The following is a 281,885-nucleotide window of genomic DNA, read 5'->3' as shown; positions in this document are numbered from 1 at the left end:
GGGCTAAAGAATAGAGACTTTGGCTGCATCCCGGTGTGGAGGCAGTCCCTGCAGGTGACCTCCTGCAGAGCTGGTGTAAGCTCACCAAGCTCTGTACTCAGATGCTGCACATGGTTTTGTCACACAGACCTGTGCATGCCTGCCCTGTGCAGCCCTTTCCGGATGGACAAGCAGGTCTGAACTTCTGAGTGACCCAATGGTCACATTAGGAGGTGCGTTGTGCCTTTGCTCACGTACCATTGACCAAGTCACTCTAACACCACATGAAGGAGGGAGAACAAACAACCTCATAGTTTCCAGGTTTGCTTGGGAGTGATACATACCTGGAAAACTGACTCGACAACTACAGCAGTCTGAACAAAATACAAGGCCCCAGAACCTGAAGTAGATGTAACATACTGAACCACACTCCTTAGTCCTCCACAGCAGGGGATGGCCTCTTGTTGCTGGTTACAAGCACCATTCTCCACTGCGCAAGGGTCTGTTGCTTCTGTGTGTAGTTGCCTGTCACTGCTGAGCTCACTGTGGGAGTGTGGCTGTAAACGTGCTGAAAAGCCAGCTTGTACTCAGGAAGCACAGGAATGCCTGCAGAATAAATAACAATGTAAATTAGACAGGAGTGGAGCTCACCAGCCCCAGCAGGAATTATCCCCTTGTCCAAACACTGAGCCAGCAGCTGATGAGCTTCCTTGTGTGCTCAGCAGGGCTCCTGCCAAGCTGAAAAGATTAAGAAAGAAAACTTGCCCCAGCTGAACAAATAGCCCAAAGGTCTGCCTGAGGCTCAACAGATGATTGGGGTGGCATGGTTAGGCATTAGTTTCTGTAGCCTGAGAGACAGATGCAAGGAGCACCCCATCCAGCAGCAGCTGCCACACTAGCCTGCAGGACCTGTAACAAGCCTGAAATTCTGCCCTCTGGAAAAGATCGTCACTCAACTGGTGAGAGCAAGGTTCAATTCCAATCATACAAATTCAAATACCATCCACTCTTAGTCATGCTCTTCTCTTAACCACAAGAAAAAATACCTGGGAAATCAAATGCCTCCTACTTTCTTTGTCCCAGCCCTAGCACAGGAAAACAACTAGTCTGTAAGAAAGACATCGTGTCTTCCAGAAATGTTGACAGTCCTCTGTGTTTCACCACTGCTTCTGAGCCCAAGAGTCAAGTTCCTCTTGGCTTATCTCCCCTAGGGTGGTTGATGGCTCAGCAGGGACTGCAAATCTATGTCTTACAGCTAGTGAAGCACAGCTCAAAAACATGTTCTAATTTACAGCCAAGCATTTATGCAAACATAAATCCAGTGTTGATCCATAGGGACCAGCATAATCATACATTAAGAAAAACAGAGCATTTTGAAACTCTAGTGACAGGTTCGACCCCACCTTCTTTAAATCACCTTCAGTGATCTTGGCCGCATCTCAGTTCCCAGCTGAAATTAAACCTGCTCTCACACTAATTTTCCTGAGTTTCTGCTGCACCTGAACTCATCACCAGAGACTGACAGCAGGGAGGAGAGGGGGCTGGAGAACCCAGTGAATATTATCATCATGGGGGAAATTTTTAATATGTTTTCCATCATAGCCATAAACGGGACTTTTATGATGCTCTCTGTATGGCATCCCAAAGGATGGAAAATAAAACATATTTTTATTAAGCCTCTTGAAAGATATAACCATTCATTTCTATCTGTTGGAACCCTACGGAAGGGAGACTCAACAACTACTTTGCTTTCTGAATGCAAGAAAGTTTTTCGGGTGGTCAAACTGAATGTTACTCTGATAGCTTAACACCAGGACACCCCAAAACAATGTAGACAGGGTTTGGCATCTCTAGACACTCAAAGGTCCGTTTTGGCATATCCTGGAGTTAAGCTATGACTTTAAGAAAAATTTGAGTGGTGATTCTCATTTTCTCTGGTAAAGGAACAAAGAATGTGAAGGTCTTTGCTTGATGACATTTGATATAAGCAGATGTGACTTTGCTCTGCTTTCCTCTGCAACTCTTCTTTCACCAGAAATTGCTCAACACTGCTTGCGTTGCTCTCTGCCTGCATTCATTCACTAAAGACTAAAATTAGACCTAGCAATGATTCTTCTGAAATCACAGACTCTGGAGGGACAGGTAGGTTTTCCACCGAACACATAGAAACCACAGAGTTTTGTTCATGGCAGTGTATGGGACAGGAACCCAGGGGCAAATACTGTTGGGTCTCTGGGAAGTCATTTTGTACAGTCCTCAAAGGAGCCAGAGAAACTCTAAAGGGAAAGATCTTCACATGAGAAAAAGTACTGACACAGCTGATCTTCCCAGGTGATGTTATGGGAACAAGAAACAAACAGAAGTCTAACTTCCATATAGCATTTCATGAACCTGGATTCAGAATGTCATCTCTAAGATGTTCAAAACAGAGGTAGCCATGTCACGAATGTTATCCAGTGGGGACCCCTACCTGGATCCCTACCTTTTAACATTTAAAATTCGGTCTTAGATCTGTCTTCCTTAGGAAACACCCCTCTTTTGCTCTTAAATATATGCACAGAATGTCTACAGCGATTCTGATCCTAATATAAGCACCCAGAGTTAGAGAAGGACACTCAGATGTGTTTTCATTTCCCCAGTCTTGAGGAGTTTCCATCAGAGCATCTACAACCCATATTAGCAGTCTTGTTGATAACACTGTCCTTGTGTAAGAAACAGTAAAAAACATGATCCATGGACACCAAGAGATTTACAGATGCAGAATGCAGAAAGCAGGACAGTGGTTATGGAGCTGAATACATAGCACCCGAGGGTAGGAGGTGATTTAAAGGGACCTATAAATATCCAGGCACTTTTCACTGGGTATGGTTTGGTATATCACCTCTGAAGCCTTCAACAAATCACATAAATAAAGAAGTCACAGAAACAAAAGTAAATCAAAAAGTGTTTTATTAATCAGATACTCTGTAAAGGTCTCTGATGTGGCAGAAAGTTGATTACAAAGTTAAAAAATGTTAATTTGGCAAAAAGAAAAAAAATTGCACTTTTCTCCCGCTGTGCAGTTCTTTTTCTTTGTCCTGACATCAGACCAAAAGCTGCATAAATCTTTGGAGGCATCTCACAGTACTTGCATGGTTTCTGGACTAGAAATTGAGTAAGTGCATCTTAGACTGCAGAAGTGCCCATTGCTCTGCTACAAAGGGTACTATAGAAAAGTGTCCACGACAAGGAAGGCCTTTGGGAAGGAAGGTCACTGTGGGCAGCTCCCCATGTGAAGGTTGTTGAAGTGCTCATGCCTTGCCTGTATCTGTGTTCTGCCTGTATCACTGTTCACTGATGTCTAATTCATCATTTTAAGCCCTCAGCTGTGGAGATACTCCAAATTACCAGGCAGGCAATTCAGAGCTTCACTCCCCTTGCTATTTTACCAGTGCAAAACTGACATTTCCCATGCCTCTTCAAGCCTGCAGTCTCTCTTCTTGTGTACCACAGAACTCAAGAGCTCTTCAGCATCTTCCTCTATATCCATTCCTCTTTAAAACATGAAGGTAGAGAATGTGTTGGACACTAAAGTTTTCAGTCTTTCCTTTAGGGTTTTCTAGATACTTGGTCAGCCTCTTATTTTTCCTCTGGATCTCACCAGTTGCTTTGTCCCTTTTATGAAGTGTGAGGGCCCTGTACTTCTGCTAAGACTTTGCTGATGCTGAATTGGAGATTATTGTTTTGGACACTTTGTAAGGAAATGTCATCCTTTACACACCCATTTTTCAGTGCAACCTGAAACCCCGTCTTCCATCTTGTCTGGTCCATTTTCCACCCCCTCAAACTCATATTGGACAATGCAGAACTGCTGCTTTGCCATTTATTCCCCCATCTTGAGTACTATCCATTTGATCCATTGAATATCCCTTCATAAGCAGAAAATTTTATTCCTGTCTTTGTGGAAGAAAATCAAATGTATTTCAGTCTGCTCCTGCAACTGGGAAAGACCTCTGCAAATTGCCAAGTCTCCATCTCATCATAGACAGTTGAGACAGAGTTTTAAAGTCTTCAAGGTTCAAGCTAAACTCACTTTTAAGCTTTTGACCATTGTAAAAGATGCTTGAATGCCATTCTCTGTTCTCCAGCTGTCTCCCCATACACTTAAAAAAACATGGCACATTCCCATAACTCAATATGTCCTTGACTTCCATGGGCTCCAAATCAGTTCCTTCTCTTTAAGAAAATAGTAATTTAAAGGATTCTCTATGTCTGTTACTGAACCACACTGGACAACTTCTCTTCCTTTTCTGAATAGTAAATGAATATATAATAAGTGTCCTGCTACTTCTAGTATCTTCCGTGCAGTCGTTATGGTCTATAGATCAAACCTAATGATTCCTGATAAATGTCTTAAGTTCCCCTGGTTGCTTATACGGCTGTAATAAAATCACCAGGCAGAGGTATCTGGCAAGAATTGCCTCAGCTCCCGACCTCATTCTTCATGAATCTGCATACAGCTGCCTCTTACCCCCATCAAATCCACACCCTAGAGGCCTGAAAGATTATTTTACACACTTGAACATGCCAAATTCCCAGTAGATTAACCCCCCTCCATGCACCACATCAGAATGCTTTACCCTTGCTTTGAAGAAATCACTTCCTTAAAATGCCTCTGGTTTAAAGCAACAGATGAGTTCACCCCTGTGGCCCAGTCTTGACCCTTGTTCTCTGCTGAAGTTGATATTTTATGCACAAGCTGATGTCTTCCAAAAGCTTTAAGGGTTGCAAGAGTTTCTCCATTCATCCTTCATGATATACCCACTCTTCACATGCACTGTCCCCCCATCAATGGGTATGTGTGCTCACTTGTCCATGGATCCAGGTTCTGTCTGACTCCTTCAGGTACTTCAAGACCAAAAAATTTGTGGCTCACTAACCTCCTGAGCCAAAATGTTATATTTTTTTTGTTAAACCCTTTCATGTATTTTACTCTTGTGAATTTGTTTAAATATTTTTGAACCCAAATAAACTTTCCCCAACCACAGAAAACTGCAGCATGAAGTTCCACAGCATCCTCTCTTCCTTTTTTTGTCCTGCCACTTAGCTTGTTTTGATATACCCCAGTTCTTGAATGGGAAGAGACAGTGGGAAATCATTCCTTATTCATCCTTTCAAAGATACTCATACAGATTTCTACCACACCTTTCCCTGATTGTCTTTTTTTTTCCTGGGTATCTCATTAGCTTCATACAGATGGACAGATTGCTCCTTTTCACTTTTCCAAAGATCTACTTTTCACATGAACAATTTCTATGATGGACACACATTCTCCAGAAATGGGCTGAGAATTATCACCCTTATTGCATGTCATCAAATGGCCATTTCAGTCACTACTGAATGTGCTGCATTTGGACTCCCTCCCTAGACCAGTAAGTGTTTAAACACCTGTAGAAGAATGTGGCAGAACTGCTAGGTACCAGTTGTTTTCCATTCCCATCAGTGTGAAAATGCCTGCACTTCTCAAGTGGCCAGAGTTGTGAGTTACCATGCCTCTCCTCAGCTGGGGCAACTCCCTACATCCCTTCTCATCCTGTGGCAAACACACACTGATTCATTTCATCTTAGTCTGAAGTGTTAAATTTCATCTTAGTCTGAAGTGTTAAATTACATTATTCTTCATTTGCCCAGGGATAAATTGACTCAGCATTTAGGCTAAGCATTTAGTATAAGGTTTGCATCCAGACAATTACCTCAGCTTAGCTGATGCTTGGTAACTTGTTAAGCCACAGTATCTTAATTACAAGACCTAAGGCTCTCATAAAACAGATTGGGATTTTGAGATAACTTCTGCTTCTATTTTGGAAAGTTGGAATAAATTCCAGGGCAAAACTTTCTAAAAAAAAGCTTTGCATTACAATCTCCCCTCATGTAGTCAGAATAATTTTGTATATAAAACAGGAGTTGCAGCCATTTCTTTTCTAATCCAAACTGTCCACCACATACAGAAATAAGATGAAAAACTACCCTTCGCATAGCTAATTGCAATTAGAGACTTTTGAAAATTCAAGCTCTTGTTCCCCACTTCAAACACAATTCAGCAAAGTGTTTAAGCTCTGACTTGAATGGATGACTTAAGCGATTAGAATTAACCACGTGCTGAAGCACTTTGCTGAACCAGGAGCCTAAGGAGGAGAATAATGCCTTAAAACTATAGCAATTCTTCAGCTGAAAGAACACAGAAGACCCTCATTCTGGGTACCAAAATTATATTTCTTACACATTTTTTTGTCTAAAAAAAAAGACTCTTTTAACATGGTTTGTGCTGCAGCCTTTGGATAGGGATGAGTCTGGTCTTTTGCAAGCTGCAAAATAACTTCTCAAGGAAAATGTCTTCTCTTAGCAGTGAAGAGATAGTGCATGAGTCTGCAACATTGACAGCAACCCTTTATCCCAGATATATTCCAGCTTGGTTTAATGTGTATTCAAAGGTGTGTGCCCAGCAAGGAATGTTAATTTTTGTACTTTGCTTATTAGGACCAATTTTGACAACAGCATAATCTGAGTAACTTCATCACTTGCTCAAGACCAACACAGTATAATTTAGAGTCGTTTTTGGCACAGTATAGCTCTTAATACACACTCTGTACCAAGACGCATTCCCATATGTTGCCACTGAATTTGTTAATATTCTGTACTTAATGTACAGATATGTTGAATAGGCCTTTAATTAGTTTGAATCAGTCCTTGAAACTGGGACGTGATGTTTTGGTGGGGTAACATCAGAGAATGTACTTGCTCCTCCCCAGCCATTCACCATGCATAACATGTACATCCATGATTTTTATGACCTTACAAATTCTTCTCTCACTCATTTGCCACGGTAAATGCCAGTCATTTGCCATGGTAAATGCGACTGCAAATACCAAGGAAAGAAACTGTGAAGGCTGCAGCACAATTTCAGTTCTTGTAAATATTCCAGGCATTCATGTTAGGCATCAGCTGTGGTTGAAATACGGGGACTTGGGGGTTTTTCATTTTGCTAAATGATTGTTTTGTTTGGGATGATCACTGAAGCATGGCCCTGCAAGAAATTACTTTACTCTGGTTCTGAGAGAGCAATTTTGCTAGTTAAGGTCCACAGGTTTAAGGGTGACATGTATAGTCCTGCTTTTGAGAGAAGTGGTAACAGGAGCATTTTCTTCTCAGCCCACTTTCCTGTGCTTAGTGCGCTCTGCAATAGAGGTAAATTGGCTTCCACAGTCCATCTATTCTAGTATCTCACTGCTACTATCTCTTTTTTGTCCCACTGTCAGCAATGAATTAATTTAGGCCAATAATCCACTCAAAAATCAAAAATAAACTCCAACAGCATATTAGAGGAGCAGACCTCATGTATCCTGTGTCAAGCTCATAACTGTGTTGAGGGCCACATAATTTTCAGCATGTTATCCTGACTTTTGCATCAGGCTACTGAGGACCAAGGCCATTCCTAGGTAAACTGTTCTGTTCTTTTAAAAATGTGCAATTTATACTTTTCTTCAATTTGTTGTTCATTTTACAGCTGATCATGTAAGGTCTTCGTTCAGTAGGTCAAAGTCCTGTATCAATAAAGCACTTTAGGCTAATAGAGTTGGAAGAAACTCCTAGCTCATCTCCCTAACATAAAGTAAGACTCACTCTACCTGTGCCCTTTCTAAGACCTCCTGCAGTCTCCCAAGGCCTTATAAGCTAGAAATCTCATTATCCTTCAGAGAGTTTTATGTATTTCAACTACTTTGATGGTGCGGTGACTCTTCATGGAAGAAGCCCTACCTCAGTACAGTTGGGCTTCTGTCATGGGTGTCTAAAGATTCCTGCTTGTCAGTCTTTGGGGCTTGCTTGTCTACCATCTCACAGAGACACATCCTCCAGAGCCATTCTCCTAGGTGGCACTGACAGACACCTATATACAAAATGCTCAAAAACCTTCAACTCATAACCCCCTCTGGTAGCAGGTGGGCTCCTGGTTCCTGTGGGGAGTCCAGCAGTTTTGTCCTGGATGTTGCACTCTTTATCCAAACTCCTTCGTTTCTAGAGGAGCTAAAAATGCCTGGCTCATGCAGCCTTTGCACACGATGCCTGGCAAATGCTGCAGATGAGGTTTCTCAGTCTAAGGAAAATGCTGCAATTAACATTACATTAATTAAGAGAAGAAAAAGCAAGCTATTTTTGGAAGTAGGGCCTGCCTGCTCAAAAGCATTCAGAAGACCCATTGTACCCTTCTGCTAACAAAGCCTCATTAGCCCCCCAGAACAACCAGTCCAGAGATGGGGAAAGATGATTTAAACTGGGGCTGCACACTGTGCAGATCCAGATTTTGAGAATCCATTTTCTGGCCTATGTCCCAAAATTCTGCTGGATTGGAAAAGGAAACCCTGGGATGCCAGTAGAAGCAGAAGCTAAAAAGTAGCAGGGACTGCCCTGCTTTTTATAATTCTGCTGTCATGGGATAGAAGAACCAGAGCTCCAGTATGTGCTTGGCTGAGAGATCTAAGTCTGTTTTTGGAAATCCATACTCGGCTCTTTTTGGACAGATAGTGTCTCTTTGAAGCGTTAAAAAAAAGTGCTTACAGAACCTGGCTTGTCCAATTTACCAGTAAGAAGAGGCAGGGCTCTGCCTGATGTCATTTTTCACATCCAGATAAGAGAACCATACCAGGGCAGCTTTTTAGCTGTCTGTGGTCAGTGGCATGGTGGCCTCATAAGGAAGCGTCCTTGAGAAAACAGATAAATAAAGATAAACCACAGGAAAACCAATAAACAGAGGGAGAATGAAACTACATGCAAAAAAGTATCCCCAGAAATCCTAGCTCCTTCAGTTTGGTCAGACCTGCTTATGGAGCTGATTCAGGTGGTGTTTGAATGATTTAAAGACCTCCATGCAGGTTCAGCAGAGGTGCAAATCAGGAGACCCAGCAGTGTTATGCTCATGTACCAGTAACACAAAGCCAGATTGCTGCCATGTACCAGTCCCAGTGTGGCTGCCCTCTTCCTGGCCACAGTCTGGGTATTGCTGACTCTGGGAGCAGCTCTGGGGACTCGGAGAAGGAATAAATTAGTGCTCATCATTGAGAACTGGGGAGGAATTTTCCGATGGAAGTGTTTGTTGTCGGAAAATGTGGGTTCATTGACAGCTGCACACATGGCAAGGGTGGACTGACTTCAGTGACACTTTTTTTTTTTTTTTGGACAAGAACAGTTTTCATGTCCAAGCATGGAATTTTTATTCAAAAACAGAGCCGAAAACAGCAGTTCCAGAGTGCCCATTAATCCGGTGATTGCCATGTAAATTCAGAGATGGAAAGCATGGGTTTAGGTACCTGTTGCATAGGATTTGATTTTTGTGTCCTTGCATTTCTAGCAGGTCCCCTCCCTCTGGAGGTAGTTATCTGAGGAGAAGAACATGATCCCTCTTTCTGGGGAGGGCTGTTTCTGTCTTTGTTTTGCTTTGTTTGTTTGTTAAGAATACAGCATTATTTCATGCAGTAAGAGAAAAAGAAAAACAAAGTTCTTGAAATCTTAAGTGATGCCAGAACATATTTTCTACCCAGCTACTTGCCATAAATAAAACTGACATTTTATATCTTGGCCATTACAGCTAAATGACTGCCATGATTATTTTTTTCTTCTTAATAAAATAGAAGTCATGTTAACACACACTCGCTACCAGAAAATTTGGTCTCGTTTCAGTTGGTGCAAAATGCAAATAGCAAAAATATCAGTTTAGAAAGACACATGAGAGGCGCTTTCTTTCCTAGCAAGCTTAATTTTCATTTGGGTGACTCGTCTGCAATCCAGATGGTATCTATGAGGGGGGAATGAAGACAGGCACCATTACTTTTTCTCTTTTTCTTCCAAGAACCACATTGCAAATAAATTTGGAAAGGGGACCACTTAGAGAAGACCTGTTCCAAGAGATCCCAATTTTAATTCTGCCAAGGTGATTAGCACAATTCTATTTTCATACAGTTCTTTAAATTTTTCTAAGTCCTCAACTGGACATTAAGTGACTCACCAGGTCTTAGAAATTATTTTTCAGCTGAAACATTTCACTGTGCCCTTTGGCAATGGATTTTTATGCTGCAATTTTATTAAAAAGTTTGCATAAGGAACTTCAAGATTAAGAAAAAAAAGGTTAAAAGGTTTATGTGTCAATCTATAACTGTCTAGTTCTGCACATCTGGAGAGTACCTGGGGATGGGATCTTTTCCTTTCCTGGCACAGATCTGAGTTTGATCCAAAGCTTCCATTGCATTACACATTTTAATGCATTTCTCTGCATTCTCAGACAGTGATTTTTATGAGTAAATAGCATCAACAATGAATAGCTCAGAATGTTAAGCTCTTGAACTCAGAATTGGGTTGCACAGTGAAGAGTGGAGCTCACTGTCTCAGGATGAAAATAACAGGCTTGTATCTGACAGAACCAAGTTAAATTCCTGCCATGGACTTTTTCAGTCTTTGTGATGGCTCTGGAGCTAAGACTGGGCTTTGCACATATATACAAACACACTCAATGGTATGCTGCTTTTAGTAAGACCCTTTTATTTCCTCTGAGTCCTGGACTCTGTTCATGCAATGACTCATGAGCAAACAGCTTTGCAGAACTTATCCTTTGATTTGTAATGCTCCCTGCTGTGCCTCTGCAAAGTCTTTTATTTCTTTGCAAAATTTGCACAGAACACTTTCATAACTATAATCTCCCAGAAGCTGAAATCAGTGAGGACTGTATCCAAATGCAAAACCAAATGCCTTGAGATGGTGACACTTGCACTTAAGGTGGGACCCCAAGTCCCATCCAGCTTTACCACCTCAGAAATTCATTTACCTGAAAATTCTGAATTCAGCTGAGAAGCCAGGCCTGGCTTGGCTTTTAGCTCATGCTTCTGACAAGCAAGGGAGGTTAACAAGACCCATTTTGGCCTCTGCAGACACAGGGAGGGTGAAGGGGTATGTCTTAGCTAACATCAGGTAAGAGCACTAGAAGAAGCTGCCCAGAGACATTGTGGAGTCTCCTCTGGAAATATTCAAAACCCACCTGGATACGATCCTTTGCAACCCAGTGTAGGTGAACCTGCTTTAGCAAGGGGATTGGAGAAGATGATCTCCAGAGGGTCCCTTCCAACCCCACCCATCCTGTGATTCTGCTTGATTATGTGAAGAGGTAGACTTAGGTGCATAATGTTCACCCACCTTTTCTCCCCAGCTCTCATTTCAGTGGCATTTTCATATCTAACTCCCCCAGTTGCCCAAGACAAACCTGGTAACTACGAACAGCACTGGCAGCAAAATATTTTCTCCCATTCTCCCCAACAATGTCTGAACAGTTCACAAATGCTGAGAGATGCAGGCTTTGCCATACCTCTGTGGAGAGCAGGCTTGTTCTACCTGCTTTTATTGACTGTTGGAGAGATGAATGATGTGACTATTTTGCAGAGGTTGTCACAAAAATTTCCAGCTAAGTGACGATGAACATAAATTGTTTTATATTTCCTTGGAAGCCTCCTTCTCCTTCTTGCCCAGAGTTGAAGGACTAAAATATTAACTGGACAGCGAGAGCTGAGATGGGAAATTTTGTCCCATTCATCTTTCATTCTCTCTTATGGGACCCTTTATTGTGTTGGGGACTTCAAAGAACTGCACCAGATAAGCAGAGGAGAAACACAGATTAGCTGAGACATCAACAAGCATTGGATGAGGTCAATTAAAAGCCAAATTAAACAAATGGAGCTTTCAAATTCAATCCAGACAGGAAGAAGCAGTCTAGTTGCAAGGGTTGGAGATGAAAAGAATTCCAAAGGGCTGATGCAGAACAGGAGCATGGGGGTGGGAAGTCTAGGAGTAGCCAGGGGCGACATGGCAGTGTGGGGCAGAAGTACCTTCCATCTATTGTCTTCAGACAGGACCAAAACCCAAACTTATCTGGATCAATGAAACTTGGAGGACCTGAAAGGGAAAAGCCCTGGCCAAGTTAAGAACTGTCTTGGTGGCTACAGAAAGGAAGATGAAGCAGAGTCCCAGAGTAAGGGTCGGGGTGAGCGAGGGCGAGGACAAGCTGTGCTGCAGCAGGCAGAGCAGTGGACCAGCAGTGAGAAGAAGCAGATTTTGTGCCAAGTGGATTCTGGGTCACGTAACTGGAGCCAAGCTGCTGAGTCACTCTGCAGAGCCTTCCAAAAGTCACTTTGCCCACCTCCTGCTGCCTCAGTCAAACCCGTCAGAAAACAGGGGTCAGGGCAGTCAGGAGCTGTGCTGTGAAAACAAGGTGCTGGCTGGATATGCCAGAGGTGACCATGAAAAGGTCCAAGCCCACAGCAAGACCCTCTGAGACAACAGCAGAGGACCCCTGAAATGATGGGATAAAAAGATTGGCTTTGTCTCATGCAGGAGTTTTTTCAATTCTTTGCATTATTCTTTGCCCAACCAATCCACTAACTTGGAATGCTTTCTGTTTCTCAAGGGTCTTTTTGAAGCCTGGACAACTAAAGCAAAAGCCATACTTGTAGCAGTGGTAGATTAGAGTTTAAGCAGTCTATACCCTTCCCCTAGGCTGCCTCAATGATATTTTTTTCCTAACATCTCCTGGGTTTACTCCCCTGCCCATTAAAAAACTGGTACCTTTATTCAAATAACTGTTCCAAACCACTTTCCAGAGTCATTGTTTTCCCTGTTTTAGTCTTCCATTTCCCACGTTTGCCTAATACTTGTATCCTTGCTTTCTAAAAGGAAATCATCTTAATGATCTCAAAATTATTGTCTTTTGGCTTACGCTTCTATGCAGGTAATCTGATTCCATCAAGAATCTTCAACCAGTGCAGAATAATCTCAAAGACATTATGTTCCCCAATTAACAATGGCAGATTATAGAAGCTAGGGGCCAACTAATGCACTCTTGACAAGTGCAAAGCTACAGTGTGATCCCAGCAATCATCTATTGTGCTTGGCCAGAAGGTCCCGAGTTTGAAAATAGACATGTGATCACTTACTAAGATCTAGCAAGAAGAGAGGAGTTGATGAAGGGGCTACAGGACAAACAAACATGGCAAACAGTCATACAGCAGAGATAGGGCTGTTGCATGGTAAGGAATGGCAAGGGAAATACTGGGTACAAGTCCACAGGGAAAGTTTTCATGACTTTTTGTGTCCAGAGGCATTACCCTGGCCTGGATCAGAACATGGTTTACATGAACAACCTTTTCCTTGCAAAGCAATCTAGTTCCAGTAAGACACGCAGCATTCCCTTTTCTCTCAATTTACTGGCATTGCAAAGACAAGATCTCAGAGGCCCCTCCAACAATTTCCCTTCAGTATCTCAGTTTATCTTCCTTTTCTTCGCAAGAATCCCAGGACAAGCCTGATGTCAAACTCTTCCCTTGAGGCTGATTTCCATCAGTCCCAGAGTTATGTTCAAACACACATATAGCCTAGTAATTAATACAAACTATCATGAGCTGACATGTACCTCTGTCTGTGTATCAGTATCCTCCATGCCTGCAGAAGATGGATGGATTTAAATAGCATCTTTGAAGACAGCTGAAGCAAGTTAACTAGGGATTGACTAACACAGTAAAGCTATTTTTAGCTGTCAATTTATATCTGGTTACCTTGTTACGGGAAGCTTATGCAATGCTAGTAAATTCTTAACTAAGGAGATAGATTGGACACCAAAATTATTTCACTCTGAGAATGCCTATAGGACTTCAAAAAGAAATTCATTTGACAGAAAGAGATTTACTTGCCTTCTGTTGTTGCAAGGGGTTTATTTTTTTCCTTCAAGGTTTCCTCTGAAGCTATGCGGGCTACCAATAAAAAAATGGAAATTCATGATGAAATACCTGCCTCCAGGAGCAACTTATTGAAATTAACTTTCAAATCTCACCATCTTCACCAGTATTTCATATGACCTAGTAGCACCAGCATTTTGAGGCATGCATTTTAAAAAGACTGGTATTTTAGCATACGCATGCAAAATAAACTTTTCTGCACAGCCGGGAAGCATCAGCACGGCCACAATGATCTGACCAGTCCTGGGCTGACCGTCCCAGAAAGTGAGTAGCTTTGCACAGATGGAAAACACCGGGCAAAGCAAGCTGCCATTAATCTTCTGCCTCTCCTCCCTGGAGAAGGAGGATGGAAGAGGAGGCACAATTCTAATTTTGTTTTTACCTTTGCAACTCCACTAAGATCGTCCCTGGATCCAAGTAAGGACAGAGTTTGGCTTGTTGACTACTGAGCAGGAGTAGAGGCTGATGCAACTGGACCCATGTGCAGAGGCAGCTGGCCAGTAACACAAACTGTCTTGGGAGCCAGGGCACGATGCTGTGAAATGCTTGATCCAGCACAGCAAGATGTTTTCCTTATTTGCAAGACCTAATATGAGAAAAAGGCACACCAAGTATATATAGCTCTGGGGTTCTGGATGGAGAGTTTCTGTGTCCTCAAAAAAATTGTAAATAAATAATTTGCTGGACAAAGGGGGACAGCACTGCCCAGCTTGGAAGGAATCAGTTTTTTTGGAAGGATCATGGGAGGGCAAATGGCACCAAGCCACTTCTAAAAATTGATTAGGAGGGCAAAGCATGTACAGGTTTCCAAGCAATGAGTAAGCACCATGACATCAAGGAAAGGTTTTGTCAGTGGGATGAAGAATTCCCACCAGTGATGTGTTCAGGGGATGCAGAGCCAGGCAAATGGAAGCTCCCTGGGGAGGGAGTATTGAAACATATCACATACCCTAGAAGATGCAGTTCAGACTTCTCTAGAGAGATAGGGCAGATTATTTCACAGGATCACAGATAATGGCAGAAGTAAGGTCTATCTATTGCCATGTCCTGGTTCAAACAGTCAGCAGCACCAGGAGAGCAGCAGAAAGGAGTAAAATGTTAGAATTTACCCTCACGGGATGAAATAAACCCAGATCCTAAGTTAGGTCTTTGTCTGCTCTCTAATAATCAATATTGGCCTGCACTAGGTATCAGTGAGTGTAACATCCCTTTCAAAATCATGATAATTCATTCCAGTTACTGTGATAAAAACTTGTATTCAACAGAAAATCCAGAGTTTTTCAGTTTTCAGAGAATTTCTGTTTTCCCTTTAACCTGGCTAAGTGTTCTTGTAGTTACATCCCATGGCAAAGTTCTTGAGTTTGCCTATATGCAATGTTAAATACACACAGCCACGTATTTACTCTGTCCCAGGTCTGAGTTCATGCTACTACTTAATGTCACTGAAAAGAGTCTGTTCCCAGACTCTTACGCCCTTTGATCTGTGCAGGCGTGGAGGCAAGATCAGTCCCATACCCTTCCATGGCAGCAACTTCCCTGCTGGAATAGACTCACCTCCCAGTTTCTGGCCTCCAGCTGCAGGGATCAGTTCTGTTTTCCAAGGAAAGCAGCCCTGCCTGCAGCACCTAGCTAATTGTGCTCCCGTGTGGGTGTGTGGACGTAACTTGACTCACGCTGCCAGTCAGCGCCACCAGGCAGGAGGCACAGGGCTCTTGTAGCGATTATCTTATCGGCTGGAGCTGATGGGTGCTGTTCTTACAAGTGAAGTACCTAATCCTCTTTTTTCTCTCCTAAACACTGGGCCTCCAGGTAGCCTCAGGCAAGCCCAATCCCTGTATTAATTACTGGTTGCATTTTCTTAAAGCTGCTCTTCTTTTCTTTTCTTTTTTTTTTTTTTTTTACAGATTCAGTCACTCCTAAGCGAAATTCCATCCGTCACCCTTCCCTCATAACGGGTTCACATCTGTTTCTGTAGTCTTTCAGTATCACAACAAGCTCTGATTTTGCAACAGTAGGCAGATTTGGGGGTCTGAGGGCATTTTTGGGAGGGGGGTTTGGCAGATTAAACTGAACAAACTGAATAAACCTTCATGATGACATCAGGCTGAAAGTCAAACTCACAGGGAACAAAGCTCAGCTCCTCACCTCCAATCTTGCTTCTCACCTGCCTTTACAAGTGCATGCTGGGGCTTTAAATAGCCAAATGAACAAGAAAGAAATATCAGGTGTGCATCTGGCCCAGAAAACACTTCCCCAATTCCTGTTTGCTGTCCTACTTCCAGCAGCTTCAAAAATGAGAGGTGGTAAGTGCTGGGGGAAGGTTCACAAGCCTGTTAAAGGAGTACCATACTGCTTTCCTTGGTAGCACAGCACAGGTGCAAGTGAGAAAGCCACAGGCACATGCATTCCTTATTTTCCAAATGTAAATCATATCTTTGCAATAATCCCAAGCCCAAACCTATAGCAGCTCTGCCAAATGAATGTCTTTTGCTGTGCTTGCCTCTCTGCCTGCACCGTCAGCATACAGGAATCCTCAGCTTTACACCTTTTCCTGTGTGCTTTTTATCACTTCCCAACCAACCTCAGAGAGGACACATCACTGTGCTCACTATGGTAGGGCTATTTTTCCACATTTGGAATGGATCTTTGCCCAGTTCTCCCTCAACCGCAGATCAGGCAACCAGGGCCACCTTGGTTGTTGCCAGCTGGAGGTGGATTTCCAAGGGTAACCTTCACCTGAAGACTTTGATCAAATCACCTCCTTTCCCCTGCTTCCAAGGTGAAGAACTTGGAAACCTCTGAGGCTCTTGAAAATGCCTTCGATTTGGAGAGGCAACCTCACCTCTTCTCATCTACCTCGTGCCTGACATTGTCCAGAGCAGAGGAAGTCCTGCTGAGCAGAGGCAGGCCTTATTCCCTCCTATAATTTACCCCTGAAAAAAGACTTCACTGAATTTGTACTGCCTGCTGCTTCTACTGCTGAAACAGCCTCAACTTTATCTCCCTCCACTGGCTACTCTCACACTGAGCCATGGCTCTGCACATCCTGGCCCCTCAAACATCTGCAGGGAGGCAAAGGTTCCATATGACAGGAATCTCTCTATCCTCCATCTCTAGACAACTTCTTAGTGCTATAGTGGAGAGGGACAAGGAGTGGAAATGTCCAAATGTTTACAACTTTTTACAGCACAACACCCAGAATATGTTCATATTCATCCCCCAAGACAGGCTGTTAGGGAGCACAGCCATGACTGATGTCAGAAAATCTACTTGAGACAGGACTTCAAGAAAGTCCCAAACACAGATAAGAGCAACACAGGTGTGCGCTTCCTTAAACAAAACAGAACTTAAGTAATCTCCCTTACCAGATCTTCATGTCCTTCAGTCTGCCAATTCCATGGCTCAAAACCTCTTCTGTTCTAGTTTACACTTCTCCATTCCACTAGGATTGTGCTGGTTCTTGAGATGTCAGACCTCAGTATGGGCCCATGTGTGCGTGTGCTTCAGGTTTTAGAGAGCAGTGCTGACACATCTTGTCAGAATATCCTGGCATTGTGCTGAAGAAATGCTAAAGGAAAAAATCCTCCTCCTCCTCATTTTTGCAGCAGAGATGTTGGGTCCCATGCTGTCTATTCTTAATCTGTAGCACCATCTTTTGAGGGCATGCTGTACTCCCAAGCAAATACACTGAGCTCTCCCCAGAGGATCCCCCTGGGCCCTTGCTGGCCGCAGTCAAAGCTGGCTGAAAAAAAATTGTGACAGAAGCTGTTTTCCATTGGAAAGGGACGTTTCAAGGCAAAATGTTTCTTGGGAACATGTGACGCTGAGTAAATTTGTGACTGAAAAATGTCAAGCTGCTACAGCAGCAAGAAAAACTTACTTTGTTCCAAGTTTTTCAATTTGTTCACTCCCAGCTTGTTTTTGTCCAGCTTATATTTTCATTTGGGCAGAGGGTACCATGTGCATTGGTACTTTCTATTTCATATTTACATTGTTACATTTAATATTTTAGAATAATGTTTTGGCATTGATAAAATGTGTCATTTCTGGTGTTTTCAAATGGAACTTTTAATTGAGGGGGAATAGAGAAATGTTGTCCTTCCTTATCCATTCCCCCTCCCTGTTGTTAATGGCATCATCATCCATACAAAAACAGCTTCACTGTCCTGGACCTGTTATAGTTAATAGCAAAGAGTTGCTTTCTGTCACACTTGAGGTTTGAGGGACTTTGCAAGGAAGGGAGTGAATGTCTGTGTGCAGTGTGTGCTTCGTTTCACTTCATCCTGGATTTCAATCAAGGCTGAGGGAAGACACAGCAATGTGTGCAATGATGTGTTAGTAACCTGTGGTGATGACAGGGCTGTGCACTTAGTCACTGTTCTATCCATACCATGCTCTGGGGCGAAATATTCACACCCGACACATAATGGGGAAACCAAAGCACAGGCAGGGGACGTGATCTTTCTATAGCTACTCTTCAATATCTTAACTTCTTCCTTTCAGAACTTTATGAAGGGCCATAGAACAAAAGAGGCCTTTTCAGGTGAGTAATTTCTCATTCCCATTTAGGTAGGCACTGGGTATTGGCTCAGCAATGCTGTTCTGAGCCACCTGCAAATCACTACTCAGGCATGTGGAAGGGGTGGTCACCTGCTGAGCTGCAGGAGATGGGCAAAGCCACTGAAGCCAGAGCCTGGCATGTTGAAAGCTCATGGATGCCATGGTGCAGATAATAAAGGCAGCATCTTCAAAAGGCTAGCTGTGTCTAGGGAGAAATATAAGCAAGGAAAAAAGTTTCCACTTTCCCTTTATTTTTATTTCAACCCCTTTTATCTGTCTTGTTTTATAGCTTTACATTGGAAGACAGCCCATTTCCTGGTACGTACAGCAGCTTGACTGAGCATAGCTTGGCAACAGTGCCTGTTGCTTTAGGGAAGAACAGAGCATATTCTCATTGTGCATGTTTTCCCTTGGAAACATTTCATCCTGTCTATATAATTCTATATATGGCTTCCAGCCATGCCACTACAAGCTGCAAAAACACCAGCTCTTATACACTAACAGTGTCAGGCCTATTTAATGGCTGGATCCAGGGCCATCAAGAAATTACCTGATATTCTATAGATTGTCTTCCTTGGGCAGATTTGAGAGTTTTTTGACCAACATAGAGAAGGGACCTATTTGGAGGAAATCCTCAAAATCCTCATTTCTCCCATGCTCATTGCATGCCCTCTTTGCTGCTTTTCACAATGGTAAGAAAATTAATTTTGGTGTCTCAACTAAATTTCAGTATCGGTAGTTTTTGTGGCTCTCCCTGTTCTATAGAGTTTCTTTCATCCATCTCAAACAGATCACGTGGAATGCCTGGGTCCCACTCCCACAATGGAAGCTACCTACTTCTCGGGTTGAACAGGGTATGCCTGCTCTGAAGGACTAAATTCAGTCCCATTCTTCTGCTAACAAGCTAAATAGAAGTGAAAGGGAAGGAATATCCCTCAGGAAGAGGGATGAAATTCTTGGGAGTCCTATCTCAGTAAAATGAAAAAAAATGTTCAGTTCAGGCCTTGTTTCATGTAAATTTGTGTCTGTTTTGCTGTTAATAACCATGTCAATGTCAAAACAGGAAATAGAAAGTTTGCAAACTTTCTTTGTGTTGAAGTCATAGCAGCTCTCTCATGCATGTAAGCATTGTTCAGAACAGCTGCACTATTCTAAGAAGTGCTATTTCTCTGAATACTTTTCGGCCCACACCATCTGAAGTCACTTACAGAGCTGAGACCTTTTATTTTTGTTCTTTACTGCATCACACTGAGAGCCCTACGCTCCCAGCAGGAGCAATGGGAACTCCACACTGCTCCAGAGGTGATCTCTGTAGGAGCTGTTGGCATAGGGAACAATGACCTAGAGTGTTAGGAGGATGTTTGCACCCAAAATGGGCAGGTTCAGCTCCACATCTGCCCTTCACATTGCAATCCTTGCTTGACTTATGCCATCCTCAGTCATAACCTCAAGTGTCTGAGACCTCCTCCCTCTGGCCTCTTCTCTGCTGAGTGGAAGAGCGCTTCAGTTCTGAGGTTAATCTAATTTTTGGATGTTTTTCAGTTCCTTGACTGATCTGTCTCCTCAAACAGCTTGTGCAGCAAAAGCAAGAGGAAGGGACCCCTCAAACATTTCCTTGATGGGCTCACTGCTGTCTCTCTGGCAGCTCTGTGGATGCCATGCTGTCCTTTAGGATGTGTTGTTTGGCTGGAGAGCACCCTGGCAAGAAGGGACAATGGAAAATGGCAATAGCAGCAATGGTAGCAATAGATGGGGCTAGCAACCTTTCTCTGGGTGAATATGACATCTGCTGCTCTTCTCAGCTGTTTGGGTGGTCATTACTCAGTTACGAATCCGGTGATGTTTGCACTGTGCTCCGGGCCAACATCGTACGTGCCAGATTCCTCTGGTTCTCCTCGTGGTTTTGCTTTAGAGTGACAGCAGTGTGCTCAAATGCTCACCAGAGGTTCTGCAGACTCTAAGTTGGAGCAGCCAAAAAATGTAAGGTCCTAAATTTTGAACCTTGTTCATTTCATGGAGCTGTATGCATCTATACTGCATGACTGCTTGTCATTCATCTTTGGCTCCTGCTGTCTACAGCCACCAGGAGTCTCTGCTTGAAATCCTGTTTACTCCTGGGCATCACTGGTTGTTATCTCAGGGGTGACTCATTATCTGCCTGGATTGGTTACCAGAGGGTGTGAAATCTTTCTGTAGAGGAGTCATGGACAACAAAGCCAAGGAGGACCATTTCGCTGCACCTCAAATAACCTCTGAGCTGTTCATATATTGAGCTGCAAGTGTTGGCTGGTGAATGTAAGGGTTTTGCATACAGAAATGGATACTTGCATTTTCAGTGCAAGTTTGCACTTGTCTGCCTTCCCTCACTAACACTTCCCATGTTTTCATAATAAGATGGATTCTAACCATCCTTCTGTGGCACAACAATTATGGAGTAGAAATCCTTTTCCCAAATGGCCCTCAAAGAGGGTGGACAATGAACATTAAAAGTGTCATGTACTTTGAATGGCTCTGATTCTCAAGAGGGACAGGTTAAGGTGGTGTCTGCATGGTACAAACAAGTGAAGGACAAGGGTACTTTTCCCAGGGCCCAAGATGTGACATCCACATGCCATCAGGCACCACAGGAAAGTTGCCTTTTCATAAACTGCCTTGCTAGCACAAAGTCAATTCCAAAATTGTAAGTCCAGATTTCCAGTAAAGAAGACACATCTGAATTCATCCAGGGACATCTGAGACAGGAAATCATGTTGCCACTCTTGCAGTCCTTAGTGTGAGTCCAGCCTCAAGGGCAAGGTATCCTCTGTCCAACATGGGCTACCTGAACACCTGAGGTCACCACATCAAGCCAGCTTCCCTGAATAGCACAGTCTCTCCGTGGCTAGCTGCTTCCTGTCAAACCCAGCCCTTTGAGAGAATAAATGCGTGTTAGAAGACTTGACTGTGCCCTGAACTAAAAGTGTAGTCAATTCCCACACATCTGGATGCCATACTGCATGGCTGAAAATGTTTCTTTTTACCATGATTCATCCCTCTTCATTTTTTCACTCTATAAGCTTCTGTGAATGACTCAAATCCGACACCCATGAAAAGCCTTTATTTCTTTATAATTCTGGTCAGACCACTAATTAATTGCTGTGTTTGTTCTTTAATACCTGACCAATTAGCATAAGTAAATAACATGGGTAGAACAAGATGGCATGCAGGGCTAATTAAACTGCTGCAGTGGTTTTGATTGCCAGCTTAAAACCCTGTGAAGTCTTCAGTGCAAAAGGAGAAGAAGAAGGAAATAGGCTGAGTGGCTGAATTATAAACTACCTCCATGGGCTACACTTCCAACTTGTGGACTACTTGTGAAAGGTCTACAAATAATAATATATTTTTAAAAAGCTAAAATATTTTCAGCCAACATGAAATCAGGAGGGCTGATGAGTCAACAAAAGTTGAAGACCAGCCTCTAAGCAAGACCTATAGCTGGATCCAGATCCTCAGTACTGGGATAAATGTACTTCCAGGCAGATTCCTATGTCTGCTGTTCATTTATTTTACTGGTTCACTATATAAAATTACAGGTTGGAAAGAGCAGGAATGTCTAGGGAAACCTTAGATGTCACTGTAACAGCCCTGCTACATTTCTGAAGCTGTGTATATGCATTAACACAGTATTGCTTTCAAACTAAACCATATCCTGCCTCTCAGCTTGGCTTCTTACCCCAAACTCTGGTTCAGCAAGGCAGGTACATGGTTTCTGAAATAGAATCACGTATGCCCAAACTGCTTGGCCAAACAGCCAGGGCTGTTCAGAGGTCTCTGTATAGAAGTGCCCTCAGTGAAGGGAAAAGGTAGCAAAAGCCCAGAAGCTACCTGGAGACATTAGAAAAGAGGGTGGGGATTTTGATGTGTTTCTTGAGAGACGGGAAAATGGAGGGGTACAGGTTTGGTTAAACAAAAGCCTGGCCAAACATGAGGATGATGTTTCTCACAGCAAGAGCTAGGAAGCCACATAGCTCTCTTGAGGAAGCACCATCACTGACTCATTTCAAACTAGTCCGAACAAATTAAGAGAGGAAAGAGAAGCAGGCAAGCCTGGCAACAAGATTTGAGCTACAACATTGCTTGATCCAAAAAACTGTTGGCCTTTCTCATCATGAGCTTTCTTTGATTCTGCAGAAGCTTTTAATAATTTTATGGATTTTTGCATAAAACAGCTACAGTGTCACATAAGGTCTCTATTAGCAGCTCCCCCTCTGAAGACGTGTCAGCAGTTCTGGTAGGACTGCACTCGAAGGGGTTGGGGCTGCAAGCATTGCACACACCACGGATATCCTCCATCAACACTCTTTATGGAAGATGGGTTCAAAAATAAGATTTCTGGGTTTGCTCTTCTTTTAATGTGAGTTGCCTTCCTCTACTGAAAAGCAGGCGTGGGTGTTACGGACTGATTCTTCCACAGTTCTCTTCAACTCAGGCTCTGCAGCTGCTACAATGCCCAGTTCAGGTGTTGAGATACAATTCTCTTGGCCACAATTTTAAAGGCCTCAAGAGTCTCAAAGCCTTTAATGGCTCTGCAGCTTACTCTGTGAGCTAAACCCACCGTTTAGCATGGAAATTCCCAGGTGTGAATCTGTGGTACTTTCCCTAAGCTGGGGATTTCTAGAATTTGCAGGATGCCTTGGGGATGGTCTTGTGCTCTTCCCTCAGCATGTTCTAGTTAGTTAGTTACCTGCCTACACAGATACTTGCCTGAAAATGCATGGAGACCTGGCAGCTACAGGAGCTGGCTACCAAAGCCACGCACAGCAGGCTTTAGATGTTTGCAAGGGAACATCTTACAGGCACATGGTCTCCACGCCTATGTGTATGGATCTCATGTGAAGGTTTAACACCAGGTTTGACCCCACAGTTATAGCACACAAGAAAGGCTGTTGGAAGCAGCGGGGCAGTTACAAGGAACATTTGGTATGAATTTTCCCTTGTTTTGCAGTTAATGAATCATTCCCGAGCCTGCCCTTCCACTATTCTCATTATTTCAGTTTAGACTGTTGGGAAAAAAAGCTCTTTAGGAGACAGAACAGTCTCTTTTTATGTATTTAATTTGGTTGGACAGAGGCAGAGGGAAGATGGACTGTGTATTAACTGACTACATTCTTATCCAGTACAAATTTAAGCTTGCTCTCCAGGCAGTCCACAGTTTATCTCTAAATTCATAGGCTACTGTGAAGCTGTAATGTTGCAGGTGTCCCAGAAGGTTTTTTCCTTTGCTGTGACTCAAGCATGCCACCTTTGATTGCACCCTGCAAGGAGTTGCAAGTATGGCTCTTCCAACAGGGTACAGTGAACAAGGGCCTTCTGTTTGCTCTTTCTTGGAAATTGTTTTCTTCAGCTCTGACCCTCAAGTGCAATGAACCTGATTTAAATAAACCCTCATGGTAAAATTTCTATCTTCTTACTGTCCGTTAAAAAAAAAAATAAAAAAACAAACCCAAAAACATACACACAAAAAAACAACCCTAACACAAAACCCACCAAAATTACAAGCTAAGGCATCTGAAAAATAAATTAGGCACTTTAATGAGGTATGGTACCTGGGTTTTTCCTAGGTCTCTGCTGCTGTCTCCCCCTTGGGCTGTTGTGATGGGGATCCAGAAAAGGAAGAGAACTCTGTGGTAATTCTAGTAACTTTTGTGTTCTGTAGGGTTAACGCCTCTTGGATTTAAATATCCCGGGTGCAGAACATCACAGGACAGGTAAAAGTGCCTTTCTGTTAATCGCATTTTTTTCTAAAGGAAAAATAGATTCACTGGTTTTTTTGTCCAAAAACATCAGCAGAACTTAGCTGATGCATATAACTATGTTTGAAAGCCACTTGAGGGCACAATCCCACAGACCAGGAATGGGTTAACTTTAGAGGACTATTGAGCTAGGCATGACCATTTATGCTGGCCTTCTTCTAGGAAATTCCCTGCAAGAGAAAATTAGAGGCAGAGGACAGCGCGTAGCCATAATCAAACCTTATTTAGTTTGGCACCTTCTCTATCTATCCCATCTCTACCAATCTGAATTGCTCTGCTGTTTTCCTTGGCTGGACCACTATAGTAGTTATTCCTTAGATATATGTAATATTTCAACATATATAGCTAGTGCATTTGCTGCTTTGTCCATCCTTTGTGTATCAAACTTCAAGGAGCAATTTTGAATGTGATGAATTTCCAGGTTTGGCTGGAAATCTGCTCCAGGGCTGGGTGGATACCCAGAGAAGTCGTTCTTCTAGATTTTGCATGAGAGAAGATGACAGAGCCTTTTCCTTCACGTCCTAGGCATTATCAATGCACACATCATCATCCCAGTAAGACTGAATTGTACCCAGCTGAGGTAGCAAAGAACCTCTTCAACGTGTGAAAAAACGACCCTTAGGCAGAAATCTCACCAAACCAGCTGAGAATAGAATCCAGGGCATGACGGTGTTTTTCTCCCTTTGATGAACACACTTTATATTTTAATGTCTTTATTTTTTTTACATCATTGATTGCCAAACCCCATGAATAAATAGCATTCTGCACACTAAGGAACTGGATTGACGTTCAGTAATATTTCATACCATGTACGCTTTAATTAAGACATGATGACCTGGATTCAGTGGGTTGACACAAGGGAGAATTAACTCTCCATTTTAACAGTTCTGCTGCCAAGGACAAATTCTCTGTTACATCGGTGTGACTCAGTTCAAACAACAAACAGTCTTGCAATTTAAAATCCCTGCAGGCTCTGGTCAAGTTTCCCCAGTTCTTGGATAACTTCCTTTTTTCTCCTTGATGTTTTTCCTTAAAGTGAGATATTCTGTTGCTTTGTCCTGATTTTCCAAGTAACGGGCGGGTCCTTATACTCCTGACAATAAAGTTGTCTTCCAAATATTTATCACATCAAATAATGTACTTTTCCATGTTATTAATCCTGGAGAATTTCCATTTTTCCATTTGGTGAATTATGTTGTCTAATATGGACAGACATTTCAAGATTTAATGTCAGATTTAATCTCAGATATCTGAGATTTCACTTTTGTAATATGTATTGAAAAGTGTGTAAGGAAAAGAAATAGGGTTAAATTCTGCTTTGTTCACTTTTTGTTGTTAACATTCATGTGGTTCTGCTCAAGTCAGTGGGTGTAACTCAGAGCAGAACTGGACACACTTGTATGACACTTAGTGGTTTAAACTGGAGGTGGATGAACCTTCACAGAAGTCGAATTTCCTGAGAGACAGAAATGAAGTTCTTTTGGATTCTGTCTTGGTCAATGGACTATCCATTGAGCTCCATCATACAAGCTCACTTATGTTCATATTGTCATTGTGCTTCAGATGTCTTCAGCCCACTATGGCATTTACTGAGTTAAACTAAAAATAAACTTACTCAGAGCTGATCAGTTTTCTCTACTGCAACTCCAAGCTACAGAGGCCTGAGTTTGCCTCCACAAATCTCCCAGTTTATCCTGAAATTTGTCCTTGCCTTCCACTGAGGGAACCAGTAAAGGACTCTGCAGTCCTCTACTGAAAGTAACATGAAGTAGGGTGAAGTTCAGTGATGGACTTTGAAAGCAGTGATGGACTTTTGCAGTTGTCCCAGGTCCTGATGCTGCAATAATCCAGGAAACCAGAATCTTTTCCCCAGACCTTCAGGCTTTATCATATAAGTCTTTCTTTGGTTTAAAAATCATAAACTCATGGAGAGAAGATGAAAACTGAATCAGAAGGACAAAAGAGTCCTTGCAATGTGTCCTGTTCCCAGCAGTAGGCAGAAAATCCCAAGGAAACGTGAGCCTTTTGGTGACTTGGCTTGCAACATATCTGCTTACTTTGGTGAGACCAAACATTACACGAGCTGGTTTGCTGCAGAAGTTACTGGGGACAATCTGCTGCCTGTAATGGGAGCATGGCTTCACTGACCTGGAGAGTTTAAAGGTTTTAACGCTCTTCTGGAAGGCTTTGAATTCACCACTTATAGTATAAGGGTGGCATCCATACTTTGCAGCTGGCTCCATGTTTCCTAAGCACTGTTAGTAGATTGGATAATTTTATGTGCAAAGGACTTTGAAACCAGGCCTGTTCATAACCTCTGGAGTGGGCTAAGAGGTGGGGCTGCCCTTGCTGCTGGGATGTGTAAGGGAAGAACTCCTCCCCAGCATTACAACAGGTGAATTCCTTGCTCTCAGCCTCTCCTCATCTGTACAGATCAGAAGCTTTGAAGACACTTTTTTTTGTTCTTGTGTTTTAAAGTTGTAAACTTTGCAGGACCCTTTTTTTTCTCGGCACGTTCCTTAAAAAAGGCATATTCCTGAAGCTCCTGTAATCCTTACCTTATCTCTCCAGGCACAGAGAGCTCATGTACACATGCAGCTTAACCTCTGCCAGAGATTTTTTTTCTATGGTTCTGAATACTACAGGAGCTGGCTGCTTCTGAAGGCAAAGGCTGGCTTGAAGTCCTTCCCAAAGGATAATGATTGTGCACAACATGATGGCTCCTGCAAGGAGCACCAGTAGCCCTGCACAGGCAGCCATCTGTTATCCTGCTTCACCCAGGTCTGAGGGGGTCATGACAGCTGATACCATGGAGTCTGCAGAGCTCCGGAAGATGTGGAGGGAATAAATTCTGTGGAATGCACTTGTCTCCCTTCTCCATCGATAGCTGCAGACCACACACCGGTCTTCCATGCAGGACAGCTGTAAACACTGCCTACGATAGAGCTCTGGCAAAGGCCAGTTGTCCTCCAGTGAATCCAGATGGGTCTCAGAGGAGAACAGCTGTGTGTGAACAGGAAGGGAGAGCTTCCTCCTGCCTCTTCCAAAACCTACCACTCAACCGCTAAATAAATCAACATCAGCAGTGACTCTTCACAAGGCAGAGTGAGCCAAGCCCAGGCTGGGAGTTTACCTCAGTGCAGAGCAAAGGGAGAGGAGCTGTCTGCAGCAAACCAAGGCTTCCCCAGTGCAAATCTTTCGGTCATCACCAACCCATTTCTGCTGTGTTTTCATAAAGCTTCTTTCCTAGTGCTGTTTGTGCCACCTGAAGTTACAGCAAAGACGTGGCCCATAACACCATATGGAGACAAGGCACTCAGAGTATAGAACAGGTGAAACAAAAATTACTTTCAGCTATACAACAGTAAAAATATCAAGCAGAGGCTTAGAAAGTTTTGGTTTGGGAAACACAGGAGATCTGACCTCTCCTGTCACTGTCAAGAGCAGTAGAAGAAAAATCTCTCCTGCCTTTGCACAGAACATGAGGCATGTGTATAGGTTGCAAACAGTTTTTTGGGTGGTTTTCGTTTTTTGTTTTTTGTTTTTTTTTGTTTTTTTTTGTTTTTTTTTGTTTGTTTGTTTGTTTGTTTGTTTTTTTTTGCAGGACATGTTCTAAAAAAAAAAACAAAAAACAAAAAACAAAAACAAAAACCAAAAAAAAAAAAACCAAAAAAAAAGCAAGAAGCTATACTGTTTGGATCTACTATTCCCCAAACAGAAATGTACAGTTTGTCATAGACAACATCTGAAGCGACAAAAAAAACTGGTTTCTCTGGTATCTTCATAGAGCACTGTATTAATCTTTCATCATTTTAAAACAGAACTTGAGGTTCTTTCAACATGAATGTCCTGTAGTCAGGCCCTCAAGCCTCATATCTGACAATCTCAACTCCCTTTTTCGTGTGTATAATTACAGGTGCTTAGTTCTCATCATCATCATCATGAATATAGTTAAATTACATTAGGTTAAAGGGAATTTGATGGGTTTACTTTGTGTTGTGTATGGCATGACATGGCTAGAATGGCAGAGTCATTTGGGTTGGAAGGGACCTGACACAGCTTCTGGTCAGCTCCTATAGCTTGGGGCACTCATACAATATACCAAGGCAGAACTGTGCAGCACACAGAGCAAGGATTAAATTAAATCAAAGAATAAATCATATTCACTAAGCTGCCTGGAGGCATCCACAGGAAAGGCTGGGTGAGACAGCCTAGCCTTCCTAATGCTGTAGGAAATGGTCACTCTTTTTTGACTGAAAAAGAAATCAGAACACATTTTTTCCAATAAGATATTTTCCTGCTGAAAAGCTTCATTTAAAAGAAATGCATTTTCCTAGAAATATGTTGGTTTGGACAGATGCTTGTTTAGAAAGAGGAACGTGAAACGTGAAACTTTAAAGCCAAGTATTCTCAAAATAAGTCATTTCAGCGTATTTGGGTTGAGGGAGCATTACATCTTGAAACAACATTTTACCCCTCTCTGTCTAGGCTGATTAATAGACATGACCAAGAGCTGGAAATAAAACAAATAAAAATAACCCAAAGAAATTTTTTACTTCCTGAAAGGGAACTAGTTTGTTTTGTCCAGAAGAAAGAATTTGTATAGAAGCTTTGAAATATGTTGTTGTTTGTCCCACACTCAGAATGCATCTTGGTGTGGATTCACAAGGTTTCATCCTTGTTTGGAGCTTGAGATGCAGGAGCTCAAGAGCCAAGGTTCCCTAGCCTGTGTACCTCTCAGTCTTCATTCAAGTAGTGAGATTGCAGTTTCTAGACAGGAGAGGGGTTATGATGATGCTTTTTAATCCTGCCTAAATTCTATCACGAGCCAAGGTGGTCCACTGGAAAATGCTCCAGCTGGTATCACCCCTGGTTTTGGTTTTCCAGTCAGAAAGTCAGGTTGTCTCTCATAGCTGGGTGAACTTGGACAAGATTAAAATATAGCTGGAGCACAGGCCTCTGGCTTCTAAAGAGTACAAGTCATACAGCTCTCTGGTGCCCTTCGTCTAGCAGCTGAATTTCACCCCTACAGAACACACTCAGGATTTCAGCAACCTACAAACTTAAAATATTTATAGGATCTTTTTGATTTTGAAACTTCACCAAATTTCACCATCTCAGTCTCCCTGTAGGACAACTCAGCAAGGAATATTTTAGTCTTTTCTCATTTGTCTAGAGAAAGGGGCAAGAAATAGGGAAGAACTTTTTGAACTTTTTTTGGTTACAGGAAAGCATATTTTTCCAGTCAGTCTGAAGCTGTTCTTCTTCATGCATCCAAATAAAACTCACATTCAGGCATGGATTATGTTTGGAAAACTTCAACCGACTATGCAAAAGCTCTGAAACAAAAAAAAAAAATTATGAGAATTAATAAAAGAGAGGTTTAAAGTGAAAACTCCTCTGCAGCCTTCATTATAAAGCACTGCCAGATGCCTCCTCCAAAAGAATTCATACAAGGTATTGCTCATTGGCCCCTTTGAGTCTATGAACGTAAATTAGGGTTACTCACGAGTAAAGCTTTGTAGGATCAGACTCTGCTTTTGCCCAAGTGTGAGCATCTGTAAAAAAAACTTTTGGGATAAAAGACACAGAAGAACTATAAGACCCTTATGGTTGTCAAATACAATTTCCTTTACTTGCATTTTTCTCTTACATTTGGGCTCCGACCTCCATCTGTTTATGGAAATATTTAGATCCCTGTGGTGTATTTTTAGCAGATCATTTTGCTTTTGCTGCTGCAATATCATTGCATCATCATTCTTGGGTTGCTCCGCTCTAATTCCTTTGCATTTTTTTTCTTTTTTTTCCTTAATCTTAAGCTTCAATCATTCCAGCAGACACATGCACACAAAGTAAATGCTATGCTGTGTTTACACTCACACAAACACGCTGGCAAGTTGCACACAGAGACACACACAGACAGCATGGCTTGTTGTGAGTGTTAGTGCTGGGGCTTTTTCAACGCTATTTCCATTTGTGAATCATCCTAATAGAGACATTACAGAATGGTTGCCCTGGGAGCTGAGATCTCAGGCCCTTAGACATACCTCCCATAAACAGCTGAAGTCTGAAGGTACACAAGACTGTCACTGTCCTGTGAAATTTTTGCTGTCACATTGTTCCATCAGCCCTAAATACATGTGGTCCTGACACGTTCCTTTATCAGTGTTCAGCCCTGCATGCACATGTGCATAAGAATCACCTTCTCCCTTGACTGAATGCTCTCCTTCACATGGATATGGACCTTCCTTTGTCCAGGAGTTCACAGTATTCCTTCCCCACCATCCCTGTTATTCTGCCTGCAAACATGTCACAGCTTCAAGTCCTTCCAAACTCAGGGGTCATTTGGGCCTAGTTGCTTACAAAGGCAGGAGAGCACCAGCCTGATGGCAGACATTAAGGAGAACACCTGCAGTCTGGAAACTCACCTGAGACCCAACAACTCATTAAATAATCCTCTTTGTCCCTCTCCATCAGATAACACTCACTGGGTTTTACAACGTCATTACCTCCAGTCTGAGATGACCAGGCACAACCCAAACCCTGGAAGAAGTTTTTAGGTGGACCCTGATGAAAATCTAGGTGAGACCCATAGAGATACAATTAGAGCTGATTTCCACATGGATGTTTGAGGCACACCAAGAATTACGTCTTCTGGGTGAAAGGCTACCCTTTTTTTGTGATAACCTTAGGGAAGTAAATATATGACTTGTCCCTTGGATTCAATTTCATAACCCTGTTTTAGGTAACAAGGTGGAAAATAGAATATTACATCATTGGGAGGCTATGTCATTCTTTGGCCTAGCTGTGTTAGTTTTAGGAGAGACAGTGATTTGTGACTCATACATAAATAGACCTGCACTCAGGAGAGGTCAGGCTCCTTTTGCACACCTGAAGAGCCTCTGACTAGGCACTAATGAGCAAACCCATGAAAAGTCAAGCTATGTTCAGCATCTTCTCTTCCTAAATTCCTCAAAATTGTGTTGCCATTTGCAAAATTACGAACCACAGCAGTCTATTTATCCTTCTTAGCCTGGACAGAGAGTGTGTGATGCTTGCTCTGGACAAATCAAACAGTTGTGCCTCTCCAAATGCTTTCATCATCATCATTATTTATTATTATTTATCACTCCTGCCATGTGTTATGTTTTTTCCATGCACAAAGAACAGGCAGATGTTTTCCATCTGTGTGAATCCTTAATTTTAGATCTCAGAAAAAATAAAGAAAAAATAAAGAAAAAAGAAACCATCAAGAATGAAGAAATGCACAGTGTGTCTGGGAGTGGCATTGACCCTTATGTAGAAGTATGTGTAGGCATGAGGTCTCTGCAATCAGAGCCAATGGATTTGCCTTTCCTCAGGCTCTTGGCTGACTTGAAGGAAACGCTCCTGGGACTGCAATGAGTGTCTCCACCAGAGCACAGGTCCTAGGGCAAGCTTTACATCATGGGAACAAAAGACCTTTTTAGGAGGTTACTCTGACCCAAAATGTTGGGCTTGTGCAGAGCCAGAGCAGGTTCAGGTCTGCCTCCCTCCACATAAACCCTTTTTCATCCCTTTGGCCTCTTGCCATCCCTTCAATTTCTTCTCTGCCATAATCTTTTGAGTCTCCATTTCTTCCTCAGCTTCTCTCTGTACCAAGGCTCTGCTCTTTCTTACTACCTGATGGCTCAGATGAGCAAAGCTTTTGACTTTCTTCTCTCCACCATGTGAGATCCTTCTATTAAGCTCAGTGGCCCAGGAAAACCCCAAGGCAGGAGGAAGTGGAGTTGCCCAACAGTCTCACTCAGCTTTGGCACAGCTGTAGTCAACACTGGCTTTACTGGGAAACTGAAGCTTTCAAGCTTTGATTAAATGTACATTTTCTTGAAGAGTGTCTTCTTTTCACAGGAATTTTGACTTTTTGATGAAGACAAAGAAAGTTTTGGCCTAAACATTTAGGGGGTTTGAGTCTTTTTTTGGACTATATGGAAGACAAGACATTTAAAATTTGCCACAACCAGATTCCAGAGGGAATGGGTTTATTCTGGTGTGCTTCACAGTTTTCCCAGAATCTCTCTCTTCCCAGAATCTTTCTTCTTTAGAAACTTCAGTGTTGATGTGAACACATAGCTATGCCATACCACCTACCAGCAAGGGAGCAGGCAGGATACCAAACTGGACTGATAGAAAGGTGAAAGGAATTGTACAATACTTCAGTTTCCAGAGCAATCTAGTTGCCCTAGAATGAAATAATGCAAAAATAATAAAACAATGATGGGAACGGGAGCTATATTAATAATAATGCTTCATAAATACACATGGCCTTTTACAACCATATTACTAACAGACCATATCAAAGACCTTGCAAGAACAGCTCAGTGCCTCTAGGGCATTTGGAACACAGACCAAGATTTTGCCAATAGAAACTGATGTGATTCGTGAGGTGACACTTTAAATTCAGACATCTGGTGGGTTGTGGGGAATGGGGTACTGTGACTCTGGTATTAATAGCATGTTCCCTCCATTTACTAGTTCAAACAAGTTGCTGTGTTGTTGTTAACTTCAGAAAGCAACCAGGCTTGTGAAAAATTGAGCTGTTTTCTTTCTGCTTGACATATTGTCGAAGAACTGAACAGACGCAGTAACAAGTTCAGGCACTCTGAAGTGTTTTGGTTAGTGATTACTGCTATAAAGTCCCTGTTTCTTCACCCCCACCACTCTTCTTGCCAAAATGAGAATTTGATGACAAGGTAACTTGACTCTGCCTCGCCCTTAGAAAGATAGAAAGATTCAAAAATAGATGTAGGCTTCAGGCTACACAGAAAGCTTGCAAAGAAAATTTACTTGAATGAGTAAAATAAAAATTTGTTGCATGGAGGCTCTCAAATACATGGTTGACCTGAAAATTATGAGAAAAATTTGTCTGGGGGGTAGGTGCAGTGGGATGTCAGTGAGAGTTGGATGCTTCCTGCTCTTGGTGTCTTTTTGGGGGGATTAGAATTCTACCACACTGGGGTGGAATCTCTTTATAATTTTTCTCTCCAGTAAGAATTTAATGAGTATATTTCCAGCCTCAAGAAGTGAGAAGAAAAAGAAAAACAGATGAAACAATTTTATAAAAGCATAGAAAAAAAGGGGTAGGGGGATCATCTCAGTCAAGGTGCAAGTGACAGCAGGACAAGCTAAAAAAGATGAGGGGGAAAAAAAAGCAAAAGTTTCTCTCAAGAACAATTTCTTTAATGGAAATAGAAATCTATTCCGTTGATTTACAGATCTTTCGATTAATTTTCTCCCAAGAAAATTCTGGAGGGAGAGACTGCTCTCAGGTGCTAACAAGCCAAGAAGAGATTTCCCTGACTTTAGGTCTGTTTTGCCAGGTTTCTGGGAAAGATGAGCCCACAGTCTTCTCTTGGAATGCTTGCCTCATCTCTTACCCTGCCTTCCAGCCAGGAAGTACCAAGGTTCCAAGTCCAATGCACCAGGGATAGCACCAGGCACTCTGGTAATGTTGCCTCCACGCAGAGTCCACGTACAACTGAATCACTGCATCTCATCCCTAGCTCACTGCATCTCATCCCTAGCTCCTTTTCACTGAACTGAGTTTGGTCTCAATTCTGTTTCCTCTCTGTCTCACCTTTCCCAAAGAGTAGTGAGACATCTGCCAGGTTGATCTGATGGAGGAAACCTGTTTGTCACCTGTTGCACCATAGCAACAGGTAAAGAGCCTCTGATGGACACCCTGAAGACCTTGGTCTCTGAGTGTTTCCATTCTGTTGTCCAGGTGCCAGAAGGTAAGGGTGTTAGAAAAATAAAAGGAGAAGGGTTTGTACACTGAACTTGATTTGGATACTTGAGTTTGATTTCTTTGCTTTGAGATGCAGCGAGACCATCATTTTACAACAGAAGACAATGGAAATAAAAACAGAATTTGGAAATAAATACACAAATTCCCAGTGTCTACCACTTTGGTCATCTGTGGGAAATAGCCTCCCCACTCATCCATTTCATTATCCTCCCATGCAGCTTGCTTTTAAGATTCCTCCTGCACAGCACCAAGCTGGACTTTCTTGATAAGATGAGGCAGCTGGTGAGCTGTGACCTTTGCGGATCCAGCAGGTTTGAAACCTTTCAAAACCAAATTCATCTGCCCTACCATGCTGCAAACCTTCAAGCCTGCCCTGGCAGATGCCTCAGCCCAAGAGCCAGAGCTTTCTAAAGGTCCCAGGTAAGGTTAGGAATGGGTCAGGGGGAGGCCAATAGCAGAGGAAGAGAGCAAAACCCTGGTCATCAGTTGAGCATGTTGAAGGCCAGATCTCCACCTTGTAGCATTGGCCTTGGCAGATGCATGGGATCAACTGGCACAGCAATTCTGGGATAAGCAGGGAGCTGATCCTGGAAAGTGGAAAGTTAATATTTCAACAGGTGAGAGACCCTGTCCCACTAAGAAAGAAATTATTTGCATTCATTATCTGTGACGCTCTATTCAGAAGAGGATGATAAATATAATCTGTCTGCGCTCATTTCTCTGATTATCTCAACCAATTTAGAGATCTTTTCTTCTCTTTCCCCCCCATTCTTTATACAACCCTGTCCCTTTCTTGATTTTTACTTCTTTTGGGGCTGCTGCTTCTCATTCCTTGCAAATGGGCTGTGTGGAGAGGGTCAAGGGAACTTCTTCACAGCCACAGAAGAGGAAAAGAATCACCTTGTTTGATATTTTTCTTTTTTCCCTTCAGATTGGGAGTATCAGTCCCTACTCCCAGCCTTTTGAAATGATGGCTTAACAGTGCCCATGAGGGAGAAATTTGTTTATCAGCCTTGTGGAATTTCCCACTTCAGTTTACCTTAGAAAATGTGGGAGGCTAAGAAGGTACAATTCCATCTATTAAGTCTTTCCAAATGGTGCCATGATGCTGTTTAACCTTTCCCCACAAATGTATAATGCCAGAGCTGTCAATCCAGATAGAGCAAGTCTCTGCATGTACTTGCTATGCATAGACAGAGACCAGATCTTTACAAGAAAATGTCTGCATAAGCAGGTTTGCATTCAGTTACTGGTGCTTAATTTAATTCTTTCCTTCCTGAGATACATTTTCTCCTTTTCCTACTGCAGTATATATGCAATTGTGTGTGTGTGTTTTTATATATATATATAACCTTTTATATTTTATATATATATATATATATATATATATCTCACATTATATATATATTTATATATAACATTATACATTGCACTGGTTGAGTCAACTAAGGATAACAAGTATTGCAGGTCATTTCTTAATTCTAGTGATGGAGCCCAGGCTTTGATGTTAAAGGTCACAGGTTCATCCCTTTTGATAAAATGATGATGATGTGGAGTGGCATGTGAAAAAAATCTCATCTCCTAATGCAGCAAATACAATGAAGTTATAGAGCTTAAATTACTTTTCAAGTTTGTTATGCTGTTGGGGGGGTTTTTTTGTGTTTTGTTGTTTTGGTTTGGTTTTGAAATTGAAAAAGGTCTCATTTTTGAGAACATAGTTTTATTGACAACTTTTTCATTTTGATAAATATAACTCACATGAACATGATTGATTTGGGGGAGAGTAGTGAGCTGGATTTGTCCTCCCCCATGTTCCCTAACAACAAATCAAAATATCCCTTAATGGCACAGTTCTGGGTTGAGTTTCAGATGGGCTGAAATCCGATCCTGATCTTGCTACTATTTCTGGTGTGAACATGGGTATGCCTTTTCATTTCTCTGTGTGTCTTCTTTTCCTGCTGACCTCTGTCTCATCTAGTCTTAGCTGGTCTCCTGTTTTTACAGCAGCTATCAAGAGCAGAGTCCTAATATCACCACTCCGCAGATAAAGATATAGAGATTCCCAAGAGATACTGGAGTCTCAGCTGGGATGAATGACAGTGGGGGCTATTTGAGGAAGTCTGTTTGCTTTGCTCAAACCATTTTTGCCTTCAAGGGAAAATTCAAGGTGCATAAAAACTCTAAATATGGAGTTGCTCTGATAGATATCCAAGGCAACTAGAGGTTCTTGAGTCATTACCTGATCAGAAACCTATGTTAAACCAGCAGTTTACTTGGGAATAAACTAAACAAAACAGCACTACAAAGGACAGGAAATCCATTCCCATGGAAATCTCAGAATCTCTTTTACATTGCAAAAATAGAATATTTTTTTTTCTAGATGACATAAATGTGCATTCCTGAAGGCATTCTGTTTTGAAACATAGCAAGAGGAGATTTGGTTCTGGAAACAGACAATATTTCACAAGGAAGGTTTCCCAAATAAATTAATTTAAACAGAGAATAAAAGAATGGTGCTCGGTGCTAATGAAACACCATGTAAACTAAGAGTATCTGCCTGAATAATTGTTTTATTATTATTCACTGCTACATAGTTAAAGAAGATAACCCCATTTTCTAGGATATTTCCTTCCTTCCCATTCAATGCAGAGATAGTATTGAGCCCCAGTTCAGGATCCCCGAAGGAGGTGGGTACATAGGAGAGAGGGGTGGCAAAGTAGAAGGAAAAAAAAGAATCTTTGTAGAGGAAACACCAAAGAAATATCATGCTTACTGAACCACAGGCAGGGTATGCATTATTTTCCATATCTCAAACAGGGAGGGTTGGGGTTTTTTGGTTTTTTGGGGGTTTTTTTACCAAAAGTGAGAAATAGAATAAGACTAGAAGCAAAACTAGGTTTTTTCAGAAAGGGATAAAAGATGGAAGTTCTTGACACAAAAAGAAGTTAGTTGGGCAGACTGACATACCTGAAGACAGACAGCCTAGGCCAAAGAATGAGAACAAGAAAAAGAAGTAAAGCCATGCAAAAGCCAGCACATCATCAGAAGGCAGCCAGGGATTATCTCCCAGTGATGTGACTGTCCTCCCTCTGATGATCGGCTCTGGGTGACATCATCTCTTTTCCCATCACGCAATCTAACAAACAACATGGTGCAAAGGGAGGTTGTCCCCTTTTTCTTCCTATCATCATTATTATTATTATTTTAATTTCAAATTTAATTTTGTAATAACAGCAATTAGACTCTCCTGCCAGCCTGCCCCTCGGGGGTGATTATAGTTCTAGGGCAGCAAAAATTTGCTCCTAAAGAACATCATAGCAGGCATGCAATAATCACCCAGAGACACACAGCCTGTCGTGTCTTATTGCTTAATTATCCATCTTACCTTCTTTCAACCCTCTCCTTATTGTACCTCGTGTGATGCCTGTTTGTTTTACATAATTTTCCCCAACTGCCTTTCCTCCCTGCCGTAAGATTATGAGACTTGAAAACATTTTTCCCTTTCATTCTGCTGTCCTGAGATTTCTCCTGCTTGGTCATTGCTGATCATTCCCATGAGGGGTAACAAGCTCAACAATCTCCAAGAGGTTTTCCCCACTTTTAAGCTCTTGGGGACAAGTTCTACCAGCTATAACATCATTACCTTGGTGTTTCACCAAATGTGAATGTGGCCTTTTGGTTTTGGGCCCATTGACTGTGACCTGGTTCCTAAGAAGAGCCTCTCCTGAAAGAAAGGGAGAAGAATCCAAAGAAACTAACATGCAGCAGCCAAAACTACTGTACAAAACTGTGGCTAGGACTTCCTCACCTGAATGTTCCTGGGTTGGCTTGATAGGGTATATGCAAAACTGTACAGAAAAACTGCTTAATGTGTATTTTGGTGTGCCTCAAGATCCCTTGAATTAAAAGCTGCTCTGGTTTAAGATAGTTGCTCAGTTTTTCCAGATCATGAAATCACAGCCAAGCATCTGAGTGGTATCAGAGTGGGGCAGCTCCTGTCCCTTCCGACCACACTGAAACAAACAAAAAATCTGTTCAGTTTGTATTGTTTTCGCCTCCCAGTTTGAAGAGATGCTCTTTACTGAGCAAAATCTTGGCCTCCATATCACATCTAAGCAATACTCTCAAGATAATTTGAAAGTAATTTAGAAACCTAAGTCTGACACTGAAAAAAGGAATGAGCTGACTATCTCACTGGAGAGCAGTAGTGCTTGTATCTCCCTTGAAAACAGGAATTAATCTATGAAGTTGCTGGAGTGAACCAATCGGAACTGATCCATTTTTTATCCATGTTCCAAAGTACCTTTGTTCCTTGACTCTCTCATTTCTTGTGCTTTGCCTTCGGAACCAAACTAGGATCAGGAATGGCTGGGTGCAGCTCCTGAGCAGTTCAGCTGAGACAGCCGTGCCCAGGAGACAGGAAGGGACTGGTCCAAGGCCAGAAGAGCAAAGGTGCCAGAGGGAGCTGGGGAAAGTCACATTGCTCAGAGATTCCATTGGAAGCCTCCTAGACAGGCTTCACCATAGCTGAGGAGATTTAGATTGTATTTGACTTTTCCCTTTCTGCTTTCTTGGCTTTTATTTTTTCAGATTGATAAAACAAAGCAAGTGAAGTGAGGGGGGGAGAGATTTTCTTTTCCACTTAAATGAATTTTTAAGAAGATTTTTACAAAATGAGAGTGAAAACAAATAGGCATTTTTATATTGACGTTTTAAATTCAGTGTTAGCCATCTTTAAACACATGTAAAAATACAGAAAGGTAAATTAACTAATTTATTTTTAAATTAAGACCTATTTCCAAGGCAAATAATGGAAAACATTTATTTTCCAACCTAATGGAATGAAATGATTGGACGGGAAGGGGCTTTGGTATTATTATTGGGTGCTTTTTCCCTGTCTAAATGAACTGCTCAGGGGAAAAGGCATGAATTCATAAAACATTTTGCTACCACTAAATCAGGCAGGGAATTTTTTTTTTTTTTTTTTTTTTCTTCCTCCTGGTATAAAAAGCCTTAGATGAAAAATATCACCTAGCTCAGTTTTGGCACTGTGGCTGTCTAGCATTCGCTGGGGTTTGTGCCTCAATCCTTACCCACCATGTTTGCCCACACTGAGAGCTGGGAGGGGAAGCGCATCAGTCTCCTTGGCAAGTCCCTGCCCAGCCCCCCTGAAGAGCAGGTTTGCTGTCACCAGAGCAGAACCACGGGGCTGCAGAGACGGCCACCCGCACACGGCAGCTAGGTGGCCAGCCCTGGGTGGGACAGGGAGCTCCTGGTGCTCACATCTGCACCCGAAGCAGTGCTTTATGAACAGTGCAGACACAAGCCGAGCCAAGGAACATCACTGATAATTCCTCCCTCCTACCTACCAACTTCATTTTTTTTCCCTAAGATATGCAAGATACATCAAGGCACAGCTTAGGAAGGGCTTTTAAGAGATCTTTACTGTTCAAGGCAGGCTGTGGTTTCATTATTTTTATTATTTTGGTAGAATGAGTAAGAGGAATAATAGTAGCTGAGGGTTGTTTCTCTTCATTGACTCTGTGTTAGGCTTGGAAGCCATTCGACCAGGACAGTCAAAACACAGACAGGAAATAATCTATGATAATGTCCAACTGGGGTATCAATTACGGTTTTGGATTTTCATGTTAAAGGGATATTGTCAGATCAAATTTAAACCAAAAGTTGTGGGTTGCGTTTTTCAAATACATAGATATACATATAGATATGTATACATATGAGAAGGAGAAATGGAGACTGTTGGAAACATTTCCAATTCTCTTTTCTTTTCAAGTAAAAAAAAAAAAATTTCTAAAGCAAACAGTCTCCTCCCTGCCACGTGTGAGCCTTGACTGCTGTCCTCAGCCGAGCCTGGCCTTATGAGCTTGCTGGCGTTTTTTTAATGTTGTCTCCTAAAAGGCTCTGGTAGGTGAAAAGACTCACTCCCTGGAGACTAGAGAAAACACTGGGCTGACCCACCACGGTGGCCCCATGGCAATCTCTGGAGCAGGAGTGGGCACATGCCTACACAGAGGCTTGGCAAATTCATCCCTGACCAAGGTATGGGTCATCCAAGCACAGACATCAATGGAGCCTTTCCCCAGTTCACGAGGGCTGGAAGAGACATTCCACAATGAAAACCATGGCAGGGTTTTCAACCTGGGCATTTCAGCCCCACCTTGCTCAGCATGGTCAGCCTTTCTTTTCGCCAGGGCAGAAGAAAAGGTGGCACTGATGCTGATGCTTTTCAAAAATAGCTTCCTTCTGGACATCTGCTGTTAAGTCTCAAAATATGAGATGGTAACTGCTGGCTGGTGTTACAAAAATAATCTGGGTGGTCCCCAGAAAACCATGAAAGATTCCTCCATGTTAGGATCACATAGTTAAAAGAAATATCATACGTTATCATTTTCCTTCTCCCTCTTCCTTTTGTCATCAAGAACTGGCAGAAATAAACAGAAAGAGATGTATTCACAAATGAGTTTGTGAAACCAAACCCTGGCAAACATGTGAGAATAAAATCCTATGTCCAGTCCCGGAGCTGGCGCTTTAAAAAGAAAACCTGGAGGAAGCTCAAAGAGCTGCCAGAAAGACTTATAGCCTGGCAAACCGTGCTTACCAGTGAGAGAGGAAAGGAGAGCGATTTGTGAGATGGCATAAGGACTAACAGGTTAATAAGTGATCAGGGGACTCATGGACTGAAAAACTCTGATTAAAACGAATCTTTGATGTAGCAGCCAGAGGCATGAGAGAATCCATGAGCTGCAACTTGGAAATCAGAAAAACCCACAGAGGAAATATGTCGTGCGTTTTTTGTGCAGAAGAGTAATGCAGTGCAGGGAGAGCTGCATCCCAAGGGACAGGGTGGATTTGCTGTCATTTGGAGCCATGGGATGACATCCCTGGTCCCAGCCCAAGTGAACATAAAATATTACATCCCATGCTAAGCACAGGGCCAGATAAACTGGTGAGAGAGATGTCTTCCAGATCATCAGGCTGAAAAGTCTTCTGGGCAGTAACCATCTTTGCCCTGGTGTCCTGGCTATGTGACCTCTCCAGTGCTAGAGCGATGTGGTTTCCTGCATGTATGGAAGGAAAGGCATTTTCGCATATGTGAACAGAGGGAAGGGACTGAGTCCCCAGGTGACGCCTCCATCCATGACAGGTCACAGATGGATCTCGTCTGCAGGCCTAAAGAAGCTTCACAAGCATTTGTCAGGCACACAGGCTAAATGGGAAGCTGTGAGGAGTAAAAACCAAATGTAAAGCCTTCCTGGTAGCTGCTAAATATGGCTAGCACAAGCTCCTTGGCTCAGAGAAGGGACCTGAGGCATTGTTCAAGTGAGGTCCTGTGCTGGCATGGCAGAAGTCTTTGGCTGCACGCAGTGACTTACATGAATTTGGGACTTTGCTGAAGGAAATGAGAATAATTTTTCAGCTCCAGGGCATTGATGTACAGAAAGTGGTTAGCAGGCTCAAGGTGAAGGCTAGAACAAAGAAGGTTTTAAGCATACAGTCACATGTATAAGACAGTGATTTCAAGTAGGAAAAAGCATCAAAATAAGCTTTTTCAGTTCTTCAGTTCTCTGACTTTTCACAAATATTTTCATTAGATCCCATTCTCTATAGAGATCGTGCTACAAAAGACCAGTAGCCACCTCAGACTTACCTCTCACACGTCCATCAAGTTTTGGATAGGGCCTTCCATCCTTAGGAAGCCCTTAATTTCAGTATGGTTGCAAAACTTGCTCAGCCTTTAAGAAGAATGTGTGAAATTCCAAGGGCATTCCAGAAAAACTGATTCATGTGGAGCAAGGTTTTGACCCCAGGATTTGACTACTCCTGAGGATAAGGGAAGGAATTCTTTATATTGAGGAAAGACAAAGGAAAGGAAATTTCCAGACTTCAAGAAAGTCTGGAGTTTATTCTGAAACCTGTGTGTTCTTCCCCATTCCCTTCTCACAGGTACTGTTAAAATCTGTGTTACATCTGCAGGGAAGTCACCCAGCAGTGGCAAACTGGGAGGTTTTATGGAGATGATGACTGAAACCCAGAACTGTGTTCCAGGACCTCAAGGTAGGTAACTGGACTAAGACATAGAGACTGGACCCAGCTGGAGTATAAGGGCAGATGTCATCCATCCTGTATTCTCCTCAGTCTTAAGGGTGCAACTTCCCAAAGCCACTCACTGCAGCATTCAAACCCCTGGCCTCAAGGCACAAGACTCCTGTTCCACTGCCTGGCTCTGGAGCTTTCCCATCCCCAGTGAGGAAGCTTTTGTCTAAGCTCCCCTCCTTTCTGTCATGCTCCCTCTCTCCTCAAGCTCTCTTAGGCAGTTCATGTTCCATGTGACTAGAAACTGGAATGATTAAAAAGGGAGCCTCTGATTACAATAAAACAAAAAAGGCAGAGTTTGTTTTGTTTTCCCTGAAAGAAGATCCGGTGGTTGGCTATTCTTTAGAGAGCTGCAATTTGGACAATTTGTCAGTGTGTTCAGGGCAGAGGAAACCATGTGACAATAGATTCAGGGACCATGACCATAGCTTGGGACAGGGAGGGGATACACAGCTGACTGATCTCAACAGCCTATTCTGCTTGTTTCCAGAACCAATAAACAACCCCCAGTGATAATTAAGCAAGTATCAAAGACACATTTTACAGTATTTTACCAATTATTTTTCTTTATTCTTGATCCAGGTAAAGCTTTATGTCAGAGCCCTATGCAGAGGTGCTCATGGTGTTTCACACAGCCTTAAGGACCATCCCCAAAAAACACCTGCTGAACTGGGACATCCCAGACTGACCAACAGAAGGTCATGTTTTAACCCTTCCCCCAGAGGCAGAGTGCCTCTGGGATAGGTTTCTTCTCCTCCAGTTTAACAAATAAAAATCAGGCTTCTAGCCTAGGCTGAGCACATCTGGAAGATCCTACCTGGAGATATCTACAGAAAACAAAATGCTGTTTTCCATTGACTTGCTAATAAAAGGTAGCATCTGATTTTAGCTGGCTGAGGTGAAAATAATTCCTCCTTATTCTGATGCATGCAAATACATGTGTGCATTATTTGAAGAATATATCTACTCTAAGTATCAGGACAGATGAGCTAAAGTTGTCTGAAATATAAGTTTTATGATAAATATAATTACAGTACATTTAGGAGATTTTCTGGAGAGTAGAGTTGTGGCCTAAATTTCCAAGATACGTAACCTGGGGCTTTTATTTCCATGTCTAGACATCAGTTTGAAAATGCTGAGAACACCTGGATCTCACAGCAATTACACAAAAAGAAAGTGAAAAGTGTTGCCTATCACAAAGCAGAAATGAATTATGGTACTACTTTTTCAATGTGGGGACAAACATGAGACAATGTGTCTCCTTTTCTTATGATAAGGGAAGGCTCAGACAGAAGAACAGAAGAGTGACAAACTCCATTTTAATGAAAAGAATGTTTTGTTTTCATGGGACAGCGGGACTCATTGCCACAGGAAGACTGGAATGCCAAGAGCTGAATATTTAAGCCATTGCCTAGTTGGTAATTTGTCAAGTAGAGAGGGAGGAAAGGGCTGTTTTGGACTGCATGACCTCCCTTCTGGTGCCAATCATGGCTGGAGACAATCTCATGTTTAAATGAATCGGGAGTACCATGCCACGCTGGTTTCTGCAGGAGGGACGTACAAATGACCTGGTGGACAGACACCAGGACAAAAGCTCTGGAAGAAGCTCTCAGATGCTCCCGCTTTAAGCACCCTATGCTCACCACTTTTTTATTGTCACCAGACCCTAAAGCTGAGATCCTGTTCCCAGAGTACAAAGGCGAGTAAAAAATGGCAGTATCTCTTAGAGGAAAGCATAGGGGTGGGACACAAACCTGGCATCAATAGAAAACTTGGCATGGATTTTCAAGGAGCTCCAGAAATGGCAGACATGCTGTAATGGAAAGTAAGAAGAGGAGGGCAGAGCAAAAATATATAGGTTTTATGGGGGATTTGGAAGATTAGAAGAACAAATAAGTAACACAATGGCTGGATATTGACTCAGAGAATACTTGAACTAGATTTGACTGGCAAACAGTCCCAGTCTCTATTTGCCAACTGCTTGGAATTGTTTGAGCAATGACCTTGAAAAACATACCGCAGATTCAGACTGGGAAGCCAGAAGGCCACACCGCACTGGTCTGATCCAATCCTCTGCACAACAGAGTCCCTCCAATGTCACCTAGCCTCAACTCTGATAACTTTTTAAGCCAGCAAAAGTGGCTCAGCCACTTTAAGATATTAAACTGGTATAAAGAATTAAGTCCTTCTAAATCTTGAAAGCAGTTTAGCAGATCATGCCGCTTTTAAGACCCTAAATTCTTAAACCACCTTAACTCTGATGGAGGACCTGAGAGCTTAGTACAACAGAGCCATGCCAACTTAAGAGTTTAAACTCTTAAGACACTTTTCACATTTATAAGCCAAATTCAGGATCAAGCATAGTGCCCACATTCTTGGTTGGTGTCAGTTCAGACGTTCAGCATCCAATAGCTTCACCTTACACCAGGTTGAGAGACTCAGGGCTGAGTGTTTTAACTCATCGCCTGCTTTGCCAAATGACTTGACTTACCCTCCAAGAGCTTTTGTTCATATCAGTCAGTCTTAATCTGTAAAGTTTATCTTTCTCTGCAGAGAGATTTTTTGCAGTACAAGAGTACATTGGGTAAGGTTTCTTAAGTTCAACTTATGTTGAAATTTTGTGCTGATAAATACTAATATAAGATCATATCCAGACCAGCTGAAAAATCATACAAAAGGAGACTTAGCCCAATGCATTTTAAGAACAGGTTTCTGGGGGGCATTTGTGACTGGAGTAGCACATATACAATTAGGTTTAAAGAATGGGGTAGTTGGGAAATTTTGACTCCTCAGCAAACACCAGTCCATTAAATTCACCTTTCAGCAGAAAGTTTTATGACTGGTCACAAACTACCTTTTCCCTGGATGTACCGGGTCCATATTTACAGCCTCAAAGGTGATCTCTCTTGGGCAAGTGTGGAGACATGCAAAAGAACATAGAATCCAATTTTTCCCATAGAATTGGGCACACTTGGGATAAGAGAAAACTCCTGTGGTTTAGTGGAATAGGACAACTCATAAAACAGTAGCAAACTGTGGTAAAGAAAAAACTGCAATTTACCAAACAGTTGATACATCATGAACAAAATCTCCTGTATTTTGGAGGTCTCTGTGTTGTCTAGAGTGAATGGTTTAAGGAATAAGGAGAGGGACTCTCTGAAAGGGTGGTTCAGAACAGAAGTGTACTCAGACTATATTAAATGGGGGCATGCAAAAGCATGTCCAGACAAATCTGGACTATGAGGTTTGGAGAGAGATGTGTGTGTGCATCAGTCCTCACTGCAAGTCCAGTGCCACCATTTCCACAGGAAGGAAACCAGGCATGGGGGTCTGGATGGAGCAACAGTGTTCTCAGTTTGGACCATCAAAGAACAAGGACCACTGTGTGTACTCCTCACACAGAGTGCCCAGAATATCTGACACACACACATGCACTGGGACTGACATCAAGAGTACCTTCTGGAAATGCTTCACTGTTAAAAGGTCTTTTGGCTGAAGATCAAATGGAGGGTGATTTTCTACAGGCTGGTACTGAGTCCCTCAGATGACACATGTTGTGGTGGTATACAGAGTGGCTCAGCCCTAGACCATATTTTCAGCTTGTTCCTGCTGCACTGGGGTCAGTGGTGTAGAGCTGATGATCTGTCCGTCCATTTCTTTGACTCACATACTTTGCTGAGTTGTTTAAGAAGAAAGTTAAGGCAAGCCACATTTAAAAGCAGCTTTGTTTTCTTGAGGTAACAGGTTTGCTCTGTACAAACACTATCTCTTATCTAATAGCCCTAGAAAGGCATGTAGCGTCAAGTTGATACTGTCTTCATGCTTGGCTTACTTTTGCATTTCAGCCCTGAGATATGCAGGCAACCTGCCATCAGCTGTAAAACCACAAACCCCGATCTGTGATGGGGACTGATAAGAGAAAATATATGAAAACAGACTCCTTAGAGCTTGACTCCTTTCCAGCAGGCTCTGGACTGAGATCTGGCATTTGAAAGTGATTGTTCATGCATAAGAAGCAGCTTTTTTTTTTTTTAATGTTTCCTTTTTAAAGCTGCAGAAACGCTCGAAGAAAAGGAAAGTGAGTCGGGGGGAAATCAACATAATGTTAAGCTCCCATCAAGATATTAGTACGTCCAACATCCAGTAGAACAATGGCTTTGACCTTCAAAGCTCCTGTGATCCCAGGAGCCTTCTCCCCACTTCAAAATGAGAGGAAACAACAGGTTGACGTGATTCGCAGGGACAGAAAACAGAACACAAAACTGTCAGCTTCCACTCTAATGGACTGTTTATCAGTCCATCTTTCCCTTGCTTGCTCAGTCTAAGCAGCCACTTGCTGACCCTAAACTTTGGAGTCTACAAGTTTTCTCAGACCTCCTGCTTTCAAATAATACTTTGCTTGTTGATTATAGGAATCAGGTAGCATCCCTAGGTGATTGCTTGAGATGCTGTTTGTGTTCTAACATTTCAAGACCAAGACAAAACACGTGGAGTACCTGTAGGATCTGTGGTGGACATGTGTGATGGTGTGGATGCTCCCGGGCCCAGGGCACAACTGTACTTGCCAGCTTCCTTAGTCTTGTTTGTCAAACTCTGCTCTTTCTCGCAGGATTTCTGCCTGAAGACAGAACCGAGGTAATGGAGGAGTAACTCCTCTGGGTCTGGCTGACTCTGAAAATAGAAACAGCAGGTACTGCTGCCACTGATGTGTGAAATCTGCTGCCCAGAAGGAAGACTTTGTAGCTGTTTTTTAGCTTGCCTCCACCTCAAAACACCAGATCCCCCTGCAACTTGAGCTAAGAGGGTATTTCAACCACCTGTTTGCAGAACAGACCCTGAGAAACTCTCCCAAGCTGTTGTGCTGCTACCTCCAAGCAAAACCACCCCCACACTCCCCTCTGCCTAATGATCATTTTAAATCCTTGCATTTCTTTCTGAGATGAAGGCCCAGCTATGGGTGGGGAGTAGATCTTCCACCTCATTGAACTTATGGCATTGACCTCTCCCCGTACATTGCTTCTCCACCGTTCTTGGGAGAAGCACCCAGCTGCAAAGCAGTTTAAATGGATGAGGAGCCAACAAGTGCACTAAATGGCTTATCTGATTCTCAGGGGTGTCCATCTGGAGACAAGAGCCTTTCCCCATCTGCGTAACAAGAATTACACCACCTTCTCACCCTCATCCTTCATAAACTCTCCTAATCCTCCATCCTTCCATCCAGACAAGGGCAGTGATTTTTCTCTGGAGCAAAATAAGCTTGCCAAAGAAGAGCTCTACCTTATCAGGAGCACACCAGCCCCCATGTTTGGTTAAAGAACCGCCACCCAAACAAAACCTCCAAGCAGAGCTCTTGCTTCCTCTCAGCAGGTAAAGGATAAATAAGATTTGCTCTGAGAATGCTCTGGATGCACAAAAAGTATTCTGAAGATTTTGACAATCCTGTGACAGCTGCAACTACCTGGAACCATTCTAGAATATCATTTCTGCACACCGTGAAATCTTGAATTCTTCAGTGCATTTCTTGGGACCAGCGACACCTACTCCCCATTTCGTATTTCTTATAGGTATTAAGGACATGTTCTCGGCTTCCACTGCACTGAGGAGAAGCAGTTATTGGCATCCTGGCCCATGTGGCTCTGTTTGGTGGGTTCTCTGTTGAATGTCTCCACTTGCAACAACTCTAAAGAAAGTGAAATGTAAGCAAGAGGATTCAGAGTTGAGGTGAGGAAGCCAGAGTTGAGGATAGAACCAATATACAGAGCCTAAGAGGGCTTTTTTGTGAGAATGGCAGAAGGTCTCCAGTGCCAGCTATGGACTACTCTCCAACAGATGAAGAAACCCAAGGAAGAGTCACAAGAGAGCAAACATGTACAGACACCTTCCTAGAACACTAGCTCAGGCCCCTGATATTTCAGGATTGTGGACTTCCTGAGCCACCTTTTGTGTCTTCCTACTGAACAGCTCTTGATGGATTCAAAGACCAGTTGAGGAAATTACTGAAGAAAAATCTTTAGCCACATGGTTTTATACTTTCCTTTTGATTTATATGATGACCCCAATCTTTCTACCTTTGGACCAACTCCTCTTTTATTTGTGATCCTTTACCCAAATAAGTTGCAGAAGCTCTTTTTAATTCATTTATATAGAAGGATAATTTTTATTTGAATGTGGAAGTTGCAAATAAAAACAAGATCTGGACTGATTTCCTCCTGAAAAGCCCATGCTTGCTCAAACATACCTAATCACTTACCTTCATCTAGTCCATATTTTTCTTATTATAATGATCTTCTGTCTTTCACTGTAAAAGACTTTGTTTTTGTATCCTGGGGTAGCTAAATGAACTTGAAATGAATATGGATTTCCTGCTGATCTCATTTAGTTTTGGTCTTCACCCTGGAATTGAAAACATCAATGCCAGGGTGTTGTAGAGGTACACTTCTGGAAAGGCAATTATCCTATAAATGCTCAGCTGTAACTTATATAATAATTATTTCTTCAACTAAAGTGCCTTTTGAAGTACTTTCCAAAAACTTACAATAGCCCTAACCCATAAGTATTTTGGTGAGGCAGGGAGACCAAATTCTGCACTCCCTCTAAAACCATTCTGCAAAATCCATGTCTGAAGTGAGCTGGCATTGGGTATAGCTGGACCTCTCACATTAGGTGTTTGGAAATCTGTCCTCAAAGACATATGCCCTGCAATGTTTACTTTTGGAGTATTACTTGGAAATGATATGATGGATGACTGATACTTTTTTTCATCCCCTCTTGGCTGAGGGTTTCCCTGGAACTTGAGACATGTCTCTGTTGAAAAAATCACTCAACGTTTATGAAGAACAAAAGAAAGCAGAAGGTTATTCAGTGTGTCATGTAGTTTCACCTGAACCCCAGTGGTTTCAGGGTATACGAGACATACCAAGCACCTTGTTCAAGTTAAAAGCAGACTGCTTGTAAAACTTACACTAGTTCTTGTGATGGCAATCATCTGCATGAACAGGTTGAATTGAATAACTTCTCTCTAATACAGTTGTTAACTGAGGGGAGAAAGGTATGGGCTAAAAATCAGCAGGCTGGGAGAAGAGCAATATTTGGTTATTCAAGTAATCTTGGGAGCCTCCCTTCATATTCCTGGACCCCTTCCTCTCTTTCCTTGTCTGAAGCTTCTTTAAGTCAGCGAATTGTTGTGCTTTGTTCTTACAAAGCACGTGGCATGGGGAGCCCTCAGCCATCATTGGGATGCTTTGTAGGCACTGAGTTAATTTACAAATGGTGTTAGGCTGCAGCATTTGGGTGAGTGACATGGGCGAAGAACAGCCTTTGGGGGAGGCTGGGCTGCAGCATGAAGCTGAACAGCTGGAGCAAAGTAGAGTCTGGTGTTTTGGGAAAAGGCCTTTTAAAAGCCAGTATGTGCTTAGGATTCAAAAAACAGTCACTGAGGGGCAAATTCACCCTTGGCAAAACCCCAGCCTAGGGTCACATTGGAGGTAAGCGTGCTTCCCTACTATCAGAGGGATTTGCAAGCAGAAAGAATTTTAACAAGGTCTTCAGACGTGACTAAAGACCCTGTTTGTTTTAGATCAAGCTCACTCCACCCCAGAGCCCCGAGTATATCTCTTGTTCATAAAAAGCTCAGATACGTGTTTGTTTTCAGGGGAGACTCCTCCCCCACGCTCAGCCTGGTTCACCTGTTAAAAGCTCATGAGAAATGGTATCCACAGCATTCCTGTCCCTGTAACACTGGCGTGTGGTGAAAGCCAGCAAGCTGGTTCTCCTCAGAGTGCATGAATATGCTGTCTTTCAATCCTCTCTTCTTCTGAAGCGCAATGATTCTGTTCCAGGGCTAGAACTTATGTGTCTTAAAACACAAAAATAACTGCTTTCAGAGGGTCTTTAAGAAACAAAGTAATAACAGCAATGATGACAATCATAATCATGATCATGATAATCATGGTGATGGTAATATAATAATAATAAGAGCCTTTTGAGTCTGTTGCTGTACCCCCCGCAGCTCCTTCTGTTAGAGGGAATCTTGTTTCATGGGCTCAAATGAGGAGTCACAACCAATTCAATTATTCGAGAGTAATATCCTTCATAAAGAAGAGCCCCTGCCGCTGTTCCTTTGGAGGGTTCCCCTTTCCTGCTCTAAGCAGCTGTGTTGGTATTTAGACATAGGATACCAGCTCAGACTCTACTTCCAGCACAACCTCTGCTTATATCCTGCAGGCTTTATAAGTCCCCAGATGGTCCATAATGCTTGTGTAGAAGTTAGCCAGCCAAACAGTGCTTGCTGCTTATCTGGTGTATAACTCTCTGGAATGCGTGAGTGGGGAGAATGAGAAAAAATGCCAGATCATCTTCCCACAGAACATTTCCTTTCTTGTCCTCAGCCTCCCCTCTCTAAGCCCAGACAGAAACAAAACACCAGCTAGGGAATCGGCCACATTTGCGTTGCAATGGACTTGATCCTCGCATCTTTTCAGAAGCAGCCTGGTCCTTTGTGGCTGTGAACCTTTGATGCCAGGGCATTTATGCTGATCTCTGAGCGTGTGACAACCCGTTTAGCTCCAGCTTAAATGACAGCACCAGATGGAAGTCAGTAACAAAGCATGTCCAAAGCTAGCAATTTTCAAAATGGAAATTCAGAGGATTCCTGCGGGCAACAAAAGGAGGACAAGAGAGAAAAACTTATGGGGACGGGTTGACCACACTGTTAACTTTCAGAAACTTTTGTGAGGGTCTTCTGCTAGATTACCATTCAGTCTCAGTTCTAGCTTGGCTCTTCCTTCACCATATGAAGAGCCACACTGGTAGCCCTGATCATCCCTGGTTCAGTTCTTGACTTTGGCCAGCAGACACATCTACAGTGAAGGAAATATTTTGGGCAATTAATAAACCAGGGATACCATCAGTGAGTATGAAAATTTCTGAAGGTGTCGCCAGGGCCAGTATACTCTGCTTTCCCAGCAGAGACCTGGGTTTGCCTATTTATTTGTTCTAGTCTTGATTTAACACCAGTATTGGCAAAATTTGGATGATCCCCATCCTAACACTGTGGGCAAGTGAGGCACTAATTTCTCTTGCCAGTGTTGATCTGTTCTGATATTCAGCTACCCTGGAGCAGAGTAGAGAGGCCAGGGGAACACACGGAGACACAGATGGAGGTTTTCATTTCAGATTCACAGCTTCAGAGATTCCACACTTTAATGTAGAAAAGGAAACTTCTGTTTAGTGTGAAAAACAAATTAGTAAATGTTGCTGTTGTTGCTCAGTTTTTTGTTTTCACGAATAACTGCTGAATTCAGAAAGCACTGGTCTTGAATATCACTTGTGGCTGGGCAAGTGCAGTGAACAGATCTCACTGGTGGTGGACACCTCCGGAGAGAGAGGAGGTTGTCATAGACCCCAAATTCTTATGTTTTGTTACACCTAAAAAAAAAAAGCCAGGATCAACACCTGTGTTCTGTTTCTGGTGTTCCAGAAACAGGGTGACATGCCCAAGTAGGAGCTCTGGTCTCTAAAGAGTATCACAGCAATTAATAAAAAATACAAATGTATTAAATAGAGAACAACAGTGACAAAAGAGCAGTTTCATATTATCTTGGTGTGATGGTGACAATATCTGCTGTGACACTCCAGTAGGTATCCATCCCCAGCCTCATTACCAGGTATTGGATAAATAAATGGAAATATATTCAGCCATATATTTCTTAATGGGAGTTCCTAAGTTTCTTTCTGACTTTATCTTCTGTGATTAAGACCTTACACAAAAGGACTGCAAATAAGGGTAAGGCAGAACAGAAGATGAGTGACAGAAAGTCCATGGAAAAATGTTGGTTCCTTTTTCCTAGTATTTTCAGAGGACTTTAGGACGACATTGAGCCAATATAGAACGTGGATACACCCAGCTGGGGGTCAGCAAAGACATTTAGTCATCTAACTCCCATTACACTGAGTGCCTGAGTGTCCCTGGGGTTTGCTACCCAAAGCCAAAATGATGGTATGTTGGCCACCAAACTCCCTCTGATGTTAGCCGTTCCCTGAACTGGAATGGGCTGAATGAGCATATTGGAAGAGTTAATCCAAAATATATCCCATTGTCTTCCCACTGATTGTCCCATTGATGGCATTTCCATCTTTTATTGTAACTTTTTCTTAGTGCCTGCTGAGCGTCTGTACATGGTCCCTTCTCTTCCACACTGCGTGACCCATAACTGATGTCAGACAACTGAGCTGGCCAACGAGTGTTGTCTCCCAGCAACACAACACTCACCTGACAATACAAGGCTCGCACTACCACAAGGAGTCCTCTTACCATGCTCTGCTGACATGCTTTGGGGGTGGCATATTACTTCTCCCTTCCTCCAGGAATTATTGCACAAGCTCGAAGCCCCTACCAGGAAAACAGAAGGGACTGGGAGGCAAAAAAACATAACATTAAAATTCAGATGCCAAGTTCAGTAGCATGAATAAAAATTATCTTAACTTCTGAGGTCAGGAGGTCACCAGCTGGAAGCAGAAAATCACCACCAGTAAATTGCTGTGGGTTGGAGTGATGAATGCTAGTTAGTACCAGTGAATTTCAGAAGAATCTCAGCTGTAGGGATACAGGGCATCTTGGCAAAAGGCTGAACAATTCCCGACTTGTGTTTTTTTTCTTCTGTAGTCTGTCTTGCGCTCCTTCTGCTTCCACAGATTTCTCAGTTGAGGCAGCAAAAGATTAAACCCTTGTGGGAAAGCCTTGTGGCACATAATAGGGGTGAAAGCAGTGAGATTCCATAGGGATTGAGTGGTGTTTAAGAAAATTGCTTTCAGATCCTATGGATGTCAAGAGAGGGGGAAAGTGCTTCAGTACTTGTGATTTGCAAAGCTGTCTGGCGCACATAGGTGCATCCATTGCCCTACTAGGTTAAAATCACTGCCACTTACATCCAGCTACAGCCCAGTCCAGCAGCAGGCACCCTGTTCCATGTCCATTCTGCTTGCCAGAGCCCAAGTTAAGAATGTGCTGAGTCCATCTTTCTCTTGCAGGGTAAACATGGGCACATTTTGTCTGGGCTCCCCATTCTCTTACCATCATTCATCCTTCCATTGCTATGAATGTCAGCTTAGAGTCTTGTGGGGAGTAGTCGCTGCCTAGCCACTCTCTAGAATAAAGGGTTCTTGCTCTGTTCATAAGACATAAAGCAGTGAAGTAAAACAAACTAATAAGTATCTATAGGAATGAATAGATGTGTCCAATTCACTCTGGCTAGTCCAAAATTCTAGGGTGGGGAAGATTTCAGGTTAAAGAGATTGGACCACACCACAAAATGCTCCAGTAATGATACAATTCTCTACAACACTTTATGGGACACTTGAATATAAGCCCCTACTATTAAATTTGGTTTGAGGTTTCCATAAGGGAACGAGGCCAGCTTGCATTTCAGATGTCATTTCTGTAGGGGAAGCTGGACAAAAAGCAGAAAGTTGGCAGCAAAAAGTACCAGGCTTCTTTCTCCTTCCATCCAACCCTCTCCAACCTCTTTGGCTAATCCCCAAACCATGGCAGGAGCTGAACACTGCTTTTCATTGAGTGACATACCTGGCTCTAGAAGAACACGCCCTTGTGGAATTGGCACACGGGCAACATTTCCATTCCCTCTGCACAACACTTTTCTTTAATGCCTTCCAAACTAAAACAAAACCAGGAGGATTTGCTACCATGTTCTGCTCATTATATTGGTTTTATGAGGGTGTGGAGTTTTCTTGCACCATGGCAGGATGGATTTGTCCCTGAAACCCAAAATCCAGCAAGAAAATATAATAGATGGGGAGCTTTTTTCTTTTTCTTCATCAGGCTTTTTATGGTTTTGGTTTGTTTCTTGAATATTTACCGTTTCGCCCCAAATCAATCCACAATCATTTCATGTGCTTTTTCAGGAATGTGTTCAGCCTTTAGAGCTAGAAAAGCATTGGGAAAATCAGACATCCTGGACTCACTATGTGGAAAATACAAAGGATTATAGCAAACAAGGCTGCCAAAGACCTCCAAAGGTCACTGGAAAAAGTCATTCCAGTGTAGGATGGTTATACCTGTGCCATTCCAGATTCCAGAAGTACTGATGGACACATCTCCCCATGTGATGGACACATCGCCTCAAGTCGCTACAGCTGTTTGCGCCAGTTTTAACCCATTGCCTCTCACCCTGTCTGCATTGACAGGCAAAGCAGGTTGTTCCTTTTGTTCCTTTTTTGTGTGTGTGTGTGTGCACAAAGACATCTATCATAGATCCCTTCAGTTTCTCTTCCCTAGACTAAACAACCCTACTTCTTTCAATCTTTCTTTCTACGTCTGATCTTCAGTCATTCCTGTTACTTTCCAGCTGGTTTACATCTTTCCTGAAAAACAGTAACCAAAACTGCACACAGTATTGAGTCCCTACTAATGGCAGTAAGAGTGGAAGAATTACTTCATACTTACAGGCAGTCGTCCCACTTATCCATCACGACATGGCGCTTGTCTCTTTCCCAACACCATGATTATGTTGGATTATGCCCAATATCCAACCTGCTCTAGGCAATACTCCTCCATCCTCTGGCAACTCAGATGATCACTGCCTTAGGGCAACATCCTGCATATTTCTTTATTGAAATGCATCTTATTTTCCCTCTACAACCAGACCTCGCTCAATCGCCTCTGCAGCCAACAGAGAAAATACTCTCTGTCCTTACACTGCAGTGGGTAATGAGGATGTGATCCATCTGCTCTGTAAGAGTTCTCCATAAAAAATTAATTTTACATTCCATACTCCCATTGCTGCATTTGCTAACTGGACCTTAGAGGAGCACTTGGAGATGTATGTAAGAAAGCCATGCTCTTGAGCAGGATACACCACTCTGCTGTTGCATGGTACTTCATTTTGTTATCTTTTTCAAGAACTTCTGAAGCCCAATTCAACCAGGAGATTAAGGGAGATTAAGAGTTCATAGGGACATCAAGAAATTCCTTTCAGGTCTTATGGATGACAAGAGGGACTGAAATAGCTCCTTGAGTTATTAGAGGGAATCTCTCTAGTAAACCCATAAAATGTGCATCTCCAAGGACATCTACTGAGACCTTGAATTTTGAAATTAAACTCACAGTTCCACGTAGGGATTCTGTTGACTTGCCACTTCCCATGCTGTGCAAAGGGCTTTGAGATCCCTGGGTAGGAAGTCGATGTGGGAAACCAAGCTCTCATTCCTTCAGCTGGCTGAAGGCCTGGACTTCAGCTTAGAGGTTTTTATGGTACATGTGTTTTTAAGGGGTGGGGCAGGTTATTCCAAGCTCCCACATGAGTAGAAGACAGGAGTAAAAGCAAATTGAAGCAGATGGTTTGTTTCCCTAAGCTGGCATTCCTAATAAACAGCTGTGTTTGCACAAAGCTTCCACAGATGCATGGATGGGGAACAATATAGCTGGAAAAATGTCGTATCAGTACTGCCACCTTCCAGCTCCTCCATGGGTTAAAGAGTCCAGCACGCTCCATTGCTCCTCCTCCTTCCCTCTCTTCCTAAAAGTCTTGTAATGTGTTTCACAGAAAGTACCTTTTCTCTTCCTTTTAGTGTAATATTAATCTTGGGGGGAAGGGAGGAGGAGTTGGGGAAAGGGACATAGTGTTTTGAGGTTCATATTCCCCTTGCAGTTAATCTCTTTAACAAACCCCTTTAACAAACGAAAGGTCTGACAGGAGGCAGAGTCATTAAAATGAATTAAAATGCATCCAGGAGAGATTAGTAATGAAGCCACTCACCAGACAATGCCCCTTTTCTTCTCCATGTGGACTGCTAGGAAACATCCCAGATTACAGAACAAAAGGTTTTACAGCTGAAAATGCTGATCCTTGAAAGATGCACCATGTTCTCTGCTCCTCAACTCCTTGCTCTACACAAGTACATCTGCAGCCAAGAGATCCAAGCATAATCTCCTCAAGGGGAGGGTCAGAGGGATTGGATTTAAGTACCACGGAGCCTGCAAACCCTCAAACACACTGAGGATAGGTCAGCAGACAGTGATAGAGGGCCCAGCAGTACATGACAGTGTCTACCACACTGGTGTGGTGAGACACATCTGCTCCCACTGGGGACCAGAGGAGTTCCAACCAGGTCCAAGGGTTAAAAACTGGACAGTATGGCACAGGAGTGGGGCCCGGATGGGGTCAGCAGTGAATGCGGCACACAAGCTGCAGATGGGAATTTTGGGGGCATGGAATCATGCAGGCAGGGGAGGAACAAGAGCAGTCACCGGTGCCTTGGTGACAAGTGGGAAATAGGCAACAGTAACGAGAAATGCAGCTGTAGGGGGAGAAGCTAACTGGATCTTGAAAGCAGGTTTTCCTAACTCATACAGTGGTCTTTCAGTATTTCAGAGGAGGCTATATAGATCCTCTTTGCTTCAAGAGATCTGTTGTTTAGCTATCCAGCTGAAACTACGCTGTTTTCTGGTCCATCGTGGGGAGAGTCCCCATAGACAAGGATACATACCATATGTGACACTGCTAACAAAGACAGGGGTATCTGGACGATCTTTTCCATCTCCTGTTGGAGGCAGAGCCTTGTGGCCAGCTGTAGCAGTGGAGCCTGTGCTCCCAGGTGTAAGCCAAGCAACCTGTGATCCACATGGGCATCTTACCATCAGCAGCAAGAGAGACAAGACAAAACTCAGTGGGCTAAAGCTGGTCTGCAGGGCTCAAGCCTTCACAGAAAGTGTTGAGAGGTCAGCAAATCAACTGGTGATTTGCTCTAAGTGAAAGGTAAAACAATAGGTAAGTAAAACCTGGATGACTTGAGAAAGAAATCACATTAAAATCTCCTAAGCTTTTAAAAACATTATTCTCACTGTTAGGAGGTTCCTCCACCTAATACTGAGATACTGCTGTACCTCAGTTCTTTAAAATCTCTTCTGCTTTCCTTTCCAATGGGAAAAGGATGCAGAAGCTCATTTGTCCTTTCTACCCACCAAAGCAAAACCACTTTCTACTTCCTAAAGTGGCAAAATAATAATTTTGAAACACAACAAGAAAAATATGTTTAGTCTTAAAAAGTTGAATTCAGTTGATAGAGCCTCAGTTTCCCAACTAGCCCCCATATCTATCTGGAAAATGGCAGCTTCTGTATCTCAGGTCAAGGCTATTGAAAAAAGATTCCCTTCTCCATCTGGAAACTCAACAAAACTTCCAGGGGAAAAAAAACCTGTAATAAGCTACTCCACTTACATGAATGAAACTCTGAGCTGTGTCAGCTGAGAATATATCCCAAAGTCTGCTGATGACAGAAAAACAATGAGGTAGTGAATTGATGAGGGACCCATTTCACTTGTGGTCTGCCGAGTTATTGTATCAAAACATGTCCGGCAGAGTTTAACAGTGTCAGCATTTAATGTTCAGCATAATGTCATTCCTACAGACCAAGACAGACACTTCCCATAGGTAATTAATCTTTTACAAGCAATTTAGCCATCGTAAGCAAAAGTGGATGAAATGTATTAATAGGGGGAAAGGCTGGGGGCAAACTATACATGGAGAAACCTTTCTCTGCATTAGTCCCACAAAATTACAAGTGAGTTACAGCTGATGGATTTAGGACAGTTCCTGTTGAGTAATTGTATTCCATGAGGGTTTTCAATACAATGTGATATTCATTTTCACTTTATACAGTAGAGACAATAATGGCTACAGGTGCACAGGCTGTCTTGCTGGGAGGAATAAAACTGTGATTGTTTAACATCTGACTTTTCTCACACAGTTACAGCCTTTAGATTTGAGCTATATTTTGCACATATCTCAGACTTGGATTGTTCTCTTTTTTTTTTATACTCCAAGAGCCTAGCTCTAAAGAATTCAGGCTCTGAAGACCCATTGTCAAATGAAACACATTTCCCTCGTTTGATTTGTTTTTTCCTCTCTTGCAATATCAGCTTTCACTACAGAAATGCAGACAACCCCATGTTTAGGTAGAGAAATGAGACCGCCAGCACACGCAGGAGGCACAGCTGCCAGCCCGGGCTCCCAAAACCCAACTCCCAAAACAGAAACTTTCATGTGCAGTTCTGAAAACCTGGACATCCCTGTAAATGCCTCTCCATTCTGCAGGACTTTATACCGTTGCTTTTTTGCTCTGGCATCTCATCACAGCTCCTCTGTGTCCTTCTGGGACTTTCCTGGTCTCTCAGACAAGAAAAACAACAACAAACCCAATGAGCCAAGCAAAGAGAGAGACTGAACTTTCTCCTGGAGAAGACAGTGTGGCTATTCCTGGATTTTGCCTGCCAGCTGCCTCCTGTCTCAGAAATGAACTCCCCTTCCTTTTGCTCCCTAGAGACACACCACGCTTGCTTATGACGTGACTACAGCTAACTACATCCACCTGCCAGGGTGACTCCACTTCCTTATGAAGGATGCAGCTTCTGAGCTGAAGGTGAGATGGCAGGGAAGCCCAGCAGTGTCTAGCAAAAACTTACTGTAGGGTTTTCTCTCCATCAGAAAAGCTGTAGGTTCATTCTGATCAGGAAGTTATTCAGGGCTTTCTTATGTGAAAAAGGTAGATAATTTTATTATGTTTCTATCCTGTATTTTATTTCAGGGAGAAAACTGATTGCCCCTAAAATTGTTGTGGTTTCCTGCCATGAAACATTGAATTATTTCTTCCTTCATTCTTTAGAAAATTAAAACACATATTTAAACACTAACCTTTTTTTCTATGTTGCTGGGGGGGAAAAATGTGTGGTAAAAATCAGGTTAAGAAGACCTTCATTTTTTTAAACAAATAGTTGCACTGTTATGGCAAAATGGATTTTTTTTTTTTTTTTTTTTTTTTTTTTTTTTTTTTTTTTACTTTTTAAAGAAAAATCCCTCCCTCAAGTCCTTTGATTTAGAGAAATACTGAGTTTCAACAAATTTATCTTTTTCAAATGTCTCCAGGTTAACTGCCTCTGGACTTTTGCTCTTTTGCACCTCTCCAGGAAGAAAATAAATCCTGTCAGTTTTGCTTCCAGGCTTGCAATAAAACTTTCCAAACCATTTTGGTGGCCTGGGAACATAAGCCCTCCATTCACCCACTGGGCTGAGTACCCAGAGTGCCCTCTTGACCATTTTCCTCATATTCTCGTAGCTCCTGCAACATGCTGTTCACAGCAGTTCCGTAAGAGCTGACACTAGTGCTGATTTCGTGCACTTTGTCTCTTCATCACTTGCCTTAAGGTGCAAGTTCCCATCACAGTTTTCCCTGTGGATGAAACAAAATGTCTTTGTGGTATGTGAGAAGAGGCATCCTCACACTCCCTCCTGCACCGCAGTGAGTGCCCTGGTGTCCAGCTGCCAAGTTTCTCAGAGCTTTTAAGATCATAACGTTGTTGGTAGTTGTGCTTCTCTCACAGATGGGAGGCAAACCAGGACTCAGAAAGTCCTGGGAATGGCAAGGACACACAGCCATGCATGAACAGAAAGAGCTGGGTAGCAGAGGCTTTGCTTCTTTAGGAAGCAAGGCTTAAAACAACCAGTAAAACACATGAACCCAGTGTAAATAATACAACAGCATCCACTCATGCCAGCATTTCTGAACCTGCTTTTAGAGCATTATGCTTGGGCCCAGCATTAGCTGAGGGCTTTGTTGCTCATCTGAAACAATTAAGCTGTTTCCCTTGTGAGCTCAAATCAACATCTGAACCCACAGACTCTAAGCATAACGTGTCACCTTCCCCACTCTTGGGAAATGAAGTCCTCCAACGAGCACTGTGGGGATGAAATATGGATCACAGATGTTGAACCAGGAAAAGGCACAGAAACAAGTTTGCAGAGCTGAAATACAACTTCCAAAACCTGTATCCTTTGACATTCCAGTCAGCTGTTCTGCAAGTCTTTGGGGGAAAAGGACTACTGTTTCTTCCCTTCTTGTTCCTCTCCCTTTTCAATTTTGTAGTTTTGGACAGTTATTTATTCTGTTTTATCTTTAATTATTTATACTCTGTACTTTAACATCTGTACAAGTTTTGGAAGTCATCTCCAAAGTTTAGTTTTGTCCTTGCTTGTTGAAATCTGGGAACCTTACATAGATCCACTGTGCTGGAGGCAGAGAAAGTACTGGGCTCCTTCAGGCCCCATGCATTTCTTTGTTTTAACTCATCTTTATGTTTTAATTCATCTTTTATAGGAAACCATTCTAGTGGACACTGAAAGACACAGCTGGGCATGTGTGGCATGCATCCAAGGCAGGAGAAGTCTCCTGAGCTGGTCAGGTGTGCCCACTCATACAATCTAAAAGCACAAGCCATATTGAGCAGAGCAAGCTCTGGAGCCCAAGCAAGTCATTAGCAGCCTTTCAACTGACTTTGAAGCAGGTCTCTGAGACCTAGTCTGTTTTATATGGTGGAATGTGGAAAAACAACCACTGCAGCTAATAAAAGGAAGGGGAACAAAGCAATGTTCCTGTGCTCCTGCCAGTCCCCACTTCCCTTGCCCCTTCAGTGCCTGCAGCTGGCCAGACTGCACCCCTTCCCTACTTGACTCCTGTAATTTTCTGACCAATTTAAGCATGACCTGTAACTTCCCCTTTTACATCACTCATGAATTTGAATGCCTCCTAATTTTAGTTGCACCTTATAAATCCAATGGAAGTGATTGTGTGATCGTAAAACCTTGGACTGGCTCCCAGAGGAGCTACTCCAGTTGTGAGCAATATGCCTGACACCAAAAATTAGTCCCATTGGAATTAACCTACAGGTGCACGCCCTGCACACTGTGTACGTGAGGACACACTCACATGCACACCCACACGAGCTAAAGCTGCACCAAAAGCTGAAGCTGCAGGTATGAACCATGACTGCATACATGCAGCTTCCATATCACACACACGGTTTTCAGCCTCTGTCCATTTCACAGCCAGTTCTCTCTGGACAACTTCACATCTTTCAAAATAAAGAGCCTTTTAAATTAGTTCTCCTGAAGGCTCCCCTGAATAAAAAAGACCAGGGCTGAGAGCTGATACAGATCAGAGGAGCGGAGGGAAAAGGCGCTGCCTTTCAGCCTCATGGCCTGCGATACACATGGAAGCGTCAGCAGTCGGTGCAGGTAGCTGGAGGCTGATGTTTATTTTGGCACCTGCCAAGGTGACTTTGTTGTTGGGATCTGGGCTTGGCCAGCAAGCTGTGCTGGTAGGACAGCATCCAGACCAATGCAATAAGCCATGTCTTGAGGGAAGCCAAAAGAAAAGACAAAAAAGACCACACACAATTCAGAGTTGGAGCCTGGATTTTATAGGAGAGTGTGTAGGGGTTTTCTTCCTTTTTCTTTTTTCTTTTTTTTTTTTCTTTAAACTACTTTCCTTATTTTTCTCCTTCTTGTGAAAATACTTAGGGACCTGGGAAAAGATTTGAATCATTATGAAAATGTAATTCTATCTCACGATACAGCTGTAGTGAGCCACGGCAGCTAGGTCTGGGGGAGTCAGCAAATCAGGCTCTCTGATTAGAAAGCAGGGAGGCCTTTGGTCAAATTTAATAAAAATAGACTTGTTATATTTGGAACATTTTATCTGAGAACATGTTGTCTCTTTAATGCTGTCTTACATCTGCTTGTCAGGCAGTGGGACACTTCCTGAGAGAAGGGCAGGCTCTCAAGAGGACTCATAGATGTGGCTGGGAGGGGGTCTGTGGCTGCTGGGGGCAGAAGGAGCTGTTAACATGATTTCTGGCTATCACAAAACTTTGTCCAGGCTGAGGGGAAAGGTTAACTTCTACATAGTATGTGTTGTCCAAACGAATTTCTCTTCCTCCAATGACATTGAGGAAAGAAATCCTTTTATTTGTCTCGTCTGTCAGCTGAAAGCAAAGCAAAACACACCTCATGATATTTACAGGTTGGGTTTTAGACAACTGGCTGGTATCTCTCCTCCCTGGTGAATCGCTGCTATAGATTTAATGAGCTTTAATGCAGCATACAAACAGCCCAAGTCAGCCCAGCTGAAACCATCAAAACCACTGGGAAATCCTCAGGTCTTTGCAGTGCTGTTGTCAGTCTGTAACAATGATGGACAGGTACCCTCTGGCAGTCCAGTTCAGGGGCAAATAAGAAAAGATTTGCACAGTGCTTAGCAGCTCTAAGTGACTGTCTAAGGAAGAAACAGCCACAGAGACAGTGAGGCAATGGACTTTAAATTAGTACAGAAAGTTAGCATTTCCCTTAATTCTTTACTCAAAGGTCTCCACCTGATACACTTTGGATAGTTATGGGCCCCCAGTATGAGAGAAATTTAGAGCAGGTGAAGAGTCACCATCTGAGATGGCCAGAGGGGCTCTCTGAGCACAATGTACAAGGAAGGACAGAGGCAGGGGGTTGGGCTTGAGGCCTCCACCAGCTGCAGAGCATAAAAGGGAGGCTGGTGAGTATCCTTTAATAGGAGGAAGCTGTCTTCCCAGACCCCAAAGTTCCCACTGGATAGACTGTGTTTGGTTCCAGTGGAGAACTTCCAAAAGGAGATTTTTCTGATCTGATTTTGGTTTTTGTTTTCTCCCATGACAGACCCTCATGGAGTCTGCACCTCCTGTGTCTCAATCTTCTGATGAGGTAGGAGCTATCTCTCTAGACTTGCCATCCACTCCGACCTCACAAACTACAGCAGCCTCCTTTCGTCAGTGTCCTCACAGAAACCCTCCTGTGAAAACTTCTTTAATTAGGATAAAACTGGTGAACAATTGCAACATTTTCCTCAGAAAATAAAACTAAGATAAACGAGGAAAAACAAACAGTGTTTTTTATCTCATGATAGATAGTCAATCCATGGTAAGGAGCTACTTTATGATCACTATATTTTACAGAGTAGGTGTCCAAAATGGAAAGATTGAGAAACATGATGAACTCTTCATACAGTTACATCTCACAGCTAAGGTGTCAGACTCAATCTTTAAGTATTTTACTCCTCAGGGCTCCATCACCTTCAGGCACAAACCACAGGAGTTCTCTTGGAGTTTGGGACTTTCTCTAGTCTTCAGCATTTGCCTGCTGGATTCTTTATACTGCATATGGACAGACAGATACTAGCAACTTTCCCTGCCTTCTCTTTCCTGTCTATTTTTACCTGAGTAGTCTGAAATGTTCATTACCTGAAGGCATAAAAAAGTTGCTGGTAAAACTGATTGTAGGTGTTTCCATCTGTTGTTTCTTACACGTAGACATTCTGTCTACTTAGGGTTAATTGTACCTTGGCTTTACTTCTCACAGAGGATCCAAAGGAGCTTGACCTCTGGCACTTACACAGGTTTTTTAGTGTTGTCTTATGCACATGGATTATGCAGTATGTGTGGAAAGGAAGTAGTTGACTGAACCTGGCTTTGGAAGTCATGAACTCCAGAGAATGTACTGGGATCTGAGGAGAGTCTAGGAATTTAGCATTTCCATCTAATTTTGCAACATGAGTATCACCATTCTGATACAAAACACCTAGAGACTTAATCTACCCTTGGGTGAAATGAATTCTCTCATAACTGTAGTTTAGCCCAAATAATTGTATGCACTGTAGACACTTGACACGGTGGGGTAGATTTAATAAACCTGAGCTACACAGACCATTCCTGTGGTTTAGCTTTGGAACCTCTCTATTGAAAACTTAGGAAATGAAGAGTTAAAAAGGAAATCCACATGTGTTTATAGCCAAATGGTCTGTAATGAATGTGTGAAATTAATTACCAAGGAAAGTCCTTGGTAAATTATGGTTTAAGCATCAAGGCCAGTCAAAAAAACAGATTGCATTTGAAAATGAAAGGTATAAAGTTCAGAGGGTGAGAGTTACAGGCAGCTGATGGGCTTGTCAGAACCAGCATCTTTCTTCTCTTGAGTGACTCATGGTTTTCACCTCTATTACTACGTGTGTCCCCTCAGAAAGAGAGCAGACCACCTATGTGATGCTGAGATTCCTCTCCACGTGCATAGATGTGCCCATACACTTATAATCAGAAAGCTGTGTGGTCTAGTATTTCAAGGGGGAAATAAAAGTTGGATTCAAGATCCTGAGTTTTAACCCCAGTGGTTCCCAAAGGCTCATTGCACCAAACCTGAGAAAGTCACTTGCTTCTACATGCAATTAAGGAATATGAGACCTTTGGGGAACCACGCTTTTTATTGAGTAGATCTTTCTTGTTTCCTTGCTTCTTTCTGAGGAAGGCAATAAATAAAAATGGGCCTATTTAGATGGTCCATCTTTATGTTTCCATTCATTCGCTTGTTTGTTTGCTTGCTTTGTCAACTGGCGTGGACTGCAAGCAGCCCCATTAAGAAGAGCTTGTTCCTGAGGGCCTGAAAATAACCTCAAAACAAATTTTTAAAAGATTTTAAGAGATGCCCAGTAGAAAACTTCCCCCCAAATATTTGGCTGCTGCTTCTTGTGAGCCAGCCCCTTGTGAGCCAGCCCCAAATCTTACAACTACCACAGATGTATCTTTGCCCTAATTGCCTGTCTCTCCTGGAGTCAGTCAGGGCTGCTCACCCAAAGTCCTGAGCTTCTCATTGTTGCTGATGGCTATAACCTTGTGCAAGTCCCAAATGAAGCAGGGTAAGAGACATTTATTGCACTTTAGCGCTAAGGCAACCTTGCTCCCCTTCAGTGCTTTCTTCAGGCTAATTTTGAATAGCGAGTAATAAGGAATTTTCATCCCTGAAGAGCATAAAGCTGCAGACCGATGGGATCTTCTTACCTTGGCTAATCAACATAGTCTTGTTTTTCCAAACTGTCCTTACTCCTGCTTTACATCTTTTTCTTGAAACTGATGGCCTCCAGAAATATACAAGTGGCTTCCCTCATTGATATACATTGGTGGCTCCTGGGCATGCTGAGGTTCATAGTATGTGAAAGTCATACTGGAGGCAGAGATGGTGCCAGGCTTGTATTTGTGTTGGAAAGGACAATTGTTTTTCAGGGCACGCTTTTGCATCACGCAAAATATTAATTTCTTCAAAACTTCCAGCAATAGAAGGAAGAAAGTTTTTCCAACTGAAAACACGAAAACTTTCCATTAAATGCCAGACTGTGTGATACAAAGCACTGATGGCCCTCTGGCCACAGCTGCTTCTGTTTAGTCATAGTGTGAGCAAAGAGACACTCAAATAACACATTTGCACTGGAACAGCCCTTGCCGTAACTTGCGTTACTGCAGCTGGACTCACATCAAAACCCAATGCACCGTGTGGAAAGCAATTACCCACTGCAAAATGGTGGAATGAAAAGCACTCTTCAATATCCCCTTTCTTAATGGTGCTGAACCAGATCCGGGAACTCAACAAAATACTTGAGACTCTTTCTCTCACCCCCTCCTTCTCTTTCTTTCTCTCCTTTCCTCTGTTGTTCAAGCTGCATTGCAAAGATCCACCAGGCGCACTAAGCTGAGAGCTTTTATCATCCCATCCAGGTTCTCAACTGGCCTGGCAAGGCTTGAGTAACTGCTTGTAAAACTGTGAGGATCCTGGTTAGGGGCCACATTGCACTAATTTACAGGATATAAACAGATACTGTGAGACCAGCCATGAGATACGGGGAGGATTCAGCTAAGCTTCTTGCACAGACTTTAGGGCCCAGCTGGTGGCCAGACATAACTCGGACACATAGTTTTGTATCTGGGAAGGGATGAGCTGGGGAGCTGGGGGAGCAAAGGATTGCAGAACCCATGGCAGAAAAAATCACTGTGTGCAGCCTATTACAAGAGATGAGTGAATAAAATGTTAGAGGTCCCATTTTGCAAAACAGGTGCATGTTTTAATTCAGCAAAACACATGCATGAGAAAACAAATCACCAGAGACCAAAATGACAGCCCTGTGATGCAAAGGAGGGAGTTTGCCAGAACAACTTTGCATTTTCAAGTGTGTCCAATGGTGTGCCTTATTTGGGAGATGCAGCCTGTCAAGTTCAAGTGAAATTAGATCGTTGATTTTCTGCTGCAGAAAGCACAGCAAGATTTCCCAGCAGTCAGGAGGGTGGTTTGTTTGGGTTGGGGTTTTTGGGTTTTTTTAAATTAGAATTCATATTTTTCCTTGCTGTTAAAATTTATGTCAGAATACAATGCCATTTGTAATACAAATAATTTGTAGCCTCTTTTTTGTTAATTGTTCTCATTATTTTGTTTCTCACCTATCTATGGGAAAGAACCCCACATTTGGAATAAAACATCTCCATTCAGTAGTTTGGGGTCTTCTTTTGCAACCTTTAATATTTCTTTGTCACCTGCTAACAGGCTAGAAAGCCAGTGCCTTATCAAAAGCCTACACCTCATTCTAGATGAGACATGACCTCAACTGAAATGGTAGTTCCTGCCTCAGAGAGGTTGCTACTTACCCCCACAATAAAAAATGCACTATGGATGGGCACTAGCAAAGGAAGGAGGACACAGAATTGTTACCACATACAGAAAGATACACAGGTCACCCAAATTCAGACACTGCTCCTTGCTGTACTTCACTGCTGTCATCTCAGCATGTACCATGACAACACTCAGATTTCCCATCCCATGGCAATTGCTGGTCTACCAAGAGAGTATGGTCTTGATGTAGCCTTACCTGAAAGGGCAACACTTGTAGCGTACCAAATGGTGTGGCACACAACCCCCATGGGTGCCACAGCCTGTGTGCCACCCGCTACCACTGATAACCTGGGGTGACAATTTGCAAAACAAACACATTTTTCCTCACCAGTTCAGCTGTGACAACCGACTGGTGGGTATGAAGTTGATCTGCTTTCTCTGACCCACTGTGGAGGCAGTGGCTGGTAGACATCAGGGGCATCTCCCCACTGAGAAGCGTCTATATCACTGGTCACGTGGGGCCAGCACCAGTAAAGAGACACGGGAAATGCTACAGGAATTTTAAACAAGTGGGACACCAAGAATACATCTCTGCCCTTGGGATGTGGATACTCAGCAGCTTTGGGGACAGGACATGGAGTAAAGAAGAGAAGCTGTGTCTCGAAAGCTGCCACTGAGAAGCCCTGTTGTAGCAAGCAGACGGGGACTCGAGGGGGGGTTAGAAGGGGAGTGTGCTGGGAAAGCAGAAGGTGCTAGCGAGAAGAGCAGCGAACAAGCGTGCTAATTGCAAGAGCAGCAAGGAAAATATGACAGGGAAAGGAGTCAAGGCAAAGCCAGAGGGGCCCCAGCAGCCTGCTGCTTGGTCGGGTGCAAATGGTTTCAGCAGAGGCAGCTCGCAGCTGTAGGGAGCAGGTGCAAGGGCAGACGGATGCTGCCCTGAACCTGGGGAGAAGGCTGTAGGCAGGAAGGAAACCAGTTTTCCCAAGCTCCAAACAACAGCACTCGAAAGAGGGAAAAGGAAGGAGAGCAGCGTTCAGACAGAGGAGAAACAGTTCTGTCACTCTCCACTTCAGGAGCATGATGGGCAGATGAAAGATGAATTTACTTCAGCCAGTCCTGTCAGATGTTTCTGAGCTGTGGGACTTATCAGCTGTCAGACCAGAAAAGAATAAGCTAAACAAAAAGCTTTCACAACCCTCATTCCCGAATCTGTGCGTCATAGTGTGCCACAAAAAATTATTTCTGACTTTTTCTTTTCCTTTTTTTTTTTTTCTTTTTACCCCCTTTTCTCTGCTACTACTAAATACTTTTCCCTTTCTCTCACTGGAGAGCTGGAGAGAATCCAGATGGCTGCTGTTCCTGTGGCTGCACACTGAATGCAATGCAGGGAGGCTTGTAGATGGCTTTCCAAGTAGCCAAACACAATGGTAGCAAGGAGCAATCTGTGTGGGGGGAGCAGAGGGCTTTCTCTGGACTGAAATGGCAGGGGCAATGACAGTGTGGGAACTCAGGGCTTCCTGTCTCTTCATTCTTCCATTATCTACCTCAAAACCTTCCGCTTCTCTGCCCCTGTGCCACCTCCTTTCAAGAGCCAGCCTGTTAAGATTGGTGCCACCACACAAAGCCCGGATGTCTCTGCACAGCAGTCTCCTTGGTGGATTCAGCTGGTGGCTCGTTCTAATTAATTCCTTTTAAGCTGGAGTCTGGAGATAACTGCCAGTCCAGATACTCTTGACTAGCTCAGATGAATGCTCAGTACTGGGCTGGAAGAGAAGGAGGTAAGAGTAGCTCTGCTGTGCCAGACCAACACCACACTGATGCCTCCCAATCAACAAGTAGATCCACAGAACTCCTGAGAACACTTCTAATTGAATTATCTGATGATCCAGTGAAATGTCTTCTCTGCAGCAGAGGCCTAGGCAGTTTGCTGGGGAACAGGACTCGCATGAAATGGTCCTTCCCTTGCAGGGTTCATGTCTCAGCAGATAAATCTTGCACCTCTAAACCACAGAGATGCTCATGCTTTTAACCATTCCTGACTTTTCTGATAGCATTTTAAAATGTGTCCAGATTATTTTCTAGATTATCCCTCTTTGAGTGTCCAAGACAGTCTGAGGAGCAGGGCTGGACAAGCAAAAACATGTTAAGAGCTTGAACCAATGGTGAGAGAGGCTTGAGGAGAGAAACTAAATCTCATGTTCTTTATCTACCAAAGACAAAGAGATTATGCTTTCTTCCAGTTTATCATGGCTTCACGGACTACTAAGAATCAGCTAAACTACTATATCAGTCTACATCAGCAGTCTCAGCTGTAACAAACACAAGGGAATATGGCAGGGCACCATATGTAAAAGAAGGATCCCAGATAAGCCGTGTTACTGTGTTTGGTTCAGGCCAACAGAAAACATCCAGGTGGTTCCTTTAGCTCTGCAGATACCTGGTAAATTGCCATGCTCTTTATCCTTTGATTATGACCACCACATTCACCCTATGGACTTAGTTGACATTTTTCCCTCCTTGTTTTCCTCAGCACTTTGGCTGTGTCTTTGCATCCTGTCCCTGGTTTGTTTCTGTCAATTCTTTAAACAGCTGCTGGGTTCTGCTCCAGAGGTGGCTGCATTCCAGCAATAGGGAATGTGACTCCTGACATATGGGAGAGCTGGTGCCGTGTGTCAGGAGCTGTGAAGCTGAGAGATGTGACACATCCAGGTCAGCTTGTCAGCGCTGTGCAGCACCAGAAGAGGTCCCAGTTTGGACATCCATTTTATTATCTTCACGTGCTTCAGCTTGGTTTCTAGCAACAGTTTCTTGTGTTCATTTCCCGGCCTTTAACTTGAGTCGCCCTCTGAAAGTCTCAGCAGTTGCTGTACACTGAATAGGCTTCACACATGAAATCCCATGCTGGAAATGACCCTCAGTCATCAACTCCAAGCAGCACCAGAGAACAGAGCTGCTGAGTGGGATCCTGGTGTCAAGTGTCCAAACAGCTGGGATGCTCTTTGTTTTCCCCATGCTGTGTTAGGAAGGGTCATGCTGCATTTGCCATGCTGGGTTGGGTCCCCATTTAAAAAATATTTTCTTGACTTCTCAGGAATCTCCCTCTGGCTCCCTCAGTTATTGGCAGGCACCTCACCACATCCCTCTTCTTTCTCCCTTGCAGTCAGATGGTGCCAATGCTCTCCACAAAGAAGGGTACCTTGACCCATTCACTGCCAGCCCTTGTGTTCAGCAGGTCCCAGTGTGTCTGAAGCCTCCTCTGCTTTTTTCCCAGGACAGAAACAGGATGTTGGCTGTGCAAGAAGGCATCTGTGGGTTTTCTGTATTCCTTTTTCTCTCTGCTGTTTCACAGGCCATCTTCCGAGTTCTCATGGATCAGCAGTGGTCTGTGAGCCATCAGCTGTGAGAGTCAGAAGTAGAGAATATAATCTATGACTCAGGTTCCCACAACCTAATTCCCTTCGTGCCAGTACTGATGAGTATCAGTATCACAAACTACAAACTCCACACCCTGCTCCTAAGCTGTGGACAGTGATGCTGCTGTCATGGAGTAACATCCCACTGTGGTGAGGAGGCTGAGAACATGGCAGCAGAGCTGAAGCCACTGTATCTAGCACGGGCTTTTCTTCTCCGCACTTACAGCAGGAGAACATGAGCTTGTAGAACTCCACCCTTTCCAGCTGAGAAGCATCTGCCACAGTCCTTTTCCTTGAGCCAAAGCACTGCCTCTGCTTCATCTTCCCTCCAAAAGATCTCTTTTCAACAGTTGCTTTCATGGACCCTCTACTTAGGTCTTTTTCCAATCCTTTCAGCTCAACCTCACTGATAAAGCTCATCAGTAAAGCCTCAGAGAGCTTCATCTGCTTCTCCCCAGGAGGTGCATGGCCATTTCCATGGATTAATATCCCCACCCAACTGAAAGATCTGCCTACAATCAGGACACTTAGGGCACACTTTGTAGCAGACTCTCATGAACGCTGTTGCTGGCCTCAGCTCAGAGGAGAAGAGAAAGAGGATCTTCAGCTTGGCCTACGGAACAGGTCCTACATCCATTCTCTAGGGCCAGGAACAGATTTTGCTGAGATGATCCCAGTGCCAGGACACATAGCAGGGAAAACGAGCCTCTACAGCAGGATCAAACCAGAGTCTAAGTTCTGTGCACCTAGAACATGTTCTAAATGGCTGAAAGTTCAACAAGGACCATTTTTCTAGCCAAGGATTGTGATCCCCAAGCACTGGGGTGGCAACCCACAGAAATTATATGGGGTGAGAATCCACTTATGTAGAATGAAATAATATAACGTTCTTTCTTTCCATGAGAACGTTTCCTAAATTTCACTTCCATCCTTTAGCTGGAATAGGGCAGAATGAGACAGGGTAAAACAGGCAGGCACAGAACCAGGAGTCCCATATGGGTACTCTGCACTTAGATATCCACTCCCTACTAGTACCACGAAAACCCAGCACACTTTTACAGCAGGGAGAGGAAACCCATGCCTAGCCAGAGCCATTCCTTGGAACACTTCCACATTAGCCTCTCATCCATTGAACCAGCACAGCCTCTTCCTCCTCATTATTCTCTCGCATAACACCTCTACAAACTGTGTTCCTTGCTTATGTCTTTCCCCTCTGTTCATTCCCCTGCATGATGGGTGGCAAAGTCCTAAGCTCCAAAGATAATGCTGTGCCAAGGCACTTAGACACGGTTATGTCTGGACACAGAACATTTCTCTCTGAATCTCAGCAGTATTGTCTGAATACGTCGCTGCTTGCATGGAGACAGGATTTCTCAATCCCTTAATGAAACAGAAAAGGGCTTTTGCTCACCCAGGGAAGCTGAGGCATAACAGGACCTGTCCAAATTGCCTCCCACAGCACCTAAAATAAACTTTAAATCCTACTGTGATGTCAAAGTTCAAGAGACCAACTGGAAGTTTCTGCCATCAGGGTTTTGGGGAACTTGAATCATGTATGGGATTGTGGAAGAGCTGATGGGTGCAAGGTCCTCATACCTTGCCCTGCTGTCTCAAACACTCTACAGCTGGGGGATTATTAACATCTCCTGAACATTTGTGTATTCAGGTACACAAGGAAACACAACTTCAAGATGAAACACAAAGCCAAGATGAAACACAAAGCCAAACAGAAGCACCCCTTCTACAAAAAGAGATGGGGAAAAAATAAAATCAGTCAGAATTAGCTGGAAGCTCTTGTGCACTAAAAGGCTGAGCACATGATTTTGCATATGTCCAAAAAAACAGAGAGTCATGGCACCTGTGTCTTATCTTAAAATTCTCTTTACACTGCTGGAGTGTGTGTAGATGAAACAACTCAGTGTCACAAACCAGCAACAGAGATGTTTGTGATACAAACACGATTAGTATTACATTATACATACAGCAGTATTCACACAGCAGGAACAAGAGGCTGAAACTACTAAAGGAAAGGTGTAAATTGAAGCTATCAGCACAAGCCACAAGCTGCTGATCTGTGTTCCCTACAGCAAAGATCAAAACATCACTGCTGGCTCACTGCTAAATATGCACAAATCCTTGCCAGAGGTAAAGTTGGTGCTGCAGTGATGCACCTGTAGTGGTGTCAGTGCTAAACAGTTTTTCTCTCACCCATGAAGGAATATGCCATTTCACACCAAAGGATCAGGAGATTAACTGTGTACAACTATTGCAGAGTCCAAAAGAAAACAATAATCTATAGCACAATGCTGTTCTTGTCCTGGAGCCAAATGGCAGTAATTTCTTTGCTTGCCAATGAAATCAATCCTACATCTACAGGATTGCTTTCTTGGGCCAGAATGCTCAAGCATGGTATTAGACAACCAGAGATGTTGAGGGCCTTTTTCTTGTACTAAGCCAACACAAGGATATATTGCAGTTTCTGCATTATTTTTCCTGGCTTGTCTTTACATTGGCTTATCAAATTGTGAACATCACCACCTGCCAGGATGGAGGAGATGTTTTCACAGATAGATCATCTAATTTATATTTCCTAGATTCATGGATTTTAGGTCCACTGCAATAAACTATTCCAGTTTCATTAGCAATACAGACTGTAATCAAGAATACCATCAAAAGTAGGACAAGACCACATCTCCAGAACTGCAAAAGGTCATTACAGAGGTCTAAACAAGGAAGATTAATAGGAGATGATTGTAGCTTGGCCCTCATAATGTAAAGCTGAAAGGAGACAGACTCATAACAAAGAAAACTAAGCCCTTCATGTAATTCGTCATTGAACAGTTCAAGTCTGACACCAAACACTGAGAAAATGGAAAGCTTGCAAGGACTTAAAAACTAAATGGATAGATTAATGGAAAAACAATCCATCACGGACTCCCAGTCACAGATACAGCACCTCCAAGCCACCAGATGCTAGCAGAGTTACCTATCATGGATCTTCCCTCCTCAGGCACCCACTGTTGGCTTCTGTCTGAGACAGGGTTCGGGACAGCTGGGCTTTTGTGCTGATATGGCTCAGTCTCCCTTATGCAGAAACCACTGAGAGCCACACTGAATTTTCAGGACCGTTATGAGCATGAGACCAGGCTTTTCATCTGTGCCTACAGGGAGTGATCTGCCAGCATACTCCAAGGCTGTATTGAATCTGGGGCTGGGGCATCATGTGCTCCATCAGACTTGACCCCTGCTTCCCCCAGAGGTGGCTGAACAGATGTGAAGTGCGCTGATCTGGGATCATTCTCCCCATCATTCCCAAAACCACACTTCAGAGCAATGTGGACACAGCCCTAGGGACTTGTGCTCCTCTATTTGAAGTACAAACCCTTCATATCAGTTGCTTTCTAGCCTTGGAAAAATACTTAAGGTGCTTAAGTGTGAAACCAAGCGAGTCTCCCCCTTGGTCCCTGCCAGGAAGCACTCCAGAGGGGTGAAATTTGTTTTTCCGATTAGACTTCACGCAGCACGACCTTTGCCATCTCTGAGCCAGGTCAGGCTGATTAATGGGCTGTCGTCCCAGCACAACGAGGACCAGAAGGGTGTGAGGTTGCTAGGACATTCTCCTAACAGCTTCTGCAGAAGAATCGCTCTTGAATTGCTCTGCACCATTAAGCAAAGAACCTGGGGGTCTTTAATTTATCAGGTGGGAAGTGAGGATAATTACTTTTCAAGCAGCCAATATAGCCGATGTGCACTCACAGCGGAAGCAAAGCAGGGAAGTTGGGGGATTCAGACACTGTTTACATTCCGGTGAAACTGGATCTCGGAGCTGTACACCAAAATTGGGAAGGGAGTGTCGAACTGGGATGGAGAGGAGGACAGGCTGTTATATAGAGTGACTGACAGATTAATCTAATAGTCTGGACTCTGAGGCTCCACAGGTGTTCAGACCAGTGATCAGACCAGCCAAATTTGCAGACAATAAATCCAAAACCTGCATGGGGCCATTGTGACTAATTTTGCTAGGGGCAATGTCAGGTGTGCGATAGGATACAGGGACCCCCTCCCCCATGAGGACTGAAAAGATCCACTGAATACTGAGGGCATTTTGAAAAATTAATTTCTTGCTCCTTTCCAAACTCTCTCTGGTTTTGATATCACACTTTATTGTCAGGATCTTCGGTCAGTACATAAACATAAAGGGAATCAAAGCCCAATGGGAGACAACACTTTCCCTTCTGAGCAGAGGGCTGGAATTTTTTCCTGTCACAACAGGACTGCAGTTCCTGTTTATTCAACTTTCAGGGGAGGGATTGAAAGCATAAATGTTATATGGGGGTCTCACCCAAGAAGAGCTTGTCTTATATCTTAACCTGCGATCCAGGACCTCTCTGTGCTCTTTTTCAAAAGTGGAGCAGTGGTTTGACCAGGGACTGGTCTGTGGAACTGAGGTGGGTCATCTGTCCCGAATCTGGGAGATCATTTGGGATGAGCAAGGACAGAGAGGGATGGTGGATTGCTCCCAGGTAACTATCTGAGAGCCAGGGCCAGTGAGGTTTGCTGTCATGCTCAAGAAGATAACAGCTGGGAAAGAAGTAGCTGAAAAAGAGAAAATCTAAATGTGCCTTTAATTCCCTAGGAAAACATCTCAGGAGCTGACACCTTTAGCAAGCAGGCAGATCTTTGTAGGAAGCACAAGAGGGATGAAGCAAACACAAATCTTTTATCTGAGAGTAAGAGTGACAAATCTTGCCATGAATGATGCCGATAAACCTAGCACACAGCCTTTCCTCACATCCAATGCAACCAGAAGATACAGATGACTTCATGTTTTGAGTCTGTGTGACATCCCACCCTTGGATAAGGGGAGCTATTACTGAGCAGCATCCATCTCTCCTGCTCTGCACCATCCCACTGGAGACATGTAAACATCATACCTCTTTCAGCCTTTAGGTGAAACCAACTCATCAATGATATCTTCATAATATTTAACAGATGCTTGCACCTCCCCTGGGCTCAATAAATACATTCTGGGCTCATCTCCTATCCCTCTTAAAGGCACTAGTTAAAAGAACAGAAGGGGGGGAAAAAATAACCCCAGGTGCAGAGCAGTGCCCTGTGGAATGAGGCTTGGGTCTCAGAGCCTTCCTCACACTGAAACCCCCCCACGAATGAAATATGTCTCACTTGGGGCAAGAGGTAAAGAAATTGTGATCTATCAGCTGCTAAAACGCATCAGCACCAAGCAGGGAAGGGGAGAATCAGGCCCTGGGGGGACAGGCGGGGATCACTCAGCAGCACAGGCAGCAGTGCTACGGCAAAGGCGTTTATGGAGACCATCAATCCTCCCGTTTCTAGGTCTGGGCAGCCCATCAGCTGGGATTCAGCAAGAGTTTCCTCCCCTGCATCATGCAGAGCTGGTGCCAAGGACCTGAATTATTATGTTGAGTAGTGTAGGAGAAAAGGGCTTTGTCTTTTGTAATATCCAGTGCTGGCTCACCATCAAAAACAGTGTAACAGGGTGGACAAAGCACCAAACTGGGATGTCCAAGCCTTGAAGCAGCAGAATGGCTGCAGGTGGCTGCAAGACAGTTGTACCTAAAAGCATTGCATTTCTCTTTCCAGCTCCCTCGGAGGACAGACTGGATGGTCCTTTCTCTGGAGTTCCAGCAGAGGTCCACAGGGATCAGTCCCTTGAATGTCAAGGGAGGCCCCAATTCTTATACTTCTCTGATGTGGTGAAAGGAGCTCTTGATCCATGACAAGACTGGGCTGCAGGTGTCCCTTTCACTCATTTTCCCCATTTTCCACGACTGCCCTCTGCCCCAAGAGTTGTATTGTATGGGAGATCTTTAGGCAGAAGATTAGGGTTTTGCTTTGTGTTTTTCCAATGACTGGAAGCTAAAGCTGTTCCCCATGCAGAGCACAGAGGCACTGGCTCCCCAGCACTAGAAATAGTAAAATATCACAAGCACTGTGCAGTTTCAGTAAAGAAATGTAACCACATCTGAGCAGGGGGAATTCAACTTTCTGGTAGAAATAAAAGGGTACAGCAATGCTCTTAAGACTAATGAAATTTTCCTGGCTGTCATCAGGACTGGCTGGAACAAAAAGGGCTTTTCCTGTTGATTTTTCTATTTCCTCTAGCCAGCAATTATTTCCTTCATTTTCTTTAAGCTCTCACACCTTGTTCTAGTAATCTCAGTGGCTGCAAGGATCCTGTTCTCTGTATTTATTGGAGACGTTTTGACAAGGTCCATTTAGAGACAGGAAACATCTCTGTACTTTTATGTGGGCAAATTTTCAGTTCCTCTGGGAATTTATAAGGTCAAAAAGTCAATTCATGGTACAATGACACTAGACAGGCATCTTTAATTTCCTCTGTTTTTCTTCTTATTTAACAGTAAACTGTCATATTGTCAGGTGATTAGAAAGAGGTGGACACCTCCTACTGATTCGTAGTTTGTTAGCCTGTCAATTTAACTGAATCACAAACTCATGGGCATCTGATAAAATGGGATCTGGACTGAGGACATGGAACTTCCAGGGACTGGGCATCCCTGTCATCACAAATCATTATGCCACACAAAGCTTTAGAGATTCAGCTCACTAAATCACCAGTTATCTCCATATTATCTCTGGCATTTACAGATCCTTACCAGCTGTGAAGAGTGTGGTTGCGTAAGGCTGCAGATAACCTCTCAGCCCTTTGTCTGCTGAATGGATTGGCCACCTGGTCAAGGTAGAAATGAGGCCTCCACAAAGGCATTGAGTGCAACATGGCACTTGACAAGTCAGAGAGAAAGAGTATTAAAAAAGGCATAAAATGTTTGTAGCCTAGTCAAGAGTTTTGGTTGAGCAGATGGCCTAACTGCAGCTCTACCAAGTCAGTTGAAATGGTTTCATGGCTGTGAACAACCTAAAGGAACTGTTTGCAACACCCACCATGGTACATATGCTTAAATAACACCACTTGACCTGACAACTACACAAACAGAATCCCCTTTAGAGGACTGTCTTGTAGCACCTGTCAGAGATCCTCCTGATCCTCTAACACAAGGTCTGAGGAAAGAGATGAAGAATCTAACACCACACCCACACGCTGTCTAACCCCACAGAGAAAACACAGGCGACGTGAAATCCTTCCCAATCTGTCATCCATAACCAACCTGCCAGAAAGCAGCACATGTCTGTAAATACAGTGTGGGAAGGGAAATGCATTGTTACTACACACAAAAACATGCTTCTATCAGGACAGAGGACTGAAATGTGTTCAAGGCTAGTCAGCAGTAAGAGGGTCTCCAAAGCATGTGATTCCTGAGAGCCCTCAGTCCTTTCCGCTGTAAGCTTTCAGCACAGCTTGAATCAATATTGCCAATGCAAAATCTGTTCTTCAACCACAGCACAAGGTTGAGGTGAGCCTATGCTTTGCCTTGCCTTTCTGTAGGGATGGATGTCAATCATCAGCTGTTAGGATCATGATTTAATTCTCTGGAAGACAGCAATGGGATTCCTGGGAGCAGTTCATTCCTGTGGGAGTTTTTCTGCATTTGTCACTGGACAGAGGTGGATTTTTGCAATAGACTGTATATTTTATAACCTTACTGTTCCCTGGGCAAATGCTGTTCCTGTCAGAGCAGCAGAATTTGACAGTCCTGCTCTGAACCTCTTTCTCTCTGGCTCCACCAATTTGAGTAACAAATGCTGAGATGAAGAGTTTGGTTTCTTTCCTTAGTTGTGTTCAGGGTCTAGCAAAGTGGGGCTTTACTGATCACTAGAGCTTTTAAGTGTCATGTAAATACTGTAATATTTTATCATGTCAGTGATTGCTCTTGGGGATGGTCTGGGTATTTTCAGGCTGGGTTGTTACCTACAGATGTGAAGCCTAACAAGTTCTACATGAAAGATGTAAGACTAAGCTCCCAGGTAATTAATTGAACTATAACAAGCCCTGTCAATACATGACCAGAAGACTGTCTAGATGACCCATCTTAGGTGTCTACTCCTTTTATAAAGCATACAAATGCATTGCTTAGAGAAAAGCAAGAGGGGATGTGATGTCTAGGATATCTCACAGATCTATGAAACAAATATATTGGCTGGATAGAGACATGGCAGCAGAATAATTCTTTCCCAGAGAAGATGAAGTACTGTCACTGTAACAAATGGGAAAGATGTGACATCCTGGAATAAGAGAACTTTGCCCATATATTTGGCCGTATTACAGTGTACTTCAAAAATTGGCTGTATTGTTGATCTGAAAATGCAGGACAGGCAGCATTCACTGGGGAGACAGTTCATTCATAGCAGAGGATCTTAAGTTATTTCTCTGCATTAAGCAGTAATGGAAAAAGGATGCCCTTAAGGACTGTTTGAAGGCATTCCTATGAAATATGCCAAGGAAGAGATGGAAGAGATTACTCAGTCCAGATCAGAGACACCTCTATCACCAAAGATGTGAGACCAAGCCTGTGATCTGAGCCTAAGAAGGTGATCTACCCTTCCTTTCTCGAGGCTCCCCACTGCCATGGGAGAAAGACATTTCCTTTTTGAGTCTCTTTGCCTGGTCTATGAATTAAGGCACTGCTCTCCAGGGATATCCATCTGGAATGCATCTGACGTATTTCTCCGGTGTTGCATTTGGTTCACGGGAATTGCTGTCCTCCCAAATAAGATCAGGGGTCCATCTACCCCATCTGCCTGTCTCCGAGAACAGACAACACCAGATGCTGGAGGTGAAGCTGGAGGAAACCCCTGTGGTCAGGAGTTATAGGATATCCTACCTAGGGACATATTTTCCTTCAAAAATCCTATTGCTGAATATTAACGAATGGGCAGGAACGTGAGGTTTCTGCCTTCTCTAAGAATATGTGCCTGTGAGCGAACACAAGAAGTTGCTATTTATGGGTTACTCTCCCTCAGGTGAGCTGCTGTAAATAACCGTATATGTCGATGGCCTGCTCCTGCTGAGAGAGAAAATGTGTTACCTTAAAACTCAATGAACTCCTAGTTCAACCCTGGCTCTTCCTGAAGAAATAAACTGCAATAAAATAAGAGTTTGGCTCATGTGTGTTCCATCTGAACACACCCCACTGTTCCTGAATCAAGTATGCATTGAAGCAAGATCATACTGGAATTGCACAGCAAGTGAAACTGTGAGAGCTGGCTGTGTTAGGTGCAGTGCTTTCACAACAGGGCATAAATCTTCTCTGAGAGCAGGAGGACAAAGGGAAGGTAAAAAGAAGTGGAAAAACAAGGTGCTGCTCTTATTTTCTCTAAAGGACCCAGACAGAAAATGCAAGCTCAAACTCTTGACATAATGTGCTTAGGTTCATATTTTTGTTTTACAGAGTGAAAAAAAAAATAATAAAAGCCTTACATTCCACAGCAGCAAGTCAGGACAAAGAGGAGACTGAAACCATGTCTGCGGGAGAAGAAACTGCAAAGATGCAATACAGTTACCAAGAGAGAAAAGGAGCCAGCACTGTGGGGGTGTGAGCTGTACCTCCAGGGCTGACCCCTGCGAGACTGAAAATAACCTTCCAATAAAGGCCTGGTCCACAGAGCAATGCAGATGCCTGAACCCAGGGAGTTCCCACTGACTAATTCCTCACTCTGAAAAGGAGTTTACTGAAGATAATGTTTAGGAAACAGAGGGACAACGCACCTTCTGCAACTCCATGAACTTCCACACTGGATGATGTGGAGATCGTCCCACGAAATTCATCAAAGAGTGCTTGACTTTTTGCATCTACAGTAGGGCATTAAATGCCTGAAATCTTGTCAGCAGCAGTGACAGCAATGGCCAGAGAAGTGTTATACACCTGATGGATGAGAAAGAGTTAGGTCTGATGCAGTGCTGTTGGACTTGATCAAGATTATCTACCCTGTGCCAATTCTGATCAGGAAAAACAAAACACAACTTTGTGGCTTTTCAGGCCCCAGCAAGTGTCCTGTCCTTGGCACTGCTGGATGTAGTCAGGCTAGCTTAGCTAGCAGGTAATGAGTAGCTAAGCAGGTCGTTTAGCAGACAGGATGACTGATGAATCCCGGGTTCCTATGGCTTTGTGTCTTGTGAGTCATCACCCATCCCAATTAGCCAGTGTTAGCAAAGACTGAGCTTTCCCCAGACAGACAAAGTGAAAGACATTGCCTCTTCAGCCAATTTCTCATCATTGATTCAGTACACATGAGATGGTCAAGCATTGGACAGGCTGTCCAGAGAAGTGGTAGAGTCATCATCCCTGGAGGTATTTAAGAGACGTGTAGATGTGGCGCTTGGATATGTGGTTTAGTGGTGAGCATGGCAGTGGTGGGTTAACAACTGGACTTAATGACATTTGAGGTCTTTTCTTTCCAACCTTAATGATGCTGTGTTATGGGGGAGGAAAGACAAAACCACACAGTGCAGTCTTGTTGCTTTAGGAACCAGGGTGAACAAGACAACAGCCCTCCCTGAAATGACTGTCTCTGAGAAGTCACCCACTCCTGGTCTGCCACCAAGACAGAGACAACTCTGCACACCCTCGCAAGACAAACTCCCTGGTCTGCCCTTAGGGACACACAGACTTGACACATTTCTAGCCTCTCCCACCAGCTTGTAAAATTTCAGTGTTATCCTGCCCACCTGAGGAGAAAACACAAGACTGAACACAACAAGGCCCTGAGCAGCTTGACATAACTTTGAAATGAGCCCTGCTTTGAGCAGAAGTTTGGATTAGAGACCTCCTGAAGTTTTCTTCTACCTAAACTGTCTCAACATAGACCATGGCCCTCCAAGGGGACAACACCACTGGAGATGTGCCACAACGCTCCTGCTGTTGGGATGCAATCAGGCAGTGATAGGATGAACCTCCACAGCAATGAACGAGTTTGATTGCTGAAAGACAGCTGCCTCCAGCAAAAGTGGAAAAGGCAGTCTCCATTTGCTGGGTTTATTTAATCCTTCCAAAACTTGTGCCAATCAACACAAAAGAGCTTCTCTCAGCAGGAAAGAAAAGAAAAAGGAAAAAAAAGATATTAAAAAAGGAAAGAAAGAGAGAAAGAAAACTACTAAGCCCTCATTCAAGAGCAAACCATCCTGTCAGCCTAACACTTGAAGCTCCTGAGGACTACCTTGCAACTCATCTCTCCTCTTGCCTTTCAGATTCTGGATTTCTCTTTTCCCCCCTGTCTCATTACAACAGTCTTTGAGCCAGTCCTGACACCTCTCTCTCTCTTGTGCAATGTTTGCCTACTACATGATCCCCTCTCCAGCAAGAAATTTCCCCTGCTGTAATGAAAGCTGACAGCAAGTAGGGACCAAGGCTCATTTTCTGCAGAAATGCACACACCTCGCAGATTCCTACATGCTTCTTGCTGTTGGCCATAATAAACTCTCCTGGCAGTCATAAGCAGAATTAATGCATATTTGAGTCCCCAGCTGGGGGGGCTGATGGCACAGCAGATAAAACAAAAACAACTATTGTATTTCCAAAACAGCACTGGGGGAGATGTCTTTTCATGTGACACCACATTGCAAGAAATCACATGGATTTTCTGTGATGTGAAGCTTCAGGGGATTATTGTGTGGAACAGAGAGGCAATGGCTTTCTATGGCTCTGCATCTCAGTAATATCCAATTGTCCATGCTGTCATACGTATCAAAGGCTAAATCTGGGAAAATCTGGGCAGGATATGGGGCGTTCAGGATGGAGATATTTCCAGAATAAGATCTAATAGGTACGTGAGAGCCAATCACTGCAGGATGCCACAGCACAGAGCTTTACTAGGTAAATCCAGTGCGGTCCAAGATTGCTTTGTGCCCTGTGCACTCATGGCAGAGTTGATCATGAGGCAGAAACTGTGTTCCTTTGCCTTTCCCTTCTCCTCCCAGGCTGGAGAGTGATCTGAGCCTCCACAACACCCTCGCTCCCAGGGGATCCCACAAAACATTTTTGATGGCAACCCTCTCCTTCCTGCCGGATACCAACTGTCTCATGCTGGTGAAACACAGTGAGCGTTTAAACGTAGTCTTGACCTTATACAGCAGATTAATGCAAGGGGTCAGAAGCACTTCCCACAGCCAAAGACCCAGGAAGTCTTTGGGAAGAGCAGCATGCAGTTACCCAAGCCTTAGGTAAAGGCAACAGAAGCCTTTCCTGCAAGACTTTTCTACAATGCTTTTAGGACTGAAAGGAGGCTGTGTCCCTTTGCTATGTATTGGTGTTTGCCTCTAAGGAAAACATCCATTTCTCTTTCTCATCCACTGCATGAACATCTGAGTCTGCACTGACTTACAGGATAGTCCAGCCCAGCAAATCTAGCACTCATCTCCAGCAGGAGAAGTAATTACTTTTAGGGTAGTAATGATAAAATGCCACCAAATACGGGTCTAAATGAGTTGTGCACTAAGCAGACCAAGTGAGAGACTATCTTTGCACTGAAGACATTATAACAGTACAGGGAGGATAATTTCATGAAAAGATGGTGCTATTTCCCTGAGGCACTGTAGGAACAGTGGTGAGAGGAGGTTCTGGATGTGCTGGTCTCTCTCCATTAGCTTGAACCCAGAGGTCTCTTTGTACCACACCTACAGTTCTATAAGGAGTCCACACTACTCTCTTAGGTTAGGCACTTGGTCTGTAGACAGCAAATCCCATGGCTAAGTGACTTTCCTGAGCTCAAATGAGGTGTCTAGCTGAATCATGAGCTAGATCTCTGCTTTCACCTCTTTTTAAGTCTGTCCATCCCTCCCATTACCCGAAATTGCCGGTTTTGTCAAAGTTTCTTGAAAATTAACAAAACTTAGCATTTAAAGCCCTATCTCTTTAAGCACCACTGTGTCTCCAAAGGATGAAAGTCAGTCCCACACAAATGCTAGTACCATGGTTAAATGGCTTGCTGAACTTCTGCTAGTTCTGTTTTCATGGCTGACTTCCAACTCCAAAAGCTGAGCTCACATAGGTCTGTGTTTCTGCTCACAGTGCCAACACTTCGCCTTCTCCTTTTGTTCAAAACCACTGGAAAAGGAGGACTGTTTCTTCATCGGTTATTTGAAACCTCGGTGATTGTATTTTTCTTTTCACAAGAGAATGGAGGGGGTGGAGTTTAGACATTGCCTATAGCAAACTAGCAGTATTTCACTACCTCTGCAATGACAGAGTTTCCAAACCTCCATAATCTGCTCATGAAAGAACACACTGACTGTAAACTTATTTCTTCCAACATCATTTGCTAGCTTTGACCCTAGACCTTCCTCCTGGTTTAGGATATTGGCTGGAATCTTGCTGTTGGGATTAATATCTCTCTCTCTCTAACCAAGCTCTGGAAGGAAAAACAAGGTTTGACTTATAGGGAATTAAGAAAAGTTTTGCAAAGCACCCAGAAGACAATTAACAAGCCTTTTCTCTAAGCACAGCAGTGTCACTGAAATAGAGATGTATCACGTGGTGACTTGCACTCAAAGGATCAGGAAGCATGAAGCACTTTTCCTGTTGGAATCAGTTTTCCCATCTCTATGTTTTACCAGTTTGCCTGGGAGAGGAGAACATGAGGCAGAAGTGATGTGTCTGTAGCTACGGGGTGACTCAGTTCCAGATATGAGACTGTGAATGCCCCTTCTTCTCTTAGCCTTCTGTGTCAGTCAAGGTCAAACAATGTCCTCTAGGCTGCTGACAGTTCCTCAGCAGCTGAGTTCCAGTTTATTCCTATAGGTTTTTATGGCTACATATATCATCCTGAGACAATTTAATCTCTAAGTATCATCAAGTTTATTTTCTTTGATCTGTCAAATCCAGCCTGGTTTTTTTCTTTTCTTTTTAACAGCCTTTGTGGTTAATCTTTTGCCCACTGCAATGTTGTTGCTCTGCAACTGTAGCAAGTCAGGGAACTCAGCAGCTGACTCTGCAAATATTGTTCTTAATCATTATTTGATGGGTTTTCATCCATAATGACAGCCAAAAAACTGAGAGCAGGGATCCTGTTCCATCACATGCATTACCTTAGTATGAATAGTTGGACCGAAAAAATCTATACACACACACGTATACAAAACCTACAGCAAGGGCCTAAGTGGCTGTAAGAGAAATTCACTTTTTCATAGCAGCCTCCAACCAGGGAGCTTATGGCCAGCTGGTCAGCTGAATTCCCTTCTTTTCAATGACCCAATTTACTCCTATCACTTGTGAATCAGAGGCATCCTCCAGGATTTGGCAAGAGAATAGGTGCAAGATTCTTGGTCCGATCCCATCTGATGAACCCATAGTCCATCCTTCGTAAGCCCCAGTCCAGCAAAGCCCTTAAGCACATGCAAAAACCCCCCTGACTTCAGTGGAATTTCTCACTGGCTTAACGCTAAGCATACGGCTGCGTTCATAGCACCGCCTCCGACGGCCCGCTAGCGTGCCCAGGACCTGGTAAGCAGCTGACACATTCCACCCAGCAGCAGTTCTCCACTCTGAAAACAGATTCCTACATCCAGATACTGGGAGATCCTTCAGCACAAGAAAAGCCTAGCTGTTAAACATCCTTTTATTTATTTCTTTTCTTTGTGCACAGTCCTCAGCAATATAATGCTGTCAGAAAGGTAGGAAGAAAATTCCTGCTTAGTTTGCTTCATATCAATCACTGAAACAGGCTTTTAAAAGGAGAGGGAGTGTGAGGACCCGAGTAAAACACACACAAGTTGGTCCACTACATGTGAGGATCATAAGGGTGGTACATGAAGGAGGGAGAAAGAGACTTAACAGCTTGAGGAAAAGATACTGAGTTTAAAAAGAGCTGAGAGCAGGAAGGAATCTTCCTGTAGGAAACTTGCCTGACAGGTGAGAAAATTCTGACAGCAGATGACAAATCCATGGCCAACACTTCGTGTCTCCTTGCTCCTTTCTATTAAGAGCAGCCATGCTTTCCCCAGCTGCTTTTCTTCATGCTTTTTTCTTAAGGTCCTTTTGGCCCAAAAAAAAGAGCTTTGGGCAGAGATTTTTTCACCTGAGAGAGGGGCTTGTCCTTCTCTCCTCTCCCATGGCTGTGTTGGACATAGAAACATTGCACTTTGGAGGCCAGCTACAGACATGCCTGAGGAAGTATTGCATGGAAATTGCAAGTGGGACAGGATGGATGGGGCAGGATTCAGAACGTGGTACAGAGAAAAAGACTGAAAAGTTCTTTCAGGAACACTTTATTTAAAACATTAGTCTGCCTACAACTTAAGGATCACACTTAGAAAGATCTTTAGTAACCCAGACCAACAAGATTTGTTCAAAGGTTTCCCATAGAAGAGAGCTGAACCTGGCCAACTTCTACTGATCTTTCACCTGTACCTGTGTCAGAGGACTTAGTAAAATACACTGACTTGGTGTTGCCTTTATTTGTTAACCCCAGTGGATTTCATTGCTACAGCTCTGCTGTCCAAGCCATATGTGTGCTTTGGCAGAGGGTGAATAACTTCAGAAATGTTGACATTTGCTCCATGTTTCCTTAGCAGGGTTTGGAGTTCAAGGACAATCTTTACTTTTGGAAAGCTGTGGGGAGAAAGCTGTTGACTGAGACATAATGACTCAACAAACAAAAGGCTTGAGCTAGAAATGTGAGGTATACTGAATTCTTCCCCTTGCTAGAAGGGCTATGGTAATTTCTAAAAAGTAAGAAAGCAGGTAAACTTGTGCAGCCTATCCCCACCTTCCTTCTATTTGCTTTGCAATATTCAAGTTATAAGTATTTAAAGAACTTTGTGTAGCAAGAATAGTCACCAGACTTGAATTCTTCAAAGCCTTTCTGACTTCCCACTGACCACTTCATCTAGAAATCAGTTTTCCTTGTGAAGAAGCATCTGCCATTAGCCAACATTGGCAAAGTGGTGACATGAAAATGGGGGTAGACCCCATTTTGACATGGTGCTTCTACAGACACAGGGAACAGAGATATTGAAAGAAAAGAAAAGAACAAGACTAAGATAGGAAGCATTCCCTTAAACCCAGTTCTTCTAGACAGATACAACAGATGTCTTTATGTCATGACATAAGCATCCTTAAGCAGTTAGCATCCCCCTAGAATTTTAGCTCTTAGCCATCCATCCACCAAAAATGCCACACTTTTTTTCTCAGGCCCTGCATAGGTGGTTCAAAGATCCACTTATTATTAGAAAGGACACTGAACAGGACTGCGCTACTACTTGGGTAGATATCCATGGGAAATTTGTATTTCAGATCCTATCTCAGAATGCTAAATTAAGACTTTCCAGCTGAAGACTGTGGTATAGAAAAATTGACAATACAAAGGAGGTGTTTGCCCTGTGTAGGTTACTGGCTACAGCTCACATGATGGACTGAAAGTTGCTGAGAGAAGGTAGGTGTGACAGTTTCTTCCATAAATGTGTGTCTGACTTGGCAAGAAAACGACTTTTTTTTTCTGCAGTAGAAGGATATAAAAGAATATTTTGTCATAATCTCTGCACCAGGATGGAAATACATAGAAATAAATCCAAATGGAAATTGCCAGCTGGTCAGAGCTGACAAGGAAAATTTTGGAGGAGAAAAATGGTTGTGTTGGTTTTTCAATTCCTTACTTCTTCAAATAAAAGCAAGTTGAGAGTGTGCAACTAGTGGAAGATTCAAAAGTGTAATGTTAGGCTTCAGAAGAATCCCCTTCTCTGGAAGGAATATTTTTATCTGTCCCACTTAGAAAATGGATTAACCAGAAGTAGCATAGTGTGCCTCCTGGTAAAAGATCTAAGACAAACATCCTTAGACTTAATGACTTAGTCTAAGATTAGTCTCCCAGGAGAGAAAAAAATACTAGTCCCATTTTCTAAAACATTCTAAACTAATCATATACTTGTGATAATTACTGATTTATCTTTTCAGTGGACAGAGAGAACAGATGGGAAGATTTATAATTTTATTACATCTCTACTTTGATATCTGTAATTTCCTAAACATGGTGCTCATGTTGAGTGTTCATCAAAGTAAATAATAATGTGTTTTGAAATCATGTAGAAAAATGGATAAATGTTCCATGACCACAGGTCTTCAGGGGATGGCAGAAAGCAGCTTGCTTTCAAGGGCTAGCTACACATATTACAAGCTCAAATGATGCACAAGAGATTTACTTGGTGACTGCGGCTTTTTGTCTTAGCAACTGGTCATGACCAAGACTTCAGTATTCTCAGACATGTGCAGTATGGAGGATTTATTTGTGAATTTCTTAGGCAAGCAAATTCTGTTCCACAAATAATGAATATCTCCAACTGTTTTAGAATGCTAACACTTTTTGACTGTTTGGCTAGCCTGACATCAGTGTATGGGAATTCTGTATGAATTCTGCAAGTCTATATTGTAAAACAAAAGAAAATAAATGAGAAGTGACTACATTTCACTCTCATTACCATCTAACTTAAAAATTCACTTTAGAAGGGAGAAGATCCTCTAGGGGCACCAGTCCTTCACCTTTGATTATAGCACAAGGCTAGAGAACAAGAAAAGATTACATCTGCTTAAAGCTTGGGATGAAGAGTTGTGAAACAAATTCCACTTCTAATTCCATCCTGTGCTGCAGTTTAGCTGTAAATGGATTTGACTGAAGGAAAGTTTTACTTCATGGCCATCAAACATTACTGTCCCTAACCGATTTGAGATCTTTGTGGAGAACCTTCCCAAGAAAGGCTGAGCCTCCACAGCTCTCAGGGAAACCCTCAGCACCTCACTCCACCAGCCCCTTTCCTATTTGGTGTCTTCGCTGCCAGCAGCATTGCATTTCAGTGGCATGTACTTTTCCACAGGGAGAAACACAAGTAGCAGGTGCACACAAAGCTTATTAAACCTGTCTTCAAATCAGCACACAGGTGCAAAACCCGACACTGATTTATTATTTACTAATTATTGTCCACATTCACATAATGGAGGAGAGAAAATCCTCTGTCACTTTGGTGACTGATTAGCCATGAGGAATGAGAAATGTAATCCAGATACTACCACCAAAGCAAGAAGAGTAAAATTCTGGAACAGATGGCCTGGAAAGTTTGTGCAATTTCCATCACGGGGGGACTTTGAGAGCAGCGCAGGCAAAGGCTGCTTTCAGTTGAGCTGCCATTGTCATGGGGAAGGTCAGTGCAGTGAACTGCCTCTCAGGATCCCTCCCATCTGTTTTCTGTGGCTCCAAAAGTTCTCTGTTCTCTGAAATAGTCGAGAAGTATTTGCACAGAAGACCTGCCGTGCACTGAGGTGTTCCAGAGGCAAGCAGCACATCAAGTAAATGCTTTCTCGGCAGATTGCCTTGTCTGCTCCTCCGTGCCAAGCAGCTAGAAACAGAGGCACCCATGAGATGCTTTAATAAACACCCTTACCCAAATGTGGTTCAGAAATAGCCCGTTTTTCCTCTAGAGCAGGATGACAGCACAACGGGAGGACACCCTGAGCTGCCAGGTCAGGATCTCCCTAGCCAGACGTGAGAGAAGAGCAGCTCTCCTGCTGCCCACACCACTGCTGACAGCATTTCTCTCCAGCAGCAGCCTCCTGCCCTCCCTGCCTGGCCCCATCCACGCAGCCCCTCGAAGTTTCGAGCCCGACCCCGGGCTCCCCACGGAAGCAGAGAGGGGCATGCTCTGAAATGGCTCTTCACCGCTGGCTCCTTCGTTCCAAGGCAGAGCTCAGGTCGCGGCAGACTCATTTGTTTGCTTCTATTGAGACGGAGCGGGTGGAAGGGAGGAGACGGGACGGGAGTTTCCCAAACTTTTTTGTTTTCAGGCAGAGCAAGAGCACCCTCTGCAGCTGATTGCTCAGAGAACAGGCGGGCTGGCGACAGGAAGGTGATGTGATGCCTCCGGAGAAGGACTCAGACGTGTTAAGCAGAGGCACATGTAGCCTTCCAGGTGTCTCCACTGCCTGGAGTGGAGGGCCTGGAGTTCAGGGAGGGTGACGATCACTTTGGTTCATCACAGTTCTGACCTGGAAAGGCATTTGTACCAACTTCAAGGGCTGAGAGCAGCCCAAGACTGGTCTGACTTTTCAGGTTTTGGAGTGATTCCAAAGATAAGTGCTGGAGCATCCCAAGGTGGGCTCTCCTACACCCAGAGTACCAGGAAATCACAGGGTTTTCTTGGATGTCATGAGACTTCACAGGAATGCAAAATTATGTTTAATTTGTTTATTGGAATCTGGGTGCTTTTTTTTCACTAACTTGGGCCTTTTTGCCTTATTGCAGAAGTTAGAAGTGTGTTTCTCAGAAAGTGAAAGCAAAGAACCCTGTCTTATGAAGAACACATGATTCTCAAAGCTGCAGCTTCATGGTAACAACCAAAAGCTATTAGGCTGAGGAATGAGGAACACAGCTGTTTGTCTCCCCCCACCGCTTCCCATCTTCACTTAGGAATATAGTTTTATATCCTGCTTGCATTTAAGATTAAATTATTTTGTGGTTAGAAACAAATCAAAACCCCTCCTCCATTTTTTATCTGAGCTTAGATACAGGAATTTCTCTGCTACAGGTTCACAGATCCTCTGCTGATTGTTCATTGAAGAAAATATTGTAAATTTGACAGCCAGGGCTATACTTGATATCTGCAATAGCACAAGGACGTGAGGGAACCTATTGTGATGCAAAATCCAGATCTCTGCTATTGGCAGGTCATCAGATCATATCCTCACCATAAAATTATCCACATCCATCACACAAGAATATCCTAGCTCTGATGAGAGAGCTAAGACTTTTTATGATCCTTTTGTAACCCTTTCTACAGCTTTTCCTGACTACAAGGGAGCAGAGGGCCATTAATAAACAGATTGGGGTCTGGTTTATTAATTAATTATGGGTTAAATACAACTAGAAAAACCTGTTTATTTGAAAGTGGGAGCCAAGGAAGAGAGTTACATCATTTATCAATTAAATGGCACATAGATATGTATAACAAACTACAAGAGGATGGTAGCAGAAGACTTCCTTATTTGTGTTTAAAATATCTCATAGGACTGGTCTCCAAGAAGCTGACGTTCATCCTCCTGATTCAACTTTTGCTACTGGAAAAGACTGAAAGGAAAATCTCCTACAGAGCTTAAATCTCCTAGAGAGCTTAAATAATGTCTCCTTGGCATGTATATTTATTGAAATGGCTTGGATTTTTCTGTTGAATTCCAATAATTAAATTACTTGGGGTCAGTGAGGAAAGAATAATGGACAACAAGTAGCTTTTGGCTTGGAGCAGAATTGATAGGTTTCTCTATTTTCAACAACAAAAGAGGTAAAATGGCACTTTCAAAACTCCAGCTCCTCACTAAAGGAGGAAAGGACCAAATCCATTTTGGCATTGTTTTCAAAGGCACTCATTCAAACGCCCAACACCTCTGTGATCAGCTACATGTCACTAGAGCATCAAAAAGAATCCATGTTCCTTGCCAGCAAATGCCAGCATCTCCTTGTACCTGGTGCCTTGTGCAAAAGTCCCACGGACATCAACAAGATCTTTCTTGTGAAAACGTGTATCACCTCACATCTGTTTCTAAGGGGAAAGCAGACTAATGAAATAATAACCAGAAAACCCATTCCTGTGGATTTTTTGAGCTAGAATTTGATCCAGTTTTTCCCTCTCAATGTAATAGACAGTTACAAATAGATTGTCCCCTGTCTCCTTATTCAAAAGAAATATAAACTGAATTTTTCTTAGAGCTGGGACCTATTTGGCTTATTTGGAGATCTGAACTATATGATAATAACTAGAAATGACACAGCTGAACCCAGGGACTCCCAGTTTCTAAGTTCTAGAATCAGACCTGACTCATGAGTTGGCTGGTCTCACATCTAAAACCATGAGCAACCCTTGCTTCCTCACAGCTGAAAGGATAGGTTGACTTGAAATGGAGCAGATTCATTAGGTTCCATTGATTTTCCTCCTGCATATCAGCATACTCAAACTTCTGGCATGTGTTCTCTCCCAGCTGCAGAACCTCTGCATCTGAGCATGTACTGAAAGGCCCTTATGACTCCTTTTTCACCTCGCCTCTACACACATTTCCCCTTCATGTCAGGGTTTGGAAAGATGGTCTATCCTGTCTACAGCACAGTTGCACTTAAAAGAGACTCCTGTGACACATGGGAGCATCTGCAGAATATGGCAACATCTCTAAATCCTCTTGAGGCCCCATTCCTGTAGGTGCTCTTGCTGCTCTCCCAAAGCACAGAAACACAGAAGTCAATCCAGGAGGAGCAGAGAAGATGACCTGGGGGCAGTCTCCTGCTTGCTCAGGGAAAAGCACCAGATTTTCTGAAGGGACGTAATGCCTGTTGCTACTGGGAGAGTCAGGAGGCCACTACCATTTGTGTGCTACAAGAAAAGTGCCCTGAGATTTTTTTCAGTGCTGCAGAAAGCCTGGAGCTGTTTTGTTCAAGCCAGGTTCATCAGTGCCCTGCTCATCTCTTGCACACACAGAGAGCTGCTCGTCCCTAGTTAGTTTGCTATACAACTTAATCCTTAAGTGGGTTCTCTGGTCACAACCCCAGGCAGGACAAAGCCTCTCATCCCAACAGGGAGCAGTCCAGACAATCCAAGCAGAGAAAAGTGCCCCTCAAACCACAGGGATCTGACTGTTCTTTTGATTTAAATTTTGTGTTCTTTTTGCATAATACCTCATTTTGCATTTCAAAAGCCAAGCCCTAGCCTTTTTTATTGCACATAATTAGCTGGGAAAATGCCAATAGGTCCCAGTGTCTTTTTCAAGGCCCAGGAGTTACGATATTCCTGATCCAGCTCTTTGTATCTCCTCATTAACCTTGACCACTGTATAGAGCAAGTCTCCTCAATGTGTGCTTTCAATTCCTAATTTGGAGGTCATGCACCAGTGATGCTCTACCCGCCCTTAGGTGGAGGAGCAGTTTCAAGGAGATCCATAGAATCCCAATGCCACCGTCCTTTAGACAAGGTGAAACAGCAGTCCTGAATGCTCACCCATAAAATGTCATCTGCAGAGACCAAGCATCCTCCATCTGAGCTTCAGAACTTGCCTTCAAAAAGGCCTGAGATTATGGTGCTGCCTGTGTGGCCTCAGAGGCAGCTGCTGGGAGGACAGAAAGCAGCCTAAAATCATGGGTGGCAATGGTTAAACAGCAGCTACATGAGCCCCAGTTGCAATGAGAGGGGATTATAAATTGAAGAGAAATAGAACCCTTCCAAAGGGAAAACATGACATTCCACCCATCTCTAGACTGTGCCTAATTGACAAGGATAGTTAGGAATAATTACCTTCAATTTTCAAAAGAAGGGAGAAAAACATGGAGGTTAAGATTTTTGCCCAAGGGCACTTATATTACATAGAGTTTCAAAGACCAGCATTTTAAATTTGGACTCTAAAGCACTGGTTCCAAAACTGGGATTTGAAAGGGTTTTCAGGCAAGTGTATTTAGTAATATCACAGCCCAGAAAGCCAGTCCAAGCTTTCTCACTCCTGACAAATAGTACAATTTGGGCCAAGCAGATCTTCTCCAAGATGCCTAATGCTGGGCACAGTTAACAAGTAGCATAATTTAGCCTCTACTACGCGTACAGGTGATAAAAAGTAAATAAATTCCCTGTTCTGTATTTAAGTAATTCTGATAACTTTGAATCAATAAGTAGAACAATTAGATGTGCATTTTGCATGCACACTTGCACGTGTGTACTGTTAGAGAAGCTTTTTCAAGGCTAATGCTTGTCAACACTCTTGGGCCATCAGTGTTTGAGCAGGATGCAATGTGGCTCAGATTCAGATGATATGTCTAACTTCTATACAGGTGGTTTCTTTTATATTCCCACATCCAAACAGAAGCACAGCCAATTCACTGCTGCCCAAGAGCTAATGTCTCTCCTGGTCACCCAAGGCCAGAGACCTCTCTCTCACTCCAAAGCCAACATATGTGCTTCAAAATTTTGCCCTAATTTCCTTAATCAAACTGGCGATGCATTTGGATATGATTTCTTCACTCTGAAGTCCCTCCTGTCATGGCCACATGCTCCTCATTTTGCATGACATTTTTGCTTGCACAAACAATCCTTTGTACGTGCAAAATCTAGCATTTGTGCTTGCCAGTCAAGCAAGCCATTGTCCGCTCAGCCTGTCTTTGTGCCTTCAAAAATTCTAGGGCAAATGCAAAGGCTGAACAGAAGAGGCTTTGGGACTCCAATTTTCTAACCAGCCAAAGCCAAATGCATTTCTAACTCACAGTGACCTCATGGCAGTCAATGCAAACATCCATCCATCCATCCATCCATCCATCCATCCATCCATCCATCCCAGCACGAAGGCTGAAGTCCTGACCCTCTCCAAGCTGATGGGAGCCATGCCTCTGATTTCTGAGAAATGCCTGAACTTCCCTTGTGTGGCTTTTTTTTCCCCAAGTCTCCCTTTAGCAGAAACGATGCTCCTCAGTTGCATGTCCTCTGCCACTTGCAGCAGTGGAAGCAGCCACATGACCCAAATAATTAAGGCACCGAGTGCTCCGACCGGCTCACTCCCGCATTCTGTTTGGTCACAAAAGAGCAGTCATGGACCATTTCGACCGAAAACAGACCTGAGCACAGAGACTCCATTGTCCCCAGGCCAGAAGAGATGGATGCTGGGAAGAATTTGAAAGGCATACGTTTCAGTATATATGTTGCTTTTCCACGAAACTATATACACTTTTGCAAATTATAAGCCGTTTCCTGTCTGTGTTCCAGCACTTTGGGCTCAAATTAAAATCTCCTTAAAATTGGACCAGCAGGAGGGGGAAGAAGGAGGAGGTGTTTGCCGGAGTTCTTGAGCAAATGGGAGGAATTTAAGGTCTTGTCCTCTGTAATTCCTCCCCTATAAAGGAATGTACTTCACCAGGTTGCCACATACTGAATTAAACTTGGCAGCAGTGAGAGAAGCAATGTTTTCCTTCAGGTTTTTAATGCTTTTGGCTTGGATTGCATTCTCATTGCTTCTTCCTACTGCATTCTCCTGCCTTTCCATCCAGGTGCCACTTAACACACTGGCCATTTTGCTGAAGGGACACAGCAGTAAAAGAAACCATTCCACCAGGCTTGGTGATGTTTTCCTTCCCCTTAGCCACTGGCGACCAGCAGACGTCCAGGCACCAGGCACTGGCCAAGGGATAGGTGACGTTTTATATGCCCCTTGCATGGGTTTGCTTGCATACCAATTAAAGCCTGGCATGCTTCTGCCCCGCCCCCCCCCCCCCCCCCCCCCCCAAGGGCTGAGAACATCTGGAAGCATTCACAGTCCAAGCACAATCTGGCCCAAGTCCCAAACTGGAGGGAAAACAAACCAGGGAGCCCAGGAAGTCGTCAAAGAGAGGTTCACTGAGGCACACCAAGGACCTGCCTCTGATGTTTCTTCTCCTCTCTCTGCTGTGTGATGGGAGCGCTATGAGGTGAAGAGATCCAGCTGTCTGCTGACCCCATGCTGTGCCTCTTTGGCATCACCAGGGATACTATCATCTATGCAATGGATCTCTCTTGTGGACTACTTTCCTTCTGTCTTAAAGAAGAACTCAGTGTCCTGGTCTCAAGCTCCATATTCAACTATTTCAAGACTTGATCTTTTCCAGCCTTCTGAAACTGGTCTCCTGTTTCTCAGGATCAGATTTTCCAGTGCATCCTGTGTGCCTTGAGAGAGCACTCAGCCCCATGCCGCATGGAAAGGCACTTCAGCTCCCAGGGAAGGGCTGTTCTCTCTAACACCAGTGCTCAGTCATGGCCCATTTTCAGGCACCTCTTTCAGCCAGTGGAAATAGTTCAGCACCTGCCAGAGGACAATTCAGGCCACGCACTTCACACACTGACAACAGTGCAGCATCCTGAGGCACTGGTCTGCCTTTGCTGATGTTGCTCTGGAGAGATGGACACCACTTCCCAAACTGATGCTGCAACAGTGACTGGAGCATGGAACAGAGAGGTCACTGCCAGCTGGCTGAGACAGCACAGAGCTCAGCATAATCCACACTACTTCTGAGGTGGGTTTTCTAGGCTCTGGTCAGTTCCATGCTGGCCTGGCTCAATTAATACTGTGCTCCAGATACCTGGTTTAAAAGCTGAAACTCAATAAAGTGAGGAAGCCAAAGAGAATGGTTTGGTGAAGAAGAAAATATGGACTGGTCTTCCCAATTTTCTCCCGATAATTGTGTACATAATGAAAGATGATGCTATGCCAGAGGCATGTGTGGACCAAATATGTGCATGATTTATAGCCTAACATAAGTTCTCCGTTCAGATTTTCATTCAACATTACAGAAAGCAGGAAGAGTCTTTCTAGGTGTATCCTTGGAGGAAAACAGTAGGAAAAAAACGTGTATAAAGTTTTGGATTATTTTCTTTGGCTTCTGTTTTGTTCCACATACACATAAAGGCAAAGAGATAAAGACAGGAAATATGTTGGTTTGCTACTTTAATTGAAGTAGCAGAGACCCACAAGGCATGCAGCACAACTGTGGTCTGATTTCACCTCAGCTTTCTGGATTAAGTTCACCAGCAGCAGACCATTCCTTCATTTGCAGATGTCTCAGAGTAAAGTACGTATCAGAGGAATAGCAACAGATGTGTGTCCTAATCTGGAGTGGGGAGAGGAGATGGATTTTGCAGTGCCTGATGCCTACAGGTCCTGCTCCCACAGGATGCTGGCCTTGGTAACTCCAAGTCTTGAGCAAGATCCTTGTCTTTTCAACACGGTTTCTTTTAGTCATGGGGGGTCAGGGGTAACTCTGCCAGCTTTGTTTGACCTTTGCTAATTTACCCAATTCCCCCCTTGCACACTCTTGCTCACACCTGAATATTGTCCCTTACTCTTTTGATATACCTGCAGCTTAGAAGGCAGAGAGGATGGTTGCTATCATGAATTAATCCCAGGAGAGTACCAAGGAAAGAAGCAGGAGATCTGGTGGGGAGAGCATGGTATACAAAGAATAAATGGGGTAAAAATTCTCCACCAGGACACAGGTATCCTGGTAGACAAGGACATATATTCATTTCAGGAAATAGAAATCAGGATTCAATTATGGCTTCATGTTTTAAGGGGTGAATTTCATGGCAATAGATAAGCTTGTATTCTGGGAGACCAAGATAAGTCCATTTATGAGGTCACCACCAGTACATACAGAACCAGCAAAAACACCATTTCTCTTCCTGTTTTCTCAGCTCTCTTCAGCTCTGCTGCTAAGGTTAAACAACACTGAGAAGAAAGAAATTCCTTCATTTTTTCAAATTCAGCTGAAAGGCTCTCGCATCTGAACTCGGCTAAATAAGCCATTTTTTCCAAAGCTGGATTTTATTAAGGAGAAAAACTAATACAGAGAGCACAGTCATACAGAATGCCATGGTATGCCTTCGGCTGCAGGATGTAGAGGTGCAGAGTGGATGTGCAGAGCTCAGAGGAGGAGCTCTCCTTCCTACTCATCCACACACAATTGTCAGCACCAGCCTGCTCTGGCCCCACCTCCATGCTGAAGGCAAAGGAGGCTGTAGCTGCAGTGGGCAATTTCAAGTTTCCCAGTCCCTAGATGCTCTTGGGGCCGAGTTGCTGCTCTGTTCCCCCTGCTAATGATCAGCTCCTTGGGATGTGTTGTGCAGGTTCCCTTGTTTTGAACCTCATCACAACCTGATGTCTTAGTCAGTCCCAAAAGAGTTAATAGATCTGCCCTGTTGTTGTGTCATTTCCCCCCCCCCACACATAGCAAAACACAAAAGCCTGTGTTGAGAAGCCTGTCACAGACAGGTATATTTGTTAGGGTGCTCTGAAAAGGTACTGACAAAGCAGATTTTTGCCTAATGAGGGAAAGAAAGAGAGGGAGAAAAAAAAACCCTGGGGAATCCCCATCCATTATAGTTCCATTATCTTTTCCACTTGAAGAAACAAACAGGGTAACTTTTGGTACAGCATTTGGGATTTTTCTGATCAGGATGGTCAAGTGCTGTCTGAAATCAATGCACCCATGGTTTCTCTTTAGTCTTTGGCAATGCTTCATATGCCAACCTCAAAGACAACCATAGTGGCTATTAAGTGTGCAATCAAATTTGGTCATTCCTTTCTCCCACTTTCCAAGAGCTCCAGGGTAAAGCCTGGTCTGTGCATGCTAGAGAAGGCACAGCCTCTAGATGTTCCAGTAGAGGCTGAAGGTGAGAGAGATTTAAGGTCCCTGTTCCAGGTCCCTGACCACACTAGACCTCTCCAGACCTACCCTTGGCCAGGGCAGGGCTGATTACTGTTATATCTGGCTGTGCAAGCTCTGTTAGTGGATGGAGAAATGAGCATCTCCAGAGAGCAGTTTATCCAACCTTTCTTTCTTCATTCCTGAAAGGCAATGAACCCTTCTAGTCTAAAAACAGAAAATAAACCTATTCTCTATTCATTGATCCCAAGCTTTCCTATGCTATGCTATATATTCTTAATTTTATTTCAAACAATAAACAAACAAGCAACAAAACAGCAGTGGATGCATATATTGGCTTTATCTTAATCCTGATTCCCAAGTGGCAGAACTCCTTTAATATACCTCTGCTTCCTTATGAGACAGGAACACAACTTGGACATATCAAGTTCCAACCCACAGGCCAGCCCTAAGAGCCTGAAATACGACTCCAAGATGTGTCTTTGAGAATATTGCCACTGAAAGCTCCTCAACTGAAAATGCTTCATATAAAAACCCTTAACTGAAACAGCCAAAGGAGAAAGCTGGTGTCTGAGTACAGACTGAGGAATCAGCACATTCATTTAAAATTCAGATGCCAGCACTAAGACACATATGGAAACAGGCTCTATCCCTTCTAATATATATGAGCATGGGGATCGGGTTCCTTGCAAGACACAGGCCTCAGACAGACAGGAGATTTAGGCAATGGATGACCTTGAAAATGCCGCAGCATAAATCACCATGGAAATCCAGGGGGGTGGGTCTGTTTTCCCCATATGAATATTTAAAGAGCACTCATTTTTTCTAAGTGATAGATGACAAGCAGGTGGCCTGAAAACTGGAAGTATTCTTGCCATTTGTTCTGGGAGATTTCTTCACAGGTTTTGCATTTACTTCTTTATCTACTTATTTATTTATTGGTGGCTTGCCATCTTATTCTCCAAGGCCAGGAGTTGGTTTTGGAAACTTTCCTGGAGAACGGCGCTTCTGCTCTGGGATTGCTTTCTAAGCCTGGTTTTGATTTTAAGCAAGCAAGATCTGATTTCCGTGCTTTGCTCCAAGCTACCTTGCAGACCACGCTTTGGACCAGACCCTCAGCACTCACTACATGGATGGGACTGTGCTGATTTCCTTAGCACATGAATACAACCAGATCTGATCAGCCCCGAGGACCCAATACCTTTTCTTTGACATTATGCAGTAACAGGTGCCCAGAGAAGAATATAAGGGCCTGGCAAGCGCACAGTGATGCTTCCATGGAGTGTTCTCCCACTCTCCAGTAAGACAGTGGCTCTGTGTTAAAAAGTCCTCTATTCATCCAGTTAGTTCTTGAACCCATGACAGCTTTTTACCCTTCCTAGCCTCCTGTGGCAAGCAGCTCCTATAGTTAATTTTTGGGAGTTTATATTTGTCTCCTTGCTTGTTTTTGTTCTTCATGCTTTTCCTGCTTTTACAGATATTTATAAAATCCTCCCTTGACCACCTTGCTTCCCAGCTGAACAGTTCTAGTCTGCTTATTTCTCTTACAAAAGCTCTTCCCTGCTTCTGACCACCCTTGTCAAAGGGGTGTGAGACACAGGTATGAAATCCCATCAGTCAGTCCCACCACCTGATCAGTCTGGGGAGTGGGGCAAAGCTGTTCATACCTCTGCTGTGGCAGAGCTTGTACACACACATCTCTATCCAGCACAAACATGTCTACAAAGGGCATCTTCCACCTCAGTGGTTTTACAACACAGATGGGAACTGGAAGGAAAACAAGTCATAAAGCAGAGGGCAAGATACTTTTCTCAGATAACCTGGTGACTGCGAAGTCCATCTGCAGGGTAGAAACAAATGCCTAAGATATATTATCCAGGCATTAATGGAGACATCCACCCAAGCCATTTCCTGGACCCAAGCACAGGCTTAGGAGCAGGCAGATGAACAGCACTGGGAAAGCACTCTCCACCGGACAACATGGTACTGGGACAGAGCCTAGACAGATACTGGCAGGGAGAAAGAAGTTCATGAGCCCCAGTCTACTCTGGTTTATTTCCTCCCCCTCCTCATTAGCATGAATAATAATGAGCTAACACGAGGAGGGGGTGTTGCTGGCAAGGCTGGTGACAGAACCAGTGAGTCTCTAAGGAGAGTGTATGCAATTATCTGAATGAAGTAAGACTGAAGCCAGAGATAACCAGTACAAATAAATGAGCAGAGATGAGATCAGGCTGATGTCATTCACCCCAAGCAAATCTTGGATCTCTCTTCAGGCGGAAGTTTCACTAACCAGCACAGTGGAAATAGGAAATTGAAAACAAGCCTCCAATCCATGAATTTCACCATTGAGTGCTAACTAAACTCTGTCCCCAAAGCCAAGGAAGAGGCCAAGTGGGGGAGAAAAGATCAGGTTCCCATTTATCTCAGAACTATCTTCTAGTCCCCAGCAGTGCTTTGACATGGTTGAGTGACTTCCAATGAGTCACTTCCCTTCAGTCTCCCCTTCCAACTTTCCTCTACCTTATGTTAGATATTGGGCTTGTGGAGGTAAGACACAAATCACTTTCCAGTGGTCAAATCTAACAGTCCAGATATTTGCCAAAGCTCCAGCAATTGTGCTAGCAATTTTTTGGAAGTGTTAAGCACCACTTGACAGCAACAGGAGTCAGAGGAACTCAACAAGCTTTTAAGGCAAAGCCAGAAAAGAAAATTGAGCTCCTGCTGTCTTTTTTTTTTTTTTCCAGTGGAAGCATATGTATAGAGAGCAGAGCTGCTGACTGGTCTCCCAGTGACGGACATGCAATCTCTTGGTGAAGCCATTGGCCGTGGATGCCCAAGGGAGCATTCTTGTGCATCGTCTCCTTTGTTTATCCCACCAGCTGTATTTATAGATTTGCAGAATGCTCTGTACAGTTTGCAAATGACTGCCTCATACAGCTCGCTCCATCTTCAAGATTTTTATGATGTGGAGCCAATCCAGCGTCTAGACCAATAATGACAGCTCAAATCTCAGCCAAGCCTTTTCTTAATTGTCCACAGGGCTGGCAAGGAAATATAAACATTCATACAAACAGCGACATTACTAAAAAGACTTTGACCAGCTGGCATCGTTCCTTGCCAGTCCTGGGGCAGCTTCTTACTGTATATTTCCTAGAGCTCAATCCAGTCTAGTCTTAAAATAGCTCAAATGATGGTGGTTCCCTGAAAAAGAGAAAATATAATGGCCAGAGATTTGCCTTCTGACTCTGTCTATTGGGGTAAAATTTGGTTACTTCTTAATTCACCTGATGACCTCTCAACTTTTTTGACACAGTGTGACAGGGACAGGGTTTTGAAATGTCTGTTGGGAAGGCTTCCCTCTTCCCCATCCTTCTTCCACACTGATGAGGCTACATCTCACATGTTGGAGCTCCAGAGCTGTAGGGTGTTCCAGTGTCAGCTGCAAAGTGCCCCTGGTCCCATTCAGGATTTAAAGGCTCAACCATGGTGCAAAAATATTGTCCCAACAGATGGCAGCTTGTATGGGAGGAAGTTTGGCTGTTCCACCATGGCATATGTCTATGCAATCCTTTTTCTTAAACTGTATGCTGTTCTTCTGGACCCTCAGCATCTCCTAAAGAAGGTTATGTCCTTTGTTTGCAGCACAGATTTCTGTCACTTCTTTCCCCAGCCAGCTGTCCTTCAATTTGGTGATCTCCTCATACTTCCACAGTTTCTCCGGCTTACTTCCAGATTTTTTTGTCTGTTCTCCCACTTTGGCTATGTAGTATTGCCAAAAGCATGTCCAAGGCCAAGTGTTGTGGTACAGGTGTGATTGTACCATCAGTCCTGACAAATCCTTCCTTAAATTTCTCCAAGACTGAGATCCCCGCAAAGATTGTCATGAAACCCTGAGACCATATGGTCTTGTGCCTTTGCATTCATCTCTCTGTATCCACCTATTTTTGTCTTGCAGGAGACTGTAAATTGGCTGGCTTACTCTTAATTTTGTGGTTTAAATAGCAACAGGCAAAAGGAGAGAGGAGTTGGAAAGGGAACAAGTCCAGTTCCTCAGTGTTCCCTCCACATCAATGAACGCTAATAAGACAAAAACACAAACTGCCCATCTCTCTTGCACTTACAGGGAGAACCCCACCTCACCAGCCCAGACCTCGGGTACCCCATCCCAGCAGGGTCTAAGCTTCAAATGAAGTCCAACTCAAGCTATACTTTGTGGCATTAAATGACAGTTAAGTACTGAGCAGGCTTTACGAAAACTCCATGCAGAGAAGGAAGTTTCACCACAGCAACATTATCAGAGATCGCTGACTCAGCTGCTGCAGCACCTCATTTTCAATTTCACAAAAGCTGCAGGATCCAGACTCCAATGTTGGGGGGCCAGGGGCTTCAGGATTTTGGGGCCTATGTCCCCTTGTAAATTACCCATTGAAGACACAAGCAAAGCTGTGGGCTGTCATGTAATATGAAGCATTTTACTGCAGATGGGTTGGGGTTTTAAAATAATATGATACCATGCAATGAGCAGTTGGGAAACAGAGTTAGAGTGCCACTCCAAGCCTTGCCCACTGGGAGACAGCGGCAGAGCCAAGAATTAAACCCATGGCTCCCAAGAGCCAGACTAGTGGCTGAGCCACAGGATCATTCCCTCTCCCCCTCCTGCAATTGCCCCAGCTGAGGGCCCGCAAGTTCCCTGCTGTACCAGAACCCCACAGGCAGAATAGACTTCCAAAACACCCCTGCCAGAAAGACTGAAGCAATGCTGGGGCTTGTCCCTGTGGCACAGAAAGTGCTCTCACTGCCACCCAAAACAATCTTTCTGTGCCATGCTTGCTGGCAGAGCCCAAGGAAGCTGCAGTTGCTTCAGCCTTCCAAGTATCAGCTTGCTTTCTCAGATACTAGAAATCCAGGGAGTCCAGTTTCCTTCATCCTGTACAAAGATTCTTCCTCCACCACTAAAAAATGCAACCATCCCATTTCATCTGCACAGTGAGAGAAGGAGCATCCCAGCCCATCAGTTTGTCAATGTCAGAGTATGGGATGTGCAGTGGGAAGTTGAAATGCATGGTACCCTGGACAGGAAAGCATCAAGCTGGGCAAGTCCATCAAAAACAGCTTCCACCAGCAGTCACCATGTGTTCTCTTTGGATCCCAACAGCCCCATCGAAGCACTCAGGTGCAATGGCAAGCATTCATTCTGCGGCTGAAATCAAGTGGAGATGGATTTCAAATATACACCAGTGAGCAGTGTCCACTGTGCCCCAAATCATTCAGGAACCTCACAGGAGTAAAAAAATAAAAAACACATACCACCATGTCTAAATGAATGTTGCACAGGAACTCTATTTCCAGATATTTCTGATCTCCTGACCTTGAGTTTGCAAGCAGAGCACTCTATTCACTTCATTTTTATTTGGTGTAATATCAGCAGAATTCCTTCATGCCTCTATTACTCAAAGGATTGTGTCAGCTCTTCTAACCACATCATTGCACTAGGAATGTGTGTTCAGCTGGACATTCACCATAAATCCTGTCGTTTATATAGTCACCATCTTTGGGAGAAAGCTTTTCCTTTTTTTTCCAATTTGCCTTTCCTTTTTGTTCAGAGATAACATGGGCACAGATACAAGCATGTAGCCCTGTCAAAACCCACTTCCATGCACAACCAACTATCACTGTTCAGCTGGTTATTAGCAGTGAAGGGACTGAGCCAGATGGACACAACACTGCACACTTGTGGTAATGACAACATTGCCCTGGCACACAAATGATAGGGTTTCTAATGTCTTCTGCTTCATCATTCCCTAGAAGTTTAGGTCTTCCAGATGGGAGCACAGTGCTTTAGACTACCTGGGGCATTGGTACTATAGAAAGAAAATAGATGGGTGTCTAGGTGGTAGGAGACTTGCCAAGCCAACAAAAACAGCTGAGCAATACCACAGCTTAAGCCAAGAATGGATAACTCCTAAATTTTTAAGAAACTCTTTTATTCCCTGCCAGCTGTTTAGGGACCAGGTAAGTCCTGATGTTAATGTTAATGTTAATGTTGCAACTTTACCAATGTACCCTACCAGACCTAGCATGGGTCTGCATTGCTCCCAAAACAAACACTCCCAGGATGGTAGGCCCTCCTGTGACCTGGATACTGGGACCTGCGTCCAACTTTTGGGTCATCTGTTGGTTAACCTTAAACAATCTAAACAGAGATAGCAAGCATGAGATACAGCCTTCTCTCTCATTAGACAGTGCTCTTTATCTTGGGTAAAAACATCAAGGCTTCCCAGCTCCATAAATCCCTTCTGTTTCTAAGGACACATTTAGCCAATCATAAACTGCTCTAGGCATTGATTCCACACAAAAATTCTCACATTTGGAGCATGACATCAATTTGGCCCATTGGTCACATGAATTCCTAGGCCTGCATGTCTCCTCTTGCTTTGTTTCTTGCATTGCTGCTTACAGAAAAATCCACATTTCCCCCATTCCTCAAAGACTGCAAGGACAGGAGTGTTTCTTCCCCAAGGCTTGGGGCAGCCCCAGAAGTGTGATACAGAATGGACAAGTTTGTTTGAGTGGGAGGAAAGAAAGACAGACCACAATGGCTTTGGGACAAACCTGGCATAGCTGTTCTTTGTTTGACACCCAGTGCCCAGCCTAGGCAGGCCTTTCCTGCAGGAATGTTTCCTTGTCTGTCTGCCCACACCACAGGCTGCAGTTGTAGATCATGGGGCACCTGCTTCTGGGGACACAAGACTGAGGTTCAGCAGGTCTATTCCTCAGCAGGCCACAAACCATTTTGAGGAATGAAAATAAAATCCATTTCCACTTGTAAACTGTAGATAATATTTCTTTTCAGACCTTCTATGCCTAGTAGATTTGCTGCTCCTCCTAAGACAAGAGACACATGATCCCCACCACTTCTGATCTGCCCAGTCAGAGCCACAAGATAGCTTTTTACTCACGGTTTGGTAGGAAGCTTTTTCTGAAAGTGTCAAAGAAAATTTGAACTCAAAGCCCTGCAGAAAAATGCTTGATTTGCTTCGGTATCTTGTTCCATTTGGAAACAGCAAATTACAAACTAGACAAAAAGAGCAGTGTCAGTTCTACTTTGTGTATCCTCTTGGAAAAATGTAACCCATAGGTCTCCAACAAGTGCACCTCCATCTAAAGTACCATTGATGTAGACTGTGAGTAACTGAATCAACCAGAGCTCTTAAAGAAATGCTATGGTAAAAGCAGCAAACTGGGACAGTCATTCCTGGAGCTAACAGCAGGAAATTAAATTTGACACCTCTGTGGATATAAAATGCAAATTCAAAAAACTGTACACTTACTTTTGGAATAATTTCATTGGAACTGCAGCAGATTTTCCATCCTTTACAGTCTTTAGAGTAAGACTGAACCCATATTCAGATGACCTACTCTAGATGCTTCATTTAGTCATAGCACATGCTATGCACTAAAGAAAAAAAAAAAGGTGAGAAGTTCTGGTTGTCTTCTCACCAGGACTGTAAGATCATTGGATACCTATGCAGTCAGGGAAGAGAAGTAGTCATGACATGAGGTCAGTTTCCTGGAATTGCTGGCCTGCATTTTGTTGTGGCAGCCTTTCTCCATGACAGGTTTTGGCTTTACCTCAAACCAGTGAATTCAACAAATTAATCACCAGAAAAATTTCTACAGGGTTTATCTGCCACATGTCAGGATTTATCTTCATAATTGTCTTTTCCAACCTTGCTGTGCAGGGACCACGACTCAAATAGCCTTTGGGAAGAACCAAGTCCTTGGAAAGAACCAGAGATTTTCAACTAGAGAAATGACAATCAGCTAAGAGTTTTTTAGGGGACTTTCTGCTTTGGGGTTTTTGTCAGCTAGGACAGAGTAAAGGAGAAAACCAGAACAGTCACTCACCCCTTCTGTGGGATGAATGTATCCAACAGCTCCCTAATCTATGCCCACTGGGGACAATCCCTCCACTCCATGCATGAACACCCTAACAGGAATAACCCAATCACCATTTGTATTCAGCAAAGAAGGGGTTAAGCAGGGCCAAGAGCACCTTGTAAACAGACTGAAAGTGTACTCTTCGCTTATAAATCATGAGTTCAGCCCCAGAACATGCCTTTAATCCTGTAATTACATTCAGAACTCACTGCTTCAGTCAAGGAAATACGAGCTCCTCTCCAAATGGCACTCGGGCTGACCTTAAATGATATGTTAGCTCCCCAAAACAGCCACAGAGCTCCAGTACTTCCAGCATCCCATTCCTGGTCAGTGGAATGGGGAGGAGGACGTGCCCAGCTGTGTCACCCTGCGTTCCGTGAGGCTCCCCTGTGGGGCCCTGCCTCCCAACAGCAGCTCCCTGAGAGAGGAAAGCTGCCCGCAGGCATCAGGCTGGCTTTGCCCTTGTGGCTGATGGGAGACCAGATCCTCAGCAGCTTGGGAGCACTCAGCACCTCAGCCACAGGCAATGGCACAGGCCTTACTGGTGGAACATAGTGTGTCTTTTTGCAGCTCTCCTCCTTTTGTGGGCACAGCCTATCCCCACCATCCCTTGGGAACAAGCAGTGGTCAGGAGCAGCGTGAGTGCAACCAGGCAGCTCCCTTTCTGATCCCAGCTCTGCTTCTGCACCAGCCTCTCCCCAGAGGCAGACTGACGTCTCTCTCTGATCACTGCATGGCTGCAAGAGGCAACACAGCTCACCAGACCACCCTCAGGATGGGTCCCTGTCAGAGTCCTGCCTGTGCCACTCAGCTCTTACTCACAGATGAAAGGCTGGGAACTTCAAGAGTTTTCCACCACAACAGAAATGTGGGGTGGTCATCTGCCATTGGGTAACTCTATAACAGCAACCTATGTAGCCAAGATTTAATTTATTCCCAAATCATCTATAGTATCTTCTTTTGGTGAACCCCAGGATTATTTTCATCCCTACTCACCTCTTCTCCATATCTGTTTCCTGCAGAAAATGTGCACCAACAGCTTAATGCATGTGCTTGGAAAAGTTTTTCAGGCCTGATCATAAACCTTCCACAGATATGTTTTCTTCCAGTAATTTCAGAGTTTCTGCAGGTAGATCAGCAAGAAATGAAAAATTTTTAAAAATGGGGAACCATAGTGGCAGTGTAGCACCTGGCTCCCAGCTGCTCTGCCCTGGGATATTTATGTGAGCTAAAACTTGCTGAATGTTTATCAGAGCTTTCAGTTTCCACGGAGAAATGGATTTTCTTCTTTCTAGACCCATTAGTCTTAGGACATAACAATGTGCTCTTTCTGAGGCATCTCAACTGGACAAATGAAGCACAGACCTAATATTTCCAAAGAGTGGCTGGCAAGATCCTACAATGAGCAGATGTTCTGCCAGCACCTCCTGAATTGCTGGAGTTCTTAAAGTTGTAAACAGGGTTATCACATTGCAATGAACTCCAAGATCTCTCTGGACTGGATCCGTTTTCCATCCCCTTCATGGGAGTGATCCAGGAACTGGATGATTCATTAGCGGCGACTGGCCAGAGCACGCAGCAGCAGCACATGTCCTGGGTTTTTATGGGAGTAGTTGTGTTAGTAGTAGAGTATTGTACCCTCTGCAGAAACACTGATGTGAATTTCACCTCACAGCTGCCTCACTGCTGTCCTTACTGAATCTTCACTTGGAAGATCCTGCCTTCCCCGTAAATTTGCTTTGCCCAGCATCTCAAGAGCAGGAAATACCAAAGGCAAAGCTGGACCAGCAGGTCATAGTCTGTTAGTGGCACATCAAAAAATAGAGTCTCAAATGTCAAACGAAAGCATACACCCATAGTTCCCCTTTAAATTGTGTATCCTTCACACTGGGCAAGAAATTCAAATATTCCCACCCCTCTCCCAAAAAAACCTACTTCTGCAGGGATGATGTGGTGACCTGACCATCTGTCTGAGGTCAGATGAGATGCAGAGACTACCACTGTCTTATCCAGGGTCTGTAGGTAAGTGTGTGTTTCATTGTTTGTACCTGCAGGGACAGCACGACAGCTTGTCAGCCCAGATGGAAAAGCAAGCTCCTTGGCTATTCTGCTATGGAACTATTAAGGACAGTAAGGGCAGAGGGTAATACTTGTTGGTGTGGTCCTGTAGAACTGGCTGTTGAAGTCATACTTGGTTTTCAAACCTGCTGTTGAAAACACTTCTTGCAGTTGAGCCAGTTCATATCAATTTCTTGAGTCCTAACCTCTAACTCAGCGACTAGGAATTCACTTGCTTCCTCTTAGAAAGCCTGAGCATAGTAGTTCTGCAAGGATCCCAAATTTCTAACTGTGTGATAATCTTACACCTTTGCTCACAGTCAAGTAATTTCTTGCTTGAAAAATCTCTTTCAGCTTTTACAACCCATTTCCCCGAATACACTTTATTTTCTCTCTTCTCCATTGCAAAATGTTAGCATCCAGACTAGATGTGTGCCATTTCAGCAACACATGGCTGATAGCTTTTTAGGCTTGGCTCCCTCTCTGGGGGAAGATTGCCTAGAGCTGATCTGTCCCCCAGTGCCAAGGAGGGATTGCAGCTCAGGAGCATTTTTCAGTTACATCCCAACTTTTACAGGCCACAAATAATCAATCTTTCCCAAAGCACTGGAGAAATCTTCCAGCTTATGCATGGGATACATGCCACTGAGTTTTACTGTTTCTCTGTAATTTCTTCTAAGCCCATATATTCCTCGTGACAGCAAGGCAGATCCATTAAATTTAGTACAGTGAAGGGAAGAAAGAACAACCTCTTCTTTATTTGAGGGTCTCCATTCTATTACTGCTGCTACCACAGAATGCATTTGAACAGGTTAAACTGGCCTCCACTAGCACCCTGTGCTGCTGAGATAACTGCACAGCACCATATCAATTTAGATTTTCAAACTTTGGCTGCCGTGGGAAGGCAGGACCATTGTATGACTGATTTATGTGACCAAACGGATGTGGTGTGGTTGAATTCACCTTCAGAAATCACAGCTTTTCCACAAGACCTTCTCCTCTCCCCTCTAGGTCTGCAGTGAGATTTTAGCAGCACAGATGACTCCAGGATGAGAGGAAGTGGACCTCACATTGTGGGTTTTTGCTGCCATGCAATTTGGGGAAGGCTGAACCAAGGAAAAGGAGAGCTCAGACTCCATGCACTGACAGGAGCAGAAAATTGGCTGCAGAGCAAGAACCGTCAGATAATTCTCAATGGAATTCTTTCTAAGCAGGAAGGAAGTTGCTTATGGAATACCACAAGGATTAGCAATGGGCCTGCACAGCTCTTAATCATTTATATTGTATGAATTAGAGCTGGGGAGCAGTTGGAGCAGAAAAAACTCCTTACCTGACAAGCCAACTCTTCTTCCTCCAAGCATTTGCTCTGTTTCATGCCTACTCTCTCCTTTCTTTCTCCCTTTCAGACCTCTACTCTCCATCATTACCCAACCTTTTTCTCCTTTTTACCTTATTTTGCCCCAAGATTGTATTACATGATGCTATGCTCAGATATAGTCTGTAGATATTGCAACTCCACTGATGCCTTTCCGTGCTGGGTCCTAAAGTCCTGGTCACAGTCTTAGATTGTTGCTCTGGCCCCTCTGTAATTTGCTGGCAAAGAGAGGGGCAAAGCAAGATGTGTTCCAACCCAAGACTGCGAGTTTCAAGGTCTTTAGGGTCCCTTCGTGGTCACCAGCAACTGATGCCTTTTCCTGGTCTTAAAATCAAGAGGCATATATGGTTAGAAGGGGAAAAGGGATTTTACCTTGGTATTTATTCTTAAGGATCCTTAGGTGTACACGTCCAGGTCATATGCATCGAGATGTACCGAGTCTTTCCCTGTGTCTCTGTGTCTCTCTTTTTCCATGTGTCATGTGTGTGTGTGTGTGTTCCCTGTGTGTATGTGTTCATCCCCCCCAACATTGGGTATAACATTATAGGCTTTACTAATTAGCATATCTATCAAAGATTCCCCAATGAGAGGTTCAAGTGAGCCCCCCCTCCCCAAGGAACCTTCCCCTGGATGGTTCTATCTTGGTTTACAGAATATGTTCTGGTGAGGACCTTGGGGTCTGGGGCACACTGATCCCTAGCTACGAAGCTTCTAAGATGTTTAGTCTCTTAGCTTAACAAACAAGTCCAAGAATGTAGGCAAAAAGCACTAGGAATACAGAAGCTGTAAAAAGGTATAACAGGGGTATAAAAGAAAAAGCAAAAATCTTCATGGCATCACCACCAGCTTGTGAATTCAAAAGGAGGCACAGTCAAGGCTGTGCTGGCATTTTGACTTTTAACCTGTTCATTGCCAATCATTAGTGATATGCACTTAATTAGAGCCTTGCTGCAATAGGTCACTGTGCCCTCTTATAACTCCTTTGAGTTTCTGCCCTCAAAATCCAAGGAGCCACGTCTAGGCAGGAAATTCACATTGCAGCTGATCTCTCTGTCCCAAGTGAATGACAAAGTCCAGACAAGAGTTTTATTGACTTGTGGCCTGGACAGCCTAAAGGGCTATGCCCACCCACTCCAGTGGATGAGTGGGGTATCCAGGCTAAGTGGGACCAGACCAAGGAAGCAGGTCATTTTCAGACTTGCTATGCAAGGAATTTCTGGTGCACTGACACCTGAGAGGTGACAGAAGACAAGCTCACTTCATGTCACCATCACTGCCATGCTGTTGATTCCAAGCTGTGCAAAAGGACATCACCACTTTCAAGGGGCATTTTTATTTCCAGTCCCACTGAAATCAGGGCTGGGGACCTGTTCTTTAAGTAAAAGAAGTAACATGGAACTGGCAGCCCCTTTGCTTTGCAGAGGTGGGACCTCTCCCAGTTCAATGGGTCAGCTGGCTGAAGAAATTGAGGCTGAACATGAGCCACCTGCAGAACCTGACTTCTACCATTCACTCTCTTTCTCAGCTGAGGTACTATCGCTATTCAGTGATGAAACCAACACAGTCTGCAACTTTCAGAGGGTGAGCATGCAGTTTGGAGGAAAAGTCAGGAGCCATGGATTTTGCAGTGAAAAGGAATCATCTGAGCACTCATTTGACTGATCTTGCATTTTTCCAACAAAGCCTTTTTTTTTAAGAGCTGAACTAAAACACATGAGAAAAAGATACACACCCTCAATTTACGGGCATATGAACTGCTTTCTTCAGATAAGACTGAAGAAATAAATATTCAGCCTGGGAGTAATGCCATCAGCTCCTACACAGTCACACCAAGTCTGAATCTGATTCACAGAACAGAAGAAAACAAACAAATTAACTCCAAAAAGGTCAAACAGCCAAAGAAAGTGAGAGGAGTGGAATGGGAAACCCAGTCAGTGGTTTCCGTCATGTCCTGAACTTTTCATAGGCCTGAACCCTGAACCCACAACATAAGCACAGACATTTTTCATTAGAACAGAGGTATTCCAAAGCATTGGGAACTTTGGCAGTTGAGCCTAATTCTGCCCATAGGGCCCCCACCAGGAGCCAGAGGGTATCAGTTTCACTACTAAGGTGGCTAACTAGGATCAAATGAGGACTGACATTTGGGGCTGCTTGTCCCTATGCTCTACAGCCACCCATCCAGCAGCAAGGCAGGTAGAAAGTTGTGGGGTGCAAATGGATGTTCCCTTCAGACTGACCTTTCCTGGGAAAAGCAAATTCATTGAGGCAAAAGCTTTTCTGGCCCCAGTACATTCTCATCCAATGAAATATTGGCTCTTCCACTCATAGGAATGAAGATTTCCATCCCAAACCAATGTGATATCCTTTCTCTGACAACAGCCAAAACTTAATGCCTCAGAGGAAAGCAATAAACTGCCATAACACACTGGGCCAATTCTGTGTGGCTAAAAGGAGCAAAAGATTGGGCTAATTCCTTCCTGGCTTCCAGGAGGATCTCTCTGCTGATGCCTGAGTTCTTGTTACTTCCCTTTCCTCTTGTAAGCACATCTGAATCTGCACTTCACTGTGTTGCAAGCCACCACATTTCTGAAATTTCTGGTGTCTGCTCTCCATCCTGCATGCAATGCAAGCACATCCTCTGCTGCCATGACCAGCTGCACCAGCCAAACCCCTGTGTAATCACTGAGGTGGGAAACAGAGCATCCCATATGTCCATGTGGACACAGAGTAAACAAAAATCTTCATGGCTTTTCTCTACTTGGACAACAACCACATCACCTCCAAGCCAACAGGAGGGTTGTACAGTCATCTCAGAGGGTGATGCTCACTTTGTGCCATGCAGTCACAGGCCATAGCTAGGACTTACCTGGTTTTGTTTGTCACCTCCTGTTACAATGACTTCCTAAGAAACATGACTGGTGTGATGAATTTCTGCTCTGACATATGTAGTTGGTAAGCCAGCTGGTTTCTTTCAACCAACTCCCATAATGGGATAGCTAAACACCAACATTTGGGACTGTGTGTCTAAAACTGAATCCTACTCTTATAAGAGAAATGTGATTAGCCACCAGAGTGCCTACATGAGACACCACATACCCTTTGAAGGGCCTCAGCCGTGGGACAAGTTTCAGCAAGAACCTTCTGAGAAAGCAAAATGATCCAGATGTGAGACAGAGCTCTGCAGGCACTTTGGTGTCCTGCCCTGTCCCCTTCCAACACAGAGCAGAGCAACCTCTTAGAAGGAAGAGGGATGAGGCAGAGCACTAGAAGCAGCAATAGCACCAGAGCATACCCAAACAGCATGAAAAAAAGAGCCCTGCATGGGAAGACACTCAACCTACTCTCCAGTCGCTCAGCCCCAGGGCTATGTAGAGGAAGGGCAGAAAGCCTCCTTACAGTGAAGTCAAGCTGCAGTGGAAAAGCTTTGGCTAGGAAAGGAAAAATCTTTTGCATGGAGGCTTAATTACACGCATGATGCATCCTTTCTGAGGAACGCTGAAGAGGGCAAAGTGTTTCCATTGAAACAATAACAGAAAGGGAAAGTTTCCATGACCCTGTTCTCAGGATAAACAGAGGGACGGGTGGCAAGGGCTCCGAGTCTGTTGTTTGCCGACAACTTTGCTTTGTATTTCTGAAACCAACCAACCAAGAACCCAGAGGGCTGCCAGACTGCCTGCAAGCTCCACCTTCTCATCCCTCCTATTTTAAAAAGTGCCTTTTTTTTGTTTTAGCATTATTCCCTAAATGAACAGGCTTATGCAATCTCACTCATTCTCCATCTGGCCCTCCCCTTAGCAGCTCTGAAACCCATAGGTCCTTTCCACTGAGTTTGCTCAAAGGGAAGAGATCCCAAAGATAAGAAACTACAGTCAGACTTGTGAAAAGGATTTAGAGAGAGGATACAGTCTCTATTAGAGATCTCACAGTAGGGTGAGAGATGAACTCAGCCATATCAATCCACATACAGGTACACCATCACCTACTACACTACATTTAGGCTCTAAGGCTGGGCTGTCCAAGGGTCACAGCCTTGATCAAGGATTAGCAAGAGCTAACATGTACCAAGCCAAAATCAAACCACACTTCTCACAGTGTCTGAGGTGCTGCACCCCTCTGAGCCCAGACACTGTTGGGCTTGGAGATGCCTCCAGACTATCCATGGGAACACAAGAAAGATTTGCTGGAGTAGAACAGCTAACAGAACCTCACAGGCAGAATATAAACTCAGTACCAAAGAAGTCAGAGCCTGTGAGACTTCATCTTGGGCATCCCAACTGCTCTGCTAGGGCTGTCGCTGTGTTCCCCACAGGGGATAGAAAGGGACCTATGCCTCCTTGTAGCGGGTTCGGTTTGTAACCAGGAAGAAACACCAATTTAGTGTAGTGGTTTGGTCCAAAATACTCATTACTGTTTACCTTCTGTAAGAAAAGAATTAGGAGAAAAGCAAAGCAGGCATAAAACTTGAAAGAATATAAAGAAGTTTATTAACAGACCTAAAAGAGGGAAAAAGAAAAAAAAAAATCATACCACACCTTCAGAACTCTTCTCCTCCCCCCCACCTTTCTCCCTTCTCCCACTGACAATGTAAAAAGAAAACCCTTGAGATGTTCAGTCTGTTTACCACTTCCGTAATAGCCTTGTTCAGTTCATTTAGGAAGAGGAGTCTCTCTTGCCCATGCTATGGAGAAATTATCACGAGACAGCCGCCCGGCTTGGTTCTCTGCTTGCATGTGAGTCCCTTCCCCCGACTTGCAGCTTTTCCCACAATTGCTTTCAAGGGTCCACTCTTGAATTACTGGGGTGCAATTTTAAGGTTGAGCCGTTCAGAAACAAAAGTTCTCTTCGCCCATCTCTGGGAGCATTTCATCTCTAAGAACAGAGGCCCTTCTCCTTCCCTGGGAGCAAAGGGTCCTCCTCATCTTCATCTCTAGGACTATCTCTGGGAGCATCTCTAGGAACAGAGGTCTTCCCCTTTCCATGTGGAGTAAGAGTCCACATTAAGTAAGTTCCATCTCTCCCTGTTCAAACTTCTCATCAAATTACAGCTGCTTCAGCATCTGCCTATCTCAGTGCAGGTGCTTTTGCTCACAAGTACAAGTTGAACACTCCACCCCCCATGCCTTCATGAAATTACAACGGGTACTCTGATACATCATAGCTTTACAACAGAATTTCAGCTTTAAGCATCTCCTCTTTCTTCTCCCTCAGGTTTTCAGCTCTTCACAGCACTAAAAGGGTTAATCTCACCCAGGCCTTGCAGCTGGAATGTGGCTTATCGCTGTTGGTCACATGATCTCTGCCGGGCAGTGGTGGGCAGCTTTCGGCTGAATCTTGGCCACACTGGAGAGGGAGAGTCAGGCCGCTCCATCTGCACAGAGCAGGGCTCTGGGGGTGCCGCGGGTGGAACAGGGCCCATCGGCTCCAGGATGGCCGTGCCCCGGCCCGGTCTGGCCCGAGCAGGGCCTGGGCTGGGCCCGCCGGCCCCTGCACAGGGCCCACAGCCACCTGTCCCAGCACCAGAAACGAGAGAGAGCTCTGCCCGGGGTTTGTCTATTCTTAAGTGTGGACCACAGAGGCGGTCACAATTTTAAGTGGCTTAAAAAATTGTCCATATTCAAACTGGCCAGCTGATTGATAGGTTCTGTCAGGTCATAGAGGAGCTGTAAGAACCCCTTTGCAAGAACATCACTTCTGGGACTATGCTTGCTAAGCCATGACATTCTCCACCCCTCACCTCTGTGAAGACACATTTAAGAATTATTATCGAAATTACATTCAACTTCTACACCAAATTCCACCCCTAGACAGTTCACTACAATTACAATATCAGTTTCCCACTATCATTCTTCCTAACTTATGACTCAATACTTGCTTTGCCCAGTATTCCTCCTAATTAATCTTTATCTCACAGCTCCCATCAATTGCCCACATTCTCCACCAATTTGTAGTGGGTTCGGTTTGTACCCAGGCGGAAACACCAAGGAGTCTGACAGAAGCTGGTAGATGCATTTGGGTGGCCTCACTCTTTGAGAGGAGATCATCTCCAGCAGAGCAGAATCAAAGGCATTACAAAGCTTTGTATGGGTGCTGTGCTCTGGGCTGTGTCTCTGGTCCCTGGAGAAGAGAAATAAGGACTCTTCACTGAATTTCTGACCTGGGCCCTAGGATACAGTTCATGGAAATGTTCCTCACAGCCTGGTTTAATGTTCTTGTACCTCGGGGCTGTGTCTGGTGGTCTCCATCTCTTTGATGGGATGACAGTTCCCCTCTTTTCCCAGAAGGAAGATACAGTTATGCAATGTTTCCATCATCACAGAAGGGGAAAATGAGAAGCTGCCCCATGGATCTATGGCATGGCTGGACTCAGAGCCACTCGGACAGAGGTCTTACCCTGTTAGCAACAACTGCTTGCCAGCCCCTCCATGCCTCATTTTTTCAGCAGAGCCCTTTGAATCCTATTGCTCCTGCAGCTGCAATGCTCAGATCCCAGAAACACTGGGATTGACAACAGTAGATTTGTTGCAGCCTGTCTCATTTTGCAAGACTGTTTCAGGCATTCTTGTTTCCCTGGGGGACATTATTGATGTGCCCAAACAGAATCACCAGCAGAGACCAAGTTTCTCAGGCTGCCACCCCCTGTTGTAGCAGCAAGAAACCAGAAGAACAAACCTCAGCTTTGGGGAAGCTGATGGGCTCAGCCCCTGTCTCACACTACTATGGGAGTGCAAAGCTGAGCAATCCTGCCCTTTTCTCAGCACCAGCTCAGGAATGTGTGCTGTGGGCATGAAGCATCTCTGTGGTTCAGAGAACCCAACTTCCTGGCATAGAGTACCCCCAGTCAGATGGCATCCCAATGTTTTCCCCACTCCTGCATCTTTGACAGCCAGACTCTATGTCCCTAGTTGTCACTTTGTCATGTGTCTTCTCATTCCCAGCTGTGCTGAGGCTTGTCCATCCACTATCAGGCAGTGGAGCTCACCACTCCCTGTGTCTGCAGAAACATGCCCCATCATTGGGGGGTGGGCAAGAAGAGGTCTTTAGCTCTGTGCCAAACACACACACCCTCCAACTCTGATTGTTTTGTCTTCAAGGCTGCCACGGCTCCGAGGAAAGCTCCCTGAACCCACAGAGCAGCTACTGGCTCAGACAACACAGCTTCAGGGCCTTAAGCCCAGCTGTGGCTCTGTGCCCCAACCCCTGCGCTCACACACACTTTCCACTTCACACAGATGCTGCTCAACTAAGCAGAGGCCAGGCTGCAGGAGTCCGCAAACCTCCAAAGGGAAGGCCAGGAAGGAAGGAAAAGGCTCTGGGGCAGGCAGCCCCACTGGCCTGAGCATCCCTCTCAGCAAGGAGCAGCACTGCCTGCCAAGGTGCCTGCACAGGAGGCACCTCTCACTATCTTCCTGATGGTGTAATTCCAGGAACAAACCTCCATCTGCAGCCACTTTACCTCCCCACTCTTGCTGCAGAGCAATTTTCAATCACCAACAGTATTTACTTTTCCTCCTCCTTCCCTGGGAGAACTCTGCAACCTGGCTGAAACCTATCAGCCCTTTCCTGGAACTGCAGGTACCTGTTGGCCTGTCTAAGACGGAGAAGACCATTTTTTGCTCCTGTTTCACCAAAGAGCTGTGTAAAGATTCAGAGCTTGGAGCTTTGCTTCTCTCTTGTCTCCTCGAAAAATGGCACTGGAATTGAGGCTGAGGGCAGAGGCTTCAGCTGGGACCCTTGGAAAGACAAAATAGCCATTAGCCTTCAAGTACTGTTGTGGAGAAACACTGTCCACACTATTCTTCCAGAGGTTACCTGGAAGATCTGTCGTGATTATCCTACTTGACAGCATCAGTGACTCCAGATTCTCTTCCCTCCAAGGAAGGACCAGGTAAAACATCTTGCCTGTAAGTTTGACACTACTAGGAGAGCTCTCAACAGATCTATGTTTTTAATGTGCTCACGGCCCCCTTCAAAATAGATAAAATGCAAAATCTGATGTCTCCCCCAAAACCACTGAAACCTTTTATATACACGTATTGCTGCCAAGTCCAGCCCAGGGTAGTCAAGACTGGTGTTAAGCAGCCCTTTAGCAGCTGGATTCACACTGTAGCTTTTCCTACCTGCGTTGTTGTATCTTTCACAGTTGCTCATGCTGAAGCACAGCCATTGCTCAGAGCTAAATCAGCAAAGCCCGAGTTGCTCCAGGTAAACACCTAACAACTTGGGCTCTACACTGAGACCTGAGAAGTGAATATACAGCGAGCACCTGCATCACACTTCCTTGTGTGACCAAGGTCACATTTGAACTTAAACTCCCAAATAAATAATCCCTTACAGCTTCTTTTGGTTTATGCCCTACAGAAGATGGGCTTCTTGGTGCCTCCCAGAGTCTACAAGCAAGAATTCTTAAGTACAGAGCTGCCATGAAAACAGGGCTCAGTCTGGTGCAAGGGGAAGATTTCTTTTGCTGGAGTTGTCTGAGTGAACTACTTCAAATACAGGAAAGGCTGTGAATGCCCCCCATACCTCCATGTCATTTACCATGTGCCTTCCCCTCCACTCCAATGAGTGGAAAGTGTCCAAGTTTGAACCTGCTTGAAGGTGACCGGGTAAACATACAAGATACCCTTAAAAAAAGAAAACAGCTAAGCAAATAAAATTTTGAAACATGATGTCATTTAGCCAGCACAGTCACAGTCTCTGTGTAAGCTCCACCAAAGGGCAACCAAGAATCCGGGAAGGAAAGCAGAGCTTGATCTCATCTGCAATTTCACAGAGCCTCTGACATTAACAGGAAAAATGAAATCCCCAGACAGGCAAGAGGTGAAAGTCCTGCATTTTTTTTTCCAGTGTTTGCTGAAGCCTCTAAAGTAGGACAGAAAAAACCCCACCATTTTGAGTCCTGACAGCAGACTTTTTTACAAGAGGGTGTTTTTTCTTTATTGGGCTGAGCACCAGCAGCAGGAAACACAATTCATGTTGATCTTTACCAGGAAGGCCATGGAATGAGTGCTTGGCTGGCTGGAGGGCTGACACAGATCATAAAGGTGAACACAGGAACCCATGTGCCTCACACTGAGATATGAAGCAGGAGAGTTCTGTTCACCTGGGGTTGTCATCAGGCTATGCTTCTCAACTCCCCCTTCACACATCCTCTCCGTGCTCAGATGAGTGAGCAATTGTATGAGGGGTTACCATAACTCAGCTCTCAGAAACGAGATGAGCTACCTGTGCTATCCAGCACCTAGCCTGGTAAATGAGGAGTAAAGAAGCACGAAACCCAGGTCTCTGCCCTGTTCTCCCTTGGGCAGGTAACTCACCTTGGTGCCCTCACCTAAGAAGTGCAGATAATCTGCAGTTACATCCCCCTCCTGATGGGCAAATGCAGCAAGGGGTTTACATATTTTCTCAGCGATTCCTCATGGCTTATCACCATCGAAATGTCTGCCGTGTGTCTGGGCTCTCAGACATCCTCTGCAGTATGACCACATGGTGCTGCCCAGGGGATTTAGAGGCACCATTCCAAAGCAAATGCTTGCTTGGCTTCATAACAGTATCTTTGCAAGATAAATCACACCGCTCCCTGCCTTCCCCATCCAAGAGCAGCATTTATAATCAGAGCTTTTATTTTGCAAAGCAGAGCTGCACCCTGACTTCAGAGGGAAGGAGGAAGATGCTTTCTCTCTCCTGGAAGGTCTGTTCCCAGTCTCAGTCTGGAATAGCACAGATGAGTTCAGCAGGGGCAGCATCCAGTGCTGAGAGGAACGATCCCTTTGAGACAGCCCATTTGAGGTTTGGGGTGAGGAATAGTGGTGGGAAGGAATTAAACACCATAAAAACGTAAAAGGAGTGCTAAAGACACACACTGCCATTTAAATAGGTCGGCATGATTAAAACCTGATGTGTTGTAAGATCTTATGGGCATCTCATTAAAAACCTATTACTTAAAAAACACAGCTTAGATGGGAATGTTGTTAAAGGGCAACTTAAAATAAAACTGACCATCTGGTCCTCATTAGGCAATTGTCTATAACCACCATGTTATTATAAAATCCACTGTGTGCTCCACATCTGCTTATCTCTGCTCTCCCTGCCTGCCCCTAAAAGGGCAACACTGGCTGAGACTGAGAGTCTGGAAGGAGCATGATCTGGGGGAGATGGAGGGGGTCTATGCTGGTGTAGGATTTCTAGGTGATAGTGATCAGCTCTTCCCACATTACAGGTCTGTCCATGCACCCTTTATTATTTCTTTATCCCCCTGCCTTCTATCCATCCCTGCATGGTACTTCTGTTGCAGTATCCACGGGTTTTGTCTGTCTCCCAGTGTAAAACACCCAGCTTTCTATCTCACCCCTGCTTTCAGCTTTGGCCAGTGCTCACAGCATACATGAAGCACACTCAGTGAGTGCCATTAGACCAGGGACTCCAGGCACTTTCACCCCAACCCACAACAGCATGATCCCAAGACCCAGGCCCTATGCTGCAGCCCCAGACCACCCACACTGCAAAAGTGTGGAGTGGGTCAGCATCAGAAGAGGAAGATGAAAGACAAGAACCCACCTCCAGTTCATGCTAGACTGACAAGTCCAACATTTCCTGGAGGTGGTGCATTCAGATGTGGTGTTTAGAGACCAAGCACGGACTCCATCAGACATTCCTTGTCCCAAGGCAGCTCTGATGGAATAACATATCAAACCTGCATGCAGAACTACCAAGGTTTTTGTCAAACATATTACAGGAAATCCTATTTTAACACAGGAAATCCTACAAGTATGCTAATACTTTCTACACAGAAAACAAAAAAAATCAACATTACCAAAGGAAAAAAAAAACCAAAATAGATATATATGACTAAGCTTTGTGCTTGTTAGTAGCAGAGTTTAGGATTAAGGGGCTTTGTAGGAAGAGCTGCAGGAATATCCACCCAAGGAAGGTGTACAGTGACAAGTATCGCCAGAGCAGTTTGTCCTCTGGACTATGTCCAGGAGCAGAGCCACATGCTGATCACCAGGTACAGCAACAACCCCAGAGGAGGCAACCAATAAATCAGTCCTGACTTCGTACAAAGAACTCGGTCAGGAACAACTACAAGGCAAAGACAAGCTACAATCCACACCAGAGGACAGATATCGGATACAAGTTACCTGGAGCACAAGTTCAAAGTCTATCCAGAAGGCAGGATCAGAAGCAAGACTACAACCAAGCACACCCACAACACAGGAAAGGCCTAAATACCATGGGACAAGCTGAAATTGGGCTCCTGGGGCCGGGCCGAGGGTGTGGGTGGAGGTCCTAGGAGAAATTAGTTAGGGCAATTAATGCTTTTTAGTACACTGAGGGACCTGCCAGAAGAGCTTCTGTACCAAGGGAGGCCAGAGGCAGGGTTGTTGTGAGTGGAGGAGTGATTTCAGCAAAAGAGTAAAGCACTGAGTCTACACTGCAACAACTCACCAAATCATTTCCTTCATCTCAGTACAATCCCCAAGCGCTCCAGCTAGACCTGTAGGAGACAACCACTTGCCTGCCTTGTCCCTAATGTACCTTGCCTGACCCTCCCCACAGGAGCCAGCTAGCACGCTCCTCCATGCGGAAGAGTGGGACCACACTTCCGTGGTATAGTACATTAGTCCATCCAGCATACACAGGACCAAACCAATGGGGACTCCTCCTTTCATGGACCTTGGGCTCAGGAAGCAGAGACAGGGCCATTCTGAATGTCTAAACCATCTTTCCAGACCCAGGAATGGGACTTTCTCCAAGAGGCAAGGTTCAGAGGAACCATTTGCCAGACTCTTAGCATTTTCAATACAAAACACAAGCAGTTCTGACCAGGAGGAACATGCAGGTAGTCCAGAGACATGGTATGTGAGCTTGGAAGCCCCAGGACACACTGCCTGCCAATCCTACCTGCAGTGGTGAAGAGACAGGTTTCCAAGAGAGACCCAACACCACTGAAATGCTTTTGTCTTGCTTACAGAGAAGGAAGGGAAGGAAACACACTTGTCAAGTAGGAAATGGCTGTAGGAACAACATCCTGACTCCATTGTTTTTTAGAGGGACTGGATGCACAAAACAGGTTTTGCTGGAGTTTTCATCTTGCCTCTCCAGGGAAGACATCAGTGATTTGCAGTTTGCTCCAAGTGTTCACCCTGACACAGTGCTCTGTGTTTACCACCAAGGTACATCTCCTGTCCCTGGGCTCTGGAGAGCAGGGTCAGATGCTGTTTCAGGAACACAGGGGCGTGTGTACACGCTTGTTAGTTTGTTTGTTTGTTTGTCATCGGGATGTTGTGAAGGCTGCTTGGTTTGTTTGTTTGTTTCTTAAATCTCCCAGGGGAAGTTTCTGGCAGAAAGCACTCCTGAGCAAGCTTGGATCAGGGTGTGCTTTGGCTGGGAGCTGAGGAGATCTGCGTATGAAGAAACAAGAGGTGAAGAGGAGACGTATGAGGTCAGAGGGCTAAGGATTTGGCTTTGCTATGTAATCTGCTCATCAGGCAGGGACAAAAACAATTAGAAAATCAGAAGCAAGCTTTGCCCACAACACAGCTCAAACACCAGCAAAAGCCATTGGAAATCTTTTCATTTCAATTTTTTGCCACTATTGGGCCTCCTTGTGTGTTTTATGTGACAGGGGCTACTTTGATTCCTACTGAGATCAGTGGGAAGCAGCCTACTTTAGGCTGGAACACTGTGAACCCCCTGCTTTGTGAGAGATTGAGAGATCTTAATGCAGTCTAATGTCTCAGAGATCTTGGACATGGCTTTTTCTTGGAGCTGCATCCAAGGCAATTAAAATTCCCTACAGGATCACCTGTCAGCCAGCCTTACCTTTGCCACTTGTTGGACCATTTCTGCAGGGACTTTCCCCTCAAAGATACCCACAGAGCTCAGAAATACGCCTGATGGAGAAATCTTCAGACAGAAGGAAGAGCCAGAGGGCTGGCTTACACTGTCACAACAGCCAGAGAAGCATGCTCTGCAGCTGCTGAGCTATCACAAAGCCATAGGAGCTGTGGTGAGCTGCAGTTTTCACGTAGGCTGGGTCTGCAAGCCACCTCAGCTTGCCATGTCATTGGTTTCAGAGTAGCTAGACATGTGGAAAATAGAGCTACCTTTCCTGTTCACTCTTTCCCTTGGGATGAACAAATATTGCACAGATCACTACAAAGAAATCTTTCTAACGAGATGCCAGGTCCCATCTGCTCTGGGAGAAATCACACTCCTGCATTCAAAAAATGCTGATGGAAGTAACAGATGATGTACTAATGATCCTTGGGGCTTTTAGACAGGTTTACTTAGGAAACCAGGCATGTGAGATCACATTGTCTTTTAGTCTGACAGTACATTTGTCTGGGTCCTTCCTAATAGCTTTTTAACTCACAGGTCAGTTTTAAGAAAATATAACAGAGGAGTATAAGTCTCCGAAATAGAAACTTTCTCTGACTTCTATGAAAATGACTGACCAAGTGGGAAAAAAAAGAGAAAAGTGTAGGTCTAATAAAAACACCTACTGCTGCACGAGCTCAACCCTTTACAAGGCTTCAGAGAATCCTCAGAGATGCTCACCTTAAAATTGCATTAGAAACAAAGCTTCCTCAGTTTTCCCATTCACACAATTATTTAGGACAACTTTAGGCTTCAGGTTTTCCATAAATGGGTGTCCTTGTCCCCTTTATTGTACTGTTCGGGTCAGGACAAAGATGTCCTGACACAAGCACACACGTATGCTCATTGGTATTGATTGTGCTCTGGATGGTGAGGAAGGATGCACAGGAATTGAGTGGAAGCTGCAAACCCCAGTGCCCAAGGGATCAGCATGGTGTTGATTTCTGCAGCTGGTGCTAACACAGAAATACTAAAGCACAACTCCCCTGGTAGCACCTGGCACCAGCACATGCCTGGGGAGGTACCAGAGCACTGATGCCAAACAAAATTCTTTGCTTGTTTTTAAAAATGCCTCAATCCCTTCCCTTTCCCAACACTCCTCTTTTCACTGGTCACATCACTGGTTTGGAGGACAGGTGTCTGCAGTTTTCCCTCCCGAGGCTGATGCAAGAGGATACCCACCAGAGTTAGTGCGTAGCTGTATCCAGTAAGGATTGATCTCCTCGTCCCACCTGCTGCATCTCATCACACACCCGATACTCTTCATGTATTAACGTCTGGAATGCCACCTCTGCTACTTTATCCTCGGCTTCCTTGCCCAGCTATGCCCGGCGCAAAAAGCCTTTTCATTCCCTGATCTCCATCTGGACCTGGCACAAATATGTGTAAAGAGAGGGGATGATGGTGAGATACTTGTTTTCTTTTTCCTTTTCTTTGTTTTTTTTTTTTTGTATCATTGAAAGATTACAGTAGTGAAAGAAACTCGGTGTGTGCTGTGAGTGGTAAAGTGTAGGGTAGGCTGTGAACAGACGGCAAGTTGTGTTCACCGTCCCTGGCCAGCTGGGAATTGCACATCTCCTATCATATTTATTGGTTACACATATTCTGTCACCTCCCCCTCCTATTTACCCATTGTCCAGCTGCTGTCTCTCATCTTTTGCATCTCTGGGACATGGAGATCCAATTAAGATGATTATAGCCATGTATGAGTCTTCAGCTGCCTCCTAACATATATATTTGTAATAGTATTTACAGACTCATTTCCATTCAAAAGCATTGTCAAACTTGACTTCATATGTTATTATACATAAGCAGAAAGTCAGAGATCTACCCAAGATTCAGCAGTCCAAGGAAAATGGATTTAAGGAACTGTAAAGTACAGATTCACACCATCGGCAGTGATGTACCCTGAGATATTCTGTGCCCATCCAGGGCGTCTGATGATGAATGGATCAGCCTACAGATCCATTTCAGAAGACCCTCTGAACCTTTGTTGAAGTATTCTTGCAACATTATACATCAAAATCAGTTAAGCAAATTCCTAGAGCAACACAAGAAAAATACTCAGCCTCTTATGAAAACTATAAATAAAGTAGAAAAGCATATTGCATATTATTTCCCTTAGGCCCAAACAATTAACAAAATGGGGAACATTTTATGACTGTTTGCATTTGAAAAATCGATTACACGAATGTAATATATTTTTGATGATATCTTGTAAACATTTTTTGTCTGAAAATTTTTTTTTAAACTCTAGTTTCCCTTAATAACAGTGGTAACAGTGGCATTCCATTTTATTGCTGAAAATTCCCTAAGTTCCCTATGTTCCTGTGAATTTTGTTTCTAGAGAACCTTATACCTTTCTTTGCTTCTTTGCATGTTATATCCTCACTGCACAGGTAATTCAGAAGTTGTCTCAGTTTTAACCTACTTTCTCTATTCCATTTCTACAGAAAAGAAAAAATCCTGGACGTGGGTTTGGAGGTGCTTTGAACCTGGACAAACTCAGCTGGCTGAGATATTCATGAGGGCTTTGAAGCGACCGATCTGACAAAATCACCAGGGTGCAAAATCATCCGTGTTTTCCCACAGTTGTTCCCACAAAATTCTTCTGAAATGAACACAAGAGATGGGGAAAAATCATAGCAAAGAAGCTGGTAGGAATTCACCTGCCAACATAGTTATAAAGAAGTAGGAGTGATATGAGCTGCATCTTTCACTGTGATCAACATACCACCTAAAGCTGGAAGACTTTCCCCAAGGCAGCCAGTCTTCTGGCATACCCAAATCCCCTCACGGCCAAGAAATGTAGACTGAACCTCTGAGGGCTGAGGAGCAAGACAGTTTCACAGGATGTCTGCAGTCAGGAGATGGTAATAGCTGTCCAAGCAGGTATTTCACTCCACAGCTGGGAAAAAACTGAACAGAGTGTGATGCTGGATCCAGGGCAATCCAGAGATATCTGGTTTAAAATATACAGAGGTATTTATCTCTAGCTGTCTTCACAGCAAGATTTCACATCACCAGTATAACCCAAGGACAGGTGATGCTAAACCTCCACCACTTCAAATGCCACTGCTTGTAATACATGCAAGAATCAAAGCAGGTGACCTTTTAACAGCCACTGGAGCACCTCAGCCTGGATGTGTCTGAGCACTCAGGAACCATGTGAGCATCCATAGGAAAGATCCAGCAGCAGAAAGCTGTTTAAGAAAAGTGCAGCAATGAAAAATGCTCAGGCACAATGCAATCCAAAGGAAGAGTACCTGGAGGAAGAGACAAGCACTCTTCTTCCACACTACTGAAGTGCACAAGTCCCTCAGCCTAGACCCAGCTTATTCTTGCAGGCTCACTTCGAACATTGTGTGAGCACAAGGAGGACAGTCAGCATTTGGCCATACATGAGCATACCCTGGAAATTCAGCTGTAAAGGAGCAGCCCGAAGTTATCTGTGTCTGTGCTGCTTTTGCTGTGTGCAGAGAGCTTGCTCACTGTATCCCTGCAGCTTCCTCTCTCCATCCTGGAAGAGGTGGAGGAGAAGGGGGAGATGTTTGTTTCTCCCAGTCATGCTTTGGAAGCTGTATTGTGCCCATGCACAGCACTCCCCTCCCCCTCTGCCAGCCCCTCCCCGGGGTTGCTCCTGGTGGCCACAATAAGAGGTTAGTCAGCCTATTTCAATTAGTGGCAAACCGTGTGGCGTGACTCCAGGGCCTCCATATGTTCATAAATATATGCAACCACACTTTCCTTGACGCATTCCTCATTCCAGGGAAAGGCCACATCTCCACAGCTTGCTGGCACAAGTCACACAGGCAACTGCAGAAGAGATGGGATAATAAATACGCACTCACATATATACACACACATATACGTAGGAAAACTTGGCACCCTCCCACCCTCTCCCGTGTTGACTGCCACATGGTCCCCATCAATTTTTGTCAGAGCCAGCAAGCCAGCCAACTGCTCGCAGATGCTGACAAGGCAATTTCAACAGCTGAGGGACTTCTCTGCTTTCCTCCTCCAACACGTAGCATTTCGGTTGGCTTTTTTTTTCTTTAAAGTCATCTGCTCCTGAGAGACATTTCCCAGCCCATGGCATTGACATCTTCCTGGGTGCTTCTTGACTAGAGTGCCCCTCTCTGCATCTGAGGGTCAGCAGATTCCACTTCACCCTGTGTGGAGATGGGGTCTGAAAGCAAAGAGATCATCAGAATGTGCTATCTCCACTATCTCAAGTATCCCCAGAGGACAGTGAAGATCTCCCAATCCATTTGCTGCCATTTCTCCCAATATTGGCTGCAGGAGTGCAGATTCTGTCTATTCCTCCTCCCTGAACACAGTTGCTACCTTCAAGGGGGTTAGAGGGTTAAGGACACATCTCAGAGTCCAAGAGGTCCTCTTGTAAGGAGCCTTCCATGTCATGTTTTCAGGGCTTTGTGCAGGTGACTGGGAGTTTGTGTCTAGAGTCAAAGTCAGGCCAGAATTAATGAAGACCTCCAAAACGATATTTGACAAATTTCAACAAGTTTGTTAATACTTAATGACACAACACACACTAGCAATGGCTCCTAGGCTTAGGTAAAGGGCAGGAACTGTGCTCAAGAGAAAGGGACACAGAAGTACTTGGGGGAGGAAACAGAAAGCAGTGGTGCCAGAATGAGGCTTTCCATCTCAGCGAAATCCTGGTCCCACTGAAGCACTGGCAAAATCTCTCATGGCTGCTCACTTCAGCCCTATTCTGGGTGAAGCTCCAGAATGTCAGTCTGATGTCATGTAGGCTGCCATTTGCAGTCCCATGAAAAGAGATATTTTGTGTCCAGGGCCTGAAGCTTCTCACTCATCACCTGTGGAAATCCCTCATATCTGACTGTTCTTGCCCAGCTCAGTCCTGCCCCAGGTCAGGAGAAGGGTCTGTCTTTGAAATGAGATTCAACACAGGGATAAATCCCCTGGTCAGGCACTGTCATCCACCCAGCTCTTCTCAACACAGCTGTGGGGCTGCATTTTGAAGTTAGGAACACGCTGCTTGCTCAGATGCCCAGAAACATCTGTGCAGACAGTGAGACCAACAGGCACACAGTGGGATGGGAAACAGAGGGAGAGCAGGACTGGGGGGACTGGGAAATGACTGAAGTGAACCGTTTCAGAAAGCAAAGTCCAGCAAGTCTTTACAGCTGGGGTGCACACACAGGTCTGGCAAAACTATCCAACTAGTACAGGAGCACTCCTCTTCCTCCACCCCAGCCTTGTGTCTGTAATGGACAGCACAACTGAAGCCTCTCTCTCATTGCTTACTGTCGGGGCATGTCAGCCCTTGCCATGCAGTCAAAGAAACCACACTGCTCAAGCAGACACATTTTTCAGAGCTGGAGGCAGCTGAATCGAGGAGATGCTTGAAAAAATAATGAAGTTCAGTGGGCAGCTCAAGCCTAGATGGGGTCATGGATAGAGTCAGGGCAGTTAGGAGGAAGTACTCTGACCACAAGCACACACTGCCTGTCACATCCACCGAAAGATGCATCTTCTGACATGAACAGGGATGTTATTAGCTGTTCAGACCCTGAAAACTATCCAAAGTTGACAAACCTTTTCCAAACCACTATCCTGGGCACAAGATGCATGATCGGAGGATTTCCCTATACCTATATTATCCTGCTGCTCAATTCTATGCATTATGGTATTTCTATCCCTCTCTCAGAAACCCCGGGTGTTGATCACAAGTGATGACAGCAGAAGGGGCAAGGATAACCATCAACTTGGAGCTTGAGACTACAATCTTTGGGAATTGGGCTAGGCAGCTTGGCCTCACCGAGCAAAATATCACCGTTTGCAAGGATGCACAAAGTGAAAGATGATAAGGTGCTGGGATGAGCTGAGGCATTGTGAACCCTTGCAACACTGCATTTGGTTCAGTGCTCTGTCTGGGACTAGGATGGCATGTAGAAACCTGTCCATGGCAGGGAGAGGGACTACAACTGGAAAAGGAGCTGAAGAGTGAAAGCTCTGAAGACTGTCAATCCACAGGATTTTGGCAGCTTCCCCAAGCTCTCTGATGGACTGCCCACCACAACTACAGCTGTCTCATCAAGCCAAAATCAGGTGTATCAGCTGTGATGTGAGATGGATGAGCAGGGCAGAGGAATCTAACAGGAATCTGTCTCAGAGAGTCCTGGCAAGTGACCATGGGAAGTACTGTTTCATCTTGCAGCTGACAATGAGATCCTTGCTAGAAGAAACTTATTGCTCCTACCACAGTTCAAGATTTCCAGTCCTCTTCCTGAGCATGGATTCTGCACTGGAAATGAAAGAGAGAGATCCCAAATTAACCCAAAGAGTCTTTCCAAGGATGATAAAATGATGCTACAACATGGAACCTCTCCCCTGTGTCTCACTCTTGAGATGTTCTTTCTCATTCCTGCCTGCACATCTGGGAAGATCAGAAAAATATCACGGGAAACTAGAGGAAGTTTTAGAGAAAGCACAAGTGTCTTCAGATTCAAATGTGAAGGGAACTGTGTAGGGAATGTGTAGGGAACTGTGTAGGGAACTGTGTAGGGAACTGTGTCCCATATTTCCAGATGACCAGTGACTTCAAGTGCTCACTGCTGCCTCAATGCCTGGGCTGAATCCCCATTGCTGCTCTGCAGGTTAACAGCAGAGACACATGGTCCAAGAAAGCATGGATGTGGGAATTTTACTTCTATTGGTCCAAGTCTTTTTCCAATCAGAAATACTTGCATCCTTCTGGATCACAGCTGACAGCAACAAATATCATCTGCAGGAAAGCAGGCAAAACAGAAGGAATAATTTGATTTGTCAACTTTGCCAAACTGATCTAAGGCTAATTGCTCCTACATCTGCCAGATGTAGGTCAGAGCTAAACTTCATCATCAGTTTGAAGTCTTACTGGCCATGCCTGGGTGGCTGGAGCTGTCTGGAGAACATGGAGGGGCATGCAGACAGTTGGAAAGATATCCAAGCAGAGCTCAGGGAGAGATCTTGAGTTTCACTGTTGGTTGGATAAAATGAGCTGATTTTGCCAGTTGTCAGGCAGCAATCACAGGACTGAGGAACGACAGAATAAACCAAGTTCCTTCTGCAGCCAAATTCCATGACACCTCCACAAAGTTGACTTACACCATCCATCATGACATCTGCTGATGTCCACGGGAAGGGGAGAGGATGTAGCTCTCTGTCCCACCCTGGTTTATTTTTACAGCTGGAAAAAGGAGGTGGTGAACCTGGACAAGAGGGTTGGAGACTTTTCTAAGACAGCTCATAGAATCTGTGAAATGAGAGCCAGGACTTAGAAGGCCCCAGATCCCCTGATCTGCAGCTTCAAATGTGTCACTGGCACTGAACCCAGAAGGGCCATATTCCCCAGAAAGGAATTTCCCTGGTTCTGCCCACGCAGACAAATAAAATCTCCCAGCTAAGTACCTGTCTCTGGTGCAGAAAGTTGAAATAGATGCTTAGAACTCAGAAGCATCTCCAGCCATCCTGGAGGCCACAGCTTCAGGGGGTAAAGGCAGGACACTGGAACAGAGAGACCTATGACATGCAAAGCTTTTGCCTTCACTGACACAAGACTTTTGGAAAATACCCAACCAAGCAAAGACGATTGAGCTGATTTACATCAGATGAAGATGGGTCTCTTGAAAATCAGTTCCAGGTGAGCTGTGTGGAGCTGCCCGGAAGCTGTTCGCCAGTTTCTCTCTCTCCCCCCATTGCCGGTTGCCAAAATACATTGAAGTGAAGATTCACAGGCAGCACAGAATGGTTCCCTCAGGAGGAGTCATTCCACACATGCCTTCCCAATAAGCAGAGTGGCAATGTTTAGAAACCAAATTGGTCATCACTGGCAATTGTAGAAACAGACAAAAATAGCAGAAAAAAAATTTCACAATTTCCTGCATATTTTCCCTGACTGTTCCACAAAAAATGTTGGGTTATCCAAAAGAGAAGAATGGCTTAAACAAGCAAAACATCAGTAATCACCTGCTTTGCTAAGTGTTTGTAAATAACATAAACTGTTTTTCTTAGCCAAATGTCATTCCTTTCCACAACCATCACCCCCTTCTCCCAGTTACTCACTGTGACTAATGGGAGGGGAAAGAGATTGTTGTCCTTTTTTCTCCCCAGTGGATTTTAATTGAAAAACTTTCATTTTAGTTGGAACGCACTCCCCTCGCCTGCTCTTTGCCCCCCAGGATGGGTGACACCATCCTGTCTGTGGCACGAAATCCTTTGGCTTTGTTCACTTAAACACTCAGCAGTAGAAGATAGTATCTAAGTCCCCACTGGCAAAGTGGGAGTGGTGAGAGAAGACCTCTAAGTTTATAACACTTCTCCACGATGGCCAAGGTTCCTCAGCATGTCCTTCATCAAATTCTCAGTTCTGCTAATTAAGCTATCAATTTCGTGTTGGAGGGGTGTCATGGGTTAACAAAGCATAGTCCCAGAAGTGATGTTCTTGCAAAGGGGTGCTTACAGCTCCTCTATGACCTGACAGAACCTATCAGCTGGCCAGTTTGAATATGGACAATTTTTAAGCCACTTAAAATTGTGACCGCCTCTGTGGTCCACACTTAAGAATAGACAAACCCCGGGCAGAGCCCTCTCTCGTTTCTGGTGCTGGGACAGGTGGCTGTGGGCCCTGTGCAGGGGCCGGCGGGCCCAGCCCAGGCCCTGCTCGGGCCAGACCGGGCCGGGGCACGGCCATCCTGGAGCCGATGGGCCCTGTTCCACCCGCGGCGCCCCCAGAGCCCTGCTCTGTGCAGATGGAGCGGCCTGACTCTCCCTCTCCAGTGTGGCCAGGATTCAGCCGAAAGCTGCCCACCACTGCCCGGCAGAGATCATGTGACCAACAGCGATAAGCCACATTCCAGCTGCAAGGCCTGGGTGAGATTAACCCTTTTAGTGCTGTGAAGAGCTGAAAACCTGAGGGAGAAGAAAGAGGAGATGCTTAAAGCTGAAATTCTGTTGTAAAGCTATGATGTATCAGAGTACCCGTTGTAATTTCATGAAGGCATGGGGGGTGGAGTGTTCAGCTTGTACTTGTGAGCAAAAGCACCTGCACTGAGATAGGCAGATGCTGAAGCAGCTGTAATTTGATGAGAAGTTTGAACAGGGAGAGATGGAACTTACTTAATGTGGACTCTTACTCCACATGGAAAGGGGAAGACCTCTGTTCCTAGAGATGCTCCCAGAGATAGTCCTAGAGATGAAGATGAGGAGGACCCTTTGCTCCCAGGGAAGGAGAAGGGCCTCTGTTCTTAGAGATGAAATGCTCCCAGAGATGGGTGAAGAGAACTTTTGTTTCTGAACGGCTCAACCTTAAAATTGCACCCCAGTAATTCAAGAGTGGACCCTCGAAAGCAGTTGTGGGAAAAGCTGCAAGTCAGGGGAAGGGACTCACATGCAAGCAGAGAACCAAGCCGGGCGGCTGGCTCATTGTGATAATGTTTTCATAGCATGGGCAAGAGAGACTCCTCTTCCTAAATGAACTGAACAAGGCTATTACGGAAGTGGTAAACAGACTGAACATCTCAAGGGTTGTCTTTTTACATTGTCAGTGGGAGAAGGGAGAAAGGTGGGGGGGAGGAGAAGAGTTCTGAAGGTGTGGTATGATTTTTTTTTTTCTTTTTCCCTCTTAGGTCTGTTAATAAACTTCTTTATATTCTTTCAAGTTTTATACCTGCTTTGCTTTTCTCCTAATTCTTATCTTACAGAAGGTAAACAGTAATGAGTATTTTGGACCAAACCACTACAAGGGGACAACTGTTTATGTTTTTTGGGGTTTTTTTCTGGGCTGTAGATCTTGCCAGTAGAGTCTTCAGAATAAGAAAAGAAAAACCCTCTGACTCGCTGCCCAGAAACTCAATCCCAAAAGCCTCCTCCCAACCTCTGTTTACAAAATTATAAGCTTTCTTTGTCCTAACCATTTTCCTGTTACAATAATATTCTTCATTTTCTATCTGATTTTTTTTTTGGTGCATGGAAAATATGATTTCATTGTGAAAGGATTTCTTATGAATCAATACAGCAAAGAGAACACAGAGATGTTTGCAGTAAACCACTCTCAAAGTAGAGACTCATAGAAAATGAGTTACAAGAAAATGTAGATAATCCCAAGACATTTCCAGATGGAAGGAGGTTATATTTTCCATACAGTGTATCTGGTTTTTGTGTCACAAAGCATGCTGGTATTTATTTAATGTATTTTTTCTTTGTACCGTGGAGTTATGATTACATGAAATGAGTTTCCAAAAATGACAAACATTGGCCTGGTTTAGGTAACAAATGGAGAATTGAGATACTGAGTTCAAACCAGTGAAGCCTCAGGCCCCATGGAAGTTAAGAGCCAAGTCCAGCAGCAGAATGTTGACTTCCATCCCCCGAGATTCCCTCCACTGCTGGGACAGTAATGACAAGGGGAGAGGTCCAATTTTCCAGTGCTTTGCAGTTTTTTCACCCACTTCCCTGTGGCTAGTAGAGATGATATTTGGAGGTAGGCTGGCTTCTCCCCTTCTGTGAAGTGCACTGTGTCATCACCATCTCTTTGGAGAAGGCTTGGCAGAACTGAATGCCTGGCAACTTGAGGAAGCCACTGGATTGGTGACTTCTTGGAAGCAGTGGACCGAGATCAGCCTGTCTGAGCCACGCATCAAACTGGGTGTTAGGTACCAAGCTATTCTCCTAAAGGAGACACATCTGAGAGCCATTTAGAGAGGGAATCATTGTGGCTGAGGGAAACTGAGTCACATCCTCCCAGTGGTTCACCCATGCAGGGACCTAAAACTTAGATAGGTAAATAAGGGAGCTACATCCCCCTTCCAAAAACTCCCTGAGACCTGAAAATCTGGTGAAAAATCATGGAACCATGGTTCATCAGCTGCTGGAGTATAGCATCCTGCAAGGCAACTGAGAAACCTGTGACTGTAGTAGATACAACCCAGACATGCAACCAAACAAGCAGCCTATGAAGAAACAGAAGTAAAACCAGACCTCTTTAAACTGAGTCTAGCTGTGGGCAGACAGTATAGGAAAGCTCCTGTGCAGACAGCTGGGGGTAAAATGTTCTATAAAGGGGAGAGAGATCGTGAATTTTAAAAACTGGTGAGGAAGGTCATTGTGGTGTTCACATAAACAAAGCAGTGTGGGTCTAGGCTGCCTATGGCAGTTACCCATCTCCAGCCAGGTTGGAAGGTGGCTGGGTGCTGGCCCAAGAAGCTACGTGCACTCTTGCTGGTGTTTTCTGCCTCATTATACTTAAATTTCTGGTTCCAACAGAGCAGTGCAGCTCTGCTGGTCATGTCTCATGTTATTTAGATAAAGTACCAAGAAAAAGAGCTGGGGTCACATGAGCCAGCTAGACTGGAGGATGAGGAGGGTGGCAAAAAAGATGGTTTCAGGGAGTAGTTGATAATAGCAAAGCTGCCCTCCTTCATTATTAAGTTAATGCTACATTCACGACAAACCTGTTGCTGGCTGTTCACAGTTTTGCTGAACTGGAGAAGGACTACCAATAATACATATATATGCTCCACAGATAGACAGAACTGAGCAAAGGAGGAGCTGGATCTTCATTACAGCCCCTGGCTGTTCCCCTGCTCAGAATTCCTAATCCTAATTGCACTGACAGGGGGTGGGACCCAGACCTGGTGGTTATAAGATTTTCATGCTCAACGAAAGGTCCTGAGAGCATGACCAGGTCCTGAGCTCCTGCAGGTCACTGAGCAGTGGAGGAGTGCACCCTTTTCCCTGAGGTTGTGGACAATTGTCTTTGCCTTTTCCAATGGCTGGGGCTGCAGTCTGAGGCTGCCAGAGCTCTATGTGACCAGCTGCCTGCTTTTTGTTTGTTTGTTCTTTTTTTTTTTTTTTTTTTTTTTTTTTTTCCCCCCAGGAAAATCTGGAACTCTGGCTATTCCAGCCCTCCCCTGCCCTCAAAGACCTGATTTTTTTTTTCTAGTGTGGCAAGTGCACCGATCTATAAGAGGAGCAGCACCAAGCCTGGAAAGCTGGCCCCGGGCCGGAAGAAATGCCTACAGGAGAGGAAGTGTTTGTCACATACACACGCACACACACAAAGCTCCATTAGCCAAGCTGTTTGCACCCATCTTTGGATTGCTGCTCCCTTCTCCTGCTTCCAGCAATCCCATCGGTGGGGACCGGCCGCCCTCTAGTGGTGTGAACCCACAGCGCTGGCAGGGAGGCGCAGGGAAGGCGCCTACGTTCCGAGCACAGCACCTTCTACGTGCATGGGTTCCGCCCCTGAATTATAAAAAGTCCCACAGAACTAGAGAAACAAAAAAGGGTGGGAGAGCATCTGGGGAGACCAGAGGAAAGCAGCCACAAAAGCTCAGATTTCCAGCATCAGCCTGGGACTTGCGTAACCAAACCATCTCTACCACAGATGTTCCCCAAGGACTAGCGGCTCTGAGAGGACATTTGGTTAAATGTTGAAGGTTGAGAGAGAGAGCAGAAATGGGACAGCAGGATGCTGACCTCGGAGGGGGCTTGTGAGCCCAGGAGGATTATGTTTATGGTCCCTGAATTCACACCCCATGCTCCGTACAGTCATTTTTCCTTCCCTCATGCAGCAGTTTCTGATTTGTCTAAAGAGAGGGTGTCCCCCTAGATCTCAGCAGTGTGAAGAGGAGGGAAGCCAGGAATGAGCACCAGAGCTCTGACAAACCTCACAGCCAAGCATTTTCTCCTGTCTGGAAGGTATTTAGGATCTCCCTCTGAGAGGGGCTGAGCCTGAGCTGGGGGTCCTTGGGAATGAAGGACAGCCATTGCTTGGCTGAGGGAGAGAGCAGCCTGACAGGGCAAGGCTGAGGTTTCTCTCACATGGAAGTGTAAGCTATAAAGACATGTGAAACCCTGTCTCCACTGCTATCCATATCAAAGATTCCAAGGAGCCTGATTTAAAATAGGACCTTGGCACAGGTTCCTGCTTCTCCTCACGTCTTACTGACCGGCACTCTGCCAAAATGTCATCTTGGCTGCTCCACACGTCCCAGACATCCCAGGCATGTCCTACAAACCTTTCCGGTGCTCCCGGGGAGATTGCTGCCTCCACAAACAGCCTTTTCTCACAGCTGTGGAGGGTCCCAGTGGCCCCTGAGCACCATTTCCCCAGCTGAGGAGCAAGAGGAGCGTCTTCCCTGAAGTGCCAGAAACAAGGGCTGGGAACATACATTAAAAGGTCTTTAAAAACACCATTAAGCAAATTGTGCACAGGGACTCACTTTTTCCCTCCCACCCTGAGTGAGCACAAGTGAGGCGTGTCCTAGGGACCCCCCAAAGTACCACAGTAAAACCTTAGAGGGACCATAGAGACCCCCCTCATGTCCTGAGATCAATCCAAGCTGTCTCAAAGGGAGAATAACCATAACGATTTTCTCCCATTCCACCCAGGCTTTCCTCCTTGTTTTTGCCCTTTTCAACCAAGTGCACTTGCAAAATCCAAGGCCAGAGAGGGAGCCCACAAGAGCAGAAGCCTTTCAAGATTACCCTGAAGCTAGTGGGTGAGTGTTTTCCCACTGCTCTCCCAGCTGGAGGAACAGGCAAGATTGATTCAACAAAGCTACCCAGCAGCACTGGAAAAACTGAGATCTCAGCAAAGCCAAGGGCATTTGCTAAGCATCTCCTATTAGGAGAGTGCTCTCACACAGCCGCCCCACAGACAGCCAAGACAACGAGGTGCCTCAGCAATAAACCACTTTTCTATCCCCCCGCCCCCAGCCCTCTCGAGTGAGCGCAGTGCATCCCAGCAGAGCTGTGCTGTGCCAGGGCCGAGGTCGCTGCTGCACTCTGCTTTGATTCAACACAATCTCCCCTCCCACATGCTGTTTTCATTAGAGCCTGGATCTTCTGGCAAGGGCACTATGCAGAGTCATGAGAAGCTGCTCACTGGTGGCTTGTTTTATCCAGTTGTTAGAGGCTTAAAACAATGAGCTTGCAAATATTTCATTCCTCCCCCGCACTCTTGCTTGCTTGCTTCTTACTTCCTCTCTTTCTTTTCCTTCTCTCTCTCTCTTCTTTTTTTTTTTTTTTTTTTTTTTTTTTTTTTTTTTTTTGAGGAGAGAGAGGAGAGGTACGTAGGAGATAGCACTGAATCTTGGGATCAGGAGGGATGAGGGAAAAGAGATCAGAAAGGTCTTTCTTACCTGTTGTGAATACACATGCATGTGAGCACACTTGTGTGTGTTTCACACCTGCCCTCTCAGAGTGCTTTCCCAGCTGTCCAGCACCATCACAAAGTGCACACATTTGTTGCCCTGACACAGGCAGGAAAGCTCAGAGCAGAACCCCTTGTCACCACCACTAGAAAGAAGTCCCATGCTAAAGGCACACAGCTGTCACAGTGTCATCAGGACAGAGGCACATTCCTCTGTGCTTTCACTCTAGCAGGCCCAGATGTGGAGAGGAGGGGAGTCTGGAATCCAAAAGGATAGCCCCCATTTTGGGACTAAACACTCTCTTCCCTGCCTTCAACTGGGAAATTTCTGCTGGGACCAGCTGTCATTAATGCTGACATGTTGATGCTCCAAGCCCCAGGTGATGTGATGTGTGAGGAAGGCTTGGTTTTGACTGCAAATGAACTTCATGCCTGTTTCTGCCTGAGCTCTATGTCAAGATGGGGGGGTTAAAGCAATGAAACAGGGCAAATTTGGGGTGGCAGCCAAGAGGCAAGAGGGTGTGACCATCAAGGCATGAAGAGGCAGAGGACAGTTCCAAGAACATGTGGGTACAGCCAGCTAGAGGCCATCAGTGAGGTAGTTTGAAGAAGACATGAAGCAGAGCATGAGTGAGGTGATAAATGAAGAACAACTGAGCATGTTAGAAAAAACCCCTTGCCCTGTGCTGGGGCACAGAGGTTGTGAACAAGTTGCTTCACATCCCTTCATGACTCACATTGCTTTCTTTAGCCTGGCTGTAGCATGTTGGGACTGCCTGGACTCTTATTTATCACTACTTCATGTCTGCCTAAAACTGCCGACACAAGGGGCATCCAAGGAAGGACAATGACATAAAATCATAGAATCATTTTGGTTGGATCCTAAATGATCCTAAGACTGTAAAATCCTTAGATCATTGAGTCATTAACCCAGAACTGCCAAGTCCACCACGTAACCATGTCCCTAAGTGCCACATCTACACGTCTTTTAAATATCTCACTGGGTGGTGACTCAACCGCTGCCATGGACTGCCTGTTATAATGCCTGACCATCCTTTTGGTGAGGAAATTTCCAGTCCAACATCCAATCTAAACCTCCCCTGGTGCAACTTGAGGCCATTTTCTCTTGTCCTATCACTTGTAACTGGGGAGGAGAATGTTCCCCACCTGGCTACAGCCTCCTTTCAGGCAGTTGTAGAGAGTGATAAGGTCCTCCCTGAGCCTCCTTTTCTCCAGGATAAACAATCCCAGCTCCCTCAGCTGCTCCTCGTAGGACTTGTGCTCCAGATCTTTCACCAGCTTCATTGCCCTTCTCTGGGCATGTCATTGGACATGGTGAACATCAACTAACCAGGGAGAATGGACCTGGCTAGTGCTACTTTGACTCATCTGAGCTTTTGAATTAGTCTGCCTGCCTGATTTGCTTGGACTACGTGGTCCTGTGGGAGCCAAGGCTGCATGGTACTGCTGTGGGGCGGTAAGAGTTGCTGGCACTGAAGCTCTGTACAGGGACATCTTTGGGCTGCACTCATGTGAAAGACAAGCAGGCTCTGGTAGAGGCTGTGCAAAGCACCCAAGTCTGGGACCAGCAGTGCTGGGAGTGCTCTGCACCCAGCTCAAGGTGCCCTGACTGCACTCGCATCCTGCAGCAACCGGGCTGGCTCCCAGCCCTTTTATCTCAGGAATGCACAAACCCAGCTGCCTCTGAGCATCTCTCCATCTCAGGACATCTCCTTATCTCACCTGTACAAACCCAGGTGTCCATTGCAGAGCAGCAGGAACACAATTCAGAGGTGTGCTCAGGAAAGAAGCCACAGAAGAAGCTGGCTGCAGATGAGGAGACATCACCTCCTGCCCAGCCAGCATTGGGCACACAGCGGTCCAAGGCCTCCATCACTTGGAGACACATCCCTGTAGATGGAGCCAGAACCTCACAAAGCAGAAGGACAGCCCAGTCCTACCCATCACCCTTCTCCAATAGCTCTGCTCTGAAGAGAGACTAGCTCAGCCCCTCTCCTCCCTCCCTCCCTCCCTCCCTCCCTTCCTTCTCTCTCTCCCTCCAACACATCCAGGGTTTTGTCTCCCCTCCCTCTCCAAATCAAACATTCCAAAGTGTCACATTGTCCCTCTTTATTCCATATTTAACCCAAATTCCTTTCTGTTGTCTTTTCCTGTCCGCCACAGCCATGGAGAGTGGGTAATTCCTGCACCACAGGCTGCATGTTGATGCCCTTCTCTGAGCAGTAGCATCCTCCTGGGACGATGATGAAGCCCCCAGAGTAATTTCTGGGCTGTCTTTTCTTACCACCTTTTCTTATTATGGACTTTGCCAGGCCCTGTTGGTTTGGATGGCAGCACTCATCTGCTGGTGCTGCTCAACTCAGCTCCGGTCTGTGTGTCTGTAGGAACCCCAGACAGCTGGGCAAGGGGCTCTTTGCCTTTCCATCAGTGGGTCTCAATGTCCCCATTGCACCCAGTGGCTGAGCCACCCAGGGAAGCAGTAACTCAGCAGCAGCATCCTGGACACCACAGCAGGGTCTGCAGCCCACAAGGAGACACTTCTGTTCCCATAGGCATAGCACGAGCACAGGTAACACCAGCCCCAGGTGGCTTTTGCCCACATCAGGTCTGCTCCGCCCTTCCCACCCTGTGGAATTTGTCTGGTTCCTGGCCTTTGCCCAGACATGATCCTCAGGAAAAGCCATGTTGTATCATACTTGTTTCCCTTGGGGACACTTCTGAGCGGTACCCAGCACTGCTGAGAAGCCTGGGAAAGAGTAAAAGAAGTGAAGGGAGATGAAACTGCCCCATCCCCACCACCATGACCCTAGTTTTTCTCCAGATCTGAGGGTTGCTTATAGCTTAGTCAACCAAAAATAACGAGGTGAGAGGGGAGCAAACCCACCACCAGGGTTTCTCAACCCAGGGTTTCCTGACTGCCTGACAGCATACCCAGCCTTTCCTCCCGAAACAGCAGGCAGAGAGGAGAGAGAAACTTTGCCGCCTTTCACAGCCCCACAAGAAACACTCCCTGGATGGCCCCGGGTCCCCAGAGCTGGGGCTGAAATGAGAAACAAACACTGGTTTAGGAACCTGAAGGTGAGGACTTGATAGACAATGGGAGATGCAATAGGGGCAAGGTTTCCCAGCATAGAGCTGGTGAAACCTGCCTTTCCCAATGGTCACACCAGAACCACAAGCCTGGCTTGAGTACAGCAGCAAGCTGCAAAGAGAGAGCCCCTGAAAAGCCTGTGCTGTCAGAGCTGGCGAGGGGAAATGGGTGGCAGATAAGAACATGTTGAGGAAAAACACAAACCAGAAGTTCCGGAGGAATTTTGGAAAGGAAATAGGGAATTAACTGCAGAAAAGGCGGGGGGGAATGAAAGGCAGTTTATGGCTTGCAACAAATAGTCCGTGTGTGCCACCTCACCAGGCACTCACTGCCTCTCCTCCCTGCCCAGGGATACTCAGCAGTGGCCATCCCAGCCAGGCAGGAACAGCAGGACTGGGCAAGTGGCTGGTGCTGGGTCCTGGGGAGTTGATTCCAGCAGGAATCAGAGAAGAAACAAAACTAAGAGAAGCTGGCAAGAAAAGACCATCCCTGAAGTGTCAGGAAGGGCGAGGAGGCTGCAGGTCCCATCTTGCTTGCGGGTAGATGAGGGACAACTGAAGCCAAGGCTGGTAGATGACAGGTACTTCACAAGGTCCCGTGGTGCAGCCTGACTTGGAGGGCACTTGGTCGCTTGGATGCCCACCCACAGCCTCACAGCTATTTCGGGAGGGCCAGAAACCATTCCATCTCCGCCCCTTTCTTTTTTTACCTCTCTTGCCTTTGCCTCCCAGCACAAGCCCCACAGCACGGGGTCTCGGCACGAGCAGTCCCCTCAATCCGCCCCTCGCCCTGCAGCTATTTTAGAGAGAGGCAGGAGGTATTTTTAGTGCTGCCGGCTCCCGGGAGAAACTCTGAGCCTCTGAGCCGCAGCAGTGCTGGCGCCAGAGAAACTGCCGCTGCTCTGGCTGATATTTCTTGTATAATTAAACTCAATCCATCCCGGGGGCTGGGTCTTGGCCACCAACTCAGCAAGGAGGGGAAGGAGTGGAGCCAGAGAGCCAGAGGCTGACTGTTCTGACAGATGCTGGGAATTGCTCTGCAAATGCTGGAAAAGCCTGCCCTGAGACTTTGGGGGAAGTTTTGCCAGGCACAAGGGAGCAGGATGGCTCTGAAAGGCACAGAGAGTGGGATTTAACGGGAGCAGAGCCCAAACCACCACCTCAGCAAAGGCAAAGAACCCATACCAGCATCATCCTATCCAGTTCCCCTGCGGGAGATGGACTCAAAAGAGATGCCCAGGGCTGGACAGACAGCACCTAAAGGCAACCTGGGAAAAAGCAACAGGACCTGAAGAGCAGCCAGTGGCTGCAGGGCAAGCCGGAGAGATCCCTGCTGGTAAACAAAAGCCCAGGCTGGAGCTGGAGCCATGTCGGAAGTTTGGGGGCTGTCTGGTTAGCCAGCATCTGGTGAACACAAGCTGCGGCTGCAGGCTGACAAGCAGCAGCCCAACCCCTCCTTCTTCCCACACCCACCACCCGGCGTCTGTCCGGGGGGCCCCGATCTGCCATCGAGGAACAGGGGGAACGACAGCCTGGAGAAAACACAGCACCCGCCAGCTTTTCATTTGGGTTTGGGGTTTTTTTTTCCCCTGTGCAAAAAAAACAAGAGCATTTATTCCTATGCTCCCTTAAATTTCAAGATACATTTCCAGCAATCCAAACACCAAGCTGGCATTCCAAGCAACAGTATATTTTATATAACTGGTTCTTTTTTTGTTGTTTTTTACCACTTTATAAAGCCATACAATGAACTGCAAAGAATCCAACATCTGTACAATGGGAAGACAACAGCGGAGTGACATTCACACACGGACGTGGTGCGACCGAAGTCATCCTTACACGCACGACAACATTATGGGCATAAAGATACAAAATATAATGTATTTTTTTTCCATCTATATAAATACACAGAAATGGGCAAGTCTAAAAGTTTGAAACTGTTTGTTAACACTGATTAGCAAATAAATCTGTAACATTCCCAAAGTAACAAAGACAACAACAACAACAAAAAAAAACCCCACGCATAACACGGCGGCACAGGATCCGCCAACAGAAACGTCATATTGCTTCCTTTTTTTTTTTTTCCCTTTTTAAGGAAAAGAAAAAAAAAAAATTAGTAACCCCAAACCAACCTCGCAATTTGCAAAACAAACGAACGAAATGAAACAAGCCCCTGCGGGCTCCTTTGCTGTCTGATCATCCTGCCTGCTCCAACGGGAAGGGTTGCCTTTTGTTGATGCTGTTGTCTGGGGTTTTCGGGGCAACTGGTTTCTTTACCTGCCCGACCTGCTGGGTGGGGATTTACTTTGCGCTTTGGTTCAGGCGGTTGAATTCACTGAAAAATCAATGCCCAGAGGCTGGGTTGGGTTTTTCTCCCTACCTGGTTTGTTTTCCATGTGTAATTTGACCAGGAGGCAGCCAGCAAATGTTGCATTCAGAGCAACCCCAAACTCTGCTCAAAACCATGAGCTCCGCTGTCTCCACCAGTGATGAGGGGCTGGTGAAGACCATTCAGTGGTGCATCCCATCAGCAGTCGATGACATGGATCATCTCCCAAAATAGTTCCCAGGGGCAGAGCCAGAGGCAGCCCCATTGAATGGGAACCCCATATTTCGTGCATTGCAGGTGCCACTGAGCGGGACAGACAGCAAATTACCTCCCCAGGGAGCATTTCCCAATAGACAGCAATAATGACAGCAAAGGCAGGACGGGCTTCTCCAAAGAACAAACTGACACAAAAAGGGCACGTACAATAAATTTACACACACACAAAAAAATAATATATATCTATCTATATATATGTGGGGAAAAGTGCGTTTTTAAGGATATCTTTGGCAAGAATATATGCAGTTCTTTGTGCAGGAAGGAGGGATGTGTTTGTGTGTGTGTGTGTGTGTGAGCGAGAGGGAGATACCATCCGGCTGCTGACAACGGCAGTGTGATTACAACGAAACATATGCTGGGCTTAACTCGTGCAAGCTCGAATCTCAAATAGCATGACTGCACTTAAAAAAAAAAAAAAAGAAAAAGAACAAAAAACCAAAAGAGTATTTTCTGTCCCTTTCATAAGGAAAAAATATCAACACTAGGTCCCCATCAGCCCCAGGACCTGGGCAATCCTAAATGCTGCTGATGGTCTCTCCCGGGGACAGAAAGGGTTGTTACCCCTTAAAACCTTATTTTAAAAAGGAGCTAAAGGGAAACAAAGTGCCTTTAAAGGGAGCTGATAAACACCCGGCTACATCATTGGAAGGTGATTAGCTGTGTGTTAAAAAAATAATACAATTATCAGATGATTTTGTTAGTGTTTGAGATCTGGATACGGTCTAAATTTTCAGCTAGTGGGTTAGTGGGGAAGCCATGAGAGGCTCAGGGCCCGAAGCAGGCGTGATGCTATTGGTAGGTATCTGCTGGGGTCGGCTTCTACGCAACATCTCTGGGGTGCTTAGATCTGCTTCGTTTGTAAGGGGAGAAAAAGAGGAATAGGAGTTCCAAGCACCAGTTTCCAAGGCAGCAGATTAAAATAAAATTACATTATTATCATCTCTTTTCTTAGCAGTGAGAAAACCAAGTCTGAAAAATAGAGGCTTTCAAAAATATATCTTTATATATCTATAAACACAGTGTTTTCTCTGATGGGTGAATGGCAGGGTGAGGAGATTACGGGTGAGATCGTCTCTTGTCTCACTTGAATTTCGCAGAAGGAGGGAATCACTTTTTGGAAATATCAAAAATTAAAAGGTCTCTGCATCTGTGCGGCCAGGGAGCCGGGGAGGGGGAAAGCCCCCCCGGAACCTCCTGTCCCACCACCATCTCACAACCAACTCCTCGCTACCCATCCTGTCACACTTCAGTACATCAGTACAGCCTCTGGCCCTGGCAGCCCTGTCCGGCCGCCCACGCCGCTCACTCCCCCTCACACACACACGCGCGCACACCGCACACACGCACCGGTCACACACGGCCACCCCGACACAGGGGCCCCCGCCTCTTCCCCCATCTGTATTTTGCCTTGCTCTGGATTTTCTTTTAACATGCAGGTGTTTCCCCAGGGCAGGGGAAGGGGGGGGATATAGTGGGGGAGATATGATGCACAGAAAGCAATATGGCAAAAATAAATATTTTTGGAGTGTAAATTTAACCTTTTTTTTCCTCCTTAAAATTTCATTAGCTTACAGTATTTTGTCAGTATAGCTTGCATATATACTATAGCTATCAAGGCAAGGGTGGTCCACGGGATACAAGCTCTCCAGGGGACTGCAGTGCTACGTTTCTAATTTTTGTCCCCAAAAGACTATCTGGGCTACTTTGCACTGAAAACTTCACCCAAAAAAGCCCTCAGGGGGAATATTTGCAGCAGAGGGCTCAGTAATGACCCCACAGCTCCAGCTGGACCATTCCCCCTACCCTAAACCTGCACATGTGACCAAAGCATCCTCTGCCCCCTCCCCAGCACCATAGAGCTAGGACCTCCACCTGCTGCACCCTCACCATGATCTCTCCCCCTGCAGTGGCACAGGGGCCCTCTGCCCCTCTCTCCCCCCAACTTGCCCTCCTCACCTACCAAAGCTAAGGGAAAAGCTGACAGCACTGAAATCACTGCAAAACTATGGTGCATTTTGAGGGGCATGAGCCTCCAGCCAGACGGTTTTGGGGGTACGCATGCGTTAACTGGGATGGCTCTCAGAGGACCTGTTACCTCCCCACTGAGCCAAAGCCGCCCAACCACTGCAGGTTCCTTCCTTTTTTCTTGTTTTTTTTTTAGTTTTCTTCCTTCTTTTTCTTTATTTTTTTTAACGTGGCCTCCAAAACAAAAGGAGAAAAAAGCGCCTGAGTTACTTGTAGTCATTCGCCTTTCGTGCAACTTGAATGTCCATGCAATTTAAAAACCGCTTGCGTGTCTCCGAAGAGCTAGATAGGGGTAGCCACGGGTCTGCTGCTTCGCACAGGGAACCCACCTGTGCCAGCATCCGCTATTATTATAATCATTATTATTATTATTACAATTATTCCTTTCTTTTCTGTTTTGCTTTTTTTGTGTTAAGAGTATGTGACAGGCCGCAGGAGAAAACTGCCCAAGAGGACTAGTGATGGGAGGGAAAAGGGGAAGATGGGAGAGGAGGTGACTTTCTGCATCCTCCGGGTTCCTAGGGAGTATCCACCTTCCCCAGGCGCAGGGTGGCAGGAACCCCCACACCTCCTCGCATGCTGGGGGGGCACAAGAACCCCTGGGGAAATGGAGAAACAGTGCGACCCCCTCTCTGGGTGGACTCACAGCCTCTCACCTGTGACTGATGCTGGGCTGTGGGTCAGCAAAGGTCAGCCCATGGCCAAGCTCCCCACGGATGGGAAGGTTCAGGACCAATTTCCCCATGTCCCCAGCAAGCTGCCAGGTCACGAGCAGGTTTTGGGGGAAGCACAGGGACCAGTGAGGACCCTCCTCTGCAGCTGGACAAGGGAAGGTTTCTGAGAGCATCTCCTCTGGTGTCCCATAGACCCAGCCCATGTTATTATCTCCTACAGGTCAGTTCAAACACACAGCAGATGGGGCTGCTGGGATGAAGCTTCTTCCATGGGTTTTGCCAGTTGCCTCTTTTTTTTCCAGATGGAAAACACCAGTCATGGTCCCGCATTCAGTCCCAAATGGATGTCACCACTTGAGGCCGTGATGCTGAAAGCTAGGAACACGCCTCTCACTGCCGCCTTTGCTTTGGTCACCTTCCCTGCAATGGGACATGCATCCTGTCTGGCGTGACTTTTGTGGCTCTCTTTTGTGGGTGCGTGGTTTTGGTTCCTCTACGTGTGTGTTTAGCTTGTGTTGAGTTTTTACGGGTTTTGTTGGGGTTTTTTTGTTGTTTGCTGTTTTCCTCCAGAATTCCAACCCTTTTCCCCCCCGATTCACTTCCCTCTCCCACAATGCACTTCCTCACACTCCTTCTCGGATCAGCTCCAAGTCCTTCTCCAAAATTCAAGAATCACCCGCAAGTGCCAGCTCATCTCTTCTGGCCGGAGCCAAGCATGACCCTGGAGACAAAGTTGACGATGGCTGCAGCTGGCTGGTCTGGGTCCAGCTCAGCAAAGAGGTGGCAGATGTTGTCTGTGGTGCTCCCTTGCTTTCTGGCCACAAAGCCAAAGAGCCTGTGTGGGGAAAAGGCAAGAGCCTCAACAAGGTTTGCCAATACTGCTCTCACAAGGATTACCACCACCCTCTTCCAACATGGTCTTGGCCCTCTTCCCCTCTTTCACATGCACCTCTCACAACACAGAGGGATACATCCCAAACCAGCCTGCATGAAGGCCCACCTCCTCTTCCCTTTGCTGCAGTTTCTTTGAAGGCCAGGTTTCAATCATTTCTTGACCAAACCACCCTTGCTCTGAAGACTTCTGCCACCCTTCCCAAGTTCATCCCCAGGAAGGGGCCTTCCAGATGATCACAGCACTGCCTTGGTTTGGCCTCTTGAAGCCAGAAGTGTGATGGGCTGGGCATTGGGGTAGACCCTCTTGGAGATGAAGGCCATGCAAGGACACAGGAAGCTAAGTGAGACCATCTGGTTATTTCTGTCTGTCTCCCCCCTGATGAATAAAATGTCCCTTCTTTTTTTTTAATTAGAATGTGCAAACTCAAGTTATAAATACAGGGGGAACAGAATGTGAGACAGGCCCAGGCTACGGCATTTCTAATTGGGGAGGGGAAATACCACAGCAGCTGGACATCCTAATAAAAACCCCTTTGCTAACACAATGGCTAAAATTAGTGGGAGCTGGCCCCTGGAAATGGGTTCAGTCAACAGCTCTGTGTTCCCATGGGTCAGGACAGGAAGGACAGGAAGAAGAGAAAGAGATGACCAGTAGCTCACAGGCCATCAGCATAACCCCAGCTCTGCTCCATAAGCTGGTTCTCAGTGGCTCTGTCAGGAGTTTCCAGTTTGGTCAGTTCAGCAAGACACATGCCTGCTCTGACCAGCAATTTGGGGCTGAAAGATGCATCCAGAGTCCCCAAGACCATACTCTCATGCTTGGGTGAAACACTCCTGCAGTGAGGAGCTGAGCCCATCTCACACACAGCCAGGATGCCCTGCACAGGGCATCTCCCAGCCAATGCCCAAAGAGGCAGAAGCCACCTCGACAGCAGCTGGGAGGAATCTGCTGGAAGCACAGAAAGTACTTACTTGGCTGGGCCACTGCCATCAGTTTTAGTCCACCTGCAAGGAAAAGAGAAGGTGTGAGGGATAGTCCCTCCTGCACCCCACAGAGAGACAGGGCCAAGATGGGGACCACCACACCAATGGTGGAAGGCCAGTCTGGCTTTGCATAGGCTTGGCTTTATGGAAAAATGATGCACCTCTCCTTCAGCATGAAGGTGCTTGAGACACCAAAAAGTCACCAGAAGAAGCTGGCACTCCCCCACAGTATCCAAGGGGACCTAGCATTCCTGCTCTCCGCAAGAGCAGGGGAGAGAGCAAGCAAAGACCCTGCTCCAAGCATCCCAGGAGGCTACAGGAGTGAAAGGGGCAAGGGTCACGTGCTCCCCCCAGGTTAGGGCACTCACTTTCGTTCCTGGGGATCCAAGTCACAGAAGGTGACAGTATTGAGGGGGTAGTGTCTTCGGAAGAACAATCTGAAACACAAAGCAGGGAATGTCAGGGCCAGGGAGGCTCCACCACTGTCCCACCACAACCCAGCTCCACCAGCCCAGGGAACACTGCCATAGGTCTCCTACAGGATGTTCCAAGAGTCAAGGACAAATCCCAGCCATGTCCATGACCAGGCTGATGCCATCCCAGGGACATCCTTTACCAACACACTTCCTGAATCACAGCCCTGTTGGCATTGGGAACGAGCCAACATTGGCTTTTGGCCAGATATGTGGCCATGGAGGCTCTTACTTCCTCTGGTTATCCGTTAAGGTGATGCCTTGTGCGGAGACTTTGAAGTGAACAATGGTAGCTGTGGGCGTGGGGTCAGCCACCAGCGTCTCAGCAACAGCCTTCGAGATGGCCTGGGGGCCTGTCAGAGACTCCATCTCCACTGAATTGATGAAGAGGACGTTGCAGGCTGGAAAGGGAGACAACAGGCATGGGGTCAGCCACTACTCCAAGCCATGTTCACCCCACGACTGCCCCTCTCAACTCACCTGCACCCTGTTTGAGGAGGTCCGTGGCTGAGTTGGTGGCTGACGTAGAGTCTTTCTTTTCCTCCATCGGATCTAGAAGACATGGGATGGTTACTGGTGCTCCCTGCTTGGAAACCTACCCCCTCCCTGCAGGTTGTGGGGACAGATGCAATGCCTTCTGCTCCTTGCTCTTACCTCGGTCAGGAATGACCAGCTTGCAGGGCAGGGCCAAGGGCGTGATGGAGTGCTGGTACACCAGTGCCGAGAGACAGCCTGGGGAGAGAGGGAAGATGGTCAGCATAGGGCCAGTGTTGCCAGATGAAGAATTGTTTGCACCTGCTGGGTTAATACAATGATCCTTTTGAAAAATCATTAGGCTGTGGAACTGCACAATCCAAAGTACAATTAACCATTAACCAAGGAAAGGAATAAGAAACTCCAGCTTTCCCTGATTAGGTCAGCATTGCCCTGGGTGGATGGAAACAGGCTTTTAGGTGGGTTTCTTCATTAACGGTCCTAATGCCACATGTGGCAATTCCTCTCACTGAAACCACCATGTAGCTCTCCACAGAGGGCTCAAGGAGGGGACAGAGATGCCAGGGCCACTTTAGGAACAACAAATGAGACAAAGGTCTTTGTGCTGCTCCTCAGACAACATTAGCCATGAGATAAATGAAAGAAGGGGAGCCCCCGCCCTCCACCCTGCCCAGCAGCATCATTTGTCCTACATGTGTGTGTAGACAGGTATGTACCTATGCATACAGGCACATTTGTGTGTTCTCATGAGTGTGTATGAACTTAGAGGCTCCAAATGCCCACAGGATGCAGTTACACAGGAACAAGAGGCAGTAATAGGCTCTCCCAGACACCCAACAGTTCTGCTTTGACAGTCTGGCAAAGGCAAGGCTCTCCCAACCCAACCCCGCGTGTGGGAAGCACAGTGGGGGCACTTACCAAAATTAGGCTCATTGGGACATCCTTTTAGTTTCACACCTCGTGAGCTAGTCTCGATGAGGAAGTGCCTCACCAGCTCATTAGTCAAATCTCCTGGGAAGAGATGAGATGTTTGCACACCAGAGCCACCCTCCTATTACTATGCAGTCCCATTAGGAAACCAGTGCTCCAGCTCAAGGGAGGGGTCCCTAACACGACACACACCCTCCTCAAACCTGCCCCTTTGCACAGGGTCAACCCCCAGCCAAGCTCCCCCACAGTGTTGGTGGGCTGGAGAGGCTGTGCCCATTTCATTATACCAAAGCCCAAGACATAGGTGCTCCTGAGCCCTCCACAGCTCAGGGCAGAGGGTGTCTGGTGCTTCCCTGTGCCCTGGGAGGCAAGGATCCTGCCACATCGGCACATACCCAAGGGCATGACTGGCTCAGCAGCCCCAGCTGCCCGCTCGCCCCGGCTGAACGATGGAAAGCATCTCGGCGTGGGAAGGAGAAGGGCACACAATACCTTTCTTGTTCTGCTGCATGACCGTGGGAGGCGGAGAAGCGACTTTCATGGCGAGGCCATAGGCTCCCCGGAAGGAGTGGCTGTCTCGGATGATGAAAGCCCCCGGCTCCCTGTCCTTCAGCAGGGCAATGGCTGCAGGAGAGAACGGCAGAGCTCAGAGATGGCATGGTGAGAACCAACACACCCTCAAGACACCAGCAGGTGTGAGTTGGGATGGGGTGCCCCAGCTCCACACCTCATAGCCAGGCACCACAATGTTACCGCCCCTCCTGCATGCCTGAGTGGGTTACCAGGCACAGGCTCATCTACCCCCACCTCCATCGCCCTTGTGTGCACATCTCCTTGCCTATCTCTGAGCAACCAAGTACTGGAGAGCAAGCAGGAGCCAAGGGCCAAATGCTGGGACCATGCCCCTGAAGGCATCCTGCTGCCTCCTCATTCTCCCTGCTTATTTTAGCCATGTTTCCAAGATGCCTCTGAGCATTATCAACTCAAGATTTGGGTGTTTTGCACCCTAAACTGCGAACACAGACCCACTGCACACTCCAGGGACTCCTCTCCAAGCGGAGGTCTGACGAGCCCACATCACACAAACCTGCAGATGAATGGGGCTTCAACCCCCATCTGCAACGGCCTGAGCAGCCATTATTCACCCTCACTCTCAACCCAGTCCATAAGGGAAATCCTTGCTAATCCCTGCGATCCCAGACACACCCCAACTCCTGACCCTCTGTCATCTACCTACCCTGCTCCCTGGAGATGTCTGGTTTGTACCAGTACTTAGAAGTATCCTGCACAAACTTGACATTGGCACGAGTCTCAGGACTGATGTCTGCAGGAAAGGGAAGAAAAGACAAGAAAAAAGTTAAAAGATGCTGTATCTGAAACCCTACATCCAGCCAAAGCATTAATACATCCACCTCGTTTCAGACCCGCCACATTGCACTAACCTCAACCCAGTTCCCCATACCCAGACAGGCCAACAATCCCCTGGAGCTTATGGGGCTGCTGGGCATCTAAAGCTAAATCCAAGCTCAAGGGCCCTCGAAGGGCTGTGCATCAGGTGAGCCTCTTTGGCCCACAGCCACAGACAAAATGGGAATTCTTCATTTTAAAGGAAGCTGGCCAGGTGAAATAAAAACTGTTGGAGGAAAGAGGTATGTCTGGAGGTGCTGGGGAGATCCTCTGACTTCAGAGGACCTTCACTGCTCTCTAATGTTAAAGATTTGGCTCACACTTCATAAAAATAAATTTCTTCCCTTATCTTTGCTCTGTGCAGAAGAACTGGATGGGTCAATCCACCCTGGGCAAAGCAGCCCCAGTCCCAGCCTGACTGTGCCTTCTTCAGTGCCCACCAGTGGCACAGCCTCAACCGGAGCTGGTCCTCTGGCCATGAAGCTGTCATTTACTCAGGCAACATTTACAACCACCTGCTTTCCAAAAACAACCAGGTATACAACCAAGAGGATTGGATAGCATCTCTGCTGGAGACATGTTATCAGCCCTCTGCAGTCTGGTCACCTTCGGAGAGGCAGGGGGCTCGCTCCCCTCTCCAAGCTGCTTGTTAATTGTTACAGGTTTTAATTACTCATGCTTCCCCACTGGGAAAGGCCCCTGGCCACAGGAATCACGGGGCCAGGACAAGTGCCAGCGTCCCCACAAAGGGCTGCCCGCTCAGCAGAGAAACTGGCCCAGCAGCTGGAGCCACCACTGCCCCACAGCTTTATTCCCCTGGTCCTATCAGCCCGATCTTGGCGTCACCGAAGTGTCTGTAACAGGAGCTGGCAAAAGTGTTCCAGGCAGGACGGCACCCAGGGCACGGCACCATTTGAAATGAGGAGGCAGCACCACAGCGGGGTCTCAGTGGGGTAAAGCCCACTGGGAATGGGGCCAAGAGGTCAGTGCATCCCCACGGCAGAGAAAAGTCATCTCCAGGAGCTTTGATCTCCCCATACACATCTCTGAGCACTGTTTATGCCAGAGATGCTGGTCGGTGTTTTTCCTGTTTGGATTTGTCAGAAAGCGCAGGAAATGGCCCAAGCCCCAGCGGTGCCTTTGGTTTGCGGATGGACAGGAGGGGTAAATCAGGACATGGCTGCAATCCCTTTCCTGACAGCCAACAAGGAGGAGGAGGGGAGAGCCTTGAGCAGGGCAGGGGGACACAGGGACCTCCAAGAGCATCCCTTACCTGGCATGGAGAACTTGGAGAAGTCCGGCAGAGTGTGGGAGAAGGCAACGGCGCTCCCACCGCTGGGGCTGGACATGCCGCTGGAGAGGGGTGAGGACATCTTGCCGTTGACAGTGGCGTAGTTGGGGAGGCTGTTGGAGCGGTCCCCAGCTGACATCCGCCGCTTCTCAGGCAGCGCAGGCTGCGACGTGGGGCTGCCCTGGCGGTAGGCAGCCGAGTCTGGGGAGGAGGAGTGCGGCGTGCTCGTGCCGGGGTAGTATGCTGGGGAGACAGGGAAGGACGGCGTGGAGGGAGGCTGGTAGCCAGAGGAGCTGCTCTGCCGAGACAGCGTCAGGTGCCTTTCCTCCGGGCTGGAGTAGCCATACAGGGGGCTGCCAGGAGATGTGGCTGCTGCTGATTGGTGCCTGGACAGGCTGGGGCTCCCTGGTGGGGCCACCAGGTTGCCATGGGCCACCACAGCATGCCTGCTCAGCCCAGGGCTGCCGGGAGCACCACTCAGGTTGGGGTTGATGGCTCTTCGCCCGAAGCCGGGGCTGGGCGGTGTATTCGTAGCCACTGTCCGGTGCAGGCTGCGGGGGCTCCCTGGCAGGGTGTGCACCCCCACCACATTGACCTGTGGCTGTGGCCGAGCTTGGGGTTCTGGCTGGAGGCCAGCTCGGCCATCAGCGTAGTCGGGGCTGCTGTATGCAGAGCCCGGGACCCCTCCTTGGACCATTGCAAAGGAAGATGGAGACGAGTTTTGGTAGCTGCTGTGAGCAGAGGGCATCTGCAAACCAACAGGTGACCGGTACAGGGGCTCAGCAGAGGCATGGGGAGGCGTAACCGTGCCATGGGGGCTGCCTTCTGATGGGTAGCTGCGGAGGGAGGCCCTGAGGAGAGACAAAGAAAAGTAGAATTCAGCTCCACCACTTGTTCCTGCTGCTGACTGGTACTGGCACCCTTCTGCACGTGGCGCACAGGGAAACTGAGGCACAGAGCCCGGCAGCTACTTGGTTGTCCAGAGGCAACCATGGGATGGGTCCTGCCAGCTGCATGAAAGCAACCAGAGGCAGCTTTAGTCCCACCATGAAACCCAGTTCCATCTCAAAGTATGACCTTCTATGGAACAGAGCCTTTTCCCAGCTCTGCTCCCAGCAAACACCTGATTTATTCTGCCCTACCAGCCTGTGTGGGTGCAGAACACCTCATGGGCAGGGCGGACAGGGGACAGGGACAATGGCTCCATCTCACCCTGGAGGACTCAGGCTCAGCCTAACCCAGGGCTAGGAATTAGCACAACCCATCCCTCCTCCCACTCCAGGGGACACCTTCCCAGTGAGAGGCTTCTGAGGTCCAGTAACCACCAACCAACCAGCAGTGACCCAGATTTGTGTTCTCAGGGCACTGAGGTGCACAGCTGGCCGGGATACCCAAACCCTGCATGGAGAGATGCGGGTCTTTGCAAAGGCAGTTAAAATGTGGGAGCAAGCACCATCCCTGGAGATATTCAAGAAACAGCTGGACATGGCACTTAGTGCTCTGGCGTAGTTGGCTTGGTGGTGTTCAGTCAAAGGCTGGACGCGATGATCTTGGATGTCTTTTGCAGCCTTAATGATTCTGTGATTCTAAACCTGTGCACCAGGCAGGGTTCAGCCCCAGCCCCACCAGTCCCCGGGACCTGCACCCACTGCCTTACCCATCCATGCTGTGAATAGGGCTGCTGGTGGAGACAGGGCTGGGGGCGATGAAGGAGTTGGAGAAAGTGCCATTCCTCGTGGGCACCTCTGGGCCTCCGGGCTGGGCAGCGGGCTGAGCAGTGGGCTGGGCAGCAGGCTGGGCAGCGGGCAGTGTCCCTCCCCTGCCCGTTGTGGCCGTGCGGGCCACTGACTCAACATAGCTCCTGGGCTCTGTGGCAAAGAGAAGCAGAAACAGATGAGCCTACAGCTTGCATGGGAAGAGAACCACACCCTTCTCCTTGGATCCACATTTCATGCTAGTGAAGGTGCCTGAGCTGACCTCCTCCAGCTGAACATTTCCCCCTACCTCTTCCACCACAAGTTGTGCAAAAACACATCTGGCTCATTCAGGATCCTTAAATTGCTTCAAGAATGCTGAAGACCCCAGCCAGGGCACAGGAAACAGGGTCACCGCTTTCCCTGAGGGGACTGGAACACGGGACCACGATCCCTTTGCATGCCACAGCCCCTTCACCCTGCTCTGAGTCAGCGTCCCTCCCACCCAGGATGCCACAGGGAACACGTCCTGCTCCCTGCTCATCCACAGCCCCTAAAAATAGAGCGGTGACTCTGCCCAGCCCGCACTGACTCACATGGGACTGATGACGATGCCCCGTGGTCCCTGCCCTCTGTGGCCCACCTCTGCCAGCCATCTCCAGCAGCAGACCAGAGGGCAACTCCAGCTATTTCCACTGCAGCATCCAACACTTTCACTCCCAGCCCAGCTTGAAACCAGAGCCCATGAGCACGACCAAGAAAAGCAATTTTCCTTTAGAGCCTCCAAGCTGTCCCGTGCCAGGAGCAGCAGGCTGGGCTGGCCATTACCAGTCATGCCAGACACCAGACCCAGTCCTCTCTCATACCTTTCCCCCTACCTCCTGTTCCACCCAGGCTGGTTCCCATCCCTATGACAGCCCCCACAGCCCCCACCAAAGGCTGCACCAGAGGAACAGGCTGCAGCTTCAGTCCCATTCCCCCAAGCCCTGCAGCTGTGTCACACCTCAGCTTGCCCTATGCAAGACCCACTGGCATCAAATGCTATGGGCTGGGCAGCCTTGCAGGTCCCTGGCTCCAGGCTGGCCATGCCCAAAGCAGCTCTGCAGTAGTAATTAGCATGACAAACATTATTATTGTTATTATTAGTCATAACAGCTGGGCTCTGGCTCAGCCTGCTGGCAAGCTGGCCTGCTCACAGTCAGCAACGCCAATGCACAGCTCCACGTTCAGAGCTGGAGCAGAGACATGCAAGGAAAAAGACTGTCATAGGTCCCACTCCTTCCCCCGCAGCATCTCTGTGCCCCATCTGTGTGTGGAGAGGGGAGGAGGAATCCCTCCCTTAGGCTGATGTCCCTGCCCAACCCCAGGAAAGATCTGGACCAAAACCAGATGATGGACCTCTACACAGGCTGGGTACCAGCATCTAAGGCAAGACATCCTGAGTGACAGGGATGAGGCACTGCCCAGGGCAGCTGCAAGAAATTCATCGCAGCTTAGGTAATTCAATTAATTTCACAGCTACTCACTTTTCCCCTTCCCAGCTCCCCAGCCCAGACTAAAATTAGCCAGACAGTACATATGAGTCAGCCTGCAAGAGGTTAAGACCACAGGGCTGTGAAAATGCCAGCCCCTCCTGAAAAGGCAGCAGCAGGGGGCTTGGGGGCTGTGCCAGTGAGGTGTGTGGCCATGGGCACAGGTTCCAGTACTTTGATTCAATTCAGGACAAGAGAAATGAAAAGAAAAGTTAGGAAGTTTCAGGCAGGATTTTTTTAGGCTGAAAAATCTGACCTTGCCTCCTTGTGTTTGCTTGTAAGGGACTCAGGAGATGGGAAAATGGGTGGAAGAACAGAGAAGTTCTGAGTCACCAGGGAGATGGGCATTTGTTTGGGAATCCCAGATCTAAGCAGGGCTGCGCTGTGGCCAGAAATCCCCAGTGCTGCATCTGTGTCAGGCTGTTTTAAAGCCTCCTCAGAGCTGACAGCCACATCCTGAGCTCCCACACTGCCAAAGCATCTTCCAGCCCCATACACAGGCCAGCCATTCCAGCTGGGATCTGCTAGGCAGAGCACGGAGGGGCAGGGACCCTCCTAGAGTGTGTGGCTGAGTGCAGAGGGTCCCAAGCCAGCAGTGTTAAGCCAAAATATCAGTCCCTTCTCAGAACCATAGATTTAATCCCCAAAAATATCATTTTATCAGAGAGGATGAAGCAGGGCAAGAGGCTCATGGTGGCCACTCAGCCTGGGCAGTGCAGGGTCACTGGACATCCTTGCTTGGGAGTCAACCATCATGCAAGCGGACAGAGAAGCAGCACAGCTTGAGCTCCTGAGGGTTTAGTGGGATGGAGAGGAGAGGCAATGTCTGAGTCTCTGGAGGCTTAAAGCTGGACAGAAATGGTAAAGCTTGGGGGAACTTATGAGGGAAAAGCCTGATTTTATCCCAGCTTTGCTTCCTTTAATGTATCCAAAAAGCCATCATTGAAAAATCAGTTCTGAAAGCAGAACGTTTCTTTTCAAGGAAACACTTTTTCCAGTACTACACAATGTTCAGGTTTGGGTTATGTGCATTTTGAGAAACTTCCAAGGAGAAATGCTGACGGCTGCTAGGGCAAGAGGAAGCACCGCACCCACCAAGAAGAGACACCCTTTCCCCAAAATCCATCCTGAACACACAGTTCCTCATCCCAGCTCTGAGGGCCCAAAAATGCATTAAAGGAGGAAGCAAAACCACCCAACAACCGTTACATAGCAGGCAGTACTCCAAGGAATCACAGCCACTCCCAAAGCCTCTGTCTCCACACAAGATGTGCCATCCCAGAGCCCGCAGTGCCTGCACCATCAGCACAGCCACTTTTGAATTGACGTCCCAGCTCAGCCCCATCCTTGGCATCCCCAAAGAGGCACAACCCAGAGACAGGAGAGGTGGGAGGACTTTGGGCAGCTGCCTGGCTGGAGGAAGATGTGCACCAGCTGCCGGTGCTGCACCACTGCCCAGCCGGCTGAGCCGGCAACACACTGGTGGCCTCTGCGCCCGCTGACCTTTTGTGCTGCACTCTGGTTTATTTTTCACTCTGAATGACAACAGCAAAGCCAAAAGGGGAGGGCAGGAGACTAAAACTGGGGCTGCTGCTCCCAGATGCCCGCCAGGCTCTTCCAAAGCTGGCCGTAGCGTGCCAGCATCCCCAGCGTGCTACCAGTAAGGATGCCACTCACTGACAAAGAGCCCTCAGTCCCCACAGATGACTGCCACACAAAATACAGACCTTCAGGTCCAACTTGGACACTGAGAAATCCTATCACGACACAAGGCATGATGTGCCCCTCCTCTAAAGGGAGCAGGACAGGCAAGACTCAGGCTCCTACATCCCTGAGGGACAGCGCAAGGGAAGGCTACTGAAACAGACACCAGGGCTTTTTCTGAGCCACAGTCCCAACAGTGAGGTTGCATGAGGAAGAGAGAGACAGAGAAAGAAAAGCCTTTCTTACCTTCTTCAGAGTCACCGCCTGCTTCCCCTTCTAGTTCTGAGGGACGGAGGGGCAGGGGAGTGATGGGAGTGGGAAGAGGAGGAAGGGAGGTGCGAGACAGAAAGAGAAATCAGAGTTAAGCAGCTCTGCCTTTCTCAGGCAGGGGCACACAGAGCACAAAGGAGCGCCCCACACCTCCTGACACTGTGCTCCAAACTGAAACCCAGCCTCAGAAACCCCCACAGTTCACATCAACATCCCAGAAATTATGTCCAAAACCCAGGAGGCTGGCTTCAGATGAGAAAGAGGGAACAGTGCAGCAGAGAGTGACCAAAGGGCTGCTCCAAGAAGCCCAGCAAGCACCAAATAAGCATCAGCTTGCCCTTAAAGGCAGAGGGAGAAGGGTCTTGCAGTGTGAGCTCAATCAGCCTGTTGTCCCCAGGCTCAGATGGATTTGGGGAGGTCACACTCAGCCCTGAGCTGGTTCAGGAAGGGGCCCTGGGTGCTGGGAAGCAGTGAGATCTGGCTTGGCAGGCTACTTCAGGACACATCCCCAGGACGGTAGGACCTTTGCACTCAGGGACTGCTGTCCAGGATGGAAAGAGCTCTGGATATTGTTCTGGCTGACAGGCTCAGCTCTCAGAGAGCAAACTGTCTCCAGCTGTCCTAGAGAGGAGAAGGAATGTAGGGGGTGGGAGAGGGAAGAATATGGGGCTGGGCAGGAAACAGGACCACAGGGTTATCTAGCCTTCACCGCTGAAGACCTTACTGTGCTGAGCCCCCCAGGGCAGCACCAGCATCCCCCACGTTTACACAGTCCCAGAGTCCCCACAAAAGGTGACAAGGACCCCCATGGCCACCTGGCCCCAAAAGGGAGGTGGAAGTGCCTTCTCCAAACTAGGGACCCTTCCAGGGTATCCTCACAGACGCCCCCACAAAAAAATCTGCGTGCAGTCCCCGTGCCCACACTCACCTCCCACTGGATGCAGCAGGATCTCAGCCGGGTTGTGGGGTTTCAGCCCCAGTGCTGAGAGCGGGGTCTTGGCCAGGCCAGGGGGAGAACGCACTGTCGGCACAGTGGACACAAGTGGAGTGTTAGTGGAGGGGTGGGAGGTGACGCTTCAGAAAGGCTGGAGCTGCCCACAGGTTCCGAGCCCCCATAGCCCATCCCAGCCACTGGCTGCAAGGGAGGGCTGCTGAGAACACAAGATGCCCTAGTATGAAGCAACACCCTGCAGAAGGATACTGATCCCCCTCTTCATTTGGGAGAGGACACAGGGCAGGAGGTGACTGGGAACAAGCACCCTGCCCTATTGCAAAGCTAGCAGGATGGAGAAAGGGGACAACTCCCACCAGGACAGGCCCGGACCCCATCTCCTTCACCATCCCCACAAAGTCCCAGCATAAAGGCATGAAGCCCCTTTCATTTCCCCTATGTGAGCAGCCATCCCAACCCAGCTCTCCCACACCTGAACTCCTTTCTGCCAATCCCCACGTCTGGCCGAGCTGGAATCCAGCTGTCCCAAAGCAGCTCATCACCCCCATAAACGGGAAAGAAGGACTGCCAAAAAAACCCTGCCCTCCAGACCAGCTCAATGGGTGGGCAAGGATGTTAACACAGAGGGGTGGCAATGTACATGTGAGGTCTGCACCCCTGTGCCCAGACAAACACACCAGGAGCAGCTGCATGTTTGTATGGCTATGGTATGGATGGCGGTAGGGTTTCACAGGGCAGGGCAGACCGCCCCACGCAGATTGCACCTCTTCTCCCCTCCTACCCACTGGGTTTGCCTCATCTCCCTGACACTGTATTTTCCCATACCAGGGGAAACCTCAGGGCATCACCTTCAGCAAGAGGGACCAAAGGGCCTCCAGCAGTGTTCGAACATCTCTGACTGGCGGCACAGGCACAGGGCCTGTGGCGAGGCTGGGAGGCGGTGGGTGGTGGGAGCTCCAGAGGAAAGCCAGACCCTTGCCCTGAGGCCAGGTCCGCCCAGCAGCCTGGGGCTGGAGCAGCCGAGCAGCCAAGTCCCTGGGAAACTAAGATGGCAGCACCTTCCCCAGTGAGTGTCTGATTTCCTCAAATCCCGCTGACCCCAAGGCACAATGTCAGCTCACACCTCAGCTGGCTGATGAGCATCAGGATCCTCACAGGGCCAGGAATTCTCCCAGGACCACCATCCCCCAACAGAGAGGAATTGCTCCTGTATCCCCCAGGACCACTTTGGCAAAGCCTGAAAGCTGCAGCTTCAAGCTTCCCAGGCTTCTCTGGCTGACACTGGATAAGCAGCACGGCCTTGGGGCCACAAGCCCAACCAGGCTGTTGCCATCACCTCTGCAAGTGACTCATCCCCCAAAGCCACTGACCCACTGCCAAAGGAGCTGCTGCTGCCCCAGGGCCAAGCTCTCAGTCCCCAGGAACAACAGGGCCATTTCTGAGCTACCAAGCACCCCTACGATGCTCCCACACTCGTCTCCTCCTCCCAAGAGACAGGGCTCAAACATCAGAGGAGTGCCGGGAAGGAAGAGCAACAGTACAGAAGGGAACAACCCCAAGCCCCACAGGCTGAGCTGTGCGGGGGGCAGGTGGCTTCACTGCAACCAGGACATGGCATCAGAGGGGGCTGCACTCAGCCCAAGCATCCCCAACCCTAGAGTATCCCTCAGCCCTCAGCCTACAGAAGTGTTTTAGAGGATATGGGGGGGCTGCCATCTTTTGAATGGGTTTCCCAGTTGACCGGCTGCTCCACTGCACTGCTCTGGCCTGAGTCAGGCTGTGCCGACGTGTGGCTGCTCCTCAGGGTTCGTCGCTCAAGCTGGTCACACAAACCCAGTCCACACAAACCCACCGTGAGTGCGTCAGGGTTAGTCAGAACAGAGACGCTGCACCGGAGGAGCGGAGACAAGCTGCACACAAAGGGCATGCATCCCAGCCTTTTTCCCCTCCTGCCTTTGAAACTGCGAGCAAGAAGTGACATGGTGTGTGAGTCTGCCCTCCTGATCTTCACTCCTTCCTGGCTCCCTCCCACTCACCCGCCACAGCAGTCTTGCTTCTCTTCATGCCATGCCGGCAGGAAAGATGGGGAGATGCAGGACCGGGATGGGGTGAAAGCATGCCTCTCTCCTCATCCCACCTTTGGATCCCATCCAAAAACACCCCAGTGAGTGGAGGGTGGGAAAAAGCCAAGATGAGGGTGCCAAGCATGGGATGCTGAAGTAAGCGGGATGCTGACAGCAGCACGGAGTGGCAGGATGTGGAGGAGAAAGCAGGATGGAGATGAGGAGTGGTTAAGATGGCGGTGGGTGTCTGGAACCTGGAGCTGTCTGACCCTTGGCAAATTTCTGGCTTGCCCAGAGCCACCCACCAAGCCCCTCTGCCTCCCAGAGCCATGGCACTTACAGCTGTTGGAGTAAGGGGTTTGTGGTGACACAGGGAAGGCTGGGGTGGGGGGAGAAATCTCACCGCCGCTGGAGGGTGGGCTGGTGGGGGAGGCACCCTCCATCTCCTCGAAGGCTTCCTTGTAGCTGTGGAGGTGAGGCTGGGGAGAGCAGAAGAAAGGGTCAGTCCCATCCCTATGATGGGCACAAACCTCTAGGACACCCCAAGGAGAGGGGGCAAAGAGAAGGGTTTCACCTCCTCCCTGCTAAGTACCACCACCACCACAAGAAGCATCATTGATCCCCAATGCAACAGATGCTGTGAATGCTGACCAAGCCATCCCCCTCCCTGGAGGCATTTGTCCCCAATCAGCCACCCCCCAACCCCAGCACTCCTCTACTCCAGCCCACCTCCTTGGGCCTCCCTCCAGGGTTGGCCGCGATGGTGCTGACCACCTCAGGTGAGAGGACGGTGGGGCTGCGGGGCGAACTGGGCTCTGGTGAGCTCTTCTCATAGTGGCTGTCACTGGGGGTCCGCTTGCGGGCAGGGACAGCGCTCTCCTCCAGAGGCTTCTCCCGGGACTGCACCCCTGCAGGGCAAGCACAGGGTGGTAGAGGGGTGAGGAGCTGCCAGCTGAGATGGGGATGAGCAGGAGATGCTCCAGGTCTGACCTGAGAGGTCTCAGCTTCAGAACTCAACTGCATCAAACCCCCAGACCAGCATGGGTAGCTGGAGCAGATACACCCTACAGCAGCGACCCCAGACCAGGTGATAAAGCAAGGCAGGGTTGTGGCTAGTGGCTCAATTGCTGCACTAGCCCTCCCAAGCACCATTAGACTTCCAGGGACAACCTCCAGCAGTAGGTGTAAGGGGCAAGAGCATCCTGAGATTAGCCCAGACAGCCCAGCCCTGCAGAGCAGGGAAGTAACAGGGCCTCCTGACAGCATCATAATGGGAAAGGACCAGATCACCCAGCACAAGGACAGCTGGATTCAACTGCCTCCCTGCTCCCACAGCCAGATGTGGCTTCAACCACAGCAGTGGAAAAAGTCTGGTTTTGTGAGTGCCCAAGGCAGAGGGAGCACTGGATCAAGAAGAAAGAACCCAACAGAGGAATGGTGCAGGGAACCCTAAAAAAACACTGCTGCTTTGTCCCCAGTGCAAAGCACTGTTCTAAAAGGAGAGATCAGCGTCTCCCCTCCATCTCCCCCCAAACCTCCTTCCCAGGTCCCAGCAGTATGAGCCACCAATGTCCACAGCCTGGGGGGAAGAACAGAGTGAGCAAGTCATCACAGGAGAATGGGTTTCTTGGGCCGTGGAGATCCCCATTGGCTGGGATAAAGCCCAAGAACACAGACAAAGTTGGCACAGGGCAGGGGAGCTTGACTCTCCCAGCACCTGACAGTGCCCAAACACACTTTCCATCCCACCTCGCCTGATGAAGAGGTTAATCCGGGCTCATGGATGATGGTGCCAGGTTCAGTGCACAGCAACCCCACAGAATATCAGGGGCACAGCGCAGAGCCCCGTGGGACTCACTCCTACCCACTAGCAGAGGTGACAACACTGTCCCCTCTACTTTTCCCACAGAATCATTGAGCACTCCTGCTCCCCTTGGTCAGCATATTAGGGAAGAAAAAAAGAGAAAAAGGAGAAGAAAAAAAAAAGGAGAAAGGCCAGCATCACGCTCCAGGAAATGCACTTTTAAAACACCAACTCCTTTCCCACGGGCTGGCGGAGGAAAACCAGCCATCAGCTGCTTCCCCTCACTCCCCGGGGCTCCGCATGGGACCCATGCCTCACACCCGCTGACCTCCGCTCTTCACTGCTCGGCACACGCATCTGAGCTTTCCCGGCTCGGGAAAAAGGCTGGGAGCGGGGAAAGGGCTGGGAGAGCAGGAGGGAAGGAGGTGGCCTGGGTGCATTTCTAAATAATCAGCCCAGTGAATGGCAACAACAATAAAATCGCGGCTCGGGGGGAGAGGCGGCCAGGCTGCGAGGCGGGGGACGCAAGCCAACGGGGCTGGCTCCAGCCGCGGAGGCGGCCTGGAAAATTCCACTAAGAGCAGCTTTGAAACACAACTCCCGATCCCTTCTGCAGGTGCTCACCGGCACGGGAGATGGCCATTAAAAAGAAAGAAGAGGGGCACAAAGAGGGTGCCTGGGAAGCTGCCTTGCAGGCACGGGCAGTTTTCCATAGGGCCACCCCATATCTTTTGTCCTGCTCTTCACTTTAAGGAACTGAAGCCTGCAGTTGTGAGCACAGGCAGAAACAAGATACTGGGAAAAAATAAAGCAAACTCTAATATTTTCTTTTTTTTTCCTTCCATTTTGTGCACTATGGGTTCTCCTGAACAGTGCAGGAGCATCACCAGGAGCATCCCTTGGCCCATTCCAAAGTGAGCTGCAGGGCCCGAGCACTTCAGAGAGGCAGGGACTGGCTCCTCGAGCTGTACATGCCTGTCTTGCTTTGAATTTTCCATTTGGGAAGCACTAACCATGGCAGATTGATGGAGCCTAGCTATCAGTGCACATCACACATGTGCAGCGTGGGACCCCCTGCTCCATCCCCAGGGCTTCACATCACCTAACCACAGGGTGCTGGATCTGGCCCATTGGGACACCCAGGAGCTCAGCAAGCTCTGGCTGCTCCACTCCCCAGACACGGAAAGCGGCCGGGGCCACAGGGAGGGGAGGGAGGAGAAGGGAAAAAAGGGACTCATTGTTCAGGAGCGAAGAGTGGGAAACTTCACAGGCCGCCCGGAGCAAAGCCTGGAGGAAACCCAGGCTCTGAGCATGGCTCCCCCGACCCCCTGGGTGATTTATGGGATGGAAACTATGCTTGAAAAACAAACTCTCCTTTCCCTAGCTTGCTTTGCCCCCTCAGCAGACATACAGCCTCCCTTAGCCATGGTACTGTCACTGGACTCCCAAGGACTCCCTGGCCAAATGCAGGATGGCAGATTCCTGTTCTCAAAGGGGGAACAGCAGCCTGCACCCCACTCCTCACCCTCACACCCAACACCTGTGGCACTGTCACTCCTCTTGTTGCTCATTTAAGTACTTAACCTAGTACCAACCACTGCCCTCAGACTCAGCACAGCTCTAGGGCTGGGGAAGGGCAGGGAGCACAACAGCTGGGGACAGAGGAAACAGGAGGGGTGGCAAACCCAGGTAATTTTGCAGCTGGGGAGCCAGGTTTTTAGGCCAAATCAGGAGGCATCTGCTTTTAGGCCATGAGATGCTAGAACTACTGCCAGGCAGGAGCCAGGTGATATCCCCATGGTGGACAGGAGAGAACAAAGAAGCGTCCCAAGGCTCTTGGGATCTGCACTCAGCAAATAAAGCCAGACAGGGACACGCAACACCCAGGGAAGAGAGATACAAACTCACTCCCTGCCTGCATGAGGAACAGACATTATCCTGTGCTGCTCCTCACCAGAGCCCAGCTCACCCAGTCCCGGCACAGACTACTCCCCACCTCCCACCTGATTACCCCAAATGGGCACGATAAAATACCTTACTCTGTGCTGAGGGCTCAGAGGGTTCAAACCTCTTTGGTCCTCCTGGGGAGAAACCCACAGCGCCAGTGGGGAGAGAAAGGTCACACAGAAAGCTGGTGACTCCCCAGCCCCACTCCATCTACCACCTTCTCCTTTCCCTGGGACAAGTGGGTGCACAACAAGCACCAAGCAGGTCACCAGCACGCCATCACCCAGGGCAGACTCACCTCCAAGGAGCAAAGTCACACTGCATAAAATGCAGTCTCAGCAGCCCACACCCTCCAGCTGCAGACCAACCCAGGGGGATCCCTAAACTGATGTAGGAGAGACCCTGCTGGGCTGACAGCTGGTTAAATCTGGGTTCTGTGGAGCTGCACCCCAGCCCTTCCTTCCCAAAGGGGTGAGGCCATGGTCAGGGCAAAGCCTGGAGGAGATTTAGGAAGGGTCCAGAACTGGCCCAGCAATGAAAACCCCAGGCTTGGACAAGATGCAAAACCGAGCGTGGGCAGGGGAGTCTATATCCAGGGCCAGAAGCTCCCCCATCACTGGAGGAGCTCAATGGGAGCTCTGACCATCACTCTGTTGAGGAAAGGGATCAATCCTGCATGGAGATGATCTCCTGAGTCTCCCTCCATCCCACATCCATGCAACACACAGATCACTCAGCATGCAGTGATAGAGGAGGAAGGAAGGATGAAAGGGAAGGAGAGAGAGAAGATGGGAAAAGGAAGGAAGGATGAGAGTGAAGGATGCAGGAGAGGGAAGGATGGATGGGAAGGTTGGAGAACAAGGAAGGAGGGGAAAGGAAGGAGGTGGAATGAACAAACCAGAGAAGGACCGTTGCTGGTTCAGAGGAGGACGGGGGACTTTGGTGCTCTTGTTGAGTTCCCTGAGCTTGGCGTTGTACTCTGCCAGCATACCAGGACAGGGAGTGCAAGGAGGGTGGGAGGTCACAGAGGACAGACACAGTCCCCTCACAGAGAGAGGAAGGGGCACACAGGACAAATGCCACAAGATACAACAGAGGGAGAGAGAGAGAGAGAGAAAAGAAGAGAAAATATTAGCTGGGGTCCAACAGATGAGTCTGGGGTCATTTGGGGTCTCAGGGAGCTCGGTCTCTGCTTGGAGCTGCTTTTCCATCAGCCAAAACTTGCCTGCCTCCAGGCACCACATAAACCCACATGGGAAATCAATGGTGCCTCCTAGCCATACATAGCCTTGTGCAACACTACAAATGCCCCATCACCATCCCCTCAGAGATTGCACCATGCAGGTCCCCTCCACCACAGAATGCTCAGGGCTGGGACAAGAAGGGCTGACCCCAGATGCCTTGCTAGGAGATGAGAGGGACTTAAAGGATGACAGGACCACCTCCTCCCTGTGGAGAGGTGCTGGGCATGCCAGTGCTGCCCTGTGCCATCTCTTCCCCTCCATCATCAGCGGGAAGAAGGAATGGGAGCATTTCCCCACCAAGAACAGAGGAGGTGTGAGATGCTCCTCATCTCTACGCCAGGACATGCAGGCAATTTATAGCAGCAGGGAATGTAAACAAACATGTCCATGCCCCACTGTCCCTGCTGGCTGTCCCCTCCCAATGCTGGCTTCAGGACACCTTGTTCCTGCCAGAGGTCAGGCCACCCGCCTGCGCTGTCCCCACCTCAGCACAGACAGCCCAGCTCCAGCAGAGACAGGTGGCCACAGGCTGGGCGCCATTCCCCAGATGCCTCTCTCCTCCCTGAGAAGCCCAGTAGCTGCAGGGGCATGACAGTGACCCCAGCCCAGCCCTGAGGACCTGACCCCAGGGCTGGGGGTATGGATTTTTCTGGTAGACACCATCAAAAATCCATTTCCCACACACTGCAAATACTCTTCCTCCTCTCCTTAGAGCTGTCCTCTTTTGCAGCCCATTTTAATACTTCATATGGGGTGGCAGGGGAAGGCAGGCATGTGCTGCTTATAATATTAAGTCCAGACATACAGCATAGTTTGGGCATCCATGTCTCCTTAGGTTTGTTTAAATTCTTTGCAGAAGCCCCACAACCCTTTGTGAATCTGATCTGGATCACTGAGGTCAGGTTCAGACGGATGCAAACTTCCTCCAACGACTCTATGACCCTCCTCATTTCCATTCCTGCCACGGGCACCCCTCCTGCCCCCCACCCTGTGACTCAGTCCCCACTCCTGGGAGGTTGATGCTGTTGGATTTTTCCAGCCAAGCCTTTTCCCCCTCCCTCTAATGCCGGGCGAGTTTCTGGACTGAGCACAGAGTTGGAAGGGACGGAGCTGCCAAGCCCCAGCATCACGAGCTGGCCCACAGCCCCAAACCTTTCCCAATAGTCACTCCACAATTGAACAACTGCAACCGAAGCAGTGGGGAAGGAGGGCACCAAGCTGCCACAGTGCCATGGCACCTTCTTCCAGGGCGGCTGGGACACTCTTGTGTCCCCTAAGCCCCTGAGCTAGAGCTGCAGGAAGGCAGGGCATTGGTGGATGCAGCTTCCCCTCCACAGCAGAGTTAATGCCTTCATCCAGCCACAGCACTGACACTCGGCAGTGCACCCAGCCAAGCACCAAACCCCTCTGGCAGGGAAATGTCTTCCGAGCCCCTGAGCACTGCCCCATGGCCAGGTCCAGATTCAAACCTCCCTGAGCAAAGCTGCACAGAATTACAGCTTACAGGCAATAGCCTAGTCCCCACTCCAGCAGCATCACAGCTGCCCAGGGAGGAGGTCCAAGCACTGAACTCAGCAATCCAGGGGGGAAAGCAGAGACTGAAATCAGGGATGAGAGCAGCTACATCAAACACAAGGCAAGTTCTCTGCTGGGACCCTATACCAGATCACGCTCTGGGCAGGGAGAGCACCATGCCCAAGTGGGGTACAGGCAGGATAACCTCAGCCAGAGATGAAAATATTTTCTCAAACTCTGCATATTCTCCCCAAAAGAAAGAAATCCCCCCAGTGACTGGCCCTGCCACCAGGGATGGACCAGCCCTGTTACCCCAATGGGGTGAGGATGGGGAAGATCTGATGCTCTCAGCCACCCTTTCCCACCTCTGGGCAATGCTGCTGCAGACAGCAAGCTGCAAAGGAGGATCTCAGCAAGGAAGAGCAGCCCAGGCTGCTCCCCTGCCCTGCATGTCTCCATGGCAGGTGGCTCAGTCCCAAGCCCAGATCCAGCACGAACAAGGAGTCTCTGCATGACTTATCCCCAGCTCCACCATGTATGCCACCCCCACATGCTCCAGCACCTCGGGACATGCGATCCTCCCCATCCCCCCAAGGAATCAAAGAATCCTACCTGCCACCCTGTGGGCCACCAGACCCTCCAGATTCAAGGGCTCTTCTGCCGACCTCGACAGGTCTTCATAGCTCTCCGGTCCCTTGAGGGGCGTCTGGTTTTGTGCTGGGACAGTGGGGGAAGGTGGGGAGGAGGTGAGTTGCTGCTGAGACCCCAGAGGGCTGTAGCACGAGGTGCTGAGTGAGACAGTGCCCATCTGTGTTCCAGCTGGGGCATGGCTGTAGCTCCTGGGCTCCGGCAGTGGTGCCAGCTGGTAGCTGTAGGGCGAATAGGTTTCCCGATACTCATGCACCCCATAGTCCAGCTCTCCGGGAGAATAGGCTTTGGCCCCAGGCTCGGAGACCACGGGGCTCACAGACGTGCCAAAGGACCTCGGCTGGGCCACCTGCGGAGTTGGCCGGGTGTAGAGACCAGCAATGGGCTGGGTCGAAAGGGAGGAAGGCAGGGATCCGGCTGGCTTGTCCTGACGGGATGTGGCAGGCACACTCTGTGACTTGTGGACAGCAGGTGCGAGGTCCAGCATGAGGACATCCAGTGCTTCGATGGACTGCTCAATCTCCCGGCGAGAGGGCGCCCGGGGGAATTCAGGCATGCTGTGGCTGTGAGGGGGCACCGTCTGCAGTGGGCTGGGCTGGGGGCTGCAGCTAGAGATGCTGGGGCTGTGGCTCTCCATGCCGACCTCCTGCAGCCGGGAAGGTGGCCGGCTTCCTCCTTGCTGTTGCCAGGAATTCAAGCCCCTCTGCACAGCCTCCCGGCTGCTGGTGCTGCGAGCCGGGGCCTGGGGCAGCGCCGGGTTCCCATCGTACTTGGCAGTGTCCACTGCCGGGAAGGACCGGGAGCGGTAGGTTCCGGGGTGGTCGTAGGCATACAGGTAGGGCTGGGAGCTGGGCAGTGGCTGAGGCTGGAGCCACCCCGGGGCATGGGAGCCTGGCAGGCGCTGTGGGTAGCCAGCCAGGTGCTCCTGAGTGGATGCCGAGGGCCGCAAGGAAGGCAGCGTGTCATGGAGGTGGTGGCCCATCAGGGTGTTCTGGTTGTCGTAGGGGTAGCCACCATTGGAGAGCGGCTCAGCATCATACAGCCCCTCCTTCAGCAGCTTCTCAGCCCCATTGCAGCTCGAGGGGCCATTGGGCAGCGACGACAGGCTGCCCACCCGGGGTGCTTCCTGGTAGCCGGTCTCACTGGCAGTGGTTGTGCCATCCAAGGAGGAGAGCGTGCCCAGGCTGCCCACGCTGTGCCCGTCCTGGTTGGGCAGCTCATCATCCAAGATATCCGTCTCCCGCTCGGCCACCAGTGCCGCGGCATTCCCATTGACGTGCACCTGAGCCGGCACCACGTGGCGGCCCGGCATGGCGGGCAGGCGTGCCGGCACAGGGCCGGGCACGTGGTTGTGCATGGGCGGCGCACTCTCCAAGCCAAAGCCAACAAGGAGACGATCCAGCTCCTGCTTCTCCTCAGGGCTCAACACCGCCTGGCCACTGGGTGCCCCGGTCACCCCCGGCTCATCAGTCCGGTCGGTCTTGGTGGAGGCGGTGGAGTTGCCCGAGTCGCTGCTCACTGAGAGTGTGTGCTCGACGTGGTTGGGTGCTGCCGAGAGCGGGAGTCGGGCAGCGTTGACGGCACCAGTGCTGCCGTGAAGGGAGTCTTTCTTCTTCACTTTAGCGTAGAGGCTCCCATCCAGGGGCCCTTGCGTGTGCCCAACTTCTGCAAGGGGAGAAACGAACACGAGACCCCAGATCAATTGCTGGCTCTCTGCACGGAGCTAATGGGTCCCATTAGCTGGTGATTTCGATTTCTTCCGTGTGCCAGAACACTTAATGACCAGCATCGATGTCTCCTCGGCACCCTCCACACTCCCACCGGCGCCACCATGCAGAGACATCGGAGCCAGATCCTCCCCATCCCCATGCCCCCACAGCCCCCCGATTTGCACGCAAGCACTGCCTGCTCCCCTGGGATCCACCAAATATCCCCTGACTACTTCCAGGCATCATTCCTGGCAATTCTTCTTCATGGTTGGCAAGGGCCGGGGCTACCCACACAGTCAGCCATCGCTGCTCCGCAGGGCTCATCCAGCCCCAAAGGGCCATGTGGCACCAGGGAGGCAAACAGGGAGGGTGAAGGAGATGCACCACAGGCCGTAGGAGGACAGGTGGAGGCAGTCAAGATGTGGCCTTGCAGCTCTTTGTGTCTCCAGCTGGATGGATGTACTCATCCCACGGGTGAAGGACAGATGAACCACAGACCCACCTCCCCTCTCCCTGCCCACTCTCCTCCCAGATGATGCATGGATCCAGCCAGACAGACATCCTTGACTTTTTCTTCCCTGGCTACAGACAGGCTCCCATCCTTTCTGTTCTTTTCCTTCCCTCTCTCAGGCCAGGTCAGTCTGCCCCAGAGCTTCCGCACCAGCAGTGCCACTGCCCAACCCTGAACATGCAGCACCTCCTCCCCGGGAAGGTCCCGGCGCCATGATTCAAGTCCAGTGCAGGCAGTTGGCTCTGCTCCGCAGCCCCAAAAGGCTGGGGGGTAGCCAGGGCATGGGAGCATCACCACCAGTAATCCTGCACTCCAGTTCTGAGCCCCCAGCTCCCATCACATCCATCAGCACCGACACCACAACCAGCTGCACACTTTAAACCTTTCCAAGTGGAGCAGACAGATTTTGGGGATAGAGAGGGACCTCGACCACTGACAGCAATGGGAATCATTCCCAAGCTGCATCCCCCCCTGCCAGAGCAAGCGCAGCACCGACTAGGCTGCAAACTCTTGTTTTTCCAGCTCCCTGACGAGGTTTCCTGGAAGGTCCCGCGAGCAGTGTTAAACACTTTCTTTTGGAGGAAAAAATGACTCTTCCCTGGCGGGGGGCCAGGCGGCTGACTCAGGGACGGAAGACGGCCCTAACACGATAGTGTGAAATCAGAGCGGTCCTATCTGCAAGCAAAACACTTCCGAGCCGGGACAGCTTAACCAGTCCCACGCCGCCGCACCCGCATTCCAGCAGCTCCCACGCCAACAACCCCCTCACCATACAGCAGAGAGGGGCAATAACACCGAGCCCAAGTCCTACCAAGGCACGGCCCTCTCCCTGTCACTGATTTTCCACTCCTGAACCCCCACTGGCAGTATCCCAAGGAGGCAGTTGAGCCCCCAAAGCCTCCCGTTGGCTTGAAGATGTCTCAGGACCACGCAGCAAGGTCCTCTCTGGGAACTCAGTATGGGAAAGGATGAGAATTTCTCCCAGAGACTCAGAGCTTCTTCATCCAGCCAGTAAAGCCAGAAGCCAGTAGCATTTAACTCCACAACACCTCCCTTACTAGGGAAAAGGGGAAGAGAGAGAGGAAAACCCTTTCCATGGAGGGAAAAAGAAAAAAGCAGCATATCCAAGGGCAGTGTCAATGCTGGACAGGCTGAGACATTGCTTGGAGACGGGAGGAAAGGCACAGCCCTCCTGTCTGATGGCAGCAATGGGTGCTGGCTGGTCTCGGGAAACAGGGCAAAAGCCAAGATGGGGGCTGGGATAAAAAGGGCAAAGGAAAGGAAAGCAAAAGGGAATAAATAAATATAAATGTAAGCACATGGTGCCTAGGGAGAAAATAAACGGGAAAGGCTTTAATTACTCTTTGGGCTGGGTACTGCCCCATGGCTGGGAGAAATGTCTCCAAGAGAGGTCAGGATGGGACACAATGCAGTTCATGGCAGAGCCAGAAAGCTCCGAGTGTTATGTCCTACCTTCCCCAAAACCTCTGGCTAGAAGGGGACATAGGGGGGCTGGTGACTGCCCCTCAAGAGCAGTACCAGGGTAGTAAGCAAGAGCCTGTGACAGCTCAGCCATCAGCCAAGCCCTCATCCTATGGTTGCTCTGACCCACACCTGATTGCTCATCCTGTCCTCAGCCCCATGGACCTCCTGGGCTCTGATGCCATGGGACAAATCCTGCTATTCACTGCCACTCTGAAGCCTCCTCCACTAACCCTGGGCCACACTATCACTCATATGACTATCTATTGCTTGTCACCTGAGAAGATAAAATAAAATAAAATTTTAAAAAATAAAATAAAATAAAATAAAATAAAATAAAATAAAATAAAATAAAATAAAATAAAATAAAAACTGAGGGATAATGGGACAGAACGCCTTAGCCAAACCAGCCACCCTCAAAGCAGTAGGCTCTCAGGACCCCAATTGCAAAGTGTCTGCAGCTCCCAGCAAGGTCAGATTCCATCCCTGAAGGTCAGAGCAGCTCCAGCCTGGCAGACTGTGCCATCCCATCGTGGGCTGGGTTTGCCGTGGGCTCAGCCCCGGACGCAGCTCTGTTCTGGCTCTATCTGCTCCAGCTGTATGGAGGCAGCTGCGAGAAGCTCTGAGCCGGGTCCCAGCCCTGCTGCCAGGGTCACGGACCCAGAGGAGAAATGTTCTGCCCTCTCCCTTCCCAGCACCCTGTGGCTACACCCAGTAAAAAAACTGGTCCAGGAAAGTGTGACAACACTTGAGGGGGTCAGCTTGCATCCCCAAAATCCCAGGTATCTGCCTCACACGCAGTGGGGTGCAGCACACAGCATCATGCACCAGCATAAATCCTGTCCACAGCTATGCACCAGTCCAGAAGATAAGGCTGAGGCATCACCGTGTCTCCCCCCGTCCCGCACCCAGGAACATCCCACCTGCTGCCTCCACTCCCCACCACCCAGAGCCCTGGCCCCAATGCATCTCTGCGTTCCTGCAGGGAAGACCCTGGGATCCCGGGACCCTTTGCAGGATCTGGGGTGTGAGCTGAATCTCACAGGGAAGAGTTCAGCCTCCTCATCGCTGGTTTCATCCTGTAACCAGATATGATGGCACGGAGCAACCCCATCCCCTGAGCCGTGGGTCACCACAGCCATGAATTCCCCACCCAGCCCCCAGACCAAAGAAAAGCAAAGTCAGGACTTACCAAAAGGGACGGGAATGAAAAGATCCCAGGCCAAGGGACGGAGCAGGAAGCAAAATCCCTTTCCTTCACCCCTTCCAGCACCAGAGCCTTCCAGGGGCACCTGGTGTGGCGGCAGCTCGAACGGCGTCCGCAGCCAGCTCCGTGTGTCCGTCCAGGACAGGAGCCGACGGCCTGGAGCTGGCTTGGGTTGGCGTTTGTCCCTTTGGCTTTGCTTTCCCTCTCGCGGAGGGAGCTACTCCCTTCCCAGCGCCGTGTCCCGCGGGGCCTCGAGAGGGGCACCCGGCCGGCGGCGGGGCGCCGGAAGGGGTGGGATACGGGGAACCCCAGGACACGGGGAGCTGGAGGGGAGGATGGAAGAGCCGAAGGTGGCGGAGATGGGATGGAGGCGAGGAGGTGCGGCCGTGCTCCCCTCCGCCCCAGACCACACAGGGACCACAGGGAGGAGCGGGAGGGGAAGGGGAGCGGCGCGGGGAGGGCGGCGGGGCCGCCCAAGCTCCAGCCCCAGCCCGAGTTAACCTCAGTGAGGTGCGGAGAGGGTGGGAGCCATGGAGGGAGGACAGCCAGACAGACAGCTTCCAGCTATGAATATTAACTACTTCCTCCACAGGCAGGGCTCCGCCGCGTTAACTGTTTCCTAGGCAGGACAGACAGCCGGACAGCTGGACAGCCTGCCCGCCTCGCACCGTGCACTGTGCATCACCCCGCTGGGTGACCCCCTCATTTAAGACACCCAGCCCTGCCCGGCTCCTGTGTGCATGCGTCACACCTGTCCCCAAAGAGCAGCGACACATTCAGGGTGGGGATGTACTTCCAAGCCACACATGATGCTGAAATCCAGACGGGTCTGCAAATTCAAATGTCTTGCTGGAGATTTGGGTTTCTCCATCTGAAATAACTACACAGCTAAAGAGGGGTGGAAACCAGCCATGGACAAGCCACCGACCCTGCCGACCCATTTTCACAATCCCCTTGCCTGCCCTGCCAGCACCACAGGCACAGCGTGGACACACCAGCACTGTTTTCGGGATGCACACACGGCCCTGCTCTGTGACAGGAGTTACGGCACGATCCCATCCAGTCCAGAGCTGTCTGAGACTGCACTGCTCCACTCCAAGCAAAATCCACGCTAGGATGGCGCTGACAATTTGCTGGTCCAGGTGACAGCAAGCCCACCCCACGTCCAGGCCCCTGCCTGAACCCATGCTCAGGACTCCACACCTCAACTGATCCAACATCCTCGGCAAAACGTGAGGCTCTTCCACTCTAATCCCCCAAACTGCACGTTTCCCACACCCCCATGGATGACGGCAGGGGATGAGAGCAGTGTTTCCAGCTGGCCCCCTGACTCACAGCCCTGTTTGCTCCCAGAAAATACCACATGCCAAGCCAGCGTCCTTCCAAAACCTCCAAAGTTTGCTTGCTTCTCTGCCTTACTTTTTGTCCCGGCTGTGTTGGCTGTGGGAGCGCAGAGACAGAGCTCCCCACTCCTGCCAGGGGACAGCCCCAGCCCTAAGCACAGGAACTGCTACAAGTTTTGACTTTAAGGACAGTTTAAAGGGGGAAGAGAAGGGGCTGAGCTTCCACCAGCTGGGCTCTCTCTCCCTGCATCCCAGCCCTGCCTGGTTCCTGGTCCCAATGGGAACAAACCCCATCACCACCCCACATGACAACCCCAAATACCAGGTCAGAGGACAGATCCTGCCCTGGGAATAGCCACACTCCAGCTGAAATGTCTCGCCAAGCCCACAGATGCTCCAGCATTTCTCCAATGAGGAATAACCAGAAGCAAAGGGGACACTCCCTGTGAATTCCCATCCAGCCCACACAGATCCCCAAACCCCTCCAAAATGCCCACCTCAGCTCACCCTTACCTTGCAGGAGATGGAGCAGAGAGCAGCAGAGAGGAGCAGAACAAGGAATGGGAAGTGGATTCCTTCAGCTTTAGTCAGCTGGTGAAGGCAAGAGGAGAGCCAGTGGCCCCCCTCCTCATCAAGCCTGGCCTAGGGACAGATCCAGCCGCAGGGGGAGAGCAGCAGCCCGCCAGCAGCTCCGGCAATGGATTTAACAGCTCTGGCCTGGCCCATTTGGCTCTCTACCTCTGCACAGCCTGGCCTACCCTCCTGGGCAGCCTCAGCCCCTCCTGATAAGTGGGACAGGATTTGACCCCACTAGGAAAAGTGTGCCCCATGAGATGCCACTCCTGGGGGACGAACAGATGACAGCAACCCCATGGAGGGGCTTTCTCCTCCATGGAAAAGTGTAGGATCAGCATCCAGCTCCACTTGTGGGGTTCCAGAACCCCCTGACCTTTGCCACATGCAGTTCAGGCTCTGCTGTGACCTCCCCTCACTGGAAGGGTGGGATGCTCCTCCCAGTCCCCACCCCGGCCAGCCCTGCCCTGTGAGTGGGGATGAGCTGCAGGGGAGCCCTATGCCAGAACCATGACTCAGGTGGGGATTTAGGAACTCTCTCGCAGATGCTGGATTTGGCCAGGCCCTGGCCACTCTCTTCCAGGCCCGGTAAAAAGATGGGGGAGGCAGGACCAGCCCAGGGTGGGTCCAAGGACCAGTGGTTACAGGGAACTGCTGGGCTGGGGACACATGCCCAGCCCTTTCACATTTTCTCACACCACCCTGGGATGGCAGAGCAATCACACATGCAGACCTCGAGGACAACCCCTCCACTGACTCCATGCCAGCCCCAGCACCCTGTTCTCCATCAGCAGTGGTTTTCTCAGCAAAACCAAACCAGGCCATTAACGATCTCCTCCCAGAGTTACCCACCAGCATCTGCAGTACCCCAAACACTTCTCTGCAGCTATCCTCCAACCCGCTGCACACCCAGCAATGCCACATCCAGCTTCCAGCCTCCTCCTGCCTCCCTGGAGCCAGCTTGGCACCCCAAGGAGAGCTACCACAGTGCTGGCAACCGCAAAAACAGCCAGAAGAAGAAGCATGCCATCACCTCCCTTCGGCCTTCAAACACCCTCAGCCAACCAATGGCCATGGGGACTGCAGCAGGAACCTCCCATGCAGCCACCACTAACCCCAAAGCCCTTTCGAGGAAGAGGAAGGAGCGCCCGCAGAGCCACTTGCCTTCCCCAGGCTGTGCGGACATGGATGAGGGGCAGAAGGACAGGCTGTGGGGGAATCCCAGCATACCCCACTCTCCCTAAGGACCATGGGGCAGCCCAAACACAGTGGGCAGCAGAGACCTTGCTGAGCAAAGAAAGAGGGAGAGTTCACTGATGGGGCCAGCATGTCCCATGGAAGTGGCTCACAGAGAGCTTGTTGAATCCAGCTGTGTCCCCTCAGCCAGAGAGGAAGATGTGGGGGTACAGATCCCCCTCTCATGCCTCCTGCTCTGGAAGAGCTTAGCCAACTGATGACCCCGCTGCAAATGAGCTTCCCCTTCTCCAAGTCCCCACAGATAAGCACAGCAGAGGCGAGGGGAACACCAGGACAGGCACCATCCCCAGCCACCCACCTGCCTCTCCAGCTTTGGGGTCCCACAGGACCATCCCACCCTGCCAGGCACCCCCCAGCCCTTAGGGGTGCTCCATGCTGAGACAAAGCTGCTGGAGAAAGGGCATCCACTGCCACTGAGAGCGGCTGTGGCCAGCAGAGAGGCAGCATGGGGGAACCCACCGTTTGGCAGGCGATCCCGATCCCGTTGGCCCAGGCTGCAGCGACGGTCTGTGGGGAGCCTTCGCCGAATGGCAGGACGGGCAGTGGCAGGGACAAGGAGCAGCGGCTGATCCCAGCTCAGCGTGGGTCCCGGTGCCAACCTCACCCCCCTCCACCCCCGGACGCCGCTTGCTCACGCCTGGTGGTGCCAAAAATGTGGCGTGCAATTCCCTGACCAAATAAGGCAAGAACGACCATAAACAGGGACCCCCCCTGCACAGCCGGACACCAGAGCCCCCATCCTGGCTCGGGACAGGCTGGAAAAGAGGAAAAGTGACAACAGAGAAGGAAGAAGATGGGAGCCCCTTGAGCCCTCACCGACTCCCACCACCACTGCTCAAAGTAGCCCATGGGACAGCTGGGGAAAGACCCCTTACAGATGGGCTTCTTGCAGCTGCTTGTGCTGGCAGGGGTCAGAGGGCAGCCTTCTGCCTGTGGCTTCACCCTTCCACAGTCCCGGCTCATCTCCAAACTGGGGCAATGTTTAAAAATTCAAGGTGCCCTCACTCCCTATTGCCACCCTCCCAGCACAGAGGACAGCCCAGTCGGCACATGGAGGCACCTCCACAGCCCTGACGTCTGCTAAGACCCCCCAAGGGGGAATGGAAAGGAGCCCTGGGGCACTTCTGCAACCCCAATATTCACCAAGACCCCCATGAGAGTACAGAGATAAGTCCTGGGGTACCCCTGCAGCCCTGTGAGGGGCTAGGGGTGCAGAAACTTTGGCCCAGGGTTCAGAGGGGAACACATGCAATGAGGCACTCAGGTCTCTGCAGGCAGGAGGGGGCTGCCAGGCAGTCTTGCCAGCTTGAGGCTGGACCCACAGCTCCCCAGCTCCTACCACATAGCTGAGCCTGCACATCACGAGTTGCCTGTTTACTGCCCTGTGCCAAGGCAAGTGCCCGTGCCAGCTCCACAGAGCCGCCCCAGGTCCGGTTCCATGTGACCACCATAGCAGAGACACTCTCGCCCGCCCCAGGCACCCAGAGCCCCCACCCTCCTCTGCGAGCATGGCATCCACAGCTCCCACTCGAAGCCAGCCGGTGACCTTCAGGGACATCACGGACTGCAGCTGTCCCTGCTCCAGGGACGCCTCTCCAGATCTGGCCAGGAAAGTCCAGGCATCTGCTTGGCCACGGGTGGCCTTGCCTCCAGGACAGCGGCCCCCCACCTTTCGACATACAAGTCCTGCCTGTTCCTGCCAAGTGGGTGACAGCAGTCAACTTGCTGCAACAAAATGGGTGCTCAAGGGGCTTTTCCCAGCTCTGAGAGATGCAGCAGACTCTCCAAGGCCAGTATGACATCCTCACCCTCAGGGAAACTAAGGCACAGCTACATCCTGCTGTGCTTGCAGCATGAGGAAGTAGCTGGGATACCTAATGGTCCTGCAGACATGGGGTTTGGATTTCCAAAAGCCCTGGGTCATAAACTATGGCTGGACTCTGCTTGTGCAAACAGGGACTTTGACAGCAAAGTGCTGAAAAAAAGAGCCTAAGCTCCCTGGCACAGTGGCAGAAGGCAAAGTCCACAAGATCTTCCTCTCCCATCCCATGGCCACACTGCTCCCACCAGCTGCCACCTGTCCCCAGCTCTGCTGCCCACCAGTGTCCACTTTCCTGGGGTAGGGGGTATTTCCATGTGGACACTTTGGCCACTGACCACCTTGTGAGCCCTAACCTTTCTCCAGGTGCTTGCTGGGCAGGGGTGGCTCAGCCCAGGCCCCCTCTGCACTGTCCTCACGCTGGATGTTGAAGTTCTCGTAGGAGTCCCAGCGGATGAGTGGGTCGGACGTGTTGTAGTCCACAGAAACACTGGGCCCGTTCTCCAGGTGCTCCATGCCTGGAAAGAGGCAGGATGGTCAGACAGGATGACAATGGAACCAGCAAGGGTGGAATGAGGGAACAGGTGGAAAAAAGTGCATGCAAGGAAAATAGAACAGGAGCCATAGGACAAGGCAGGAGATTCCTGTAGGAAGGGCAGCATCAAGACATGGATGAGCACAGGATGTACACTGAGACTCACAAACAAGGTGTACAAGACTGCCTGGGGCTTTTGGGGTTGCCTAGAGACCGGCACACAGACTGACAGTGAGTGTGCATGGGTCTGGACTTTCTGAGCAAGGGAGTCCTTCATTGCCAAACATTCCTTCCATCTCTCCCGGGCCAGCAAGGGCTTTGGAGAGCAGCCTCCTGGGGAAGAGAGCAAGAGAGATAGGGCATCCATGGGTGCTCCTAGATCAGCCTTACTGCCTGGATGCCTCATCCCACCCTGGTGACAAAGGGACTGCAATGGGGCAGGTGGAGGTCACAAGGGAGGGAGCAGGGGATACAGGTGAGGAGAGGGAAAGGAGACAGCATCCAGCTCCGAATCCCCATGGCACTGAGCCAGCCATACCTTGGATCTTCTCAGGGCCATAGGAGAACACAAACTCCACCTTCCCATACTCGGGGAAGCGGTCATCTGGCAAGGAGAGAGCAGAATAAAGGGACTAACTCCATCCATACCTCCAGTAGTAGCCAGTCACCCCAAACACGCCTACAGACCAGCTTAAGGCTGGGAGCTGCTAGGGGATATCCCTGCATGGGGCAGTGCATCTTAGCCCCCAAAACAACCCTGAGGCAGCCCCTCTGTATCAGTAATGGTTTTGGACACGAAAGGGATGATGGTGCCACCACTTCCTGAGCAGCACCACACCCTGCAGACAGAGCAGGGGGTGCCCTGTTTCAGCACGGGTGGATCTGGGATGGGTGCCCAGATGTCCCCATGATGACACCAGAGTTACAGGGGCAGGAGGATGAGGGAGTTTGGAGCAGGAAAGTGCCAGGGCAGTTACCTCTGAAGGCCTCATCCAGGTCCTCCTTGCCAAAGACGACATCAAGATCATGCACAGCACACGTGTGGAACTGCACACGGAAAATCACGTCACGGGTAGGGCTGCGGAACTTTTTGTGGTAGCACTTCAGCTGCAGAGGGGAATGGGGATGGGCCATCAGAACAAGCCCCCAGACCCAGACAAGGGGAAATCTGGGGGTCCTGAGGCAAGGAGACCACCCAACCCCTGGCTGCTTGCTACACCAGGAGCTGAGCTGAGGATCCTTACCAAGATATCACCCTTGAGCAGCAAGCCAGGCTCAATGGTGATGCAGATGCCCGTCTGGCTGTCTCCTTGCACATTGCTGCAGAGAGGAATGGTGGAGGGATGTGAGCTGCGGTACAGAGCCCCCCAGGAATTCCTAGCACCACCTCAACCAGCCTTTCCACCCAAAACCAGCCAGGAAAAAGCACAGAGCTGGCCCTCCCTGTGACTGAGAGGGGTCCTGTCCACCACCTCAAGGGGCACCCATTCCCAGTGGAAGAAGGATGGGAAGAGGAAACTGAGGCACAGCTCAGCAAGGGTGCAAAAACTGCTGGGTGGGAGGGTTTGCCCAGGTTCCAAGTGCTGGGGCTGGGCAAACCCTCCACCATCCACCCCGGCTCCCACGGCTCAAGTGGAGCTTAGGACACAGAGGGGGAAATCTCAGGGAAGATTCTTCTCCCTGCCTCAGTTTCCCTGCGGAAGCCCTCCCTCCCAGAGCACGGCCGACAGGCTGCCGACGGGCGGTGGCGTCAGCAGCCAGGGACAAGGGAAGAAAGGAGTTGGATTTCACAGGCAAGATAAACCTGGAGTTTATTACAGGCATCCCATAAACAGTCTATTAAAAGCTGAAAGGCAAGGCTGGGATGGCAGTAAATCTCAGCTAACAGGGACCCATGGCTACATGGAAGTGAGATCCTGGTCCTGGGGGTTGAGATGGGAATAGCCCGGAGGTGAAGTGCTCTGGTCCCTCCAGGGAGACCAGGAGCCAGGGGTCCCACCCAGACTGGGATGTGGTGCTGGCAGAGTGTCTGGGAGGCTGGAGAAATCAACTCCTGCTTTGCCTTCGTCAGTGCCTGCTCCCAGGATCAGCATCAGAAAAAAAAAGTGGGGAGATTAAAACAGGGGGAAAATCTTTTTTGGGGGAGAAAAAAAAAAGGATATTAGCCCAGCTGGTCAGAGCATGGTGCTAATTACACCAAGGTTGTGGGTTCAATCCCCATACAGGCCATTTACTTAAGAGTTGGACTCAATGATCCTTCTGGGTCCCTTCCAACTAAGAATATTCTGTGATCTGTGAGGACTAATCCAGGCAGGAGGAGCAGTTCTTTGGGCAGAGAGAGAACTGCTGTCATCTCCCAGGGAGATGTCCCCATCCCTGTCCCGACTCCCTCCGGGGACACCCAGCCCCAGGCTCCGTGCAGCCCCAGGCTCCCTCTGCTGATACGTGGAGTCACTACAGCCCTCTCAGCAGAAGGGTCCAGTATGGCCCAGTACAGCCCAGCATGGCCAGTTACCACCTCCAAAAAAAAAAGGAAGCCCCTTTTTTTCAGTTCCCTGGACCTCAAACAGACTAAGCACAGAGCACAAGACCACACGGGACTTGTCCTTGACCCTCTCCATCTTCCCCCGCTTGCCACTCCCCCCCCCACGCTGGGCAGGAGGAAAGCCCCGTGGTGAGGAGATAGTTACTAGATCCCCGAGGTGTAGACGGGCTGCATGGCCTGGTAGATTTTCAGGAAGGGCCGACAACCTGGAAGACATCAAGGCGGGGAGAAAAGGCACACTGCTGTTAGCCGGCTGGGCGGAGAGGCCAGGGCAGGGATTAGTCACGGGGGAGAAATCCAAACAGGGAGGGAGCCAAGGCAAACAGCCACTCCCCGCCCCAGCCAGCCCGCACCGACTGAGAGAAACATCTGCAATGGGCAGAAAGGATGCTGTGCATGAGCTGAGAAAGGGCAAAGCCCTCACAGTTCGGGTCCTGTAGGACCTAGGGCAAGTGCTGGGCTGGGGATAGGGTGAGATGATGACCTGGGTGAGTTACCAGCACCAGACAGGGTACTGCATCCCAAACCCCAATCCCAGTCTGGTACCATCCTTCCAAAAGCTGTCAGAAAAGGTGTCATGTCACCTCACAGCTCAGGTTAGTGCCCAGCATTAGGAGGGCATCCCCTGAGGGCATCTCTGCCAGGAAAGAGTAGCACCCTGCTAATACAAGTGAACAGTCTCTGAAAGGGAAAGGGAAATTCAAATTGCCAAGGAAATGGCAGAAAATATCCCCCAAGGAGGACAAGCCTGGCCAGGCAGTGTGGGGTGGTGGTGTGGGAGGAAGCAGGCTGGGGAAGCAGCTGGGGGCACCTACCTCCTTTCGACTCAAAGTTGGGGATGCCGTGCATGATGACATGATGGAGGAAGAGGGGCTTGTTGTTCATCTTGATGCTGCCAGAGAGGAGCCCACTGAAGTAATGGATGTACCTGGAGGGTAGACAGGCAGCTCAGGGGCAGAACCCACAGAGGAACATCCACCTTGGACCCCTGCATCCAACCACCCTATGGGGAAAAAGCCAGCCTAGAAAGGCGTGCCAGCACCCACCTCTTCTGGGATGGCTGTCCCACCGGCACCACCTTGTCCTCGTAGAAGCGCTTCATGGCAAACCTGTCCAGAGCCTGGTCAGCACTGTGGGGATGAAAGGGCAGATGAGGTTGAAGGAAAGTATTGGCACCAGCACCACTGGGATGGAGGTCACCAGTGGGCCCCAGGGCCAACCCAAGACCTCACGTCTCTCTCACCTGGCTGAGATGTTGCTGTAGTGCATGTAGGCAGCGACTACCACCCCCAGCCGGCCACGGTTCCCCTGCAGACACACAGCAGAAGGGGTGTCACAGGGGCAGCAGGGCCTGTGAGCACCTGGGCACAGCCACCCCACACAGAGGCACACGCTGATCCCTATATGCACACGCCAGCCCACAGATGCCCCAGCCCTTATTAGACCCACACCAATCTACACATATGTGCTGACACCTACCCACACCCCAAGCCACAAACCACCACATTCCCTACATCTCTCAGCCTCTGAGGCTGCTCAGCCCGATCCCTGCAGCCCCACAGACCCCCAGTGCCTCCATCGCTGTGCCCCGGTGACGGGTCCTGCCCACCTTGTTGTGCAGCACCACCACGTTGTGTGTCGCCGCGTTGAGCCACGTGTCCATGGCTTTGCAAATGCTGCAGATCTTCTCCAGCGCAGGGGTGTGCATGTCAGGCCACCCAAAATCCAGCACCTGAACAGGGGGAACAGCCTGGGCTCACATCCACATGCACTCCCATGCAGAGTCCACAGCCTGCCAGTGTGCAAAGCCCAGGGCACGTATACAGGGTGGGCATTAACTGTGTTGCTCTGACGTGCACCTCCCAGCCCCAACCCTGCACCCCACTGCCCAGATCCCTGGCCCAGGGAGGCCATCGTGGTCCCAGATCTCAGGCCCCTCATCCCAGGTTACTTGAGTCAGCTTCTGAGGGCTCCCCCATTGTCACAGGGATGAGGACAATGCCTTAGGGAGGTCTCCAGGAGATTCCAAACAGTCCGTTTTCAGCTGAGAATGGGGGGCTGGGAGGGCAATGGGAGCCAGGCTGAGATACCACAAATACAGTGTGAAGTCTCAGTGCTTTTCTCAGGGTTTTTCCCAGCTGAGTAGAATAGGTTCCTCCCCCAGACATCCTGTAGCAGGGAGCAGGTCCTGCAGACAGGCCTGCCCTGAGGCCCCTGAGAAGCCCGCTGCTTCTCACAGCTGTGACCCACCTTGGGGTGAAGTTTGTTGACATCACGTCTCCGCTCAGAGAGGTTGAAAAGCTTTAGGGAAGACGAAAAACAGAGTGAGAGTACATCTTCCTCACCTCTTCCTCACCCCAAAGCCTTCCCAAATCCTGCTATGAGAGGCTTCCCTGGACACATTACCCTGGGTAACACCTTGCCACAGGGCAATACAATGACCAAAAACTCCCAGGGGGTCTGAAAGGCACTGGTGACCTTCAACGAGAAAATATTCCCCATAATGCAAAGACCCTCCCTCAACGGAGCCCAGATGGAGACAAAGGTGCAGCATCCATCCACCCTGCAAGCACCCATCCCCAGCGGCTGAGCACCCCAGCCCCTTCCCCAGCCTGACAGGGACCTGACTGTGCCCCTCACCACATAGTTGTTCCCATGCTTGGACTTGAGCATGTGGGCCACTTCACGGAGGTTGCTGGAGTAACTCTGCTCCTCGGCTGCACTGGGGTAGGAGACGGCGATGATCCGCTCCGTGATGTACACCAGGTCCAGCTCACAGCTGCTCTCCATGGCTGCAGTCAGGCTCATGCTCCTGGGCAAGGGACGGGACCACTGTCAAGACATGGCGCGGGGAGGGGACACAGGGACCCTTCCCCACCCTGCAAGACAGGCTGGCACACATGAGGACACAGCTGCCTGCAGCCTTTCCCCTGCTCCCAGTCCTCTTGGGGTGTCTTGGGGACCCAGGTTGGGAGTGGTGGGTCATAACCCCTGTGTCTTCTCCGCTGGGAGCATCTCCCAGGTGTAGCACCTCTGGAGAAGCAGGTGTTGGTGAGAGGGAGCTTCAAGCACAGCAAAGATGGTCATCAGAAGGGGAAACTGAGGCAGCTACCTGGATGTTTTGCAGCGTGACTGCCCACTCCTGGGGGATTTTGTGGCATCCTAAAGAACCAGAGAGGAAAAGCAAGTTACTGCCATGACCCAGCCACAGCCAGCACAGGGGTCCTGCTAGACCTGGGTGTGATGGTGCTGCCAAAGCATCCCACCCCCACCACACCACCACACTGCACTGAGTACTCTCACAACCCCAAAATATCGCTGTCTCCAAATCCCACCAAGCATCCCAGTGGCACAAGCAGCTTGAGACTGATCCCACAGGCAAAACCCAACTGTCACAACTCCAGTGCAGCTGGGACCAGCTGCCATGGGCACTGTGGGGCAGGTGCTTTGCCAAAGGGTCCCAGAGGACCTTTTGGGAAGATGCTGAGCTGGTAGACACAGTTTCAGGCATGTCATAAATCCCTCTTCTTCCCTCTCCGTCAGGCTGCAGGCACACACCTGATGGGACAGAGCTGCCTTGGCCCTGCCCAGAGCAGGGGCAGGTTTGCTGCCCAAGCAGCATCGAGGAGCCAGCCAGGCACGACAGTTTGCTTTGGCCCCAGCTCCACCGAGCCAAACGCCTGGAGGAAATGTTTGAGCTCTTGGAGCAGGAAACTTCTATTTATGCATGTTCTCCGGCCTCGAAAATTTCATCTGCAGCCGGCTTGCTCTGTGACTTTGTGACCTCAGCCGAAAAACAAAGCAGGGTTTCCAAAAAAAACCGCTGAGGAAAAACACACTTGCACCTCATTAGTTTTAGTATCTCCAGCTAATAAGCAGAAGTCATTTAAAGACTCATCTCACACAGGCAACATGCCTGGAAGGATCAGAAATAAGAGATGCATCCTGCAGCTGATTCCTGGGATGCCCCATTGGTCCCCAGAGCTGCAGGACTGCTGCCACTCTCCTCGGGGCTGCGGCATCCCACAGCCAGCACACCCAAGACAACGGGAGGAGGTAGGAGAGAGGTTTCCCCGACATCCTTTGCCTGCCACGTTCTGCCCACCCAGCACAGTCCCAGAGCTGCTCCCATGGACAGCCAGCGTCACCCTCCACCAGCCTTGCGTGCCCCTTTCAAGGTCAGGTTGCCCTGCAGAGCAGGAGTTGGGCTCAGCAGCCCTGGGGCCTGGGGACAATGTCTCCCCTCCCAGCCAAAGCCACTCCAGAAGGCAGCAGCTTTGCCTCAGTGCCCAGAGGTGCTTGGACAGTAGTGACAATTCCCCCTCCAGTTTTTCCTCCTGGTGTCCCAAACTGCCTGCTTACCCCAGAAACCCCCCAGCATTGCTGAGGGCAAATAAGGTGTTAAAATGCAGCAAAAAGAGAGGTAAAACCTCTCCTGGGAGAGCCAGGGTACATGGAACAAGCCTGAACCTGAATGTGGGCTCGTCCCTGCATCACCCACCAGTGATCAGGATGGATTCCCACCGTGGCTTGTGCAGTGCCCCAAACGTTCATAATGGAGATTTCTGGGGTCCCACACCCACACCCACTGGCCAGGGGAGCCCCATCAGTCCATATCACCCCATCCAGCTGCAACAACTTCCCAAAACCACTGCCTTTCCCAACAGAGAGATGACATGGGGAAACCAGGACTCACCCCCAGCTTCCGCATGGGTAAACTGAGGCACAGGAGGGCAAGCAAGCTGGGGATACCAGAGCCCCTCTCCCTCCCCATACCTGGATAGCAGTGAGCCCCTTGCTAATCCATTTCCACGCCATGGCGGGCCCACTCCTGGCACCCTCCAGACCCGGGCGAGAGGGTGCCCACAGCCAGGGCACTTGAGCTCCGCCTGCTCCCCAGGCTCTGCCCTGCTCCCCCCTTCCCAACTGCAGCCACGCCGCATCTCTGCCGCCAGCCCCTGCACGAGGAAGAGTCAGCCTGCGATCAGCTGATAGGAGCCAGCGCTCCTGTTATTAAACACTCCTGCCCGCCGCCACACTGGGAGAGACCTTGCAAACGTCCCCTGCGGAGAGAGACTCCAGCCAAGCCAGTACAACCCAGTCCAGCCCAAAACAGGACAGGCTGGTCCCAGTCACTTTGGGTTGAAGATCCCTCAGCCAACCCCATCAAGAATACACCTTTCAGTCCCAAGCTAGCTTGGCATGTCCCCAAGCTCCTGGCAGCATCCAAAACCTGCAGGTCCCTTCTGCTTGGAGAAGGTGATGAAAGGCATGAGAAAGGCTTCAGAAATACCAGGACACATCCTTGAAAGACAGCAAAGCCAGCAAAGGAGGTTTCTGACTGGATTTTTTCTAGCTAAGGATGCTCTTTCTCACGGTTGGAAACATCTCCTGGACAACCAAAGGGATGAGGCAAAGCCAGATCTCAGGTGAGGAAGGCTTTCATCCTCCTTCTCATGGGAACCATCATGCCTCCATCCCTCGGGTCCCAGCCCCAACATGCAGGGAGGCCGGCAAGCTGGCTGCAGGCGGGGGGGAAGCTGTCCGCGTTGACTTTGGCAGTGCATTTGTCTACACTGTCTTAGCAATTTCATGTCCACAGATTAAATAACAGATACCCAGCTCTGAGACAGGAAAGCCAGCTTTGCAGCAAAAGCCTTGGCCCCCAATATGCTCGGCTCCACCACCGCCTCTGCCACCAAACCTGGGCATCTCGCTTGGCCTTTGGCATGGCCATCATCACCTTGGCTGGCAGGGAGAGAGGACTTCAGGGTCCCAGGTACATTGGGAAACTACAGGAGCATTCCAGGCTGAGGGATTTTGGCTGCAGGGGGTGCTTGCAGCAATGGGACAGGTACAAGTGACCCCCCAGGAGGTCTTGAGGCAGAGATCAGCCTCTGTGACTGGTTGCACTTACCAGGACTTCTACCTGCTTGGTGATGCTCTCCCCCGGGGATGGCTGCAGGCAGGAGCAAGGAGAGGGTGAGAAAAAGGCAAGCAAGAGAGGAGAGATTGAGAGAGAGAAACACACAGAGCGGGGCCAGGGTCAAAAGCTCCCCCTGGCTATTTCTGGTGCTTCCTAGGAAACGCACCACAGTCCCATTTCCTTCCCTGCCTGCCAACATGTGTGCTCTTCCTGAAGGTCGGGAATCCCCCAAAACCCAGGTGCACAGCTGGAATACTCAGGTACCGAGGACGCTGCCATCCTGCCTCTCAGCCACCGCCGCTGGCACAGGGCCACCACTGCCAATGGGAAGCACTTGGCTGAACTCTGAGCCTGCTCCCTGATGGGCACCGGGTGCCCCCACATCCCTGGGATTCCAGATGGATCCTCCATGGTCAGACCCTACAGCTAGGAAGTAAGCAACAGGGCAAGCCCAGTGCAGTCCCACACCCAGCCTGGCCACTGGCCACCAGCAAGACCAGCTCCCCAAGATAAGCCTGATCCCACAGGGCCAGTGAAGGACCCCAGTGGGAGCAGAGCCAGGGTCTGAGATGCTCAAAACAGGGGAAAATTTGGCAACATGCCACTGGAGAGAGCTCTGAAAGGAGGCTGGGGACAGGAATTAACTTCCTGGGGTGGGGGAAAGTGTCTGGACCCCAAATATATGAAGCAGGAGACAGATACCTCTGTCTGGGAATGGTGGTTATGGTGCCTGGGGGTGGCACAGCAGAAATACCCAGATGGGTGGGTCCCCAGATGGGAGTCTTGGGACCAGGAGGATGGAGGTCACCTCCAAAACCGGGCTGTTCTACTCTTGACAGCAGGGCCAGAGCAGACATTTCCATCCACCAGACAGGGCAAACCCCTTTCGATTTCCTCCCAAAGCCACAGTAACGGTCCCAGCTCGAAGCCAACATATTTTTGCTGTTGATAAGTGCCCAAGGAGGTTGGCAGGGATGGGGGGTGCGGGCAGAGATTAAACCGGGGGCAGATAACCACCGTGGGGCCCCAAGGCAGGGAGCATGCTCCACTCCTACCCCATGCCCTCGCTCACTTGGGCTATTGCACTGCCCTCATGAGCTTGCAGGTGAGACCTACATCCCCTACACTCACTTTCCAGGTGAGACCCCTGCCCAGCTATGGGGTGCCCAGCCCAGGGCCCTGTGTGAGGCACAGATATTGCGGCACTGCCAGGCTGCCGAGCCCCAGCTGAAATCGTGCCAGGGCCTCCTCTCCCCGGCGCCTGCCCCAGCAAGCCTTGGCACACGTCTGGAGCAAATAGGAAGGGCTGCCACACTGGCCCCAGGCTATGCCAGTCTCCCCACTGCCCGTGCCTGCTCCGCCTGCTGCCACGGGCATGGCTAGGCTGGGGACTGGGCAGGGGAGCTGCTCGGCTGGCCGGACACTGCCTGGTAGGCACCATCATGTCATGCTTCCCAAACCTCTTGCTGGGCATGGCCTGGCTCCAGGTGACATCCCAGTGCCCCGTTACCCCCAGAGCCCAGTTATGGCCTGGAGCAGTGTGACAAAGGACTGTGGCTGTCTACCCAGTACCCCCACACCCACCCTCCCCAGGACAGGGTGAACGGAGATGATGCATCCAGCTGTTCTCCTGGTGTCCAGAGAGGACAGGGTGGGAACGGCCGTTCGACGCCATGGCCCCAGCAGATCATTAAAGACTCCCAGGAGAGACAATAGTAAAGGGTGACAATAACAAGAGCTGCAAATGTACGGCCTTGGGCGCCCGAGCCAAAGGCACATCTGGTACAGTCATCTCCGGGTGTGTAAGAAACCGCCCCAGATCTGGCCAGGGAGAGAAGGCCCTCTGCGCCAGGGGACCCCGGAGCCCTGGATGGTCACGTCCTATCTGCCTGTCCCTCTCTGCAACCCTGCAAGCCCCTCTTCCCTGAAAGCTCCAGCTGCAGGAGTCCCATGATAGCTGGGCTGCTCCAACCTGTGCTGCTCACCTGTGGAATGCCCTTCAGCCAGCAATGGTGGGGGGCACAGCACCAAAATGGGGGTGCCCTTACCCCCAGCTCAGGACCCCTGTGGCTTTGAGGGTGGAAGACACATCCTGAAGCCCCAGGACAGAGAAAGCCCCCTACCCAGAGCAGGATGCTTTAGCATCCCCAGAGCCCTGGCTGTCACCTAGGATTCACAGTGGAGGTGTCACTTACCAGCTCATAGTTGACAGTGGGGGAGCAGGGGGTCACAGCCTGCAAGGAAGCAGAAAAGAGCCAGGATTAGTCCCTGAAGACCACTGTCCAATATACAGCATGGGAAGAGGTTGGAATGCAGCATTCACCCCCACAGGGAAAACGGCACCCACCCAAGCAAGTGACAGGGGCACTGCTGCCACCCCCGGCAGGGGCACTCCTCCCACCCCAGGCAGGAGCATAGGCAGCGTTCCAAGGTCAAGGCTGGCTTCCTGGGAATGGGAGCAGGCTCAGGGCCATGGCAGCTGTGCCATTCGTCCTTGGCCAGGGAGCCAGGACAGCCCCAGCCCCAGCCCCAGCCCGGGTGGGCACGGCGGGCACAGCACAGCGCGGCGCAGGGCGGACGCCTGATGCCAAGAGCAGCTCCTGGAACAAACCCCAGCCCAGCCTCGTGAGCTGCTGCAGCCGCCAGCTGAACAGCCCAGCTATTGTTACCTTAATTACCAGCGGCAATTACTGACAATTAACCTTGGGTTTTGTGTGCACCCCAGTCCGTCGGGAAGCAGCAGCATGCCAGGGTGGGAGAGGCAGCGCCTCGCCGGTGCTGGGACAGCAGGCACAGGCGCTCCAGCCCTGTGTTGGCCCAGAGATGCCAACAGTAGTGGGAGGGTGTGATTCGGCGCTTTGTCCTCTACAAACCCCACCAGGAGCAGTGACCCCAGTCAGCCATTCCCTGCCCCATCCCAGGATGGAGCCAAGACGGCAAACACCACTCAGGGGCTGGTCCTCTACCGTGGCAGCATTGGGACCCACTGCACCCCACTCTGCCTCTCCTGCCCCGGGCCATAGAAAGAAGGATTTGCCCCAAGCACCCCACTTGGAGCACCCATATCCCATCCCACGCTGGTCCCAGAGGGTGATGCCCAGCGCCTGCTCCCCTCCCTGGCTGCTAGCCTGCTCCCATCCCGTCTCGCTGTTTTCTTCAGGGGTTCCTCCTCCTCCCGCTCCCTTCCCCTGCGCATTATTATTATGATTTTATTCTAATGCAGAAACGCTTCCATAAAAGGCCCCTTTCCCTGCCCCGCGGCGCTGGCCCCACGCCAGCCTCCCTGGAATGTTCTCCGGCAGCGAGCCGCTGCTGCGGACGGAGCCGACGAGGGCTGTGCTGTACCCTGCACCGTGCCCCGCACACTGCCGTGCTCTTCCCCTGGGGATGCTCAACAAGCGCCCCTGACCCCCGTCCAGCCCCAGCTACAGGGCCAGAGATGGGGGCAGATGCGCAGCTCCCCCACCATGGGACACACTGGTCCCACAGCGAGGTAGAGTCCATGCCCAGCCCTCCTCTGCTGTCGGCATGAGGAAGTTTGCAGGCTACAAATGCACCTCTGGCTGGAAAAGGGAAAAAACTGGGGTGCCTGTGGTTGTATTTCCCTGCCCCTGAGGATTCTCTGATGTCTATTATGGGCTTGTGCTCACCCGACACCACTCTTCCCATCCACAGGAGACAGCAACCCAGGCTGTATGGCACTCTCGCATCCCAGAAAGGCAGTTTTACAAGGACTGCAGGAACGTAAAGCTGTTTCCAGCTTCCATCCCTCTCTCAAGTTTGGCTCAAACATGCCCTCAGATCAAGAGTAAGAAGGAAGACCCTGCCCATTCCCTTCCCTCCCTAGGGAAGACCAATTCCTGACCTAGAATTGGTCTCTCGCCCCACGGGACCCATGAGAGTATCACTCCATACAGGACTGCAGCGACCCCCAGAAGAGCCACCATCTCTGTCCTCAGGGATCCCTGCATCCCTCGGTGCAGGGAGGGGTGGGACAGGCAGGGGGACCCGCACAGCCCTGGTCCAGGCTTCGCTTTGCCGTGGCAGACACAGCGGCCTTTCTTCTCCCCCTCACCGGTGTTTGCATTCCTGCCGGCTGGCCCCCGCCGCCGACCCCGCCGCCCAGCAGCCCTGCCCAGGAATGCGAGGAACGAGGCGCAGCAGGGCTGCCGCCCACCCCACCAGCCCCCCATGGCCCCCCACCCACCCACTCGGCCCCCCAGGTCGCAGCCCCATCCATCCCAGCAGTCACATCCCACGAGCTGCTGCCTTGAGCCCCGAGTTTTGCCAAGCAGAAAAATCAGTTTCCCAGCAAACGAGGCCCCGTGGCCACGAGTGATAGGACTCTCTGATGTCTCATAAAGGGTTGGGCACACCCTGCAGCCTTCCGCTGGAAAGCAATGATCGGCTCCCTCGCTCATCACCAGCTGTCACTATACCTAGAGAAACTCGATACCCTTGACACTACCAAGCCCAGAAATAAACACCTGGCTGGCAAAACCCTGACAGTCCCAGGCCACATCGCCACAACGCAGAGTAGCTCATGAGATCCCTCTTCCACCTAACCCTTCCAGCTGCAGCTCAGGGACTGACCTCTGCACCACAGATCCTGACAGGACTTCGGCACCATTTCACAAGAACTGAGAGAGGCTGGAGGAATGCAGACATCCACCTCGTACCCAGGGATAAGACACCTCAGAGACTTCTCCATGCTGCAACCACTGCTCACACCTCCCTCCCTCAGCACCTCCTTCCTCTCCCTCCTCCTCCCTCAGTAAAACAGCCCTTACAACTGTGAAGGTGCCCAGGGCCGCTGCCAGGTGCTGCTCCAGCGGGCCATCCCTGTGGGCTGTAGCCCCAACCTGCAAGATGCCAGCAGGGCTGGGGGAAAACAAACCTCCATGGAGGGGCCCTGCGATTCAGGAACGGGCTGGATCAGAGCAGTACTGGGCGTGCTGGGGTCTCCCCAGCTGGGCTGCTGGAGCTGGGCAAGCACTGGCCCACAGCCCACAGCATGGCCCGTCCAGCTGCCGGTGGGTGATCCAGGCCCATCTCTGACGCATATCCCTTCCTTTGGGTGGCGGTTTTTGTTTTTCCCTTCCCCAGGAGCTCTGATAAACATTCCGGAGCCGGACGATATCCGGGCTGGTGCTGACCCTTACTATGCCAGGAGCAGATGCAGCACCAGCCAGCCTAGCCCTCACACAGACCCAGCACACCAGAGATGCTTCCCATGGCCAGGCACTGAGATGCCGGCAAGCCAGCCCAGCTGGTGTGGTTGGAGCTGGAGACATGCTGTCAAAAAGGACACTCTGACATCCCAGACCCTTTCAAAGCAAGGCAGCATCAGGCAGACCTTCATGGCCCCACTACTCAGAAAGGATGTGGACCCCAAGAGAGAGAAGCAAGGGACCCTATTCCCTGCGGTCTGGAAATGCAGTTGTCAAAGAGAAATGTGACTCAGTGGCCACATTGGCGTCCCACAGGACAATGCTAGGGCAGCATAAACGCCAGCTCAGCCCATGTGAGTCCCACATCACCCCATGAGGGACCACTTCCTCCCAAGCAAGTTCATCTCAGCTTTGTGCCACCTATATCCCAGCTGGGCTGCAAATCACTTCCCCATGCACCCCATGATTCTCTGCTCACCCCAAGATCCTGCCTCAAGCAAAGGGAGTCCCAGGAACAGCCACAGGCCACAGCAACTTCCCCAGCCATCCTCAGAGCCCTTCCCCTACTCACCAGTCCCTCCAGACCAGCCACAGCCAAGCTGTGCCAAGCCCTCTCTCAGCCACAGTGTGGGGCCAAATGTGAGCTGCCATCGGGCACTTCACAGCAGAAGACACTTTTAGGGGATGGGTCGGGACCACCAAATTAGGGATGCTGGGGAAGGTTTTTCCCTCTCCAGCACCCCTGCCCTCCCATTCCTAATGTGACCAGCTGCAGCATCCCTCTCCCCTGCCTGGCATAAGGGACTATGGGGTCTGTGCTCTGGTCAGCCCCCTGCCCTGCACAGGGGTCAGGTACCCTCTGCCCACACCACGTGCTGGCTACTCCTGCCCTCACATATTTTGCAGCTCTGGCAAAACTCCTGTTTATGCAACATGTCCCCGGCGGGAGGACGGCATGTTTCCATGCACACCCGCTCCCCCCCGCCCCAGCTCCACCCTGCCCAGCACAACCCCAGTGTGCGAGGCACAGGGCAGCCACACAGAGCCCCAGACTGCCAGCATGGGGGTCCCTGGGAGGGGGCAGCACCCCGTGCACCACACAGCTCCTCTCTGCCCCCACCAGTACCCCGGGGTGCTGCTTTTGGGACTTCTCCCATCGGGTGGGAGTAACTGTCAGATGCGCCAAAGGGCAGGGGAGCGGCTTGGCCAGCAGCTCAGGGTGAGTCAGACTGGGCTGATGCTGGGGCATGGAGGTCTCACCGCTCCCAGGCTTCCCTCCAAACATCCCCAGCCCACCCTGCAGCTGGGTCAGGGACTGTCACTGTGCCATCCCCTCCATGCCTGGATGCCTGAACAGCACCCATGCCAGGGCAGAGGCCACCAAGTCTGCCCCACCCCTGCATTTGCCAAGAGATGCCGGTGGCACCAGGGAGGGTACCACAGGGCATCCAGGGATGTCCCCCACGCTAGGACAAGCGCTATCTCCTCTGTCTCTCCCTTGGTATGTTGATGAGGAGCCGCCCTGTGGCCCATCCCCGCCAGGAAGGCGGCAGCAGGACCAGGACAGAGGTTACCCGGTACACACAGCCCTGCAAATCAGGGATGAAATGCCACAGGGGACACGAGTCATTCCACCTCAGAGTGGCCATGGGGGTCACCACTGGTACTCCAAGACACCCTGGGACACACGGCACACTGGGAGGGTGATGGTCCCCAGCAGCCCATGGCTGGCCTGGCCGGCAGCCCTGGCACAGGGATACAGGACAGGACAGGAAAAACAATGTACAAAGAAGCTTCAAGGGGTTGCAATGGAGGCAGCTGCACCAAAATAGCCCTGGTTTCAACCCAAATAAGGGCAGGTCCCGGCTCCGGGGCGGTTTGAGCAATCAGCCTCAGTGCTGCCAAGTGCAGATGAGGGGAAGGGAGAGAAGGTAGCATCCCTGACCCTGTTTGGGGGGAGAAGGGTGTTTTTGGGGGTCAGAAGGGGGACAGAGATGCCTCCACATGACCAGGACAGGGACTGTCCCTAGTTTGCTTGCAGGCGCTGGCTCGGCACAGGGCCGGCCACAGGCAGGGATGTGCTGTGCTCCAGTGCCTAAAAAGGCAACATCTGGAGGCAGCAGGTCTGGATCCAGCCCCACGGGCCAGCACGTGCCTGCCTGGCTCTGGCCCCACAGCCCCAGCCCTGCCCTGCCCTGCTCTGCTCTGCTGCCAGCACCACACACGTGTGCTGCCACCCCACTGTGGGGACACCCCTAAGCCCAGTCCCATGGGGATCCCACAACCAGCCTAAAGGAGAGCATGGGGTCACTGCCCCCCTCTGCACCAGCCTTCCCCAAGAAAAAGCACCAGGACCCCCCCACCCCCTCACCAACTCCCCAGAGTCAAACCAGACACCAGGATTGGCCAGGGAGCAGCTCCCGCACTGGGAATAGGCCGGGAACAGAGTCACACCAGGACTGGCTGGGACAGACTCTGCTGCAGGGGGTTCCACCACGACTGCTCCATGAACAGGTTCTTACACTGGATTGGTCAATGCATGATTCTTACATGGGATTGGGCAGCAACTGGATTCTCATGTGGGGTTGGTCTGTGCATGGATTCTCACCTGAGATTAGTAAATGCATGGACTCTCACACAGGATTGGCCAGCACATGTGTTCTGACATGGGATTAATCACTCCACAGACTGTCCCAGAGGACTGGTCAATCCATGGATTCGGACAGGTGATTGGTCAGAGCACTGATTCTCATGCAGGATTGGTCAGAGCAGTGATTCCCACACAGGATTGGCCAGCACATGGATTCTCACATGGGACTGATCAACAAATGGATTCTGGCATGGGACTGGCTGGAGCACGGGCACTTCTGTGGGACTGGTCAGCACACCAGCCTGTGAGCAGTCTGCACCCCACCCTGAGCCCAGTGCAATGGATCCTTCCCACAGATCCCCTCTGGTGGAGCATCAGGCAAACCCCTTTCTGTGCACTCAGATCCCGCTGCATGCTTTGGGCTGCCTCCCAGCATCAGGGGCAGCTGACAGTGCCCATGGGTCTGTGACCCACCTCAAGGGGTGGTTAAGGTGACAAAATAAGCCCTGGCTGCCCCAAGGGGTCTTAGCTCCCCGGTACTGAGCCCAGGGGCTCTACTTGTGAGGGAAAGGCCCAAGGCAGATGGAGACTGGAGTCAGTGCTGTGTCCTCACCCTGCAGGATAGAGCTGAAAACTCTGCAGTGAAACTGAAATGCTGAGCAGCACCTCCAAAAGTGGTGTCCCCCCATCTGCCGTTTTGAGGAGATGAGGGAATAGGAGGGAAAAGTGGAGACAAAGATACTCCCCCCCAACCAGGAGCTGTGCTGTAGGACTGCTCTTCTCTCTTGTGTCCCAAAACCCATCAGGGAAGCTCCAATGCTAACCAGGGACTGCTGGCACTGTGTCTGGATACCCTGGAGATACCCTGCACAAGGCCAGGGACCAGACAGTAGCAAAGCAGGAAGAAGGGTGGCCAAGGGCAGAGGCAAATGGACCCCCCAACTCGGGACCCCAAAAGGGGGGTCAGGGAGCACAGCTCCAAGGCCCAGCACCCTGCCCGGGGCCAGCAGGATCATTAACAAAGTGGCTTCATTAGAGAGGGTGAGAGCTGGAGGCTCGTTTTCTATCGATCCACTTTCCCTGGGGGTGGTTTCAGACTCCAGACAGGACACACGTTGTCTTCCCAGTGCCAACGCGCTGTAGGGACAAGAGGTGCCTGCTTGGTTGCCCCTGAGAACCCCCAGACTCAAGTGCCATGAGCACGCAGGGGGCGCAGCCACTGCCACCCCACTGTCCCTGCCAGCTGTCCCCCAGCACACACACTGGGGTCACCGGTCCTGCACCAAGGCTGACGCCAGCGCCGAGCGGGCTCAGGCGCCCGGGAACGGAGCACTTCTCGTTTTTTCCTTGTTTTCCCCCTAAACCCAAGCGGGCTGATGCCTCCCTCGCTCGGCCGTTTCCTCTCCCAGAAGCACAGCCCAAAAACATCTGCGCCGGGACCTGCCCTGACGGAGTTAACCCTCTGCGGGCCCAGCGGCGCCGAGGGGCCGGGGATCCCTGTCCGGGGGGGCGGCGGGGGGGGCTGGCACCCGCCGGGGCTGCCTCGCCACTCATTAACCCGGAGTTTAACCATTGACGGTGCCGCCGGGGAGGGGGGGTTAACCCGTGGGCTGCCAGGGTGTCCCGGCCCAGGGGCAGCCCCTCACCGTGTCCCCCCCGCGGCGGTGACAGGCGGCCGGCATCGCCCCCCGGCTGCGGGGCGGGAGCGGGGTGCCGGGGGCGGACCCCGCTTTCCCGCGCAGTCCTCGCTCCACGGGGACGTGTCCCTACGCACTTCGGAGAGGGGGGGGACGCAAACCGCAGCGCCTGTGTGTCCCGCTCCGGGGCACCCCGAGAGTCACCGGCCCTGGCGAGGCGGCGAGAGGGGCACGGGGGGCACGGCCCCCGGAGCCGCTCACAGGTCCCAGCCGGCAGCAAACCGGCCCTCACCCCCTGCCCAAGTCGTCCTCCCTGCGAGCACCGCATCGCCCTCTTCGAGCCCCCCCGCACCCCGAGATCCCCTCTGGCGACCGACAACTGCGGGACCCCCCCCAACACGGGGGGGCAGCACCCCCATCCACGCACCACCCCATCACCGCTCGGATATCACGCGTGGCCCCCGCCCCCTGGAGAGATGACACCCCCTCCAGCACCCCCCCAGTCCCGGGGGGCCTGGAGACCCCTGTGCCCTCACCGCCCGCCCGTACCTGGTTCATGACGCTCCCGAAATCCATCCGGGGTCTCGCCTGCCTACATCCGAGAGGGACGGCACCGCAGCCTCACCTGGCCCGGGGGGCGCGGGGGGCGGCCGGAGGGGCCGCGGGGGGCAGGCGGGAGCCCGGCGTCGCCCGGGCGGGCAGGCGTGAAGGCAGACTGCAGGCAGAGCCCCCCTCCCTCCCCGGGCCAAGCCTGGAGAAGGAAGGAAGGAAGGAGGGAGGGAGGAGGGAGGGGAGGGAAGGAGGGGGAGAGCCGAAGGGTTTCGCTCCCCACAAGCGGGACCCCGGCGATGGAGGGGCGCAGGGAGGTCCCGCCGGCTCCCCGCTCCCCTCCGCACCCCCGGGGCGGCCGGGGGCTGAGGACCCCGGGGGCGCCGGCCCCGGCCCTGGGGAGGAGTGGGGTCCCGGGCGACTTTTTCCACCGCTCCCCTCCCTTCCCTCGCTTCTTCTCCCTCTTTCTTCTCTTCCCTCTCCCCAGCTGCACGGCGCGCTCCAAGTCCGGCCCCGCTCCGCTCCCCTCGCCTCCCCCAAAAACGCCCTTAAAGGCAACCAGGAGCCTGACTCGAGCAGCTGGCCCGGGGGTAGGGGTGCCGGCAGGTGGGCAGACCCCCCCCCAAAAAAAAAATGACCCCCCACCACACCTCCACCACCTCCCCCTTCAAAACTCCTCGCACCCGGTGCCGAGGGGCCGCGGCGGGCGGCGGGGTGCAGCGGGGTCGGGGCCTTATCGCCCCGCGTGACGCCACCGGCGTCCCTGTGCCCTTGGCGGGGGGGTGGCAGGGACCGGTGTGTGGGGCCCTGCTTGGGGCCTGCCTGGCACCCCCTGGCACAACTTGGTGCCCCCCTGCCATATGCGGGACCAAGTGCCCGAATAATGGTCCTTGGGTGTCCCACACCCCCAGTGTTGGGGAGGATGTGAACATTTATCAGCCCGCCTCTCAACTAAAAATCAAAGCCAAAATGCTGGAAAAGCCCCGTCTGTCCCTCAGCATGTGAAGTCATGCCAGTCCCCCTTTGCCTGTCCCAAACCTGGAGTGTGCCCAGCATCCCCCTGGCCTTCCTCCTGCCTCCCTTCCTCCTCTTTCCTCCTCCTCCTCGGGGGGCTGCATGTCGATGGATGGAGCCCTGGTCTCCCTGGCTGCCCCTGGGGCAATCCAGCCCCAGCCCTGCTGTACAAGCAAGTGCTCAGTGCCAGGAGACCCCACAGCAAAGAGGGGAAGCCCACCAGCAGCGGCCCAGAGAGTGGCGAGCTGGCCAGGGAGGCGGCAAGCCAGGCACCCGGCCCAGTGCTGTTGACATTTTCTCACCCAACGCCTCCCCGTTCCTGTTTGCATTTCCGTCCTGAAGCCGTGGGCTCAGCCAAAAGGCTGGAACTGGCTCTGCTGGAGCGGTACAGGACCCCAACACCCTTCCTATGTCACCACTGCCTCAAAAGTCACCAGGGAAGGGTCTCTGGTAAGGGGTTCTCCCTTTGCCCTCCTCCAAGTCCCCCTAGGGAACACCACTCCTGTGAGTACACTCCAGTTCCAGGAGATCTTTCCCAGCCCCTCCATGCCTCAGTTTCCACAGCAACCCAACAGTGCCATGGCATGGGAGCACCAAAAGGCACTGTAGACCCTTCCTGCTGCCACAGACAAAGCGCCAGAGCCAAACGTCTCTGGAGGGCATCTCCTCACTCCTGTCCCAAGCAAGCACCAGCCAGCCCCTCTGCCCTCCCCAGCACCCAACAGCACAGGGTCAGATCCCAACAGCCACCACTCTAGGGACAAAACCCCATGGCCAGGATCCATTGACACCCCTAAACAAGTCCCACCATCACCACAGCCCACAAAAACCAGTCATCCCAAAAACATGGGAGTGCTGCAACAAGGATGGAGGGGCAAGGAACATCCTGCACCAGCAGAGAACAGCGTGGACCCCAGCTCAGCTCCAGCACGGACCCCTGCACAGGCCCCAGAACCCAAACTCCTCGGAAGGAGGACACAGGATGGCTCCCAGGCCCTGGGAAACAGCAGAGGAAGAGCTGAAGCCAGATGGGAAAGTATCAGCAACTGAATGGGATGAGTGGGTGAGTGAAGGGCACTGAAAGCATGTCCCTGTCCTGGTCCCCGGGGCAGTGACAGGAACTGTCCCCTGGGAACATGACATGTCCCTTTCACAGGACACAGCCAGAGAAGTCCTGACAACATCCTTGAACTACAGCCACCAAAGTATCTCCCGGAGCCATAGGGTCAAAGTGCCAATGGGAGCAAGTCCAGCGGTCTGCAAAGTGGCTCCAGTGACTCCCAGCCCCCCCAAACCACCCCTCACATGAAACAGCTCCTCTCTGACCCTAAACAAACACCCTTGAGCATCATTACTCCAGATGTCAGTGGAAGAAAGGAGACCTGGGGACCAGGCACCCAGGTGTGGTTCATCTCCAGAGATGAAAGCACACAGGAGATAAGCCCCAGTGCAGGGTCTGTAGAGCCCCTCTTGAGCCAGACCTTTCAGCTGTTTTGGGATCAGTGCCACCTCTTGGAGCACCCTTCCCAGGGCAGGTCTCAGGAGGGGTGGCCATGGGGGATGCAAACTGGTTTGGGAAGGGAGAAAATCAGTGGGAAATGAGGCAGATGTGGACCCTGCTTCCCACCACGGCAGGGCTCTGGGAAGAAGGATGCAGCCCCGGGAGCTGCCAAGGAGGGAGGCTGGTGGTCCCTGCTGCCTCATGTGACACCTCCCAGGCCTGTCCTGGCCAGTGCTCACCAGTGCAGCGAGCATGGCCAGTCTCAGCATCCTCTCTGCCCTGCCCACCCTCTCTGTGCAGCACCCCGAGGGTGCAGAGGAGGGCCCCAAGTCCTCCAAGCAGCCGAGCTGGCCCCCCACTGGAGCTGAGAGGCCGAATATTTGGGCAGTGACGTAAAGAAGGGGAAAAAGGAAAGAGGCAGGGAAAAAAAAAACAAAACCCCCTCCAGGACCTGCTGCACAAACACAACCTGGCACAGCACCGGGGCAGGGCTGAGCCCCCACAGCCCCTCATCCCTCCACCCCAGCTGGGCCCATGCCAGGGTCAAGGACATATTCCTGCACTATTCCTTCCCCGCCCCCCCCCCGCCCCGCCCACTCTGTTGTGGTGACCAGGGGTGTTGCTAATTACCTGTGCCAAAGCACGGGGGGGTGGCTTTGAACAGGAGCACTGGGGACAGGGACCTGACGGGCAGCTCCCGCGTGACCAGTACATTATCCCCTCGACAGCACGGGAGGAGGCAGAGCGGCTGGGGCAGGGAGCAGGGACCGGACGGCCACAAGTCCCATGGACAGAGCCTGCCACAGCTGGGACATGGGTGTCCCCTCCTTGCAGCCCCTCTTCCTGGCACAGCCACTGGGAACCTGCAATACACTGCCTGGCCATGCCCCCCAACACTGCCTGGGCCCCTGGCCATGGCACGGCTGCAGGGTGCTGATCACCAGGAGTCAAGCCTGCCCAGAAGTGTCCAACCACTCCTTGCCTCAGTTTTCCTTCCTAGTTCTGACTTGTTTTACAAGCAGGGGGTATCCCCAGCACCAGTTGAGGGGTGGCACATCCCCTTCACCACCACCACACACCCTGCCCTGGGTCCTACAGCGTTCCTCCGCCACCAAGGGCCCGTCAACACCACGGGCACTGGGACCGATTGCTCTGGCCGGGACATGCCTCGCTGCCTGGCCCTGGCCCTGCTCCAGTCCCGGTTTAATGATGGACAAACCCACCCCCCCGGAGTCCCATCGCAGGGGGCACTTGAAAAACAACCCAGGCCTGGCATGAGGCCAGCGGGGATAGATGGCAGTGAACTGGGAGCACATGCATGTGACCACCTGCTTGTGTGCACGCGTGCTCATGCACACAGATGGATGTTCTCGCACACACGTGCATTTCCCTGCAGCTCATGCACTCATGCATGCGTCTGTGAGCACACACGGTCATGCCCTCACACGTGCTCACATACACAGCACACACATACACACGTGGCCCAGCAGCCTGGCATGGCTCCAGTGCGCACTTTCAGCTCCCCAGGAAGAGACACTGGGGGACAACCCCCTAGGCCCCTTGGCCCCATGCTAAGTGATCTGCCTCAGTTTCCCCTCTTGGCACAGCCCAGCACCCCCACTCCCCCAGCACCAGTGGGCCCCTGTGTGGCAGGGGTGAGCAGGGCAGGCTGGAGCCTTGCCAGGCCCAGGGGCTGGCACAGGCGCCATTTCCCAGAACCAAGCACCAGCAATCGCCAGCTGATTCGGCAGCCAAACACTACAGTGCTCCCTGTCCCCCAGCCAAACCATCCATCACAGGGCCAGCTCTCACTACAGGAAACAGCATCATCCCCCATCTTTTCTCAGCCTCTCCAACCAGCATCATGGCATGATCCAGCCACAGTCAGAGTGAAGGCATCCCGGGGGACAGGGACACTCCCAGGATATCCCTTGATTTGGGACATGCCTGCATGGCCCCATTGCTCAGAGCATCTTTGGTCAGGAGAGCAATGTCACCACCAGATCCTGGCTGTGCCACTACTGGCACGTGCCAACACACAGGCTCACCCACGCCTGAATGCAGACACAGAAGTACTGCACCCCACACCACGTTCCCTGCCTCCTGCTGGCCCCAGGCAGGGCTCTGTGACTCAGTTTCCCCACTTTCCAAAGGAAGATACACCCCCGCAGCTTTGGGCAGGCAGTTTTGGTGCAGGGAAGGAGGGAGGGGGCAGGCTGTGTGTGTCACATACATACCAGTGTCCATCCATCCAACCATCCCTCTTGGAGAGAGGGAGGGAGGTTTGCTAAGCAAGGAAAAATCCCTGAGCAGAGGCGCAGGGCGCAAGAAGGGCCTTACATGGGCATGGGAACACTGTTGTTCTTCCCTGCTGATGTGTGTGCAGCTGCCCTGGCCACTCCACAGCCACTCACAGGCACTGGGCATCCCACCAGCATCACTGGCACCACAGGGCAGTGGGTTCCACCACTGTTCCCCTGCTGTCTTTCAGGCAGGATGGAAACTTGAGGGGTGCAGGTCACCGTCAGGGCACAGGTCCTGCCCTCCCTGATACAGCTCTGCCTGCTCACTGCCTTCTCATGGAGGTGGCACTCACCAGCACCCCAAAAGCTCCCAGGTATTCCCCACATACACTCCAGTGCCCCGCTCCCCATATCCCCATCACACCTATGGTACCCCCCAGCACCCCACACTGATTACCAGCAGTAAACTCTTTACACCCCACCCACAACCCCATCTCTCCCCCCTCCCCTATACCCAGTCCATTTGAAGTTTTTAAGTGGGGCTTTCCCCTGGCTGGGCCAGGATGCAGCAGGCTGGGAGCTGGCCACGCTGGGGGGCAGAACAAGGAGGTGGAGGAAGTCCCAGGGGGGTGAATATGAGGACCAAGGAGAAGACACTGCCAACAGCATGGTGGGGCAGACTCCAGGGCCAGAAGACACCAGAGCCAGGGGACACCAGGACCTTGGCAGCATATCCAGGGCAGGAAGAGGAAGCATTGCGGGGTGCAGCTGCCAGCACTTTGGGGGTGAGTCCTTCTTCCCTCTCCAAAGTATCCTGGAGGTGCAGGGGTTAAACATGAGGGACTTCAGGTATACAAGAGGCCATTTTTGCTCCATGCCAAGCCCCCTCCCCACACGCACCCTCCCCGGAGACCCCACAATAACAAGCCGGTGTGTGAGTCAGCTGGCCATTTGCCCAACCGGAGGAGCCCCTCCCTGGGCGCTGGCCCAAAGGAGCTCCGCAGAAGGCCCCTGGCCCTGGCCCCATGCACGCTCCCCCCCAGCAGCACACCCCTCGGCTAGCTGGCCCCACCGAGGGGGCTCCAGCTTCCAGCGAGCGTGGGAAGGGTGATGGAGGCTAATGAAATGCAGTCGGCCGCGAGAGCGAGCCACAGGCTGCCCCTGCGCACAGTCTATCCAGATGCTGGGACCCTGGTATGAACCCCCTCTTGGTGTACAACCCCCTATCAGACATTGGAGAATCCCCACCGGGTTCACAGCCAGACACACATGCTTCCTGACACTCCCTCCTGCCTGGAAACCACTGGCAGATGCTCCCTGCCACCGCCTGCCGTACCGCGGGCATCCCCTCACCGCACGCCCCTCTCAGCTCTCCCCGGCAAGGCCACCTTCTCTGGCCTCAGCCTTCCTGGCATCTTTGGCACAGGCTTCCCAGGGTGACACAGGGTCCTGGGGTGGCCCAGAGTTGACACAGGGTCCTGGGGCTGGCACAGATCCACTAAGCCTCCCAGCCACCTTTGCTTGGCCCGCTCAAGGCCCAGGATACCCCACAGCCCCCACTTCCCCCAAAAGCCCAGCCAGGACTCAGTGCCAGGGCTGCTGCCAGTGCCTGCCCTGCACCACCACCCATACCATGGCACCCTGCAAAGCCCAACGTGTGCCCGGCCCCCGGCACAGCACCCCCCCTTTCCTCTCCTCCCTGCCCAGCTGGGCACAGGCATGGGCACGGGAACAGGCATGTCCCAGCCTACGCTGTCTGCCTGGGGCATGCCAGCCTCTTCCCGCCCAGGATGCCAGCCCCAGAGACAGCTGGCACACACGCCTCCCCAGGGATTGAGAACACAAAGCCTCCCCTGCCCCGGCAGTGCAGTGGTGGGCACCGTGCCCACCTCCAGCTCCTCGGAGAACCTGGGTTGCTGTAGGGTCCCCCTCTGCCGGAGCAGCAGCTGGATAGGCAGACACCACCGGGCATCCTCAGCTCCACTGTCTCCTGCCAGCAAGATCCGCCCCCGGCTGGGTATCAGCAGAGGTGCTCAGCCTGTGTGCATGCAGCTGGCAGCGCTCGGCTGCGGCGCATGGCACCCACGTGCGGCAGCACTCACCCTGGCAAAGGGCACCCCGCTCCAGGTACTGGAGAACAGATGCCTGCTGGTCCTCTCTGAGAAGGGCTGCACCCCAAAACCCAGCCTCATACACAGACAGGCACGTGCTGTCAGGGACCAGGCAGCAGGATGGCACTGTCAGCCTCACCCAGCAGTGACACCAGTGCCACCATGACCAGCCCAGCGCCACCAGCCCATCTGGGTTCCCATCCAGTGGGGTCAGCTGGCATGGGCCATGGCACTCCCCCTCTGAATCTCCAGTGCCCCCAGGCAGGGTTGGGCACACCTCAGGGCACTGGCCTTACCTTGGCCTGGCACTTGGTGTGGCAGGAGAGCTTGCAGCCTGTGGGAGAGAGAGGGGAGAGAGGGTTAGTGGAGGCAGGAGGGGGAGCAGTGCTGGGGGCAGTCTGCAGGCACCCCACGTGAGGGCAGGAAGGGGGCACTGCAGGCACAGAGCACCTTGGCACTGGGCCCTGGCTGCCTGGACGTGCACACATGCGCAGGGACACCCACACCTTGCACCGCTGCGCACACATTCCAGGTGGAACCAGCAGGGCACAGCAGCAGGCGCACAAAATGTGGCTCTGGGGCACACACTGTGCCAACATGCCAGCGAGTGTGCACGTGTGCAAGTCCCAGTGCCCAGGGTGAACAGCATGAAGAGAGGCATGGACAGGTCTTACAGGGCCTCGCATGGACACTGGAATGGATGAGAGCACTACAGGGATGCTGCCAGTGCCCTCCTTCCCTCCTTCCAGTGCACTGCTGTTGCACACTTCCACCCGTGCCCCCATGGATGCCACGTGCACATGGGCAGTGCAGGCGTGTTTGCCACTGCTGGGGACACGCACTTACACAGGGCACCACTACGCTGCCTGGGCAGCCCTGCAAAGACACGTGTCCCATCCCCAGGGGACACAAGGGTCCCACGCAGCACGGCCCAGGCCACGGCCGCACCCCAGTCGCTGCTCCCATTGGGCCTGTTTCCTGCAGCACAGGAAGCCTCATTGTTCCCGTTTCCTCTGTCCGCCCCTTGCACGGGGCTCAGCGACACCACACACGTGCGAGGGCTCGCAGCCCCACCTGTGACCCACTGGGTGCCATGGGCAGCAAGCACAGCTCAGGGGATGAGCACCCACGTGTGTGCACAGACCCACACCCATGTGCACGCACATGGTGGCCACTGCACACCCACTGCACATGTATGAAGCTGACACACAGCCACCTACATGTGCGACACCAAAGTGCCTCCATGGGCCACCCTCGCCTCCCAGCCACCTTCTCACCCACAAAGGCACTGCACATACTCTCTCACAACCACAGTTCTCCCTCTAACACACAGGCACATACGTGTGCACAGATTGGCACAGGCACATGTTCCCACCTTCATATCCTCGTGCATGCGGGCATACACACATATCCCCGATGTCCTGACCTCCCTGGCATGTCCCCATGCACACACGTGCCCACGGCCCCAGCTTACCTCTGCAGGTGCTGCCCTGGCGCGTGATGGCCTGTCGGCAGATCCCGCATGCCTTCACCTTCTTGAAGCTCGTCATCTTGAAGGTGTGTGCCGGAGGGGCCTCCAGGTCCTGGGGCTGGGAGGAACACGGAGCTTCATCAGCGGGAACAAGGACACACCAGGACCCAGACACTCAGCCCTGACCTGCCCGTTTCCCCTGGGTGGTGGTTCATCCTCCATCTATGCCTCCCACATCCCTTCAGCTGCGGCTGTGCCACCTGCAGCCGAGGTACAGGGTACAGGCTACAAGATACAGGGTGTAGGGCAGGGGATAGGGGGGTATGGGGTAGGGGATAGAGGGCTATGGGGTAGGAGATAGGGGGTACGGGGAAGGATGGGGGGAAGGCACTGCCTCGACCCCTTTAAATAGTCTCTGCCGCCCCCTGGCGGTGCCTGCCCGTGTACTCTGTGTGTGTGTGTGCAGTGTGTGTGTGCAGATGTGTGTACGTGCATAAATGTGTGTGCACAGGTGTGCGCATGGATGCAGGTGAGCACATAGGGGTGTGTGCAGAGGTGTGTGTGCATGCACAGACGTGCGCACACTCATGCCTCCCTGCGTGTCGGTACATCTCCATGTGTCCCTGTGAACACGTGCCGTGCACAAGCATCCCTGTGAGCACGTGTGTGTGGGCACAACTGTGTACATCCGCACACACAGGGGGTGAGGATGCTTGAATGCACTTATGTGTGTGCAAACCCGTGTGCATGTGAGCACGTGTGAATGTGCATGGATAAACATGCATCCCATGCTGGGATGTATTTGTGTGTGTGAGTACACAGATACGCGCACAAAAACCTGTGTGCACACCCAGGTACGTGTGGGTGCTGCCCGAAGGGTGCCCATGCTCGGGGTGTCTCATGCTGTGTTTTGGGGTACACGCCAGGCAGCGTGTGCTGAGGTGTCTCTTGGAGGGGTGTAAAGGGGGCACAGAGCCCCCTGAGCATGAGCAGCTGTGCCCACCCTGTCTGGCACAGCCTACAGCAAGGGGAAGCTGATGCCACAAGTGTGACTGAGTGCTGGATGGATCCAAACATGTGCAAGCATGTGTATGTGTGTTCATATATGGGAGTTGAGGACAGAGAGGAGTCTTGGCACAGTTGCAGGCAGCCAGTGCCCCTCCCGAACCCCCAGTTGACTGTTTTCGGGGGGGCAACCCCTGGCAGCACGCCAGCCCTGCCCACCCACCCGCTGCCAGATGAAGATGTGAGCCCCTGTAAATCCACCTTTTCATGCCAAGACTAATGAGATTAAGCAGAGGCCCGGAGGCCCCCCCTTGCCTTGGCGCCCCACTCTCCTCCAGCCCACTGCACCAGAGCCAAAAGGGATGGTGCTGAAGCGTTAGGGTGCTGGGTACCTCTCCACAAAACTCTCTGCCTCAGTTTCCCCAGTGCACACACAGACGGGAGATGGGCCATGCGTGTGCACGGCACGCCAGCGTGTGTGCAAACACCCCCGGGACTGTGAGGGTACAGGCGTGCATGTCCCCGCCAGCCGCAGCAGCAGCAGAGGCACGGCCACACTGTTCCCATATGCAGGTCCATGTGCCATCGTGCACACACTCACACAGGTTTGTTCATGTGCGTGCAAGCACCTGCCCCCACAGGGCCACTCGTGGGTGGTCCCTTGGCAGCCCCCAGAGCTGGTGCCACCCTCCCGGGTGGGTGTGTACGCATGCACACACATATACTCACACATGTGTGTGTGCTCAGGCGTGTCATCACCCACCCAGCAGCCGTGGGAAAAGTTCCCCCAGGACAGGGGCTCCCACGCTGCAGTTGCTGGGTGACAGCGAGACCTAATGATGCCATGAGCTCCTTTGCATATGCAAAGCAGCATCAGTGCTGCAGAGTGCCCCGGGAAGAGGCCTTGCCCCCCACTCCCAGGGACCCCTTGGGATGCCCAGGGATGCCGACGCATCTCCCATGCACGCATCCCCCACCCTGTCCCGGCCTCCATGGCTTCATTAACAGCAATTATCCTCACTAGTGAAAGAGCTGGTCCTTTGATTTCCTCCCCCCCAGAGTCCCTTCTGCTTGTCTCGTTGCCAACACCATCACCGTGCCAGAGGGGGACCAACCCAGCACCCAGCTTTATGCCCCCCAGCCCCCTGCTGCTGAAGGGCACTATGCCCACCCAGTGCCACTCTGCCAGCCAGGGAACCAGCCCATCCCACAAAACAACCCAGTCCCAGCTCCATACTGGCAGGATCCCGGTTAGCCTCCCTGCCCTGTGGGCTGGAGGGCTTCTTGGGTATGTCACCTGGACACCCACCCATGGGTACCCACCTCCAGGGACCAGCACCCACACGGTGCAGGAGCAGGGGTGCAAAGGCATAAAGGCATCCCTAGCCATGGGCCCCCCAACATGCAGACCCAAGGAGGCTGGAAGGGGACCCAGGTGTCCTGGGCTGGAAGAGGCACCAGACAGAGATGCCAAATTAATCAAGAGCTGGGAGACCTGGGTTCATTGCCCAGCACTGCAGAGAGTGCGGGGGGGGGGGGGGGGGAACCTGTGACACCCAGTTCCCCTGAGGCTGCAAAGCCAGGGTGGCTGGAGGGCACCGGGACACCGCGGTGCAGTCTTGCAGGCTCAGGTCCACCCAGAGTTTTGCAACCCGCTGGGCCCCGGGACGCAGCTTGGTGACTGGGGAGGATGCAGAGTCCCAAACCCCCACAGCTCACTGGATCCCCCCAGTTTCCCGAGTTTCCTTCAGTGGAGTAGCAGAGCCTCTGCCCCAGGGAATGGTAGAGCCCCCGGCCAGTGACGCAGGCTGGGCGTCGTGGGGGATCAGCCTCCCACCCTCCCCAACCCCACAACCCTTCCCACAGCCCAGTGTCCCTGCCCCGCATCCCAGCCCGGTCCCCTCTTCGTGCACCCCCCAGCCCGCTGCCCACCGTCACTTCTCTCTCGGGCTGGGTCCCGCTCCGCTCCCCACAGTCCCCGGGGCGCCTCCCGGCCCCGCTCGCGGTCCTGTCCCCCCAAGCCCCACCCTGATGTCCGGCCGTCTCTGCCGGTCTCCGCTCTGTCCGGGTTCCCCCAGAGCCGGTTCTGGTAGCGGTCCAGCCCCGCCCGTTCCCCCTGCTCCCAGTCAGCCCGTCCCGGTGCAAACGCCCCCGCTCCGTCCCGCTCCGCTCGCATCCAGTCCCATCCACCGCCCGCTCCCGGGACCAGCCCCGCACCGCGACCCCGGCGCCGGGACCCCGCCGCGCTGCTGTCCTGCTCCCCCCGGTGCCCCCCGGTGCGGGCCGTACCCAGAGCAGGCAGGAGAGGCACAGCCCGGTCATGCTGCCCGCGGCGCGGCCCCGGCCGGCCGAGCCCCCCGGCCCCTCGCTCCGCCCGCCCGCCCCGCCCCGGCCCCTCGCCGTCCCTCCGACCGGGGGGAGAAAGGGAGCGGCAAACCGGGCCCCCGACCCCGCAGCGCCCCAATCGAGTTGGCCCGGAGGCGTCTGGGACACCCCCCACCAACGCCAGCAGAGGGGCTGCGGGACTGTGGGGCCCGGAGTGGGGCTGTGCGTGTCCCAGGCCCCCTCCTCCCCACTCACACACATTTGGGATCCATTTCCTCTGCTGACCGGGGGACACCCGCCACCCACGTCACCCTCATCCCTCCTCCGGCCTCCAGCGGGTCCTGCAGCGGGATGCACCCCCCCCATCCCCAGCCGAGTCCCCTGGGTGGTCCCGGGATGGGAGACGGGGAGGGATCAGCGGACATCCATGCGCGGAGCTGGGGGGCCTCAGCGAGGGGGGACAACCTCCAGGCGGGATGGAGAGTGGCTTGGCAGCCTGCGGCCTTGACGGGGATGGATTTGGCAGGGGGGTGCTCCAGCCCCTCCTGGGGGCCTTGGCCGGGTGGCACACGGTTCCCCCTCTCTCCACCAGTGCTGACTCCAGCTCCAGCCTGGAAACTTGTGCTCAGCTGGCCGTGACCATGAGGGTGTGAGTCAGGGTGCGGGACGTGCCAGGGGGAAGGACACACCGACAGGACGAGGCACGGCTGGCATGGAAACATGGGCATGGAGAGGACGTGGGCACTGTAATGCCCCCCTCCCCATGCCTCAGATTCCCATCTGTACTCTGCATAAAACCACCAGCCCAGAAAGGAAGGGCAGGGTGGGACGGGGGGGGGGGGGGGGGGGGCTGCCCTCCCCGGAGACCAGGGTTGCGTCTGACTCCCCCCAAAATGCAGCATCCCCTCCCCAAAATATCCCTGTCCCATTGCCCTCCACCTCATCACTATGCTGTGCCCACCCAGCCCAGAGTAGTGGTACCCCTGTGGGGATGTGCCAGCTGGGACACGGGACAAGGGGACAGCACTTCCCACCCCTCCATGCCAACGAGATCCAGGGACAGAGGGAGACTGGGGGGACTGATCCTGCTCACAGCACCAAACAAGCAAAGTGCCATTCCTGTCCACCCCCCCCCCCATCTTTACAGCCCTCATTAATCAACCTCGTTACTGCCCACAAATGAAAGCCCCAGTGGAGAGAGGTATCCACACCCCCCCATAAATCACCTGCTCCCATTCACTGCCGTGACAATCCCAGGCTCCTCAGAAGGGCAGGGACAAGGGTCATGCGACAGGGACATGGTGGCTGCAGGGACACAGCCCATCAGCATCATTTAAGGCTCGTTTTCTCAGCAGGGGGACACATACGTGGTCACTTAGCACAGGGACCCCCGCCATGGGTACTACTGGTCTGGGCATGTCCTCCCAGTGCAGGGCCAGCCTTGGCAGGACTCCGTGTCCTGGGGTCACCACATCCCCAAGGCCCCCACACACACTTCCAGCAGAGCTGTCCCCACGCTGCTCTTGGGTGCACAGGGCACACGCACACATCACACACATCCCCCCTGTGTACATTCCAGGACGCACCCATGTACACCACACACACAGCCCATGTCACACATGGGAGGTGGGTCCCCATGTGTGTGGGTGCCTGTCAGCACGGGAAGGACTGGGAGACCCCCCTCTTACAGCTCACACCAACGTCAAAGCCCTACTGCTACTGCCCCCAGCACACAGGCATGTGTTAGGGGACACGCGTCCCATAGCAGCTCCCCAGAGATCTCCTGTGGACCCACATCCATGTGAGCTGCTGTTCACTCTCACCTCAGCCCCATCTGCATGCCCATGAACACACATGTACAAGTACCCATGTGTATTACAGCCCTCCACGAGTCCCTGTTCTCACACCCACATCAGAAACACACGGACAGTGGTGGACATGGGACTGCACAATCACCAACCCACATCTCACCAGTGCCACCCACCCACCCACAGCCCTGACCACCCCCCAGTACTCCCGTCAGCTCACAATCCTGTGTCCCCGGTACACGCTGAGGTCCCCAAGCAGTCAGAGGCCTCTCCTTCCTCCAGGCTGTGTCCCTGTCCTGGCATATACTGAACTGTCACCAGCCTGCAGTGACTTGCTCAGGCACTGCCCGGCAGTGGCTTTGGCACTGGCTTTTCTGGCATGGTGCAGCTGGAGTGTCCCATGCCATCGTGCCAGGCACGGGGCAGCTTCCCAAAGGCTGAGGAACCAAGTGAGGGTGGTGCAGTGTGAGTCCAGCACCCTTCAACAGCTTCCCCCACTCCCTGCCTCAGTTTCTGCAGCATGGGTAGCGGAGAAGAGTAAGTCCCCACATCAGGTGCTGCATGGGCACAGAGATGCCCTGTGGGGCAATCCTTTGGCACATAGATCCCAAACATGCCAGGTGTTGACAAACACAGAGGTGCCCTACACAGGGTGACCCCGCAGGGGTCCCTTATGTTGGGCAGTTTCCTGGGCACAGGGAGCACACACTGAGTACCTCATGGGCATGGTGCTCCCCAGTGCCAGGTGCTTACAGGTACAGGGATGCCCCACACTGGCCACTTTACGGGCACAGGGATTTCTCGTGGGGGGTGTCTTATGGGCACTGGGGTCCCCTCACGCAGGGCACAGCACTCGCATTGTGGGTTCTATAAGGACACAGAGACACCCCCTGCCTCTACGGTCTCTCTGTAAGGACACAGGGATCTCAGCAGATCCCTTAGAATGAAAGGCTCTACAGCAGATCCTCTCCAGTCAGGCACTGCAGGGGTCCTCGGGTGTGGGAAGAGAGGGTCACAGTGAGACGCTGTCGGGGGGCAAACAGAGGGACAAAGGACATGCCCTGCACCCTGGCATGCATATGAAGGGTTTAACCCCCAGATGCCCGGAGCAGGCAGGGCCAGCGGCAGCCCATATCCCCACTCGCCGCACCCCCGGAGCCCCCCCCAGCTCCGTGTCCCCCGCAGCCCCTAACCCTAACGCCGTGCCCGGCGATGCCCGCTTACCTCCCGGCGGCGGCGGGCGCGGAGGGGCAGGAGACAGGACACCAAGGACTTCCCCCAGCCAACCAAGGTGGCAAAGCACCAGCTCAGCCGGGTCATGGTGCCCCTGCCCGGGGCTCACCCGGCGGGGGGAGGGTGCAGGGGCCGACCCCTGCCCAGGGCACGTTCGGAGGGGCGGCCGCACTCAGCCGTGTCCCTCCGCCGGAGCCGGCCGCAACAAGCTCCGGTGACCGGGCAGTGCCCCCGAAGTGCCCGGCCGTGGGCACGGGGCCGTGCGACAATGATGAACTGGGGGGCTGCGGTCCCACCGGGCCCCGTCCCCCCCGCCGGTCCCCCAGCGTCGCCTGCGCGCTGGCAGCCAGGCAGGGAGCACCGTGCCCGCCCCTGTCCTGCAGTGCTTGGGTGGGAGCCAGCTCCGACACGCTCCCCCTCCTCCCCCTCCTCCTTCTCCTCCTCCTCCTCCTTCTCCTCCTCCCGCACACGGGGCTCGGGGCTTGGCACCTCCGGCGCTCAGCCGCCTGCCCTCCGGGCACGGCATCCCCTGGGGTGGATGCCAGACCTTAACAGGGTCCCCCGCTCGAGCGCCCTCAGTTTTGGGGGCGAAGGAGGTCGCACACCGTGGGTGCGATCGCAGCTCAATCCGCGACCCTCGCCCCAACCCTGCCTCAGTTTCCTTACAGTACGCCCTGCCCACCCCTAGCCCTAAATGGCAGTGCGTACACACGGCCGGGGGGGACTTCCCTCCCCCTCTGCCAGTCCTCCTTGTACCCCACCGAGCCTCTGCTCTTCTCAGGAGCCTGAGGACACAATCAGGGACTCCTCACCCAGCCCCCTTCCAGTGGGGTCCCCTCCCCAAAGCCTGGCTGATGCACCGTGCTGTGGGCACAGAATTACCGTGCGGAACCTCTCACTGCAGGACAGCTCCAAACGGCCCCGGGTACCTACATCTCGCCACGGGGCTTGCACAGGGCAGGGGAACAGAGTAACAGGGTGCACCCCCCTGGGCACCACACATCCCCCACGCACCCATCGGGGCAGTGCCAAGAGGAGCAGGCAGCAGCACACCCGGATGCTGCCATGATGCCGGGCAAGGACCCATCCCCACGGGGCAGCTGCTGGTGCCAAGCGTGGGCAGCGGCCATGCCAGGCATGGGCACTAATTGCATTTGCCTTGGGAAGGCTCCTAACAGCAGCAGCATCAGGGTGGGGTGCGGGGAGTTTGGGTGGTCCCCCACCCTTCGCGGCTGTCCCCCACAGCCCTATCTGGCACCCTTGGGGGAGCAGAGGGCTGGCGGGCAGAGGGGGCCAGTGAGCCTCAGGGAGGTGACATCACCGCTGGCTCCATGGTCCCCCACCCCCATTTAATTAGCAGATGGCCCCCGGCTCCCCCCCCCGCCCCCCCCCCCCGGCGGGCAGCGCCAGGCCTGTGCGGGGCCATTAGCTTTATTGGCTGTGCTGAACCAGGGCCAGGCCTCGTTAATTGAATTGCACCCACGCCAAGGATGGGTGAGAACCTTCTGTGCCCCCCCAGCCCCCGGCACCTCCGCCCTGGCCCTTGGCTGGGGCAGGGACAGGGGACCCTGCTGCCAGGCCGCCGCAGTGGCACGGCGGGCAGGGGCATGTCCCCCCTGCAGGTGTTGGGGTCTCGCCCGCGCAGTGCCTGGCACGGGGCACAGGGGTGGGTGCAATGAAGGGCACGCACGGTGCCCTCTCAGCCTCACACCCACAGCAGGCACACGTGTACAGCTTGCACCCACACACGCAGCCGTGCTCGCACAGCCTGCACACACGTGCAATCAGGCACGCCTGCACACGCATGCACACACACACCAACACACGACCCCAGCCCAGCGGGCTGATGCTCCACCACCACCCAACACCCTGCCCACACCCCTGTCCGATATGGGGTGCTGTGCCCCATGCCCACAGTGCCACACACTGCAGGGTGGTGCAGAGCAATGGGATGCTGAGGAGGCTGGGGTCACCCCGAGTACTGCCACTGGCTCCTCTATGCTCCCCAGCTGCACCCCAAAGGCCAACACCCACCCGGGAGCCAGGAGGGTGCTGGGAGGCCCAGGCTCCCACTCAGCATCACTTCCTACTTTCACTTTGGTGCCGAGCGAGGCCTGGCCAGGGGGACACGGGTGCACCCCAGGACACCCAGGTGGTTCAGGTAGGGGCAGCGTGTGCTACAAGAAGGGGCATTGGCAGAGGATAGGACATGGGCATTGCTGTGGCCATCCATCAAGGTGGTGGTGGGGAGCAGGATGGCAGTGGGTCCCCCTGCCTGTACTGGTGGGATGGGCTGGCATCAGCTCTGACATCCCCCCACAGGAGTTTTTCAGTCCCCAGTCCAGAAGGAGCCCACAGGACAGGGCTGACAAAGTACAGGGGTCCAGGCACAGTGGGTGAGGGGCACTGCTGGGCTGGGGGCTCCCTAACAAGAGGGAGCCTTGTCCAGAATGCTCTGGAAAGAGTTTACACACTGGCTCTGGGTATAGCCCCCCTGTGGAGGCCAGATGCCTGGGGAGGGTTGTGGTCCTTGCTGGGGGGGCTGCAGCTCCTTCAGGGGTCTCAGTGCCCAGGGGCTGTTTTGCATGGAGGTGGCCTCTGTGCTGGGGGCTGCTGCTGGCTGCTTCTAGCTGAGTATAGGTCCTGGACCCCCTCCACAAAAACTGCAGGCAGGTTCTTCAAAGAGTTCTGAATTTCCATTCCTGTGGGAGAGCATCAGGGTGCCTGACACTGTCCTTCCTCTGCCCCTGCAAAAGCTGCATAGGGGGACCAGCCTTGCTGACCCTTTCCCCAGAACTGGCACACCCCAAAACAGGGAGCCAGGTGCTGGGGGCTAAGCTGCAGTGCCTGATGTGATGTGGGCTGGGCAGGCTGTGGCTTCTGCAGCCCCACCAACCTCCCACACTTCCTCCTGCCCAAGGTACAAAAGGAGAAGCAGGCAGGCACAGCGTGGGCACGGGGACATGCCAGCATACCCCCAGCACTCAGCAACCGCCTCGGGGCACCCCACAGCTCCTGGATACAGGTAAGGGGCTTCTCTTCCCAGGGGAAACTGAGGTACAAGTAGGATGGGCAGACACAAAGATAGCTCATCCAAGGTCTCTCAAGGGCACTGGAATGGGAACACAGGCAGCCCGGGACCTGCGTCCTTCTCTCCCACTCTGCCGTGGTAGAGGGCACAGAGCACTCACACACTTGGGCACATTTGGGCGCACTTGTGCACCCACTCCTGTGAGTGCACACACACCCTGCCAGGCACACCCCCACACACACACGTGTGCTCCCCCACACCAGCCAGACACCACCCGCAGTGACAAGTCACAGACCTGCCACCTCCGTGGGCTATTTCCCTCACCCTGTCCCCAACCTGCCACCCACCCCAAAATCACTCCGCTGCAGTGTGGCCCCCCCCCTCATGCCCACAACTCGCCCAAACCCTGTGCCAGCCGCGCAGGCGTCATGCTGTGCCAGAGGGTTCTGCCTAGGGAGCTCAGCTTAGGGGGCTGCATGTCAGGGGTGGTGTGCCCCCTTGCTCAACCACCCAGGAGTCCCTGCATTGTTCGTGATGTGAGTGAGGGAAGCGAGAGCAGAAGCAAAAGCAGCACTTCCTCTGCGCCAAACCCACATCCTGAATCCTGGCGAACAGGGACAGGGATAAGGACAGGGACACACTAGGGATAGGGTGGGGTCAGCCTCAGGAACTCCCCAAGGAATGGGAGCAAAGGCTGAGGACATTTAGGGGCAGGGCACATGGACAACTAAGGGGGTGCAGGATGGGACACCTTTGTCCACCCCGTGTGCTCTGGCCCATGTAGTGGGGGGACATGGGCAGGGTAAGGGGCTGCCTAAACCTACCCCCTCTCACCTTAACAGCAGGCAGCTCTGGGGTAGAGCTGGGGGAGGGGGGGGGGAGACCCTCTCTCTGGGACAGAGAGTTTTTGGGTGCCAGGGGAGTGTCTGCCTAGAACCTCTCATCACTGCCCCTGCCTCTGCAGATCCCTGTGAACAGCCATGGCAGGGGAAGGGGAGCTCAACCGTGTTATCAAGGACCTGCAGAGTAAGTGTGCCAACCAGTCCCCTGCCAGCGTGTTCCCTGCATGGCACATCTCTCCTTGCACCCAAGTCATGGGCAGTGGGGGGTGTCACTGCCAGCACCGCTCCAGAGAATCCCCGTGCCAACCCTGCCACTGCTGCCTGCTCCCATCCTCACTCCCAGACCCTGGGAACTACCAGTGCCCAGGAGGTGGCTGTGCTCCTTGTTCCCCCTGCTCTCCTCCTTCATCCCAGGGCAAGTTCCTCTTTCTCTTTGAAGAAAAGGAGGCTCAGGGGGAATCTTATCACTCTCTACAACTACCTGAAATGCAGTTATAGCCAGGAGGGGGTCAGTCTCTTCTCCCCAGTTACAAGGGTTAGGACAAGAGGAAATGGCCTCAAATTGTTCCAGGAGAGGTTTAGATTGAATATTAGGAAAAATTTCTTCATGGAAATATTTATCAAGCATTGGAACAGGCTACCCAGGGAAGTAGTAGAGTCACCCACCCATGGAGGTATTTAAAAGATGTGTAGATGTGGCATTTGGCTACACAGTTTAATGGTGGAGTTGGAAGTGCTGGGTTAATGACTGGACTCGATCTTGGAGGTCTTTTCCGACTTAGATTCTATGATTCTATGATTTTGCCCACCATCAGAAATCCCCGAGGCCAGGAGTTGTGAGGCAGTGGGGAGAGGGGTAGGATGGGAGAAGGTGCCATGCCAGCCCAGCCCTGCCCTCCCACAGAGACCGTGGCCAAGCTGAACCGCAGCTACCAGGAGCAGAAGCTGCCGGTGACGGACGGGAGCCGGGAGCTGCACAGCCTCTGTGCCCAGCTAGAGTTCCTCCTCCAGGTACTGCTGCTCTTTGGTCCCTGCTGCTCCCTGCCTCAATTTCCCCTTAGGCACAGCTGAGAGAAGAGGGGACCCTGTGTTAACCATTCTGGGAGTGGAATAACCCCACCCAGCGTTGTCTAGCCCTGGGCATCCCCAGCCACCCGGACCAGGCTCTCGCTTGCCCACATGTGTAATTACATGTGCTGCAAAAGGGAAATTGAGGCATGGAAGCAGTGAAGAGAGGACAGCCAGGGACACCCAGAACAACCCTGCTGGGGGAGCTGGCTGGATTCCAGCCCCACAGGGGACAGGCTGGGTGGGGGGGGGGGTGCAGGGAACACTCCAAAAAAGAAAATCCAAGCTTGTACCTCTGCCAGTTTGACCTCAAGGAGAAGAGGAGCTTCTTTGGGCAGCGCAAGGACTATTGGGACTTCTTGTGCCAGGGCCTAGCACGGTGCCGGCAGGAGCATGAAGGCATTCACTTTGTCACCTCCCTGGACAAGGTGGGCATGGGCTGGTGGGATACCCAGGGACTTGTGCACACACAGGGGCTTTTGCTTGCTTGTGGGTGCACATGCGCTTGTGCACAGGCACACACTCACTTGGGCACCAAGGATTTGCCCACTGGTGCTATAAATGGTTTTCTCCCCTCTGGGATCCCCACTGCACCCCAGCCCTAGCCCTGGGGACCCTCTTTCCCCCTGCATGGGCTGGGGGGGAGGTGCGTGGGGGGGGGGGAGTGACAGGGATTGACAGCCCCCTCTCCCCTGCAGCTGAAGACCCCTGTGGGCAGGGGCCGAGCCTTTCTGCGGTACTGCCTGGTGCACCGGCAGCTGGCAGAGTCCCTGCAGCTCTGCCTCCTCGACCCTGAGAGCCTCTGGTGAGAAAGCAGGGGCACAGTGAGGGGATGCTCATGGTGGTGGGGGATGTGGCCAGGGTGGGCAGCGCACTGTAGCACCCAGTCAGCAGAGGTGCTTCAGGCATGTGTGCCTGTTCAGGGCATGGAGGGATGCATGAGCTTGTTTTGTGGTTGCAGCGAGTGGTACTACGCCCGCAGCCCCTTCCTGAGCCCCAAATGGCGGGCAGAGATCCTGGGCAGCCTCTATGAGCTGGACTGTGTCACCTTCCACCTGGCCCTGCACAGGGATGACCTGGACACCGCCTGGCCCATGTTCTCTGAGTGAGCCTGGGGACACTGGGGGCACCAGGGGCATTGGCAGCACTGGGGATGTCAGGGGCATCAGAGGCACCTGGGGCTTAGCATTGCAGAGAAGCATGTGGGCATTGCCCCACTGCCCTAAACCCCACACGGCACCCCAGATGTGCCAGCTCTCCATCTGTAGCCCCAGGAGGGCACAGTCACTGGCACACTGTGCCTGTGCCTGCAAACATGCCACATGCACATGTACACACACACAGAGCCATCCTCTGCCAAGTATATCCCTGCTACAACACCATGACACTGTGACATCTGACACACAGGGACACCTGCTTGCACACCGTTCCCCCGGCCACACTTGTGGGGGGCACTCGTGGATGCAGCTGTTCCAGCACACTCACCTGTTCTGCTGCTCACATGCTCGTGTGCACACACTGTCACAAGCACACAGACTTGGGTTGATGGGTGCCACCTGTTCTGTGGGTGCTCAGGCTGGTGTCACAAACATCCCTGATCCTCTGCCCTGCTGCCCCCTAAATCCCTAAAGGCTGGCTGTGCCCAGGGAGTCCAAATGGAGGGTGATGATGCCCTATTCACCTTGGGGGTGCCCTGGTAGTCCTGAGCCCTGTGTCCCCTCTAGGACACTGGTACGGCCCAGCCCGGTGATCAGGAGCAGCCCAGCAAAGACAGCCCTGCAGACAGACAGTACCGGCACTGTGGCACATGGACGGTCCGATGGCATTGCCCATCCCACTGTGGCACCCCATGGGGCACCAGCCCACCCATGCCCACCCACTCTGGCTGCCCTGCAGGTGGGGAGTGTGGAGATGGAAGATATAGAGGGGGATGTGGAGGATGTGGAGGTGAAGAAGGACATGGAAGAGGAGGCTGAAGAGGAGGTGGAGAAGGATGACAGTGAGGATATAGAGGAGGTGAAGGTGGAGGATGTGGAAGTGGACGTGGAGAAGGACATGGAGGAGGATTTGGAAGAGAAGGATGAAGAGTTGGAGGAGGATGAGAAGGAGATGAAGGATGCGGATGCAGAGGAACTGGAGGATGCCCATGGCACTGGCAAAGCACCGCAGCCTGATGGTGCTGGAGAGCCTGGCATGTCCCCACTGCCCACTGGCACAAGGTGCATGCTGGGCTCCCGGTCACTGGTGCCCCGGCAGCCGGGTGGGACAGAGGCACTGGTGTCCCAGCTGAGGGCCGAGCTGGGTCAGCGTGAGGCAGCTGCACAGGCGCTGGCAGCACGGCTGGCACGGGCTGAACTGCGGCACCAGCAGCGGGAGGAGAGCAGTGCCCGGCGGGCCCAGCTGTGGGCACGTGAGGCTGAGGCACTGCGGGAAACCAACACCTTCCTGGAGCGGGCTCTGGAGGCAGCGGTGGCAGCAGGGGACCGAGGGGCACTGGCACAGGCAGAGGAGGAGGCACGGGGCTGGCAAGAGGTGGCAGAGGAGCGGGGTACCCAGCTGGCCAGGGTGCTGGCAGAGGTGGCGGCACTGACCTCGCGCCTGCAGGAATGCCAGGCAGCACTGGTGGCAGCAGGACGGACGAACATGCTGGAGGATGTTCGTGCTTCAGATGAGGTGGCTGCCGTGGAGAAGGTGCTGCAACAGGCACTGGAGCTCGCCCGTGGTCCCCAGGAGTCCCCACCAGACCCCAAGGCAGAGGGGGGGCCCAGCACAGTCACCAGCATGGCCATGGTATGGGCAAGTCCAAGGGGATCCCATGGTGGGCTGGGGGTTTGGGGTCCAGGACTGACCCCCCACTCTCCCCCAGCTCTTGGCCAGCCTGGCTGCCACAGCACGGGAGGAGACCTGGCAGAGCCGGCAGCAGCTCCAGGCCCAGCGACAGGAGATGGCACGGCTGCAAGAGGAGCTCAGCAGGTTGGGCGGGGACCCCTACTTCCACCACTCATCACCCCACAGTGGGACCGCCTATGTCCACCTGCCACATGGTTTTCCCTGGGACCCCCAATGATGTCCTGCTTGGACACAGCCGAACAGCCGCTGGGGATTGGCAGGGGGAGAGAGGGAAGGATTTGAGGGGGGAGGACTGGAGGGAGAGGTCAATTTGGGACTGATAGGTAGGTGGAGGGGTAGGTGGGCAGAGGGATGGAGTGATTTGGCATTAGTAGATAGAGGGAGGGAAGGAGGGATCACTTTAGGATGAATGGATGGAGATGGGACGGTGGATGGAGAGACAGAGGGATGAATCTGGGGTGATTAGATGCGTGGATGGGTGGGCAGAAGACCAGAGGTACGGGCGTGGAGAAGGATGGATGAACAGTGGGGAAACGGATGGGTGGCAGATGGCAAGGTGGCTGTGAGGACGGGGAGAGAGCTTGAGGATGGATGGGCAACAGCAGAGAAAAGAAGGGAGGGAGGGAGGGAGGGTGCGAGGGAGGATCCAGCGGCGGGAGGTTTATCCGCATGCATGGAGGGATGGAGAGACGACCATGTGGGAGACAGGGGGACCATGCCGCCACTGCCCCGCGCCAGGGCCCGGCAGGACGGTGAGCGCTGGGCATCGGCGCTGCAGCGGGCGCAGCGGGAGGCCCTGGAGCGGGAGGCCACGCGCGGCGCCGAGCAGGCACGGCAGCAGGAGCTCATCCGCGACATGAAGGAGCGGCTGCTGGAGCTGCTGCGGTGAGAGCCCCGGGGACTCCACGCAAGGGCAAGGGGACCCAAACACCTTTGCCCAGAGGAGGGCACCAGAGCCCAGGCAAATCCAGGGCTGACCCCTCCCCTCCCGCAGGGAGAAGGATGCCCTGTGGCAGAAGACAGAGGGCATTGACACTCCGGTGGCCAGGCCGGTGCCCCGCGACCCAGGGTTGTGTGCCCGATGCCACAAGGATTTCCGCCTGCTCTCCCGGCGGTACAACTGCAGGTGGGCTATGGGGGAAGGGGGGGTGGCACTGGCACAGCGCAGGGATGGCTCAGCTCTCACCTCCTGCTTCCTCAGCAGGCTGTGCCAGCAAAAGGTGTGCCACACGTGCTCCATGGACATGGGCAAGCACGGCCGCTGCTGCCTGATTTGCTACCAGCAAAGGCACCCGCAGGCTACATGAGCGGGGACAGCAGCACTGGCACCATGTCTGGGACACCTCCTGCCCTGGCTGCCTCCTCTTGGACTTACTGGGGACCCAGGTGTCCCGGGCCTGCATGCAGGTCCTGCTGCCCAACATTTTGGGTTTGAGATGTGTCTTTCTTGCGGCTGGTCCACAAAGAGGAAAACTACTAATTTCTGCTATCCCTGTGGCTTCCGTGTCATCTATCGGTCACTGTCAGATTGACACCCAGATTGGGTGTAGGGTGGGGGAATGCTGGTGTGGGGGTGTTCAAGTCCTCCTGGGGGGAAACCATCCCCAAAAAAGGGTGTTCCAGCTGCAGCCAGGAGGAGCCATTGCCTGCACCATTCCACGGGGGGGAGGGTAGACAGCTCTTGGCCAACAGCCCTGGCTTCCTACCATGCTGCAAGGAACCACTTGGGCAAGAGGTTTCTCAGATGCAAAGGGGATGGGCTGTCCTTGCTCAGCACCCCTACTGACCCTGCTCTGCCCCGAGTCCCCAGGCTTCCCACCTGGGTGCTAGGCGACTCCCATACTCACCCACGAGCCAGCATGTGGGTGACACCCACTGATGCCCCCATGGTTATGGACCCCTAGGAATCTGGATCAAGGTCAGTGGAGGAACAGTATGGGACCGCAGTGGAGAGATGCTTAGGAGTGCCAGAGCAGGCATCCTGAGGCCTGGCACACAGAGTGACAGGAGAGTCTCCAGCAGGGTCACAGTCCTTTCTTCAGCTCCTCAACCCCAGTCGAGTGTCAGCCCCAGTTGCCCAAGCCAGGGCGGAAACATCCCGGTTGTGTAAGGGACAGGTTCCCAGCCCTTTGCACAACAATGTCATGACACCATGGTTGGGGGGAGCAGGGGTCCCTGGGGTGCTGGCACCCTTCAGACAGGGGTCACAGGGCTGACTCGGTGTGAGGGGCTGCTCAGGGATCTTTCAGTGATTTGCTCTGCGGGGGCTGAGATTGGGGTTGGGAAGGGAATGACTTTGTTCCCAGGTGGGATAGACTCCACATGGAGACCTCTGTACCAGGGAAGTGCCAGGACCAGTCTGGGGAGCTGTAGGAAGCAAAACCTGGGCTTGGGTCCCATTTGGGGATGCACAGGATGTCGAACCCTGTCCTGGAAGCAGGGTTACCCACACTCTGACAGGCTCAGCTGGCACCACCGTTTTGGCACTGTCCTCAGAGATGTGCCCTGGCCCTGTCCTGCCATCTCCTTTCCCATGGCAAAGAGGAGCCAGACATGGGTGACCAACCCACCAACTCCTTTATTGCTGGACGGTCACTGGGTAAAAACACCATTCCCACAGCAGGCTCACAGAATCCCCAGGGTCACAGGCTTTGTCCCAAAGAGAGGGGAGGGTGCACACTTGACATCACTCCCCTGGCAATGGGGTCCGACCACCTTGCCACCAAGCCCCCTTCCAGTTGGGGTCCAGCATCCAGTGGTGGCCCTGCCCATCCCCGTGGCATCACCACCCACATTCCAGGGGGTTGGATGAGGATGCTGAGGTGTATGGGGTGCTGGGACCTGCTGGGAGCCACAAGGGCTGGGTCCCAGAAGGGCTCAGAGGGTGGTGGATGTATTGCCGGAGGTGGAGGCATAGGAGGTGCGGCCGTAGCGGGCAACAGCATCCTTGCTGATCAGCCCACGCTGTGCCAGGATCTTGAGGAAGCTGTTGCGAAACTTTTGACCAATGAAGGCGTAGATGATGGGGTTGATGCAGCTGTGGGCAAAGCCCAGGACCTGCGTGACAGAGAGGGCTGTGTCGATGCGGTTCCTCCTCTCACAGGTCTCGGCAATGGCCCGCGTCCTCATGAGGGTGTCGCTCACCAGCGTGATGTTATAGGGCAGCCAGCAGATGAGGAAGACCAGCACCACAGCGAAGATGACCTTCATGGCCCGCTGCTTCTGAGCATTCTTGGTCTGCAGGAGGGTGTGGATGGTGACGCCGTAGCAGAAGAGCATCACCAGGAGGGGCAAGGCAAAGCCGAAGGTCTGCGGCAGGATCCGCAGCACCACCCGCCACTTGGCCGTGTCCTCGCCACTGATGCGCTCGTAGCACACGGTGCCATTGTTGGGTGAGCGGAAAGCCTCACGGAAGAGCAGCACAGGCAGGGAGAGCAGCACGGAGAAGACCCAGATGCCCAAGCAGACAAACTTCACCCAGTGCCTCTTCTCAGTGGCAGCCCGTGTGGCGTAGACGATGGCCAGGTAGCGGTCCACGCTAATGCAGGCCAGCAGAAGGATGCCGCTGTAGAAGTTGGCTTCCTGCAGCACAGAGATGGCTTTGCACATCACAGTGCCAAAGACCCACTCGTGGGCTCGGTAGGCAGCCCAGAGCGGCAGGCTGAAAGCGAAGAGCAGGTCTGCCACAGCAAGGTTGAGCAGGTAGACATCGGTGACGGAGCGGCTGATGTGGCTGGAGGTCACCACCAGCACCACCAGCCCATTCCCCACCACACTGAGGATGAAGACGATGCAGTAGATCACCACCACCAGGTACTTGTTGAGGACAGAGTTTTCAGGCCGGCATGGAGAGGATGAGATAGCAGTGTCAGGCATGGCTGTGCTGTAGTCATAGGTGTAGTTGTAAAGGGAGAAGATGTTGGAGAAATCCCCACTGAAGGATAAGGGCTCCATTTTGCCTGTGGAGCACAAAATGGCATGATGTGGAGTGCCAGAGTGTTGTGGACCAGGGGTGACAGCATCTCTGAGTCCTCTGGCATTTCCATTGCCCTCCAGGTCCCCTCCCAGCCCGTGGGCAGCTGTCCTTCATCACTCCACTGCATCCACACTGTGCCAGGTGATGGTCAGTGCTGCAGGTAGACACTGTTCCTCATATGCCCCCTTGTAAAACACCCCCTGAATGCCTCAATCTCCTCCATTTCACCCCAGTCCTGTCCCTTTCCTGACGCCTGTGGAAGAAGGGGTTCCCCCATAGACTGATCACCTCTTCTCAGGTCAAGGGGCTTCCCCATCAATGTAGCATCACATCCCTCCAGGAGACACCTGGCTCCTCCAGAAACCCTAGGCTCCCCTGCTTACTGTGGGTCCTTCAAAAGCCTCTCAGCTCTTTGGGCATCTCAGAGCCCTTCAGGCACCTCCAAAGGTCTTCAAGTACCACTGTATCTCTCCAGCTTCTCCACCCCCTCAAGCATTGCTGCTGGAGCTGCTCCTCCTGCCACCTGAGTCAGCCACAAGGATGCAGTCACGGTGCCTGGGGCAGGCAGCACTCAAGAAGGTCTGAAGCTCTTTCTGTACCCTTCTTCCCCCTCCTGGTCTTGCTCCTGCAGGAGTGGTTTCAAGCCCCGGACGGAAAGACATGTCACACTTTGCAGGCAGCTTTGGAAATATTACATCTCTGGTTTTCCTGTTGCTCAGCTGGGCACTGCTGTGTCCCCCCGTGCTCGGCCTCAATGGGGAAATCACAGGTGGCAGTCGCTTTTCCTGTCTCCTCACACAGAGGAGATGGTGAGATTGCTCTGTTTCTGCCTCCCCAGACTACTGGCTTTCAGCCTTCTCCCAGAATGGATCTGGACTCTTGTTTCACTCTAGTTTCACCCCTCTGCCCCACTTCTGAGCCCCCAGCCCCTCCAGGGCTTGGAGATGCCAGGGCTTGGGACTGCTTGGGGTGCTGAGTCCCCCCAGTGCTGTGGGGTCCCCAGCCCCAAACTGGCCCTGTTTGAACACAAACCGTCCCTGGGACCAACTTTCCCCTTTTGCCTGATGTGAATTCCCTGCCGCAGCTGGGCTGGTGCCACTGCCCAGAAGAATCCCTCCTGGCTCTGCTGTACCCTCTCTTGCAGTGATCCGGGGATGGTAATCCTGGGATGGTGATCCCAGGGTGGTGATGCTGGGATGCTGAGGCATCAGCATCCCAGAGGACTGCAGCCAGGGATGCTGCCAGTGCTCATGGGGGAATGTCCTCCCAAGTGGGGCTGCCATGCGCATGGGGCAGAGACTGGTGCCAGTGCTTCCCCTCCATCTATTTCTGGCTGCTTCTTTCTGCCTCCCCACTCCAAAATTCTGGTAGTTCCTCCAGAAACGGGTATTCCCCGGGTATAGCACACACAGATACCCCACAGCTGGCCCAGATGGGGGAACAAGCAACACTCCATTTCCCCTCCTGACCCTGGCGGGGCTGGGGGACAATGGGGTGGCCCTGGGGCTCCCAGTGGGGAGGAAAGAGGGACATGCCATGGGGAAGCATCCTCCCAGCTCATCACTGTGCAAGGAAAGGGGAGCAGGCACTTTTTCCCCGCAGCACCCAAGGCTGATGTCCCTGGGGACTACAGACAGTTTGCAACCCAGATGAACCCTCAGCACAGCCCTGGGTGCTCCAACCCACCACCTCCCTCTACCTTCGCACCAAGCAGCCTCTTGGGCAGCTGGAGCAGCCCACCCGAGTCCCCAGCCTGCTCCGCATGTGAAGGGGCTCAGATGGGTGCTGTGGGGCTGCCAAAGCCCAAGGAAAGCCACAATCTCCAGTGGAGCAACTCATGGACTCACTGCTTGCTGCTCTTGCCGTCCCCTGAAATCTGGGGTCTTCTCCCGATCCCAAGCTGTTTCTCACTGGGAAGCACACAAGCACAGGTTTAAATCCAGATGTCACTCCCAAAGGGCTCCAGTACGAAGTGTGGTGGGATGCAGGGCAGCACCAGACCCAGGGGTCTCAGCAGCTGGAGGATCCCTCACCTGCGCCTGCTGCCGTGCCGCCTTCCAGTACCCCTTTCCTCCGCCGCCCAATTTATACTGCCCGGGCAGGAAACGTTGCAAAATCTTCTCCAGCATGAAGCGGAAGTGGCAGCCAAAGGGACCCTTCCCTGGTCCCCCCAGATGCCTTTCCCAGGCCAAGGGGAGCCCACAGCCCCCCTGTCACCCTCCTGTCTCAGGATGTCCAGGCCGCCCTGCACCGGGGGTGCACCCAGGGGTTCATTGTCATCCCTGCAGTGATGCACCCCAGGGGTCTCCAGTTAGGAGTCTCCATTTTGTCCCCAGGCCCTCAGTGGATGCGGGGATCCCCTTCAAGGCATCCCTGTGTGCTACCGTCCCCCCAGGAGAGCAGAAGCTCTTTGAGGCCGTGGCTAGTGGGTGATGGCAATGCAAGGCTCTGTGCCTCAGTTTCCCCATTGATAGAGCAAGGGTGGTGTCAGCATTTGGGGGATGCACAGGGAGACTTCAAGGCTGGCTTGCCCTCTGTTGGGGGTTGCTGTGGGATACCCCCCCAGAGTAGAGTCCCATGTCCCTCCTGCCCTGGCTGTGCCATGCCATCAGAGAGAGCCGTGCCCCTGTGCCAGCCCCACAGACTTAGCGAATGCCGTGGCTCTGAGTACCCCTATTGCCTTTAGGGGAAACCTGCACGTGAGGCCATTCCCCATGCATCCCCATTCTGCTGGGATTCTCACAAACCCTTCGAGCACCCCCATCCTCACAGCTTTCCGTGCTTGTCCATCGTACGGGTGGGTACCCTACGTTTTCAGGGCACCTTTCTTCCCTGGGGGCACCTGGCAAGTGCCACCATCATATCCCGTGGGTATCACCACAGACACAAGGACACTCCTATTCTCTGGGAACACCTGCCCGGTTTTGGGCAACCCCCAGCTCCAGGGCACCATTGCAGACCCCCTAGGATATTCCCACGCCCTGTATCACCTCACATTTTTGGGGCCCTGTAGCTCTGAAATTACCCATTTTGCAAGATGCCATTTTCCCCTGTAAGCACCCCCATATCCCTGGAGCACCAATTCTTACACAGACCCCCGTACGCTGGGGCGCACCTGCTACTTCCTGGAGTGTCCTCATAATCCTAAAGCCACCCCACTGTTTCGGGGACCTCCATACACTGGGAGTACTCCATGACCGAGGGGGCACCTCACACTTTAGGGGACTTCCATACCCCAAGAGCACCCCATATCCCTGCCTCGGCCCAGCTGGCGGTGATGCCCATACCACGAGCACCCCCCAACCCACCCCTGTATCTCTGTCCCACCACATTTAGGGGACAACCTCCCCCCCCATAACCCTCCCGTCCCCTCCCCCTCCCGCCCCCGCAGCGGGGCGGGGCGGGGCTGTTTGTGACGTCATCCTGGGTGGGCGGGGCAAGGGCGGGGCGGGGCGGGGGCTGCGCGTGCGGCGGCGCCGAGCCGGAAGTGACGCGCAGGCGCGAGAGCGGAAGCGGCGGCGCAGGCTCGGGCGGGTCCCCGGTGCGCGCAGCGGGCTGGGCTCCCTCAGAGCCGCTCCCGGCACCGACATGATCCTGCTCGAGGTCAACAACCGCATCATCGAGGAGACCCTCACGCTCAAGTTTGAGGGCGCGGCCGCCGGGTAGGAACAGGGGAGCCGGGGCGGGGCGGGGACGGGTCCGCGGACCGAGGGAGGGGCGAGGGGGCGGTGGCTGGCGGGGCCCGGGCCGTGCCAGGCGCCCGGGCACAGGGTAGAGCCTGGCGGGTGGTGCCGGGGGAGGATGGGGCTGAGAGAGGCGGAAGGTGGGGGCCGGGGAATGGTGACAAGGCAGGATGTGGGGCTGGAGAGCGGCGGGGAGCGGCACTGAGCCAGCGGGTACTGGGCTACCAGGTGGCGGCCCGGGGAACGAGGAGGGCAGAGCGGGCACGGGATGGCGGCCTGCAGGGTGCAGGGGCTGGGAGGAGGGTGGTCAGGCTGTTGGAACTGAGCTGCAGGCGGCGGGGATGGGCAGAGCTTGGGCAGAGGGAAGGCCTGGGGAATGAGGGAGCGGAGTGGGACAGGCAGTATTGGAGGGGAGAGTGGCGCTGGATGGAGTCGTTAGTGCGAGAGCAGTGAGAGCTCCGGGAGAGCAGGACGGATCTAGGAAGGGTATGGGAGATTGCAGTGCTGAGGCGGACTGGAGGACAGGACTGGGACAAGGAGGAAGTTGGGAAGGGAGGAAGGTGGATTTGCAGGGTGTTTGCTTTGGGTAAAGCGGGCTTCATCAGCGTGGTGCCAGCGCTGGTACAGAATGTGTAGAGGGAGCCGAGGAACAGGAAGCGTGTGTGTGGAGTCATGGCCTCAGCCTTTTGCTTTGCAAATTCCAGCTTGCTCCCCCTTTGCTTTCTTGAGCAGTAGGGGTACAGGCCCACGGGTCAGTCATGGCCCCTGGTGCCAGCCTGGTGGGTGTCCTGGCCTCGGGGGGCAGACTGGGGGGTCTGGTTTGCACCCACGTCTCTGGCTGGGACAGTTCAGTCCCTGGGGAGCCAGTGGTTTTTTTACTGCGAGTATTGCACCAGGGCTGTAAAGATGCTTGTGAGGACACAGCTTAGCTTGGAAGGAAGTCCCTTCAGTATGACTGTCCGTATCTGCAGCTGAGTGGCCTGTGGGCTTGATGCACTGCCTGCTGACTGAGTCACCTTTGTACAGAGACAAAGCCTTGAGAGGCAAAGCGCAGCGGTGTTATCTCTGGGGTGGAGCGTTCCCTGGTGCCTCGAAAGTCAGGGCTTAGGCTGCTCCAGGAAAGGACCCCCCAGGCAGATGCCTTTTTCTGTGCTACCTTTTTTCTCCAGCGATTTTTGAAGCTCTCAGCCTTTTGCATGCAGAACATTGTCAGAGACCACTTCCTCTGCTTTCTCCCCACTCTCAGTTGACTTGTTGCTCGAATTGGTGTTTTGTTTTGGTGGGGTTTTTTCATAGAATAATCTCACAGGCTGCTCTGCCTTGCAGGACAGCTGAGCTGCTCCCAGATTTTGATTCTTCTTGAGCCCTGATCATTTAATGCAACAAGTTTCCCCGGAGCACAGGCACCGCACTTGGAAGAGAGAGCTCCCAGGTGACCACTGTGGTATTGCAGCTGCATCCATTAGAAAATATGGCATGTACAGAGGTTCATAGTGAGTGTCAGAACAGCTTGTCCATCACTAGTCTGTACTAAGGCACTCTTCCTGACAGAGAGAGAGCAATGTGCATATGTCTCTGTGTTGATGTGACTTGGAGGGGGCAGTTTGCAGGTTTAAATGCACCCCAAAACCCTGACTCTGTGAGCAGAGCTGGGGTTGCTTGCTCTGTACCAGCCTGCAGGCCCCTGAGATTTCCATTTTGCTGTGTGGCAAAGCCACCTCACTTGTGTGCTGACACGCGTGCCTGACATACCGATTGTTCCTGGATCAATTTGTAGCATGGCTGATGGTGCTCTGTTTCTACCTCTTAGTCATCTTTGGCATATTCTGTTCTTTAGATGGTGTTTCTAGATAAGTTTTGTGCCTTGAGTGTGTTGCTGAAGGTGAGGAAGACATTTACTTCTGAATTTTCTTCTGTGCTTTTTCTGGGGTCTCCCTGTCCAGGCAAGTGCAGGCTGGTGAGGTGCTGGGAGGTTCCTCCTGGTTTCAAGTCTTCTAAGGAGTGGGTGCTATCAAACATTTATTCAAGTGATATTTATTTTTCCTATGGCCACAGCTCTGGGGTTATTCCTGTGGTGCTCAGCCTGGAGGCAGGAAGGGATTTCCTGAATTTTGCTATTTTGGTGATGGTTTTTCCAAGGTGTGTCTTGGGGACAAACACAGGACAGTCAGGGCAAGGTCAAGGTTTGAAGAATTTAGTGACTGAGAAGAGTGAGTCTGAACACTGGGGCAGAGTTGGGTTTACATTATTTGCTCTAACCCAGGAGTGCAGCAGATGCAATGCAGGGATTTGTCAATAGTGGTTGTCTCAGAGCCAGGTGTGCCTGGTGGGTTCAGCGCCAGCCTGGAAGTGGGGCAGGGCAGGGTTCATTTCCAAATCCTTTGCCAGAGACTTGTCCCATGACATGGGCTGTGTCACTCCCCTCTACTGCAGTGCAGCCATAGTTTGGTGGGTCCCTGCAGAGCTTTCCTGGGCTATCAGGTAGGAGACGCTCCACATTTCACCTTGTCATGTAGAACTAGGTCATGTTTAGATGTTGAAATTAATTCACAGCCGTAATATTATTGTCATATATGTCAAAATCTGCTCTGCATGGAAGTCCATCAGCTGTCCCTGGAGTTCCCAGTGTGAAAGGTACTTTGGTAGGACTGCAGACAGAGATCAGCACTTGAGGCAGGGCCTAACCCACCTTTAAGAGTCCTCCCTTGACAAGATCCTTTGAGCTTGGCAGCACCCACCTGTAAATACGGTCGTTTGAAATTTAATTTGATTTTGTGGGCAAACCCCATGGAAATCTCACCTCCTTGTACAGCCACTGTTGAAAGGTGATATTTAGATCAAGGTGGTAACAGGTGATGGACTTCAGCGCATCTGATTTTTTTTTCTTTATTTAGCTCTAGTAATTTCTTTGTTTAAATCTATTCTCTTAAACCAACTACGTTATTAAATAAAAGCCTAAAGCTACCAGAATCTGTTGAAATAACTTGAGTTAGGAATTTGCTACTGAAGTTTTCAAGCATTTGAACTGCTGCAGTGTGGGAATACCTGGTCAGTATGTGGAAATAATTTTGTTGAAATGAGGTTGGCTCGTGAGCTTTTTTACATGTCCAGAGAAAGCTTCCATAAGCTTTTGACCGATTCATTTGTACTTGAGATGTTGCCTAAAAGCTGGTGTCACAGGTGGGTTTTCCTGTTTCTCATAGAAATGTGGTGTGTGGAGATGAGCTCTACCTGTGAGAAGATCCTGTTTCTCATCATTGCTTCCCTTTGCTAACCACACAGACATAAAAAAACCCCACAAATACTTAAAGCGTAAAACATTTTGATGATTGTCTTCTGTGTCTGGTGAATACTCATTCTAACTAATGCATTTCCATCCAGTTTTGTCCTGCTCTTATTTAACTGACCCCAGTGAGTGTGGCACAAGGCTTTGGTCTTAGGGTTTGGTTTTCCAGTCATACACAGCTTACCCAATATCTTTAGTAAATTAATCATCTGTCTCAAACTGTTACTTATTATTTACCCACTGTGCAAAAGAACACAAATTTGCATAGCTGGGGAACAGTATGCCTTTTCCTGGGTTGGGGGCAGAGGGAAAAAAAATCTCAAATTAAATTGGTGGTTTCTTTACAGCCATTAGTAGGTACAGATCTGCAGGGCTTCCTGACTGTTAGCTGCATGGGGAATCAGCTGAAGCTTGAACTTCCCTGATGCAGAGTGGTTCCTGTGAGCCAGTAGGAGCTGGGCTGAAGCTGCACGTGCCCGCTTTATGGTATTTCCCACCTGCGGTCACTTGATGCTTGTGGGCTGTAGAGCTGAGCCTTTCAGACACAGAGGCTGAGCCCTGGCTGAAACCGGGCAGTGAGAATTTCGTGTTCATCTTGTGACTTGAAGTGAGTTCATCATGGGGAGACTGAGGAGCGTCTGGAGGCTGCTGGTGTGCTGAGAGGGTGGAGGAACTTTGAATCCTGCCGGGCACTACTGAGGAACTCTCTTCAGGAGTGGTTGTGGCTGTATGTGGCTTCAGGGATGCTCAGAGACCCCAACAGAACCAGAGATTGTTCCTCTGCCACCCCCTCCTTCTTGCTGACACAGGCTTCAAGGGAAACAGGATTGGGGAAGTGACCTAGGTTAAAATTAAACAGGCAAAACTGGGTATTTTTAGCTTACATGAGTTTCCTCATCCTTTTCATTGTGTCATGGCTGCTCACCGTGGAGCAGGGATCAGATCTCCCTTCTTCAGCAGCAGTGGCAGGTGCTGGCTCAGTGTCTTCACAAGCCCAGCCTGGAGCTGCACATCGCTCCAGGCACAGCCTCACCTGCTGAAACTCACTCTGCCTGACTGAGGAGCACTCGGGAAATGCTGCTGGCAGAAAGAGGTACCCTTGGGTTTTGCTGGCAGAGGCAGTGCTCGTGGTACACCCTGGCTGTCCGTGTACTGAGGGGGGCTGTAGGTGTTGGAGCATAGCTCCTGGGCTGTCACAGCACATCCTGCTTCAGACACTTGGGAAGGTGACTTTGCATTAATGGTGGATCGTGAACCACCTCTGTCTGGAAGTAGGCAGTGCTCCGCTTTTGTGCAACAGCGCACAGAACAGGAGGGAAGAGAAGCCAGATCTGAAAAGTGTTAGGCTTTCACAGGTGGTTCTGTCATCACTCCAGCCTCAGTTTTCATCTCGGGTTCCTAAGAGGGGCCTGCTCTGTTTTATCTTCAGAGAGTGGTTCTCACTGCAGCCACCAATGCTTGACACAGAGAAGAGCAGTTATCCATCTAAAGATAACTGTACTAAAGAAACACAGTGAAAGTGCATGCAAAATTAGGCTCTTCCCTAGAGGCATGGCACAGCTCTGGATCACTCTGGTGGGGAACCACAGGCTATCTGCCTATGACTGAGGATGCACGGGATGAAGATCTGCCTGGAAGAGGAACTGCCAGTGCCAGTATGCTGCAGGACCATCTGTGAATCCCACTGCTTTCCTACCGGCCCTCTCCTCTAGGCTCTTGGGCACACAGCAAGGGAAAACCTTGGGCATGGAGGGGTCACCTAACCAAAAGGGGAGAATTGGCATGTGTAGGGACTGCCGTACACCACTCGGCACCGCCCACCTGACAGAGCACTCCTGCTCGAGTTCATGGTGGGTGTGCTGCCAGAACTATGAGAGCTTTTTGATTACATATGCTCCCACAGCTTACGCAGGGAGGCTTTTGTTAGCTGAGTGGGGCCCAGGAGTGGAGGAACTGTTCAGATAATTTTAGACATTGCTTATAATTTTTTTTATTGGGGTGACCTTTCTGTAGTGAGAGCCTGCAGTCTGTCACTGAATCTGGCTCACTTTATCCAAATCGTGTGTTGGCTCTGGTGATCTGAAAGCTCTGCTCAGAGCTTTGTGCTTTGAAATACCCCTTCCCCCCCCACCCCCCCCCCTCCTGTAGGCCAAGAGATTAGAGTATCTGCATGCCTGCAGCTTTTGAAATAATTGCCATTCTCCATTATTTGGTAGAGGCCTTAATTGTGATATGGGAGATGCTTCAATATGGTTGTCAGCCAAGTTAGCAGTTAGGTCATTTTAATACAGGAGATGAAGGTTCTGTATACTTATAGTCTTCACTCTTCTGTTCTTAAATTTGTTGTAACATACCACTAAGAGCCTTTGTGGCCTGAGAATGTAACCGGGAAGTTGGGAAGTTGTCCAAGTTAAAATTGAGGAAAGGCTGTCTGAAAAAAGATTTGCTTTTTCTCTTAAGTGTTCACTGATGTCTCTCCATGGCCACTGTGGCTCTTCACGGATGTTCTGCCAGGGTGAAAAATCTGATTTGGAGCTGGCTGTGTATTAGATAGGGCGTAGGAGCCATTTGGAGATTAACAGGAGGAATACAGGCAAGAAGACGTAAAATCTGTCAGGATCTTTTATTGTTACAAACAGAGGGCAGATGGGATTTGGTGTGGGTTTGACTTGAGACCTGATAAGTGTTATCACAAAACTGACTGTTGTTGGGAACAGCTGCCACTTCAGCGTCGGAGTTCAGGCAGAAGTTTGCAGAAAGGTCTGGTCTGGATTCAGTGTTCAGTGCAGAGAGAAGCCATCTCAGTTATTCCTGGTATGAGATGATTTCATTGTCCATTCAGGGCAGATGGTAGCAAATGGGGAAGGTCACTGAGGGATGCTGTGGTTCAGGTAGCATTGGTGGTAAGGAGCTTGCAGGAGTCATGGCAGTTCTCTGCCCCAGGAGTGGATGAGCTGTCCTCTCTGAAATCCTCTGAGTACAGCTAGACTTAGTCTGTCTCTCAGAGATTTGGATCAGGGTAGAAGCGAACCCCAGTGGAGCTCCTGGCTGCCCAGTTGGGATTTACAGTCCAGCTGGGATTTAGTCATTCAGCACCAAGCTGCTAAACTGCCAATTCTCACTATGGGTATGGAGGGTCTCCTCAGGGAGGCAAGGGACACCAGAGCACGCTAGAACAGGCAGAGTTCTTTGGGATCACTCCAGTAACCTGACAGTAACTGGTACCCACCCTCAGTGGTGCCAGCCCCATCGCAGGCCTGCTGTGAATAATCTGCACTGAGCCTTCACCCACACAAGAGCAGGAAGGACAGAACATGGAGAGGACACGTTGTGCCTCCATAGGGCTTTTTCTGGTGGTGGAAGATGGGGTTATTGGAAGGTCAAGGGGAAGTGAACACGTGCGTGTGACCTGCAGGACTGTTGCTCATCCAGAAACTACAGAGCACTGAAGGTGAGAGCTTCTCTCTCTTCTGCCTGGGGACTTCTTGATGCAGGAACAACAGTCTAGGTAGCAAAAGGTTTGGTTTTTCTGTTGGAGGAACATTTTAAGTAGACAGGGTAGTTTTGATGAGGCGAGCCAGAGAAATAAATAGAAGCACGTTAAACGTTGTGATTGTAAAGCTCCTGAATTGTGAAAGGCTAAGGGAGCTCACTTTGCTCCAAGCCACACTTCCAATGCGCTTCTCTCTCCTCCCCTGGGCCAGGCCAGACCTGGGCTACTTAAATGTGTGCCCGGTGAGGCAGGAAACCCGCTGTGTGGTAGGTGACAGGGCCAGCGTGGCTTCGAGGAGCTCTGTATGCAGCTCACGTGAGCTCTTGCTTCACTGAAGCTGTGCCGGGAAGTGGTTGAATATTCAGCACCCAAAGTTCTGCCCAGTTACCTTCTTTTCCCTTAAATACTCCCCCTCCTCAGCATCCCCAAGTACCGGAACTGAGCCACTTGGGAAATCAGTGTTAAAATAACTTCTCTGAGAAATGACATTTGCACAATAACAGGCTCAAACCCAGCTGTGTTAGCAGTGAGCTTTTGTGTGCAGAACAAAGGCTCTCGTGCAGAGCCATCAACTGGCTCCTGTACTGGTCTTGCTCGGCTTCTTCAATAATGTGATGAGTGATCTTCCTGCCGTCCCCTGGGTACACAGCGACCAAATGGGGAATCATCCTTCCTCGGTAAAACCACTCCAGTGCGCTGGCTGTCAGCCACTTCCTTGCATTTCTCAGAGGGAGGTGCTGTGTTTGGAGGGCTCTGCTGGGAGTGGGGGCTCTGGGAGGTGTCAGCTCTATGTTTGTGGGGAATGGGGTTTGAAAGGTGTAACTCTGAGAAGATGGAACAGAGGTTTAAGGATGCATCCTGTTTAATATTCCTAGCTCTCATGTGCCTGCCTGTGCTATCTTTAAAGCTTCCTACATAGGTTTCTTTTTTTATATAAATTTATACTGCCATCCAAGCTGATTCCCACGTCTGAGTGTGGTGCTCTAAAAGAAGAATACGTCTGCATGAACTGACCGAGTGGGATCTCTGGGATTTTCTTTCATCTCTGCTCTGAGCCATCCTCAGTGAGCAGAAGTGGCTTGGACATGGCTTGAGGAATTGCTCTCCTTTCCAAGAGCCCAAGCTAAATATGCAGCCAGGGATGCCTGCTGAGCCCATCTCAGGCCCAGCTGGGAAGGGAAGATGAAAGCAAGAGAGGTCACAGGTAGCTGGCACAGCTCTTAAACTAAAGGACCTGCTTTGGGTGCACTTGCACCGCTTCTTTCAAGTGTGTGGTTTTTATCTTCAGCAATGTGGCACAAAAGACAGAGGCTTCCCAGCCTTCAGACAAAAAGAGAGCTGTTGCCTTTCACAGCTAATCACTTTCAAGAAGCAGGAACACCTCTTAATTTCCACTTAGAATCTCCCTCTGGGGGTTAATTTCTGCCTTTCCCCTGTATTAGAATGTAGTTGACCTGGTGAGTGTCTGGGATCAGTGGAGTGCAGTGCCTTCATCTCCCCGTATTGCCCAGCTTGAGTTTTAGCACATTGTGGTCATTTCTGCCTTCCAGGAATGAGGCTGACTGCAGAAAAGCTGATGGAAAAACAGTGCTTTCTGCTGAGATAAAATCATTTAAGTCGTCACAGAATATGGTGAGGGAAAGTAGATATTGAGTCATCACTTCCCCCCACCTTCTCAGTGTATGTACCACGGTGTAGCCAGCAGCACACAAGTGTGTGGAAGAGCAAGTTTCAGCAAAAAGGTTGAACCTGGTCTCTGGGAGGCAGCAGCAGCATAGTTGAGACCACTGCCTTTACTCTGGGAAGCTGTTTCAGTATGTTGGTTCAGGCAGGTGTAAATGGACTGTTAGAGACTAGATTTCTGTTAGCTGCAGCATTAGTCTGTAGTCTAATATCATCCACTTTTGAAAAATAAATGGAGATACAGTGTGAAACAGCAGTACAAGACTGGCATTTTTATCCTGTTCTCATTTTCTATGCCTGCTTTCAGCAGTAGAGATACCTTTGCATCATTCCCTGTTGGAAAATGACCTATTAATACCAGTCTCCTTGGAGCCGTGAAAGCAGTTATGTAGTGCCACTCCCAATGAAATGACCTTCCAGAGGCAGTTACATCTTTCGTGGAGTCCTGCTCTTCTACAGATCATGGACAAATGTCAAAATAGGGTTTGTTAAGCAGTTTAGTCTTCATAGTCACAGTGCAAGATGTGATCTGCCTTTGGCTCGCAAGGCATTTTGTTGCTGATCATGGGTCCCAGAGACCACTCAGGACAGTGTTAGAGCACACCCAGAGCTAATTTTTCTGCTGAGATTATTGGCAAAATGTTGGGGTGTTTTGGAAGGGGGGCAGGATGAAATGAACATCTGGAAAGTTTCCTTTTTTGGCTTGTTCCTAACACTGGACTTGGAAACAAGGGTCTTCTCTGCAAGCAAGTTGTAGCAACATATTTGCAGAGCTGGTGTTGATGGTGAAGGGGGCACTGTGTCAGGAAGGATTACTCAGCTCCTTCCATGAATTGGTATTGCAGGACCTTACAAAAGATCCTCTGTCCCAAAACCTGTGTCATAGCTGTTCTGTACAGAGAGTGTGCTTGTGAAAACAAACTTCTTAGTAAGGAGTAGCTTTCTTAGGCATTTCTAACTGGAAATCTGTGATGTCAAAATCTATTAATAAACTACAGGTAATAGCAATCTGTGCCAGCTTCAAGGTCTAATTTATGTCATCTGGGGTAAAACTGGTACTTATAGGAAGGGGGAGAAGTCTAAGATCTCTTGTCAAAGGTTACTACTAGTTGAACAGCAGGAGATAAAAGGGTTTTGAGGAAGAGCTGTCTGTGAGAAATAAGTAATTGGAAATTAATCCTCTTTCCTTCACAGCTTGGAGGCTGCTGTTGGAGCTCTCATTTACCTCCTTTGTGTTCTTTCCTTTTTAGAAATAAACCAGAGGCAGTAGAAGTAACATTTGCAGGTAAGCTCTGCAGCTCTCTTGACTTCTCTGAACCAAGGGTTGGTTTGAACAGTCTGCCCACACCACTGGGCAGGGGTGGTGTGGAGACCCTGCAGTATCCCCAGAGCTGGGGCTTTGTTGGCTGCCCCACTATTTCTCTGTCTGTCTGCCTTCCCTGGGACTTCCCTAGAGCATTGAGTTCAGTGGTGGTAGTGCTTTGGTGTGTGCCTGCTACATATCTCTTCTCTTTTACCTCATCTGTTCTCCAGTCCTGCCCTTGGTACTACTTGTTATGAGGTCTTTAGCACCATCTGGTTTGGGTTGTTAGGAAGCTGACTTAGGGTGACAGGCAAAATGGATTCATCACCTCAAGTTTGCTCTCCAGGAAGAGAAATGCCAAGGAAGTTCAAGTACTCATTCAGCAACTGATTTTTTGCTTCTGTTGTCAGGAATCTGTGTAAGCTGCAAAGCTCTGTGGGGAAGCAGAGCTAGCTAGGTAGCTGGAGGGTTGCCTTTCCCTGCCTCCTGCCCTCCCCGCCCGTTCGGCAGTGAAGTGGAAGCTATCACAGCAGGCAGCGGCTGAGCTGCCTTTGCTGGCAGAGAGGTTTTCTCCTCCAGGCTGCAGCTCTGGCCTGGTGGGCATGTCAGTCACTTTCTGTGCTGGCCATCCAGAAGGCTCCCGTCTCTGCATGTTTGTATCCTTGTGTATTGAGCACAAGTGGATTTGCCAGGGGTGCTAAATGACACGAAACTAAAGCTTTCTGTGATGGACAGGTGTCAAAATTGTTCAGCCCTGTCACTGATAGCAGGTCTCCCTACATGACATTACCACTTCCTTTAATTGTGGGTTTCTCTCTTGCTGTGTGTGTGAGGGCTGGAACAAGAGGAGCAGTGTCACTTTATGCAGTTACTAGAACATGTAGGGAAAACCTTCCTCAGAATTAGGAGCTGGTTCCTGTTCCCTCACATTTCTCTTGCTTGCTTCTTAGACTTTGATGGAGTCCTTTACCATATTTCAAACCCCAATGGAGACAAGACAAAAGTGATGGTCAGTATTTCTCTGAAATTCTACAAGGAACTCCAGGAACACGGTGCTGATGAGGTGAGTAAGCATCTCCAGGCCTTCTGCCTACAAATACTGCGTTGGCAATGCCCTTGTGATGTTGCTGGATCTAACATCTGACCCTTAGAGATGCATCTGTGCTCCCATCTCACATTGGTCAAAGGAGCAGCCCTGTGCCAACCAGGAGTCCCACTTTGCTGAAAGACAAGGCCAAGTGTGTTCACACTCTCTCATGAAAAAGTATTCATCTTGTATGACCCTGCAGCCTGAAAGGCAGAAGGCACCACTAATTTTGCAAGTCCAAAGCGAAGACTGACCATGTAGAAATAGTTTCCCTGACTGATGTGTTGAGCCCACAAGTGAAGGAAGGCACCAAGACAGATCTGTGGTGCTTCTCTTCTGATTCTTAACCACACTTGAGAGCAAGTGCTGAGCTCCTGCTGTGTGTGCAGACCTTGGTTTGCAGACTGGTTCTCTTTTCACTGCTGCTGTGTGAAGTCGCAGGCTCGGTTCCTGTTGACTGGGCCCTGTGCTTGCGGAGGGCCATTTATGGTAGAAAGAAGGAGCCTCTCTGAGCTGTGGTTGGATGGCGAGGCAGGAAGTGTGACTCAGTTCCTGAGTCAGTTTTCAAATCTCCACACAGTAGCGAATGGGGTTCACCCAGGGCTTTCCAGCAGGCTTTTGCCTCTGGGTGTCTGTCCTTGGAAGAAAACAAGGAAACTGCTCTATCAGTTTATTGTGAGTCTGGTGAGAAACGGTTATTTGAACCCAAGGTGAATTCCTGTGAATTGCCACAAGACTCACCTAAGTCAGAAGAGATATGATTGAGTGTCCTGCTTTCCTGGTTCCTGAATGCAGAGCTTTCTAGGAGCAGCATTGCCCACCACTGAAGGGACTGCTGCTGGCATGAGGAGCGTCAAGCAGCCCAAATGGTGGAGCCTTCCTGGCCTGTTTAGTGAGGATCAGTGCAGATTGTGATCCCAAGAGAACCCCTGTGGTGGGCGAGTGGCTGACAGCACTGTGCAGCAGCAGCCATTGTGGTAGGGGTGGAAGGCAACTTCATATAAACTTTGAGAGGAAAATGGGATCTGTACAGGACTGCCTTGGAAGTGCTGACGAAATAGAAATTGCATTTTTAAATCTCCAGTTGTTGTAATGTTGCTTTCTGTACTTCCCTGTTTCTGCTCTGTCTTTGGTGAAACTCCACTGTGAGGAATGCAGAGTGGGGTTCTTGCTAAGACAGGGCATCTTCCTGTGCTGCTGCAGGCAGGCTCTCTGCTGAGAGGAGGTTTTGGCATGCAGAGAGCCTGTGTATCCTTTCCACGTGGTAGTGGGTGTCATCCCAGGAGGGCCAGTTCTGCCACAGCATTGTTGTGTTCTTCTCTGTGAAATACCTCCTGTTCCCAGCCCCCTCATTGACACAGAGCTATGGCTCAGTTGGAAATTGCCATTGATGTAAAATTCAGCAGTGATTATGTTTGAAGAAAGGTTTTTGCTGTGCTGTAGGCGGTTCTGCTTCTGGGAGGTATCCAAGCTGCCTGGCAGTCTCCTCTCGCTCCCCATCTGCCCGTGCATAGGCTGAGACAGTGTGTGATCACTAGGCCACGGTGTGCTCTGAACTTGCCGTCCTGTGAGGAGAGGGACCAGGCACACTTTGCATCTGCCTTTGAATGGAAGAAAAAGTGGTAGCCCTCAGATGGGTTGTGTCAGGCTCTGCTGATAGTTCTCCTTTGAAGGTATGAGCTATAAGGCTTCTTCCCCACACAAATCTGACTAGCAAGAACTCGAAAAAGTTCCAGGTTTGAGTCCTCTCCTCCAGTCTGTCCCCTGTCAGTGGAGTTCAGGGAGCCCTCCCCAGAGCAGGAACAGCCAATAGTACTAGAAGTTGATGACTTAATACTTGTCTAAATTCTCTTAGACTAGGGGAGGCAGGTGCTGTAATTTGATACTTCTAAAAGAAGACCAAACATGGCCTAGGCTGTGCAGGAGGAAACAACTCTTGATAGCTTGTGCTCTCGATGTTTAATTTCTTTTCTAGGTATTGAAGAAAGTCTATGGAAGCTACTTGGTAAATCCTGAATCAGGTAACCCTGCCAATAACATTCACTCTGTCTGTGTATGTGAATGCAATTCCAAAATTACTTAAGTCACCTGAGAAATGCTCATATGAAGGCTGCACTTGAAGAGCTTGATATCTGAGGCTCTCTATACAATGAATGGCAATTTGAAATTGCCAATTTAAAAGGTGGCTCAGACATGTCAGGGATGAAGTAGCTTGTAGCACAAGCTGTAATTCTTTATGCAGTCCTCCTCCGGGAAGCCTCTGTTCCTCGCGGTTGGGGTCTTTGTTCTTCTCAAAGATGCTTTGTGAGACACGGGAAAACCATGGTTACCTGTGACAACATCTCTTCCTACTCGCTGCAAGAAGTTGGGAGCAGTTCAGCCAGCACGTGTGTCTGGGAGCTTGGGAAGGAGCCCCAGGAACGTTGCCATGGCCACGCGCTGAGTTCAGGCATGGCTTTTGGCAGTGCGTGGAGTGGGAAGAACTCACCCCTGGGGCTCTGGGGAGGATTTAAGGCAAAAGTGGGACTGGAGGTGTGTCTTTTAAGAAAATTTCTCTGCTTTCATTATGTAGATTATTAAGGTTAGTGGCTGTCCCTTCCCAGGTTACAATGTCTCTTTGCTCTACGACCTGGAGAACCTTCCTGCAGACAAGGATGCCATTGTGCACCAAGCCGGCATGTTGAAGCGCAACTGCTTTGCTTCAGTCTTTGAGAAGTATTTCAAATTCCAGGAAGAGGGCAAAGAAGGAGAAAAAAGAGCAGTCATCCACTACAGGGACGATGAGACAATGTAAGTGTTCAAACAGCACGGGGGTCGGACAGTGGTCAGTAGTCTGCTCCTGTGCACAGCTGTAGGTTTTGGTGGAAAGTCAGGAAATCCTCCTGCTCCATGCTTTGACAGGGTAATAAAGGCCTGTCCTAGGCTGCCACAAGTATCCTATAGGGCAATGCTTATGCCTTGGGCTGCTGGGGATGTTACACAAGAGTCTCTGTTAGTGGCAGCACTTGTGGCTGCATGCAGGAGAGGAACTGGCCGCTCCCAACAGAAATGTTTTGCTCCCTGTCAATACTGTTTCAAGGGAGGGGAAACTTTCAGCAGCCAGGCCTGTGAATGACTGTTTTATCTACTTGGCCTTGTCACGCAGTTGTTACCTCGTCCAGTTGAATTTCTTAGCTCGAGTTCACAGCTGGGTTCTCTCTCTCCCACCTGCAGGTATGTTGAGGCAAAGAAGGACCGTGTCACAGTTGTGTTCAGCACGGTATTTAAGGACGACGATGACGTGGTGATTGGAAAGGTCTTTATGCAGGTATGGAAACTGAATTACAGGGAAAGGGTCTGGTCCTCAATTCAGATGCCTGCTTTTTTGAAGCAGCATTGCCAAATAAGCTGCTGAAATGAGCACAAAGGCGGTTTAACACATGTAAATGCTTTGCTCCATGCTGCACTGGGATGGAAGAGCATGCTAATAGGCATAGACAGTGTATTTTCCTGGCTCCTGCGTTGGCATCTGTATTATCAATAGTCTTGCTCATTTGGACAATCAAGCGTATTATGCGTTACAGATGGGAAACACCACAGTGAATACTTCAGTCCCCACATTGAGGCCCTGTAGTGTGGATAGCTATGGTGTAGGGATCACCAGCCAGCTGAGCATGTTGAGGAGGCTGTAAAGGGAGAGGAAGGGTGAGACAATGTCATGCCATGCCTGAGGAGGAGCTGAGTGGTCTTCACCTTGAAGTTTCTTCCTGCTAATGCTCAAATGCTGCAGGAAAGACTCAGCAGCTCAGTGTGACAGCTCTTGAATTTGAGCTTTTTAGAGCTATGAATATACTGAATTTTTTGAGTTTGAACCAATCATAACACCAAGTTATGGACTCAGCTACCTTTTGCAATTGCTGTTTAGCTGGGAAGCATTGAGAGACTTGTAAACACTGTGTGTCTGTGAACGACTGTGTGCAGCCTGTGGAGAATGAGACATCTATGTGCGGCTGGGGAGGCTTAGTGCATGCTGGTACCTGTGTTCGTCCATACCACTGGCCCACCTCATTCATCTGCTGAAGCTCCTGGGGAGCCTCCTGGGTGGGCATGGCCATGGAGCAGGGCGTGCAGGGTGTTCCAGGGGGCTTTAACCCACCCATTCAAGGGTGCCAGGTCGTGGTGCTGACAGGCTCATGGACAGCAAGTTACTGTCCCAGTTTGCTGCAGACCAGTTTACCTGTTTTGGGTGTCATCAGAAGAGGGCCTGTTGCAGTGGAAGTCTTACTTCAATGCTCTGTTCACTGTGTTCATTAGCTACAGACAGCGCATCTGCTCTGGCTTTGAGGTTTCCCCCCACCAAGCATATCCCTCGGCCTGGAATTCAGCTTTTAAAATGGGAAGGGAGGCATGATGTGAACAAAATGGGGTTAGTGAGGCTCCTGGGGAGATGGCAGTGCTTCAAGGCAGCAGCTGTCCCGGAGCCTCCATGTCCCGAATTCTTGGTTTTTACAACAGCAAACCCTGCCTCTGCCCAGCCACAGGAATTTCCACTCTGAGTCACAGTGGCTCTTTCCCTCCAGCTATTGGTCTTGCATAACGCAGCTGGGTATGGTGTATGCTCATCAGGGCTCTCATGGAGAAAATGTGACCATTAGCTAACCAGTGAAGCCATTTGAACCATTTCACCCTCTGGCATAAGCAGGCAGAAATGCAAGCTAAGCATTTCATTGAGGAAACCCCAGTGATCTACTGTAAAAGGGACATGGATTCTCCTGCCTTTCCCAGGAGAAACTGTGCTCAGAGGAGAGGCCAAGGGTACCTGATAATTTGTAGGTTGGGATGGAGGTCAGTGAGGCAGAGGGAAGACTGCCCTGCCTTGGGAGAATAGTCTCTGGACATTCCCAGCCCCACATAGAGATGGTCCTTACAGTTCCTGAAATGCAGAGCCAGTACACGTCCTGTGAGGTGGGGGTTGTGCTGCTGTCAGAGGTGGGGGAAGGGATCTCCCTGCCTGAAGGTATTGTTTCGAGCTGTAGGGGAGCACTAAGAGGAGCAGGTTTCACATACAAGCTTCAAACCCCCAGATGCCTCTTGATGCCTGAGCAGACTCCTGGTGGGAGATGGTTTCTCAAATGGCAGAACCTTTACACTAGTGTGATGGAGACCTTGCAGCCCTTCCCGAGAATTTCTGTTCCTCTGGGGTGATGGGCACTGCCCACTTTCACTGGAAGCATTGAAGTTCCAGCAGGATCTGTGCTGTCTCCTGTGCTTGCTCAGACTGAGGTGTCCCTTCCACAAAACACCCATGGCAGGGACGTGACACACTGAAAGCCACCCCAGCTGAGGGGCTGTGCTACAGTCATGTATAAACCCAGGACAGCCATGCATTTTGGGCTGGTTTTGCTGGGAAAAAGGGTTACTTTCTGGGTATTTGGCCTGACGAACTCAATCCATTCAGGGAAACCTGGGCAACCTTCTGCTCATTGCCCTTGGGGAGTGTGGAAACCCCATTTGCTTTCCCAGCATGTTGCTGAAGGGTCGCAGTGGGAATCACCTTCACTTTGTCTTGTTCAGGAGTTCAAGGAGGGTCGCCGGGCCAGTCACACAGCCCCACAGGTGCTCTTCAGCCACAGGGAGCCACCCTTGGAGCTGAAGGACACGGATGCAGCCGTTGGAGATAATATTGGCTACATCACCTTTGGTAAGCAGGCAGCTCTGAAGCTTGGGGGTGCTTGGGGAGGAGAGAGGTTCCTGCTGCTGCATGAAAAAGGAATGTACCTTTCCTGAGTGTTGAAGTGGGTCGCTGAGGGCTGCAGGGACTCTGGGGTTGCATTCTGTCTTGTTCACCCCCTTTGGAGTGTCCCTTTTCTGTATCAGGTCACCTCAGCTCTGCTGTGGGCAAGAAGATGTGGAAGTGGACAGTGAGCTGTTTAGTGTTCGCCTACAAAATAAGTTCAGTATTCAGAAGCAAAGGGAAGAGTGGCTTTGCTGTGATATTGTGGAAACTGGAGGATACTTGTGAAAGTTTTCAAGCAGCTGTACTTGTAGGTTGCCCAGCTGCAGGGAGCTATGCAGTGCTTCGTCAGCAGAGGCAGTCAGAGAGCAGCAGCAGGGCAGTGCATTTTGCTTCTCCAGCTCTGCCTCTCAGCTCTGGGCTTAACACTGATTAGCCACTTTCCCCTGCCTGCAGACCTGGTGGCGAGCAGAGCCATGACTTCCCCATGTTGCAATGTTGAGGAGTCCAAACCCTGCCCTGTTCAAAGGGGTAGGTCTCTTCCAGATGGTTGACTGTGTTATTAGGGTGTCTCAGGCCAGCATTCCTGTAATTTGGAGCTCAGAGGTGGAGCACAGACACTGCAGGGAAAGGGGAAGGTAGCATTGCCCTCCTCCTGTGCTGGGAATGGTGCCTTGAGGCCTGGGCAGCTGTCAGCTATGGAAAGAAGAGGTCTGGGATGGCACATACTTTGTTCTTGTTGAGACTAAATTTCCCAGTTACCTGATCTGACAGGCTCAGGTGAGATCATCACCCAAACAAAATGTTCTTTCAGCCCTTGGATCTGGGACACGTAGCAGAGCACCAGCTTATGGAAAGAACAAGCTACCTGCTTGTATCCAAGTCTGTCTGTTTTACAGGGCCAGCAAGCTGCCAGGCAAAGATCCACAACCAATTTCAAGGGCCCAGGGCAGACTGGATCTTGAAATTGGTTGAGCAGCCTGGGCACCCTGGTCTGCCTCCCAGCTTGCTCCTCCAGTTACATCTCCCAAGCACTGATACAGCATCATGCAGTTTCCTACAGTGCCATTGTTTCTGGGCACCTGGCCTTGGCTGCATCCTGCAGACTGCCCAGGCTGCTGTGGGAAATGTGGAAAAATGCTCTTAAGCCTTGTATTTAAAATCACAAGTGCTGCTTAATCTTGGTATGTGTCAAGAGTAAAGGGTTCTTTATAGAGAGCAAGGCAGGGATTCAATGCAGCACACCCCGAAGCCTCCAGCACTGATCCTGAAGGCCTTGGGCAGCCTCAGGAGGTACTAATGGTCTGTGTCGGCCTCTTCTTTCAGTGCTGTTCCCCCGTCACACCAATGCTGCAGCCAGAGACAACACCATAAACCTGATCCACACATTCCGGGATTACCTGCACTATCACATCAAGTGCTCAAAGGTAGGAGGGCTGGGGGACACAGGGTGGCTTCAGCCCATCTAACCTGGGTGAAGGGGAGAAGCAGGGGACAGGGGTACCCCTGAGAACTCATTAGGGTCTGCCACTGCCCTCCCCAGTCACGCAGGGGTGGCAAGTGCTGCATCGTTGCCTTCTCAGTGCTCTTGGACACAAGACTGTTTTCTTTCCATTCTAGAAGTGAAGTAGGATTTTTCCCTTTTGGATCTGGTTTGTTTCCTTTCTGAGAACAGAAATGAGGGTAATTGTTCAGAATGACCTGGCTTTGACGTGTCCTGAAATCTCAGCTATGAAGACAGGATCCTGACGTGTCCCCATTTTGTCCTAATGAAACACAGGCCTATATTCACACACGTATGAGGGCGAAAACGTCAGATTTCCTCAAGGTGCTCAACCGTGCCCGTCCAGACGCAGAGAAGAAAGAAATGAAAACAATCACGTGAGTAGCAAAGCAGGGCCTGGCTCTCTGGGCTTCTCTGCCAGCCACAAGCTCGGTCTTGCTCAGTTTGGCATACTGCAATCCAGGGCAGGTCAGGGTGCCATGGGGGTGACCCACAGCTTACTGCCTCAGATGTCCTGTGAGGAGCTGGGTCTGAGGTAAAACCCTGTGCTGGCAGGTTCTTCACAAAAGGCTCACACATGGCCTTGCAAGCCCTGGTGTCTCAATTTTCCCCCCACCAAGCCCTTGGTGGCATTTTTGGGGCTTTTTCCCTGTTAGAGCTGGCTTGTCCAGTTCTGGGGGCAGCTCCAGCTCACAGCAGGGAGAGGAGCCAGGTCTTTCCTTGGGGTTTGCGGGCACTGGACCAGGTCTTGCTGCCCAGTGTGTCTGCAGCTGCTCAGTCACTGGCTGCCCTTGGCCAGGGGATGGTTGGGGCCAGGCCACCATGCTGGCTGGCTCCCTCTCATGAACCAGCAGCCCACAGTGAAGTGGATGGAGGAGAGCAGCTGTGTGAACATGTTTCACTCAGGTCCCTTACCTTCTGCTTATCCCAGAGCCCCTTGGTGTCCTTTTTCTCTGTGCTGTCACATACCCTTTGCATTCTGCTTTGGGGCAGGAGGGTTGTCACCTCTGCAAAAGCTAGCCCCTCCCCACAGCCCCATGACTTGGTTCTGCAGCCACAGACCCTGTGAGCTGCAACCCAGCAGTGCCTGCCTGGCTTCAAGAGCTTGGCTACCTGCACCCCACCACAAGCCCTGGGGCTGTGCTGACCCCTCTCTGCATCCTTTCAGGGGGAAGACGTTCACAACCCGTTAACGCCGGGTCACTGAGGCCGCTGTGGAGGATGAAGGTTGGGGCACTTGCTACCCAATAATCGTAGCTTTTAATGTTGCACCTCTGTGGGCTCATAAGGAATTCAAGCAATCGGGGTCTGTTTGTACGACAGTTGGGGGAGTAATCTGCAGAAACGAGCTGTGCTTGCGAGGACTCGATCGTTCCAAGAAACAAAACTTTAATTCCAGTTTGATTGACTTAATTTCTTTTCTTTTTTAATTTTTTTTTCTTTTCAAGCTGTTTCGCTTTGCAATATGTTACCAGAAATAAGTTGCAGTATTTCTTATGAGAATAATGCAATATTAACTTGTTTTCTTCTGAGTATTTGAGTTCAAAACTCCTGTATCTGAAGAAATACTGTTGGGGTTCATTAATAAAGAAGATCTTTCTATCTTAAAGGGCTGTGGGGCTCTGGCTTGTCAATGCACGTGACCTTGCCCTGGGATGTTTGGAGTCACAGCCCCAAGGGAGATTAATTCCTGTATTGTGGAACATACAAGTTCTGGTGAACTTAGGGGTGCAATACCCCGATCTGGGAATAGCCTGTTCTGTTAGAGAACTCCTGGACTGTACAGAGCAGGATTTTCTTACCTTCAGCTAGCAACCTGCACCCTTCCTTCCTACCCTGACCCCCTCATTCCCCCTGGCAGGGAGAGCTAGGATGGGAGTCTCTGCCACTGATCCTCAGGCCATGGCTGGATGCTGGGGAGATCCCTGAGGAGGGAGCACAGCTCCCCAGGTCCTCTTCCCCAAAACAAGCAGAGTAGATGGCATCCAGTTAAGTGAAATAATTTATATAATTAAAGACATCTTCATACAAAACCCCCAGCTTGGCCCCTAGGTGGTGAGGGCAAAGCAGGGCAGGCTGGAAAATTACAAAGCACGCACTGGAGAAGGGTGGTGAAACCATGTCCCTCGTCCCTCTGTACACAAGGTGCAGGGCAGCGCCGGGACGCCATCCCTTGACACAGTTCTAGCGATCAGGGCGCTGGACGCAGAACACTTTGGCTTGGTGGTCGCCAGAGGTGGTCACCACAATGGAGGCATCCCTGCAGGGAGACAGGGCTCAGAGGTGGGGTGGGGGCTTCCAGTACCCCTAACCATCACCCCCGGCGCAGCTCTGAAGTGCTGCACTTCCCCCTTGAGACCCTCAAGTCTCAGCATGGACCTGGGTCTGTCCTGCACCTTGGGACCAGACCCCAAGGGCACTCAAAGGAGAGACAGCTTGTGATTTGAGCTCCTAGGCTGGAGGCCCCTGCCATCACTGCTCCCTCCACCCAGCAGGGAAGGGGGCTAGAGGTTGCCCGCTCACTTGTTGACGGCAAAGTCGAGGATTTCAGCGGAGTGCCCTCGGTACTCGCTGATCATCTTCCCCGAGCGGGCGTCCCAGAGCCGCACGGCCCCGTCCAGGCTGCAGGTGTACACCACGGCCGAGCTCTCCTCCCACAGCAGCTGCACGATCCCTGACTGGGGTAGCAGGAGACCACAGTGGGGACCTCCAGCAAGTCTTAGCTCCCCCCATGTGCCCCCACCCCCTCATGGTTTCTGCCATGTCCCCAGGAGAGTCAGACCCCAGCTCCAAGCACATCCGCTGTGCAGAGACTGCGGCTGCCCTTTGGGGAAGCCCAAGGCTAAGGGAGAAGTACAAATTGGGAACTTGCCCCTGGGCTCTGAGGGAGATCTCCAACAGGCCCAAAGCCCACCTTCCAGGCCTAGGGAGAGGGGGTAGGGCTGTACCTCGTGTTGGCACTTATGCCTCAGGCACTGGGTGGAGAGGTCATAAATAGCCAGTGTGCCGTCCAGGTAGCCCACAGCAGCCAGTGGCATCCTGCAGAGAGGGGAACAGGCATTACATGGGACATGGGGAAGCAGGGATGGAAACACGTAAAGGCTCCGAGTAAAAGGCAAACCCTATGCTGAAGGCTGCACTGTGTGGACAAGATGAGGGACAACCCAATGGCTAGAGCCATCAAACACCCCACTTGGGAAACCCAAGAGTACAGCAAGTCAGCAATCAGCCCATAGTTTGTGAAGAAAATGACAATGTCTGGGCAGGAAAACAGCTGTCTGGAGAGTATCCCAGCCAAACAGTGGTCCAACAGGCTAGCCCAGAATCCCAACAGTTGCAGGGAGGACTGAGCAGCTGGTGTCCCTTGGCCTCACACCCAAGTGATCTCCACACCCAGCCGGGGAGGATGGAGGCAAGAGAAATGCAGCAGATTGAGCGCAAGGGATGCAAATGGATCTGTGTGACAAGCCCTGTGAGATCTAGCACTGAAGAGGGGCTGTCCCAACACTCACACGTTACAGAAGCCCAGCGACTCCACCGAGTTGGACTCTGCCTCCTCGCCCTCACCGATGGGTGCCTTGGGGGTCACACTCTCCATCTTGAACACGCACACCACCTGGGTAGAGGGAGGGTGACTATACCCCGAGGGAAGGAGACCCAGATGCACAGAGGTCCCGTCCTTACTCGGTACCGAGCCTGCACCCTCATCAGAAGGCCCGGCTCCAAATCCTCAGCTCCTGGGAGCAAACAAGAGGGAACTTCCTTCCAGGAGCCGGGCGGGACCACGCAGCCCGCGCTCCACCCGCAGCGCGAGGGCGCCGCCTGCCGGCTGCCGATGGCCGCACACCGGCCCTGGGTTTGGGGTTCCCCAGCGCTCCCGGCTCTGCCCTCGGCCCAGGACAGGGGCCTGGGGGGTCTTCAGCTCTCCTGAAGATCTCCTGAAGCTCTCCTGAAGCTCTGCCCTGCCCACACAGACCCACCTTGCCTGTGGCGGAGTTGACCAGCTTGGCGTGGCAGTCCACAGAGCCCGTCATGATCAAACTGCCATCCTGGTTGCTGGCCACACACGTCAAGGGGTCCTGATGGCCATCCTGGCCTGGGGGGTGAGCAGCAGGTATGAGGTTTAAGTGTCCTCCCCACGGAGACCCAGTGAGCCATAAAACGCACCCTCCTGCAGCCTCCACCCGGCTCTGCCAGCACCCCAGCAAGCAAGAGGCACCAGTGGGGACAGAGAAACCCAGTGCCAGGCTGCCTCCTGCCCAACCAGGCAGCGGTCAAAGACCACTAGAAGGGGCTGTTCACCAGTTAGGGAGTAGGCCAGGTGATAAACCTCCTCCTTACCTTTCAGGACATGCAGCGAGGTTCCCTGCTTTAGGTCCCAGATGCGCATGGTCCCGTCCTCATACCCCACCACTGCTCGCTTCCCTGCATGAGACAGAGACAACAAATATAGACAGGGCCCCACTCATCCCCCCACCTCCCATTCAGCACAGACTGGTAGAAGCAGGAGGGCCCACACAGAGCTGGTGACATTTCCCACTCCAGAGAGGCCCCATGCCTCACCATCAGGCAGGATCCTGCCACATGTGGCTGGGCATGCGGGACCCTGAAACGTTTTGCAATCCCCACTGGGGATCTTCCACATCCAGGTGTTGCCATCAGCTGTGCCTGCCAGAAGTACGTGGGCTTGAGGGTGCCACTCCATCCACTGGGCAGAGAGAGGGACAGGCAGCGTCACAGAAGTGTCACCCCACTTCCTGGCTGGGGAGCTCCCCACTGCACCAGGGGTTCCACCACTCACCTCCAAGTCCCCCACCTCGAAGGACCACACTTCCTCCTTGGCATCCACCCGCCACACTTTGATAAGCCCAGACATGTCACCTGTGGCCACGAACACAGAGTCGTGACTGAAGCCAGCACAGGTAACCGAGTCCTTGTGTCCTAAAAACATAAGGGGACAGAGACTGCTCAGGCCAAGGTATGGAAGATAGTCAGGAGCACAGCATCAGCTGGAGAAAAATGTGTCCAGATAGACACAGCTGTTCACTGCACCTCACCTGAGCACTCAAACAGGAGCTCCCCATCGCTCACACGCCACACGAAGGCCTTGTCATCCTCCCCACCTGTCACTGCCAGCGTGTTGGTCTTGGGGTCAAGGCTCACACAAAAGACAGAAGCTTCAAAAAAGAGTAAGGAGAGGCTACATGGCTACAGTGCCGATCCCACCTCACCTGACATTCCCACGGGGTCCAAACCCCATGCAGCCCTCGGTCTGGGTGGGATGTCAGGAAGCTGACCTCCCAGCCCAGCCCAGTGCAAATCAATTCTTCACGTGGGGGAGGAGCAGCACAGGCTTTTTGCTGAGCTTAGGGCCAGCTGCCGTGATGGGAGGCCCAAAGGGCTCCTCCACCAGATCATGAGGCAAAAACAAGCCCAGGGCAGCTCTGAGTCCTGATGGCTGTCCCAGGAAGGCTGGGAGACAGCAGCCTGGCAAAGCCCTCCGCAATCCTGGACTCTGCAGAAAGCCAAGATGAAACCAGGTCCCGAGGGGGGGGGGGGGGGGGGGGGTCCCAGCTGCTGCTGCCCGTGCCCAGCACTCACCCGAGTGGAGGGAGAACGTGACCTCACTGTCATCCTGTGCCTCCATGCCGTCCTCCACCCCCTCGTCATCCTCCGACTCCCAAGCCTCTGCATCGGGCTCTTCTGCCCCCTCATCCTCAAAGTCCACGTCCTCCATCTCCTCGGCCAGGTCATCTGCAGAGGGCGAAGGTCAGGGCGCGGATCGCGGCCTGCCCGGCTCGACCCTCTCGGGGCGGCTGTGAGCTCGGCGGGACAGAGGGGGTCCCCGCGGGACGGGGCAGCGGGGGATGCGCGATGCAGCCGCGGCCCCGAGACCCAGGGCAGGGAAACCGCAGGGGAACGGGGCGCGACGCGCGGAGAGGCCGCGGGCCGGGGGTATGCACCGGCCGGGCCTGGCACTGGGGTGGGGCCGCAGCGCTCCCGGTGCCCCGGCGGGAGGCCGGAGACCCCGCAGGCCCCGCCCGGTGCGCGGCGCAGGGTGCCCCGTCTCACCCGGCCCGGGCGGGCCCAGCTCCACCACCTCGATGATCTCCTCGTCGCCGTGCAGGCCCAGCGGCCCCGGGCCCTCCCCGGGCTCCATGCCGACCCACCCCGCCGCCACCGCCGCTTCCGCCGCTTCCGCCGCGCGCCCCGCCCCGGCCAATCCCCGCCCGTCCCAGCCAACCACGGCCCGAGTCCGCGCGCGGATCCCGCCCTTTCCGCCAGCGGGGCGGCCCGGCCCCGCCCTGCGCGGCGCACTCTGGGAGTTGTAGTTCTCTGCGCACGGAGCGTGCGGCACCGCCCGCAGACAGTCCCTGCGCGGCGAGACTGCAGCTCCCGGCATGCAGCGGAGCCGCCGCACACCGGCACCATGGCGGCGGCGCGAGGCGGATTGCGCGGTAACGGCCGGAGGGAGCAGGGGGAAACCCCGGGGCGGGGGGACCGGGACCGTCCCGCCACCACCCTCACGGCACGGTCCCGCGGCCTTCGGCACACGGGCCCCGAGACGCGCCCCAGCCCAGCCCCGGTGGGGAGAGCCACGCCCCCGCTGAGCTTGGCCACGCCCCGCCCAGCTTAGGCCCCGCCTTCGAGCGCCCCCTGGCGGAAGGGCAGGGGCTATGGCGGGGGATGGGGGTGGGGATGGGGCTCGGGATGTCATCCTGGGGCAGGGATAAGGGCCGGGAAAAGGGCGGGGGTACGGGCAGGGACAGGAGCTTCAGGCAGCCCGGGCTGAGCCCCCCACACTCTACCCCATGGCTGTCCCTCCCTAATGCCTCTCTCCCCGCAGGACTGCTGGTGGCAGCAGGCCTTTCAGCGTGTCCTGCCAGGACCTGGGGGCGGCCGGACCCCCGGGGCACACGGCTCTTCGGGCAGAGCTGCCACCGGCCAGCGGGACAACGGGCCAGTCAGGAGCCTGGCAGCGGGGGGCTCCCCGAGGGGGTGGAGTACATCCCCACGCGCAAGAAGGGCAAGAACCCGATGAAGCCGGTGGGGGTGGCCTGGTGAGTGGCTCTGGTGGTGGGAGAGGGTCGGTACTGGGAGGCTGCGCTGCTCTGTGGGGCTCTGGGGTGGAACAGGGGGCTTGGGGGGCTGTAGTACTGAGCAGGGCACTGTCCATGGAGCCCCGGAGTGGCACAGTGCCCTTGTTTCCCCACCAACTCTCTCCATCTCCTTGACTGCTGGCTGTCCTGCAGGGCCATTGGATTGCCTTCCGGCATCATCCTCTTCCTCCTGGTCAAACGGCAAGTGGACAAAAACCGCCTTGAGCAGCTCAAAATCCGCCGAACGATGATGGAAGCCAACCAGGGCGAGTATGAGTCGGAGCGATACAGCAGGGTGGTCAGGGGGGCATAGCCAAGCTGCCCCCCATCCCCAGGCTGTCACTGTGGCACACTGGAGGAGCTGGCCAAGGGGACGCCAGCCCCATGAAACACATGACAGTGGCATCTGCCCTGCCTGTCCAGACCATGAAGTGATTGTGGAGCTGAATAGGGACAAATAAAGTGAAACAGCTCAGTGCTGCAGTGGTTGCTCCCTCAATGCTCAGCCCAAGGTTCTGCCTGCCTCACCAGCAGGGGCCCCAGTTGTTCTGCGGCAAGGCTTCTGCCCACAGGGGCAGGGGTGACAGGCAGGGGAGGGAGGCCAGGCCTGGAGCAGTCTGACCTTGGTTTTCCCATCCCAAAGCAGTGTTTGTGCTGCCCCAGGCCGCAGCCCCCGCTGAGGCTGCCCACAGGATTTTTTAGGGAGTTGCCATACCAGTAAGACTGGGACCATCTGGAAAACTGAAGTGTTTTATTTAGCAAGTGCAACTTAGCCCACATCCGTGGCTGCAGGGCCTCTGCAATGTGAGCTCTGCCACGGAGGTCCCAGCTGCCCCCTGCCCACACCGGGCACAGCCACAGCTCGGGGAGGGGGCATGGCCAGAGCCACATTTAAGGCACAGAATGAATGACACCAACTGTTCTCTGCCAAAAAATCCCAACATGATCCCAGCAGCCGCTGCCAGCTCCCTGTGCCCAGGCAGGGCTGTGACATTCCGCTGCCAGCCCAATGCCATTGGCACAGCCTTGGTAAGCGGTGCCAAAGCCAGGCTAAACTGCCTGAACGCTGGCAGCCAGTCCCCCCCACTGCCCTCAAAGGCTTGTTGGGGGATGATCAAGGGAAGCCCTTTCCTTAGCAGCCTACAGGTAGGAATGCCAAAGCATTAGGAGTCACAGTAAGCGGACTATCCTGTACAGAGACCAGATGAGGGGTGAGGGGCAGCCAGAGAGGGACAGGAGGGATCCCAGGGCTAATCCCGGCCTACTATCTGCAGGATGAAGGTAAAGATGTAGATGATGTCAGTGTAGATGGTGAGGGCACCGTAGACATATTCCTCGGGGCTCAGTGTGTTCTTCCTGTTCCCCAGCACAAGTTGGGTGTCATAGGCAAGGAACTGCGGGGACAGAGAACATCAAGCAAGGACCAAGGGGGAATTCCTCCCTCCCCAGCCCCTGCCCGACACCCTCTGCCCGCTCCAGCTGTCAACTCACCAGTGTGAACGCGATGGCCCCAATGGCCGCGTACAGCATGTGGAGCCAGGGGACCTGTGCGGGAAGGGGACACGGGCAGGGTGAGCCGGGGTGCTGGCAGGCAGCAGGCAAGGCAGGGCAGGTCCTGCCCACACCTGGCTCCTGAGGAGCTGCTTCTGATGCCGACGCACCCTCTCCCTGTGGGCAAGCTGCCTTCCGTGGCTCAAACCACACCCTGCTTCCCAGCAAGGGGACCACCCAAACCCCCTGCCTGCACCAGCCCTGGGGATACCCAACCAGGAACAGCCATGCCACCCCACCACCCCTCTGTCCTGCCCACTCACATATTTGAAGGAGAGGACAATGGCAGTGATGATCCCGGTCACCATGACCACAATGCCCAGCACGCAGAATAGCCCCGGACACGACGTAAAATCAACCTGATGGGGGGACACACACAGTTGTCACAGGAGAGCCCAGGGTGTCCCCACACCTGGCCCACAGAGGGCAGGGCAGGGTGTGTCCCTCTCCTTGCCTTGGTCTGGAAGCAGAAGATGGTCACAACAATGGCCACAATGGCGGTGATGAGCATGGCAATCAGGACAGCTTTTGTCTGGTACATGCTACAGAGAGAAGCAACAACAAAGTCACCTCACACTTCAGCATCCCCCTGCCACAAGGGTGTTGGTGACCCTCCCCCATAGCCCCAGTCCTGGACAGGAACCCTGCAGTCCCTGACCCCAAGGGACTGGAGCATCCCCTGGCTCCTGGCAGCCTCTCACTTGAGCTGGCTGCATTGTGGAGGACAAGAGGGACCCCGGATCCTATCACCGCAGGGTCCCCAGGGCGTACCTGGCAATCGTGCCTGTCATCAGCCCCATGGCCAGCGTCTGTGGGAGAGAAGGGTGAGCTCAGTGGGCTGCCCGCCTGCCCACGTCCTCCTATCCCTCCCAGCCCACCTGGGGAGCTGGGGTGCCACAGGGGCACCACCAGGACCCCTCACCAGTCCCAGCCCACTCACAAAGATGCTCAGCAGGATAATATTCCAGGGGAAGCGTCTCCTGAGGACGAAACAGGAGAGAGGTGAGCTAGTGACAGCAACCATGTCGCATCCCCCTGGTCCCCATCACCCAGGGGCAGCCCCAGGCATGAACCCATCTTGATGCTCTGGAGACACCCCCCCCATACCCATGCACCCCATTCTGCGCATCCCAGAGACTCACCGGGGACCCTGGCAGCAGGCCAGCACCAGGTAGGTCACCAGGAACACAGCACTGCAAGGAGAGACAGCGGGTGTCAGCCCCACAACCCCCTACCAGGATCAGCCCCTGGGCTGGGAGACTGCGGATGTGGGGGTACGAGCTGGGGGCATGCGAGCCAGCAGAACCCCTACTCACTATGAGGCGTAGTAGATGGCGACATTCCTCTGGACAAAGGAGCGGACAGGGTGGCTGTGGGACAGGAGGGACAAGTGTGAGGGAGAGGAGACAGCACCTGCTGTCCCCTCTGAACATCCCCCCAAGGAACTCAAGCTTCCCTCTTTTTCACAACAAGGGTAAGGAAGAACCCTCTACTCACACAAAGGTGAACACAGAGATGATTCCCACTGTCACCAGGAGCTGCAGGGAGATGATGGCATAGACCTGCAAGAGACAGGGAAGTCAGCACTTGGCCCCCCACCCTAACAGGTGCCCCTGGCTCCTTGGGACTCACCTTGCGGATGAAGGTGTGCCGGACTTTCCTATCATCCCAGTCAACTGATTGGAAGGCGGAGCCATCTCCAAGGCCGTTGTCTCCTGTGATAGTGGACACCCCTCAGCACCAGGATCAGCCATGCAGCCCCTAACAGCACCCCTGCTTCTAGTGCCCTCCCCCAAATAAACCAAGGTGTCCCACTTACCAAACCGCATAGGCATGGTCGGCATGGCCATGCCCGGATGAGAGTACCCCCCTGATGCAGGGTACCCCCCTGATGCGGGGTACCCCCCTGGCTGTGGGTACCCCGCCCCCGCAGGGTATCCCCCAGGCTGCGGGTACCCCCCAGCATAGTGGGGGGGCTGGGGGTACCCCCCTGGGGGTGGTGGGTAGAGTGGGTTCTTGTCATCATAGGGGGGTGGTGCGCTGGGCTGCGACATGCCGGTTCCCTGCGTCTCCCACGGGCACCTGGAGGGAACAGAAGACGTGGGGCTTCAGCACAGGTCCCCGGGCAGGACCTGCTCTTGGCGAGTGGAGCCAAGGGTGCAGTGACAGAGGGGATTGTGCAGCCACAAAACCTCCCCCTCCCACTTTAATAGTGGCTCCTAATTAGTAAGGACGAGTTGGCCTCAATGCCAGCAGGTCATTGAGAGACAAGGGATGTCCCCACTGTCCCTTGGCTGGGGCCACCTGCATTCCTGTGCCTTGAGTCCCCGGCACCCGCGTCAGTGGTCAGCCACGGGCAGGGCACAGCCACGCGCTGACTCAAGCTGCGTCAGGGACGTGACCTTTTCAGAAGAGATCTGACCTCTCCAGTCTTTGAAGCCCACCCTGACACTGCCAGGGAAGCAGCACCCCTGGCTGGTCTGTGGCTCCGGGTAGCACCACACTGAGGACAAATGGTATCACCCTGCTGACTTCCTGGGATGGAAACACAGGGTCTGATCCTCATCACAATCACACAGATCCCACTTCCCCCCCCCTCCATTTCGGGGGTGTTCCCCACCCAACAGATGCATGGGTCACACAGGGGCTCTAGAACTCCTGAGTCCTCTCAGGGAGTAATAAGGCGAAGTGACACCCACGTCACCTCTACAGGAGATGGACTCTTCCTCGGGGAGTGGAGTTGAGACCCCCCTGGGGCTGAGCTCCCCTCCTCGGCCACAGCAGGCCCCCTCACAGAACCCCCGGCAGCTGTGAGCAGGCAGCCCGGGCTCAGGGCCAGCTGCAGGAGGAGGAGAAGGAAAGCAGGATCTCCAAGGCCAGGAAAACAACAGCGCTGCCAGTAGACAGTGCCAGGCCTTTACGCACCTCCCACCCCCTCAGCACTGGCACCCCAGACCCCAGGCAGGCGCCAGGACCCCCCACAATCCTCCTGCCTGCAGCAGTGATGTGATCTTGGGACCATCCCAGGGAAGGAACCAAGATCTGATCCTTGCCAGGACCAGGCTGGGAGGGGATTGGGCACTTCCTCCTGTGTGACGCCAGTGCTTCCCGCAGCCGGGCTGGACAGGCAGCGATGCTGGGGGCACACCCATACCAGTCATGCTGGGCTGGGGGGAGCAGTTCCGTGTCTGTGCCTCCATTCCTCCTTCCATCCAACTGTCCCAGCCACGGCAGAGCTGCCACAGTCACGCTGCCCTTCATCCTTGCGATGACGACAGCACCAAAAATAAATAACTGGCGTGGCAGTGACCACATGGATAGGAAGTTCACTTTCTCCATGTTGTGGTTTCCCAGAAAGCACACGGTACCCCCCCGGTATCTCCTCATCTGTGCAGCCAGGGAACGGCCCAAAACAGGACCTTGACCCTATGAAAGCCTCTGTGACTGACACCGAAGTTACAGGGGGACTGGAGTCCCCAGGAAGGAACCCAGGTGTCTGGAGAAAGTGGGGCTGTATCTGACTGGCACAGGATCATCAGCGGGGTCCTACCCTGTGCCCATGACCACCACCTTGTGACTGCTCCAGACCCTCCTGTTCCCACCCCATTGGGGTAGCCTTGGGCACAGGGAAGGAACCAGCCTGACGGGTCCCAGCAGCTGCCACACCCAGGGAAGCAGGCAGCTGAACCCTCCTCGGTCCATGGCACTGCACGGTCCCGAAACCGAGGTCACCAGTTAGATGGTAGGCCATGCAGGGCCAGCTCAGTGACCCTGGCATGACACGGTCCCTGGAGACAGGGTGCTACTCTGCACTGCCACCGTGACTCAGCACAGATAAGGCACATGTGGCAGGGACATGGGGCACAGGCAACCATCATCCCTTTTACAGCCCCACGGGTAGCCCAGGTTGTGTCCCCACCACCCGCCCTGGCATTCCTGCCAGGCTCAGGCCCCTGCCACCAGCTCCATGGGTTCCCTGGGGTTACACAACCACTTTAAGAGGGGATCATGGTTTGGGGTGGGGGACAGAGCTCCCCACACTCAAACTGTCTGAGAAAGTATCTCACTCTTGAAGAGCCTGGAAGCTCCCACCATTACAGCACAGGTTGGTACAACACAGCCTGGTATGGCACAGCACAGAGTGGCACAGCACAGTGGCACAGCCTGGCACGGCATGGCACAGACTGGTACGGTACAACAGGGCACAGCTGCCTCGTGCAGCACAGCACGGCTCAGTACAGCACAACCCAACACAGCACAACTTGTCCTGGCCAGGCCCAGCCCAGGCCAGCCCTGTTCAGCTCACACAAGCGGGTCAGTATGGCCCTCCTGGGCCGGATGTCCCCGCTGCCCCACACCACTCACACACGACACAAGTTTCCTGGGGTTCAGCACGACCACTCCTACATCCCTGCCCCTCTGCAAGCTCTCTCCCGGGGGGCAGAGACATCGGACAGAGGTGTCCTCCTACGCCCCAGCCCCAGCACCCCCCACCACCCAGTGCTGGTCCCCACGCACCTCCATGGGGTCACCCCCACACCTTGCCGGGCACAAACCCGTGCCCACCCCTCCCGAGACACCCCACGGGGTCCGTGGGGACACCCTCCACAGCACAAGCGTCGCTGCCCTCCCACGAACCACCCCGCACCACGCCCCGATTCCCCGCCACGCTATCGCGTGGGGTCCGGAAAACAGCACCAGCGCCACCGTGGGACCCCACCGTGGTCCGCGTGGGGGTCCTGTGCCCCCGCGTCCCTGCTCGTGGGACCGCGCTCCGTCCCCCTTCCTCCCGCCGGACCTCAACCCGACGTGCCCCCACCCACTCCGGTGACGGGGGAGCGGGGGGTGGCAGCGCGTCCCCGCTGTTTAGCGACCGGCCGCCCACCCTCGCCCAGTCCCCGTCGGCCGCCGGGACGCTCGGGAGAGCACCGGGATAGCCCCTCGCCGGCTGCGGCACCGGAGTGCGCGGGGTCAGGGGGGTGGGGGGACGAACCGAGAGGAGGGGAGTCGAGAGAACGAAGGGGACCGCCAGGGGCCTCAGGCGGGACTCGGGAACGGCGGGGGGCGCGGAGCGGGGCGGGCCACCCTACCTGCTGCGCGCTGCTCCGCTGGGCTACGGCCGAGACCAGACGGGACGAGCCGGGACGGGACGGGCAGGCGGGGCGGGGGTAGCCACCGCCCTCCGCGCCCCCCCGCGGCTGCTCCGCGCCCTGCACCCGGGACGGCCGGTGCCCGGGAGCGGGGTGCGCTCCCGCCTGTTGCTCCCCAGGACGGACCCCGCTGGCCCTCGCCCGCCCCGCCCTGGACTTTTTTCCCGACGGCTCTGACGTCACTCAGGGACCCCCTTCCTCACGCGGTGACGTCATCGGGGGGACACCCCTAGCAGCGGCGGGGGGGGGGAATCCCCTCCTCTGGGCGGGTGACGCGAGTGCTGTGCCGAGCGTGGGTCCCTCCCCCGCTCCCGGTGCCGCGGCGGCGGGGCCGGCAGGGGGCGCGGCGGGGCCGGCAGGGGGCGCGGCGCGGCGGGCGCGTGACGCCGGTTGGCGGCATGGCCGCGGGGCCCGGCGGGGCGGCGGCGGCGGCGGCAGCGGCCGGGGCGCGCGGGCTCGGGGCCGCCTGCCTGCGCCTCCTCCGCCGCGCCCGCCGCGCCGCCGCCGCGCTCATGGCCTTCGCCGCCCCGCTGCTGTTCCGCCTGGGGTGAGTGAGCGACAGAGCGAGCGTTCGCCGCTGCGGGACCCCCGCGGGGAGGGAGCCACCGCCGCCCGCCTTTGTGCCGCCGCCGGGAGGGAGGGCCCACCGCTCTCCCCTGCTTGTGCGGAGCCGCCCGGGGAGCAACCTGCGGCCGCGCCGGCACGGAGAGACCGGGCTGGGGCTCAGCCCGCCCCGGCCGGGGCAGTGAGGCGGGCGGTATCAGCCCGGCCGCTGGGACCGGGCATGAGCCACCGGCTCCCTCCGCACGGCGCCGGTCACTCTCCCCTACGGGCGCCTGCTCACCGCTGACCTGCCCCGTTGCCCCGGCCGTGGTCAGGCTACCTGGTGCTGGCAGGAGCCCCGGCTCCCCGGTTTCGGGCTCCTACCGCCGCAGACGCAGGGGACCCCCGACTACTGCAGGGATCGCTCCCGGTGTCCCATCCAGGGGTGCCCTCGGCCGGGAATAGGCTTTGCAAGCGGGGACGTTACATGTCGGTCATGGCACCATTCCCCAATCGCTGCTGTGTAAACGGGGAGGTCCCTCCGAACTCCGCAGCCTGTTGTCTTTTTCACCCCCACATGCACGGGGGTATCTCTTGCCTCCCTTTTCCTCGGCCCATTCTCTCTCCCCTGATCCCCCGGACCATGGCAAGCTTGGGCATGTCCTCCCCGGAGCATCGGGAGGGACAGCCGGCTTCGGCCCCTCCTGGTGAGCACCCCGCAGCAATGCTCCCCACCAGTCCTTGCTGCCCGAAGCAGCTGGAGGGCGTCTGCTTGGAGAACCAGCCCTGCCCTCACTACCCATCTGGGGTATGGAGTACACACACACACCACCTCCAGCGCCCCCGAATGAGAAAGTGGCCCTGTATGTGTTCCCTGTGGGAGTTCCAGCCCCGGCAGTAGCCCCCTCCCCAAGTGGGCTCCTTAGAGGGACTGGGGTTTAATGACGAGGGGTGTCTGCCCTCCCTAGGTACAGCCTGTACGCCCGCACACGCCTGGGCTACCTCTTCTACCAGCGGCAGGTGAAGAAGGCACGGGAGCGGTACCCGCACGGCCACTCCGTGCCCCAGCCCTACTGCTTCCCTGGTGAGTCCCGGCGAGCCCCTCCCACGCCATGACTTTGCAGTGTCCCCCCAGCACTGGCACTTTGGGGTGGGGAGGGGTTGCCATCACTGAATTGCCCGAAGCATGTTTAACTAAGAATTTGATGTAAGATGTGGGGAGTTTGGCCTGGACTCCCCCTTTTCCAGCTGAGGGGGTCATGCCCTGATTCTGTCTGTTCTCCTCCCCCCCAGGGGTGAAAATCCTGCCCATTCCTGTGCTCTCCAACAACTACAGCTACCTAGTCATCGACACTGGCTCCAGCCAAGCGGCCATCATCGACCCCTCTGACCCACTGGCTGTACAGGTGAGACCCCCACAGCCCCTCATCTGGTGTTTGGGTGTCTCCAGGTGAGGGGGTGGCATGTCTCTGTATTTTGGGGTTAGAGGGGAGCAAATCTGCCCCTAAACTGCAGCCCTTAAGTGCCCAAGGCAAGATGGAGCATGACAGGGCTCATCCAGCACCTGGGGAGCTGGCAGTGGACAGGGTTTAGGGGGAAACTGGTACTTGGGTTCTCTGTCCCCCCTGATCTCTCTGTCCATATTTCCTCCCCATTCCCAGGCTGCCATTGAAGAAGAGGGGGTGATGCTGGAGGCCATATTCTGCACACACAAACACTGGTAAGGGCAAGCAGTGGCCCTGGGAGGGTTGGTAGCTGCTGTGAAGGTTGCCCCAGCTGAGGTGACCCCCAGCCCTGCCCCGTTTAGTGGGGGGGAGTACAGGGGGGCACATTTAGGGTCTCTGACCTCCCTGTCTGCAGGGACCACAGCGGAGGGAACGAGGCGCTCTGCCAGAAGCACAGCTCCTGCAGGGTGTACGGCAGCGCTCTTGATGCCATCCCACAGCTCACCAAGTAAGTCCTGCGCCCCCCTAGCACCCATGTAAATTTGGGGGGGCTTCATTCCCAACCACCACTTGTGATGTCTGCGGCACTCACCCACCAGTCCATCCCCCCAGTACCATGTTGGGCAGAGGCCTGGCACGCTCCTGACACCAGTGTGCGGGGAAGGGTTGCCCAGGGGAGGTGGGTATTTTGAGGTGCTGAGGTTGAGGGGACCACCCTGACGGTGCCCCCTGTTCCCGGCACAGCCCACTTGCAGACAGGGAGAAGGTGAGCGTGGGCTGCCTGACCTTCGAGGCACTCGCCACACCTGGCCACACCGTGGGCCACATGGTGTACGTGCTGGATGGGGCGCCCTTTGGCAGCCCCCCCTGCCTCTTCTCCGGGGACCTCCTCTTCCTTGCTGGCTGTGGTGAGTGCACCCAACCCCAGACAGGGGTTATCCCGCCCTGGGATGGGCTTAGGGGTACCCCCCAGTGCCCCCCCATGACAGGCAGTTGTGTTGGGGTCCAGGTAGGCCGTTTGAGGGCTCCCCTGAGACCATGCTCGCCTCCCTGGACGTGGCCGTGGGCTTGGGCGAGGACACGCTGCTGTGGCCAGGTGAGTGTCCCCAGCAGCAGGGCACAGTTGCTGGTGTCCCCCTAGTCCCCACTGCCGAGAGAGAGCTGGGTGGGGGGGATGCTGAGGGCTGCATATGGGGGTCCACAGGCCACGAATATGCGCTGGAGTGCCTGACCTTCGCCAGCCTCCTGGAGTTGGACAATTCCGCGCTGGAGCAGAAGCTGCAGTGGGCAGTGCAGCAACGTCAGGAGAAGAGAAGCACGGTGAGGCGTGGGGGTCCCCTGGCTGCAGCACCCACCACCCCAACCCCTCATGGGGTTCCTTTGGCAGGGATGCTGCACCCCAACACCCTCTTGCATGGTGGGTGTCATAGTGGCAGGGGGTGATGGGGGCATTCCCAGCTCCCAGCATCCCAGGGGTGCTGCCTCCGGCAGGGGAGCTGAACGGCTTCCCCCACAGTGCCCCTCCACACTGGGAGAAGAGCAGACCTACAACCCCTTCCTGCGGACCCACCGGCCGGAGCTGCAGGAGGCACTGGGGCTGTGGCAAGGCACGGGGGAGGACCCTGATGCCTTCCGTGCCCGTGTTCTCAAGGAGGTGCGGAGGCGCAAGGACCTCTACCAAGCCACCTAGATCCCCCCCTCTCACTCCCCGGATCCCCCCTTTCCACGGGGCCGGGTGATGGTTGGGCACAGCGGGTCCAAGACTGTGGTTTGTTTTGCTGTGAATCTCCCTCCTGGGGTGTAGGGTTGGGGGAGGGGGAAGAGTGGACATCCCCTTAAGTGGGCACCCCACAAGTGATTCCTGCCTTTGCTCCCTCAGACTTGAGGGTCACCAGCTGTCACATAGAAGCACCTCAATCCCCTCTCAGGGGATCTGTAGCCCCCTGCCTCACTGCTGGGGCTCTAGGAATGGCACCAAGGGCTTCTCCTACACAACCCCCCCTGTTTTTCTGGGAGTCCCCAATTTCCCCTCCACCATCACCACTCGGCCTCCTCCCCTTAAGCCCCCAGTGTTGTGCATCTCCTTTGTGGGGGCTGGGACGGAGCCAGCAAGGGGAGGCGGGCGGCAGTACTACCTCCAGGCAAGGGACTCCTTTCCAGCACCCCGTCCTTGATGCCGGAGCCCCCCCTGTACGCACACACACACACACACACACTGGGACGGGGCCACAGGGTCACACTGCTGCGGTATGGGGGTGCTGCTTCACTGGGGATCGGAGCCACAATCACCCCCACGCCCCAAATAAAAGACTGGATCGATTTTATATGTGTTCGTCCCTTTCTCTCCGCGGCCCCTTTAAGAGGTGGGGCCAGGGCGTTGCCTGGGAGACCGTGAGGCGTGGGGGGCACCGGGGTCGTTCCGGCGGGCGGCGGCCCGGGGGGGACGGCGGGGGACCCGGGGGGCTGGGGGCTGCAGAGGCGGGCTGGGTGTCACTGCCCCCCAGGGTCACGCGTGGGTGGGGGGTACCGCGGTTGGGGGGAGCCGCGCCGCCCCCTCACCCGAGGGTCCGGCAGCAGGAGCCCCTAGGCGAGGCATGGAGCCCCCTCCCGAGAGCCCACAGGAGCCCCCGACCGTGGCGGACACTGCTGCCGAGTTCCTGAGTCTCATCGGTGCGTGCCCGCTCCAGCCCCCGCCCTGTGCCGCCACACCGTGCCCGGTGCAAGGGGGTGGGGGGGGAGCGGGTAAGGCAGCGGGGGACGGACAGTGGGGGATTGAGCGGGATAAATGGTGAGGGGCTCGGCCCAGCCTGCACGGGGGGAATGGAGACAGGGACGGGCACTGGGCAGGGGTGACAGTCACTCCAGGAGGGAGTGACCATCTCCTCGAGGTCACTGTCCCTCTGTGTTGGGGTCACTATCCCTCTGTGCAGGGCTGAAGGAGCTGCAGTGGTGCCTGTTTGCTGAGACACTGGAGGTTGTGGCCGTGGGGGCCCCGCCGAGGGACAAGGCAGAGGGCCAGTGGTGGATGGCAGCCCAGTGGGCACCCTACCAGGGGGAAGGTGAGCCGGTGCAGAGCTGCATCCTGGTGCAAACCAGGTTCCGAGGCAAGCAGGATGGTGTGCCTGTCTCCAGCACCCTCAAAGGTGAGCCAAGGGTGGCTTCCCTCCTCCCCAGGAGGACATCCCTGTCCACCAGTCCCGAGGGCTGGGAATGGGGACAGTGCCAACAGGATTGGTTGAGTATGGCTTTGTTCTGCCAGCCTACGTGACCTGGCAGCTGGAGACCTTGGAGCAGGAGGAGCAGGAGTGCCTAGAGGTGACTGATGTGGTGGTGGCATCCCTGTGTCCTACCTGCTGCCCTGGGGTGTGGCCTGCAGTGGTGCCCTCCTGGGGGCTGAGCCCCCTGCAAGGCCACTGCGGGTAGTCTGGTGTCCCTTGTCATGCTTAGACTCCAGCTCTGCCCCACCAGCCTGGTCCCCATCCCCTACTCTGGGTGGCAGCTGGGGTAGGGAGTTTCCCACAATGCATCTGGTATGGGACCCCAATTGATAGCAGTGCTGGGGAGTGCCACCTCAGAGAAGGGGTGCCCTGGCTCTACTCTCCACCCTGTGCCTCCCACCCCTCCCGCAGCTCAGACCACACCCCACAGAGAAGAGGACCCACATTGTGAGCCACCAGCATGGGATGACTGTCTCGAAGACCCTGCAGGAGGGAGAGGTGAGGTTGAGGGCAGGGTCACATCCTGGGAGGAGACAGCTGGCCTGTCTCAGCAGGGGTGCCCCAGGCTCTGTCCCTGGGGATGCTGGCTGTCCCAGGAGGTAGCCAAGTCTCTCTGCAGGCAGAGCCACAGTGCCAGAGCTTCTGCTACAGCCGGGCCAAGCTGCGGGGGCTGCTGCTGGAGGGTGCCAGCCTCCTGCTGCTGCGGGTGCTGGCACGCCGGCACACAATGCCCCCCGACCTTGTCTTCCCAGCCATGGACACCGAGGGCAACCTCTGCACCTCCAGCTACGTGAGCTGCCAGCCAGGAGGGCCTGTGGGATGAGGGGGTCTGGGTCGGGTTGGGGATACCAGAGTGGGATGTGGGGAGTGGGGAGAATGTGGTTGACAACGTGGGAGGGACACATGGGGATGGCACCTGGGGGCAGGGGTGACTGTGAGACAAGGCTGACCGCTGTCTGTACCGCCCCCAGTCTGCCCTGGGCATCCAGCGGCAGGCAGTGGGCTCGGCAGAGACAGAGGTGTTTGTGATCGAGCGAGCCGTGCACAGCAGCAGCGGCGCCTCCACTGTGTGGCACAGCAGCTTCCTCCCCAATGGGTAAGGGCAGGGGTCCGGTCAGAGGCACCCCAGCCCTGCCAGTCTGCTGGGACACAGGATGGGGAGCTCAAGGGCTCTTCCCCTCTCAGGCGTTTGGCTCAGCTGATGCAGATTGGCTCCCCAGTGCTGATGGTTCTACAGGATGAGTCCATCCTCAGCAAGTCAGGTACTGAACAGGGGAGGCTTGTGCCCCTCCAGCACAGGCAGCCCCTGCCCACTGTCTGGAAGCCAAGGGGGAACACCTGCCCCACCTTTCTGCTGCCAGGTAGGTTTGAGCCCCAGCTCCCCTTCCCCAAAGAGCCCCTGGACTGGGAGGAGGACATCCAGCTCTACTCCTGGTTCCTGGACAGGAAGGCAAGATGCATGGACATGGGGACAAGGGGACATAGGGCTGTGCCAGTCTCCAACAGGGTCTCCCCTGGCGTGCCCAGGAGGCACGTTGAGGGGGCAGGCTGGCCAGCATCCTTCCTCACGCTTTCTTAAGTGTGGGAAAGGACCCAGGCTCCTGTCCCCCTCGCCCTGGCACAGTGCCCAGGGGGAAATGCGTGTTCATGCCCACCTCACCCACCCTGTTCCCTCCACTGCAGGATGAGCTGCAACTATCCCATGCTGCCTACCTCCAGCAGCACCCCGAGGTCCGGGCGCTGCTGTCTGACTTCCTCCAGGCGTTGCTCTTCCAGCAGCCCCATGACCCCATCTCCTTTGCTGCAGAATTCTTCGCCCACCAGCGGCCCATCGGGAGCCCCTTTGCCTCCACTGGGGCTGCCAGCCCTCTCCCCAGCTCCCCTCCAGCTAACAGCAAATAAAGCTGCCAGCGCTGCCTGTCCAGTCTTGTTTGCTTTGTGGAAACTGAGGTTCAGGGAGGGCGGGTGGAGCTGAGCTGTGTGCTAAGGCCCCACCATGCCTTCTGGGTGGGACCCTACCCCGTCCCAGCTGTTCTAGCCCTTGCTTAGGGGGCAGGGGATGCCTGGGGCAGGGCCAGGCTCACATCCCTGCACCTGCCACCACCCCACAGATTCCTGGGGGACACCCCTTGCCCACCTCTCTGTTGGACACAGCCTGGCTGGCAGAAGTGCCCAGAGGGAGAGCCGGTACAAACCAGGCACCCATGAGAGCACCTGAGCTGCTCCCCCTTCCACCTCCACAGCCATGAGGGTTCTGGGTATGGAGTGCCCCCTTTTGCTGGCACAGCTTGACACTGCAGCAACGCTGGCACCCCATCTTTGGCGCGAAGGTCCCCGCACCCAAGGGTGATGTGAGCACCCTGAGCCGCAGAGCCTGCCTGGCTGAGTGCTTCCCCCAGCAGCTAAGGGTGCATTTTGATCTCCTTATGCAACATGTGCCTGCTTCCTCCTCACTCCAACTTCTATGGCATTTCCCCTACTCCCGTGGGGCCAGCCCTCCCTTCCCACTCTGTGGGACAGTGTCCCCTGTCCCCCCAGTCACCCAAGCAGAACCCTTGGCATGTGATGGAGAGTGACACGCAGACATGCTCCCACGCCCCGGTGAGGGTGCCTCGTGTTTGCACGTGTGTGAGGCAAAGGGGAGGGAAGGGGCCTCCTGGCATGCGGGGGAACTGAGACTGTGTGTGTTCATAGGGGTAGGGAAGGAGCACTTCCTTCTCCTATCCTACTCCTCTCCTCCTGAAGGCGGGGTGGGGGGTGGCAACCGCGGGGGGGTCCTTTAAAAGCTGGGCGGCAGGCACTGCACTCAGTGCTGAAATCAGGGAGCCTCAGCACCCTGGCTGGATCGGGTCCACCTATGGCATCACTGGAACCAGGTGAGCCTCACAACACTTGGGTCCCCTTGTGCCTCCTTTCCTCCTCTAGATCCCTGTCTCTCCACCCTGGGACTCCTCGCTGTGCTCCATCTTTCAGTGGGCACCCTCCCCCACAGCCTGTCCTGGATTCCCCACCTGCCCCATCCTCTGCTCCCCCAAGCCTGGGGATGTGATTTAACCAATTCTTGGGATGTAAGTGGGCTGGAGAGGGGGGATTAGGACCAATGCCAGCCCTTTGTCCTCACTCTATGCCCGCCCAGCAGCAGGAGCTGGAGCAGGATCCCCTCCTGTCCCTGCTGCCCAAAAATGCACTTGGCTCTTGGACTGGTGAAGACAGGGCTGAGACCAGGGATTTTAGGGACGCCTGGCATCTGACCCCTTTGGGTAGCCATTGGTAGACCCCATATAGCCATCCTCACGGCCCCCCCGGAAAACTGGTGCTTGTCCCTCATGGGGCTCATCAGGCAGGGTCAGGTGGGACTGGAGGAAGCTCGTACCAGGGCTGCCAGCCCACCAGTGTCCTTGTCCTCCTGGCAGGCTGCCACCTCCCCTCCTCTTTCTTGCCCCCCTCAGGCCTCATCAAGTCCCTGAACGGGGGCCAAGAGCAGAGTTACAGCACTGGCAAGAGCCCCATGTCCCCACAGCACCCTGGCACTCGGGACCAGACCTACCTGAATGAGCTCATCAGCATCCCCAAGGGCAGTGGGGTAGGTGCTGCAAGGCTGTCTGACGGTGGGCAGAGGGGGTGGGGGGTGCTGCAGGGAGCTGGAGGTGGGGAGGCAAAGGGCCACTGCAGTGGGGAATATGTGTCTTGGTCATGCCCTGGGGACATGCCCTCAGCATCCCCACACCCAGTTAAGGCAAGTCACAGCCCTAGGCTGAGTGTTTCCATGCTTAGTTTTCCAGATGGAGAAGCTGAGACAATGGGGCAAGGTGCTACCCAGCCCCAAGGATCACCCCACTACTCAGACACCTGCTGGGCCACCCATGGATGAGCCCAGTGGGGCTCCCCAAGGCTGTCTGCACCCCATCAGCTCCCCCATCCTTGTCTGGTTTCAGGGCAGTGGAACAGAGAAGGGGAAGGAATAGGGTTCCCTAGTTAGGAGGAGTAGCAAAAGCAGAGGGCAGCAGTGGAATCCCATAGAATGCAATTAATGGTGCCTGACAGCCCTGGGACCCTCTGCAAATCACTGTCTACCGGTTGAGACAGGGGGCTTACTGCCCCTCCAGCACAGAGAGAGGCTGGGGGCAGCAGTTCCCTCCCCAAAACTGTCAGGAAAATGTCCTCCATGTGCCAAACATATCCATGCAGGCAGCACTAGGCTAAAGGGGACTGGATGTGCAATTAGGAGTTTTGAAAGAGAGCTCCTGGCTCTGACCCGCTGCCTTGTCCCAGCCTGGGTTCAGCTTTAGGAAGCTCTGGGCTTTCACCGGTCCCGGTTTCCTCATGAGCATCGCCTACCTGGACCCGGGCAACGTGGAGTCAGACCTGCAGTGTGGGGCACTGGCGGGATTCAAGGTGAGCCCGGCTCCGGGCTCAGGAAGCCGGCGGGGGTTTCGTAACCTCTCCATCGCCAACGGCTGCCTGTGGCAGCTGGCTTCCCCAGCCCGGGAGCAGGAGGGGCACGGGGGCCCTCGGCACAGGGACAGGGCACCCAGGGGTGCTAGAAGGGCACCCCTGTGACCGGGCTGGGAGAACCCCTGCACCCCCTCTCTTCCCTGCAACCCTGGTTGAACTGGGAACCCCCGGGCGGCCGGATCCTGCCCAGTAGCCAGTCCCTACTGCCTCCCTCCCTCCTGCCCCCCAGCTGCTGTGGGTGCTGCTGTGGGCCACCGTCCTGGGGCTGCTGTGCCAGCGCCTGGCCATCCGTCTAGGTGTGGTGACCGGGAAGGACCTGGGCGAGATTTGTTACTTCTATTACCCCAAGGTGAGCAACCACGGGGAGGTCCCCGGGGGTCACAGTCTGGGGGGGACCCTGTGCTTGGGCTGGTGACAGTCTTAGCAGGGACTTGCAGGGCTGGAGGGGAGCAGGAAGATGCTGGGAGAGACCTGCCTCTCCCTGGGGCTCCCCAAAGCCCCCCAGGTCCCGGTGTCCCCCACCTACTGCCCACACGCCTGCAGTACAGGGGCCCAGGGTGAGAGGCGGTAAGCAGCTACTTCGGTGTCCTGGTTTGACCTGGGGACACACGAGAGCGTCCCCCGCGGGAGTGAGCCCAGGCGTCGGGGCAGCAACGCGAAGCCGAGACACGGGGAAAGCCTGGGCGTGTTGGGGCAGGAAGTTGGGGGTGGGGGTCAAGGGAAGAGATCACATGAGAGGGGGGGGGGGGGGGTTAGGGGTCCCGTCTAAGTGTCAAGATCCTGATGGGGAGCAGGAGCAAGGAGATGTTGGCTGAATGACAGGTCCCCAAAAGGAGGGTTGGATGCACCCCTCTGCCCCACGTCCCTCAACCCCCCCATATCTAGAGAGATGGGTCCTATCCTCAGCTCTCATTGGGACAGGGATGAGGAGGGGGGGACTGGCTCTCATTTAGTATCCATCTTTCATCTTGAGACTGTGTTGTGCCAGGAGCTGAGACAGGTATTTTGTGGTCCCCATGCTGCTCTGGGTGGCCTACTACAGCCTGGACACAGGGATTTGCAGCCAGGATGCTGTGCCAGCTTGCCCAGAGCTATGGGCCACTGTGGGCTCAGGCACCTCATGGTGCCCTGTCCCCTTCAGGTGCCCCGCATGCTGCTCTGGGTCATGATTGAGATTGCCATCATCGGCTCTGACATGCAGGAGGTGATTGGGACAGCCATTGCTTTCAGCCTGCTCTCAGCTGGCCGGTGAGCCTCCCCACAGGGACCCTCAGCCTCCCCCATGGCCCTACTCCACAGAGAGCTGTGTATCTAATTCCACCCCTGGCCATCCTGCAGCATCCCCCTCTGGGGTGGGGTCCTTATCACCATCGTGGACACCCTCTTCTTCCTCTTCCTCGATAAGTACGGTGAGTGCCAGGATGAGGGCATGGGGTACTGTCACTCAGGCAGCCCCTCATGTGGCACCAGTGTCCCCTGCTCTATTCTACCCCATCTCTTCACCTCTCTAGGGCTCCGCAAACTGGAGGCTTTCTTCGGCCTCCTCATCACCATCATGGTCCTGACCTTTGGCTACGAGGTGAAGGGGGGAGCTGGGGACAACCCTTTTCCTGCAACGCCCACACTGGTACCAGCCTGTAGTAGTGGGGTGGCAGCTCACAGTGCCCCTTCTCACTGCTTCCCAGTACGTGGTGGTGAGGCCAGGGCAGGTGGAGGTGCTGAAGGGCATTTTCCTGCCCAACTGCCCGGGCTGTGGGCGAAAGGAGCTGCTGCAAGCCATGGGCATCATTGGCGCTGTCATTATGCCCCATAACATTTTCCTCCACTCCTCCTTGGTCAAGGTGAGATCAAGGCACTGCCATGGGCGCTGTTCTGCCTGGGGTGCCTCAGGGTACACTTGGTGGGGACCAGCTGGTCCAGGCTGTGGGACAGGGGTGCTCACCTGACCCCGTGACACCCATGTCACTGGCCATGCCTAGACACGGGTGATCGACCGGTCCAAGAAGGAGGCAGTGCGGGAGGCCAACATGTATTTCCTGACCGAGTCCTGCCTGGCCCTCTTTGTCTCCTTCCTCATCAACCTCTTTGTCATGGCTGTCTTCGGCGAGGCTTTCTACCACCAGCGAAATGAGGACGTGGTGAGTGTCACTTCATGCCCACAGGAAGATGATGGCTGCACCCAGCTGTGGACACGGGCAGGATGAGCATCCCTTGGGGAGTGCATGATCTCATTCCCTGAGACATGATGTGTGGGGTTCCCCCCATGTCTGTGGGAGCTGCTGGGTGGCTGTCACACTCGTGCCTGCCATGCCTTGCAGCACAACAAGTGCATCAACAGCAGCATCAGTCACTACGCCGGCATCTTCCCCACCAACAATGAGACAGTCTCTGTGGATATCTACCAGGGGGTGAGTGGCACCAGGCTGTATCCAGTGAGCATCCATTCCCATTTGGGGGATATATTGTTCTCCCCATTGACCCCCGGGGCTGGGGGCTGTTATAACGCCACTAGAAAGCTGGGAGCTGATGGGAACGCCTGGGATAGGGGACACTTTAGGGTGCCCACTGGAGTGTCCCTACACAGGGCGTCATCCTAGGCTGCTATTTCGGGGCAGTGGCACTGTACATCTGGGGCATCGGGATCCTGGCAGCAGGACAGAGCTCCACGATGACTGGGACTTACGCAGGACAGTTCGTCATGGAGGTGAGAGATAGGGATGCTGGCCCTTGCCCGCACAGGGAGCGGATGGGAGCAGGGAAATCACAGGTGGGTCATGGGAGGGATTCTATGGGGAGCACACTCCCCCCAGGAGTATTTGGAAGAGTTAATTGCCCACCATTCCCGCAGGGAGCTGGTGGGTAGCAGCTTGCTAGCACCAGTGTCCCTGTTCCCCAGGAGCTGGGATGGAGACAGAGCCCGCCCACTGCACCCTGTGGGTGCCCCACGCAATGTTTCCCTAATTAGGTCCTCTGTTAATGAGTCGGAGCTGACACCTAGTGGGGCCCGGCAGCCCTGCAAGAGCCCGCTTAGTGCCCTGGCACAAAGGAGGGGAGATGCCCCCCAGGTTCCTCCCAGCCAGGGCCTGGGGGGTCGCCCTGACATGGTGCCCCAGGCACAGCGAGGGTGCAGGTCTTGCCGTGTTCCAGGGCTTCCTGCAGCTCCGCTGGTCCCGCTTCGCCCGGGTGCTCTTCACCCGCTCCTTTGCCATCCTGCCCACTGTCTTCGTGGCCGCTTTCAAGGATGTCAGCCACCTCACAGGCATGAATGACCTGCTCAACGTCCTGCAGAGCATCCTGGTAAGGGGGTGGGAGGGCATCACCTGCCCCCAAACACCCCAGCCTGGCAGCCATGACCACCTCATCTCCCTCTCCTTTCAGCTGCCCTTTGCTGTCCTGCCTGTCCTCACCTTCACCAGCCTGCACCCGCTCATGCAGGACTTCACCAACAGCCTGTGAGTGAACAGGGAGGCACAGAGGGGGCACAGTGGGGAGCTCTGGCTGCAGGCACCCTCCCTTTGGCCCATCCTGTCCCCCCAAACCATGCCATGGGGCAATTACTGTATGGACATTGTTCATTCCCACCTGCCCAGGACAGCCAGAGAACATACCCCATCACTACCTTTGTCATCCTCCTCCCAATGACACATCTGGTTCCTTGGGCACCCCTGGAGCCTCAGCATCCTCCTGGCACTGCCAGCCCTGGATTTGGAGGGTGGCCAAAGTTTACTCCAAGAGGCCCACCACGGGGTGAAATACAGCTGTGGGGTGCAGAGGTGTCCCAGTTGAGGTCTTGTTCACCTACAAACTCAGTTCCCCCAGTCCTCTGTGCCCAGTGGCACACGGGGTGGGGGGCCCTGCCCTGGCACTGATGCTCACTGCCCTGCCTGCAGCCCAGGGAAGGTGCTGATGACCCTCATCACGGGGCTGGTCTGTGCCATCAACGTTTACTTCGTGGTGGACTTTTTGCCAACGCTGCATGGCCTGGAGTACCACATTCCCCTGGGCCTGCTGCTGGCTGCCTACGTGGCTTTCATCGCCTACCTGGTAGGGCAGGGACCGCGGGAGAGGGGCGGGACAGCGTCCCTGGTGGGTGCCCATCGACCTGTCCTCTTTTTGCTCCTGCAGATCTGGACATGCAGCATCGCACATGGAGCCCGGTTCCTGGCACGGGGCCACCACAGCCGGTTTAATTTTGGTCTTGCCCTCGACGTGACAGGGACACGGTGACGGATCCTATCCCTGTTTACTAACCCCACGTCCCTGCCCAGCGCGTCCTCCTCACACCGGACACTGATTTGCTGCCACTCCGACCCCAGGCATGTTCTAGCCAGAGATGCACCCAGCAAGGAAAGGGTTAACAGACGGGCAGACCTCCCCCCAAGATCTTAGAGCCCAGCGCTTCTTCCCACCCCCAACCCCCGCCAATTCCGGGGTGCTGATCCAGGCTTGATGCGAGGGGAATGGGATAGCAGCGGGAGGTGCTCCCATCCCTTGGCACAGACGCTTCAGTGAATGAGCCGCGTCGGAGACTTCCCCTGCTCATTATTGCCGGGAACCGCCGGCCCCCGGGACCGCTAATCACCTCCGGGGACCGCTAATTACCGCCGGGGACGGCTAACCACCCCCCATCGCCCGCCGCCGGCGGGAGCAGCCTCGGGACCGGCCCCATCCCCACGGGGGGCTCCGAAACTCGGGGGGAGGGGGGCGGCTGATAAACGGCGTGTTTGTAACCTGGCCTCGGCCTCGCTGCTGCTGCGTGGCCCCGATGCGGGGTGGGGACCCCCTCGGCCCACCCTTACCCCGGGGACGGCCCCTTTGCCCCGGGCGGGGGAGCGGGCGGGGCTGCCCACGCGTGGCCGTGGGGGCGCGGGGGGCTCAGCGCCTGCTTTTTGCATTCTCCCGGGGGGAGCGGGGCGGTAGGGGCCCCACCGTGTCCTCCCCGCCCCGGATGCCCCGTTTCCCGCCTGCCGGTACCGCCGGATGCGGAGCCGCTCGGGCCCTCCCCGGGGGCGGCCGTCCCCCCTTCTCGGTCCCGCACCGCGGGTGGGGGGGGGGGGGGGTCCCACTGTGCTTCGCCCCCCGCCGCGGTCCGCACTTGCGAGACGCTCCCTGGCTGTTTCAAGGCTCCCCCCTCTCCCCAGGACCCCCCCACCCCAAAATCCCACTTCCCGACCCACACCAGCCGGGTGGTGGAGGGGGAATTTTGGGGGCCGGACACCCCCCCAGCCCGTGCCCCCCACTCAGGGAAGGGACCCCCCCCCCCTCCCGCTCCCGGGGGCCGCGCTTGTTTATGTGAAGAATGTCCCCTTCCTTAAAAGGGCGATGGCGGACGGGATGGGGCGGTGCCTCCCCCCCGCCTCCGCGTTGGCCCGGCCTCTGGCTGCTTGAAGGAGGGGCCAGAGCTGTGGGGCCCACCGAAAGGCGGGGGCTCCCCCCTCCTCAAGGGGCGCAGCCGACCCGAGCTACCGGAGGAGGAGCAGGAGACTCCCCTAGCTCAGGGTGCACCTGCCCGGGGTACCAGCCTCGGGGTGGGGAGAAGATGCACAAGGGGTACGGGGTCATCGGGATGGTCCTCAGCGGGCGAAAGGCTGGGGGGCCTGGGGTCTGCGGGGTTGTACCTGTGGGATTTGCTCTTCTCCAGCTGGGACCTGCCACTCAGAGGACCCCCAGCCCAGGGACACCTGCCTCCACCGCAACTCTTAGAAGTAAGCATCCCACCTCAGGACCTCTCTCTGCTCCCTTGGCCAAGGGGCAGCTCTTGGCAGAGCTCCCAGGACCATGGCTAGGTTGGGGAACAGGGGAAACCATCTGGGACCCCAGGCTAGGAGCAGTGGGGTGGGACAAAGGGGTCCCTGAGTGCCCGGTTGATGGGAGCCTGATGCTTTTTTGCCTTGTGCCCATACCCCACAGCCCAAACAATCCTGCTGGGCTCTGCCTACTCCTGGCCTGGGCTTGCCCCACAGACCCAGGATGGGGACAGCATCTCTCTGAGCTCCTCAGCTGCCCAGTCTGCCCCCAGGCAAGCAGTGGAACTGGAAGCGGTGCTCCAACTGCGGCTGCAGGCATTAGCCAGGAGACTTTTCTAATTGCATTAATTAAAGGACTGGCAGGGCCTGGCTGGGCTCATCAGGGTTTATCGGGGAGGGAGGAGGAGAAGGATGTGGCGAAAGGCACAGGGGTCCTGGAGGGGACAGTGTATGGCCTCTGCAGCTGTCCCCACAGTGAGCAGCAGCCCAGCCCAGCCAGACACTGGGGATGAGGCAGACATCCTGTCCAGCTGCACCTGGGCTAATGGAGCACACCGATCAGCCCAATGCAGAGAACGGAGGAAGCACAGCCTCTTTCTTCCTTTTCCTCCGGCCGGGCCAGGAGACAGTGCTGGCTGCCTGATGTGGGAGCCGGCTGCCGTGCTGCGGAGGGGCAGCGAAACTGAGGCACGACCGCTGCTCGCCATCAGAACCGGCGGAGGGGGTGGCAGGATGCAGTGTCCTGGTTCCCAACAGCAGGTAGTCCCTGCCACCGCTCCCCGGGGGCACGTGGTGCCGGGATGTTCCACATGGAGCCGAGAGTGCGGAAACCGCAGGTGTAAATCGGCTTTTGTACTGCCAGAGTCCCGCCGGCCCCGCAGCCTCCCAGTTCCCTGTGGCGACACCTCCCAGTCCCGGACCCCCTTTCCCAGGGCGGTCACCTGTGGGCATGTGTCATGTGCTGGAAGGGGGGCGGTTTCCCTCCTAGCCCTGTTTCCCAGGGGCTGCTCCCACCGTACTATGTCGGCGCAGCCCCGGGGGGCAGAGCGGTAACCGGGGTCTGCCACCGCCCGCATCGCTGCCTCGCCAGTGCCCCTGGTCCCTACCGGGCCAGAAAGGGTGATCTCAGCTCCTGAGGTACCCAAACCGCAGGTGGGAGAGGTGGAAAGATTTCGAATGAGCTCAGATGGGAAATTTCCAACCTGCTGCACCCTCGAAGCAGCGCTGACAGAGCGCACAGCATCTCCTGCCACCGAGACGGCGAGGGAGGTGACCGGGACAGGTCCCCTCCAGGGCCGGACGCTGCCTGGGCAGGGTTGGGGGGCACGGCGGTGAGACTACCCCGGCAGAGCCCCGCAGGGCTTGCGGGGGGAGGGGGCTGGGGCTGAAGGATGCTGCACTTGAGGGACTTGGGGAGGCAGGTTTTCTCTGAAGGAATTGTGCCATCCACAAGCTCCCGTCAAGAATCACTTTACAGAAAGCGCCTGGAAACAGCCCCGCTTCCCCCGCGAAGGCAGGAGGGAAGGAATTGCAAGGGGAAGTATATGTATTGATAATACAGACTTATTAATTGTCGAGATAAGTGGGGGATTGCAGGAGAAAGAAGGATAGAAAAAAGCGGCCGTTATTGGTGCAGCCCCCCAGTACCTGTTGTCCCGCACCCCTGGCCTGTACAGGCAATGCGGGATGTGCCCTCGGGGGGCAATGGGGGCCCCCCAGCCTCGAGCCGCTAGTCCAGGGTCTCTGCTCCAGGGGACACCCAGCATGGGGGTTCATGTGCCGGGGGTAGCTGCAGAGGGATCCCCGGGCTGCCAGCTGGATGGGGGGGGTGACAGCAGGACTGATCCTCCTCTCCATTCTCTCTGAGTCGGGGCGGGGGAGTGTGGGAGAGCCCGGCGGCGTGTCGGGGACCCCCGTACGGTCACCATGGAGCAAGGGGGGTGTCCTCCCCAGCTAAACCACAAACCACTCCCCGTCTCAGTCCCGGTCGCGGCTCGTCGGGGACCCCCACTCCTCCCCAGCGGCGCGGGTGCCGGGAGGAGGGAGGAGGAGGAGGAGGGAGAAGGAGGAGGGCCCCCCCCGCCGTCGTTGCCCTTTTAAGGGGTTCCTTGAAACCGCGCCCGGGATCCATGTTTGCAGCCCCAGCCCGGGCGGAGGAAACTCCATGTTGTAACAAAGTTTCCTCCGCGGCGCCGCTCCCGCGCCCGCCGCCCCGCGCCGCCGCCGGCCCCCGCCCCGCCTCCCCCCCCGGGGGCCGCGCCGGGGGGGGCCGCCCCCTCCCACCCCCCCTCCCCGGCGCCCATGGAGCACCAGTCCATCATCGCCCAGGTTAGCAGGGAGGAGGGGAGCGCCCCGCTGCAGGAAAAAGGTAACGCTGAGGGGGGATATTCCCCCCCCCCCATCCCCTTCCTGTGCGGGAGAGGGGAGAGGGGGAGGTCCCCGGGGGGCTGGGGGCCTGCGGGGGCTGCTCCCGGAGGGTGTGATGAGCTGCGCGCCGCCTCAGCCCGCCCCCCTGCATCCCGCTGCCCAGGGCTCGGGAGATGCGCTGGGGCTGCAGCTCGGAGCGAGCGGGGCTGTCTGCACCCGCCCGGGCGCGGGGGGCCGTGGTCCGGCCCGCTCGGACCCCGCTGGTGCCCTGGAAGGCTCGGGGCGTTGCTCGGATTATCTGCGCTGTCTCCTCCGGAGCCGGGCGAGAGGTGCGCGCAGCGCTGGCGGGGAAACTGAGGCAGAAAGGGGGCCGAGCGCCGGGCACCCTGCTGCATCCCGGCGTCCCGTTCCCCGCGTCCCCTCCACCCCGCGAAGGGGGTTTGGCGGGGGCCGCTGCTCGTCCCCCCGGCCTGGGAACCTGCCAGGGCGGGGAGGAGCAAACGTGGGAACGGGCCTCGTCCCCAGTGGGGAGCTCCTGCCCCACGGGCTCCCCACTACGGGGCTCGGGGCCCTGGCCCGCCTGAAGGGGGGGCACAGCCAGGGCGGGGTGCAGCCCCGGCTGCGGCAGGACCCGACTCCGGGGCCGGTGGGGCTGGGGCTGCAGCCGTCGCGCTGCCCCTGGGGCACGGGGTGGGCAGGGGCAGCCCCCGCTGCCTCAGTTTCCCTTCGCTCCGCCAATGGCGACTGCGGGAACGGCGCCCAGGGGCGGGCGCTCCGCCCTGGTTGGCCTCTCGCCTCCGGTGCACTCGAGTCGGCCAATGAGACGAGGGAGTTGTCCGGAGGCGGGGAAAAGAAGGCGCGAAAGCCCCGCCTCCCTCGGAGGGGCCCCGCCCCCAGGGCCACCCCCGAGTGGGTCTGTGCCCCTCGGGGCGGGACAGCGGGGAGCGGCCCCGGACCCACGGCTGCTCCCGCGCTCAGCCCTGCGCCCTTGTTGTAGGGTCTCCAGCCACGCAGGGGGAGCCCGCGAGGGTCACTCGTGGGGTGGGATGTGCTGGGTGAGGGGCTACGGTGGTCACCAAGCACTCGTGTCAGCGACACTGCTCTGGCACCGTTGCTTGGTGGGGCAGGAAGGGCGGCCGGATGGGTGTCGGGGTCTGATAAGGGTGCAGGGGCTCTGGGGCAACACCCAGACCTGGGTCACTTGCCCCCCAGTGCTGTGCTGGGGGCACCCCCGGGGTGCCCCTCACCTCCCTTCTGTCCTCCTGCAGCTACCCAGACCCCCGCCAAGAAGCCTCGAAGCCGCAGCATCCTCCAGTCCCTTTTCTGCTGCCTGTGCCGTGATGAAGGGGAGCCCTGCACTGGCACCACTGGCGCCCCACTGCTGGTGGAGGAGAACGGAGCGCTGCCCAAGGTAACCCCACACCCCCAGCCTGGCACTGGAAGGGATGGGGGCTGCCATGCTCTGCGCATCCCCTGTGTGGCCAGGATGGGGGTGAATGGTCACTTCTCCCAGTGTCCCCCTCTGAGTGGCCGCCTTGTTGCTACCCTGCTGACTCGTGTCCCCCTGCTGCAGGCTGCTGTCAAGCACCTCCTGCCCGAGATCAAGCCACAGGATGCCAGCAAGCTCTGCGTGGTCATTGACCTGGATGAGACCCTGGTGCACAGCTCCTTCAAGGTGGGGGACACCCTGGCCCACCCCACACCTCTTGCCACATGCTCCCCCACCTGCTCTGCCACCCCTTTCCCACAAAGTGATGCCTAGCACCCAGCACAGCCTGGCTGGGTCAGATGGGATGTTCCTGTGAGGGGGCTGCGGGGCTGGCAGGGGTGCATAGTGGGCAGACAGCGGCCAGCATTTGGGCAGGGGGTGCCTGGCGTGCCCAGTGCTGATCCTGATGTGCCCTTCCCCAGCCGGTGAACAACGCCGACTTCATCATTCCTGTGGAAATCGATGGCATCATGCACCAGGTAACAGCGGGATGGGTGCCTGGTGGGAGGGGGGCATCATTCCACCTCCCCGAGGACCGGGAGGTGTCCCCGTGCTCTGCACCAAGGGGTAATGGGAGGTGTTGGGGTGCCAGGGTTGGCACGTTGCGGAGCAGAGGTGGGTGCCCCTCCTCCCGCTGGGCAGGGAGGTGAGGGGCATCCTGGCATGGTGTCCTCCTGCAGTGGCCAGCCCCGGTTTCAAGTAATCCAGGATAGGCTGTGGTCTGGGCAGTCAGCCTGTTCTCGGTTACTTGGCTCTGGAGCCGGCCAGACGCTTCGCGCCGGGCATTCCTGTGGGGCCATGGCACCCCCCAGCCCGCACAGGCAGCCCCCACGAGGTGCAGCCAGGGAGCTACTCGCTGGCTGGGTGTGGGGACACAGGTGTCCCCTGGGGAGGGCATGCAGGTGCTAGGTGAGCCATAGCCCGTGCCAGCAGCGCGCTGCCCTCTGCCTGTGCCCGCAGGTGTACGTGCTCAAGCGGCCACACGTGGACGAGTTCCTGCAGCGCATGGGCGAGCTCTTCGAGTGTGTGCTCTTCACTGCCAGCCTGGCCAAGGTGGGTGCCCCTGACCCGCCCTGCCATCGCCCACCCCTTCCCAGACACCATCTGAGTGGCACAGCTCCCTTGCCTGCCCACCTGCAGGCATCACTGGCCTCTTGTTCCCTGTGTACCCACAGCCAGTGCCAGCACTGGGTGGCCTCCCTACCTGCCCCTCCAAGGCACTGGCCAGGGAAACTGAGGCACAATGAGACCTGGCAGCAGTGGAGAGCTGGGTGCCGTTGTCACTGTGGCATGGGCAATGGGGTGTGGTGTGTCATGGTGACCCCCCTCCTCTGCCTGCAGTATGCAGACCCCGTGGCTGACCTGCTGGATAAATGGGGGGCTTTCCGGGCACGACTTTTTCGGGAATCCTGCGTTTTCCATCGCGGCAACTACGTGAAGGACCTGAGCCGCCTGGGCCGTGACCTGCGCCGAATCATCATCGTGGACAACTCGCCCGCATCCTACATCTTCCACCCTGATAATGCCGTACGTACCCGCAGGGCGAGGCTGGGTGGGGTGTGGAGGTGATGTGGCGGGGACCCTCTCTCAGCGCTGTCCCCTGTGCCACCTGCAGGTGCCGGTGGCCTCCTGGTTCGATAACATGGCAGACACGGAACTGCTGGACCTGCTGCCCTTCTTTGAGCGGCTCAGCAAGGTGGAGGATGTGTACGCAGTGCTCAAGAAACAGCGGACTAACAGCTAATGGCCCCCTCCACCCTCTGGGTGCTGCGAAGGGGCACCACCGGGGGTGCCAGGTGCCTTATTCTGGGGGAGGGAGGGTCCCGGTGTGCCCCGCATCATCCTCCCCAGCCCCGGTGGGCGCGGGTGCCCTCTGTGCCTGCTGGTGGTGGGAGATGTGGGTGCCCCTGCCGGGAAGCTGGGTGCCCCCCTTCTCTGAGAAGAGGGGCCATGGGTGACCCATGCCTTGCTGTGCTGAGGACCTGTTGGGGGGGGTCGTCCCATCCTCCCCCACTGTCCAGCCCCTGCCCCCTTCCCCCCCAACCTGTGTCCCCCCTCCCCAAAACGGTTCTCAGGTCCTTTTCCCCTCTGTTCCCCGACTGGGGAGGTGGGACGGGGTCAGCAGCTGCTGCTTTCCACTGCCTTTGGGAGGACTAGATCCCTCCATCCAGACTCTGCCTGCTGGGAGGCTGGCGGCCCTTGGCCCCTCTCTGCCGGGCTACGGGACAGGATAACACCTTGCCACCCTCCAAAAAAGCAGGGAGTCTTACTGGCCTTGGTGCATAGGGCTGCCACCATGCCCTTAACTCTGCCCTGGGTGCCGCTATCACCTCGTGGGGGGCATGTCCTTGCCTCTTTTCTTGCATACTGTCCCCACCTAGGGGTTGTGTTTTGCAGGGGCAGCCCAGCCTCAGGGCTGAGCCCCTGGGCACAAATGCCCTCCATGTGCCTTGGAACACCATGTCTCTGTGCCCTCTTCACCCTGCAAGGGTTGTGCGTGGAGGAGGCTCTTTATTCGCCCCCTCCAACCTCATTTTCTTCTCATTTTGGGGGGGGGAGGTGGCCTCTCCCCCTCTCCAAGTTACACTGTGTCACTGGGAGCCACTCTAGTCACCAATAAGGGGGTCCCTTCCCGTGGTGGGGGGCACCCCCCCCCCCATATCCATCTGCAGCTTCACCAAAGGCTGCCACTTCTGGGAAAGAGGGACCCCCATACCAGCCTTAATGTGCCCCTCCCAGCCTTACCCCAGCCCCAGTCCCCCAGCTGGGATGGGGTGGGGGACACTGCAGCCCCCCCTGTAGCCTGGGGTTACCCTGACCCCCGTGGGGTCGGACTCGTGCCAGGGTGTCCCCCAGCTTTGAGGGTCTGGGGGCTCTCAGGGAGGGTTTTTCTGCAGGGGGGAGGGACTGAGCTCAGCCAGGCCTTTTTTAATGTCACAATATGGACAATGCCTCATATCTTTTTAGAGGGAAAAGCAACGGTTTCCCAAAAAAATCATGGGTGCCTTTTTACCGCTGTGCCAGCAAAGGGAGGGGGGCAGTATTTGGGGGGGGTGGGTTTGAGGAGTTTTAGCTTTCCGGTGCTGTTCAGCCGGCTCCTGCCGGCACTGCCCTGTTCCCAATGCTGGGGGTAAGCAGGGATCCCCCCAGCTCTGCCCACACCCCCTGCCCTGTGCTCGGGGGTGGGATGGGGGGTGGTGCAGCACAGCCCCCTGGATCCCTGCCAGCCCCAGCCTCGTCCTGTCCCGCCAGGAGGGTTGAACTCAGCACTTTATATTAGACAAGTCAAAGGGCGCCAGTGCAGCCGCTGCCCAGCGAGTGCCTGTGGGTGCTGCGGCACCCAAGGAGTACAGCCCCCACCCTGGGCACCCTTGGGAGGTCTGGGGGATGCAGAGGCGGCGGCGGGGGGCTGGGGAGGGCTGGGGTACCAGATCCAAGTGCCTTCATGTGATTAAAGCTGCCAAACCATCTTGGAAAGAGTAGTCCTGAGTGTGTGCATGTGTGGGCACAGGTACATACCATGTGTGTGTCGCTAGTGGCTGTGCACAGTGCGGGGCACACGGAGCCCCCGGGATCGCCTGAGTCCCCTGGGAGTGGGGGATGCTGCAGGTCAGTGCTGGGGGAGCACCCTTGGGTTGCAGGGTTGAGGTGTCTCCCCTTGTCTGGTGCCAAGGGGACACCCTCATGCTCGAGGACAGCCCCCCCGGGCTTCCTAACTCCTTCCCCCTCCTCCTGGGAAAAGGTCCCTGGTACCACGGGGATGGTATCCTGCCTCTTAACAAGGATGGGGTAAATTTACTGCGTAGGCTGTGCCCCCTCCCAGCTTTGAGACTTCAGATGAGTTTGCTCCAAAGAAGGTATCAGGCCTTCCCCATATAGATTGGGGGGCACTTGTGCCTCCCCCCCCCCCCCCCCCCCAATGCCCGGCAGTCTGCTGCCAACATGCAGGCACTGGGTTCCTGGGGGGGGATGTCTCTTAGCTGCCCCCCTCCCCCGTGCCCTCATTGGCCCTGTGCCTCCCCTCATTAACGAAGTCTCTGTCCTCCCTGATGGCTGCACTAATTACTGAGTCCATAAGTGGCCCGGCTGGGGGGCCCGGGGAGGGGGTGAGCCCGCTGGGGCCGGCGTGGGGTCCCCTACCACTGTGCCGCACTGACGGATTCAGTCTCTGAGCAGAGGGCGACAGCGGCCACCCGGGTGTTTCACCCCACCCAAAACTCACTGGAGGTTTTGCACACAGGTAAGGGTCCCACGGGGACACTCGTGTGGGGTGCAGGAGGTAGGAGCTGGGTGGCACGTCTAGGGAGGGTTTGGGGGCCAAGGCAGTGGAGGGCAGAGCCCATCCCTGTGGCATCAGAACACCCCCTTGTTTGTGGCTGACACGCCCCCCGTTCTGGTTCAGCCCGTTGTCATCACCTCGGGGATCCTTGCAGGAGGGATCAGGCAGGATTTGGGGCTCGCTGCAGCCCAGGCCGGGGTTATGGGATGCCCGCAGTGCTTCTGACCAGGACTGCTGGCTCAGCAGGGCAGCCAAGATAAAGCTGCGGCAATCCCGCGGGGCTGGGGAAGAGATAAGAGCCCGGGGACCTGCCTGCTGCTGACACCTGCACCTCCCACCTTTATGAACGCCGTGGTCATTCCCCAAAAGCACCTTCGGGCCTGGGAGCCGCTTCAGTCCCTTCTCCTCTCTGTAAACATCGAGGGCATCACCAGATAGCAACCCTTGGGACTGGGGGCATAGGACAGGGCATAGGGCTTAGCTGTGACACCACTTTATGTCCCGTCCTGTCCCCCCAAGCCCCAGCCCCATGTCCCATCCCTGTACTCCCTTCCCATCCCCAAGAGAACCTTGGTGCTGCAGAGACCCCCAAGGCAGGAAGGCAAAGCCAGGAGTGACCAGGGATCTGGCTTCCAGCTGGGGTGTGAAACAGCCTGGGCACAGTCCCATAGGCAGGGTGGTGATGTGCCAGTCAGGGGGTGGGAAGGGGATGCCCTGGGAAGATGGTGCTGCACTGCTGTCACTTTATGGAACTTTTTCAGGGGGGAGGAGGCACCAAAAAAACAGAATTTCCGTGGTCTTAGTGCTCCATATTTGGGAGGGTTTGGTGATTTTAGGGTCTGGGGAGTGAAGAACGGTGGCAAAGCCCATCCTCATGGCCTTAGGACACCTCTGATGCCCATGTGTCCTGATCCAGCCCATTGCTATCACTTTATGGAACTTGGTGGGGTCCAAAAGAAAAATATCCAGCATGGGCTCAATGCCAAGGGCCAAGAGGGGAACAGGCCGGGGGGGGGTGGGGGGGGCAGGGGAACCACCCTGGGCACAGCCAGTCTGTGGGCAGGGTGCAATAACACCTGGGGGGGAAACACCCCATGAGTGACGGGGCTCTTAGGTGCCACAAAGTCTTGGAGGGCTGTGGGGACCTTGACTCTGGGCTGTCCCTGCCCTTATATAGTGAGCATAGGCTGGGACATGAGGGAACAAAGGTCTCCTGGGTGCTGGCACCTGAACACTCCACCTAGGTACAGTCACCTGTCCGCCAAGCTCTGCAGGGAAGGTGAGGGGGCAGAGGGTGGGCATGGGGTGTAGGGTGAAGGGGCAGAGGGTGGGCATGGGGTGGACAGCACATCCCACGGCCACCATCACTCCTGACATCAGGGTAGCCTGGGGATGGGGCTTGGAGACCCACCTGAGCCCCACCTTGGGGCTGTGCTGTGGGGGATGCTACCCCCTGGGTCTGAGGGATGGGATGTGGGTGCTTTTGGAGCAGCATAGTGGGGCCAGGTGGGGTTTTGTAGGGCTGGGGAAGCAGAGACCTCCCCTCTGGGCAATGCCAGCATTCCCTGCCAGCCTCCAGCCGGGGCACATTGGGTGGCTTTGCCTGACGCCAGCTCCCTGGCCCCTCTGTCTGCTTGCGGGGAGCACTATCAGCCTGGCAGAGATGGCTGTGGACAACCTCGGCAGCACTGGCACTCTCAGCACCCCTGTGGGGCCAGGATGGGGGGCATGGATCTGCTGAGAGGTTTGGAAGCAGGGGGTCTGAAGCAGGCAGTGTGTATCTGTGTGTGAGACTGTGTGTGTAAGCAGTGCCATGTCATGCTGTTCCACTTCATGCCAAGCCGTGCCAGGACAAGGCTGAGCAGGGCCAGTTCCTGCCAGTCCTGGGGAGGAACAGGCCACTGTGCAGCAGTGTCATCC

At 51.6% G+C, this 281,885-nt stretch overlaps 10 protein-coding genes and 1 long non-coding RNA gene across 23 annotated transcripts in view; 6 read left to right on the top strand and 5 right to left on the bottom strand.

Annotated features, from left to right (window-relative positions):
- Positions 1 to 562, bottom strand: part of LOC309574839 — a 6,182-nt gene extending 5,620 nt beyond the window's left edge. The window contains exon 1 of the long non-coding RNA XR_014226558.1: positions 1 to 562. This exon is cut by the window's left edge and continues 906 nt beyond it. This is a non-coding gene — a long non-coding RNA (uncharacterized lncRNA).
- Positions 563 to 140,055: 139,493 nt separating this feature from the next.
- On the bottom strand, positions 140,056 to 195,643 carry TNS1 (tensin 1). Of its 12 annotated transcripts, none has more exons than XM_082285268.1 (32): positions 195,430 to 195,643; positions 186,640 to 186,678; positions 184,436 to 184,477; positions 181,631 to 181,680; positions 181,159 to 181,330; positions 180,769 to 180,819; positions 180,128 to 180,250; positions 179,762 to 179,826; positions 179,565 to 179,648; positions 179,334 to 179,446; positions 178,664 to 178,724; positions 177,218 to 177,293; positions 176,951 to 177,080; positions 176,512 to 176,577; positions 175,795 to 175,956; positions 165,502 to 167,202; positions 163,029 to 163,109; positions 159,109 to 159,287; positions 158,720 to 158,858; positions 156,293 to 156,385; positions 155,341 to 155,376; positions 151,822 to 152,032; positions 150,147 to 151,015; positions 148,704 to 148,790; positions 147,959 to 148,090; positions 147,455 to 147,547; positions 146,696 to 146,773; positions 146,522 to 146,593; positions 146,274 to 146,442; positions 145,937 to 146,005; positions 145,557 to 145,589; positions 140,056 to 144,525 (listed from the first exon to the last, which is right to left on the bottom strand). In XM_082285268.1, the coding sequence occupies exons 1-32, from the start codon at positions 195,445 to 195,447 to the stop codon at positions 144,381 to 144,383; spliced, it is 5,439 nt and encodes a 1,812-aa protein (XP_082141394.1). In that variant the 5' UTR covers positions 195,448 to 195,643; the 3' UTR covers positions 140,056 to 144,380. The 12 variants fall into 12 exon arrangements, with proteins under 12 accessions (XP_082141394.1, XP_082141390.1, XP_082141398.1 ...); XM_082285264.1 differs by lacking the exon at positions 195,430 to 195,643 and adding an exon at positions 194,392 to 194,922; XM_082285272.1 differs by lacking the exon at positions 195,430 to 195,643 and adding an exon at positions 194,392 to 194,922 and having other exon boundaries at positions 158,783 to 158,858.
- Positions 195,644 to 211,957: 16,314 nt separating this feature from the next.
- Positions 211,958 to 218,200, top strand: RUFY4 (RUN and FYVE domain containing 4; the record flags this gene model as incomplete). Its single annotated transcript, XM_082284597.1, is given in 12 exon segments — positions 211,958 to 212,127; positions 213,098 to 213,104; positions 213,108 to 213,159; positions 213,880 to 213,986; positions 214,346 to 214,471; positions 214,742 to 214,848; positions 215,005 to 215,148; positions 215,768 to 216,833; positions 216,910 to 217,016; positions 217,632 to 217,778; positions 217,888 to 218,019; positions 218,098 to 218,200. Coding segments are annotated over 12 exon segments (2,268 nt in total).
- Positions 218,201 to 219,770: 1,570 nt separating this feature from the next.
- On the bottom strand, positions 219,771 to 222,934 carry LOC309574867 (C-X-C chemokine receptor type 2-like; the record flags this gene model as incomplete). Its single annotated transcript, XM_082284820.1, has 3 exons — positions 222,903 to 222,934; positions 222,717 to 222,779; positions 219,771 to 220,852 (listed from the first exon to the last, which is right to left on the bottom strand). The coding sequence occupies exon 3, from the start codon at positions 220,845 to 220,847 to the stop codon at positions 219,771 to 219,773; it is 1,077 nt and encodes a 358-aa protein (XP_082140946.1). The 5' UTR covers positions 220,848 to 220,852; positions 222,717 to 222,779; positions 222,903 to 222,934.
- A 1,441-nt stretch (positions 222,935 to 224,375) lies between these two features.
- Positions 224,376 to 244,230, top strand: ARPC2 (actin related protein 2/3 complex subunit 2). 2 transcript variants are annotated; one of them, XM_082284887.1, is made up of 11 exons: positions 224,427 to 224,531; positions 225,879 to 225,984; positions 234,265 to 234,299; positions 235,268 to 235,380; positions 237,380 to 237,425; positions 238,008 to 238,194; positions 238,618 to 238,711; positions 240,958 to 241,084; positions 242,444 to 242,544; positions 242,898 to 242,998; positions 243,790 to 244,230. In XM_082284887.1, the coding sequence occupies exons 4-11, from the start codon at positions 235,324 to 235,326 to the stop codon at positions 243,812 to 243,814; spliced, it is 738 nt and encodes a 245-aa protein (XP_082141013.1). In that variant the 5' UTR covers positions 224,427 to 224,531; positions 225,879 to 225,984; positions 234,265 to 234,299; positions 235,268 to 235,323; the 3' UTR covers positions 243,815 to 244,230. The 2 variants fall into 2 exon arrangements, with proteins under 2 accessions (XP_082141012.1, XP_082141013.1); XM_082284886.1 differs by lacking the exon at positions 225,879 to 225,984 and having other exon boundaries at positions 224,376 to 224,531.
- Positions 244,231 to 244,605: 375 nt separating this feature from the next.
- On the bottom strand, positions 244,606 to 248,794 carry AAMP (angio associated migratory cell protein). The gene is made up of 11 exons (XM_082284885.1): positions 248,694 to 248,794; positions 248,223 to 248,375; positions 247,679 to 247,798; positions 247,423 to 247,562; positions 247,185 to 247,329; positions 246,963 to 247,046; positions 246,602 to 246,717; positions 246,134 to 246,237; positions 245,570 to 245,660; positions 245,145 to 245,299; positions 244,606 to 244,881 (listed from the first exon to the last, which is right to left on the bottom strand). The coding sequence occupies exons 1-11, from the start codon at positions 248,779 to 248,781 to the stop codon at positions 244,806 to 244,808; spliced, it is 1,272 nt and encodes a 423-aa protein (XP_082141011.1). The 5' UTR covers positions 248,782 to 248,794; the 3' UTR covers positions 244,606 to 244,805.
- A 177-nt stretch (positions 248,795 to 248,971) lies between these two features.
- Positions 248,972 to 260,629, top strand: PNKD (PNKD metallo-beta-lactamase domain containing). Its single transcript, XM_082285597.1, has 12 exons — positions 248,972 to 249,079; positions 249,469 to 249,682; positions 249,875 to 250,028; positions 256,782 to 256,969; positions 257,934 to 258,049; positions 258,259 to 258,371; positions 258,627 to 258,685; positions 258,826 to 258,918; positions 259,155 to 259,318; positions 259,420 to 259,506; positions 259,615 to 259,730; positions 259,927 to 260,629. The coding sequence occupies exons 1-12, from the start codon at positions 249,052 to 249,054 to the stop codon at positions 260,098 to 260,100; spliced, it is 1,506 nt and encodes a 501-aa protein (XP_082141723.1). The 5' UTR covers positions 248,972 to 249,051; the 3' UTR covers positions 260,101 to 260,629.
- On the bottom strand, positions 250,456 to 256,671 carry TMBIM1 (transmembrane BAX inhibitor motif containing 1). The gene is made up of 12 exons (XM_082285487.1): positions 256,363 to 256,671; positions 253,092 to 253,354; positions 252,905 to 252,987; positions 252,770 to 252,834; positions 252,589 to 252,642; positions 252,415 to 252,465; positions 252,213 to 252,252; positions 252,044 to 252,081; positions 251,727 to 251,814; positions 251,536 to 251,631; positions 251,213 to 251,266; positions 250,456 to 251,115 (listed from the first exon to the last, which is right to left on the bottom strand). The coding sequence occupies exons 2-12, from the start codon at positions 253,324 to 253,326 to the stop codon at positions 250,972 to 250,974; spliced, it is 948 nt and encodes a 315-aa protein (XP_082141613.1). The 5' UTR covers positions 253,327 to 253,354; positions 256,363 to 256,671; the 3' UTR covers positions 250,456 to 250,971.
- A 375-nt stretch (positions 260,630 to 261,004) lies between the features above and the next one.
- On the top strand, positions 261,005 to 263,530 carry CATIP (ciliogenesis associated TTC17 interacting protein; the record flags this gene model as incomplete). Its single annotated transcript, XM_082285517.1, has 9 exons — positions 261,005 to 261,080; positions 261,341 to 261,553; positions 261,670 to 261,725; positions 262,040 to 262,126; positions 262,248 to 262,418; positions 262,600 to 262,724; positions 262,814 to 262,890; positions 262,990 to 263,078; positions 263,312 to 263,530. The coding sequence occupies 9 exons, from the start codon at positions 261,005 to 261,007 to the stop codon at positions 263,528 to 263,530; spliced, it is 1,113 nt and encodes a 370-aa protein (XP_082141643.1).
- A 1,642-nt stretch (positions 263,531 to 265,172) lies between these two features.
- SLC11A1 (solute carrier family 11 member 1) lies at positions 265,173 to 270,310 on the top strand (the record flags this gene model as incomplete). Its single annotated transcript, XM_082285596.1, has 14 exons — positions 265,173 to 265,211; positions 265,901 to 266,023; positions 266,313 to 266,432; positions 267,225 to 267,331; positions 267,422 to 267,492; positions 267,595 to 267,662; positions 267,769 to 267,924; positions 268,063 to 268,221; positions 268,402 to 268,491; positions 268,668 to 268,787; positions 269,231 to 269,380; positions 269,462 to 269,535; positions 269,974 to 270,127; positions 270,209 to 270,310. Exons 2-14 carry the CDS (start codon positions 265,952 to 265,954, stop codon positions 270,308 to 270,310), a joined length of 1,443 nt encoding a protein of 480 aa, XP_082141722.1. The 5' UTR covers positions 265,173 to 265,211; positions 265,901 to 265,951.
- A 3,679-nt stretch (positions 270,311 to 273,989) lies between these two features.
- On the top strand, positions 273,990 to 279,080 carry CTDSP1 (CTD small phosphatase 1). The gene is made up of 7 exons (XM_082284695.1): positions 273,990 to 274,198; positions 275,466 to 275,608; positions 275,771 to 275,872; positions 276,109 to 276,165; positions 276,647 to 276,739; positions 277,028 to 277,213; positions 277,302 to 279,080. The coding sequence occupies exons 1-7, from the start codon at positions 274,132 to 274,134 to the stop codon at positions 277,428 to 277,430; spliced, it is 777 nt and encodes a 258-aa protein (XP_082140821.1). The 5' UTR covers positions 273,990 to 274,131; the 3' UTR covers positions 277,431 to 279,080.
- Positions 279,081 to 281,885: the final 2,805 nt, after the last annotated feature.

The sequence above is a fragment of the Coloeus monedula genome (genome assembly GCF_965178545.1).
Source record: "Coloeus monedula genome assembly, chromosome: 7".
Classification (NCBI taxonomy): domain Eukaryota; kingdom Metazoa; phylum Chordata; class Aves; order Passeriformes; family Corvidae; genus Coloeus; species Coloeus monedula.
This window is presented reverse-complemented; position numbering and strand designations above follow the sequence as displayed.

What these genes read in the sequence shown, in the direction of transcription:
- TNS1 (XM_082285264.1), bottom strand. Translation starts at nt 194,418, where the DNA reads ATGGATTTCGGGAGCGTCATGAACCAG. An exon ending in CTCCAAGTTCTCCATGCCAG is followed by an intron (nt 148,791 to 150,146) that starts GTAAGGGATGCT and finishes CCTTTCCTGCAG; the next exon opens with ACATCAGTCCTGAGACTCGT. An exon ending in AGACATCTCCAGGGAGCAGG is followed by an intron (nt 148,091 to 148,703) that starts GTAGGTAGATGA and finishes TCTCTCCTGCAG; the next exon opens with CCATTGCCCTGCTGAAGGAC.
- ARPC2 (XM_082284886.1), top strand. Translation starts at nt 224,458, where the DNA reads ATGATCCTGCTCGAGGTCAACAACCGCATCATCGAGGAGACCCTCACG. An exon ending in TACAGGGACGATGAGACAAT is followed by an intron (nt 238,195 to 238,617) that starts GTAAGTGTTCAA and finishes TCCCACCTGCAG; the next exon opens with GTATGTTGAGGCAAAGAAGG. An exon ending in TATTGGCTACATCACCTTTG is followed by an intron (nt 241,085 to 242,443) that starts GTAAGCAGGCAG and finishes CTCTTCTTTCAG; the next exon opens with TGCTGTTCCCCCGTCACACC.
- AAMP (XM_082284885.1), bottom strand. Translation starts at nt 248,781, where the DNA reads ATGGAGCCCGGGGAGGGCCCGGGGCCGCTGGGCCTGCACGGCGACGAG. An exon ending in GCTCCTGTTTGAGTGCTCAG is followed by an intron (nt 247,563 to 247,678) that starts GTGAGGTGCAGT and finishes TTATGTTTTTAG; the next exon opens with GACACAAGGACTCGGTTACC. An exon ending in TCAACTCCGCCACAGGCAAG is followed by an intron (nt 246,238 to 246,601) that starts GTGGGTCTGTGT and finishes CCCTCTACCCAG; the next exon opens with GTGGTGTGCGTGTTCAAGAT.
- PNKD (XM_082285597.1), top strand. Translation starts at nt 249,052, where the DNA reads ATGGCGGCGGCGCGAGGCGGATTGCGCG. An exon ending in GCCATCCCACAGCTCACCAA is followed by an intron (nt 258,919 to 259,154) that starts GTAAGTCCTGCG and finishes TTCCCGGCACAG; the next exon opens with CCCACTTGCAGACAGGGAGA. An exon ending in GGACACGCTGCTGTGGCCAG is followed by an intron (nt 259,507 to 259,614) that starts GTGAGTGTCCCC and finishes GGGGGTCCACAG; the next exon opens with GCCACGAATATGCGCTGGAG.
- TMBIM1 (XM_082285487.1), bottom strand. Translation starts at nt 253,326, where the DNA reads ATGTCGCAGCCCAGCGCACCACCCCCCTATGATGACAAGAACCCACTC. An exon ending in GCCTGCTGCCAGGGTCCCCG is followed by an intron (nt 252,253 to 252,414) that starts GTGAGTCTCTGG and finishes TTTCGTCCTCAG; the next exon opens with GAGACGCTTCCCCTGGAATA. An exon ending in TCTTCTGCTTCCAGACCAAG is followed by an intron (nt 251,632 to 251,726) that starts GCAAGGAGAGGG and finishes TCCCCCCATCAG; the next exon opens with GTTGATTTTACGTCGTGTCC.
- CTDSP1 (XM_082284695.1), top strand. Translation starts at nt 274,132, where the DNA reads ATGGAGCACCAGTCCATCATCGCCCAGGTTAGCAGGGAGGAGGGGAGC. An exon ending in TGGTGCACAGCTCCTTCAAG is followed by an intron (nt 275,873 to 276,108) that starts GTGGGGGACACC and finishes GCCCTTCCCCAG; the next exon opens with CCGGTGAACAACGCCGACTT. An exon ending in TCGATGGCATCATGCACCAG is followed by an intron (nt 276,166 to 276,646) that starts GTAACAGCGGGA and finishes CTGTGCCCGCAG; the next exon opens with GTGTACGTGCTCAAGCGGCC.